This window comes from Myotis daubentonii, chromosome 12 (assembly GCF_963259705.1).
Source record: "Myotis daubentonii chromosome 12, mMyoDau2.1, whole genome shotgun sequence".
In the NCBI taxonomy this organism is placed as follows: domain Eukaryota; kingdom Metazoa; phylum Chordata; class Mammalia; order Chiroptera; family Vespertilionidae; genus Myotis; species Myotis daubentonii.
In genome coordinates, this window is record NC_081851.1 from 37,054,770 (window position 1) to 37,280,022 (window position 225,253).

At 52.2% G+C, this 225,253-nt stretch overlaps 1 protein-coding gene across 20 annotated transcripts; it reads right to left on the bottom strand.

Annotated features, from left to right (window-relative positions):
• Positions 1-17,363: 17,363 nt before the first annotated feature.
• Positions 17,364-219,562, bottom strand: DYSF (dysferlin). Of its 20 annotated transcripts, none has more exons than XM_059659453.1 (58): positions 219,046-219,562; positions 194,967-195,022; positions 194,020-194,111; positions 174,601-174,706; positions 165,544-165,658; positions 162,287-162,379; positions 161,722-161,933; positions 159,679-159,807; positions 159,165-159,227; positions 158,127-158,177; positions 156,717-156,747; positions 155,987-156,102; positions 152,919-153,045; positions 150,098-150,201; positions 144,248-144,316; positions 144,091-144,134; positions 140,093-140,175; positions 131,683-131,724; positions 130,054-130,169; positions 129,448-129,561; positions 127,506-127,683; positions 126,837-126,961; positions 124,966-125,072; positions 119,623-119,815; positions 117,391-117,546; positions 113,774-113,905; positions 113,522-113,688; positions 112,583-112,697; positions 112,191-112,296; positions 111,818-111,960; positions 111,138-111,311; positions 97,800-97,893; positions 97,161-97,238; positions 89,078-89,259; positions 86,383-86,523; positions 85,536-85,565; positions 84,156-84,185; positions 78,405-78,446; positions 75,658-75,759; positions 75,391-75,552; positions 74,168-74,333; positions 73,569-73,645; positions 67,686-67,745; positions 48,497-48,595; positions 40,909-41,037; positions 40,442-40,597; positions 38,792-38,883; positions 35,844-36,014; positions 35,039-35,181; positions 32,876-33,015; positions 32,012-32,100; positions 31,668-31,763; positions 31,156-31,297; positions 25,785-25,884; positions 24,391-24,569; positions 22,562-22,671; positions 21,086-21,233; positions 17,364-17,640 (listed from the first exon to the last, which is right to left on the bottom strand). In XM_059659453.1, exons 1-58 carry the CDS (start codon positions 219,131-219,133, stop codon positions 17,602-17,604), a joined length of 6,444 nt encoding a protein of 2,147 aa, XP_059515436.1. In that variant the 5' UTR covers positions 219,134-219,562; the 3' UTR covers positions 17,364-17,601. The 20 variants fall into 20 exon arrangements, with proteins under 20 accessions (XP_059515436.1, XP_059515435.1, XP_059515442.1 ...); XM_059659452.1 differs by lacking the exon at positions 219,046-219,562 and adding an exon at positions 206,828-207,045; XM_059659459.1 differs by lacking the exon at positions 162,287-162,379.
• Positions 219,563-225,253: the final 5,691 nt, after the last annotated feature.

A 225,253-nucleotide genomic window follows, 5' to 3' on the forward strand; every position in this document is an offset into this window, starting at 1 on the left:
TGGTCAGCACACACTCAATAAATTCTTGTTGACTAAATGAGTAAATGAATAAACAAGTGAAGGGATGGCACTCACACAAACCAGCAGCCTAGGAGGCAGAGCGTGGAGCCCTGGGTTCTGCTCTCCCCTCCGTGGCTGCGCAGGCTCCCACAGCTTCCTTTGCTGTCTCTGGCCACAGAGGATTGGACTAAATGAGCTGGGAGTGGGGTGCTCCTGTCTCCCCAACACAGTAGGATCTAAGGGGCTGTGGCAGAGAGGTGCACGCAAGAACTGCTTTGCAAGAGCAGAGAAGGCAAACACAGCTGTGGGGGCACAAAAGTTGGGGGGGCTTCTGGGAAAGGGGTTGAGCTGAGTCCTGAAGACAGTAACCTCGGTGAGAGGAGAGTGGGAAGGGCTACTCCTGCCCACCCAGCCTAAGGGGGGGAGGGCAGGAATGTCCAGGAGGGAGAAACGCCCCAGGTGCCTGGATTCCTGATGCATCAGTGCCTGAGACCATCCAGAAGTTCTCCTTGGCATTGGACCACATTTCCTCCTCCTGCTTGACCTGCTACACGTGCAAAGTCAAAGGGTCAGACAAGGACAGTGAGTGTGGGAACGCTGCCCCAAAGCAGCCCCTATCCACATCCCACCACCAATCATTGCGGGCAGGTGGGGACTTGTGAGAACTGGGCATCTTGACCCTCAGCCTCTGTGAGATCATTGAAAATATATATTGTCTCTTCCCCAACTCCTGGCACAGAGCCCCTGAAACCCTTGTGAATTCCTAAGTGATAAGGTCACTAGGAGCATCTTTGTTCTATGGAGGCAACTCTGGGTGGGCTCCTGGATGACGCGTGGATGGGGGCTGATCGCCAGGAAGACCAAGCCATGGGGAGAAGCTTGGCATTTTCGGCCCCACCCTCCATCCACCAGAGAGGGGAGGAGGCTGTCAATGGAGCTGATAATCAATCATACCCCCATGAGGAAACCTCCATACAATCACCTGAAGTGCAGCCTTCACACAGCTTTCCGGTTGCTGAACAGAGTCATGAACGAGGAAGGTAACACACCCATCCCCACGGGGAAAAGCTCCTGCACTCAGCGACCCCCAGACCTCATCCTCTGCTCTTTTTCATCTGGCTGTTCATCTGTACCCTCATCATATCCTTTACTGAGCTGGTAAGTGTAAGTAAGGGTTCCCCTAAGTTGTGAGCCACCCTAGCAAATTAATTGAACCTGAGGAGGGGGCCATGGGAACCTCCGATTTGGAGCCAAATTGGATAAAAATGTGTGGGTAACCTGGAGACCTGATGTTTGCAATTAGTATCTGGAAGGGGGTGCAGCAGTCTTGAGGGACTCGGCCCTTTAACCTGTGGAATCTGATGCTATCTCGAGGTAGAATTGAGTTAAATTATAGGACACCCCGAAGTGGTAAAGGAGACACCCGGGAGAAACACGCAGTGGAGGAAAAACTGGGTTTTCCCTACCTACGAAGTGGACCAAACTGAGTTTTTCCAATATGCTCTCTGGCATTCACTGTGTCCCTGTGTGTATCCCCGAGTACGGCCAAGACTGGAGCAGGGCAGAGGCTGTGCCTGGGGTGCTTGGTTAAGGGACCCTGTTTGCTAAGAAGGCCTAGGTGGACCCCACAGCTGAGGCCCCCCTACCACCTTACCTGGTGGACACAGTCATTTTGCAAAGGTAAAAAAGGTCTGTTCCCGGCCTTCATCCTGGTCCCCCAAGGCCCTATCCCCACCATATCTCTATCCTCCCTTCTCTCCTCCTCAACAGCCCCCTCCCTCCTACATTCTTAGTGGATGAACTCCACTTGTCACCCCACTGAGAAGGTCTTGAGTCTCAGCTGGGACCCGCCTCATCACCTATGTGTCTCTCTGGCCTTCGCCATTTTTCTAAAGGTCTCCAAGGGCAGAGGCTGCGTCTCCATCATTTGATTATGGGTGTACTAAAGGCAGGGGCTCTGCCTCCCCATCAGAATAGATGCTCAGTTAGGGCGGTGGCTATGCGGGCTCCGTTCATCTTTGAGCTCTCTAAGCTGGAGACCAGAGGCCCTCTGAGAGCAAGGAAGGTGTCTCCCATCTCAGCCTGTGGACTCACAGCGGTAAAGACCATGCCTGCCCCCTGGGTGGTTTGTGCTCTAGGAGTTGCCTTGCCTCTTTCTCCAATCTGTGGGGCCCCTAAGGGAGAGGCTGGGCCTCTCCCATCAGACTTGTGTCTCCCCCATCAGACCAGTGGCTCCCAATGGAGCAGGCCCAGCTATACCATTCACAGGTCCCAGTACAAAATTAAAACACAGGGCTCCCTGATCAGAAATTATTAAGAATTTTAAGGCCGTGACAGCAGAGCATTGAACCAAGACCAGGAGCTCTTCTCCACATGGGGCCCTGTGCACAGGCCATGTGCCCATGAGCTGGCCCTGCAAGGGAGGGACCAGGCCTCCTCATCATATGAGATGGAGGGCACGGAGCCAGAGGCCAGATGGGCACAACGCATGGGGAGAGGCCTGGAGGTGAGCAGGGCGGGCCCAGGCCTGGGGAAAGGACACACAGGGGGAACAATGAGACATTCACTAGCAGCCGGGCTGGCTCCTCAGCGGGCCCGCACTAGGCTCAGCCCTGCATTTTGTGCTCCACTCACTGAGCAAGCGCTGGCAGAGACTCAAGTGGGAGAAAGTTGAGGCTGCGGAGGTGGCCGTGGTGGAAACGTCTATTTTTACCCCGGCGGGCTGGAGGCAGGTCAGCGGTGGCTTTGAGTGAGTACCAGAGCAGCCACCACAGGGGCCAGTGTGGGCCTGGGCTGGGACAGCCATGAGGAAGCATGGGGCCGGGGGGCAGTCCGAGGCAGCAGATGGCCACCCAGGCAGCCCACCGAACAATGCCAGGGGCCAAGGAGCAAGAGCGCCCCCCTGCAGGAGGCCCAGGATACACTGTGTCTATCCCTGGCTCTGCCATCAGACATGCGCTCTGGTCCCTGCGGCCAGACAAGGTCAGCCTGGAACAGAGCCTGGTCCCCACACCCACACCCACTCCTAGTTAAGGACCACCGCCTGCCTCACCTCAGGTCCCTGAGGATGCTCTGGGCCATCAGAGTCAGAGAGGGTAGAGGGAGGAAGAGAGGGTCTCGGCTAACTGACCCAGATGGGAGCACCTGCTCAGTTACCTTCCTTTGGGAGTGGAGGGTGGGTTGGCCTTTAAATAAGGAGCCAGGAGAGGCGGTTGCTGAGCCAGTGAGTGAAGTTCAGATGGGGAACCTCGGACTCTAATACCAGCCTGGCACACTGCTTGGGTGGCATCTACCCAGCTCCTGGCTGAGGCTGGGTAGCCCCACCCCTTGCCTCCAGCGGCCAGCATCTGAGGCCCCACCTGTCCTCCCCACAAGGTGGACGCCGTGTGCTGAGGTGTTTACACTACATAAACCCAACCACGATCATCAAGACAATTTGTGGCTCCCCCTGAGTAATGAAAGCTCAAACGCCTTCTTACGCAGAGCCGGCTGGGCTTCCGGCCACAAACCATCGCTCTGCTTCTGACTCCTGGATTCCTCTGGGCCCCTGCCAGCGTGGGGGGGTGGAGCGGGACACCCCCGCCTGGCCCATCTCCGCCTGCCCTGCTGGGCTGCCCTGAGGAGACTGAGCCAGTGGAAGATATGGGCCCCGGCCCAGGAACGACCCTGGGGGTGCCATGCGCAGCCCCCAGAAGTCATGCACTCCCACTCCAGGCTGGCTCCCTCTTCACTTAATGACAGTCTCCAATCCTCAGGACCTTCAGTGCCGCCACCCTAAGGCCAGGGCCCTAGACCTCAGCTACCTGACCCATCACCTCCTTGGCATCTCAGCAAACACGTCATAGAGTGCTGGACTTGACACTTAATAACGGGTTTAATCCCAGGCTCCAGTTCCCCTCCTCCCTCCCTGCCAATTCCCTCCAGGTGGGACCGTAGGGGACAGAGCTCCTTGGGGCAGAAGCTGCCCTGGAGGCAGGGGCAGGGGGCAGAGGAGAGAGCTGGAGGGTGCTCATGGCTGCACTGCTAGTGTCTACATGGCCCTGGGCATGGAGTGCCATCTACATCATTGTCCTGAAGGCTCGAGCCCTCAGAGGTGTGCAGGGCACAACCTGTACAGCCTTCAGAGACAGCCATGCCAGCTTCTGAGGAATGCGGGGCAGACCTGGGCTCCCCCTGGGGCATAAACTCACTCGCTGTGGGTCTTCTGAGCAGCCCCGAGGCCATCCCCTAACAAGTCCTGCCTGTGCTATGGGGCCTAGCAGATTTGGATCTAGCTCATAAACCACAGAGGCCTGAGCGTAGACAGCCGATAGGGGGAAAGAATGGCCTGGCCCCAGCCCCCAGCTGGGGAAGGAGGGGGGCCAGGGGGCCGTAGACAAATGGGTTTTACACTTTGAGTTAATGAGGGTCATGCAGGGGCACCCACTGGCAAGAGGGGATAAATGAGAGGAAGGGGGGCAGGAGGAGGAGGGGGGAGTGTTCCGAATGAGGGAGGCGAGCGGAACAGTTATGCAGTCATAAAAACCTCTGCAGACACACACACACAAAGAGCAGGTCAGCCCCACACAAGCTTCCTGAGCCCCGCTGAGTGCCAGGCCTGATGCTGGAGGCTGTGGGGCAGCGGTCTCCAAACCCTTGGAGAACAAACCCTCAGCCGTGGAAAGTCTGAGCATGCACTCCCAATGTACGGCTACTTATCTCTCCATAAATTACATCCATGCACGATTGCCGAGCGTTAATATCGCAAGGCGCACTCTGTGTTTAGGACAAGGTTCACTGGTGCAGGTAATGGATGTAAGTCCTAATTTTGACTAGTCCTCTCCATATTTCAGCTTGTGTCACTGACTTCTTGTCAGATCTGATTAAATCCTTGTTCTTTCACTTCCTAATGCAACTTGTCAGCCGAGCCCTGGCTGGGGTAGGATATGTGTGAGTCGTTTCTGCTGGGTATGCCTCCTTTGCCTTGTCAGCTTCTCTTCAATCTGCTGTTCTCTTCTGTTTGCGTTGTTAGCTTCTCTTCCATCGGTGTTTCACAACAGGAATCTTTCTGTGCCAAGGGTCCACTTTTGTGAGGGGGACTTTAGTTAAATCCAGATAATGTGATCTATAGCCCCTCTTAACCAGGCTAATATCAAAAGTTAATACACCAAAATCTAAACAAGGGTGATTCTGTGTATTAAGAAAGAGTAAGAGCTTTGATTTAGTATTTTCTTCCAGTACCCCGATGAAATGTGTGCCTCCAGAGGTATCTAGAGAGCACCCCTGGGGTCGGGGGAAGGCACAGAGATGGAGAAAACATTTTACACCCCCTCAATCACTTAAACTAAGGCGGGAGAAAAATATGTAAAAGAAATTTTTTAAAAATTGAGCCTCTACCATGTGTCACATTCTGTATTCCTGGCCTCTGGACCTCACAGTAGTTCTCTAAAGGAGATATGATGACTCCGCATTTGAGTTGGGGAGCAGAGCTGCCCCTGGCCCCACTGATGGTGGGGAGAGAAGCCAAAGAGCTGGGAGTCAAGTTCAGACTGACCCACATAACGGCTGTGATGATAAGCAAAGGGTGGTGAGGGCTCCGAGGGAGGCAGAAAGCAAGGGCTCCAAGCTGCCCTGGTGGAGAAATCAGAGGTGGCTTCGTGAAGGAGGCAAAGGAGTTTTTTACAGTCAGTGGCTTTCAGACAGCCTCACTCACCCAGACTGCACCTACGCTCCCCTGGGGGTCCTCGCCTGATACTCTCCGGCCATCACCACCACCCCAAAGCTTTCCTGCAATGTCTCCTGGAAAAACTGCAGATTCTCAGGACTTCCACCTCAGGGCAGGAGATCATGAGCTCCCTGTTCCCACCCCCACCGCTGTGTGTTCAGTTCCCCTCCCCCACCCTCCCCTCCTCCAGCTGTGGGCAGGCTGGAAGTCCAGAGTTTCCTCCTCCATAAGCAGCCAGTGTGTGGATGGCTGTAGGGCAAACACAGTTTGCAGGGACCCACCCACCCACTCCAGACCCCATCTTGACCTCTGGCATCCAGAGATATCTTAGCCTGGCCCAGATTTCAAGGACTGCTCAGACACTTCAAACAGCCTCCCAGAATGGCCAGGGGGAGAGCCCTGTGGACAAGATGAGAGAGAGCGAGAGAAACATTACCTAAAAGTCCACCAATAGGGCCCAGCTACATAAACAAACCATGGCTTATCCAAATGATAGACTACTATGGAACCATAAAACCCTCATTCAGTTCAGTCAGTGATGCGATGGATAGTCACAGTATCGTGGTTGCAAACCACTGTGTACAGTGAGATCATCATCTTTAAAAATACCAACATATTTCATACTCACATGGAAAATTCTAGAGATACCCAAGTGCCAACAGTGGTTCTTTTGGGGCAACGGGATTAGTGGCTCCTTTATGCTCTTCCTTTTGTAAGCCGTTTTCTCACATTTCTATCATGAACATATTTTACTTCTGTGATAAGACAAACACCAATAAAGCTATTTTAAAAGAGAAAATAGACACCCTTGCCCATCTGGAACAAGCGTGTTGCCTGAATCCCCAGCAGGGGTGAGACTGGGCGGTGAGGCGTGTGAACACTGGAAGCATTTCCCCAAGTGGCCCACCATGGAGAGCAGGCAGCTGTGCCCTGCTAGCCTGGAGCGGGTGAGGGCGCCCACTCAGTCCTGGGAAGGGCAATGCAGGGCGCACTGGGCATGAACCGCGATGACACTTTCTGAGATGATGAGCCACATGGGGGATGCCGGTCAACTCCCAGGCACCAGTGTGGCCAGACCAGCAAGCCCAGTTCATTCCTGCTCCAGGGCCTCCACACTAGCTCTGCCCTCTGGCTGGAACCTGCTCCCCCGGGGTTTACCTGGCTCCCTGGCTCACTTCCGCCAGGTTTGCTCTGATGTCATTGCAGAGGGCTTCTCCCCAAACCCTATGGAAGAAAGCTCCCCCGCCCCCCACCCATAGCCACTTGTATCTCCCCGCTCCTCACTTTATTTTTCCTCCCCAGATTCACTTATTACTACCTGACATTGTTTATTGTCTGGCTCCCCGACGTGGAGCTTTTACAGGGGTGAGAATTCTGTGCTTAGATCAGAGCCTGGGCACGAAAGGTGCTCAGTAAATATTTGTTGAGTAAATGAACACATTGAAACTTCACGGAGCCAGTGCCACCTCATACACCACCAGCCCTGCCGGGCCTCCTGACTCCCAGGCCTCCCAGGCAGGGGGTCTGGGTCCGGCCTGGAAGCCACCAGTTGTGAGACTGGGGAATGGAGCGGGTGGCTGGGCCAGGGGGGAGGGGAGGAAGCAAGCACTCTGAGTCAACATGGCTGGGGTTTACCTTTCATTAATAGCCGCCTGGCCTCCCCAAGTCTGTTTTCTTACCTTTGAAATGGGGCTCAAAATAGCTACTTCTCCCAGCGGAGGATTAACGTGACGACACGCCTAGCACGGTGCCTGACACACACGGGCCCTCAGCAGCCAAGCGCTCCCTCTCTAAGCAGCCCGGAGGCAGTGGGACCAGCCTCCAACTTTATCCTTGCCCCTGGTCGAGCCAGCTGTGGAGGTGGGGAAGGGAGATCACTGCTCCCTGCCCTCTCCCAGGGATGCCCCCCACCTCCCTGGGGGCAGAAGAGGAGAGCTTTGGGTTCAGACAACTGACTGAAGGTGGGGTGGGGCCCTTGGGCAGGACAGGGACACTGGGACTCCTCCAAGACAGACACCGATTGGCCAGGGGCTGACACAGATGTCCCCAACACACACACACACACACACACACACACACACACACACACACACACACCACCCCTCCCGCCCTAGCTTCCTCCCTCCTAGTCTCAGTGGTGAAGGTTTCCCTCAGGCCATTTTTTTCATTCTTCTGGCAGCCAGAGCCTAACTGTGAAAACCCAGCTCTCCCTGGCCAGGCCTAGGTTATGTAAGAGGCCCAGAGGCCCTGCGGGTGGGGCAGGCAGAGCCCCTACCTCCAGCCTGAGGCCTCTTCCCATGTGGGGCCCTTCCAGTCTCTCTGCTCTGGGTCACCAGGGCCATTCCTGCCTCTTCCCTACCCTCCCCGCCTCAAACTCCCTGCCCACCCACAACACCCTCCTCACTCAACATATGATCTCCGCCAATTCATCCATCCTCTCAAAACCAGCCTTATCTGACCTGGTCAGGATTCTCATGGAACCAAATATGCCCCGTGCCCTCCACCACTACTGTCCCCTTAAAGTGACTCAGTGCCCTCCCTGCCACTTGCATCTGGATGATTCAGAGGAGCAGGCTGCTGTCCCCAAGGGCCACGCCTCAGTCTGAGGGGATGCTCTTCATTCCCAACCTGGGACCGACAGCAAGGCCCAAACCGCCCGTTGCCCAAGGGAAGGAAGGGGATGAGCAAGGAAAGGCTGGCCACAGGTCCCCCAGAAGGCTTCTCCCGGGACATTCTTCACCCCACCCCCACCCCCCTGCGCTTCCACTGCTCCAGGCATGCTCGCAGGCTAAGGCCCTGACTGTGTGGGTCTGAGGGAGGGAGGTCCAGCTGCAAGGGATAAAGTCAGTGTCCTCTAGCCGTAGGCCTCGAGAGCCAGGGTGCAGAGGGGTCCACAGCTATGTCTCTCTCCCCGGGTCACAGTCAGGATGGGTGTCTGAGACCCATGCTACTCTCCGTCCATGCGCCAGTGCTAGGCCCTTAGGGCTTGCCTGCCCCTGGGCCCAGTGGCCTCCTGGAGAGACTTGCCAGCCTCCGCCCTGAGGTGCGTGTGTCATTTCCTGGTTCAGCTCTCAGAGGGCAGCTCTATTTCTGCCACTTCCACGTTCTTGGCTGGCACCTTGCTGCTGCTCCGAGGTTCAGTGGCTGTGGGGATCCAGGAATGACTGCAACTCTTTCCTGGACCCCGGACAGCAGGAAAGGGGAATGAGGGTGTGGAGGAGAAGGGTCCCCTGCCCTGCCCCGTTTTCCAGGCCCAGCCACGTACTTCCTTGTCCCCTCGTTTCAGTAGCTGGCAGAGAGTCATAATTGAATTTGCAGGAGGGCTGAGAATGAAGAAAGAAAACCCTTCATGGGCCTGGGATTAATTTATCCCTGATGATGGCCACATTCGCACGCTCCTTTCTGCTTAGGTTTCCGAAGCCTATTCTGGCCAACAGTGTGAAACACACACACACACACACACACACACACACACACACACACACACACGAGAGAGAGAAAGCACATGTGTGCCCTGCGTGCATGTTGCCTGTGTGTGTGCCTGTGCCGATGCCTGCATTGGTGACTGTGTCTGAGAGAGCACAGTGATTCCCGGGGGTATGACCGTCTGCACAAGCGGGTCTGTATGGGTGGGGGCTGGGTGTCTCTACGATGCACATCTGGTGACAGGTGGGATCACTGAGGTCGCGCCTGCTATGAAAGGAGAGCCTGGACGTGGTGGCCGGAGCACGGTGGTGTGGTGAGCCTGCCAGGGTCAGGGCGGCGGCACGGCTCCTCTCAGTCCCTTCCACATGCAGACAGCAGCCAGCCCAGTTCTTCCCGGGGAAGAGATACGGAGTTGCGTCACCCCCACACGGGAGGAGCTCTCCAGAAATGGGGAGCCACCTCGCACCTGCCTGTCTTCTTCTTTAACACTCTCCCTCCTCCCCAATACTCAGCCAGCACACACAGCCTTTTCAAAATAAATTGAGCACCGGAGGAAGCTGCCAGACTCAGTCCAGGGTGATGGTAGAAATAAGGAGAACCAGCCAGGCTAGGCAAACACTTTAGCCCCTCTGCCCTGGAGCTGAATCAGCCACTGCCCCCCCAACCCCTCCGCACCCCCAAACACACACCAGGCAGCCCTGCAGAGTGAAGGGACATGGAGTCCGTGGTGAACTCCTGGGTTATGAGGAAAACAGGGTGTGAGACTTCCCCAGCTGGATGAGGGGGTACTGAGGACACATGCACACAGGGTGATTGTCTGTCTCCATCCCATATTCTCTTTCTAACTGGGTAAGCCTGGGAGCCAAAACGGGGGTGGAGGCGCCGAGGGGAGCCAGCTCTGGAAGAATGATGTGTGAGGTCCTGGGCTCTTTTCCGTCCCCGATGCATGGTCTTTGTCTGTCTGTCTGTCTCCATCCTTACCATGTATCTGTTTCCCTACATCTGTCTCTTCTAGTGTCTCTTTTACACCACACACACACACAAACAGCGGGAAAGACCGAGACCAAAACAAAGGCAGCAAAGCAGGGTATGAAACCCACGTGGGGCCACCACAGGCACAGGAGCTGCACTGCTGTCCCAGAGGAAGGGACAGCAGAAATGGAGACAGGAGGGAGGAAGTTTCCACTTGTCACGTCAGTATCTCAGCTGCCATTTAAGGACAAGCGAGTGCGTCAGGCTGAGCACTGGCCCGTACCCTGTTCTCTCCCACAAGCAGAACCTGTGCCCTGGGCTGTCCCCATATCCCAGTCACAGGTGCCCACCTGGCTCCTCTGGAAATCCCATAATCCTACATTTATGAAACACATGGAGAGAGGATTGAGACAAGGTTTGTTCCCTGGGGATGGAAATGAAATGGGGGTGTGGGAATGGGCCCAGGGGCGAGCCAGGCTGAGCTCTGCCTGTGGCCCCATCCTGTCCACAGAGCCCTGGAGAAGGAACAGAAAATGGAGCCTGTGTGTGCACACAGAACATCTATCTCCAAAGCCCCCGCAGAGAAAATAAAGGCTGGGGACTGAGTCTTCCAGATATAAAAGGCTTTATCAAGTTTTACTGAACCGTTTTTTAACAGAGGAGAGTGATTCTCCATGTTGTGGCGAGAATGGGTCTCAACTGTGGAGCACTAACTGAATTTCAGGACATAAAAATCCCATTTGAAATGGCTCGGGGGGCCTGGGCGTTTAAAGAGAACTTGCAATGAAACACTTGTTGAAATCCCTTCCGTGAACAAAGCAGACATCTCATTAAGCTTGAGATGTGATTCTAGCCCAGAGGCACAGGCTAAGGTCCGGGGAGGAGGGGACAGTCAAGCCCGCTGGGTTTCAATAGTGGATGGGACCAGGGCAGGTCAGAGGAAACACTCCAGAGGAAGGGGCCACGCTCAGACCCAAGCCGTGGGCAAAGGCCAGGCCTGCAAATGGTTCGGCTCAGCAGAGCAGATGGAAAGGCAACAGACGAAGCAGGAAAGGCAAGCAAGCAGGGGCCTCTGTGGGGGCCGGGCCCTGTGCCAGTGCGGTTCACCTCCCCCCTGAGGAATGCCAGGTCCAGCTCTGCCTGCCTGTGGCCAGTGGATAGGGGAATGGAGAAGAGGAAGGCTAATGGAGTGACACTTGGCTTTCAGTGATGGCAACCTGCTGGGACCAGAGTATAAGTGGGGGTGATGGTCATGGGGAGAGAAGTAACTTGATCCAGAGAAGACTCAAGAGCCTGAATCTGTGGGATCAGGGGGTAGGGGTGAAGAGGAGGTAGGACTAAAGTTGCCTCCACACGCCCAGCTTCAGTGGCTGGGCGTGTGGAGGGAACAACAAAGCAGAAACAGTTTTCATGGGGTGCAGGATGGAGGTGTTGGGTGGGAGGTCTTGAGTGTGTGGTGCCTGTGAATCACGCTGGGGAGATGCCCACTGGGAAAGCGGCTGCAGCCCAGAGCAGACCCGGGCTAGAGGCAGGCACTGTGGGGTCAGCAGCCTCTGGACAGTAATCGAGGCCACAGGAGTGCCCGAGGCTGCCGACGGGAGTGCTCGAGGCTGCCAAGGCGGTGTGAGGGTGGGAAGAAGAGCAGTTGGGGGCCGGAGAACAGAGGACACCAGGAATGAGGTCGGAGAGAGGGGAGGAACATCGGGGGGGGAGGGGGGGGACAGGGAGGACATTGTACCACGGAAGCCAGAGCCTGAAAACATCTGACGAAGCAGAGGACGTTCAGCGCTGCCAGCTGCTGCCAAGTGTTGGGGAGGGTGCGGGTCCACAGATTTAACAACCAGGGCTACATGGGGCCTTGGTGTGAATTAGAAAAAGGTGCTCTCTCCTCAAGGTAGTCTACTTCTATCAGAAAACTACTGTAACACACTGCTTTTATTAGAGCAAAACGCTTTACTGCCATCTGTGGGAAAATTGTTATAATAAATAGTAAATGTATGATGCCTTAGATGTGGTGCCTGTACACGGCAGCCCTGCTTACTGGCAGCTGCAGTAAAAATCAGTCTTCGGGGGAGCAGAACGCAATTGACCAGGAAGGATGCTTGAGCTGTGGGTAGTGCACTACCCAACCAGAGAAGGCTTCAGCAATAAGGAATTTATGAGCCCACATAACGAGACATCTGGAGGTGGGGCAGTGCCAGTGTCGGTTCTTTCTCAGTCGCCCCCCGGAACACCAGGTCCTTGCCATCCTCTGCGTGTTGGCTTTCTTCCTCAGGCTTGTCCTTCAGCATCACGAGATGGCAACCATGGCTCCCGTCATTACATTTCTCCCCAACAAGACTAAAAGGCAGGTGAAGCTGCATCTCCCTGTGCGTGTCCTTTGTTGTTGGGAGGGGGGATAAAACTTTCAGAAAAACTTTTATCCTGTCCCCATACCCCCTATAGCTACCTCCACCTTCCCCTCACTCCCATTGGTCATAAATGAGTCACATGCCTCTTCCTAAACCAATCACTGGCAAGGGTACTGGCTTCACTGTGACTGGTGTGGGCTAATAAGGCACTTCGCCCTAGGGCTGTGGCAGCCTCCTTTCTGGGCACATGGCCATAGGGAAAGGTGAAGGGTATCACCAAAGAGGAAAAGAGAGGGGGTGGCTATTGGGAAAGGAGACCCACAGAGTCTGCCCCCTGAATAAAGTTGGACCACAGTGGGTGGAGGAATGAGCTTGAGGTAAGGAGACATGGAGACAGCAGGTGTAGATGATGCTCTCTACAACTTCGAGATGAGAGACATGGGGGCAGGAAGGACATTTTGATTGTGCCCTAAACATGCCTGAAACTTCTTGTCCAAAACTGACTTCGTGATTGGTACCACCACTCATAAAGCCAGACAGTTGGGAATCATTTTGAATTTAACTCCCACCCCACACACCCCTGCCCCCTTCAGCCCTAACTAGTTAATCCTACAGGTCTACCAACTCTAATCACTCAGTATCTCTAGAATCCACTATCTCCATGCCAGAGTTTTACAACATCAGCACTATCAGTATGTTAAACTGGATAATTATTGGGGGCGGGGGGCTGTCCTATGCATTAAAGGGTGCTTAGCAGCTCCTGGAAGCTAGTAGCACCCTCACCCCCCCCCCCCAACCTTCACTCTTGACTATCAAAAACATCTCTAGACATTGCCAAATGTGCCCTGGGAGTGGTGGGGGGAATCGCCCCTGGTTGAGAACCACTGCTCTGTGCTCATGTGCAAATTTGGCCAGTCTTTATGCACACTGTTCCCTCTCTCATCTTTTCCATCCTTGCCCTAATCCTGCAACCCCTGTTCACCCATCAGTGTATTATAATTGACGATCTACTTATGTCTCTTTTCTCCTTAGTTGTGAGCTCTGGGAACCATGTTTATCTTGCTCAACATTGTATCTTTAGGCTGTAGCACCCTGCCTGGTACACAGTTAGTATATACACTGAGTGGCCAGATTATTATGACCACCTGATGTTTGTAGGCAAATTAGCCATACACTGCATCATATGGAATATGGAAGCCGAAGGCCTGTTCGAACACTTTGCTGTCTGCAGTTACCAAGATAAAATGTCTCCAATTCGCACAGGAACACGAGGATTGGATAGTCAAGCACTGGAAAAAAGTCATGTGGTCCGATGAATCACGTTTCCAGTTGCATCATGCAGATGGCAGAGTGAGAATTTGGCGGAAACATCATGAAAGCATGCACCCACGTGCATAAGTACAACCCTTCAAGCTGGTGGGGGCAGTGTTATGGTTTGGGGCATGTTTTCCTGGCATGATTTGGGCCCTTCAATTCGTGTGGAACAACGTCTAAATAGCACAATATACCTAAGTATCCTTGCTGATCAGGTTCATCCTGTCATGTTGATGGCGTATCCCAATGGAGATGGCTTCTTCCAACAAGACAATGCGCATGCCACGGTGCTCATATTGTGCAGGAGTGGTTTCAAGAACATGAGGGAGACTTTACCTTGCTTAGGTGGCCCCCACAATCACCAGATCTCAATCCAATTGAGCATTTGTGGGACGAAGTTAAAAGAGCCATCAGGCAGCCGGTTCCACAACCATCAAATCTCACAGAACTGGACAGTGCTATTCATCAGGCATGGTGTCAGATTCCTCACATCACCTTTCAACAACTTGTGGTCAATGTCACGAAGAATTGCTGCAGTATTGAAGGCAAAAGGTGGCCCAACGAAGTACTGATGGGGTGGTAATAATAATCTGGCCACTCAGTGTGTGTGTGTGTGTGTATAGATAGATAGATAGATAGATAGATAGATAGATAGATAGATAGATAGATAGATAAAAGGCATGAATGAATGAATTACTTCTGCCCTGCCTTTCAGATATTCCCCAGTTGGCTGTTGGACTAATAAACCAGCCTTTAGAATGGCCCTCAGCAACTGGCCACACAGCGTCTTAAGCAATTATTCTTCACCATTTGTGATTACGGACCTTGTTGAGGACTGGGGGAGATCACTAGACCTTCACCTCCTCAAAGGCCATAAGAACTATAACCTGAAGCCCACCCATGTGTACCCAGTGGATTACCGTTTCTTAAGATAAGCCCTAAGCTAGAATTTTTTCAAGTCCAGTTTTATATCCTTCTGTGTTCTTCCTTGCCTCCAGAATGAAGTTCTAACTCCAAAACTGCACATACAATGCCCTTCAACACTTGGCCTTGCCCTTCCAACCCCTCTTCCCTCCCATCTCAGCATGCTTTCCTGCAGGCTCCCTCTCCCGTGACCATGTCCTGAAGCAGCCAGGCTCTAAGACAGCTCCAGACTTTCCCTCTACTTCTGTGGCCCAGCATACTTTGACCCGCTTAGTCACAGGGCCTGTCCAACATTCTGCTCAGATCTGATTTGTTCTTTTTATTTAAAAAAAGTTTTTATTGATTTGAGAAAGAGAGGAAGGGAAAGAGAGATAGAAACATTGATGAAAGAGAAACATCAGTATCAATCAGCTGCCTCCTGCACACCCCCTGCTGGGGATTGAGCCTGCAAACCAGGCATATGCCCCGGCCCAGAATTGAACCAGTGACCTCTTGGTTAATGGGTCGATGCTCAACCACTGAGCCATACTGGCTGTGCAGATCATATTTGTTCTTGAGGTTCTCCTGCCCTCCCTACCCCAGGGCAGTGGGTGCCCCTTCTCTGCTGCTCCCAAAGGAGTAAAAATAACCATAGTTTCCTAATACACTTTTCAGAAGCCTCGGAAGGTTCGGAGTCATATGTAACTCACTGCTGTACCCTGGAACCTGCTTTCGGGCTGCCATGTGGAAGATCTCATAAATGTTTGCTGGTCTCCTCACCATCCACTTCCTACTCCCCTTCGTGTTGCTTGGTGGCCTATACCAGGGAGCAGCTTTCACCCCAACTCTGAGAATAAAGCCGGGTTTAGACGCAGCCCACCCTGATGAGCTGAGAGAGAATGCAAGCTCTTGGTGACCTAGTTGAGGACTGAGATTTTGCTTCCATAAAGCCATTAAGTTCCCTTTACTAGTTTGAGTAATGTGTTCTATTACGTGCAACTCAGGACAGCAAGAAAAAGCAAATGAATGAATGGAAAAAAAAATGAATGCGTGGACACAATCAGTATCCCCCAAAACTCTCTTAACCCAGCTGATAGCTGCATGGCGTGTGTTTATTTCCTCCTGCCTTCCTGTCCCTGGAAGAACAGAGAACTTTCCTTCCAAGCCAGCCCCATTCTCTTCCTCTCCAGAAACTGGTCCCGTGAATTATCCCACATCTGTCTTGTGTCTTTGATCTTCCCTTCCCCAGTGGCTTCCTCCTCTCTACCTTCAGATATTCTCGGGTCTCCCCAGCCTCCCGAGCTCTCTCCACACCTGCGGAGACCACCGCCCTGCCTCTTTCTCCCCTTCTCCTACAGTCTCCTCTGTAGGAGGCTGGCTCTCAGGGCCTTGGCACAGGCATGCGCAGTGGGTGCTCAAGGAAAGTGCCTCACCAGACTGACCTTCTCAGAAGAGTCTTGGACACTGGTCCCTGCTCCGTGTTCTGTGTGAGGTGTTGCCACCTGGCTCCGGGGTTCTGTTGTCAAGGTCTCAGGACTTAGACACCCAGGTTCTCAGGCCCATGCAGAGCCTGGACACTGAAGGCCACCGCCAGCCTGCCCTCTCCTGAAGAGAGAATCACTCAGCATTGGCGGTATAGCTCCCTCTTCCAGGAGGGCCCAGGTCATCAGCCAGCCCTGTGCCAATCACTTCCAGTCCTGCCAATCAGGGGGGACCTGGCAGGGCCCCTGTCTAGATCTCAGAGTGCAGTCAAGACAAAGGCGTCTGGAAGGATCACTTTGGGGCCTTGGTGTCTGGGCCAAGGGAGCGGGCTCACGGCGGGAAATAGGAGACGCTTCCTGGGTAACAGGAGAATGCGGCCAGCTGTGCTCCAGAGTTCCAGCCCCTCGGGGGAGAGATGTTTTCATGCTTTTTGCTTTTTCTCTAAGTATGTTCCTACTGCTCCCATGGGTTAAACTTGATTCCCGCAGGAGATGTCAGACCCATGGCAAATGCTAAGCTTCAGACCACAAGAAAAAGGTGTGTTTGTCCAGACCAGATCTTGAAAGAAGAGTGAGGAAGCAGAGGGAGGGAATCCCAAGAAATCCCAAGACCAGCAGCCCGCCCTGTCTAGATAGCTTCTGGCCCAACCCATTCCTTGGGGCTCAATTTTCATAAAGAGGAACGCCTTCCCAAGTGTGACCACAAGGCAAAGGTAACTACTACCTAAGCCAGTGGTTCTCAACCTTCGGGCCCTTTAAATACAGTTCCTCATGTTGTGACCCAACCATAAAATATTTTCATTGCTATTTCATAATTGTAATGTTGCTACTGTTATCAATCGTCATGTAAATATCTGATATGCAGGATGGTCTTAGGCAACCTCTGTGAAAGGGTCGTTCAACCACCAAAGGGGTCGCGACCCACAGGTTGAGAACCGCTGACCTAAGCAAAGGGCACCTGGAAAGGGAAGAGGTGATGCCTGAGTGAGGAGGGAGGGGGAGGCGGAAAGTCGGGGAGACACAGAACACACTGGGTCTTTCAGCCTCAAAGCCCACCCTGCCCCCACGCAGTCTTGCCAAAGGATTCACACTTCCACTCAGAAGGCTGAGCCAGAGATGTCGCACACTCCACTCCCACCCCGCCCACGCAGACACATGCCTACACAGTCACACCCCATTCAGGTTCTAAAGAGATACACACACCAACACAGCTTTGAGGTTCCAACCATTTTATACTGAAATGCACATGGGCTGATCCAAAAAGGGTCGAACTGGGGGAGGAAGAAATGATGAAAGTGGGTGATCCCAGGGCTCGATGTTACCAACTCTTGGAGCATGTGCCAGTCCACCTGTCTGTCTGTCCACCCTGGCAGGACGGTCTGGCCTGGAGGTCTGGGGGAGCTCAGCTGAGCTGGGCAGAGGGAGCAGCCAGTCCTGGCCCAGGCAGTCCTCAGCTGAAGGGCTTCACCAACTTCATGGCAGCATAGTTCTAGAGGAGAGAGGAGGCAGGGACACGTGATGGCAGCTGCAGGAGGGACGGAGCGGGGAAAGGAGGCTCATCTACTCAACCACCTGCCTGCACTTCGCCCTCAGCACCCTTACCCCTCACTCAGCTCAACACCACCCTCCTGGTGCCCTTGCCAATCACACAAGCCCAGACCTTCCTGAAACTCTTCTGGAACCCTCCCCGTTGGGGGGCCACAGCTGCCTGAATTGCTCTGTCTTCTCCCCCATCAATCCAGGGCCCGCTCTCATGTTCCAACCACAGTCAAGAGGATTCTGACCACCTGGGCCTGCCCTGGCCTCTTCGCCAGACAGGTGGCCTGAAGGCATGGCCATGACCCTCGCCCCCTCCCACATGGACCCAGGGCTCACTGGCCACCATGCTCCTGTCCAGAAAGTAGAGAGAGAGAGAGAGTTGGGGGGCTGGTGTACGGGGATGACCCGCGATGCAGGCCAGCACCTGGGATGGGTCACCCCTGATTAGACCCTGGCTGCTGTAGGACTGAAAGGAATCTCCCACCCCACTCCTCCCCCCAAACCATGAAAACACACACAACACAACACAGGGCTCCTAATTGGGACAGTATGTTCCCCAGCGCCGGCCCGGGAAAGCCAGCTCTGGAAACAAAGCCTTCCCGCCAGATCCGCTGCCTCCCCACGCTGGCCCTGCTCCCGCTGGCTGGGGGCAGCAGGAGGAACCAGACAGGCTGCCCTCCCTGTCCCCCTCCCAGGGGAACTTCCAAGAGGGTGGGAGACTAGACCAACTGGAGGGAGCAGCCCCTCAACGTAGTCCCCTCCACCAGGCCCTCTGCCCTTCCCCCAAGGCCAAAAAGCCAGGTGGAGGTCTTGGGCCACCAGGTGATGAGGCAACTTGGCTGGAGAGCAGCAGGATTTTCCCAGGTTGTGGCAAAGGCCTGTCCACAAAACCAGTCTGTGGCCTCAGGCCCAGGCTGCCCCTCCAGCCCTGGACCTCTCACCTATGATTTGTCCCCTGATACGCCAGCCCTGGGAGAGGGATGGTGACGCTGGTGTTTTATAGAGGACAATTTTCAGAAAACTCAAAGGAGGGTGATGGCCACTGCTGGGGTCCCCGGAGACAGGGGAGGGTTCTGACCAGGGCTAGTGGCAAAGTGCCCCTCTGCTCTGCCCACAGGGCCCGGGGTTAAGGCTGCTCTAGGGACAAGGAAGGAGCACGGGCTGGAAGTGACTGGAAATCGTCTCTCCTCCCCCCGCCAGGCAGGGGCAGGCACTAGGCACAGAAAGGGTGGTGGGGATGTCACTCTGGCCCTGCCCTGCCCTTCCCTTAGCTCTTCAGGAGGACACTGGCTTGATGTGAAGGCCCCTGAGGAAGGTGAAAGGGCTCCCCTAACCACTATGCTAGCACAGCAGGTCAGAGCTGACCCAGTCCAACCCGCCCATCCTTATGCTGATGGGAGGACCCTGAATTTCTGGACCTGGACTCTCCTTTGTCACTTAGGCCCTCATGGTTCCCTCTGCTGGTCTCCACAGTCCATGTAAGAGACCGAAGGGATGGCTTTGTGGTTTTAACTACAAGAGGTGCAAGCTGCTAATATAGTAAGTCCTCACTCAACATCGTCCACAGTTTCTGACACTTTAAGTGAAGCGACATATAACGAAACCAATTTTTACCATAAGCTAACTGATAGAAACAAGAGTTAAGTTCCTCCAACATCACATCAACGTTATAATGAAACTAGAGGCCCAGTGCACGAAATGCGTGCACTGGTAGGGTCCCTAGGCCTGGCCGGCAATCAGGGCCGATGGGGGCCTTCAGGCTGGAGGTCGGAGCCTTCCTTCATTCCATGCTGCCCCCTGGTGGTCAGCGCACATCATAGTGAGCAATCAAACTCCCAGTCTCCTGGTCGAACTCCCAAGGGGACACTTTGCATATTAGCCTTTTATATATATATAAATAACTTTAAATTACATTCTCACACATGGAAAACCTGCTGGTGCATGGGCTCTCGCCAGTCACTGTGGGAGAGAGCTCTCCACCCACCTCCTCCTCCTGCAGGATTCACAAAGCAAAATGCACACAGGCAAGTTATTACCCAGAGCAGACTGCTTGCTGTGGCGTACTGCACTTGACCAGACTGAGGCTTACAGTGTCCCTGCATTAGGAGCCATGAACAGACTGCCCTGCAGCTCTGAGCCAGTCCCTTCCCTTCTCTGGCTGTCTCCTTCTTTGCCATTCAAATCAGGGTGACATGGCCCTGGCCAGTATAGCTCAGTGGTTAGAGCGTCAGCCAGCACAACAAAGGTCTAGGGTTCGATTACCAGTCAAGGGCACACATCTGGGTTGCAGTTTCAATACCCTGCAACCAATTGATGTTTGTCTCTCATATCGATGGCTCTCTCTTTCTCTCTCTCGCTCCCTCTCCCTCTCTCTCCCTCTCTCCCTTCCACTCTCTCTAAAAAGCAATGGAAAAAATATCTTCAAATGAGGATTAAAAAACAACAACAACAAATCAGGGCGATATGGAGTTGATTATGCCATCCTATTTTCATATCAGTTTGAAATTTTCATTTATAAAAGTTTAAAATTGTTTAAAGAATATTAAAAGTCAGGCATCAGCCTGGTAACACTATGGTCCCTTCAAAGTTTCAAGTTCCAGAGATATTGGGGGGACAGGGTAGGGGGCGGGAGCATCTTCAGGGTTCCCCTGATGAGCTGTGAGGACAAGGGAAGCCAAGACCAAGAATACAGCCCCAGATCCTCCTCTTTTGGGCGTGGCCCCATGGAGCTGGGGGGCAACAGCTGGCTTCTCACCAGGTGAAAGGGACCCCCAGTGTGCACTGTACCAAGTGAGAGGGCCACCTCCTGTCTATCCACACACATCTTCCCCCAGGCCTACCCTCTGCAGGAGGAGGGACATACTGTGTCACTGTGCTCAGGTGGACAAGAGACCCTCTCGTGGCCCCAGGTCCCTTCCTCTGGACCTCAGCAGGTGCCATCCTCGCAAACAGAGGGACCTCCTCCTCTGTTCTGCCATCTACACCATCCCTTCCTGACCCAGTCCCACACCCTCCTCAGGAAGGTCCCCCACTCCCCCTACCCAGAGGCTCACCTACCAACCCTTTGATTACATAGTCCAGGGGCTTGCTGAGGACAGCTATGTCTCCCCATCGACAGCAAGAACTGTTTCCCCTTTTGGACTAAGAGCTCCCTAAGGGTAGGACTTTGTCTACCAGCCTGGGAACTCCCAGAGTAGGGGTCATGTCTCCCTCCTCAGACCGTGGGCTCTGCAAGGACAGAGGCTGCGTCTCTCCATCAGACTGGGGCTCTTTGAGGACAAGGACCGACGCTCCCTGAGTCCAGGCTCTGCTGGAGGTCAAGAGCTGTGCCCCCCACATCAGACCAGGAGCTCCTCCCAGACAGGGCCTGTGCCTCCCCTGCCGGGCCTGCTCACCGGGAAGGCGTAGACGAAGATGCCCAAGAACAGCAGGAAGATGAAGAGGATGATGAAGAGGATGATGGTGCACCGGAACCGCCGCCACAGGATGAACTTCATCGTCTTGTACGGGGAGGTGAACCAGAGGAAGGAGGTGTCAGGGCGCCTGGAAGTGAGATCCCAGAGGTCAGCAGGCAGACCTACCATGGCAGCTTTCTCCAAATCCTGCTCCCAAACCACCCTGACCCTCCACAGTCAGCCCCCACGCCCCGCCCAGCCTCGAGACCCAGTCCCTACCCCAGAACTCACCTGCACTCCCTTGTCCTCCAAGCCTTTGCTATAGTGTGAGCCCCACCCGAGCTGCCCTCCTCTTCATGGTGCCACCAACCCTATATACCCTCAGGGGCCCCTTCTCTGCCACTCTGTCCAGGACACCTTCCCTGCCACCCCCTTTCCTTCCTGACCCAGGACTTCAAAGACTAGAGATTTGGGAGCTGGGCAGAACCTCAAGGGACTGTCACATTAAGTGAGTTATGGCCCAATGAGCCCCAGATAAGCCAAGCCACCTGCCTAGATACACATGGCTGGTCCATGGGAAGTGAGTCCAGTTTCTCTCATAACCAAGAACCTCAAGACCTGCCCCAAGGTCAGTCTCACAACTCAATGAGCTTGCAGGATTTTGTGTCGCAATAATGGCCTTTTAACTACATGTACTGGATCTCCTGGGCCTCTCTCGTCTTTCCAGCCAGATCCCAGCCATCCCAGGCTGGCTCTCCCCACTCTGCCAGCCCCGTGGCACTAGGAGCAGCCTGGTGATAAAGTGGGCTGTCTCTGCTAAGTCTGCCTTGAGCCACACAGGCCACAGGGAAGGACCTAGCAAACGCATCCCTGACACCACCTCCCCCAACTGTAGTCTTTCAGCCCCCAGTAACTGCCTTCAAGGCGTCTACATCCACTTAGGGGCCTATGTGGTAGGGGAGATAAGGACCGGTCCCCCATTTCAGAGATGGGAAAATGATGGCTGAAAGACTGTTTGAAAGCCACACTGACACCAGGAGAGCCATGGAAGACAGCTTGGTCAAGGGAAAAACCCTGATCAGGCTCCACAGCCAATCAGATCAAGTGGGAGAATTCCAGCCTCACCACTTTCCTTTCTCAACTTTACTAAGACTGTTTCCTCACCTGTAAAAGGAGATGATAATAACAACCCCGCAGAGAAGGTCCCACAGCATAGCATGTACATGCCATATGACAGCTTGCTCAGCACATAGCCAACAGCTACCCAACAGTGCCCGCTTCTGGAACTAGCTGAGGAACCCAGTGTTCCTGGAATGACATCTGTCACCTGCCCCCTAACACTGTGTGGCCCTCTCTGGGCCATGTGGGCATTGTGCCTTCTTAAATGTTTCATGACCTCTGCAATAGATGCCTCCTAGACCGTGGCTACACCTCCCAGCTCCCCTGGGCATCGGGGATCAGGGGCTTAGCACTGACTTCGGGTCCTCGAGTTTGGGGTTCATGTTGGGCTCATCCCGGCCCTGGCCAGCAGGTCGCTCCTCATGCTCACTCTCTGCTACGATCTCCAAGGTCATCTCCAGTTTGCCCTGTGGAGACAGAGGGACAGAGGCTCTACCCAATGGCCGGGAGAGAAGCCATTGATGTAGGGGCCTATGATGTAGAGAAGACAAGGACTGGACCCCAGGACAATAGTAAGAGGGACTTTATTTAATTTTTTTAGTGCTATTGGGTTGATCTGATCATAAAAGCAGTAACTGCTCCTGGTAGAGCATTTAAAAACTACAGAAATACACAGGCATACCTTGTTTTATTGTGCTTTGCTTACTGTGCTTTGCAGATATTGCATTTTTTACAAATTGAAGGTTAGACCCTCCACCAGCAAAAAAGATTCCGACTCGCTAAAGGCCCAAATGATGGTTAGTATTTTTTAGCAATCAGGTGTTGTTAAAATAAGGTAGGTACATTGTTTTTATAGACATAATGCTATGGCACACTTAACAGACTACAAGATCGTGTACACATAGCTTTCATATTCACTGGGAAACCAAGAGATCCGTGTGACTGGTTTTATTGTGGTTATTTAGAACCAAACCCACAATATCTCCGAGGTCTCCCTGTGCAGACGAAGGAGAACATCAGCGGTGCCTCCACTGTGTGGAGACACGCACCGTTAACATTGTTACGTAGCCGGTGTTCTCGGCAAGTATATGAACTACCACACTGTGTACATACTTCTACGGCTTGCTTCTTTCACTTAGAAATACATCCTATTTTACTGTATAATTATATATTCTTTAAAGTTTGCTTCGTAATGCCTGTATGACATTCTATGGGATGGTTGGCCATAATTTGTTTCGTAAACTACTTATTTTGGTTCATTTAGGTTGTTTCCGACTGTGCAGTACTATAAATAATGCTGCAGCAAATATCCCAGAACCTATTTTTTTCCTTTTAGCGGGTTATTTCTTTTGGAGAGATTTTTAGAAGTGGGATGACAGAGGACAAAGTCATAAGTATTGTTAAATCCCTTGTTGTATATACCGAATTGCTTCCACACATGGTAGAACCGTGAGCACCCCAGCGGAAGTAAATGAGGAGCGTGTCTGCATCTTCACCAGAAGTGAGCATTTCTGGTTTTAAATCCTAATTTAATAGGCAAAAAGCTTTCACATTTTAAAATATGCCTTTATTTAATTACTATGGGGAGTCAACCTTTTCAAATGTTTAATGCCCATCTGTGCTTCTTTTGTGCATTACCTATGCATGCCCTTTGCTCATTTTTTTTGAGGTGTTCATTATTACTTGTTAATTGTTATGATTCATTATACAACAAGGGTATTTTATTTCAAGGGCCACGTTAGGGGCTGGCTGACGGCCTATATTTCTAAATAAAGTGTCAGGGATTCACTTCCTCTGCAGAGGAAGGACAGTTCACAGTCCCCTGTCACACCCCTGGGCAGACCTCTGGGCAAGGACAGTAGGACAAGGAAGGTCCCTTGTAGGGTCCTGCTCGAGTGAGCGAGGCAGGACCCCTGTCCTCTGCAGGAGCCCAGGCCAGAGGGGTCCCAGCACACAGATCACTGTGAAGACCCCGGAGCCGGAGCACAAACAGGGTCAGAGGGAGATAAGCGCATCTTTAGGTTTAAATGGGCTTCCCTGGTATGTGAGCCTCAAGGAGAGGAAGGCTGGGAACTGGAAAGGGAAGACGGCTGGCGCCTTGGAAACCAGGGAGAGGGAGGACAAGAGAGGGGGACAGGCGCACGTACGCTCTGGTGCCTCCACTGGCTGGCGGGGAGCAGACTTACCGCTAAGATCTTCTTCTCACCCTCCTCTGCCACACAGGGCCACCAGCCCTTCACTGTTTTCTGTTCAAAAAGGGACACGAACCACTCCGGGTGGAAAGTGTCATCCAGCAGGTCCAGGGAGCACTTCTCCGCCGTCTTGGCGGGCTTGGGCATGCGGTTGAGGTCCAGCTGCAAGGAGCCTGTGGCAAAGAGGGGTTCCTTGTCAGAGGGTTTCTCAGTCACTGGCAGCGAGTCCCACCCAGGGGCGGGGCAGGTTCCACAAAAACTCTCAGTTACTCCTCAGCCTCCATCCATGGGCTTAGCCACGGGTCAGATCTCTCAAACTCCAGTTCCCCATCCGTGCCCTCTTATTCCATCCATACAGCTTCCCATCCATCTACTCACGTACCCATATGCCCACTAATCTACCTATTGATTTGCCTTAAGAGAGCTCAACTATTCATCTTCCTATGCATGAATCCATTCATTGTCTACATCTATCATCCATCCATTTTAAATTGTTTTTATCGTAGAAAAATCTATTTGACATAAAATTTGTCATTTTAATTCAAAATGGATCACCCCTAAAAGAAATAGCACACCCATTAGCAGCCATTCCCCATTCCCCCCTCCTTCCAAGCCTGACAATGCTGAGCCCTATAGAATTTCCTATTGTGGACATTTCTTATCAATGGAATCATAAAACATGCGTCACTTAGCATGCTTTCAAGGTCCACCCATGCTGTAGCATGCATCGGTATTTCATTCTTTCTATGGCTGAATAATATACAGTTGTATGGGTAGACCGCACTTTCCTGGTTAACTTTCATAGCTGTGATGGGACTGTTACAGTCCAGCCTGTTGGCCCCACACCAGGCCGTCCTCCTCCCCCCAAATCTCACTCCTGTGAGAACACAGTCTCTACCATATCCTTCGGCCCTGCGCTCCCTGCTTCCCAGTTCAGGGTTCGGCACACTTCTGCCCCCAAGAATCCTGTCTGGGGCCTGGGGGGATGGAGACATGTTCACTCATTCGGTCATCACTCAGGCACAAGGGTGAAGAGTGTCTTGAGCCCCTAGCTGGCTGGGCTCAGTCTGCATCTAGACTGAGGGGTGGGACAGGGGGGCGGAGGGAGGCATCCTGTCAAGCCTGAGGCGAGCCAGCAAGCGATGGCCAGCATATGCCTGCACTGCCTCAGCCTGTGTTTCCCTCTCTTCCTCGCCTATCTGAGTCCTACCATCCACCGTGGTGCAGTGTCAGTGCCACCTCTGCTGCTAGACCACCCTGCTGACCATGCTGACACTACTCTGCATCATGGACACATACACACACGGGGGCGGGGGGGGAGGGGTAGGGGGCGCGCCTCTGGGGTTGCCTCAATGTACAGAACAGTGCTGATGAGAAGCAGTGCTCACCCAGAAAGTCATCAAAGGAGAACTTGTCGTTGTCCCAGATCTGGAATACCACTCGTGCTGGGATTTTGCTCTCAGTCTTGTCCAGCCTCCAGAAAGCATCCTGGCCAGAGGAGGAGCAGAGAAGGAAGTGAGAAGAGAGATTAGAGAGAGGCTGGTCCCTTCCAGCCTGGACGGCTGCCTGGAGGAGGCAGTGGGATGGGGTATCCCTTAGGGACTTGCCAGAGCCAGGTTCTGGTGGGAAAACTCATGAGACCCCAAAGAGCAGGGTTCTGGTTCAGGAGGGCACCGTGCAGGCTCCCTTCACACAGGTGGCTCCTTGGATCCTCCCAACTCGCTGATTCGATGTTCTCACTCCCGTTTTACAGATGATGAAAAAGAGGCTTGGAGAAGTTAAGTGTTTGCCCACGATCTGACAGCTAATAATAATAATAATAATAATAATAATAATAATAATAAATTGCACCTCTTAGGCGCCAGCCCTTTACCACTATGAACTCATCTCTCTTTCCAATAACCTATAAGGGAGACACGCCTCGGTGCTGGGGAAAGCAGAGCAGGTACCACGTGAGTCACACCCCTGGGAAGTGGCGACCAGGGTCCACACCAGGCAGTCAGGTTTCAGAGTCCAGTTCGCACCTCGAAATCCTGCTCTGCCCTTGTGATCTTGGGGACAGAGTGGGCTAGCTGGGAACTTGAGGCACCCCACCCCTGACACACTGCTATAAGGAGCTGACACGGGGGGGGGCAGTGACCCCACCTCCTTCCCTGCCATGCCAACCCACCCACCTTCACCCCCTGAGAGCTTGCTCTGGGGCAAACCAAAGCCCCTGGTGCTGGCAAGTTCCCCGCCCTCCTGCGCTCCCCATCCCAGCTCCCTCGCACCAGGCAGCCTGAGTCTGTTGTCATCTTGGGTTTCTTCCCAACAGGCCTCGCCGAGCCCCTGAAGGATGGGGACTGGGCATGCCAAGGCCTGGGTTTACCTTGGGTCCAGACTCACTCCACCCAAAGCACTGCCACTGGGGCTTTCCTGCTCATGCCTGTCCTCTGTCCGCTCACTGCAGCCTCTCCCGAACAGAGGCAAGGACAGGAAACCTTCCGACCAGCCTGCAGGTCATAGCAGGGGCCTAGACTGAGTCTCGGAGAGACAGACTCCATAGGGAGTTGGGGAACACGGCTGACCACACGTGGTTTGTCTGGCCCTGGGGGCCTCGTACACACAGCCTCAGGTCCGTGCCTGCTGTGTGGCCACCCCAAGCCATGCAAACCCACAGAGCCCCTAAACCGGGACCAGGACCTGAGCAATGGTCACCTCGCAAAGCACCCGGCCTCCGTCTGGACCGCCGCCTGACTTGGTGAAGGGGCTCAGGTCCCCAGCTGGGCCCTTGCCCCCCAGCCCCTGTCTGGTGCCTCCCCCTTTTCCGGGCCCCGGCCCTCCTGCAGGTGCCTGCCTCCTCTGGCGGGGCTTTTATGGCCAGCACCGCAGGCCCGCCTGCACAGGCCGCCAGCAGCCTCCACTCCTCCGGCCGGCCTGGTTTATGGGCTCAGTAATGAGCCAGAGGTTCAAACAGCCCCTGGTGGGAGCAGCTGGGCTGGGGCTCCAGCCTGGGGAATGGCCCCCCAGGTCCCAGGCGCTCATTACGCTCCCGGTCTGGGCCCTTTTACTAGCTGTTTATTTGCAGGGTGGGTGCCTGACGCGCAGGCAGGCCCCGGTGGGTGTGCTGGGCTGCAGGTGGGGAGGCGGCCAGGGCGACCAGCGGTGGTTCAAAGCAGCCGGATGAAAGGAGACCTTGTACTTTACGACAGTCTCGTCTGGTTAATGGGGTCCCTGGAGGGCCTGCCTGCAGAGGCCCTGAACCCTTCGGCAGAGGGCCGGCTCTGCGGCATGACCGAGGGGCCCAGAGGCTGCTCAGTGCCCCCACACACACCCGCCCCGAGACTCGGGCCTGTAGCCCAGACCGGCTCCTTGGTGCCCGCTGTGTGCACGCTCCACTTGCCTCCCAGGGCCCTTTCCCCACAGAAGGACCTGGGTCAAGCCAGTTCTCCCTCACGCCCCTGGTTGACCTCAGAATCCCGTGGGCTGTTTCTCAGCCTCCTCCAGCCCCCTCTCCGGGAGCCCACACCGCACGGAATGCCCGTTCCCCAGCCTTCCCCACTCCTGGAGCCTCTTCTGGACTCCCCACCCCCCCTCCTCTCCACCCCGCAGTCCCCATGGGCCTCTCATCCTCTCAGGGCTGGCCCGGCTCTGCCACCAGGAGCCCGCCCAACTCTCTCCTCTTCCTTGCGGTGCCTGTAATTCAGGGATGAAACCCCATCATGGCCAGAATGGACCCACCTCAAATTCTCACCTAGCAACCCAGCTGGGCCCTCAGAACTTCCGGGTAACCCTTCTCCGTACCAGCAAGGAGCCTGTTCTCTCTCCCTCTCTCCCTCTTCCTCTCCCTCACTCAGGACAATAGCTATTTCCAGCCTTTTCCATTTGTCTCACATCACCTGCCACAGTAGCCGGAGATTCTCTCTCCTCCTACTTTGTAGAAAATGCAGAAGCCTCTGTGTCCTGCACCTTCTTGCTGACATCCCCACCTGTTGACAGAGGGGTTGTCCCGCCTCTCATTTGAGCAGGCCTATCGTGTCTCAGCCTCAGTTTCCCCCCACACCTAGGCCCTTTTAGGGCTTGGTGAGCACCAGAGCTGGTTGGCAGGATGCCAAGACCCTCCCTTCCCCATTCCCAGCCCCCACTCCGTCTGTCCACAGCAAACTGTTTGCTTGGTTTAGAGTCCTCCCCACCAAAGGCAGCATTTGCTTTGTTATGGAAACATCTCGTGATAGACAAGCACACTGGGCAAAGGCTGACAAGATCAAAGCTACACAGAGGCTAAGCCTTCCTGGCCTGCACAGAACCAGGGCTGTAGCTAAATTCTATTTCCTGGCAGGCACTATGCAGCAATCTCTGGGTGAAAGGATTCATTTAACCATGTTTAACCCATATTTTCTTCTGACGGCTTCAGAGTGCTCCACAGCACATTCTGGTTTCTCTAGAACGCATACAATCCTGTGTGTCGAGTCGGGAGAGGGTCATGTGGAAGGGATGTAATGAAGAGAATTAGGAAGACAAGTCGGCTGAGGTACATTATTATTTCCCTTCTTTAAGCCACTCAACCACTCAGGAAAGAAAGGGGAGTCAGAGAACCTTTGCAGCTTGAAGCCTCGAGCTACCTCTGGAAGGAAATCGGACCAACAGAACTGAAATACCAGAGAGGTATTTACTATGTCAAATAGGAGAGAACCTTGATTCTAAGTGCGCTCCACCCCCAGTCAGCCTGGCTGCGAGGCCCTCACTGCCCACAGCACCTCCTCATTGTGATCTGGGTCTGCTTGCTAAGGGCAGGTGTAGAGCCACCAGGAAGGAGTGAGGGGACAACTCTTTACTTCTATTTCAAGAGGAAAGCGCAGATGAGAGCTCCCCTGGAAGACGCTGAGACACAAAGAGCAGAGGTTCTGAACCCACCCCTCCCTCTGGCTGATGCTGACGGCTCTCCCGGGTGCCTTCAGTCTGGGGTGAGAGAAGGGAGGTGGAGAGAAAAGGACCAAAACTCTGAGGCCTGGAAGGGCAGAGTCACTCCCTAGTGACTGTCCAGGTTGGACAATAACCACAGGCACCAGATGGGGAAATGTAGGACACTAGGTAGCAGGAGGAACCTAGCTAAGCAACACCCAATCCTATGGACGACCCGATCCATCAGCCAGGTAGGCACTCCCTTGGGAAGCTCTACAGCAAGCATGTCAAACTTGCGGCCAGAGAGTTCAATATGTTTGCACAAGGTCTGCCCCACTGCCGTGATGATGGCCATACTCGTTTCCCACCCAGACCCCGTGACCCTTCCTCTTGGTTTATCTAGGATTCGGAGAAAGGCAGTGGTTTTAGGATTTGGAGTTAGCTACATATGATGGTTGTGGCACCAGTGTGGGGTGGTTGTGGGATGGCGGCAATGCCAGCAATGGCAATGATGGTGAGAGTGGAAGAAGTAGTGGGATGGTGAAGATGGTGGTGGTGGCTTTGGCAGTGATGGAGCAGTGGGAGAAGCTGTGGCAATGTCATGAGTGATGGGGACAGTGGTAGTGGTGATGTTGGCAGTGAGGGGACAATGGAGAATGTGACATTAGCAGTGAGGGGACAATGGTGTGGTAATGTTGGCAGTGAGGGGACAATGGAGAATGTGACATTAGCAGTGAGGGGACAATGGTGTGGTAATGTTGGCAGTGAGGGGACAGTGGTAGTGGTGATGTTGGCAGTGAGGGGACAATGGAGAATGTGACATTAGCAGTGAGGGGACAATGGAGAATGTGACATTAGCAGTGAGGGGACAGTGGTGTGGTAATGTTGGCAGTGAGGGGACAATGGTGTGGTAATGTTGGCAGTGAGGGGACAGTGGTGTGGTAATGTTGGCAGTGAGGGGACAGTGGTGTGGTAATGTTGGCAGTGAGGGGACAGTGGTAGTGGTGATGCTGGCAGTGAGGGGACAATGGAGAATGTGACATTAGCAGTGAGGGGACAATGGAGAATGTGACATTAGCAGTGAGGGGACAGTGGTGTGGTAATGTTGGCAGTGAGGGGACAATGGTGTGGTAATGTTGGCAGTGAGGGGACAGTGGTAGTGGTGATGTTGGCAGTGAGGGGACAAGGGAGAATGTGACATTAGCAGTGAGGGGATAATGGTGTGGTAATGTTGGCAGTGAGGGGACAATGGTGTGGTAATGTTGGCAGTGAGGGGACAATGGTGTGGTGACGTTGGCAGTGAGGGGACAGTGGTGTGGTAACGTTGGCAGTGAGGAGACAGTGGTGTGGTGATGTTGGCAGTGAGGGGACAATGGTGTGGTAATGTTGGCAGTGAGGGGACAATGGTGTGGTGATGTTGGCAGTGAGGGGACAGTGGTGTGGTAATGTTGGCAGTGAGGGGACAATGGTGTGGTAATGTTGGCAGTGAGGGGACAATGGTGTGGTAATGTTGGCAGTGAGGGGACAATGGTGTGGTAATGTTGGCAGTGAGGGGACAATGGTGTGGTGATGTTGGCAGTGAGGGGACAGTGGTGTGGTAATGTTGGCAGTGAGGGGACAATGGTGTGGTGATGTTGGCAGTGAGGGGACAATGGTGTGGTGACGTTGGCAGTGAGGGGACAATGGAGAATGTGACCCTGGAAGTGAGGGGACAATGGTGACGGTTATTCTACAATGATGGCAGTGCTTGTTCCAGTGGGGAGAGGGGGCACTGGGGCGGAGGGGGTATGACTATGGCATGCCAGTGCTGGTAGTGCGATCACCCTGACATTAGAAAGCCCAGGAGCTAGCACCTTTGGGGGCAGGAACAACACTCACCTTCTTGGTGACGGTGCAGACTTGCTCAGCTGGCAGGTAGTCGAAGGGGAACACGAACCTCCAGTTAAAGCTGCCTTCGCCTCCCAGGGACCGATAATGCACGTCCGTCTTCTGCTTGTGTTCCTCAAAGCCAACCATCCAACTGGGCACAAACATTTTAGAGAACATTTCTAATTAAGGCTTCCACCACCATATGCATCCTCGCCTTAGGCAAATGAGGCAATAAGAAGGTAAATGAACTTGGTAAACGATAAAGGAGAAATCATTCTCAAGAAATCTCCATGATGTACCAATGATGCCACAAACTTTTAAACTTTCTCTCGGCAGACATCGTCAACCCCAATATTAATGTGGAAGAAGAAATCTAGTCGGGAAACAACTCCCCAGAGGCAGAGGTTACACCCTTAAACCCTCCTTCCTTTCTTTCCCTCCCCGTCCCTATCCAAGAGCCCCCTTCCCAATGGGGCAGCACCCTGGAGCTGGGATGGGTGGGCAGGAGGAGGACTCCCTACCCTTTCACATAAATGTCGCTCATCTTTTCCCCCGTGAGGCTGAGGTCATCCAGGATCACATCCTTGGTGTTCCAGACAATGCAACGCAGGAAAAACCTGTGGAGAAGAAGAATTATTCACATCACATGGATCTCCCACCAGCGGCGGGGAGGTCTTGGACTGAGAAGCCAAGAAGCCACCTCACTCAAGAAGACTTGGATGCTTGCCTGGCTAGACAAGACTGGTATCCTGTGGTCCAGGTGGTCCAAAGCCCAGCCCAAGAACAGCCTCCTTGTCCCACCCAGGTTGGCGGGGACCATCCCACCACCCTGCTCAGCTCTAAGCCTGTGGCTGGAGCAAGTCACCTTTTGGCTCTCCGTGGGGTGATGTTGAAGGGAGGTCCCGGCCGCCCCAGGGCCTTTGGAAACAGGTCAATCCACATCTGCAGCTTCCCCTGAGGAGACATGACCCTGTTCTCTCACATCCTTTTCATTCAACCAACATCTATGACCATCTGCTCTTGGGGCACATGACAGAGAAAATCCAGGCCCGGCCATGGAGAGGCTCACCACCCCATAGGGGAGGTGCCCCAAGTGGGACCACAGGGCCAACTGCAAAGGTGAGCCCACTAGCCCACAGGCTGATGACTTGGGTCTGTGCCTGGGGGTCAAGGGTCAGGGAAGGCTTCCCAGAGATGGTGCTATCTGAGCTGAGACTCAGTGTGCCAGATGGAAAAGGGGAAGAGGACATTTCAGGCCAAGGGGATGGCATGCTCTAAGTCAGTGATGGCAAACCTATGACACGCGTGTCAGAGGTGACACGTGAACTCATTTTTTTGGTTGATTTTTCTTTGTTAAATGGCATTTAAATATATAAAATAAATATCAAAAATATAAGTCTTTGTTTTACTATGGTTGCAAATATCAAAAAAATTCTATATGTGACACGGCACCAGAGTTAAGTTAGGGTTTTTCAAAATGCTGACACGCCAAGCTCAAAAGGTTCGCCGTCACTGCCCTAGGGCCTGCAGGTAGCCAGAGGAGGCCAGGCCCAACAGGTGCCCTGGAAGGCCAACAGTGGTGACACTCAGACTGAAGAGGATGAATACCCCCAAGAAGGGCTGACCAAATCCTGGGATCCCCGGTCGTGCCTCTGGGGTGTCCATGTTGTCCTTGGGGTGGTGCTAGCTTAAGGCTGGGGACTCTGGGGCCTGATGGTTGACATCCTACCTGCTCGATGTCTGGCTGGAGGGGGCTGTAGAGGGGCCGAGACTCCACATGCTCAGGGACTAGGCCTTGCTGCTGGAGGACGTACAAAGCCAGACGCTCCTCCACTGGGCCCAGGTGTGGGTTCGGGGCCCTGCCAGCCTCTGCCACAGAGAGAAGACAGACACGTTGCTGGGGTTGAGTGAGCAAGAAATAGAGCAACCTGTAGTCCTAGGGATGCTCCTAACCCCAACAGCCTCACCCACGCCCAGACATACTTCTGGTCCTCATGCCTCACCCTCTGTAGGGGAAACCTCACTGTCCCTGGGCTCCAGGCTTAAACTCCAGATTCCCCATTGCCATCATTCCTACCAAGCCTCTTCTATAAAGCGCTTCATCCTCTCTCCCACCCATTCAAATCCTGCCTGCCCACCAAAACCCACCCCTTTCAAGAAGCCCTCCCTGACTACTCCGAACTCTGAGCCTCAGTAACCTCTATTCCCAGACTGGGCATCTACATGCTCTTAGTGCTAGTCTCTGCTTCATGCAAGCGGTTCTATTAGTAGCAGTAGCTAAAATAATAGCAATAACAGTTTCAAACACTTATAAAGCAGGAACCAGGCACTGTTCTTCACAGATAGAACAGGTTGAATCCTCATAACAACCCTAGAAGGTAAGTGCTACTATTATCCCCATTGTCCAGATGACAGAAATGAAGCACACAGCAGTCGCCCAGCTGGTCAGCAGGGTGGCTGAGACCACACACTCACTTAGGGAAAGGTGCATGACTGGACATGACACTCCCTCCCCCTTGTGCTTTCCAGGGGGATCTCCGTCCTACCCGGGACTGGCACTGGACCAAGAGAGGCCTCAGGGATGGTTCTGACCTTGACAAGCCTGGCCAACCAGCCAGCAACTTGAACTTGGAGCTCTCATGAGACACCCTGACTGGGGGCCAGAGGTTCTACATATCTACACACACATACACACACAGGTATATATACTCAGGTGTGCCCATGTTCAGTCTCGTGTGCACACACACACACACACACACACACACAAACGTGTTCATTCATCAAACCTGTCCTGTCCCCTTTAATAGGTGCCACTAGGGAAGCAGCAGGGTATCACAGAAGGACACTGGTCCAGGAATCTGGCTCTGCTCCTAACTGGCTGGGTGACTTTGGGCAGGTCATTAGCCACTCGAGGCCTCAACAGCCTTATCTGCAAAAATAGGCTAATGTGAGCCCACACCAACTCTAGCTTTCTGGCCTTCCTTTCCTACCAATGTATGACCATGAGTCCTGGCCCCTGGGCTAACGCTGCTCACAGACCAGCAGAAGAAAATGAGACCACCCCTAAAACAGATGCACGTTCTAAGAAAAAGAGAATGGGGCAGGAGCAGGACCTGATGGAGAAGGCCTGGCTCAGCCATGACCTGGGAGTCAGCAGAACAGAATGAGGAGGGGATTTGGGTGGGGTAGGCAAAGCCACTGTTCCCCTTTTCTAACCTCAGCACCAGCTCTGAATTAGACATTTCTGAAACCAGCAGGAGCGAGGGGCCAGCTGGGCCTATACATATCACCAGGGAGTCTGAGCTGCTCCGGGTGGGCATTGCAGGCCTATGGGCACCTCGACATGCAGGAAGCATGTGGTGGGATTCTCAGGCATGAGCATTAGGCAAACTCAGGGGCAAGGTGGGGACTGCCGGACTTCCTGCCTGCCTGTGGATGCTTTAGGTGCAGGATCTGTAAGGGGGGGCTCAGAATGGACCATCAGGGACAAGTAGGCTAGTGCGACTCAGGTAGAAAACTGTTTCTCAGTGCACTGTACCCCAAGCTCAGATCAAAGTCTGACTCCCCAAAGCCAAAAGCAGACTGATCCTAACCATGACCCTGACCACGACTTCAGACTCACCCCTGCTCTTGCCTTCAGAAGAGCCTCACCCTGGCATTGAACTGAGCTCTGACCTTGGCTCCACCTTGACCTCTTATTTTTACATCAGGGTCCCAGGTAAGTACTGATCCCCAGAGCACCGACCCCCTCTGTGTCGCCCTGGAGGATCCCAGACCACACCCTGCTGATGTGGGTCGCATCCATTTGGCCCCTTTATGACAGGAGGGGGCCAACAAGAGAGAAGGAGAGAGAGGAAGAGTCCACAGGTTTCCTGGCCAGCGGGCAGCTCACCTATTTCGTCAATGGTGTATTCTTTATCCTGAAACATCACGCGGTCTGCCTGGTACACGGGGGCTTTGACTCTGTGCTGCTGGCAGAACAGGTGGAGAAGCTGGGAGGGGCGGAGCTGGTCCCGCCACTGGTTCGGTCCAGAGCTGAGGCCCAAACACAAGGCAAAGATGAGATGCTCCAGGACACTGATGAGGGCAGGGGGCGTGCAGTGACCTGTGTACCCACATGCACAACATCACCCACCCTTCCCTTTACAGTGGGCACCCCATCTGGTCGTTCACTATGCCTGGGGATCTCCACTTTACAGATAGAGAAACTGAGGCCCGTAGATAATAGGACTTGTTCAAACATATACGCACAGAATTGGAACTTAGATGTTTCCAATTTCCAGATTTAGACAATCAGACCCAAATCAGAGCCAAGTTGGTAGGAAGCGGGCGGGGGCTGTCCACACATGACTTCCCCTAACATAAACCCCCTCAGGGTCCAGCTGGGGCCCATGTGTCCCACTGTCTGCCTGGCTCTCCGAGCTCTCCTTTCCTCTTTCCCCCTCCAGGCCCTTAAGGAGAACTGGATCATAAAATCATGATGAAGAGCAAGGTTCTTAGAGTCAGACAAAGAGACTCAAATCCTCTTCCCACCACTTAGAAGCTATAACGTCTCCGGGCCTCCGTTTCCTGATCTGTGGAGTCGGCACAAGACGCAGTTGGACTGAGTGAGAACACGGGTGAGCTGGCACACAGTCCGTGCTCAGTGTTCAGGGTGGGATTGTGGTCAGAGAAGCAGCCTGCCCCTGTGCACCTACACACAGTAGGTCTGTGGGAGCCCACAACGAGCCCCAAACTTGGACAGCAGCCTGTTCTCCAGGTCGATGACCGTCTCCCCAATCTTTTCGTCCTTGGAGAGGAGGTCGTAGTCATAGAGAGTGATCTTCAGGTCCTTCTCCAGAGGCAGCGTGCAGGTCAGCTCGAACATCCTGCAGGGGTGGGCGCGGATGTCAGACAACGCCGCCCCTTCCTGTCACCGGACACCGTGGGAACTCGCCTCTTCCTCCCCTCCCAGGAGTGGCCCTGCAGTCCTCCCTCCTTGGGTCTCCAATAGCTTTTAACACACACCACCCACAGCACTCTACTGGTACTGGGGTGTGTGTGTGTGTGTGTGTGTGTGTGTGTGTGTGTGTGTGTGTGTGTGTGTGTGTGGTTTTCCCAAATAACCTGGGCTGGGCACACAGCACCCATCTGATAGACCACAGAATGAATGAATGAATGAATAGTTGAAACAGGACATTAAAACTGAAGTTCCCTGCAGGACACCAGGAGGCCAGAGAGGCAAAACGCCAGTGCAAGGTGCCAGAGCTCTGGAGTTCACCCAGGGGATGGCCTGGGACCCACTTTCAGGACTCTTGGGGCTTCACACCTGCTTCCGGAGTAGGATGGAGAGAGGATTTGTGAAGAAATTTTTGGAGAGAGCTCCTGCTATGCTGAGACCCCCACCCCACATGGGGGTCAAATGTGGAGGTGTTAGCCAGGGAGCCCGCCTGGCACCGACGCACACTCGCACACTTGAGGAAGAGAAAGAGCTTGTGGCAGCGAGGAGAGAGGGGCTCCACTTGGGAGGAGCCACATTGCTCCCATCTTGGCTGGACCACCACAAGGCTGGACTGGAGCCAGTTTGAATCCTGCCCCTCGGGAGTTGGGGCTCCAGCAGTGAGACTGTGGAGAGGCCCACTGAGAACCAGGGAACAGAGGCCACCAGCTGAAGGGACACAGTATCTGCCACATCCCAGGAGCTGCAGTGGGGGACCCGGGCTCTCTGGAAAGCACCCACCAGAAAATAAATCAGCTTTAAACATCAGACACCCAGAGGGCACCAGGATGCCAGGACGGGGAAAGGGGCCCTCTGCTCTGACACTTCCCCTAGTCCTGGCCCTGCAGGAATCTGGAACCCCAGTGCTAGCCAGAGGGGGAGGAAGAGACACCAGGCAGAGGCGCAAGCCACACACATCCACATGCTGGGCACAGCTGTACCCAAGGCAAACCATCTGAAAGAGGGGCACCACTGCCCCCCAGCCATCCAGGGTGTTTGTAATTACATGAGTGGGCACTCTAGTTACCAACTTGAGGCCGTGGGCTTATGACAAAGCACATTGTCTAAGCATGAGCAGAACGTTGCCTGCTTGCCTGCCTGCCACAGTTTCCACTCAGGGAATGAGGAAGGCAACCCACAGAATAAATGTTTACAGGACACCAGCAGACAAAAACAAATGTGCTTTGATTATATCTCTTGCGTCGTGCTTGTTCGACACATGGGTTATAGAGAGAAAGACTTTCTGCGGTGACCGGAGGGAGGCTTGAAACCCCAGGCAGACCAGCCTGGCCATGCAGTGGGGAAGGTGGTGGAACAAAGTGGGAGGGGTGTGTTTCTACACTCACTCCCCCACCTGGGCCTGGTCCCAACTTCCACCCCACCTCACCCCCACATGGTAAATAGGCCTGATCTGCCGATCTGCCGCCCATGAGCCTGTGCCCCCATGCTGGCCACTGGAGCTCACCAAGTAGAGCTCCCGCCCCCATCTTCTCTGCAGCCCTTCCTCCAATCCCAGCTGGTGATGGCTCATCACTGCCAAAGACTGTTTCACCTTCAAAAATGGCACTTCCCCAGGCTCATTGGGCCCCTGCTGTTGGGCTGAGTGACTACAGCTAACTTGGTAGCTACCAGTTGGTAAATCCAATGTGCCACTTAACAATATCAGAACGCCCTGCCATCTCCTACAAGGGCTAGAGAAATAGCTGCCGACCGCCCTCTGTGATTCTCCTTTCTTTAGCCTAAATAAGCTCACATCCAAAGAGCAAGCACATCAGCATGTCTGGGAGCTGCGCCCGTGCAACGGGACTGATCTTTCCTTTCCTTAGGTTTCAAGAAGCACCTTACTCTCTTGAGTTCACATCCTTCCTCTATCTCAGCGGTTCTCAACCTGTGGGTCGCGACCCTTTTGGCGGTCGAAGGACCCTTTCACAGGGGTCACCTAAGACCATCCTGCATATCAGATATTTACATTATGATTCGTAACAGTAGCAACATTACAGTTATGAAGTAGCAACGAAAATAACTTTATGGTTGGGTCACAACATGAGGAACTGTATTTAAAGGGCCAGAAGGTTGAGAACCACTGCTCTATCTAATCACTACAGACAAAGGTGCGGCCAAGAGGGTAATCGCTAAAGGTAATGAGGGATCCTGGATTAGACCCTGGAACAGGCAAAGGACATTAGGGGGAAAACTGCCAAAATCCTAATAAAGCCTAGAGTTCACCAATATCAATTAACTGGATTTGACAAATATACCATGGTTTGGTAAGATGTCAACAGTGGGGGAAATTGAGTGAAGGGTATACAGAAATTGTACTATCTTTGTAACTTTTCTATAAATCTAAAATTATTCCAATAGAAAAGTTAATCTTAAAAAAGAGACTAACTAGCAAATGCATGCTTTGGGTTCCTATTTAGATTTCTGATCTTTGAGGTAATTGTTTACGAGTTTAACTAGGAGTTTCTGCCAGGACTCAAGCCTTTAGCGCACAATGAGGAAATAACTGAGGTTAACCCCCCTCCCCCCCAGACAGCCAAAATTTAGGGAATACAGCTCTGCTCCAGGAATCGGGGACTTCCCAGAGGCAGCCACGTCTCTGCCAAGGAGCTGTGGGTTATCCAGACTGGCACCTCCACCCCAAGACCCAGGCTGCCCCCAACTTACTTTCCAAACACAGGCTCCAGGGTACAGGGGATGTAGTTATCCTGGTCACTCACCGATTTCTTCCCTATGGAAATCTTGACGTAAGGATCACACTGAAGGAGGAGACAGAAAGATTTTAGTGAAATCACCTCCCCAGCGTATCTTTGAGGCCTCTTCGGTCCTCTGCCTCCCAGTGGGACTAGGTGGCCAGCCATCAAGGAGCTGTCATCCTGTCACCCTGCCAGGCCAGGGACCTGCATGCCATAGCACTTGGCCCTAAGGTGGGCTTCTAGCCACAGTCCAGCAGTGGACATGGCGTACCTGAGTCCTCCATACCCCCATCCCACTTCCCCACTGGCAGAAGGTGGGTGGGGGCCAGGCTGATATCCTCATAAGCATACCAGCATACCAGTTTGTATGACATATGTGATTGGGCCAAGCTGGGGTCCTCTCTGTGACCTCTGCTTCAGCAGATGGAAAAGGAGAGAGATGGCCAGACTTTGTCAGCCAAACCCAGCCCCAGTGGCCCTCCCTGAAAGCTTCCTGTGAGCAACAGCATCCCCTCCACTAGCTGCCAGGAGCCAGGGCCGGAGCGTTCTCACAGTCATTCTTGGCATCAAGAAGTCTTGAAGTGCATGAGCTGATCATTGGTCACTAGCACTTCTTGGAGGCCCCTGGTAGTGCCTGTTCTGGGGATGGTTCCATTCTGCTGTGTGACTTCCCAGAAGGACAGGGGCAGCCACGACTTCTCACCTTGAAAACCTGGACTCCAAGGGTAGGACACTAGGCCTTTACCCACAACTTCAAGGACACATGCTAGGCCTACACCCATCTAAGGGGTCAGGAGAGGACCATAGCCTCATACATCTGAACTCCAATCGCCCCCATGCCTGCCTCTTCTCTTCCCTCTTTCTCTCTCTTTCCAACTTAACTCTGCCTCTCCCCGACCAGCTCCCCACAACTCCAGACACCTGCCCTCCTTCAAGTCCCCTCTTTCATTCAGGGCCAGGACTAGAGAGAGGTGATGAGGTACTTGCTTCAGGCATAAAATTGAAGGAAGGGCCAAAAAAGCTCAGTCATCAAGATAAGCAATATTTTAATGAAATATTTAAAAAATTAAAATCAATGCCAACAGTCCATGGTCAACAAAATATCAAAAGTTTAAATAAATACAGGATCAGTATTACTGATTTTTCTTTTAGCCCCAGGGTCCATCATGGCATAGCAGAACTGCTGATCCTGCACCACTTCTCTCTCTCCCCCACCATCGAAAGTCCTACAAGACAAGTCCCAGCCTACACCTTCAAGGCTGCCTGTCCTTATGCCTTATCCTTGTGCTCTAAGAAGTCTTCTGGAGAACTTCTGCAGAGGTTTTTGATGCCTCCTAAAATACTATTTTCTCCTCCCTCCCAGCCTATCAAAACTCCATCAATCCTTAAGAATCCTATTCTTTCAGAAGCCTTCCTCATTATTCCAATGTCTTGTACTAACTTAGGCCTTTTCTGAACTCCTAGAGCACTGGCCCTTGATGGAACTCCATCCAGCCACATCTCAGTTTTGTATATTTGTCTGGTTTCCCTGGATTGCTGTGAACTTCCTAGGGCAGAGGTGTATCCAGATTCTGTAGCCCTTTGTACCTCTGAGTGCAGGTGAGAGCTCTACAAATGTTACCTTCCCATTGGGGTCCTTGGGCTGCAGGCCAAATGCTTGGATAATATAGATGCGGACCAGGCACTCCTGGGGCCCCTGGGCAGCCAGCTGGTGGAACTGTCTTGGGGGTATGGGGATGGATGGGTCTTCTGGGAGGGGATAAATTTTGAAAAGGCCCTAAAAAGAAGGAGGAGTCAGCTTTTATTTTTAACATCATTGTCACCGACACAATCCCCACTATGATCATGACTTTCATCTCTTCCAGAGTCATCACCACTGAGATCAACCAAGCCCAATGCCATCCCATCACCACCATCAGATTCTGCATCAGCAGCATCACCATCACTGTCACCACCTCCCCCATCCACATGGTCACCAACATCAGCACCACAGTCATATGGATATTACTACAGACTGCCCCCTTCACTGACTTCGGCCCCTCCAGTCTTGGGCCTCCCTGGGCTACGAACATGTCCTCAAGGCCTTACCTTAAATTCCCCAATGACAGATGGGTCCTCCATTTCCTCCTGAGTCTTGCCCCGGTAGAGCTTGAAGGTGTTACAAAAGTCAGATAGGCCCTCAAAGGCCTCCACATTCTCCAGTTGTGTGTCATAGACCTGCCACATGTGGGACAAGAGAACGGGACAGGAAAAGAGAGAAAGAAGAGAGATAGCAAAGGCAGAGGAAACACGACAGTGTTCGAGTGAAGGAAAGGAGAAAAGAGAGAAGAAAATGAGAGGGAAAGACCACAAGCAAATTAGAGGAACATGGGCAGAGGAGAGCAGAGGCAGGAGAGGGAAAGAACAAAGGCAGAGATGACAAAGATGCAAATAGTGGAGATTAAAGAGGGCGGGGCGGGGAGGGGGGGAGGAAGAGGAAGACATTTATTTAGTGCCACTGGGGAACAGGGTTTTCTGGTTAAAGCAGTATTCTAGGTATCTGAGAGTCATCTCATACACAGGTGGTGCACTTTTTCAAGAGAATAAGATTACAGTCAAACAAATGCATGAAAAGTTAACTGACATTTTGTTTGAAGATCAAGACAGAACTCCGGAAAAGTCACAGGTCAGCAAGTCAAGCCACTGTGCTCCTTGTCCTGATGTCCAAATGGCAATGGGATCAAACACGAGGCCGAGTGGGCCTTTTCAGCACCACTTTAAATTTGCGAACTCGATTTCTTTATTTCATGCCTCCCAAACAGCCAGTGACTTTTATTTGTTAGGACAGTATTTTGGAATTGCTTAGATTTAAACAAAGCAGTGGTTTTCTGTTTTAGAAAATAAAATATACCCAATAGTGATATTCAACAACCTTGCAGACATGCTACATTGGTTATATCTGAAACTGACAAGATACTTCAGCAAAGTTCCTTTCTCATAGTGTTAAATGTTATTTCTCATTGAGAACTAGCTCAAGTTCTAGCTCTTCCAAGAAAGCATTAATTATGCAAGTGATATAGGTTCATTATTACAAAATATAAAATACAAGTAAGCATAAAGAAAATATTGTTATTGCCTTATATTCTGAGTCCCAGAATATAACAACTCATTGCTTGATTAACATTTGATATACATCATTTTGAATTTTTTCTTGCTCCATTTACACAGCTGATTCATTTCAATCAAAGGACCAGTCTTTTGATTCGTCAATCCTACCATTGTCTCTATTCTAGTTCCTTATTTCTGATTTTATTATTTTCTTCTTGCTATTGTTTTAAGGTTTTTTTAAAATTCTAACTTCTTCACTTGAAGCTTTGTTTACTTTGCTGCCTCTATTCTGATAAGAAAAATACTTACTGCTCTGAAATCGTCTCTGCTTCCTACTGCCTTGGCACTGCCCCATTTGTTTTTGCTGTATAATGTTTTCATTTTCTTGGCATTCCGTAATCATAGTTTTACTTTATTATTTGATCCAAGAGCCAGATGCTTCATTAGTTTTCATTCTTTCTTTTTAGTTTACATAAGCTTTAAAGGTTACAAACTTCCTCTGAACACTGCTTTAGCTATAACCAGTAAATGCTAATGCGAAGCATTTTATCATTTCCCAGATATTCTGCAATTTTGGTTTGTATTTTCTTTTTCACCAAGAATTGCTAAAAAAAAAAAAAAAAAAGAAAAAAATTGGGCCTTAAAATTTTTTTTCTAGACAGAAGTGCCTTTGGGGGCTTTTGATCTTGTTAGTAAGTTCTAATTTTATAGTATGATCAAAAACCATTATCAGTGGCATTAGCACTTTTTGAAATTTATTAAGGTTTTCTTCGTGGCCTATTACATGGTCAATTTTTACAACTGTGCAGTCTCTATTTTCAGGCTGCAGGGTTTAATCAAGTTAATAATTATGCTGATTTTCTATATCCTCTCACATTTTTGTTCCTTTGACCTGACATGAACTGAGAGAATAGAATTAAATCTCCCCCTACCTACCAGAGTGTTCCATTTCTTCTTGTATCTTCACAACAGAAATTGAGTAAATATTGATATATTACTTAGCACATAGATACTCTCAAAACTATCATCTCTTGGAATTGACCCATTTAACGTTATTAGGTGCCATTCTTTGCCTCACTTACTTTGGGGACTTGAATGCACTTTCATCTAATGTGAAGATTGAAGATTGTGACTTCTGCTTTCTTTTAGTTTGCATTTGCCAGGCACACATTTTCCCCATTTTTTTTAATTTTCAGCCTTTATGGATGTTTTTATTTTAGAGTTAGGTTTTGTTCTGAGATCTGATTTCAATTTTGTTATTAATAAGTGATTGATATGGCATATAAGTTTAGTCTGTTTTTACACTTATATTTATATAGTTATATAGTTATAGTTTCCTAGATTCATCGGTTATTTTTTAATCCTCACCCAAGAATATTTTCCATTGATTTTTAGAGTGGAAGAGAAAGGGAAAAACAGAGAGAAATATTGATGTGAGAGAAGCACATTGATTGGTTGCCTTCTGAATGCACCCCAACCAGGGCAGGGGCCAGGGAGGAGTCTACAATCAAGGTATATGCCCTTGACCAAAATTGAATCCTGGACCCTTCAGTCCTCAGGCCGATGCTCTATCCACTGAGCTAAACCAGCTAGGGCAGATTCATTGATTTTTGTTTAATCTTTGCCTGCATGGTCTGGGGTGTGTGTGTGTGTGTGTGTGTGTGTGTGTGTGTGTGTGTGTGTGTGATTCTTCTGATATCTAGGATGACTTGAATTTATATTCTCATCTATATAATAAAAGCCTAAGCAACCTTTACGGCAGAACGACCAGAATGACCGGTTGCTATAATGTGCACTGACCACCAGGGAGCAGACGCAGGAGCTGCCCCCTGGTGGTCAGTGTGCTCCCATAGGGAGAGTGCCACTCAGCCAGAAGCCAGGCTCATGGCTGGTGGAGCCTCTCCTGCCTCCGCAGCAGCACTAAGGAAGGAGCAGAGAGCCCAGTGGTAAGGAGCAGCGAGCAGGAGGGCTGTAAGGAGTGAGGGTCCCAGACTGCAAGAGGGATGTCTGACTGCTGGCTTAGGCCCAATCCCCATGGAGAGCGGGCCTAAGCCACAGGCATACATTCCCCGAGGGGTCCCGTACTGCGAGAGGGCACAGGCTGGGCTGAGGGACACTCCCCTGCCCCCCCCCCCAGTGCACAAATTTCATGCACCAGGCCTCTAGCATTATTATAAATTTATATATAGTAACAATGCTCTACTCCATCTTTGTCTTTAGAGACAATATTTATAAATTACCTACTATAGCAATGATAAATTAATCAAATTGCATCTCCTGTCCTCTCCATCACCCAATATTAGAGAATAGTATCTTCCTTAATATTTACTCCTGTACTGTTTGCTTATAATTTGCCAATTTTAAATAATATCTGTCAACACTATTTGCTCTATAACATGGCAATCATTGTCTTATTTTGTATCACATCACCTTTTTTTCTTCTCCATCTAATTTTTGTCAGTTTTATCATTTCTACATTATCAGTATATATATTAATATTCCGTCCTATTACCCTAACCCTTCCATTTATTTTGATTTTAGGACTAAGGTAAAACGTGATCACAACTAGTCCTCTTGTTGTGGTTTTCCCAGTTATCTCCTAGTTGGTTGAAATTCATTCCCCAGAAGCTCCGCAGGATGGGCTCATGGGAATCACATTACCTGTTCCTGAATATGCATGCCTGGGTGTTCATAGCCTTTGTGCTTGAAAGGTAATGTTGCTGAATACAAATCCTCAGTCACCCTTTCTTTACTCGATGATCAGTGGATGGTGCTTTATTATCCTTGGGTATTAAATGTTGTGGAGAAATTAAAGCCACCTTGATTTATTTCTTATTTTAATTGACAATATTTTTTAAAGGAAATGTGTACATGACCTCACCAAAACATTCTTTATCTCTAAAGTCCAATAACATATACTAGGATTTGTCTCAGGATTGATCAATCTGGGTCAATTTTTCCTGACACAAAGTGGACTTTCTAATATGTATATTCAAGTATTCTTTTATCTCAAATTTTATTAAAGTGTTGTGTTCATTTGTTTTATTTCATTGTTTTGTTTGTCTTCCTCTGAAGCTCCAATTATGCAAATGTTGGATCTCCTTTCCCAGTGTCTATATGTCATTTTTTCTTTTTTTTTAATAACTCTTTCTTTATTTCCATTTCCTTGTGCTTACTTTCACCATTTCTGTCCTCTATGCCCCTTACCATGTTTTCCAAAGTGGACATTCTGCCTTGGGCTCCTTCGTGTTTCCTTCCCTTCCTTTCCTGAATCTTATCAGCTCATATTTCATCTCTTCTCATCTCGATCCCTTGAGTTTTTTTCATTTCTGCTTTGTATTCTGACTACCCATTTCTAAGAAGTTTATAGCAAAATATGTCATCTTGTCTGCTCCTTGGCAAACTTTTTCTGATGGGTACATATCTTCTTTTGGTTAAGTTATGATTTAAATTTTCTCTTCCTTTTTTCATAGCATTTTAAAATTAATGCTGTGTTATTTCTTTTATTATTACTTGTCACTAAATGTGTTGGATTTTCCTAGATGAATTATTTCTTTTGTTTCACCACAGATGCAGGCAGCTTCCTGCAAATACGGCCCATCTGTGTGATTCTTGTGTAGCTCTACCTTCTCAGCTTCTGTGAACCAAGCAGGCTCTATGAGGCTTTTGTAACCAGCCTGAGCCTGTCTTCCAAGTTCCCATATCCATTGTGGTGAACAAGGGATATAACTTTTATATTTTATGGTTAAACCTCAATTTCAGGAACTATATTTTTTAACTATTTGTTATGAAATTTTCAAGCACACACAACAGTAAAGAGAAGAGATAATAAGCCCCCATGTACTTATAACCTGTTTCAAATAGTTATCAGCATTCTTTTATTAGGAAGTCAGGGTTTCCTGAGATCTGCTACCACTATGACCTTTCATCATTTCCATGCATTGTCTCTTAATTTACTGCCGAGTGGCTTCTACCCAATCTCAGTTGCCTTTGGACAACCCTTACATGTATTTTGGAGTCTGCAAATTTTATTTGTTTCCAACTTTTACTGAAAATGGAGTTTGTGGGTTTGAATGATTTCCAGAAGAAAGGGGGAAAAATGCTGACGTATGCAGCCATGTTCATACTGGAAGTTCCAATAAAATACTTTTTAAATTTCCAAGTGGTTGGTCTTTTTGTTTAAACTTTTGTTATTAATTTCTCGTCTTATTACATTTTAATCTGTCTTGTATGATTTCTGCCTTTGGTAACATATTACTAACCTAATATATGATCAAATTTTGTAAGTGTTCTCTGAGCATTAGGAAAAAATGTATTCTCTTTTTTTAAATTATTTTTATTCTCTATTATAAAGCTACTTTTAATGTAGCTTAAAAACATTTACTTTGTTATTCATATCTTTTATTGCCTTATTTATTTCCTGCTTCATCTGTCTAGGAGAGAGGTACATTAAAATCCCCACTGCAATTTTAATATAGTTTATATATTCCTATCATTTTTGCTTTAAGTATTTCTAAGATTTATTGTTCTATGCAAACATATTTGGGAATTTCTTTCATTCAGATGTACATGTTTTATTTCTATAAAATACTCCATTTTGTTTCCTTTGCTTTTCACTTTAAATTCTATCCCTTTCTCTTTTGTTTGCACTGATCTTATTTTGTTTGCCAAAATATTTACTTTTCACCATTCTAAGTTTCACTGCTTTAGACATGTCTTTGAATGATAGTACATGTCTTTGACTTCTGGTATATTCTAAGAATTCTTATCACTTAATAGATATGTTTAATTTATTTTTATGTATTAGGAAAATGAATATATTTTATTCTTTTTCTATTGTGTTTTCCTATGATGACTGGGATTTTTTTCTTTATGCTTTCTTGCTGTATCTTTTGTTCTCTATCTTTTGCTATTGAGACTATGAGTTGTTGGTTCTCCCCCATGCTAATGATTACCAAAATGTATTTTTCTTTTTACCCACTGTGTATCCATCCTCTCCATTGCTGCAGGCTATTTTTCAGTCTCATGTTGGTGGTGGTGGTTTTCTTCTATTTACTTATCCTTAAAGGACCAGTGTTCTTTCACATCTGTTTCTCCCCCGGGTAACATGTTGGGTGCATGCTTTCAGAGAGCCCATTTTCTCTTGGATGCTGTCAGAGACCTCAGAGAGGTCCAGCTGGAGGGCTGGTGCCAATTCAGCATCCGGCGTCTGAGGGAGCAGCAAGCGAGGGCAACACAAAGGGCCGCCCTGGCAGGAGCTCTCATTCTTACTTGGTTTTTCTCATTTCTTGACAAGGCCACAGTAAAAACATGCCAGACCTAACCTGTTGAACCTTTTTCCTGGTACACAAATAGTTCTGTCTCTTTGCCCAGCCTCGCATACCCAACTACCGAGTCAATGAAGAGCTTGCTGCCTGAGCCTCATCTCTGTGCATCCAGGTCTCCAGACACAACTTGCCCATAAGCCTCCAACGTATCAGACAACTCTTGACGTCTTGTGAAATCGCCCTCCAGAGTACACCCCAAAGGCTTTCAGCCAGAAGAGTTGCCTGGACGCTCCAGCCACTCACCCGGCCAACTAGCCTCAAGCGCCAGTCATCAAGACCCTTTAGGGTGCTCCATGGGCCTCTCCCATGTGTCTGACAGCCTCTGCAGTCCTTCTATAAATATGGCGACCAGATATAGCAAGTGGACATATAGGACACCCAGTTAAATTTGTATTTCAAATAAATAAAAAATAATTGCCAGGTAAGTATGTCTCATGAAACATTTGAAGCATGCTAACCTGAAATTCTGTATCTGGCAACCCTCTCCAGGACACTACACAACTCCTTTGGGAAGTGATTTTGAATCACCTCTGGTTATCTTTTTCAAAAGTAGCCTATTTCTTTAAAGTGTAATTGTATTTGTTGAATTTCCTCAAAATATCAGAATTTCTCTGACTCATCCTTGGCTTTTTGTTTGTTTGTTCGGGTGGGTGGGCTTCTTTTCTTCTTTCCACAGAAAGAGAGTGTACCTTATTTTTATATTTACTGGGTAATTTCTGTCCTAATTGTAGGTGTAGGGTAATCACAGCAACATTCTTAAGCTGACTTTCTTTTTTCCTTTGACACAAAATTTTATTATAGAAAAATTCAAATGTCTTCAATAGATACAGAATAGTATAACAAATCCCTAAGTACCTATCTCTAAGCTCTAACAATTCTCAACATTTTGCAATCTCAATAATTTTTAATATTTTGAAAATCTATCAGAGGGCCACCCATACCATCCATCTTCCCCCTTACTATTATTTTTTCTTGAGCATCTTAAAACAAAGCTCAAACATCGTTTCACCCATAAATACTTCAGTACTTTCTAGCATTCTTCTAAACACACTTTCTGGGTCATCCCAGCCCACAGTGACTTCTTGCTCTAAATCTGTCATGACCTTTCTTACCTCAATTAGTTCATCCAGATTCTTCAGCCTTCAGGTACCAAACGAGGAGACAAACATAAATATACATATATTCTCTTTCTGTTGTGTCTCCTGTGCCCATCACATGTGCCCAGGGCTAACAGACAGAAGAGAACATTAGAGAGGCCTCACCTTTAGAGTGTCAAAGTCCTTCTCCAAGTAGGAGCCACACTTTTCCCTCTCCCCGATCGAGGCATAGAATTTGCTCCACCAATCGATGAACTCCTCTTCCTGAGCAGAGAGAAAGACACCCATCATTTCAGAAACAGAACTTGCCAAGCAAGGTCCTTCTGGACTGAACTGCTGGCAATGTCTACAGGTTGGCCTGGACTTCAAAGCACCCCTGTTGGGGTGAGTTTAGGGGAGCAGAGAGCTGGAACTTCCTGACCCTCCAGGGGGGCCAAGACTGCACAGACTGGAAAAAAAAAAAAGGGTTTGAATCCCTGCTTGGTGCATGAAGAGGCAGAAGCTCTAGCCTGGGCCCTGACCCCCATTCGTTGTGTGGATCATTAAACTCTCGGGTCTCCCTTTTCCTTCTGGGAAGTGGGCATAAATCACCTGAGGCTAAAATGTGACGGTCCATAGGGTAACTCTTTGGGGGAAATGTCAATAATGTCTTATTTATAAATATAATGCAGTAGACCCAGGGTAACTCAGACCCCCCAAAGAGCTATCCTGCACCCACCCCCACCCCAGCAAAAAAAAAAAGAAAGCATTCAATACCAGAACTCAGCCTCCCCCAAGGTCAAATCCTTGAAAATCAACAAATACTAAGTGTCCTTTGTTCAAAAACATTATGCTACCTGAGAGAAATTAGGTGAGAAGAAAGGAAGGCTGTGACAACCCACTCTCTGCCCTGTCCTTCCTCCATGTACTCACACTTGTAGGGAAAGGTAGACAAGCCTGTTATGTATGGTACACACAGGTCTCTCCACTTTTAACTCCTCCTGCACATGCTGTGCCTACACGACCTTTTAGCTCTTGTAGGTGGGATGGTCACTCTTCCCCAGGCCTCCACACAAAATCTCCAGGGGCCGGGCACTTGGTCTGTGCCTGTGACTACCATTAGAGCTCACCAGTTCAGTGGGAAGGGCCAAGGACAAGGTGTAAGGATAGCCCATCTGGGACTCACTTTCCTCCTCCATATGAGGGGGTGAGTCAGGAGATCTCCCGGGACCCCCCTCTGATTCTATAAAACGAACTGAATGTCTACCATCGAGTGTCTGGAAATGTTATGGGCTCCCTTTAAACCAATGCTCAGTCCTTTGAGTTCTGGCATATTATGGGTGAGCACAAGCTGAAGAAAGGCTGCAGGAACCTGGATGGGCACAATGGGGAAAGGGTGGAATGAGGTTCTCAGCATCTCACCCATCCTCAACGTATAGCCCTAACACACTCTGTGTGGCCAGAATGCAGATCCCAGACACACGGCACAGAGAGCGGGTGTCGGAGCGAGGATGGGTCTGCAGAGAGCCGCTATTTGAACAACTTACCAGGAGGAGCTTCTGTAGCCAGAAGAGAGGAAAAGAGGGTCAGATGTGTTAAGACATAAAGTAGCAGAGCTTTCTCACTTGTAACCACTCTTGAAAAAGCTGGCATAGGGCAAGACAGACCTTAGCCCTGATGTTTTAAGTTCAATTTAAAGAAAAAGATACTATGGATATATAAACATATACAGACAGACATGTCAAACTCAAACATCACCAACACATGGAAGACTATATTTAAATAGACATGCCCAAGGGATATATATGCCAAAATACACATATACAACCCCCCCCCAAATACACACATGTACACATATGTAGAAATGGTTAGAATGGAATTTCATTTAGCTTTTTGATTCCTCCTCAGTATTTATTTTCTTCTCCAGCCCAGATACTTAAAGATTTGGGTGGATGACTCAGGCTCAGAGTCAGGCATAAATAGGCAACAAACAGTGTGTTTTGAATGAAGAAATGACATTAACACAACAGTTACAGAAAAGTTATTGCATTTCCCTCAGTCTTGAAAAATCAAGTAAATTTTTAAAAAGAATATGGAGATGGAGAATATGAATGATACCATTAAGAGTATCAATTAAATAGACAAACATTATGTAATCTAAACACAGAAAATATACCTTCGTGTCCAGCATCGTTGGAGCACTTAGAAAAATTAAAAGCCACAAAGCAAATTTCAATAAAGTCCAAACATGAACCATTATCACACTCTCTAACCATAATACAATAAGACTGGAAACTAATAAGAAATTTAAAATTAAAAATCCCAAACTTTCATAAATTTAAAGGCATACTCTTAAAACCCTTCTAAGTCAAAGAGAAAACCACAACTAAAATCAGATACATAGAAAATATCAACAGTGAGAGGACTATGTTCCCAAATTTGTGAGTGGTAGCCAAGTATGAACTCAAAGGAAAATTCAGTCTTAAATGTTTTCGCTTTTATACAGAAGGAATGAAAATAAATTATCTGATAACTCACGAAATTAGAAAGAGAAAAGTAGGAACACCAAAAATTGAAAGTGACAAGTAGAAATTAATATAGTAGAAAGAAAAGGGATATTACAATTAATAATTAAACCCCAGAGAAAACTTTTAAAAGATCAATGAAATAAGCATTTATTAAGTCTAGTATTAAAAAATGGGTATACCATTAGAAATCAAGAAGATAAAATAAGAAGATATTATGAGGAGAATAGACACATTAAGAGATTTACCATACCCAAATCAATGAAAAAACCTTAGAAAATCTAGATGAAGTGGATGATTTTCTAGAAAAAATACAAATTGCTAAAATGGATTCAAAAGTAATAGAAACCATGAAGAAATCAGTAACCCTGAAGGTGAAAGAGATCTCAAAACACTACTTAAAAAACAAACAAACAAAAAACCACCAAGCCAAGATGGTTTCTTCGGGGGGAAATCCTATCAGTCTTAATAAATCATTCTTTGTTCCATAGCATAGAAACAAGATGAAGTTTCCCCATTCATTTTTGAGAGAGAGAGAGAGAGAGAGAGAGAGAGAGAGATCCTATTCCTAAATGAAGATGTAAAGATCTTAAATAAAATACCAACAAAGAGATTACTGCAGTAACTCTGACATGGTCAAGCTGAACCATTCTGACTATTCCAGAATGTAGGAGTGCTTCAATATCACTGAGTAAGGAGAGAAAACCCACTTGATCATCTATAACAGAAATTTGGCAACTGTGGCCCACTAGCCAGACACCTGGTTTTATAATTCAAACTAGAGGCCCGGTGCACAAAAATTTGTGCACTGGGGGGGGGGCGTCCCTCAGCCTGGCCTGTGCCCTCTCGCAGTCTGGGACCCCTCGGGAGATAACGACCTGCTGGCTTAGGCCTGCTCCCGGGTGGCAGAGGGCAGGCCCAATCCCTAGGTGCAGCCCCTGGTCGGGCTCAGAGCAGGGCCGATTGGGGAGTTGGGGCACCGCCCCCTGTCATGCACAGAGCAAGGCAGACTGGGAGGTTGCGGCGCCACCCCCTGTCACGCACAGAGCAGGGCCAATCAGGGGGTTGGGGCGCTGCCCCCTGTCACGCACAGAGCAGGGCCAAACAGGGGGTTGAGGAGCTCCCCCCGTCACTCACAGAGTAGGGCCGATAGGGGAGTTGGGGCACTGCCCCCTGTCACACACAGAGCAGGGCGGATCAGGGGGTTGGGGCACTGACCTCTATCACCCACAGAGCAGGGCCGATCAGGGGGTTGGGGCGCCACCACTGTCACACTCAGGGCAGGGCCGATGGAGAGGTTATGGCTCTACCCCATCACACACAGAGCAGGGCCAAACAGGGGGTTGGGGCGCCGCCACTCTCACACTCAAGGAAGGGCTGATGGGGAGGTTATGGCTCTAGCCCGTCACACACAGAGCAGGGCCGATCAGGGGGTTGGGGCGCCGCACCCTGTCACACACAGAGCCGCAGGGCAATCAGGGGGTTGGGGAGCTCCCCCCTATCAGGCACAGAGCAGGGCTGATCAGGGGGTTGGGGCGCCTTCCCCTGTCACGGACAGAGTAGGGCGGATAGGGAGGTTGTGGCCCCGCCCCCTGTCACACACAGAGCAGCAGGGTGATCACGGGGTTTGGGCGCTGCCCCCTGTCACACTGATCCCGGTGCCGGGAGGCCTCTCGGCTCTGCTGATCACGGTGCTGGGAGGCATATTACCCTTTTACTATATAGGATAGAGGCCTGGTGCACGGGTGGGGGCCAGCTGGTTTGCCCTGGAGGGTATCCTGGATCAGGGTGGGGGTCCCCACTGGGGTGCCTGGCCAGCCTGGGTGAGGGGACGATGGCTGTTTGCAGCTGGTCACACACCCTTCAGGGTGGGGGTCCACACTGGGGTGCCTGGCCAGTCTGGGTGAGGGGCTGAGGGCTGTTTTCAGGCTGGCGGGTGACTGAAGCTCCCAACCGCTCCTTTTTTTCTTTTTTTTTTTTTTATTCTGGGCCAGCTTTAGCTTTGAGGCTTGGCTCCAGCTCTTAGGCCTCCGCTGCTGAAAGCAGGTTTCTGGCCTTTGTTTACCTTCTGTATTTGAAACAATGTTGCGATCCTGCTGGCTGAAGCCGGACGGACTAAAGCAGGTTTCTGGGGTTTTGTTTAGCTTCTATATTTGTAACATAGTTGCTTAGAGTTTCAGCTCAGAGGCCAGCAGCGGCAGGCGGGGAACGTTGGAGTCCTCCGTCACAACAGCAAGCAAGCCTCATGTTTTCTTTAAGCTGCCTGGCTGCCGGCCGCCATCTTGGCTGGCATTAATTTGCATATTGCCCTGATTAGCCAATGGGAAGGGTAGCGGTCATACGCTAATTGCCATGTTTCTCTTTTATTAGATAGGATATTACCTATGGCTTAAAATATTTACTATCTGTCCATTTAAGAAAAAGTTCGTCAACCCCTAATTCATAACATGCAAAAAAGAAGCAGGGGTGATAAAATGTTTCAGTTATTCCTAAATGAAACTCTCAGTGAATTAAGAATTAAAGGAAGCTTTTTTAGCATAAGAATATCTTAAAGCAGCAGTTCTCAACCTGTGGGTCTCGACCCCTTTGGGGGTCGAATGACCCTTTCACAGGGGTGGCCTAAGACCATCAGAAAACACATATATAATTACATATTGTTTTTGTGATTAATCACTATGCTTTAATTATGTTCAATTTGTAGCAATGAAATTGGGGGTCACCACAACATGAGGAACTGTATTAAAGGGTCTCAGCATTAGGAAGGTTGAGAACCACTGTTTAAAGGAATAGCCAGCATTGTGCTTAATAGCATCAGGCATTCTCCCTTCTGGGTTTATGGACATGAGGCTGCCTCTGCCGATAATTGTCACGTGCTATGGCTATACAGAGTCAGAGTAGTTGAGAGGTAGGACTTGGGAGCCAGACTAGCAGGCTTCAAATCCTGCCACTCCTTTCTGTGTGACCCTGCATAACTACTTAACTCCTCTCTGCCTCAGTTAGCTTACCTGTGAAATAGAAAAATAATAGCACAAAGTTGATAAATTTGGGTGATCCTTGGCTTTTAGGTTTCCAAGAGAAAATGCTTGTCCACACAAAAACTTGCTGTTCATAGCAGCACTATTAGAAATTGCCAAAAAGTAGAAACAGTCCATCAACTGATGAATAAAGAAAATAATATACCCATACAATGACATGTTATTTGATAATAAAAAACAATGAAGAACTGATGCATGCTACAACATGGGTGAACCGTGAAAACATTATGCTAAATAAAAGAAGTTAATCACAAAAGACCACATATTGTATGATTCCATTTATATGAAATGTCCAGAGTAGGCAAAGCTATGGAAACAAAAAGATTATTAGACATCCTGCCTTCCTTATTACTGTGGGTGCTCTACTTGCACCCCAAACCAAAGCCAAACCTGCACCGATGTCCTGGGTTGCATGCTTTCTGGTCTCCTCGAGGACACTACTCCATGATGCTTCTCAGCCTCTTCTGCATCATCAGACTTCCCTCTCTACCAGATCATTCCCATCAGCATTCAATCACGTGACACTAGTTCTCCATTATTTAAAAATGAAGTGGCCCCCACTTCATTTCTTTCTTCCTTTTACAGAAAAACTTCTAGAAAGAATTGCCTACACTTGTCTCTAATTCTTGTTTTCCATTCTCTCTGCTCTACCAAAACATGTTTGTCAAGGTCACAATCGCTGGGGCCTCATAATCAATCTAGTAGCTGTATTTGATGTAGGCAGTCACTCCCCTTGCCTTGGAGAGCACAGTGACCCTCCCATCTCACTGGCCATGCCTTCAAAGTCTTTGCTAATTCCTCCTTGTCACTCACCCTCTGATCATCTGAGTGTCTCGGTGCTCCTCCCTGATCAGACCTCTAGTCCTCCCCATCCACTTTCACTCCCTTGGGGTTCTCCTCAGGTCTTACATATTCAAATAACACCTACATTGACATACATTGACAAACCCCAGCCTGGATGACTCCTCTGAACTCCAGCTGCCTATTTCACCTATACCCTACAGTAGGTATCCCACTGGACAGCCACTAAATTCCTCAAATGTACCATGTCCAGAATCCAATTTCGGATCATCCCCCACCCACCTGCTCCTTCCACAGTCTTCCTCTTGTAAATAGATGCCAAATTCTTCCTTCCAGATGTTCAAGCCAAAAACAAAGCAGTCACCTTGGACTCCTGTTCCTCCTGCTCCACATTCAATCCATCAGCAAATCCTACTGGCGTCATCTTCAGTACAGATTAAGAATCAGGTCACTTGTCCTCTAGCTCCCCATCATCTGGATTACTGCATCAGTCTTCTAACTGGCCTCCTTGCTTTTGCCTTAGCTGCCAGATCTATCTCAACACAATAGCCACACACATTGGAACACGTCACCTCTCTGTACGAATCCCTCCAATGATTTGCCAACTCCCTCAGAATAAAGCTAAAGCCATCACAAGTCCATCATGATGAGGCTTTCACTCCTCCCTTATCTCATGTCCTCGAATTTTCTTCCTTTCTCACGCTGCTCCAGCCACAGTGGCCTTCCCTGTCCTTCAACATTCCAGCACCTGCATGCTCTCCCCATGGCAGGAAGTCTATTCGCATGCTAGATGCATCAGTGACCTCTTCACCTCCTCCAGGTCTTGACTTAATTGTAATCTGTTTTACCCTCCTACTCACCATATTTTAAATCACAACCCCCTCCCAGCAAGTCTCATTCCCCTTTCCTTGCTTTTTCTCCTCACCAACCAACATCATCTGACATTGCATATATTTTACTTAGGTTTTTGTTTATTGTGTCTCCTTCCCCATAGGGCAGAGGTTTTTATCTTTTAACACTATGTCCCCAGGACGTAGAACACTGCCTGGCACATATTTGAAGTTCAGTAAATAGTTGATGGATATATGAATGCCTAATTAGCAGGAGGATGGGTGATCCTTGGCTTTTAGATTTCCAAAAGCAGATGACACGCCATTAAAATAATAGGTTTAAAAGGATGTTTGGTCCAGCCAGTTTTCCCACCAGAAACGGGCGAGATGAAAATGTAGAGGGGGGAAAAGAAGCAAGAACTAGAGATTTGTGATGGTGTCTGATAAGGCACCCCCATACCCTCCCCCTTTAGGTTAGCCCAAAGCTATATATGGAAAATATTCCTCCATAAATTTGGGGATCTGGTAAACAACAGCCACCAAGAAGTTGCCAGAGGAATTAGGGCATGGAGCATTTGGCAGAAGATGGCTGCCTTTGTCATTTCCTGTGGATCCCAGAGTTCATGGGAGAGCTGCCAAATTGTACCATGCTCTCCAGAAGGGCTTGAAAGTGAGGCAAGAGAGAGAGAGAACAAGGGAACCTGAAAAGGTCTTATGGCCAATATGACAAGACTGTGTGGTCTATGTGCTCAGACATCAGTGGAAATCAGGTAGATCAGTGATGGTGAACCTATGATTGGTTGATTTTTCTTTGTTAAATGGCATTTAAATATATAAAATAAATATCAAAAATATAAGTCTTTGTTTTACTATGGTTGCAAAGATCAAAAAATGTCTATATGTGACATGGCACCAGAGTTAAGTTAGGGTTTTTCAAAATGCTGACACGCCGAGCTCAAAAGGTTCGCCATCACTGAGATAGATCCAGAAAGGACACCTGCTGGTGACCAGGAGTCCCTCCCTGTGGAAGTCATGACATGATGGAAGCCCAATACAGAATTTAGCTGCCCCCCAAGGAGAAGACAAGGAGTAAAAGCCCAAAACTGACTAAGCTTAAATCTTCACTGTTGCAGAATACTGGGACTTTTCTGCTATCAGGGAAAATGTGAACTCAACAGAGAGATTAAATTGAATTACTAAAAAAATAAGGTTTTAGCACACTCACAGGTGTGACTTGAAAATATCATTCCCGCCCTAGCTGGTTTGGCTCACTTGATAGAGCATTGGCCTGCAATTGAAGGGACCTGGGTTTGATTCCAATCCAGGGCACATGCTGGTGTTGGGGGCTCGATCTCCAGTAGGGGGCATGCAGGAGGCAGCCAATCAATGATTCTCTCTCATCATTGATGTTTCTATCTCTCTCTCCTTCTCCCTTCCTCTCTGAAATCAACAAAAAATATTTAAAAAGAAAAAGAAAATACCATTCTTGCCCTGGCCAGTTTTGCTAAGTAGTTAGAGCATCAGCCCAAGCACCAAGAGGGTTGAAGGGTCAATTCTAGGTCAAGGGCACATACCTCAGTTGCAGGTTTATTCCCCAACTTGGTCGGAGCTCATGCAGGAGGCAACCAATCAATGTTCCTCTCTCACATCAATGTTTCTCTCTCTCTCTCTCCTCTCCCTCCCTTCCACTCTATCTAAAAGCAATGGAAAAATATCCTTGGGTGAGGATTTTAAAAATGTAAGAAAGAAAAGAAACAATATTCCTGCTATTTCACTAATCTGCCTTCCAGTGAAATTATCTCAAGCCTGCTTCTTCCTCAGGAAGTCCAAGAATAAGTTAGCTTAGCCATAACAATGAGCCCCATGGAAAGAGGACAGCCCTTCCAGGTCTTAACCCAGATGTGCCAAAGCCAACCAACCCTCTGATGTTACTGTAATCCCATAACCCAAAGCTCCAAAAGGGTCAGATGTTTTCTCATTCCAAGTGTGTTCATGACCTCATTTTGCAATAACTAGGCATCCAGTCTTGGACCATGGCAGGGGGAAGAAACAAATGCAAAAGGCTTGATTGTTGAAGTGTCATCTCGGGCTTTGGCAAGAAGTCTGATCATTAAAACTTTATTTTCCCATGTTCAAGGTTCAAGGCTCCTCATCGTTCAGCCGGCCAAGCAAAAATAAGTCTGATCAAGGCACGGACTGGCAGCCTCTCCAATTTCAACTAATAACCAACATTCAGTTCCTGAGCAACCAGAGCCATGTAACAAAGACATGCTTCTCCAACCCTGATCCAGGCTAATGGGCACTCTAATCCCTCCGAAGACCCAAATCAGCACAGCGCATTCCGAAGGTTTAATTTCCCATTTTCATTCGGTGGGCCTAACACATTTTATGAATATGGGCAGCAAAACTGACAACAATAATCTAAGCCTGCCTTTCTGAGAAGGGAGGAAAGTGTAGGAGAGGGGTCATAGCACTTGTGATGACCACTTGAATCAAAGAGAAAAGTTCTGGGTCAAATGTATGTATCACCAAAGTTATAATGTTAAACCTTGGGTCACTACGTTGAACTATATACACCCACATCTAAAAAGGAAGTCCATTATTATTATTTTTTTAATTTTAAGCAGGCCTTCGTTGCCTATGTCAACCCAGAGATAGACATCTAGACTGTGTTGAAAGGAATTTCTCTCATAGCACAGATCATTATCATCAAGATGGTAATGACATAACAACCCAACACTGGGGTTATTGTGAGGCCCTGAGTTAATGTCTGTAAAGATATTCTGAGTCCAGTAAAGTTTACCATGATAAATGCTCTTGTTGACATTGCCAATATCATCACTTTGATCACCAACACTGCTGCCCTAAAGCTTAACATTTGCATAACTGACATAATGGCATGATGCTTCCTCTAATTCTTTCATTAATGTCCTAAGGCTTAAGAAACTGAGCCTATTTGTTCATGTGCACACTAATACAAACACAGACGTAACATACAAGTACTCATTTCTACATGTAGATCAGACAAACTCCCAGATATGCAGATAGCCCAGTTTCAAACCTACCTCACCCCATGCATACTAAACCTCTTATGCCCCCCCAAACCACACAAACATATGCCCACAGCCAGCTACCATGTTGATTCAGCAGAACTCTACACATCCATAACAAAAATCACTTAATTATTTCCACAAGTGGAACACTGGGCTTTCAACCTCTTGTTGACACTTTCACAGTCCTGCCCCCATGCCTGTCAAAGGGGGATCATTGCTCTGCTTACTCTTACTTCAAGCTGGACCAGCAGAGGTGGGAGGGAAGACCTTTAACCAAAATGCTGAATTGCTTCCAAAAGGCCCAGTGAATAAATGTGCCTGAAATCTAGCAAAGTCAAGCAGATGGTGAGCAGAGAAGGGTCAATTTGACTATGGGCCTGTTCCAGATGGGGGACCCAAATGGGGTGGGGAAGCCTGTGAGAAATCCCAGCTCGCTGTCTCTTTCCAAACTCAGGAGCCTAAGGTGGGCATATGGGTCCATGACCTGACCCTTGGAGGACAGCATGACCACCTACCCCCATTCAGAAAGCCCAGGAAAATGGAATCTATCCAGTAGGTTGAATGAAAAGGATCCCATCAGAGTCTTCAAACTTAGGAAGAAAGCAATGAGACATCACTAATTCAGAATCTGAGATGATTCCAATAGGGCCTGGGCCAAAGCTTACCTTACCTTCGTTCTGCTTATGTAGACAATTTTGCTTAACAAGAGTTCCAACAATCTGCTTCAGAGAAAAACTCTTTTTGAAGGCCTTCCCAGAACTGCAGAAGCATTCATCAAACTATAGACACTAATCTTAACTATCTTAAATTCAATTTTAAAAATATTTTGGGGGCACCTACTGTGTGCCAAAGTCAACCGACTTCCTAGTTACAGTGTGTGTTTCCATACACAAAAAATCACATTACTTTTTAAATACTTATATTTTGAGCTTGCTGTTAATTCAGTATGGTCTCCCCACGCCTCCGTGAACTTAAGAGCCGTGTTGAAGACACTGGGTGGGTTAGTAAGCTTCATTGAGCAACCTCAGGAGGACTGGTGCTCAGCAGCGAGTTCCAAGCACTGTTCTGACCCAAGATAGGGGGCAGGGGTGGGACAGGAATGGTGACAGGACCAATAGGGGTTAAAAAGACATTAAATTAGGCCTCTGAGAAAACTTCTTGGACTATAGATTTCTAAGGAAAGCTGAGACTTTCCCTCTGGGAAGAGAAGAACCTTTTTTTCTCTGGGAGGGAAGACAGGTCCCTCATGGACCAGGGGAAAGACCTCTCAGGAAGAGTGGAGCATGGCAGGGTGGAGACGGAGGCAAGGACCAATGGTTGGAGGGGACTGGGGCCTCCTCCTGCCTGATGAGGCCCTGGAGTTTGCCAGACAAGTTTCACCCCGGGCTGTCCCCCCTGCAGTGTGCATCCAGGGAGGAGGGGTGCACCCCCGAGGAGACCACAGGAATGCCAAGCAGGGGAAAGGCGCCATGAGCCAAGGGCTCCGGCAACAAGGATCCAATATCGGCGGGTGACTCCAGCCCCCGTAACAGGAGAGACCGTAAAGTATGTGCTCTGCTTCCCAACCAGCAAACACAGCAAATAACCAATTACTCCAAATAGCTAACAGATTTCGGCTCTGATTTCCCTCCCCTCGCCTCCCCTGTGCCTTCACTTGTCATTTGATGGGCGATTTGTATTTGCTCTGAGAAAATGAGCGAAGGAATGACTCACAAAGGAAGGTCCAGATCACAGGCAGTGACAGGCATCAACCCTCCCTAATCAGAACTAATGGGAGCGGGGGGAGGCCAGGCTGCACCGGCAACACATCTGAACCGGAGATATTTTTAAAGAAGTACAGTTTTGTTACTTTCAAGCACATATAGTAATTTTTGCTAAACCAATATTGCCAAAAACATGTCCTTAAGAAACCCATTTTAAGAAGATAAGTATCTTCCTCATTAGCACAACGGACATACACCAAAGTACAGGTAAAATCACTGACGTTATTACCCTTCAAATATTCTGCCTCAAGCTCTTGAGTTCAGAGGTGCAACCATGAGACAAACCGCCTTGGATGCCTCTGGAAATGCTTCCTCACTTAGGAGCCACACCCTGTAATTGATTCCTTTGCTCAGAAAACCTTTGCTTCAAAGTCTGTGGATAAATGGTTGTCAGTACTCATGAACTGAAATGAGGCATTCCCCCTGAAACTTGGAATTAAGGGAAATAGGTCTGTCCTTAGGGAATTAGGCCATGAAATCAATGCATCATGGTTCAAAGCAAGGAGAGGCAAAATCACCTCACGGGAAAGAGCAGCTCCTACCCTGAGCCTTAACCCTAAGTGAGTGGATTGTACTCATACATCTAGAGAAAGAATATGTTCGCGGAAAAAAAAGGGAGTGGTCAGTCCTGAAAACAGAGGGAAAGAGGAGTAAGGGTTCACTGTTGAGAGACATTCACATCGGCACCTTCAGGGGAGAGGGGGCACCCACTTAGGGACTAAACTGTCCCCACCTTTACCAGTAAAGGTAGATGTATTCACCCATCTTGGTCAGCTGCCATCAAATTTAAATCACTGAATTCTCTCTCCTCGTTCTGATTCCTCACTCCTTTCCAATCCCAATTTGGCTTCCCCATTGCTGAGCCTATAGAGCAGTGGTTCTCAGCCTTGGCTGCACATTAGAATCACCTGGGAATCTTTTTAAAATCCTGATTTCTGGGCCTCCTCCTCCGGAAATTCTGTTTCTTTGTTACTAATGTTGTGGCCCCACCCCATAACAAAGAAACAGAATTTCCGGAAGATGAGGCCCAGAAATCAGGATTTTAAAAAGATTCCCAGGTGATTCTAATGTGCAGCCAAGGTTGACAACCACCGCTATAGAGAGACCACAGCTAGACCACTATTCAAGGTCACATCCCCTAAGCAGAAGTATCTCCCACTGTAATCTCATAAACTGGCAACCCCAGTTTGACTTAAGAAATATGTATCCAACCCTAAGAAAACTGACCCATTGGGTTAAGGTCTGAAGCCACAAGATTAAGGATCCACTGAGCCAAGACTGTGGACACTTCCCTAAAAGAACACCCCTTCTGGTGGACCTGTTGGGAGACAGTCCTTAATTTAAAAGAGTCCTACATTGGCCCTGGCCAGTATCTCAGTGGTTAGAGCGTCCACTCGAGCACTGAAGGGTCATGGGTTCGATTCTTGGTCAAGGGCACGTACCTGGGTTGTAGGTTCGATCCACAGCCCAGGTTAGGGTGCGTGCAGGAGGCAGCCAATAGATGTGTCTCTCTAACATTCTCTCTCTCTCTCTCTCTCTCTCTCTCTCTCTCTCTCTCTCTCTCTCTCTCTCTCTCACTGTCTCTCTATCTCTCCCCTCCTTCCATATCTCTAAAAAAAAAAAGATTCCTACATAGGAGTTGATAGGCAAGGGCTGTGGCCCTGACCTAGCTAGCCAACACCTGGTGGCCACAACAAACAGGAAACAACCTCTTTAGCCCAGGAGAAAAGCCTCTGACCCTGCTTTCCTTCCTACGTCTCCACCCTGCTGGAGTCCTAACTGGCCAAGCAAAAACACAGCAACCTTTGGCTGAGTCCTTCCTTTTATCTAAGCTGGAGATTAGAGGGAGCCCATGCACTAGTGGGCATAAGCCATCTGAGCTCCCAGGACTTGACAAGCAAGGACTTCCCTCTGTAAGAATAGACAGAAAGAAGAGATTCTGGTTCAAAACAAGAGGATCAGTATGAGGATTAAGACAAGTGGTTTGTTAAAGAACTGAGTAAATTAACAGAAGAAAACAAATGACTCATTTATATTCACAGGAAGTCTGAAGAGGATACCACAGACACGAAGTCAGTTTGCGGTCCTGAAGGAAATATAACCGGCATCATCCACCAATTTAACTTCAGTCATCTACCAATTTACAAACTTGTGTTTTACCTTTATAAACTACTTTTTTGAAGCATTACCTTTTAAGTAATCCATTTTTCTAGTAAATAGTAACCCACGGTTATTATTTCTTTTCCTATGTCAGACTTCCTCCTAGTAACATCTTTTTTCTTCATAAAGTAGAGCCTACAGGAATTCCTTTAATTGAGTTAAGCTCATTGTAAAATTTCTCCATTTAAAATTATTGTTTGGAAATGTTTTTATTTCACCCTTAGCTTGGAAATACAAGCTTCACTGACACCTATTTTCTGTCAGCACTTGGAAGACATGATTTCACTATCTCTGGCCTCTGTCATGCTCTCGTCCTCCTAAATCTGAGAGCTGGTGTTTGTTTTTCTTTTATTCGTTCTGGATAGTTCTCAATCTTTTCAAATATTATATATTCCCCATTTACTCTATCAACAGATACAAAAGAACATTTAATAAAAGTTAATAAAAGTTCATGATAAAAATTCTTTGCTAACTAGTAATCGTTTCTCATTGATGAAACATAAAAATATGCACTTTTAAATTAGGACCAGATAAGAAAACTCTCTATTATCAGTTACTTGGAATATTAAACTGAAGGTCCTCGCCAGTACAATAAGACAAGAAAAATAAGCAATAAAAAAGAAAAAGAAATAAAAAGTACACAGGAGAATCAAATCTGTGATTAATCACAAATTATATGAGTTGCTACACAGAAAACCCAGAAGAATCCTCAAATCAGTAGAATTAACAGGGGAGTTCCATAAAGTTTCTGAATATAACACCAGCATATGAGAATGCATTTCATTTATATACAAGCCCAAAAAATAATCAGAAATGTACCTCAAAAAGCCCAAGTAAAAATAACAATAAAGCATAAACTAGCTAGAACTAAATCTAACAAAAACAGTACCAGACATTAAAGATGATCTAAATAAATGGAGAGACATTAACTATATCATGTTCATTGTTAAAATATTATAAAAATGTCAGCTCTCCACAAATTTATCCAGAAATTTACTGTAACTCACTCACAAATCACAACAGTTTTTTCAAAGAAGTTGGTGAGCTGATTTCAAAATTGAGGTAAAAAAGCAAAGGACAATAACAATAACACTCCTGAAAATGAACAGGTGCAATATGTCCTTTACCAGATGTCAAGGTTTATTATAAAGCTACAATAAATAAGACAGTGGAGTATTAGTACCAGGAAAGACAAATGGACCAGTGGAACAAACTAGAGAGCCCACAAACAGACTCACACTTAAATGGAAACCTGATACAGGGCACAGCTATCATTTATAGATCAATGAGACCAGACAGGTCATTCTGTAATGATATGAATTCACTGGTTATCTATGTGGGAAAAAATAAAAATCTAATCTCTACTTCACACTTCACACACACACACACACACACACACACACACATCAATTCAGAAGGATTAAGGACTTAAGTATGGAAAGCAAAACTCTAGAATTCTTAGAAGAAAATGTGCATAAATTTGTCCTTTTAAAACAATTGTTGAAGCAAGAGAGAGATATAAAGTGATAGCCCAAGATATGATATATATATATATATATATGGAATTTCATAGGAAGAGAGCTTAAAAATGACTTAAGTCTACAAATTAAAGAAATTAGCCTCATAGAATTTTCAAACAGCTGGTTCTTCAGATAAAAAACAACTATAAAGTAGATGAAGTGCTATTAAGTCTAGTAAGAAAGATAAAAACACAAATCTACAAAATTAAGAATGAGGGGAAAAACAGAACATATACTGAAGTCCTTCTTTTATTGTTATCATATGTATTAATAGGCCATATCGGGGAACTTCTAAGCCACCAAAGTGACTAAAAAGTAGAAAGTGATCAAAGAATCCCCTTCCCGACAGGGGCTGGGCCCAATTTTACAAAGGAGTGCAGAGCTGATGCATCTTACACAATGACACAAGCTATGCATTCCTGCGATCGACTCATATAATTTGTGATTAATCTCAGATTTGATTCTTCTGTGTACTTTTTATTTTTTTATTTTTTATTGTTTATTTTTCTTATCTTATTGATGCATCTTATACAATTACATAAGATATAATTCAGAACTCACATAATATAACGCCATTTTCCAGAAAAGATAATGGGTACCCTATTTACCAGCTAAACCATAAACACAATTCACCTGGTCACCACCTTTATTTATATATATTTTATTGACTTCAGAGAGGAAGACTTCAGTTGCAGTAACTATAATACCAAGACCAACTGACCAGTTTGGGTTTACTCCAGGAATAATGCCCCACACCAGGGATCGAGCCCACAACCCGGGCATATGCCCTGACTGGGAATCAAACTGTGACCTCCTGGTTCATAGGTCAACATTCAACTACTGTGCCATGCTGGCTGGGCTGGCCAACACCTTTTAAATTACATAACTGTTAATCATTTTTTTAAATATAGGTTGATTTATATCATTACATATTTTTTACACAAGCAAGACTATTAAAATATTTATATCATGTAATTTCCAACTTGCATAATTCAAATTCATAGTGTCACAAATGTATTTTCAACCCTTTAAGAAATAATCATTGTAATGCCATAGAGACTGTTCAAGATCACAGAAAATGAGAGTCTACCACAAAAAAAATATTTTATGAAACTATTATAACCCTGATATCAAAACCTAGAAAAATAAACTAAACATAAGCCTTATTAATAGAGATGCAAAAATCCTAAATAAGTAATAGCAAATCTAACTCAGTGATACCTTTTAGAAATTCTAGTCACAAACTTCCTTTTAATAAATCAATAAACACTATCCATTCTCTCAACTAACATTCTACTGGCTGTGGTCCAGAGCCAGCTGAAAACATGCGGCTCATCTAGAATGTCCACTGCAGCTCAAAGCAGAGGCGCTGTATGTTGACCAAGAGTCAACTGTACTTGTTCTTAAACCAGTTTATGCCAGTTGTACTAATATGGTAATTAGATCAATGCGTAAGTATTACAAAAACATATAAAATTTGAATTTAAAAAGAAAGGACATATATCTATGAAAACTAATTTAATGCGGGGTGTTTTGTTTTGTTTTGTTTTGTTTTTAATGACGAAAGTTAAAGATAAGTGGGACTTTTAAAAGGTGGGAGGAGGGGATCTTAAACTTTAAAAGTACCCCATACAAATTTTTTGCAGGTATTCTTAAGATCTCATCAAACTTCAATAAACCTAAAGGGAAAATAATAGGTAATGCACTTCGGATGTGGTTTATACCAGAAGAATGACCACACTCAAATAGCAAATCCAAATTCAAAGAGGCCTTGGCACATCCAAATAATTGACAAATGAAAATACATGGATACGGTTAGAAATTAAATGTTTATGGTACATATGTATGACTTTTAATGAGTCCTTATTGAATCAACTTTTTCAATTAGCCAATCACCTACCTTCCTTGATCAATTAGATAAGAGGACTTTAGCTGCAATAAGTATAATACCGAGACCAACTGACCGGATTGGGTTTACTACAGGAATGCAGGACAATTATACATTACATCAACAGAACAATGGGAAGCAACATGATCGACTTGATAAATGCCAAAGAGCATTGGGTAACATTAAACTTCTGTACCTAATTTTAAACTATTAGTGAACTAATAATAAAGGGTACAACTTAACAAAATCAAGAATATCTATCTGAAACTACCAATCATTATCATAATTAATGGAAAAATGGTAGAGGCCTTCTCATTAGAATCAGTAACTAAATATGTTTGCTCACTAGCATCTCAATTATCAAATGTTATTTTGGAAAAAGAAATAAAGTATAAATTAGAAAAAAGGTAGCATTTATTATTGTTTGAAGAAAACAATCTTACCTACCCGAAAAACCCAACAGAATCAATTAACAACTGTCAGAACTAATGAAGAAGCTTAATAAAGATTATACTTCAAAGTAAACAAATGAAAATATTGTTTTCCTATATTCCAGAAATAACCAGTTAGACAAAGTCATAAAAAAAAAGATATTCCACTTAGAAACAAAGGCTAAAAAATACATAGGAATAAACATAATAAAAAAAATGGGCTGGACCTATATAAAGTAAATTAAAAAATAACCCATCTAAATAAAATAAAATAATAGTAGAAATTAGGGAAAAAATGTCCAATGGTAAGGCAATAGTTAAAACTTTATGGGTGTCCATATAATGAAATGACATGCTGCCATATTTTAAAAGAATGTAAAGATATGAGAAAACATTCACAATATACTTTTAAGTAAAAGAAAATGCAGATTATTAAAAAGTATAATATGATTCCATTTTGTAAAAAAAAATATATATATGTGCATAAAAGATACCTAAAAATATAGGCACATTATAACCTTAACAGTGCTTGTCTCCAAACTGGTAGGAATACAAGTGGCTTCAACGTTCTGCCTAAAACTTAGCTATCTGTGTAGTCTATAGTCTCTACAATGGATAAATCAGAAAAAAATCTAAAATATAGATCACCTTCTCCTAAAAGCCCATAAAACACCCACTACAGCAATGCCTCCCCTGGCACCATGAATGGAACTGAACTTTTGGCAGGTCCTGTCTCTTCTGCGCCCCCTGCAGCTCAGGGACTCCCCCTTGGCCCTCAGCTTGGGATTTCGTGAGTGTATGTGGAAGGCCAGACACCAAAGTCCTCTTCCTGGAAGGATCCCCAACCCCCCAAGATGACAGGTAGGAAAGAAGTGGCCCTGCTGGGACCTGCTGGAGCAGGCCGTGGGCGCCCGCAGGCCTCTCAGAAGAGGCTGCTGGGGACAGCCAGGGTTCCTCGGTCACACATACCCTTCATGCCTCTGGGAAGACAGAGAAAGTCAGCCTGCCGCTGCCCACAGAGGCTTCTCGTGTCCCATGTCCCAGCAGTCAGGGTCTAATCTAGAGACTTCCCTGTTTCCACTGGCTCATGCAACCCCAACCACACCACACCCCCAGTCCTCATGCAGTTAAATGGAATTAAGGAAAATCCCAGCATGCACTGAGAGATAACTCAGGGATGTCTGTTTCTGTGAGTCTTCCTTTAGCTTTCTCCCCACCTGCTCCATCATGGCACAGGGCAGATAACTGTTTTTTGCGGGGGCTCAGGAAATACTTCCTTTCTTCCCTTCCACTCCCCCTTCCTCATCCCGTCCCCATTCCCAGCCCCCCAGGGAAATCAGGAACCCACAAATAGGTAAATAATACATACATGAGGACTGGATGGAGATGCCATGTTAGTGGGGGCCGAACCCGACAGACCGTCTGCAAGCTACAAATTAAACACGCTGGTTAGCAACACGATTAGACAAACCACTTCAGGAAAGGCCGAGAGCCCCAAGGAAGCACTGTCCTCGACCAGACACCCTCCACTCTCCCTCCAGGGAGGCTGTGAAGCTGCGGGAGGAACATGTGCTTTGGAGTTGAACAAGCCTGGCTTCAAATCCTGGCCCCGTTGCTTTACCCATTGCATGCCCTTGGCCAAGCACCTGACCTCTCAGACTCAGCATCCCCATCTGGAAAATGGGCGCAAAGCTCCCCTCACACGGTAACCGTAAGTGAGGATGAGATAAAGGCCATGCACACCTAGCACAGGTGAGGCACCGGGAGGTGATCAGCCAATGCCTGCATCTTGCCCACTTCCTCACTGCCTTTGGCCATTGACTCAATGCCCCTCTTCCTTTTAAACCTCCCCATCATCCCTGATGGTTTCTTCTGATAGCTGAACCACACCAACGCCTGCTTGGGCACAGTTCCTAAGCTAGTGCAGGTTTCTGAGTCTTCTTGCCTCCAGGACAAGAGCCAGGGCATTGTGCGGCTTCCCCAGAACCCTGTACAAGAGCAGCTCTCAGAGTTTTATGCCCCCTGTACTACAGAAAGCTTTCTGCGTCCTTTTCTGGCACCAGATGCTTGCCTGCCATCTTCTGCGACTCTGAATCCATGTTTTATAGGGTGAGTCCCTGGGCCACAGGGCCCAGGGGCCTCGGGTGTCGGGACTGGAGGTGGGTGACTTTTGCAGAGGCCATTACAACAGCCCCGGAGATGGGGCCCTCCCTGGATGAGCACCAGTCTAGTGGACAAGGCCAGGAGACACCTTGCAGGCAGGGGCGGGGGACTGGCAAGTGCAAAGAGGCAGCGGAGCAAAGGAGCACAGCACATGCAAGAGAGAGGGAAGGTTCAGGCCAGGAACATAGGGCTGGAGGGGTGGGCGACCGGCTGGGCCAGGGCTCCCAGGGCTAGACCCTCTCTTCCTTTGAGCCTGAGCAGGGGGCTCTGGGGGGTCCAGAGGAGGCCAAGCCCAAGCTGTCCTCCTTCCCTGGGCGGGAAGAGCCTGGGAGACATGATCACCTGGGGTCAGGAGGGCTCAGGAACGCTTGGCCAGTGAAGCCTGCTAGAAACTGGGGGGACTTGGCAACTACAGACTCACCCCTGCCCTGTGAAGGGACAGCACTGAGGGGACCCTTGCCTCCCCTGGACTAGGCCTCAGGGCTGGTCAGAGCCAGAGCTGGGCAGGAAAGCGGAAGGGCCAGTGGGCACCCAGCCAGGCTGCTGGATGGCTCTGGGGGGGCTGGCCACAGGTTGGTGGGTGTGGTGTGACCCCGGAACAGACCGGATGAACTCCATGTGAAACCCCCAGCTGCCCAGAGATGGCCGGGCCAAGTAGCAGCTCTGCCCCCTCCTATTCTCATCCTGAACCTCACAGAAGCCTTACTGTTATTTTTAATACGGTTCGTTTTTAGAAAGGTGAGAGGGAAACCGGCAGTTCACCAGAGCAAGAGGGAGAAAAAATAAAGCTAAACATAGTGCTCCAAAGATCTGGTCCAGCTTCCGAAATTACACGTTCCCCTTTGGGACTCGGGCATAATTTGCCGCTCCGGTTCTAGGAGCACATTTCCACCTTCACGGCGTCCCAAAGACTATAACCGGAGCAGCCAGCTCAAAATTAGCCCTGGTCAGGCAGGCAGGGAGCAGCCAGCCCCAGCACCCCACCCACCGCACCCCACGGTGGGGGGCACAGGTCAGCATGCCTTGGGAGGCTTCCTGCCTGCTAGCCGGGGTTTCCTCCCTAATCCCCAAGCCCATCTCACACACACACACACACACACACACACAGTCCCACTACCAAGCCCTTGCCCAGCCACTCTACCCACCGGAAACGCCTTTCTCTCCCCTCTGCTGTTCCAACCCCACGCCCTCGGAGAAGCTTTCCTGATTACTTTGGCCACACTGACCTCCAAGGGCCAAGAGAGCCCATGATCTTGGTGTCCTTGCTAATAAAGCATTTCATCTCTTTGATGCCACTCTGGGCATCTCTGCTAACATGTCTCTCATCTGTCTCTCAAACAGTGTGAAAACATCCCCAGTGTGCTCCTGCTCTTCATCCCTCCTCAGCACACACGTATTCCCCGCCCCCAGAAATTCTTCTCTGGGGACTTAAAAAGGAGGCCCCCCTACCCAGAATGGTCTCTCAGGATTATAGCCAAGAGTCACCCTTCACCAGGTGTCTCCAGGGGCATCTAGTGGTTGGAAGTGAGGTGACATATGGGGTGAACAGAGGACAGCACCTCTACTTTGAGCCTGAAGGCCCTCTCTAGGGAGGAGCAGGTTCCGTGTGTTCCTGCTCACTGATTCTCTCCCCATCTTCATAATCAGAACACCAGAGCTAGCTCAATGAAAAAGCAGCTTAGTAAACAAAGACCCCAGTTTTGTTTTAAAGATAGAGTCCAATTCAGAGTCAGAGACGTAATCGGAGACAGGAGAAACCCAGGAGAAAGGCAAGGCTAGAGAATGACGGGTTGGTGGCAGTTCATTCAGATTGCGTTCTTGGTTGAAGGCAATGCCTATTTGTTCATTTGTCTTTATTTTCCAAATTTGATATCATGAACATATATTTGTAATCAGAAAAAAAATAGATGAGATCCTTTTTTTTAAGGCAGAATACTAGATGGATAAAAGACCTCCCTGCCCCCTTTCTGAGGATATACCCATGCCTGCCGTCGGAAAGTTAAAGGTCATGGCCATGATTCCCGCAACACCACCACTGACACTATACACACACTGGAGAGTTTGCACACACACCTGCTCCCAGCCTCCCCCCACCTCTCACACACACTCATGTACATGCGAGACACACACACACACATGCAGACTACATCCACCCCCAGGCTATGGATCTGAAATCTATACAAAGGACAGCCACACAGACCAAGAATCAACCATGGAGTTAACCTGTGTGAGCCTATCTCATCCCAGCCCTCACAGGGTCAGGCACCCACTCCTGAGGGATCATCCTCACCCCCAAAGCTGGGTGCTGACCTACGAGCCCTGGAAGGCGGAGTAGAGAGATCTGCATTATACGTACGTTTTAGATCATCTCTACAATTGGCCACTCTTGACAGAATCCAAAACATTTCTAGAACCTTGAGGAACATTCTACCGTGAGTGTCCATCCAATGACTTGAGCATCAGGAAAGTCTGAGGTGATATTTTTCAACATGTGACAGGCTCATCCCAGGAACGGGGCAGATGATGGTGAGAAGTTATACACCAGAGAAGGTGCGACCAAGGAAGGAGATGGAGGGACCAAGACAGAAGCCAGATGTGGCAAGAGCATATTTGAAGTTGGGAAGGTGCCCTGAGCTGGGTCCACACCCCAGACCTGGTGAGCATAGCAACAGGGGCCACATCACAGAAAGAATGAAACAGGCTGCCGAGAAACCTGGTTGAACAAGCAGGAGCCAGGAGAAATCCAAATTCTTGTCCCTCCCGTCCTCAGAGGCCAGAGCCCTCCATTCTATCTGCACTGGGGGAGCAGAGAGGGAAGGAGAGCTCAGCCAGAATTATCTGGCAAAGCATTTGCTACTGGAACCTCTGCCTCCTGGATCAGCCTCGGAATGCCCAGTCCTCCAAAGTGCCAGAGGATGTGCAGGAAAGACAGAGTGAGTAAAAGATTTCCTGGACCAGTCAAATCGAACCAATGGATCTCAGAGGAAAATGCAATATAAAAGCACTTTCCCCTAACCTCCCGCCCCCATCGGACCCCATCAGGGAAGGGCTTCCTAGATACCAGGAATGGTTTCCATGCTGGCCTCTGGACTCCTTGAGAGCAGGGTCATGTCTCCTCCATCAGACGAGGAGATCAGTGAGGGGAGAGTCCAAACCTCTTCCATCAGAGCAGGTGGACTTCACATCCTCCTTCTGTCTGCCCACATGAGACCCTGTGAGCCTAGCAGCTAGGCCCTAGCCCAATTCCAGCTCCTCACCCTCTGTCTGGCCAGCAGCTCTAGCCCGAGTGGCTGTGCTACCACAGAGGACAGACCCTATTCTGCCTCAGACCCCTGCCCCAGTTCACTGATGTCAACACCAGGAGGATGACCAGACGGGGCCTCCTCACCGTCGGCCTCTGGCTGTGCTTGTAGCCAGCAGGACCCAAAATAGTCCCTCCTCCCTGCATCTGTAGACGTTTTGAGGGCAGCACACACAGAACGGAAATCCTGCTGGGCAAGCCCCACGCTTCCCTGCACAGACAGACAGCCTGCTGAGAGGGTGGGAAGTGGGAGCCAGGATCAGGCAGCCTGGAGTTTGGGGCTAATTATCTGCCTAATTCGGCTACAAACACCCACCCAGGCCTGAAAGCACTAGCACCCAGTACAGCGGAATCCTTGTAGGGCCAGCTGAAATGTCCTCTTGGGTTTCCCCAGTCAAGAGAAGCTCCTGCGTAGACCCCCTACAGAGTGTAGGCAGGTCACCCATCTGTCCATCTGTCCACCCACCGTGCATCCACCAATCCAGGCAGACTTCACTGGATATCTCCTGCTAAGTCAGGTCCTCTGCTAAGCATTAAGGACACAAAGAGAAGCATGCCCAGTCACTGCCCTGATCCTAGTCTAGGAAGGACACTGCCATCTACAGAAACAAGCAGGACCTAAGGCAGGTGCAATGACCAACATACAGACAAGACTTGCAGGGAAGGGGAAGGAGCCAGGGAAGAATTCTGGAAGGAGGTGACTACAACTAAGTTGAGTCTTAAAGAATGATCAGGTGTCCCCAGCAGAAAGGATGGTGGGGCAGAGCCCTGGAGAGCCACAGACACGGGTGAAATGGAGAGTTTGGGACTTCTGAGGACTCTCAACATCAGAGAAACTATAGAGCAAGACCTCTTGTTCTGGCAACAGTGAGGCCCAGGGCTGAACACAAGGACACTCCCTGCAAAGTAAGATGATGAGCAAGTGATAAAGAAGAGGCTATCAGCCCATAATGTCAGAGGGAAGCCCCTATCAACACACCTCCAGGGACAGCTTTGAGGATCCTGAGCCCAACACCAAGTCTGCTCTCCTGCTCTCAATGCTGATATTGGATTGATGGTTTAAAGAAAACAAACCCTCTGAAGTGCTACACCATCCCATCCCGGGGTGAATAAGCAGGCTCCGGGCATGAGGACACAGCTGCTAACTGCGTAGACAGGGAGGCTCTGCCCCTAGGCAGCCCCAACGCTCTGGGAGCCCCAGGTGCCAGGGGTGTGACCAGCATCATGCAAAGCTGAGAGGAGGTGACAACCTAGAACAGATGGCCAGTTCGAGGCCTATGCTCGCTCACGGTGAGGCCTTTCTCCATCTCCACTGCAGGAAGGACTGGGTGGTCTCAGCCCGACAGGACCCAGAGCCACCCCAGGTCCCCAGAAAGGAAGAGTGCTCCCCCTCGGTGAGAGATGCCACACACACCCTGCCATGCTGGTTAGCATGGGTGTCTGACTCACCAGCTGGCCCTATGATGCCAAGTGCATAACAAAGGGACACCACTTACCTGTAGCAGGTTGGGACACCCTTGAAATAAGTCCCCCCCTCCCGCCCCTCTCCCTTCCTTTTCCTGGCCATGGAGGAATGCAGGAGGTGGAGAGACTTGGACAAGACCCCTCCTTCCAGGCCCCTCCATCTGTATGGTGTCCTTCCACCCAGGTCCAGAGGGAGACCTCTTGTAAAGGCCATGTGAGGGAGGGAGAGCAGGAGTGGGAGAGATGAGGAAGGGAGTGGGAAGCAATCAAGGCCAGCTCTTGCCCAGAACCAGTGTCTCTCCCCCAGGACCCAGATCATCCTACCTGGATGGGGATGAGGGGCTCCTTATCGTCAATGTCAATGAGCACATCTTCCCCAGGACTGAGTAAGCTCACATCATCTGTAGGAGAGACCAGTGTCCAGGCCTGAGAGGGGGCTCCCTCCGGGATCACGCCCCTCCTCAGCCACAAGACTCAGGGAACTATGAGACAAAACCCGTCTCTCTCTCCACACTTCTCAATCTTCCTCTTTCTCCCACCCAATTCTTCCCTCTCCCATCTCTGTCCCTCCCATCTTCCTTCACATTCCCTGTCTCCTGAATGTCCCTCTTCCTCCCTTCCCATTTCTCCTCTCCTTCCTCATCCCACTGAATCCCAGCATCTCTCTCTCCCTCAACCACCTCCCACTTCAGCCCTCGCCTCTCAGCCCCCATAGACACATGTACCTGCTCCTGGTGCGCCCAGCCCAGATCCAGGCTTTGCCCTGAGGGAGATGAGGTCCCTACCGTTCTGGTCAGCTGAGCAGAAACCACCCCTCAGTCAGGTCCCAGTAAAAGCAGAGCTTCAGGACAACTCTCAGTGGAAGTCCCACCTGCCCAAGGCCCCTCTGCCAGGCCCTCCCCATTAACAACCCCTCCACCTACCTGGGCCACCCTGTGGGGATGGACTCTCCCCTGAGTAGGGGTCACACAGGAAGCTCTCCAGAGAGCGGATGGTACACTGGCCAACCACAGGCCGGCGGCCAAACTGGCGGTTATCAATGACCTTGATCACGATGGGGGGACAATAGAGCTCCTCCCTGGGCAGCATCTGGGCAGAGGAGGAGGGAAGTTCTGAGCAGTGGCCTAAACCCATCTCTGGGAGTCTCAGAGGAGGGGGGACAAGCCCAGGGAGAGAGAATGACTATGAACCCACATGTAACCTCCAGTGGCCATGACTCCAAAGTGGTGGCTGGCTGAGTCCACGAGCTGACCAGGGAAGTAGAAAACACACACCTTTCCTCCTGCCTCTTGAACAGTCTATGTGGAGGCCAGCTTTCCCCCCACAGCCTTACCTTCCAAACACATCAGCTCAGCCCAGAGTGAAAGCAAGTCTCCTTTCCCTGAACCCTCACTGGCTGGGAGGGGACGAGAGGAGAAGTTGGCCCAGGACTCAACATTTCTTGCAGACAGTCCCCCCCAAGTGGATACTCAAGAGTTGGCTTATAGTCCCAGATTCTTCTCCCTACCCCACCTCCCCAGCCCCAAAAGCACTTTGAACACAACTTGAAATAATTTATATGCTCTCCTTCGGTGGCGGGTTTGGCTCAGCCAAGAGGAGGCTCCTGTTGACAGCCACTGGGCCTGGAATTTCTATAGTGCTTTCATCTTGCAAACCATGTTCCGTTCCTCAGGCTGGCCTTGATCCGGCCACTAGGCCCAGGCAGCCCCGGGAGCTGGAGAGGACTGGGGGCCGGAGGACTGGAGGGCGGTAGGGTGAGCCCATCTGCAGAGGCCCAGGTGGGGAGGCCAGTCAGGGAAGGTTTGGAAGATCAGAGCCCTGGCGGGCCCAGAGGGGAACTTCAGAGGATAGAGACCTGCCCTAAAAGAGAACAGCCATGGTGATGGGTCCTTAGGACCTCTGCGGACTCGGGATCTGGAGAGGAGGGAGCAAGCTGGTCCCATCGGTGTTGCTCATAGGCTTCACCTCTTCCGGTGAGGAGAGCATGAGTATTTCCTCCCACTTTCATAGACAAGCGAGGTGGGAGAGAAACCGTGACCACACAGGTTCCCAGAGGAGTCGGAGCAGACTCCCAGACTGCTTGGGATTGCCAGGAGGTTCTAGCCACCAGGGCACTGGAAGAGGACTGCAGGGGGTTCAGGCTCACCACTTCCATGAAGAGGGTGCAGATGTCAAAGTTGGGGTTCTTCCGGAGGTTCCTGATGACACAGGACTGTACCGTCTGGCCCCCGCACTCCACCACAAGGCTGGGGGAGGAGACATTGGCCAGCTGGTAACTCTTCATGTTCCGCAGGCCCCATGCCAGGATCTGGGGACACAGAGTGAGGAGAGCAGCTAGAAAGGCCATGGAGGGCTGGGCCAGGAAGGGGAAGGTCCAGGCTGCCCTCCAGCCCCACACGGGAGCCAGGCTCACCTCGATGGCGGTCCGCTGGAGAACTGGCTTGATGTTCTGGGGAACCATGTAGATGTTGGCCTCCCTCTGGGGTGGCGGGTAGGGAAGGTCTGTGTCCTCCGACTACAGGGAATATCAGGTGGAACAGATACATGGGTGGGAGAAAGACCAAGGCAGAGAGACAAGAAAGGCGGACAGGTGGGATGGAAAGAAGGACGTGCACGAGAAAGACAGAAACAGAGAAGCAAGGACACACAAGTGGGCAAAGGGCAGGCAGAAGTGAGAGAGCAAAGTCAGTTTTTCCAGGCACGATCTTCTCCAGGATCACAATTCAAGCACCATGGCCCAGGGTTTAGGTCACCCCTCCTCCCATAATGCAGGCTCTGATTCCACCTCATCTCCTACACACACACACATACGTGTGCACACACATGGCTGCCCTCTTCATCTTGACACGTCCACTTTGGCCCCCCACTGGCCTGGTTCTCCTGCCTCCTGTCTCACACCCTCCCAACTTACCACCCACCCTGGAGTTCCATCCCTACCCCCCATACCCACACCCAGACACCTGTCAGCCCCTAACACCGCCTCTCCTACCCGTCTGCTATGAGGACAGAGCACTTACACTGAGAGTCAGAGTGTTTCCCAGCGGGAGAAAGGTATACAAATGCCCGTCATCTACGGGCACCAAAGGGCACTGCTGGGGAGGCTCCTTCACCACCACAGACCAGAGTTGAGCACAGCATATGTCACCTTTGACCTTCTAAGGGTTTGCCAAAAGGACGTGGGCAGGAATCCCAATGATCACGAAGAATTATATGGGGAAGCAGACGGGGCAAGGGAAGCAGGTACCACCATGGATTAAGCAACTACCCCGTCTCACAGTGGTTGGAACACAGGCTCTGGGTATGAATCCTGGCTCCACCACTCACTGAGTTAAGTAAGTTCTTTCATCTCTCTATGGCTCATTTTTTTACATCTATGACATGGTATCAAAAGGTATCAACCTCTAAAGGTTAGTGTGAAACTTGAAGAAGTTAAAACAACATTTAGAATAGTGTCTGATTCATGTAAACTCTCAATAGTCGGACTGCTAGCCCACGTGGCACCCTTGTGACAATTAGAGAAAGATGTCTCTTTCCTAAAGACCTTTACATCCAGGTTAGAAAATCATCATACCTCACTAGTTTATTAGAACAAGACACTCTACTGCCACCTACTGGAAACCTGTTATAATAAATACAAATCTATGGTGCCTGCCCTGGAAATTGCACCTCCTTGGACACAGTGCCCTTGCGCAGTGCACAACCTGCACGTCCACACATGGAGTTCCTGACCCTCGGGAAATGTTAATTATAATTAAAAGGGCTCTGCTGGGCACTTTACAGAGCTTGCCTCATCTGATCTCATTTAATAAACAGTGGAATGATTGGATTCATTCTCCAAGCAACTTGCTCTGGGTTCTGTCTCAGAGGACAGTGCATCCACCTACAGATGCTCTGACACGGATCCTTGGAGCAGCAGGAGAAACACACCAGCTCGCTCCAGCCTCAGCACTTCGCAGCCAGTCCCCGTTGTCACTCCTGCCCAATGGCACAGCCACGCTGCTATGCTCCCTGGCCTGCACTGGCAAGGAGCTCATTTCTAGAATCAGACCAGACCTTGGTTCTCATGCCCGTCGTGCCACTTCCTAGCTGTCTGACCTCGGGCACATTACCCAACCTTTGTGACTCACACCCTCATGGGAAGATCTGGGATTACAATACCCTTCGAAGTTGCTGTGAGAATTCAGGTGGAGAACAAATATAGAGAGTGTCTGGCACATAGGAAGTGCTTCATAGATAGTGGTGACTCTGGTTCCTGTATTGCTGTTTGGTGCCACCCAACCTTGGTTTTTACCATTAACCTTGATCTCCCAGGGTGGCTTGACGAGATGTGAGCCACTGAAAGCATTCCTCAGAACACTGGCTTCATAACTGTCCCTATGTCACCAGGGCACAAAGTGAAGACATTCACCGTTTTCCTGCAGACCCACAATGCAGACGACGATGTAGGGAGCACCTACATTTTTAGGGTGTCGGGGAGACAGATGCCATCAGGAGAAGGGGGGTGATGTGCAGGGCTGCCACGGGGCACAACTCCAGGGACTGCTATGCACATCACAGTCTGCGTGAATGGTGCCCCTGGAGGGGGCAGGCAGGGCCTGGACGGCCACCACAATGGCCTGGCTGCTATGGGGACACCTGGCTGAGTGCCCACCGTTGGCACTCCAAACCACCAGCTACAGTGGCGGCACATCAAGGGTTGCCTCATTAAGGGAAGGGTGGGGACTGAAGGCCTGCTCATGGCCCGTGTGTGGCCTGCTTGAGGGTGATGCCCAGTCCAATGTGGGCCCAGGGCCAAAAGCCCAAGATGCAAAGGGGCAAAAAGAAGGTATCAGGGAGGGAACCACGCCCAAACTCCCCTGGGTGGGGAGACAGAAAGATAAGCCTTTCTCACATGGGTGCAACATTCTCCCAAAGTCACCCAGGAAGGCTCACTCATGTATTCCCCCCCAGATGTTCTTCTCTAGGCCCCTAACTCTGGGCAGTGTCCCTTTGGTCCCTTCCTGTCCCTCGCTTCCATGTTGCATCTTTCCTTCAGGCTCCCTTGCGCTCCAGTTGATGGCATTCCTCTCTATATGCTGAGGACCAGGCTCCCCATTTCCAGGAGCCTATTTACGGAGGAGGCCAGGGAACCCGAACCTCGGGAAGGATAGACTCCAGTACCGTTTGGAGGAGGCCCTGGAGGAAGAAGGCAGGTGCACACAGCTGTGGAGCGCCAGGCCCGCAGAGGCAGCAGGGAGAGACAAGCAGAGACAGTGGTTAGAGTGTGTCTGTGGAGCAGCTTCCTCCGCGCGAGGCCACCATCCTCATCCCAAGGCCATCTCATCTCCATCCACCTCGCTGTCCTCCGGGGTCCCAGAACATCCTTGCTCCCTGTCATTTGTTGCCACTCCACAGGCCCCCTGCCGCTGTAGGGCCCCCCTTCCACCAGGCCTGCAAGCTGCCACATTGGCCCTCTGTGCCCCCTCCTCGCTGTGCATACTGGTGAGGCTATCACGGAGCTTCTACGCCTAAACACTCTCTGGCTCCTTAACCCAGTCTCATCCAGTCCCCCCTCCCCCCCCCCCCCAGTTTTCCCCACTATCTGCTAAATCTTTTTTAAAATATATTTTATTGATTTTTTACAGAGAAGAAGGGAGAGGGATAGTTAGAAACATTGATGAGAAACATCGATCAGCTGCCTCCTGCACACCCCCGACTGGGGATGTGCCTGCAACCAAGGTACATGCCCTTGACCGGAATCAAACCTGGGGCCCTTCAGTCCACAGGCCGACGCTCTATCCACTGAGCCAAACCAGTTAGGGCTCTGCTATATCTTTTCCTTCCTCATTTAAAACTGGTCCATCAGATCCACCCTGCTCTGTGTCCTCTCCAGCAGCCTCCCTCTCCTCTCTCTCTTCCTAAAAAGGACTGCATCCATCCACTGCCTCTCACTTCTATGCAGCCCTCTGCATTCAGCTTGGCTCCCTGCATCCTCTCCCTGGAAACTTCTATCCCCAAAATTAACAACGACCTGCTTGTAACTCAACCCAGAGGCCATCCCTCACCAGCTCCTTTGTTTCTTCACTCCCTCAGCAGCATGTGGCCAGCTGATCTCGGCCTCCTTCCTGAAACCATCTCTCTGGTCCCACACTGGCCCTCCACCCCTACCCTCTGCTTGTTGAGTCCCCTACTCTGCCCAGTCGTCTCCCAGGCTTTCTGCTCCCAAACATCTCTGCTAAACTCTAGACCCACGGTCCCAACCTCTTTTGCTCAGTTCATCCTTGTGTCCCACTGGCCTCTCACACTGAACTTACCCAAAAGTGGATTCCCTACCTTCCCCACCAAAACTTGCTCCTTTCAAATGTCATGTCAGAAACCCACCCCACCATCCACTCAACAACCAGGCCACAGAGTCCCGTGCCACCCTCAGCTCTCGTCCCCTCGTCGCCTAGCCTTGGCGATTCTGTCCCCTAAATCTCTTGCATGTGGATCCACCTGTCTTCTTTCCTCAGCTGGGGTCACCGCCCCTCTTGCCTGGATTCGCCAGCATCCTGCCAAGTGGTCTTGCACCTGGTTTTGCACATCTACTCCCTGCAACAAAGGTATGCTGTGCTCTGCAGCCAGGAGGCACTACCTACGAATGTCACTCTGTTTAAGACCCATCAGAGGTTCCCCACCCACTCAGGATGAAGTCCAAACTCCTTGACGTGGCCTCCAAGACCCCTCATCTTCTAGCCCTTGACTTCTCCTGTCTCACCTCTCACCAGATAACTTTCCCTTCCAGGCCGCCAGAGCGATAAGCCGCCACCGTGAACATGCTCATTGCCTGCCCTGGCAGGTTACAGGAGACACCATGCTGTCTTTGCCTGTGAGGCCTGCAGCTCTGGGTCCTTCTGTCTGGATGCTCTCCGCCCACTTCATCTGGCTACCTCCTACTCGGCTTTAGGTCTCCATTAAATCTTCCTTGGGGGGCCTGAGCCTAACTTAAGCACCCCCATGGCTCCCATAGCAACTTGATCCTCTCCAGTTGAAAGACACACCATCCTGTGCCATCCCTATGTGTTCATTTGTCTGTGTCCCCGGCTAAACCAGCTATTCTGCACACAGGGACCGCAGCTGAATCCCCTGCCCAATAAATAAAGGGTTATGAATGGATAGCTGAAGGGAGGGAAGGAGTGGGGACAGAGGGATGGGTGGGTGGGTGGATGTGTGAATGAAGAACTGGCTCCAACATACTCTCCCCTCCTTGTCTGCTCCAGCCCGATCCTTGGGTCTTCACCAACCCTTCCCTCCCCTGGGCCTGCTGATGGCTCCCGCGGTTTGAATGGGTTTCCCTTACCCTCCTTCTGAGCCTATGACATCTTTCAGGGCCCAGTTCAAGCTCTCCAGCCTCCAGAGAGTCTCCCCAACCACTCCAGAAAATTCTTATAAGCCTGCTTTCTGGCTTCTTTGAATTCTAAGTGACCTTGTGTCCAGTTTCCCAAGATCGTAACAGGTTTCTGACGTCTCACGTGAGAGTCCTGTGGCCCGGCCAGGTGGCAGCTCTGTGCACGAGTTTCTCAGCTGCTCTCTAGTCCGGCCGACCTGAGGCACCTCCTCTCTCCAGGCAGTGACTCTCCACAGGGTGGGCTGCAGTGGCACTATCAGAACTGGGGACGCACATCAGCATCGGCAGGCGGGGGTGGGTGTAGACGGAAAGTGCCACCAGGACATCCTGATTCACTGTCCTGAGTGTGACAGGGGACCCTGAGGGACACAGACCTCGGGGCAGCCTTAGGATAAGCCTCATTAGATACAGCAACACCTGACCAAGCCCTTCCTTGGCCACCCTCCCCACCCAACCCTGAAGGCAGGGCAGACCTGAGGCTGCTCTGCTAATGGGCCTCTACAGGGGTGCGGGCTTTTGTAGTCATTCAGATCCCAGTTCCTCAGGGAGCTCCAGGCAGGGGCAGCCAGGCGGCTGGGAGGGCTCCATTGTCTGCCTGCCCCACCCAGCTCGTTAGGAACAACATGTTGCTCTAATTACACTTGGGAGGAAAAACAGTGTTTTAAATTAAGGCCTTGGGGGGGGATGGGGGATGGGGGACCACTGGGTTTATTTTCTTGATTGCAAAATACCAAAGTTTTCCTTCTAGTGGATTTGGGGGTGCAGGAGAGGACCTCGCCATACCCCATCGCCTGGATTTGGAAGGACTGAGGGAGTAACATCTGGTTGGACCCTGAGCCTCCTGAAAACAGCCACAGAGCATGCGGTCTCTCCTACCAGGACATCCCCTCCACGGAGCAGGGCAGAAGCAGAGCCAAGGGCACCGGTCCCACCACACCCCCTTCAGTGGTCAGGACCTCAGCCCCTGCTCCCGCCTCAGCCCCCAGGTGGGTCTTCCTCGGCACATGCCACATCCCAGCCCCAGCTAGGAAGGAGTCAGCCAGCCCCTCTCCTGCCGCGTGTGCGTGCACATGTGTGTGTGTGTGTGTGTGTGTGTGTGTGTGTTCATGCGAGTGTACACACTCGCACACACTCCAACGTGCATGTGCACACTCTCCAGTTCTCAGGAAATCTAAAATTGCAGTTTCTTTGAACTCATTCCCCTTGGCAGCACGGACTGCCTTTGTTCTCCAGACAAAAAGGAAAAGAAACGAGACAGAGGGCTCAGAAGAGGCGGGAGAAGGAGGGAGAGAGGGAGCCAGGGCCAAGGAGCAAACGGAGGCAGAGGGAAACTCGAAGGGAGAGCGGGAAGAGGGGAAGGCGAGCAGGGCTCAGAAGAGGGGAAACAGCGACACAGAGACAGGCTAGGGAGCCAGAGAGATGCCCTCCTCCACCCATGCTCTCTGCCACGACCCAGGCCTCCCAGGCATCAACCAAGTCTCAACCTCAGGACGCCACAGTTCTCCTTCCCTGCCAAGAGCCCCAGAAAGAGACCCTCTGGATGGGCGTAAAGCCTGGGCAGAGAGAAATCTCACCCAACAAACTGGCCCCCAGCGATGACAGCCTCCAGCCCAAAGCATTGACACCTGCACTCCTGCCCCCACCTGCCAATCTGTGCTTCAGAAGCAAGCTCGGTGTCACCTCTTCCAGGAAGCCACCTCCACTGTCCTCCATCTGCTCTGGGAGCCCTCAGCGCAGACAGATGGTGTTTCATCTCATTCACAGACACTGTCTCCCACGCAGCCTTGGGCTGCGCTGGCCCAAAGGCACTCGCCACTGGAGAGGCCATCCTTAAACCATCCTACAGTCACCGAAGCCTCCTAGCTGGTCTCCCCTCCAGCCAGACAACTTGCTAACCACCCATCTGCCCTCTCTGCTCCAAGAATCTAAGCTCCTGGCCTGGCTTATCACGGCCCCGTGGGCTCCTGGAGCGATCCTCACAGGGATCAGACTGAGACCTAGATGGGACTGAACAGGGGATACAAGGCAAGAGCTGAGCTCACGCAAAGACAGATTAACCCTGCACAGTCGTAAAGCTTCCTGCAGAACCGGTGGCGGCAGGACCCCTGCCTCCACCCAGTACCAAAGGATTCCTAAAACCATACAGGACTCGGGACTTGGCATGAGGCTTAGCCTTCGAAAGCAGGGGAGGTGGATGAGCTACGGGCCCTGGGGATGAGGGGGTCACCAGGTCATCTTCTGGGGTGGTTCCCTGGGTGAGTTGTTACTCCATTTATCCTCAGGGGCCTCAAATCCTCTGAACCTGATGGCTAGCCCAGCCCTGTGCCCCCTGACCCCACCCCCCACGCCACACTCCACAGGACTTGCTCTCACCTGGCCCTGGTGACCCACACCCCACCTCACTCTGGGGCCGGCCCGGCAGCAGGACACTTGGCCCTCTTTGGGGTCTGGCCCCAAAGCTGCAAATCTGGCTTTGCTTCCTGACGAGGAGACCACAGCCTGATCCTCGCTCTCGGAATCTGAGCCTTCACTGTTATATATTACAGATCCAGTTAGTTATTAGGGATTTTAACTTTTTTTTAATAACTCATCCCTGGGCTGGGTCTTTTTTGGAGCAGGCTGTGGGTTTTGGCCACAGAATGCTCTCAATTGAGAGAGGGCTCCGTGCTGCTTCCCTGGACAGGACTCTGCTCCCCTTTCCAAATCGGCAGTCTTTCCAACTGCAGCCAAGAGCAGGAGGCTGCCTGTCAGGCGCAATTACGGCCAGCTCATTTGGCGGACCCCACCTCGGTCTGGGAGCAAAAGGAAGTGAGGTAAGGGGCGCGGGGCCTGCAGATCCCACATCCTGACCCTGCACTTCAAGTCCAAATTGCACTGCAAATGTCAAATGGTGTTCGCTCCCTGCCTGGGGATTCCCTGACGGCAGGAAGTAGCTGCCTTCTGCCCAACCCCCATCGGACCAGGGCTCTCCTTCCTGCCTCTCCGCCCAGGCCTCTGCCCGACTCACGCATGAGGACCCGCTCCCAGATGTGCAGGAAGCCATAGGGAATGCGCTCCTCATCATCCCCATGGCAAAGGACAAACCCCAAACTTCTTCTAGAACCGGGAGTCCCCAGCCCACCGAGCCCCTCAGCCATCCAGGCCCCGAACCATTCAGACCCTAAACTGGTGCCTGTCCCTTGGGCAGGTTTCCCACCTTTTTCCTGCAACAATGCCTGGCTGGTGCCACTTCCACCAGAAAGGCTTCCTTGCCTACTCTGGCCTCTTATGCACATTTTCCTCTTGAAAACATGCCACCTGGTCCTCGGCCAGATGAGACTACAGACTGCCAACCATGAGATCTAGATGAACCCGACCTTCAGCAGGACAGCCAGTCCTCCGAGGCAGAATCATTCGAGGACTCACCCGGGCAGCCCTGGACCCGCACAGAGTGAGGGGAATGAAGGCTCCAGGGCACGTGTCCAGAAGATGGCCTTGACCTCCCCTCTGTCTCTGCCCACCCCCCCACCCCCAGCAACCGCCACCGCCACGAGGGCCCGCCTCACCTCTTCCAGGATCCGTGATGTATCCTGTACCTGGACCACATCATGGGACGTTCCACATCCAGGAGAAAAGAGGAGAGAAGGGGATAGTGCCATCAGTGACAAAGCGCACCAGGCTGGGCAGAGATCAGCACACCAGACGTCACCTAAGAGGAGCCAACAGAGACCACCTCCCATCCCCGGCAAGTGCCATGTGCTTCTGGCCACGCCCTCCATGTGGTCCCTGAGAAAGAAGGTGTGATGGACGTTGATGCCAAGGAGCTGGTAGGAGAGGAGGCCAAAACATAAGCCTAGAGCCCAGGCATGTCCGGAAGTGACAGGCAGGGGAAAGGAAAATGGCAAACAGGTGGTGGGAAGGGCCTGGGCCTGTGCGGCAGCCCAGGAAGCAGACAGGCCTCAGGTCCTGGAGCTGCTGCTCCTACCCGAGCACGTGAACCTGGGGAGCCAAGAAGAAACAACGGGTCCCCCAGGGTCTGGCAGACTGAGCTTGGGAGCTTGGACTTGACAGGAGACGAATGGAGAGTGAGAGAAGGGGGAGAGGGGGTGAAGCAAAGGGTGGAGGGGGGACAGGGGGCAGGAGGGCCTGCATGGTAAGAGCTGTCTGCAAATTGTGTGGGCTGCCTCTAAGGGGGAGGCATCCAAACAGAGCCCCGCTGACCACGTCCCAAAGCTGCAGCTGAGCCCGGCCCAGAGTAGTATTTGAGAAGCCAATTAGCCTGGGCACCACAGCGAAAGGTCTGCATGACCGTGACGCCCAGGGAGAAGGAGAGCGGGGACAGGGAGCCTAGTCCCCTCCTCCCGGTCACGGTCACGTCATAGTGGGCACCGTGAGCTGGGAGCTACGGTCCAAACCAGAACCCTCCGCGGGCTTGTGAGCAGCTGCGCGCGGCCCCTGCACGTTTGCTACACTAGGTTCGCAGTGGGACCCAAGAAGTACTTCCCACAGCATCCCCGTGATGCCGCGCGGGGAACTGCCTGGCGAGTCGATGGCTCTCAGCCCTGGCTGCACACTGAAATCCCCCGCGTGGCTTTGAAAACCACCAATGCCTGGGCCACACCGGAAAGATCCCGCTTCCTTTGGTCTGGGGTGAGGCCTGAGCGCCGGGGATTTTGAAGGCTTCGCAAGGATTCTAACCTGCAACCAGGCTAAGAGGCACTGGGCTGGCTGATCGTGAGGTCCCTTCAGTCTGAGAATGTGATCTTCTCAGGGAAGATGGGCAGGAAAGGCCTGAGCTGGGCTAGGACCCCGGCCCCCCGTCCACTCCACCCTGTGGCCCCACTGGGCCCTCCTCTGCCTGCTGCCCTTGCTAGCAAGGCACAGAGCTACAAACACAGGGAGGCCAGCAGGGAGTTTGAAGAAGGAAAGCTGAGAGCAAGACTTACCTCAAAGCCAGGAATGTGGTGGATGGCCGGCTAGAGGGAAGGAAAGAGCTCGCTCAGGTGCTGGTCACTCAGGCCCCCTCACCTTCCCTTCTGCCCTGGCCAGGCAAAGCCATTGCCAACCACAAAACAACCCTCGTGGCATATGCCAGTGATCAGATAGTCCAGGGGTCTGCACGCTCTCTTCCTCAGAGGCCTGGGGTCCCTCAGAGCTGCCTGGGAGTTGGAGGCAGGGTGCACGGGAACCAGGCTGGCATAGGCTGTGTCCCTCTCCAGACACTTCACCTGGAGCAGCCCCATTTCTATCTGGCTAATATATTGGGGTTTACATCACAGTAAGAGCAAGTTTGATGATTTAGTTCTAATGCCAACCCCCTACTTTACAGCAGGGAAGGGGCTGGCCCAGGATCACAGCTGGGCTGTGGCACATCAGCGCTGGAACAGGGGGCTTGCCCTTCCCTGTCCTTGGAGTCCTCCGCCACCACCACCACCACCACCACCACCACCATCACAATTAAGGCCCTGCGCCCCAACCAGAAACAACCTCAGGAAATGACCCTGGGGAAATACATCCAATGGCCAGAGGTCTCAGAGATTCCAGCATTGGACCCCACAGTTAAAGCGTGTCCTGATTTGGGGTTCAGAAAAGATGGCTGAGACCCGTCTCAGCAGGAGGCCTGACTTCCCTGCAGTGGTCCCCACTGTCAGGCCCCCGGTGGAGGGAGAGGATGGCTCGGCAGCCCCCTGCCTTCCACAGGCTGACGCTGCCTGTGTCCCCCCCACCCCGCCCCACCAGACGCCTCCACCAGGTACTCCCCGCCTCCTGGATCTGGACGTGGCCCAGCCTCACCTTCTCTCTCTGGATGAGCTCAAAAGAGGCCAGCAGCTCACCTGCCGGCTGGCTTCCCCGAGTCAGGGGGAACCAGGCCAGCCGGGGCATCCGGTCCAGACTCGGCTGACAGATGCAGCGTCCCATAAACTCGTCTGCACCCTGGACACGGAGTGGAGAAAGAAGAGTCAGCATCCCCAGCCAGGGCCCTGGTGGCCTCAGAGGGATCGTCAGACCCACATCTGGTATCTGAACCCTAAAGGGCAGCCCCTGGCGCTGAATGGTGAGCTCTGCCCCCTTAAAAGGATTCGAGAACCACGTGCAGTGGCCTGGTCACTGCTGCTAGATGTGAATTCCCGTCATGGTGGGGGAGGAAGAGCCTCTGCATGTCCAACTAGCAGGGCCTTGTTTTAATTTAATCAAGCCCTGAGCCGATTAGAGATCAGAGTGGCGGGATCCTGGCATTTCTCTGACGCCCTCACAGACGAGGCATTTGATAGTTCCAAGGACTTTTGTTTCTCCTGTTCGTTTCACCTTTAAATTCTACCACCTTCCAGACAGAGAAACTGATCACACTCATCGAATTATATGAACCTTGCAGAAATGATGTTTCGTCCTTTGCTCGGGCACTTTCCATGGCTCCCCAGTGCCTAGAGGAGAGAGTCCAAACTCTTCCCCTGGGACGGAAGGCCCCTCCTGGAGCCTGCTCACCTCTCCTGCCCTGTCTTTCCCTCCTGACACACACCCTCTACTCCAGCCTGCTGGTCCTGGCTGGTCTCTCACCGCTGGCCTTTGCATGGGCCTGTTCCAGCCATGCTGCCCTCTGCCCTGATTAGCCACGACCCACAGCCCTGCCCAAGCTCAGCCTCCGACATGGCCCTCCGTGACCTCGCTGGCCTGTGGTCAGCTTTCCCAAGGGCAGGGGCAGGGCACAGAATGTGGGTCTCAGCCAGCTGGTGCTGCAGCCCTCACAAGCCCTGGCGATTTGCTCAAGGCCCTCCTCTGGAGAAACCCAGAACAGGACTGGGACGCCTCCCCACCTGCAGTCACCTCCCTGCGGGGGACACCCCAGAGAGCCACCAGCTGCTGCATAGATGCCCAGATCATCAAATGACAGTCCAGCAGCAACCACTCAGAGTGGACGCCAGCCCCAGCCCTGGGAGGGCTCCTGAAGGCTCCTCTGGGCAGGTATTGTCCTACCGATGGGTCACGGAGAGGCTGGAGTAGGGGAATCCATGCAGAGCTCGGACAGCCAGGACAGCAGGAGCCCAGGGTACGTGCCACAGTACGGACGAGCTTGACTATATTAACAATGAGCACAGCCTCTGCTCTCCCACAGGTCCTTGGAGCCCACCCACGCAGAAGAGGTCATGGCTGCACCTGCTCCTTCAGCCCAGAACCTTCCTGGTCCTCCTACCTCCCTCCTCCTGCTGCAAAGGCACCAGGCCCTGTGCTCTTCTCCCAACAATCCCAAATAGACTCCAGTTGCTCATCCCCCGACCCCACTCCCAAAGAGCCAGGTTTTCTTTCCAAAGGAAGAGCTCGAAGGCTGACTCCCCAGCCCAGGTCTGCACTGCCCACTGCCAACTGGCCCCCACCACCTAGAGGCACCCCAGACAGCTTCACCTTCCCCACCCCCATCTCCACACCCTCCCAGGGCACCTGACATCCGGTCATGGCAACTCTTTCTGGAAACATTTTCAAAACCCTGCCTCCTCCCCTTTCATCACACTGCTGTCCCCAACCTAGGAGGTGATCTCTTTGCCACATGCCCCATCAGCTGGCATAGCCCCTCTCATCGCTCCTCTTTTTAAAACGTCACTGTGACCTGTCACTCCCCTGCTCCCCTGGCCTCATTCTCTGTTCTCCTCCTTCCCCGCCTGCCCTCCTCTCTCCTGGGTCTCCCACTCGCCCCAAGGCTCCCTCCTCCCAACACCCACACCCGCTCCCGCATTTCCTCAGGGCTGCATCTTCCCCACAGGCTTCTGCACATCCAGCCCACAGTGCACCCTCCCTCAGCCGTGCTGCCCGATAATGGAGCCACTAGCCACCTGCGGCTATTTACATTTAAAGCTTGATTAGTTCCAACTAAATGAAATTCAAAAGTCAGTTTCTCAGTTGCATTAGCCACATTTCAGCTGCTCAATAGCCACATGTAGCTAGTGGCTCCCAGCGCATTTCCATCAGCAAAGGACACTCTGTGGGCAGCTCTGCTAGAGGGCCTGCCTATGCCTCAGAGCCACATGGCTCTCAGGGACCCACTGTCTCCCTGGAAGATTCTCTGTCTGTGGGTGCGTCTTGGCTCCCACCTAGACTGGGAACACGAAGTGAGGGGCCACCCAGCCCAGCACAGAGTGCTTAACAAATGTCTGTGGAGTCAACACAGCATGCTGATGAGGAGAAGGGATTGGCCTGGGACCCTGTAAGCAAGTTAGAGGCAGAGAAAACCCCGGCTTGTGAGCCACAGCCAGCACCTTCCTTTCCAGACCTGTCCCCTCTCTCTGCTGTGGGCACAGCATGGGCGCTAGCAAGCCCGTTTTCGTTCCTCTAAAATAGTTCTGACCACGCTGCAGTCTGTGGGGCCAGGGCAGAGGCCCTCAGTGACAGCCTCAGGGGGCACCCATCTGCTTGGGGAGCTGGTCCTCACAGCAGCGTCCCTCCCGGGGCCCCTGGAGGAAGTGGGCAGTGAGGGGACGCAGGAAGGCAGGAGGCTCACGTAGGTGTCGTGGTCGTACAGCTCCACCACGATGCTGGGCGGCTGCTCGGCGATGGTGGCCGGCTCGCCGAAGATCTCGATCTCGTAGAAGATGAGCGTCTGGTCCCAGGTGGGGTTCAGGGTGTTCTTCGCCACCACCGTCTTCTGGCTCTGGTGCAGGAAGGAGACGATTGCGTAGGGATCTGTGGGCGGGGGAAGGGACGGGAGGCAGGACACAGCAGAGACCGTGAGAACGGGCTGCTCAGGAGTCACTCGGGCCACAGAGCTGGAGCAGAGCTGTGCCTGCCCGTCTGGTGCTACAGCGTCAGGTGGGCACCCATTTCCCGGGCTCTCCCTGACCTCCAGGAGCGGGCGGGTGGGCCACCACGGGGAAATGGAGCCTGGATCCAAGCAAGAGGGCACAGTAACCCAGAGAACTTCCCCTTCTGGGCTCCTTCTGGGGCTGATCCCCAGGGGGCAAGGTCCAGTTGGAAGAAGTGAGCCCTGGAGGGCTCACTCATTTGTTCATTCAGTCATCCAACAAGCATTTATTGAGTGCCTTCTGTATGCCAGGCTAGAGGCTAGGGGCTGAAAATGCAATTGAATCAAAACCACAATTCATACAAACAAACATAAAATTACCATTTTGGTCAGTGCTTTGAAGACTAGAGATAAGGTGCAGTCGAGTGTGTGAGGAAGAGACCTGGCTTCTTTGAGGAAGGGGGGGCGGGGGCGGGGGTAGAACAGAGATGTCGGTGCCATCAGCATGGCGTGCCTAGGGCTGCATTTCAGCAAGCTCACTCCGGCTGCCACACGGAGCGGGTAGAAGTGAGTGCAGGGGGACCAGGTAAGAGGCTACTGGAAGAGGCCGGGCAGAGATGGTGGTGGCTTAGATGAGTGGGAAGGCCCAGAGAGAAGCACATGGACTCAGGAGCTGTGGGTGGTGTGAGAGGAACCCTAAGGCCCCTGCAGCTTCCTACTGTCCCCAAACTCCTCTCCCGCATGCCGGCCCCAGCCATGCTGGCCTGGGACCCAGCCCCTAGTCACTCCCTCTGCCCAGTCCCACAGGGAAGATTGGAGTCACTAGAGAAGATTCTAGCGCAGTGGTTCCAAATGTGAACATGCAGCAGAACCGCCTGGAAGGCTTACGAAGGCTGCTGGGTCCCACCCCAGAGACTCATGCTTCAGGTCTGGGCTGGGGGCTGAGAATCTATATTTCTGACAAGTTCCCAGGTGGTACTTACTGATCGGCCCCCAGGGCCACACTTTGGAAACCAATGCAAGAGAAGGAAGGGCCTATGAGACCGAGTGCATGTAATTTACGAGAGGAGCAGAGGGCCTGGAGAAGGGGCTCCCCAACTTCTCCCATTAGGGCATCAGCCTGGGGGAGGGGTCCAGTTGGCTGCCGTTTTATAAGACTCAAAACTGCCAAATGCTGAGGGCACGTGACAGCAAAGTCTAGGGATGCAGGAGGCTGGCAGCTGGGTGCTAGATGTATTGAGAAGGTGGAGCCCAAGTGCTCTAACACATGCCCTATCCCCTTCGCACCTGCTCCATCCTGCAGTACCTCGCATCCTCTGAGCCTCACAGTCCAACCCAATGCCCTTTCCTAACCCCACATGTGGCCTCAAAAGGGCTTCAGAGGTAATGGATCTGCCCTGCTGGCCTCGGAAGGGTGCTGGGATGTCCACCCGCAATCCTGGGGCTGGGATGGGGAGAGAGAATTTCCCCGCAAACGGGAGGTGAGCAGGACAAGCTCCTTGGCCTGAAGGAGACCAAATGGCACACCATGGCCCCTGCAGGGGAGGTGGCAGAGAGTGACGACAGAAGAGGCGGGAGGCTGAGGAGGGCAATGCGAGGACTCCCATTATGGGATGGAGGGAGCAGGGTCTAAGACTCTAGCGGTCACCCACGGGGCCAGGTTTAAGCGAGAAGAGGATCTAAGTGAGGAGGCAGACGCTGTGGGCTGAACAAGGACAGGTGTGGCTAACGAGGCAGCCACCAGCCTGGATGAGCTCCTCAGCTTCAGGCACAAAGGCACCATGGGGTAAATCTTGGAAGACTTCCCACAGGAAACTGGTTTGGAACCTGATTCTGGGGGTAGGAGAGGGCAGTAGGAGGCTCTTGGCCGGGGAGAAAGGCTACCACATCTCACCACCGCTACGTGGTGGGAGCCTCCCTGGCATGGGGCTCCCCCTTCCATGCACCAGCCTGGCAGGGCCGGCCCGAGCCCTTCCCTTCCTGCCCCTGGCAGGGCCCAGCGGCGTCTGTGCATTTAATGAAACCGTCTGGCTGTGATACCATCAGCTCCAAGCTCGGCAGAGAACCTCTCCCTGGTTCCAGTAAGGGAAAGAGGGAGCGTTCCGATAAATAAAACCATATTAGAGAGCCGGCGAAAAAGCCCCTTTTGTTCCCACCCCCTGTGCTTCCCAACGCTTTATTTTTATAAGCGTGCGAGCCCCAGACCGACCGCGTTTACACAAAGATCACAATTGCACATTGTAGCGGCTGTGCACACTGTATTGGTGTTGGCAGCACCCCCCACGCTGGCCCCTGAGCAGGCCGGCTCCTTCCAGCAGGCCCATCAGCACAGCAATGAGCTCAGCGCGGGGGGACGGGAGGGGGTGGCTTTCAAACAAAAATCACCCAGACCCACACACGCGCCCCGCCCGCCCATGGGAGGAAAAAACACACAACAAAGGCATTGTAAAGAGCAGGCCTGGAGGCCTGGGGCCTCAGACACTGGGCTACTGTGTGCTGGGGCCTGGCCTCTCCCCCCCACAGGGGCCAGCCCCTCCAAGAAAAAGAAGCAAGTGGGGGTGGGTGTTGCTGAAGCAAGGTGGTCAGATGAAGGCAAGCCAGACAGACGCACAGACACATCCCTCTTCCAGGAAAGCCCAGAGCAGGGAGGAGCAGATCCCAAGGAGAGGCGAAGGAGGGGTGAGGGCCATCTCTTCCCTGTCCGCCCAGCCCCGCGCTCTCTGCAGGGCCACCACTCCCACAGGAGAGGCCGGCGCGAGCCCTCGGGCCTTGCCCGCCAGGCCAGCCAGAGTGCCACGAGAGCTGAGGCGAAATGCGGCTGGACTGGAGCTCCCTGAGGACCACAGCTGCCCTGGGACACGCAGGCCCTGATCACAGAAGGTCCTGCCGGACTCCATCCCCAGGAGCGGCCCCAGGCAGGTGATGCTTCTCTGGACCCGGAGTCCTGCGTCCCAGCTCTGCCGCTCAGACCCTCCTGGAGCTCCAGGGCGGACACTTCTGCATTCCCCATACCCTAAGCTTTCCTCGTGGGCCTTCCACCAACCAGCTCAGAGCACCCGAATAGGGGCCAGGGCAGGTAGCATCACCCCACTTGCCAGAGCGGGAGCTTTGCCCCAAGAAGACTAGGTCACTAGCCCGTGCTCACTCATGGCCCGGACTGGACACCATGACTCCCGGCCCAGTGCTCCTGCTGCCATGTTTACAGGGTAAGGGTCCCTAAGAGAGCAGACTTCATCACAGTAAGGCGCTGCACATGAAAACTGTAAGACAGCAGTATTTTTGCTATAAAATTAAGAAAAATCGTGTAGATTTATAAAACCCAGCGTTGGCACATGTTTGATGAACTAGGTGCGCTCCCCTTCATTGCTGGATGCAGTTCAGCAGCTCTTCAGGAAAGCAATTGGGCAGCATGCCCAGGAAAACACAGCACTGTTTATACCCCGCTTCCCATATTCCTGGGCATCATCCAAATTAACCAAAAACCTATATGTACAAAGATGTTCACTCCAGCGCTATTTGTCATCCATCATTCATTCAGTATACAATGATTGACTAACCACATGTGGGAGGGAGGCACTGTGCTAGGAATATGAAGATGAATGAGACACGATCCAGGCTCTTAAGATCACGACTACCGGTTAGAAGTGGTAACTACACGACGGTTACAGGACAAGGAGATGTGCGACTTGATGGCGGGGCGTATAAGGTGCGAGGGTGAGGGGTGCTGGGTGTGGCCTGGTGACACTAAGTCAGTCTTCCCACAGGCGGTCTCCCACCCTGCATCTCCAACAAGTGGAAGTTCCCAAGGCAGACCAAGGAAAAGAGGGTGTGGAGGCACCCAGCACAGGTGGCCAAAGGCTCCAAAGGGCACAGACCCGTGGGAAACAGCAAGGCGTTGATCCGGTTAAGGGGAGGAAGAAGAGGGCGCAGGGCAGGGGGACAGAGGAGGGAGGAGGTGGTGGCAGATCACGCACGGTCCTGGATTCACGCTGAGCAGTTTGGACTGAATCCTATGTAGATAGATCATTGTCTCCCAAAATGTGTTCTTCGAAATGTGCGTTCTCTGGGGAGCGAGGGAGCGCTCAAACAATCACACCGGCCCCCTCTGTGGCCGCCGCTGCGGAGCCCTTCAAGGCCACGGCGCCCCGTAAATCTCTGTGTGCAGCGTTCCCCAGCCTCTCCTGCTCAGGAACCCTTTGTAAGCGGAGCATTTCACAAGCCTCCGATGCACTTTGGAAAACAGCTCCTTAAGCTCAACTAGAAAATTCCCCCAAGCAGAGCCAGCCTTCCCTGAACGCTGGGCTTCAGAAGAGGGGGTAGACCCTGCCTGGAGTCCAGACACGGGGAGCCCAAACGTAAGAATGTCCCAGCCCCACCCAGGACAGGGTCTGCATCTGGGGTGGGGGGGGTGGGACGAAAGCCCTGGTCCCCACAGAGTGAGCTGCCCAATGGTGGGGCAGCCACAGGTCATCAGCCCTCACTGAAGACGGGCCTCGCAGCACCATCCTCAGGACCACCCCGCCGGTATGGCTCTGACTCCCCCAGAACCACGAGGGCAGCAAAGAGAACACAGGAGCTTTTTTTCTTGACAGACACGCCACCCCGGCACCTGGGCTGCTCACCAGCTCTCACTCTCGTGTTTAGCCAGGTCCGGCCCCCGGATCCCCCTTACCTGTGGGGCTCTCAAAGACCGTCTCTGGGTCCCTCGTGCTAAGGGCCATTCTCTGGACTGTGGTGACCTCAGAACAGAGTCTGTCTTGGTGGCAGTTCTGTAAGCAGAACTTATGGTTCCCTCAAACCACAGCAATGTTGGTACCCAACTGGGGGAGAGCAAAGCAGAATTCCGTGGGGGACAATTGGGAAAGGCAGACAGCTGCCCCCGACCCCCTAATTCCCGGGGAAGGGATGGTGTGAGGACATGTGAGCCCTAAGTCGGCTCCATCTTTTCCATCCAAAGTGAAGCCAGTGCCTTCTCCAGGTGCTCCCCCAGGAGTGGCAGCCCCAGCCCAACATCACAGAGGTCATCTGAATCAAACATCACTTTACATTTCTTATGCCCACTCGCCACAGGGCCACACACCCATAACCACAGGCCACATGCGCCCCTCCCGTGGTCCAGAGAATCGTGCTGGACGTCCACTCAGTCCCACCCACGGCGAAGCCCTCGGGCAGCCCGGGCGGCAGGATCTCCACGAGCCTCCCTTTCCTGACTGAGTTTACTATTATTCGACAAATGTTTCCTGGGAAATTCCTGTGTGTTCCCCCAAACCCTCAGCCAGGGAGAAGGAAGCACACACAGCGGGTCTCCAGGCAGTCCCAAGGCCCACAGACAGGGGACAGGCGGGAGCACAGCTCGGGGCCACTGGAGCCCACCCCTGCGGGGCAAGGCCCAGGGCACCGCCGGTCAGAGTAGCCGAGGGTTCCAGACCCCCGGCGGGCAGGCCAGACCCTAAGACTCGAGACAGACTTTGCGCTGGACCCTCCCCGGCCCCAGACACTCTGGATTCACACAGGAGTTTCCTCTGAGAAATGCCAGCCGGTGGCCATACACAGCCCCGGCCGCCAGCCGCCCCAGGGTCAGTTCCAGGGGAGAAATTGCTCTGGTTTAGGGGTTGGGAGTGAAAATAAACACTCTGGGTTTTATAGGTTCACCCGTGTTGGCTGCTGTTTTCCTTTCCAGCAGCTGCTCAATCAGGCCTTTCATTCAGAAGCCAGTGGCCTCTGAGGAAGCCCTGGGCAGTGCCCTCAGCGCTCAAGGGATGTTTACTTGGGGGAGGGGGTGGGGCTAGGATGGAAAGTGTGACGTCTCTGCAGGCCAGTCCCAGGCTGACGCAGGCCGGCCGGCCTGCCTGCCTGCTGTCTAGAGGTGCACGCTGACTCCTAGCGCGGGCTCCTTGGAGGAGTTCCCTCCCTTCAGGGTTCCTGCCAGCCCTAGAGCCTCCCCCCTGAGCCCCATCCTCCCCTCCCGCCCGCCTCACACAAACCTGCCACCTGCATCACCTCTCCTATCCTCCCCAAATGAAGAGGGAACAAGGTTGTGAATTAGTCCACTTCTTTTTTCCCAGGGTACGTTCTAAGTGTCAGAAAGCCGCCTGGCACAGTTTCCCCGGGAGCTGCAGCTGCCCGCCCTTGGCCTGCAATCCCTGCCCGCTGGCTTTGCGTAGGCTTTGCAAAGGGCACTCTCGGGACCCGGGACCTGGGACCCAAGCCACAGAGGAGAAATTGCTCCATCCGCCCTGAGCCTGGCTGCCCGGGGCTGGAGAACAAGTCCCTGAGAGGAGGGGATGCTGGGGCACAGCTGCTGGGAAGGAGGAACCAGAGAGGTGCCCCCGAGGGGCAGGGGCAGGGGCGGGGCTGGGAAGGAGGACGGGCACGTGGCTCTAAGCTGCAGGGCCATTCTGCGAACAAATCATTCTCAAAGCAGAGCTCGGTGCTACTCAAGCCTTTGGAGGCTGATATGTCACCTGTCAGGTATTTTAACTCAAGCCATTAGTTAAGCCATCTGGGTCTCTGTTTCTTTATCTATAAAACAGAGTGTTAAATATCCACTTCACAAGAGTTATAAGGGTTACATGAAATCATGTCAGTGGAGCGCCTGGGCTCATCGTGAGCACTGCGTTGTGTCCGTTCTTCAGACAGGAAGTGCTGCAGGCTCAAGGGTAAGACACGGCCCCTCCCTGGAGGAGCTCACAGTCACCGGGGGAAGCATGTGACCAAGACAGACGGCAATTCACCTGTGCAGCGGGTCAGGGCTCTGAGAGAGGTGCTGGGTGGTCAGAAAGGAACAGCCATGTCGGCTTGGGGAAGAGTCAGAGGGCATCTGGGCTGGGTCGTGAAGGATGAGGAGTTCGCTGGGTTAGCAATAGGGAGGGAATGCATTCTAGGTAGAGAGGACACTGGGGACAAAGGCTAGAAAGATGACAAAAGTTGGTGGGGCCAGAGCTAGTAGATAGAGGGCAGTCAGGGAAAACTGAAACTGGCAAGGTCCATGCAGTCAGATGACAAAAGAGTTGTCTGCCAGGCTGGAAAGCTGAGGATGTATCTGTCAGTGTCTACATTTGAAACCGGGGGAGTGACATGACCAGATCTCCTTCCGGGCAGTGCAGAAGGAAGCAGGGAGGTCAGGAGATGACCAGAGTGTCCATATACGAAGGGGCAAGTTCAGTCAGTTCTCAGGGACATCTTTGAGGAAGTTTCAGGATCAACAGGACGGGGTGACGGACTGTTTCCATGCTGATGGGACACCAGGACCAAGGTGGGAAATGCACAGAAAGCCTAGGATTGGGGGGAGGGGGGGGCTGGAATGTCATAGGAAGTTCAGTGTGGACAGGATGAACTGAGGTGTCTCTGAGGCATCCCGGGGGAGAGACCAAGATGTGGCTGGACATAAGGGGCTTCTAGGAACTGAAGACCTAGAAGCTTCCCTGACATGAGTGGTCACTGAAGCTGGGAAGACGGGGACCCCAGTGCCCAGAGAAGAGGACACAGATATACTCTTGGGAACGCCAGGCTTAGCAGGCAGAGAAGCACCTGGGTAGGAGCAGGTAGAGCAAGAGGAGGCTAGAGGAGACCCTAGAGAGAGGGCATCCTGGGGGTCCAGGCCAGAGGGGCTTTTAGGAGGGGATGGTCAGTAAAGTCAAACCCTACAGAGGGGTCCAGCCAGCCACCTGACAACTAGGGAGCCACAGTGACCTGGCAACAACAGCCACCTCCACAAGCCCAGCAAGCACCACCCCCCCCTGCAGGAGCAGCCCTGGGCCTGTGCCCCGGGGTCCCAAGGCCCCGTGGCTCGGTTCCCAGCTCTCAGCTCTGGTCCCTGGCTCTCCTCCCTTCCCCCACCTACCAGAGAAAGAGTCCTTGTCCATCGCAGGCAGGTCCCGGGCCTGGTACATGTAGCAGCGCAGATGGTAGCGGTTCCCGTCTGCACCAGGGAAGAAACAGAGATGCCAAGTGAGGGGCCGGAGGTGGCTGAGAGCCGGGGTTAGAGGAAAAGGGGGAGTCTGTCCCTGGGAAGGACGGCAGGCACAGGGGCTGAACGATAGAAATGGCACACGTCACACTCTGCAGAAGTCAGAACAGACCACAGCTCAGAAGTAGACACCTGAGTGATGTATCCTTGGGCCTGGCGAGAGTTGGAGAGAGGGGACAGAGGAGGAGGAGAAGTGGGGGAGGCTAAACGGATGACAGGAGAAGCCAGAATGCACCAGATCTTGAATGCCCGATTTGAAGCTTAGAGGTGACACACCACACATAGACGGGCATGTGCGTGTTCAGGCACAAACACACACACACACACACACACACACACACACACACACACACACACACACACACACCAGAAGACACTGACTCACCAAAAGAACACAGACTCCGTTCTCCACAGCCCCACATACACACCAGAACATACAGCCCCACTCAAACAGAAACAAAAGATCACACACCGAATCATATCACCCCATAGACACCTCGAAGCATCACTTACAGTCGAAGATGCAGGAAATCGTGGGTCTGTTCACGCCAAAGCTCAAGGTGGAGACGGACCGGGAATCCTCGCTCCTGTCATCCACCACACCGCCCTGGAGACACAGAGCTGGTCAGGACAGATTCGACCCCACGCCTGAGGGTGACAGGGAGGCTGACCCAGAGGGCCTGGTCCCCAGGTCAGGAGACCTCTAGACAATGCTCCTCGGCTGCTGAGAGCTGGGCCATCAGCCTCTACCTTCACCCTAGGGCAGCTCATCCTCTGCTACAGCCCACAGACTCCAACGTCAAGTCCACGGGGAAATTTTTCTCCTCTCTAGTGGAGACCAGACAAGTCAGAATGGAAGTTTGAGTAGTTCCAGTCTACAGGGTTGGTGTTTGAAAGAAGGTGGGACTTTAAGAGGATCTTCAGAAAAATCCAGTGGTGATCTGCCCACCGGGATGAGTTAAGAAGAAGCAAAGTCGGGAGGGCCCGCTCTAGCATCTCTGTCCACCCGTGAGCCTGGGTTCCTGGGCTCAGGCTGAGGCCGGAGGCAGGGACAAGAGCAGGAGGCAGTGGGGGTCTACACTGAGGCTCAGAAACCAGTCTGTGCTTAAAGCTCTATGGCCATTCCTCTTCCCTTGTCCTCATTAGCACTGGGGTCTAACCACTGGGCAATCAACCACCTGCCCTGGGCCCCATGTCCACCTCGTGATTCAGGGATGCCCCTTTGCCACCTCCGCCACCCTGCCGCCACTCATCGGGGTTCTGTGTAGCTTGGGGGACTTGGTGAGCCAATAGGGACCAAGGCCCATACAAGAAGAGGAAATGCTCTACTCACACCCAGCCCCGCCTCCCAGCCTGGGCTCTCTATGACATTGGGCCCACCAGCCTTCCTCGGACAGGAGCTCAGCAGAGGGGCTGGGGAGAGCTGGGCAGCACTCCCACGCTGTCCGCTCCTGCTGCTGTCGTGCAGATTTCTCTAAGTCCCTCTCCCCTCTCCCACACCTGCTGCTGGCCCAGTCCCTCTCGCTAGCATACAAGCACACATACTCTTGAAAGGAGACCCTGGCCTCCCCATGGATGGCCTGTTCATCCCCTACCCAGGCCCACCTGGAATGGCCACTTCCCAGAGCCGTTCTCCTGGGCAGCTGGGATCCCCACCTGCAAACATTTCCCAAGAACCTCAGCCTCTCCCAGGGGGCCCTAAGCTACCCAGTCCCCCAGTGCCTCCGAATACAGAGCACAGGGCCACTTTTGTGCCTCCATCCTCAAACCACGCCCGCCCTCAGGCCCCAGCCCAGACCCCTGGCCCAAGAAGCCTCTCTGGGTGCTGGCCCTCCCACTTCTGATCTGCCCACACCCAGAGCCAGCACAGCGTCATTACCAGTCACTACTGGCTCCCCAGCCAAATCTTTCGGTGGCTCTCACTACCTGAATGGTCTTGGTCAGACCCAATGACCTGGCCCATCTTTCCCATCTGACACCAGGGCTTATTTCCCTCAAACCCATCCTCAGCTTCAGGCCGGCCACCCTCCTCAAGGACGGTCCAGGCTCCCGTCTGTTCCCATCCCAAGCTCATGCTGTTCCCTAGCCAGGAGAGCCATTGATCGTCCCAGTCCTGTCCTGGTCACGCGGGCTCAACAAAGAAATGCATCCGAAAGGTAGGCCCGTCTTCCTCTGCTCCATCCTGAAAGGGGGCCCATAAAACACGCATACTGGAAGGACGTGTTCATCCGCTCTCCCGGGGGACACCAAGGTTCTACTGCACCTGGGCAAGCTCTAGCTCCCACCACAGGACACCCCCCTCTCTGACAGAGAGAGGAAGTGACCCCCTTCTTTTGGCCACAGTTTTAACACAAGCTCTAGAACCAGATTACTTGGGTTCCAATTCTGGCCCTGCCATTTACTGGCTGTGTGACTTTGGGCAGGTTGCTTAACCTCTCTGAACCAGTCTCTGTAAATTCGGGATAATCCTACAGTATCTGTCTCAGAGTTGCTGTGATTGTTAAGGAGAAAAATTGCACGTTCTTAGCATACCACTTGGCACATAATAAATGCTCCATAAATGTTTGCTATTATGAGAGAAATGGGGCACAGTCAGGACAGGGGGGGATTAAGTCATAAACTATGAAGTTAGCAACTGTGCTTAGGGGTGGTATTCATACATCCCATAGCTGTTCAACATTATTCCGGGAGCTGGAAAAGTGGACACTTCAGGAGCTACAGCCCTCAGTCTCTCAACACACACACACACACACACACACACACACACACACACACACACACCACGAGAGCAGGATAAGAGGGAGGGTGTCATACTACAGACAGGGAAGGCTACTACAGAAAGACCCAAAGGCCAGCAAGCCTGGATCCTCCCTCCCAGGCAGGTGTGGCCCCCAAGCATCCTGCATTCCCACGAGGAGAGGCGTCTGGCCTGGCTGCGTGCTGGCATCCCGCCAGAGCATGCACCAAGTCCAACAGCTAACCGTTCCCAGTTTCAGGGTCTGTGAGGCTGCGCATAGGGCTGGACCTGGGGGGCCCAGCAGGCCACCCCAGGCGTGAGGTGCAGGCACGCCAAGGAAAGCAGATCAGGACGCTGGAAATGGCTTGGCCAGCCCCCGGGTGCAACAACGCATAGCACATGCAGCTCAGTGCACTTTCGTGGGGGAGGGGACGGGGGAAGGTTCAGCTTGGGGTGGGACTGAAGGTCCAGGACTCTATAGCCCCTTCGCCTTAGCCTGGCAACACACGTGTGCCCCCCTCCTCCCCAAAGGTAGGTAGCTGGGGCGAGCGTAAGGAGCGAGGCTGACTCGGCTGGCTGCACACAGGCCCCAGAATTCCTTCTCTCCCTCCAGGTGCCTACAGGGACCTCCCTGCTCGCGGATCACTGCCAGTGCACATCCCCACTCACCTCACACCTCCTCTAGAGGGCCTCCCCCAGCCGCCTCCATCAGCACCACTCCCACCAAGGCTTCTGTCTGGGGCTTTGGCAGCACTTTCTGGGTCTCCGTCCAAGGGCAGGGCCACCGCCTGCGATCAGAAAGGGTGTCCCCCTCCCTGGGATCCCCATGAAGGCTCGCCGAGGTATCTCAGGCCCTGAGAAGGACCATTCTTCAGAGGGAGAAACCAGTGTTCCCTCCAGGAATGCCCCTCACACTGCCAGGGCTCCTCCATCTGCCCTGCCCCCAGAGGAGGGGCCCACTGCCAATGCCCCTGACCACCACGCCACCATGCCACTCCACAGGCCCTCTTCCATCCCCCTCCCCACCCCACCCCGACCTGCCACCCAAGTGTGGCCCTGCCTCCTCCTTCCTTTCTCCCCCTAGCTCACAGAGACAGATGGAGTTTGCTGGGAAGAAGCAGGGAGAGCAGGAGGTGGGCTGCGGGACACCCGCTAACCAGGGCCCTGCCGCTGCCCTGTTTCCCACCCAGGGCAGAACCCCACCCTCAGAGCTGGCCAACGTCTTTAAGTCTTCTGACCCTCCCAGGGGGACCTGAGCTCTCCACGCATCCGCTCAGATCCCAGGAGCAGAGGGGAGGCCAGCTCTCCCTCCCAGCCCAGTCTCCGGGAGTCAGAACTGGCCTGGAACACGGTGTGGGTCAGGGAAGGGGAGCTGGCGTGCCTCAGGGAAGCTCAGTTCCTGAAGCTCGGGTTCCTCATTGTAAAGTGTCAATTGTGGCAACACCCAGTGCGAGGACTATAGACAAGCAGGTATCTCCAACCTTGGCACTCTGGATATTTAGGGCCAGGCAATTATTTGTTGGGGCTGTGCTATGTGTTGTTGAATGTTTAGCAGAATCCAGGGCCTCTACCCAATAGATGCCCATAGCACCCCCTGCCCCCCACCCCCACCCCTCGCTAGACATTGTCTAATGTCCCCTGGGGAATGGGGTGGGGAATAGAAATTTCCCCCGGTTGAGAACCACTGGAGGATATTACATAAAATGCACCCACTGCCGGTGGCAGGCACCTGGCACTCAGTAAGTGGTGCTAAGGGTGTCAGTTTAACTCCTTCATCTCTCCAGTCTCGTGTCAAACAATACTCTCCCCTCCTTACTGCACGCCCTTCAGCTTTCTGTAACTTTGGAATCCACCACCTTCCCTCTTCCACAGGACCTTTGCACGGGCTGTTCTCTCCACCTTGGAATGTCCTCTCTGATGAGCTAACTTGAGCTCTTCCTTCGGCTCAGTCATCGCTGAGGCCTAGGCACCTCCTTGACTGCCTTGCCTGCATCGGCGTCTCCCACCCAGCCTCTCCTAGCTTCTCTCCTGCATCCATCTCCCCGTGTGCACACGCAAGACATGCACACTCTTCTCTCCCCTGCACCCAGCCCTGCATCTGGCACTGGGTCACTATCCACTGAAGACTTACCACGTGGATCCCAGCATTCCCCACCCTGAGCCAGGAGTGCACCACCCGGGCCTAAGGCCCCAGGGGAAGGGACAGGAAAGTGTGCATTGGACAGCACCTCCCACCCTCGGGAGGCTCGGGGCCTGACACCTCTACAGGAAGGACAAGTGATGTGCATCACTGCACCCAGGGCAGGGCCATCTGCGGGGTGAAAAGACCGCCGTGGGCCCTTGGGAGATCCCATTCAGGAGGTCTCCCTGGAGGAAGGGCACGGAGAAGGTGCTAGAACAGGGAGAGCAGCAGCGTGCTGGAGGCCCACCCACAAAGGCTGGCTAGAGGGGCGAGCTGGGGCAGGGGGAGGCACAGCCCAGAGGGGGAGGGCTGGCTTCCTCTGCGCTCCCTCGGAGCCCAGGCAGAGCCAGGCTGCAGGGGTGGCTGATGCTCCTTTTGCACCCAGCGACCTTCACTCCCACTGCACACGCACCCTCTTCCTCAGCCCCAGGGCCAGGCCCAGGGCATTGGGTTTCCCACAGTCACATTCCTGCCTCCATAGCTCATGGCAATGAGACTCCCGGGCCGGGGCTGGGGCTGGCAGCCACGCGGTCTGCGGCCACGCACTCTGTCTTGGGGCTAGCTGTGTAAGGGATCCTGCCGCTCGCCCAGGGGACTGGGTGGCCTCCAACGGCTGCTGCCCAGCTGGCAGCCAGGGCTCCCGGGGCAGCCTGAGCTCAGAATAGTAAGGAACACTCTCCCTCCCAGATGCCAGGGGCTCCCCCAGGGGTCCCCGAGCCAGAGGCCCAGCCCACCTCCGCCTGCTGATGGTTCTGCCCCAGGACCTCAGTGTGGCCACCAGATGGGCAGGTCCTAGGGAAACCAGCAGCTTCAATGCAGGGGACTCCTCCACGGGCCTGAACTGGACCCGCAGAGCAGCGTGAGACCACTCGCATGTCTGAGGCTCCTTCTGCACCCCACACTGTCGGTCACATACACACCTCCTCCCTCTGGTAATGGCGCATTGCCCCACACAGGCCTAGGGGTTGGGTCAGGATCTATAGAGCGGAGGCAGGAGGGGGACAGAAGGGGAGAGCAAGAGGACACAGGCTTCGCAGTGGGGTTCCCCGGGGCTGATCAGGCAGGGGACAGAGCCACAGCAGCCACAGCAGCCACAGCAGCCACAGCAGCCACAGCAGCCACACCCACGGTGGTCAGGAAGGAGACCACAGGGCCTCGGAGGTCTCCTAGGCGCCCACCAGGGTACCCCCTTCCCTCACACAGTCAAGCAGATGGGCATGGGGGGATCAGCTGCCCTCCTCGCTTTATGGGGAGAACTCAATTCCTTTGCATGATGGACTCAAAGAACACAGGTGACAGAGCTGTTCGGAAGGGAGCTACTACTGAAGGCCCCCATCTCTTATGTCAACAGGATCAGGACCCCACCCCACCCGCAGAGCAGCAGGGGCTGGGACCCACTCACAGGGCTCACGAGAACAGATCGTTAAATTTTCAACCATTTTGCAAGGCGGTTGTTAAACGCGGCCCTTCGTAAAAGCCAAATCCTATAAATGTATAACTACAGAAATTCACTCAAAAGACAAAGGTGATAAATATTCAAACGCATTACCTCCTAATTATTTTACTGCTTTTTACTGTTATCCTGCTCCTGAGGCTATGTCTAGTATATCTAGAGGGTAGATAGTACCATGTGCTACTACTGCCCACCCCTTTCCATACCCACCTGCACGATGTCACATCGCTGGCAGAGATATTTACACCATGGGAATCAGCAAGTGCTACAAACCAGGCTGGATTTGTTGTCTGGGTTCTTTTCTGGAGAAAAAGACCCGCACAGCCCTAGGGTGACCTGCTAGGATCTCTTCTTCTCTGTGGTCCTTGCTGGGACATCCAAATAGCAACACAGCGGTGTAGGGTAGAGCGCTACAAACGGCACAGCCCCGTCATGGTCCACAAGACAGTTCACAATACTCATGTCAGAAAACAGCTAGAGTGCTACTTGTCTTCTCTGTGCCTCAGTTTACGCAACTGTAAAATGGGACTACTACTAAAACCCATCTCTTGGGATCGCTGTGGGGGTTAAGTGAGATACCATGGGAACAGGGAACAGGGCAATGCTTGACACGTAGCAAGTGCTCTAGGACAGCTGGCAAACTTGCCCATAAAGGGCCAGAGAGTAAATCCTGCTTCCTCACCGAACTCAGGACCTGAGCAGGGCTCTGGGGCAGGAGAGAGCCAAGTGCCAAGGCAGGGCCTGGGGGATCCAGGGCCCACGTCACTGCCCTGGCTGCCCTGGTCTCGGTTTCTAGGGAAACCCCACACCGGCCAGCCGGCTAGGCCAGAGCAGGAGAACCCTTTAAAAGAGGGAACTCGGGAACACACAGACCTCCCTTCCTCCTTATGGCTGATCGCAGCCTTAAGTGGAATAGCAGCTGAGGGTGCAACCCCATTGAAGTCACAGCTGGAGCCAAGGCTTGGAAGCAGCTGCTAAACTCCTTGCAAAACTCCCGGCTGGGCCCTGGGGAGCGGGAGTGGAATCAGGAAACCTGGAGAGTCCACGATGCCACGTGTGTCCGCCTGCATGTGTGCGCGTGTCCCTCCAGGGTCTCCACGGCTCCGCATGTGGAGGCTGCAGGGCGCGCTCGAGCAGGCTCCATCCCACGACAGAGCGCCTCGTAATGAGGATACTGTGTGTCCCAGTTTGCCAGGAATGGCCCTACCTGTGTTCGGGCATAGCTCCTAACAGTGTCCCAGACCAGGCAGGGAATGCTGAGGGCACCCGGGGAACGGTGGGCGCAGGCCTCACGCATGTACAGTGACAGACATCGGGGCGCCAGCACATCCACTCGCTGTGACACACACACATTCACGTGCTGGCGCTCTGTCCCGGCTACACAGACACATAGCTGGGCCCTTCGGACATCATATCCAAACTTGGAGCTAGACGGAGCCTGGGTGTGCACAGTTAGAGGAATTACCCAAAAGTGTGTCCATGTGGGGGAGCAGGAGGGGCAGGGAGGCCCTGCTTGAGAGGGCTGGCAGCCAGCCCTGAAGCTGCCCTGCTAGCACAATGCCAAGTCCAGAACAGGTGCTCAATTTGCATATTCAATAAACAGAACCCAGGGACACCGGGAACCACCTCTCAGTATGAGCCCAGCCTGTCCCGGGCCGTGGTTAGGTCACGAGGCAAACCCCTCTCACCTCCCAGGCGCTGCCCTTGCTCCAAGGGCTGCTACGGGCACGGGCACGATATCGAGGTGCCCTGCGCACAGCAGGGCTCCATCCAGGTCCAGCGATGGCTCCTCCCCTCCCCACCCACATCTCTCCTCCTTTTCAGCCAGTTCAAATCTCAAATTACTCCTCTCTGGCACCAGCCTCTCCCTGACCCCCTCTCCTAGCACTTCTGGCTCCCAGCGGCCCTTCCCTGCCCCCGGCGGGGGCTTGATTCCTGTCTCGGTACGTCCTCCCCACTTCTGGTCAGGACTCGGGCCTCTGCCAGCCAACTTGGAGGCTTCCCGGGTGGGCCTCCGTACAGCTCCCCTCCCGCTCCAGGGAGGCCAAGCTACCTGACTACAAGACAAGAGGGTGATGCCCACACCCCAGGGCTCCAGCCAGATGCCAGGGCCCTCCCTCAGACCCCACTCAGGGACATCATGCCGGAACAGGAGTGGGACGATCCTAGGGAGAGAGGGCCGAAGAGCCACTCTTCTGGCCTTGGTTCCAGATTGGCTCGTGCTGTGCCCCTGGGCAGACCCCTTCCCAGGCCTCCGTTTCTTCTGGGGCAACAGAGGGACTCAGAGCCGTTCTAGGGCAGCACTGTCCCATGCGGTCACCGGGCGTGGCTACTGGGCCCTGGGGATGAGGCTGGTGTGACTGGGGAACTGAATTTTCTTATTTTAATTACGTTAAATATAAATCTAAATAGCCACATATGCTGGCTAGTGGCTACCATATTGGACAGCGTGATTCTGAACCTCAGTCTCCGCAACTATACAATGGGCTGAATAACAGAACCCAGCCTTCCGGGGTCACTGTGAGAACAGAACGAGATGGTGCTCATAAGGCTCTCAGCCTGGTCTCTGGGACATGGCAAAATGGAATTTGGTATTTCCTACCTTCTTTGGGGTCCTCCATTCTCATTAGGATTGAAGAAAACCATGGACCTCCCACCAGGATTTCCCATCACAGACACACATGTGCTCATTGCACACACACGTGTACGCATTGTACACATTGCACACACCTGCACAGATGTATCACATGCATACATGCAATTTGCATGTGTGTTATATGTGATTGCATCACACATATGATTACACATCAGACACGTGTGCACACACATGCACACCCACAACTTCGCATCCAATTTCTAGGCTCCGGCAGCTCTAAAGCCAGGTGGAGAGCACCTTTCGAAAATGAAAGCCCCTTCCAGCTCTGAAAACTCCCAGGCTATGTGAACAAATTGCTGAGTCTCCATCTCCTTCCCGCCCTGCCCAGGATCAGGCATCTCAGAAAACCCTTCCTGACACTCAGGGCCAAGCTCAGAGACGGGCTCTGGAAAAATCCTTGTGTGTGGAGGGCAGGCCCAGGGCAAGAGCGACAGGATGGATTCTGTGAGCTCATCCCGGCAGCCGTCACCAGAGTTCCCAGAGAGGCCGGTGGCGTCAGGAGGGGTGACTGGGTGGGAGCCCGCGGTGGCGGCAGCGAGGGGTGTGGGGCAGGAGAGGGAGGCTGGACGGAACGCGCTATAATAGCAGCTTTGTGCTCCGCTTCCCGGCTCCCTGGGAGCGCCAGGGAGATTATGAAACCCGGTGTCTTTGGGAATGCCAGGATATTAGCTGGAAAAAGAATAATACGAAAATAAAATAATGCTCACGATGGAGACAGCAGACGATTAGCAGACGGAGCCAGGGCCTCCTGCTCCGTGGAGGGAGCCAGGCTTGGCCCCGGCGGAAGGTTTCAGGGAAAGGCTGCCTGTGCTAATGAGCAGACAGAGCCTGCCTTCCAGCGAGACGTCTTCAGGAGGGGAGCTGGCAAGCGAGGCCCAGCTTGCTGGGGAACACGTGGGCCCGGGGAGGGGTGCTACTAGGCAAGGGGGCGCCACAGGCCTGGTCCTTGGGCCCAGACACCCAGAAATGTCAGATTACCGGGAGGGCCGCCTGGCCACCGCCCGCACACCGTCTTTCCCTAAACTCCTTCAAGCTCAATGTCCTCCTCCAAAAAGCCACCCTGGAATGACTCTTATTTGGCACCTCTGCACTTCAAAGGTGCAAATTCTACTGGGTTTATGCACATTCACATGTGAAGGTCTCTCTTCCTAATCCAGCGGTTCTCAACCTGTGGGTCGCGACCCCTTTGGTGGTCGCACGACCCTTTCACGGGGGTCGCCTAAGACCATCCTGCATATCAGATATTTACATTACGATTCATAATAGTAGCAACGAACGTAATTTTATGGTTGGGTTACAACATGAGGAACTGTATTTAAAGGGCCAGAAGGTTGAGAACCACTGTCCTAATCAGACAAGCATTCCCATGGGTCAGGCCTCCACCACCCAATCGAGGGATCATTTGAAGTAAAGAACACATTTCTCCCTCCCAGGAGCAGGGAGAACATGTCATCTTTCCCTGCCTCCCTGTCCAGGACCCTGGCCACACACCTTCAGCCAGGAATGGACACACCCTGCCTCTCTCAGGGTACGCGGGGGAGCGGGGGAGGGCAATGTGGCCACCTCCCTCACCTTCATGATGCTCTGTGCACGTGACATCCTCGATACCCAAAGGTGGTCCTTGGACCAGCAGCATCGCATCACCTGGAAGCTGGTTAGAAACGGAGCCTGTCGGGCCCCACCCAGGCACTGAATGCAGAGTGTGCATTTTAACAAGATCCCCAGATGGCTCCTAGGTTCCTAAGGGCTGAGAAGCGCTTCTTTGCATGCGTCGTGTCCTTAATCCTTACAGCACCCCTCGGATGCAGTGACTTCCCTGATGAGGTAACAGAGTCACTAAAGAGACAAAGGACTGGTCCATAACTAGGAAGCAGAGGAAGCAGAACTGGAACTAAACCTTCACCGTGACCCACCACGCTCCTGCCCGGTGCAGCCACAGGCATCGGTGGCCAGTGGGCAAAGACCAGTGCCTGGGAGAGTAGCTGGGTCCTGGCACCCAGGAAACCAACCCGCCTGCCTGCAGGTTGGACCTTTGCCCTGTGCCTGGCCGGGCATCAGTACATCCCAGGATGAAGAACAGCAGGCTCAGGGACAGGAGCCCAGGCTGGCCTGGGTCCTGGCAGGAAGCATATACTAAAGATGACCAAGGAAGGGGAGTGTATGTGCAGGTGTGTGCAGGTGTGTACACGTGTGTGTGTGTGTGTGTGTGTTTGCTTGTGCATTGGTGCAGATGGAGGTTCTATTCACTGAAGTAGAGTGGTCAGACTGCTCCTGTCAAATGGGCCAATGGCCCTGTCCCGATGACGGCCACACCTAAACACTATCCATCCCGTCCGCCTGGTTCTTTCTCTAGGTCAGACTCAGACAGCTTTACTGGGATTGCTCATCTTCCCGCAGCCCAGAGCCCGTCCACGCTTCCATGCATGCACTTTCGTGCGCCTCTGGCCTGTGCACTCTCTCCTCCGGCCCAACACCTCACAGCTGACGCTCAGCCCCCGTGACCCCCGGCCTCCCTGCCCTGGGCCGCCTGGCAGGCGGCCGCCACATCCGTCTTTCCCACACAGCAGTTCACCGTGTGTGTCAGACTTGCCAGGGCCAGCCGTGAACTCATCGCTGCCCCAGGTCCACCCCGCCCCGTGGCCCGGCGATGGGAATCGCCCCATGGTGCACCCAGCAGGGCCTCTGAGCCCATTTGACCCTTTCCTCCCCAGGCCCTGCCACTCCACTTCCACTCTGGTCCACAGCCCCCATCCCACAAGGCCCACGGCGTCCTGGTCCCTAACCCAGATTCCTGATGGTGTCCTGACGGGAGGCTCTCCCTCCAACCAGCCTCCAGGGCTCCTTCATTACTGGTCCTAAAGCCCAGCTCTGACCAGCACATTCCGCTCAGCCGCCCACTCTGGCTCCTGCTGCTCACTGAATAGGGTCCGTGGTCATCCTCTGTAGCTCTTTGCCCAGCACTCTCTGGGGTTTTCTTTTCCTCCCCCACCTGGTGATGCTGTCAACCACAGAAAAAGTGCCTGGCCCCGGACGGCCAATCAGAGCACGCTGATCCTCACCCAGGCTGCGGGGCCAGTCGGCCACACTGGATGGCTATGGCGCTACTGAGAGTGGCATTCTCCTCTCCTCGCGGTCTCCAGTGTGAGCAAAACAGAGGATGCCGGGAGGGCCAAGCTATTCTACCCAGCAGGGCTTTGCTGGTTATAAAGATGACGTCAGCCTTTTGTCACAGGTGCCATCTTTGCTATCACATGGACGGAGCCGGTGTGAGAACGAGACCAGACAGGAGACCACGTTAGAAACATAGTCCTGGGACACTGCGTGGACCCATTTCCCGCCAAACTAATGCCTCATTCATCTCTGGGGCTCTGTCTAGCCATCTGAGCCCTGAAACTCTTCTTCTCCCTTTAGGCATTTGAGTTGCGTTTCCACTGAAGAAAACAAGTCCTGGATCCTTAGGTGCCTGCCCAGCCTCCTCAGCCCTGGCCCTGACTGTTAGGTCTGCCACAGTCTTTATGCCCCGAACCCCCAGCTGGAGCCACATGACCATGGCCAGGCCCTGCCCTGTGCCTTTCAGACAAGATAGGGAGTCACAGAACTGTCCCCTGTACTCCCTAGCCCCACCCCATTCTACCCCTCCTGCCCTGCCCCACTCGACTCCCCCAGCGCTTGTAGCTGCGCTGCCCCACAAATGGGTAGCCAGCCTTGGCCCAGGGTTAAGACCCAAGCTCCTCACCCCAACCAAATACTCACACGCACACGTGCACACGCACAGCTGGCTGCACATGAACTCGCTCAGATTCCATCAGCCAGCACAGCTGGTAGAGCCTGCTCCCAGGGTCACAACCCAAAGCCCCCCAGCTCAGGGGGCGGGTAGTTGTGGCTGGATTTTGGGGGGCGTCTCATCCTGGACATCTCACTCCATCTCCAGGAACCCCCAGGCCAACAGAGCAGGGAACAGGACATATCCTAGCCCTGAATGTCCCCACTCAGATATCCTGGCAGGGACTGCTCATCTCTTTGGGGGAACACATCATGCAGACCCTGGATAACCTTGAGCTGACCCCCCATTCCGCTGGCTCCAGAAAGTGTGCACTGGGCAGGACAGCCAGGCTGGGGCTCAGTTTTGGAGGCACATCTCTCCCACAATTCCTAGGGACACAATGGCCTGTCCCAGGACACTCAGACCAACCAAGGAATTCTGGGGTCATTAGGCCTCTCTGGCTACGCCCATGGGCTAGGCCCGTGGTCAGCAAACCACGGCTCACGAGCCACATGCGGCTCTTTGGCCCCTTGAGTGTGGCTCTTCCACAAAATACCACGTGTGGGCGAGCACGCACAGTGCGATTGAAATCTCGTGGCCCATGCGCAGAAGCCGGTATTTTGTGGAAGAGCCGGTATTTTGTAGAAGAGCCACACTCAAGGGGCCAAAGAGCCACATGTGGCTCACGAGCCGCGGTTTGCCGAGCCACAGTTTGCCGACCACTGGGCTAGGCCAAAGCCTCCCCAGCACAGCCCGTGCCAGCCTCTTCAAGAAGAACGGGTCCCTCGGCTCCAGGCACAAGGCAGACCATCTTGACTATGCACAGAAGCAGCAGGTCTTCTGGTGCCAGAACAGGAGCAGTTTTATGGTAGGAAGACACGGAGACTCGTGTCCACTTTCTCCACATGCAGCCCCAGAGGACCCGAAGCCACAACACCTGGTCGATGTTCCGTCCAAGGTTCTATCCTGGGGCCCCTGCCTGCTCTGCATTGGCCCTGAGCAGCTCTGGGAACCCCAGGTGCACCCCACCTGACCCAGGCCCGGTGGGCAGGCGACATACCAGGGCCCCCTCGAGGGCGAACACAGCCGCAGGCCCCGTCTTCTCCAGCGGCTCCATGCGGCGGCGCCAGCGGCGGCGGCGGAAGGCGTCCGTCTTGCGGTACTCCAGGTGAAACTTCCAGCCGAAGAGCGAGGCGTACTCCCAGCCCTCGCCCTCGGCCTCGGCCTGCCTATGCTGCGAGGGGAGAACAGAGCAGACTCAGAGGCCGCTGGCAGGCCTGCAGGGAGTCCTGGGCTCAGCTCCAGCTGCGCCCTTCCTGCCCTCCACAATTCCCCTCCCACCTCACACCAGCACCCTCTAGATGGGAAAACCTGGGAGGGCTGCCTGGAGGGGGAACCCTCTGAGCAGCTTCTGCAGTGACAAGAACTCTGGGTCAGAACGCCAGGAGGGAAAGATACACCCTAGGCTGTGGGGAGAAATGAGGAGCCAGGAAGGGAAGGTAGACTGAGGTGGTGAAGACTGAGCTTCAGGTTTGTTTGTTTGTCTGTGTGTGTGCTACTTGTGATCTGTGTGTATCTGTGTTTGTGCTGGGTGTGATGTGTGCATGTGCTGAGTGTGATCTGTGAGCATCTCCAGTGAGCGCATGTGCCTTATACATGTCCTTTATACACCCGTGTGTGTGTGTGTTCCCAGCTTGCCTTCCCGCACCAAGACTCCCACCCACCATCCACCGGGCTCACCTTCTTCAGCGCCTCCATCTGGCTGATGTCCCTCCTGCGCAGGCGGACCCAGCGCCGCCGACGATGTGTGTAGTACATCTTCTCGGCAGGGACCCAGTGCCTCGGCTTCCGGTCCGGGGGGATGGTGATACTGTACTCCCAGCCTGGGGGAGGGGCACCCATCACTCATGGCCTGGCCACTCTCCATCTCTGCAGAGCTAGCTCTTCAGGTGGGGCATGCTCACAGACTCACTGGCTGCCACTGACTCCTAGCCTGCAGCTTGCAGGGAGGGCTAACCCAGGAAGTCCCCAGGCCAAGGCGCCCTGCACTCAGCTGTCCTCACCAGCATGAGCTCATCAGGGTGGGGCCCACTGGGTGCCATGTGCCACCCACCTTGCTCGTCCACGGCCCGATTGAGGTCGGTGGACCACTCTTCATCTTCCCACTTCCAGCCGAGTGGGCACTCGATGTCCTCCTTGGGAAGCACCTTCTCCCCATTCTGGGCAGCAAGGGACAGGCAAGCATGAGGAGAGACGGGCGTGAGCAGGGAGGCTGGGAAGACGCCACTTGACAACATACGCTCTCAACGCCCCAGGTGTGACTCAGGTCGAGTCCTACCCAAGCCAGACCTCACACTGTCCCGCTAGTAACCGAAGCACAGAGGCTGGGGACATTGGAGCAAGAGAGAAAAGGTCCCGCCCTTCTTTGACTCACAGGTCCCTCTCAGGCCCCAATTTACAGGATCTAAGAAAGCAGAACCCCCCCTGCCTGGAGCACCCCCTTACCACATCCGTGTAGTTGTCACTCATGTAGATCCACTGGCCTCCAGGGAGCCGGGTCTGGTTCTCAAACACCTCCTCCACGAAGCTCAGGTGGCCCGCATCAGTGTCATAGAGCAGGCTGTGGGCGGGGGACAGTCAGCGCCTCTGCTGAAGGGACCCCCCTACCCCGCCCACATCCACCCACAGCCTCCCGCAGAGCAGCCCAGGCCTGGGCCAACCTTCCTGCATCAGCCTCACCCAACCCACAATAAGACAGGCAGAGGGGAGAGAGTGAGGAGGGGTCAGGAGGATGGGGAGAGAGAAAGGAGACCAGGGAGACCTAGGGACACTCAAGGGCAGAAGAATACATCGCCCCCAAGAAAGAGAAAGACCAACTGAAGACGCCTAAGCCAGGGGGTAGTTGGAGCTCGATAGGTAGCTACAGAGATGGGAAATGTCATCAAGCCGTATGCTTAATAGCTGAGAACGTAACTACAATACAAATCATGCTCCAATGTTTTTAAAGTTTAGAAGAAACAGTTGTTGAATGTCAACCCAGCTGGAAGAGAGGAGAAAGAGGCAGATATCAGTGAGGTGGAGAAGGATGGTGCTGTTCTGAGAAACACAAGGAAGAAAGGGCCTCGGGCACGAGGAGCGTTAACCCAGGAGGAGGAAGCGGCTTTCTGTGTGTCTTGGAGGAAAGGCTGCAACCAACAGGAGCAAAGTCAGATGCAAAGTCTGACGGAGGCCAACTCTGATTTAATAATAAAGAGCCTTCCGGTTGTTAGAGCTCTTCCAGAGACAAATGCTGCCAGTGAGCCCCGGTTCTGGGGAGTTCGGGTGGAGGTCCCTACGACCAGGGCAGAGGCGGGGGGAGCAGGCAGAGGAATGAAAATGGCCGAGGCCTTTCAGGAAAAGGGCTGAGGCGGAGGGGTCCCCAAGCCCTCCCTACCCACAACTCACGTCTTCTCTGGACACACGAACCAATCTCCAGCCCAGGCCCAGCCGGCCGAGGGGCGGAAGCTGTCCTTGGGTAGCTTGATCTTGCCCGTGACATCAGAAAACTTGGGGTAGGTAAGGCCCGTCGTGCCCCAGTTCCCGACCAGGGCCAGCTTGGTCTGGTTCTCATACTGGAGAGCAAGCAGTAGAGGAGTGAGTGGGGTCCGGTGGCAGCTTAGGGGGTGAGGGGGCATGGGGAGGGTTGCAGGCACTCACAGTCTCAGCAAAGACGGAGAGCTTGCCCTCGGCAAACTGGTTGAACTCCTTCTCATCCACAGAGAGCCCGAACCAGAGCTTCACCCGTATCTGCACTGGCATCCGGACCCTGGGCACATCCTCCATCGGATACTGGGTACCAGAGAAGAACAGAAACCCAACTAGAGGGGGCCTATGGGAGTGGGCATACCAGCCGGACACCCCATTAGGCATGTGCCCTGTCAAAGGACTTATCAGCATTTCATGGAAGAGATGTGTGTGATTATCAAATACCTTCTCCTCACCTGCCAAGATTCCTTCCCATCAAAGGAGAAGGCTGTACCCCACCACCACCACCTACATGCTCTCTACAGTAGAGGCCAGCATCCCCCATTCTCTCCTCTCCCGCCTCATCCTCATTTCTGTTCTCTTCTAGGAAGCACGGCCCAATGCGATGTTCCAATACAATGGTAATGATTTCTATCTACGTGGCCCAATATGGTAGACACTAGTCCATGGGCAACTGACCACTTAAACTGTAGCTAGTGTGACTGAAGAACTAAATTTTTAGTTTTATTTCATTTTCTTAATCCTCACCCAAGGATATGTTTTTATTGGAGAGAGAGAGAGAGAGAGAGAGAGAGAGAGAGAGAGAGAGAAAGGGAAAAAGGGAAAGAGAGACAGAGAGAGGAGCATCAATGTGAGAGAATCAGGGATCAAACCCACAACCCAGGTATGTGCCCTGACTGGGAATAAAACCCGCAACCTTTTAGTGTCTGGAGCAATGCTCCAACCAACTGAGCCAGCCAGCCAGGGCTTATTTCATTTTCATTAACTTAGATTGAAACAGCACATATGGCCACCATATTGGAGAATGCAGTTCTAGGAAGTCTCTAAAGGAGATGATGGTCCAGGTCTGGAAGGTGAAGAGGTTAAAGCCTCCCCCTTCATTTTCAGTTGGATTTGTTTGTTTGTTTGTTTGTCTGTTTTTCTGGGGTTTTCTTGGCTGGATGTGAGTGTATCATCTGATACCTCTGCCCTTTCAAGTGCTTATCAGCATTGTTAACCACTATTCATTCGTCTTTGTAGCCTGAAACTTTCACAAGCTCTGCCAAAAGGGAATAACCACAGTGTCCCAACACAGGAGATGTAGTCTCCCCAACTACTTCACCCTTTGATTGAAACCAGGGTCAGATATGGCCTGCGGGGCAGGAGTGCCTCACCCTTAGAGAAACACATTGCATTGTCCCTTAGAGGAAGTAACGTATTAGTGTCTTGGCTTCATGTACCTGAGCTGGGAGCAGTAACTCCTCTGAGACAGGGAGCAGAATGAGACAAGAAAGTCATTTTGATGGGTTCAGAAGGGGAAAGAGAGGCCGGGGTAAGGGGTCTCCCTGATGGAGGAGGCCTGGATGCTGGAGACAGAGCCCGTCCAGGTAAGAGGCTGGGGAAGGGGTGCCCGGCCAAGGCCACGACGCTCTCACCCTTCCCCCAGCCTCTCTGCTAAGGTTCATCCTCAATGAAGCCTGGAGCAGCCCGTGACCCCAAGTGTCACCCCCTGGAAACCTCCCCATGACTGTTCTCTTCAGCTGTCCTCTCCCTGGGGTGGTTAGCAGCCTTTTCCCCTCCAAACCACCAGCCCCAGGGACATGGCAGGAATGCCTGACCCCCCCTTCCCCCGCCACCCCCAGTCTCTCCCCTGCCCTCCCCCAGACGGGGCCAGCCTGCCGGACCCAAAATAGCAACAGCAAATAAAGAAATGTCTAGTTTGGGGCTCCTCTCCCTCTCTGCTGGTGCTCATTTTTTCCAACTTTGGTTTAAGTTAAGAAACACCAATGTTTTCTTGGTCTCTGCTTGCTGCCAACATTTTTGTAGAGCTTGCTCAGGAGCTACTGGCAGGGCTCATAAACTCAGTGGGGAAGACTTCGAGAAACAATTCTATATCTTTTTTTTTTTTTCCTCTGCTTGGAATCAGGGAAATTTTTCAGTTTGCATTTCCCCAAGGCTGCAGGGCCGAGAGGTCAAAGCCTGGAGCATATCCCCCAGGCGCCCTCCACAACCCCACCTCCGCTCCAGCCAGACAGCCTTCCCTGGGTAGCCCCACTCAGATGTGGCCGCTCCTTGACTTCCTGTCCCTTCTCTCCTACCAGGCGAGGAGCTGGCTCAGGGAAAGATCGCATGGGGGACGAGCCCTGGGTGGCCTGTGAGCAGGTGGGAGGGGAAGCCCACTGCCTGACACACCTCCCACCCTCTTTCTAGGCAAAACTGCCTCTCATTTGAGGTATCAATTCCCCACGTGCAGACGTCTGTTCATCCCTGACTTTGGGTTGACCTCCAGGCATGGTGCGCATGGAGCCTCCTCTCCCCCAGGGAGCCAGGGGGCTCCCAAGGAAAAGGGGAGAAACAGGGAGAGAAGCTAACATTCATTGACCACCGAGTTCCAGCAAGACCCGTGACCTGTGTTACCTAATTCAATTCTCAAAACCTATGTAGCAGGCAGCCTGACCTTCATTTACAGGCAAGAAGACAGCCAGCAGTTCAGAGAGCTCAGGAGATCTGCCTCCGGCCACACAGGAGTCCAGCCAGCCCCGCCACCTGTCCACTCACACTGCGCCTTTGAAACCTGCCCTCTCTCTCCACCCATCCCAGGCCGGGACAAGAATGATCGGCCAATATATGAACGAGTTGACCAGCAGCCACTCAGAGGTGTGAGGCTGAAGTTAGCCAACAATGACCTGGAAGAGGTGAGGTGGGGTGGGTCCTGGTGTGCTGGGAAGAGACACGGGGCAGGGGAAGGTGAAAGCCAGGCAGTGTATAATGCCAACAGGGCCACCTGGAGCCAATAGTAAGTGGTAAGGGGTTCGCCTGCTTCCCAAGGCCACCCCTCCTCTAGCAGGGCAGCCTCAATGACAGCCATCCCAACAGGGACCCTCCCCTTGTGCCAGGGCAGCCATGGCACAGGGAGGAATTTCCCCAGATTATGTCCTGACCACCAGGCCACAGTCCCCAGACTAAAGCAGCTTTGGCTCTGTGTCCCCACATTAACCCAGAGAGAGGATGGAGGGTCCGCAGGTACCCACTCACTTCCCTGTCACCCACGGCTAGTCAGGTCAGGCCCCTGAGGGAAGATGGAGAGGGAGCAAGGACGGGTGTTAGAGGAGGAGAGACACAAAGGGAGCAGGGGTGGGGTGAGCCTGGGGGGGCAGGAGACTTGCTCCCGGCTCTCTGGTGGGGCAGAACCATGGCGCACCTGGTGCCCAGACACCAGCCTTCCCACAGGGAGGAACTTGAACCTCCCTGTGCCGTGGCTGCCCTGAGGCCCCAGCTGGAGTGGAAGACACTCAGGCAGGGATGGAGGGGTCTGTGTCAGGGCCCTTGGAGGCTGGAGGGCAAGCACAGCCTCAGGGGCCGGCTCCGCTCTCACTGCTCACGCTCTGGACCTGGCGGGTGCGTGGGGTCCAGGGAACCCTGTGAGCGGGAGGAGAAGGGAGGGAGTTTTACCTAAAGCCCTCGGCCCTTTCCAAGAACAGAGTCCTCGGACTCAGAGGCAGAGAGAGAACCGGAGGGGAAGGGGAAGAGGAGAGGGACAGGCCTGGGGCTGAGAAAATGTGGCCGTAACTTGAGGAGAAAGAACCCACTTTCAGGAAGATCGTCTGCAGCTTCCCGCAATTCTTGCCACAGTAGTTGGCGCCCCGCTGGGAGTAGAGGACCTCATGGACGGGCACCCGCTGGTACGCCACGCGCTTGTCTCCCTGCAGCATCCAGATCACGATGTCGGGCAGGCTGTTCTGGGGCTGAGAGAAGGTGGCCGTCAGGGTGGGGACCGTGACCCGCCTGGGCCCACACCCCATGAGCTGACCCCCCTGGCTCAGGGGCCGCACAGGTCTCTCCCCCGGCCTCCATCCCCAGATGCCCACCCCTGCCCCACCCCAGTGGCCTCCCAGGTTCAGCCGGGCACCTCTGATTTCGGAAGCCAAGAGTCCCCAGGACAGGGGACTGCCCCGGGCTCACATAGGAGCCTGCCAAAAATCACTGAGCTGAGTTCACATTTTCTGGGAAAAGACACTCCTGCCTGGAGCCCAGAGCTTACGTTCTTAGATTCCCCACGCCCACCCCACCTCCACACACTGGGTAGGTGGATGCACCCGGCACAGACATGCATGGAGGATTCCATCTGACCCGGAAGATGACATTACGCCTAAGATGACCGCCTCCTTCCTCACCCCCTTCCTCCCCGTCCCCTTCCCCACGCCGAGGAGCAGCAGCAAATCCAGAGCAGGGGCCCTGGGAGCTGACTCTCACTGGGCCTGGGGACAGTGGGCTCTCAAAATGGTGACTAGCTCAGAACAAAACTGCCAGGCCCCTGAGCCCTCGGAGCCTCTGGCTGTGAGGGGGAGGTGGCTGGTGGGGTACGGTCCATCTCTACCAAGGTTGGTGAGCAAAGTGCACCAGGAGGAGGCTGGGTCTGCCTCTGACCAGGCCTCCGACTCCTGCGGCACTTGCTCAGCATTTCACAGGCCTTGTTCACGTCGGCTCTGCGGCAGCCCAGGAGGCAGAGAAAGGCAGCCATGTGCCAGGTGGGGAAATTCAGGCTCCACGAGGCTAGGAGCTGGGTTTTTCTGTCTCCAAAAACATGTTGCTAACCATAATGCCAGGGGTTCTCAAAGTGTGGTCCCCGGAACAGAAATGCAAATTTCCAGGCTCCACCCAGATATGTGAGGTGGGGTGGGGGGACTGTGACCTGTTTGAATGAGCTTTTCAGGGGATTCCGATGCGCACTCAAATCTGAGGAAGATTCTCTCTGGGCTCCCATACAGTCAACAGCACCTGTTTGACCTGAACCTCTCCAAGCCCTGTCGCAGCCTGTGCTGAGTTCTGGGGTTGGTCTGGGCATGATCTGGGGAGGCATGCCTTGACCAGCCCGAGAGGATAGTCCATGGCCACTGGGGGGCGGCACGGGGGGGAGGGGCGGCCTGTGGCTGAGCAACACGTGTTCCCCGTGTAGTTGGCCTGTGCCTGAGACCCTGCTCGGGAACTGACTCCAGGGACCCACGGCCCAGGTTGCCTTCCCCTCCTGAGTCTCCTTTCCACTTCCTGGGCCTCCCTCCCTCCTCAACAACTCGCTCCTCCAGAAGCCCCTTGCAGGCCCTGCCCTTTTCTGCTCGCTCCTGGGGGATCCTTCCTACCATCCATCACCGTCCCCTCCCTGGGGGGCCCACATGGCCCTGGTCAGAGTGGGCAACAGCTAGCCTGCCTCTGATATGAGTGGACCTATGTCCTATTCTAGACAAATCTGTGTCCTATCTGGTCAACCAAGGAACTGGGTCAGTGCATCTGCCCTGAAGTGGGGGGAAGGGGGGTGCGGGGCGGGGGAAGGTGCCCCTGAGGACAAACTGGAGCCTCTTCTCTCTGATTAGATATGACGATGCTCAGAGTTACTGCACATGCATCCTCCTCGGGCCTGGGCTCAGAGGCATCCACGAGGGCAGGAAACCAGGGCGCCGGCAGGGAGAAGGCATTAGGTCCCGGGAAAGCAGGCCCAGCACTGGACCTAGAGCCAGGCGCCCTGGGTCCTGGTCCCAGCTCTGTCTCTGAAACACCTTGTCAGTATTTCTTATGCACATGTGGGGGCATTTATTGAGCACCTACATCACACCAGGCTCTGTGCTGGGCCCCACAATATCCAGTTTCCCATTGCTTGCTCTCTCCTCCTTCCACACATGGGAACATGGAGGCTCAGAGAGATTAAGTCACTGGCTCAAGGTCACTCAACAATGGAGACAGGGTTGGATCGTGGTCCAGACAGTCCCAGGTCCCTCCCCATTCTGATGATCCAGACAGGAAGGAAGGTGCCTTGCAGGGTGAGCTACCTCATCCGCCAGGGTCCGGAGCCGCAGGAGCCAGTCCTCAGCCTGCTCCAAGATAGCGGGGAGCTCATAGTGGCCTAGCTTCAGGTCCAAGGCCGCCTCGGTGATCTGACTCAGGTGCCGGGTGCGCAGCTTGTACAGGTACTGGTCCAGGTAGGTGGCAGAGGGCCTCTCTTGGACGTTGCTCAGGGGCTGACTGGGAGGGACAGATGGGATGTACCTGATGAGCAGGAGCCCAGTGCAGACCCCAGTCCAGGCGCACACATGCATGAACACACATGAGGACAGGCCCCACAACCAGCATCACACCCTCAGCCCACCTGCTGGGCACCTTCTCCAGCCTGACCCACCTGCACAGTCATCTCTGTGCAGCCTGCTCCGCCCTCACCTCCTCCGGGAAGCCTTCCCCAACCACACTGGCCCACGGGTCACTGCTCTGAAATCCCCTGGGGGGGGGGGGGACTTGGATGGGGGGTTCCTCCCTGCCCCCTGCATCCTCCTAGAGCAGAGGCCTGAGCGCTAAGATGCCCTTGGCTGAAACGAATCCATTCTGTTGTATGCACACTTTCTTCAAGAAGGAAATTTATGGATCCCTGACAAGCCACTGCAGACGCTGTGGGGAGGCCGGCAGCCAGCAATACAGATGTGTCGACTTGGGGCAGCCCCACACACCCCTCCCAGAACCCTCTGTTTAGGAAGCCTTTTTTGGGGGGGGGAACAGTCCCAGAAACACAGCCCTAGGTCCCAAGTGGGGAGAGGGGCTGGATTTAAACTCCATCCTGTTTGGAGGCAAAGAACTCTGACCGCCCCCATCCCACTGGGCTCCCGAATAGTCCTTCCTCCGGCTCCTCCTCACCGTACCACCCCTCCAAGGTCAGTCAGTACGCGCACCGCACGGGGTCCTGCAGGATGCGGCGGGGAGTGGGGAGCTCCCTGCCCTCCCTCACCAGCAGGACCCCTCTAGACGATCCCTGATCCCCGCTGGAGCGCATGGGGGGCTGCCCCACCTCTGCTGAGCCCTTGACTCCCAAACAGGACATCAGTCAAACCCGCTCCGCCAGTTCTGCTCCCACCGCTTGCAGCCCCCCCACCTCATACTCCCCTCCCGGCAGCGTCTCGACTCCGGCTCCCGGCTGATTTATTTTTCTGCCAATTTCCCCGAGCTATGCAGAACCAATTACCGCCGGAGCGCAGCGGCACCGCCGCCGCCAGATACACCGCTCTGGCAGGCCCTCAGCGCACTACATTTTTCCTGTTATTTTTTTTAATTGAATTTTTAGGGTGGGGGGAGCAGTACGCAAACTCCATCTCAGGAAACTTAAGCCCCGGGACCTGTCTCAGGTCACGTACTGCACACCCCGTAGTAATATAATATTTACTGCCCCGAGGGTGCCTCGGATGGGGCTGCCCCAGGCCGGGAGAGGGCCGGCCGCCATCCCTCCAGCCCCAGCCCACTGGAGCGTGGCGGAGGGGCATGCTCGGTGGGTGAAGGGGGGCCTGGGCAGGAGCCCTGCCTGGGAAGGAGGCCTGAGAGGGCCTGAGGGTGGGGGCAGGCGGGTCTGGAGTGGGGTCTGGATTGCTGAGCCAACCAGAGTGATTTATGCGCCCAGCCTGCGTCGGGAGCCGGGAGGGACTGCCATACAGACCACCAAAGGGAGATTTTCACGGAGGCCACCAGCCCCGCCAAGACTCCCCAAGAAACAGCTGGGACCCAGGACTGCCACCAACATGAGACGCCTCAGACCTGTCCTGCCCCAGAAAAGCCCAAGGCAGAGAGTACGGAAAGCAAGGGAGACCTGGGAGAAGAGTCTGGGTGACACTGTACCCCCAACCGGGGCAGCTTGCTGTGGCCGACCCTGCCGACCTGAAAATGGTAGGCAGGCGCGGCGCAGGCTGACAACAGAGCTGAGCTGCTCACACGTGGCTGCCTGCCCCTGCCCCTGCCCCTGCCATGAGTGGGTGCCGCCAGCCTGAAAGATGAACTGGCCACAGGGCCATTCATTCACGCCTCAGGAGCAGCGGCTCTGCTGGTCCTGGCTGAGTCCAGCCCTGCCTTCAGGGAGCCCCCACTGAGCAGCCTCGGAGTCAGGAGTGCTTCCTGGAGGAAGTGGCCCCTCGCTGCACCTGTCAGGCCAACAAGAGCAGGAAGGGTGTTCTAGCAGAAGCAGCCGTATATGCACAAGACGAAACCTCAGGGGCAGGAGGGAGCATGTGCAGGGTGGCTCTGAAGAGGTCGGGTGTAGGATCCCTGGGGCCCGCCAGGCAGGGAGTGGGGACAGAGACATTGTCCACCAGGGTAAGAGCCGGGACTTTTCCTAACCGGAGACACTGCAGGGCTGAGGTGGAGGAGCCGGGCACCGTTTTAGGAAGATCAGGGAATGCACTGAACGTGCTGCAGGACATCCAGTGGAGAGGTGGGGTGGGCAGTCGGGTTAGCGATGAGGCAGGAGGGCTGGGCCAGAAGAACAGGGTGAGGGCCACTGGCCGTGGGGGGAGAGGGGCTCTCGGGGAGAGGAGGCAGGAAAAGGGTCCGATGGAACAAAGGACATGGTGGAGGCAGGGGCAGGGGCAGGGGCAGGGGCAGGGGCAGGGGCAGGGCTGGCCGAGGACGGGTGAGCAGCCAGGGCTTGGGACCCGGGCCCGGCTGCCCTGCTGTGATGATGCACAGCACAGAGCCAAAGGGGAAGGAAGCCCCCTTGCTGTGGCCCTGGGGCTGGTGGGGGCCTCGGGTGGAGCCTGAGGGAGTCAGCCTGGTGAGGGAGAGCCGTTCCTGGGTTCCTCAGAGGGTGAGGACCTCCTCCAGAGCTCCTGACCTGGGACCAGTGCCTCGAGGCCCCAGGCCCCCTCTGTCCTGAGGACAGTGGCTCGAGGGGGCCAGGCTTTAGCAGAAGCGTTTTTAGCCAAATCCTCCGAGAACCTGCGAGGGCAGCAAGGGCAGCCCCGCACTGGGTCCACTCGTCTGAGATGTTTCAGGCGCCTCAGACCTGCCAAGGTCCACACAACGCGTGAGTCATGAGTGGGGCCCTGGCCCACCTCCGCACCCCAGCTGTCAGGCCCGGCCAGTGGGGCACAGAGAGGCCTGCTGAGGCCCTCCCTATGGGAGCCGTGTCCCTGTGTGCCCTCCAGCCTCCCTCTGCCCTCTGCCCTCCAGATCACAGACGGGCATCCCACAGGCACCTCCCACTCCACATGGCCAGCCCTGAATTTATTTCCTCCAAAAGCTGCTTCTGCTGCTGACCTCTCTGGACAGGCCCTGCCATGCACCCAGCTGCCCTGGCCAGAGCCAGGGGATCATGCTTCACCTTCCTTGGGCCCCCACGGCCAATCCCCCATCGCGTCCTGTCCTTAAGGAGCAGTACAGCACCAAGGGGCTCGGCCACCTGCTAGGGGTGTCAATCTGGCCAGGTTCATTAACCTCCCCAGGTCTCAGTTTCCTCCTCTGTAGAATGGGGATCACTCTACTTCCTACCCCATAAGGTTGTTATGATTAGTTCATACGTGCAAAATTCTAGGACAGCACCTGCCACAGAACCTGCTCTTTCTGGGGTGGCTGTCGTCTTGATGCCTCCTGTGTAGTCCACGCTGACCCCTGCTGCCCTCTGCCCCCTCCCTTCCCAGAGTCCCTCCTTCCGTGATGCCTGGTCCAGTCTCCCATCACCACCACCAGCCCATCCCTTGAACTGCAGCCACAGTGAGCATCTGAACCATGGGGACCACTGTGCTCCCAGACAGTTCCCAAGGCTGAGTCCACCTTCGGGGACCCCTGAGGCCTGTCTCGTTTGGACTTGAGCTGCCCGGTGACTATCCCCTCCCAGAGGCAGCAGGCACTTCAGGCTTCTCTGCCTTTGCCTGGGGGACCCTCTCTCCAGGGCTGACTCCTGGTCCTCCCCCTTCAGAGCTCACATCGGGCATCCCCTCCCCCAGGAAGCATCCACATTAGACTTGAGTTGCACACACCTGCTCTGAGCTCCTATAGCACATGCCTCCAACCCGACACACCTGACAGCATTTGCTCACTCTCGCGTGAGTCACGTGAGGACTAACGCTGCCCCTTGTCAACCTGCTCCGCATGCAAGCCTTCGGGAAGGCTGGGGCACGGATGAATGACCCGCCTGCAATCCCACCACGGGTCGGGGGAGAGGGAGGTGATTCTTTGGGGAAATGTTTGTCCTGGTCCTTCCCAGCCGAGGTACAAAGGACTAGGAGAGTGATGGTGAACCTATAACACGCGTGTCAGAGGTGACACGCGAACTCATTTTTTTTTGGTTGATTTTTCGTTGTTAAATGGCATTTAAATACATAAAATAAATATCAAAAATATAAATCTTTGTTTTACTATGGTTGCAGATATCAAAAAATTTCTATATGTGACACGGCACCAGAGTTAAGTTAGGGTTTTTCAAAATGCTGACACGCCGAGCTCAAAAGGTTCGCCATCACTGGACTAGGAGGACGCTGCATCGGGCGGCAGGAAGGTGACCCAGGTCTCCGCATGAAGGCACTGGTCACACCTTCCCTAGGGGGTGGGCTGACAGGACTGAGAGGCACACAGAACGCATTTGCATATGTTCACACTTGACTCCGTAGGGAGCAGAAAGGCCACTTGTTGCTGTCAGGTCCCTGTAACAGCTGAGAAAACTAAGGTCCAGAGAAGTGAAGCTGCCCAGAGCTGCAGGGCTGGTGAAAGGGACAAGAACCTACATCTCCGACATCGCTGCTTCTCAGTAATAATCACAGTTACCGTGTGTTAAACATGGGGCCGGGCGCCTGGTGTGTGCGCTTTTACAAGTTAGTTATTCTCCGTGTCTGTTAAAGATGAGGAAACCCAGGCCAGAGCAGGTGGGTGGTGAGCCCCAAGTCGCGGCCGCACGGGGAGGAGATGCTGAGGTGCACCGTCTCCCGGGCCTCAGAGCCCCTGTTCTCCAGCACCCAAGGCCCCCTTTTCCTGACCATCAGCCACGTCAATAGACGGCCAAACAGAAACCATGGTCCCCAACATGGCCTTGGGGGAAGGAGGGACGCCGCCGTCACTCCCCCCAGCCCGCTCCTCCTGCAGATTCCATCAGGGAAATAAGAGGTCGGGGATCAGAGACACAATGCTCCCCATTCAGGTGAGCGGCCGCCCAGGGCCCACAGCTGCCGCTGCTGCAGGGAGATTTATGACCTGCTCTAAATGTCACCTTTTCAACTCCCCGCGCTGGCTCCGCCACCTCTGGACTCAGCATGGCTGGACTGCTGGCCAAGCAGGGCCGGGAGACGTGCCGCCGCTCACCGCCACCCACGAACACTCCCGGGAAAGGGCCTGGCTGCGTCAGGAGGGTGGGCGTGGGTGCTGGGCACCCCTACCTGCAGTCTGCGATGAGCTCATCCATCAGCTGAGCCACCAGGGCGTCCATGTCCTCGGAGGAGCACTGCACCTTCAGGGCCAAGTGGACTTGCTCCAGGCCGGCTTCCTGGGGAAAGGCGGGCAAGGGTCAAGACGGTCGCTGCAGGCCCAAGGTGCCCCGTGGACCCCAGCCCCAAGCCCCGTCACCACCCCCAGGCCCTGAGCCAAAGAGGAGAGCATTAGAGTAAAGACGAGACCCGACAAATCAGGGTCTGTCCTGGCTCAAGAACATTCCAGGGCTCCCACACCCAGCTTCTGAACCTGGGGCTCCAGCCTGGGGCGCACGTGGTCACAAGGAGGTTAGGTGCTGCGTGCAGCTCCGCACAGGCCCCTTCAAGCCAGGTCCGCCGTCTCACTGTTCTCTCCTTACAAACCCTACCACCTGGCCAGGCTCAGGGCACGGCCTCCCCGCCTCGGGAGCACTCAGAAACCTCCCACCACAGCGCTCCCATCCTACAAACTCCCGCGGCCGGGTCATGCCAGGGTTCATCAGCCTGTTCCCGAGCCTCAGCCCTGAGCTGGGAGGCGGGGATCTCCCACAGAGCACCCACCAGGCCAGCACTGACCCTCGGCCCCCCACGCCCTCCCCAGCCCAGCCTCCTGGCATGTGCTCCTCCCTGGGACCACCAGGCAGGACGGGCCCCACCCTCAGGGGCTGTCCTAGGGGAGAATGGCTGGCCCAGAGGACGGAGTTGGACTTAAAAGGCATCGACACCAAGTCCTCCTGCACCTCGCAGTTTTCCAGTCTTGGGGAAGGCGTGGGCCACCACGGCCCTCCACCTGGGCCTGTATCCTCGCCCAGCCACTCCAAGACCCCACCTTCCCCTTCCTCATCCACCTTCCCTCCTCGCTGTGCTCACCTCCTCACCCACGGATGTGCCCGAGCCTTCCACACCCCTTCCCTCCAGCGTTGCTCCTCACCTGCTCCAGCGGTGTGGCCACACCTGCCTCCTCGTTCCCACAGGCCATGTGCCTTGTGGGTGAGCCTCCACCACATGCACACACAGGAACGGCCTGGGCCACCGCCAGAGCACCGGCTCCCGCCCTGGCCTCTATGCTTCTGCCCACTGTGATTCCCTGCCACTCTCCAGCCCAGCACCAGGCCGGCCACGCCCAGCCCTCCACGGGCAAAGCCCTGGTAGCATCCAAATCAGGATTTACCACCTGTCTCTCTCCTGACTTCCTAATTCCCAGTCCTCCCCCTTCCCTCATCCAATAGACTCCCAGGGCCTCCTAGTCCAAGCCCTAGGAATTTCCACCCAGGTCATCTCCTTCCCAGTGCTGGTCCCTCTTCCCTGGACCACTGCCACGGTGCCCTTCCCGGGCTCCTGCTCCCCCCTCTCGGCTCTGAGATGCCTCCCTGATGCTCCCCGGCCCTCCCTCCTGGAGCCCCTGCTACTCCTGAAGTTTAGGACTTCTGTGTGGGTGAGCCTAGGCTCCCCGCACTAAACTGACTCCCTGAAGGCAGCTCAGCTTCTTGTTCATGTCTAACTTCTATCTGGACGTTTCTAGCACAAGTCCTTTCTGTGATAACGGTCAAAGGCATCTGCTAAAAGGATGAATGAATGAGCGGGCACCAGGCTCTGTCTGTCCTGCTCCTCGCTCAGCCTCTCTCGGCTCCTTTTCGGTGCTGTCTTCTCCATCAGACTGAGGGTTCCCTGGCATAGTTCTCACTCCCTGTCCTCTCTTCCCCGTATGCGGGACAGGACCACAGCCTGGCCCCGTGAGGACCAAGGGGCCCAGGCACAGCTGTAGGTGAGTGTGTGCACCCGCGGGGGCCGGTCTGAGGACGCCCACGGCGGGGGTGCAGGCACAGGCTGCTTCCACTCACCAGCCGGTCAGCGATCCTGAGCAGCTGGTTCTGCGCCTCGATCCTGTGGCTGATGTCCTCCCAGTAAGACGACAGCACCACCACGGGCTTCACGTTGCCCCAGGGGAGGTAGTAGTAGTGGCAACCTGGCAGGAGACAGAGGGCCTGGTGCTGAGCCAGGGGCGCAGGGCTGGGGGAAGGGGACCGAGGGTGGGATGGATTCCGGCACCTGCTCCCCCTCCCCACTGAGAACTCCGTGGGACACACACGCGTGTGACAGTGTTTCCCAGAGTCCAGACAAGGTGCCCACGCTCCCCCTCTGTGCTGAGGACAGCCGCTGCTCTCACGGGGGCTCCTTAACGCAGCAAAGCAGGGGGGCTGCTGGAAGGATGCTGGGAACACGCATTCTCTACATTCTCTAGGCCAAGCCCCACAGCCACCAGGTGATCAATGACCCCACAGGTCAGAATCAAGGCTCACTATAGCCAGTTTGGGGAAACCAATCTGTGGTCCTGGCAGCAGCGACCCCTGGAAGGTGATGGGGGAGGAGGCACAGGGGGAGCCAGCAGAGGGTACCCCCCAACAGGCCCTCGAGTGGACCTCTGGCAACTCTGAATGGGAGGCAGGAGGTAGGGCCCGGCCCCCCTCCGGGATCTGGGCTCCATCCAGGCACGTGGCCTCTGGCCTCACCGTCAAAGACCGCCCGGCTGTACTGGGTGGTGGAGGCCAGCGGCAGGCAGGTGTTATCGAACTTGTTGCCATAGTTCCCGATGCTGACCTCAAACTGAATGGCATCGTCGACGTCCTGCAGCATGGACGCCGAGTAGAAGGCCGCGAAGAGGGAGTACTTGCGCCTTCGGAGGTACTTCTGGAAGCAGAGAGGGCGGCCAGAGAGTCACAGGGAGGGGGAAGGGAGACACCGGGGTGCAAAGGGGTCACATGTCTGGCAGGCCCTGGCGGTGCCTGGCGCCCAGTAAATCCTGGCTGGACGGATGGGTGGCGCATGGTCCAGCTCAGCAACAGCGCCCAGATTCGGTTACTAACTGAGCAAACTCATTCCAGGCCTGTGTGCTTGGCCACGTTCCTCTAATAAGGTTACGCCTCCAAGGCCATGCTGCTCCTTAATCCAAACCAGCAGCCATGGCACCACCAGCCCAAGGAGCCTGTCTTCTGCATCTGCTGTTGAGTAGGGGTGAAGGCTCTCGACCACATGCCCTGCCCAGGGCTCCCAGCCCACCGCTCAGGGTCTCCCCGCGCCAGCCAGGCCTGCAGTGTCCCAGGCTGCCATGGGCTTGGGACCAATGGATCCCCTGGTCCCCTCTGGGCATCAGGCACAGGGCGAAGGACATGGGAAGCACTCAATACAAGAACCAAGGTGACTTTACCACCTGTGGGAAGAGCTCAGGAGATTTATCTCAGTGCAGTGGCAGATGCAATGGCGTGAGTGCACTCCGCCTATACAAGCTTCCTCGGCACACCGGGAAGTGGCAGCGCCCACCTGAGGAAGCCCCCTAGAGCCCCTACATAGTACCCTATCTTTCCTACCATTGGTTGCCCTAAGGATGGTGTAAACATCTGATTGGTCTGGAATGTTATATAATGTCGCTGCACTTAAACAATAAAGTCAGATCTGCGTCTTGAACTGGTCTCCGGAGTTAGGCATGCTTCGTTAGGACTCTGTCGGCCTCACCCCCGCGGGACCCCCTGCCTCAACCACCCGCTTCGTGGAAGGCAGAGAGAAGAGGTCACACGAGTGGGTTTGGGAATCATGTAAATCAGTGGTTCTCAACCTTCCTAATGCCGCGACCCTTTAATAGAGTTCCTCATGTTGTGGTGACCCCCAATTTCATTGTTACAAATTGAACATAATTAAAGCATAGTGATTAATCACAAAAACAATATGTAATTATATATGTGTTTTCCAATGGTCTCAGGCGACCCCTGTGAAAGGGTCGTTCGACCCCCAAAGGGGTCGCGACCCACAGGTTGAGAACCGCTGATGTAAATAGTAATAACAGCTAACACTGATGGAGTGCTTCCTGCAATGGGTGTGAATTTAATCCTCACACACACTGACGAGGTAACTGTAATGATTACCCCCACTTTACAGACAGGGGGGCTCAGACAGCTGGTGGGTGGTCCAGCCGGGACTGAAGCAAGCGCCTGCTGACTAGAGCCTGAGAGTGCAGGCTCCATACAGCTGCCTCTTGGACACAAGGCCCAGCTCTCCCACTTGCTGCTCTGATTCATCTGAGCCTGCGCTTCCTCATCTGTAAAATGGAGATACTAACAGTCGTCATCTCGTGGCTGCTGGGAGGACGCAGAGACAGCGGACTGGCACTAGCACAGTGTCTGACACATGGTGTTAGCTCTTCTCACATTATTGCTATTAAATAGCCTCTCGGTTTGGATTGAGCTCTAGACTTTTAAAGTACTTTCGTTCATCTTTTTTGACTCTCTGAACATTCCTTGGGGAGGCAGGGTAGTGATGGGGTTACTCCCACTTCCCAGTGAGGCCCAGGGAGGTGAAGGCATATGAGCGCGGGTGGAGCCGAGCTTCCCCCACCAGGACACCTCCAGGCCAGCCCCCCTCGACCACCACCCTCATGCCGCAGAGAGCCACACCCCTCACCTCCACCCGGAGAATGTCGTCTGCGGAGAGATCCTCCACCTTCTGCTCGCAGTGCTCCACCAGCTTGGTCTCCAGGGACAGCAGCACCCGGCCTCGGTACGCCACACCTTCCCCCTAGAGCGGAGGTTGGATCACTAGGAGCAGGGGGGATGGAGAGGAGGAGAAGGAAAGGGGCCTCATCTGCCCGAGGCTGCTCATTTCCCAGGCACCAAGGAGGTCCCTGGGCCACCCCATCACTCTGCAAATAAGGAAATGGTGCCCAGAGAGTCCGGGTGACAGGCCAAGCCTCCCAGATGGTCAGTACCAGACTCCAAACCAGCCAGAGGAGAGGTGAAACCTGAGACAGATAGCGGGTAAGGGGGGAGGGGGACCGGGGCCCCTCAGGGGCCAGGAAAGTGGGGGAATCAGGCTGGCCCCAAAGGAGAGGCAAAAGAGAGGGCGGTGGGAGGGAGGAAGGGGCCAGGATGGGGCCAGGCAGGAGGAGGGCTACTAGCCCTGGGCCTGCTCAAGCCCTGCCAGGCCTTGCAGTCCAGGTGGCCCCCGGTACCGCCAGGCCAGGCTGGAAGACCTGGGGATCCAGGAGTGTGAGGGGTCTGGCTGACTCACCTTGCCCATGTTGAGCTCTGCATAAGGGTCCGGGAAGCCGGTGAACTCCCTGGGACTGCCGTAGAGGTTGACGTAGCAGGGCCCAAAGGTGGGCAGGAAGCCCAGATGGTCGTCCACTGGGAGACACAGGCAGGGTCAGAGGGCTGGCCACCCTCGGGCCTGAGCCCACCCCCGGGCCTCAGTTCCCTATGCGGGTGAGGGGCGCAGCCTCATACATGCCTAAAGAGCAGTGACACTGATGAGAGCTCCCACTGTCTCCCATGCGTCCCTCTAATCCCCACCACAAGGCTGAGATGTGGACATTTTTATTATTTTTATGATCTCCTCTTACAGACGAGGAAACTGAGGCTCAGGGGTGCGAAGGCGCCCCTGACTCCAATGTGGCATGACCCAAACGGTCTGAGCTCAGGTCCATGCACCAAGCCGGCACGTAAATCTGGGGCCAGGGTCCTCCCCTGCCCCCCTCAGGCCACACCCATCCCTCAGCGCCTCCCCAACCCATACACGAGAGGAGGGAGGCACAGAGGAGGCCCAGGACCTCATGAGTGGAGAAGCCCTCTCCCAGGCACCAAGGAGCGGGCCCGGCCAGATATCCCCCCACAAGCAGCCCCTGGCACCTATCTCTCCACCCCGGAAACAGACCCGAAGAGCCCTGACTCATGCTGGCAACCCCTCCCCCTTCCCTCACTGTGCACAGAACAACCTTCCAGTGGCCAAGGCTGGAGGGGAGATAGAAGAACTACACTAACATCAGGGCAAAGCTCTCCTCAGCATCCTTCTTAGGGGCCCTCTTTTGTTCATGTCATCATTTCCCAGCTGGCAGCCAAGTTCTCCAGGATGGGACTTCACTGGCTGTACTCTGGAAATATTGGGGTGGGGGCTGGGGTGGGGGAGGTGAGACAAGAACTATCCGGGTGCTCCAATCCATACAAGGAGTAAGGTGGGCACAAAACACATGGCCTCAGCGAAGAAGGGCTTGAGCCAGGCCTGAGCTGTGATCCCCGAATCCCAGCCAGTGGTGAGACGCTGGTGGGGGGACAGGTGGGGGCAGGGACGGGGCTTGGGAAATAAGAAATTCCTGGCCAGAAGGCAGGAACAGCATGCCTCCCCCAGAGCCAGGGGCCACCCTGTGTCCACCTCCACGCTCCCTCCTGTCGGCACAGACAGGGCTCCGGCATGGGGACAGGGGTGGGAAGCCCAGGCCGATGGAACACGAGCATTGCTACTTACTTGTAACAATCGTCTCAACTCTGAGTTACCTTTCAAATTTCGACTTCAAGAGTTCTCCGCTCCCCCTGTCCTCCTACTGGCCCCCAAGATGTCCCTCTCCCCACCAAGGACACCCATGCAAGCCCCACCCCCTCCCTGCTGAGAGAGTGGGTTCATTTGAGCATCCGATGGAGCCCAGCAGGTTTAGGAAGAGGTTTGGGGAGTGGGAGGCAATGGCCTTTAAAGCAACTTATATACCAGTATTCCATCAAGATTGAGAGGTTCCGTCAACGGGAAACGAGGGGACCCTGGTGGGGAATCTCAGACCCACCTCAGGCAAATCAAAACTTCCCGCAAGCAGCACCCTCTTCCCTCCAGCGGAAACCCCAGGCCCACCCTCATCTTCCCCACAGCACGTACTGTCCGAGGCTGAAGGAGGCTTGGCCACACCTGCAGGCTCCTCTGAAGCGTAAAGAAATGGAAAAGGGGTTAGGATGGGCATGGCTCGGAGGAAGTCTGGTTACGCGAACGGGAATGTGGACGGAGAGCTGGCAGGCAGACAGATGGAAAGACAGCTCCCGTGTGGGAAACAGATGTGGCCCAGCCCTGCTGTGAATTTATCACCAACTAAGTCATCAAGGAGCCCCCCCCCCATCCAAACACAGCCCCCAGCACCCTGGTGAGCCCTCAGGTCCCTCCCCACTGGTGTCTGCCTGCACGTCTGTGTGCTCTGTTTGCCAATTGAAAATTGGACCCAAAACTTGACTCGATACATTCAAGAAATAACACAGAGAAGAAAATGTGCTTTTCCATATTATAGCCAGAAAAGTGAGGGAAACAAAGTACAGACACAAAGAAAGGGTGGGGGAAGCACGAAAGGGCCAGAGCGAGGCAGCCAGGCACACCCAGGGCTCCACCCAACAGGCAGGTTGACGCTTGGGACCCCGCTCCCCGAGATGTGGCATTTCAAGGCACAACATCTCCACCTAGTGGCCATTTCTAGCATTGCCACCGTGTTGCACTTCCACAACACTGGGATCTGTCTGGCTTCTGGCACCTGCCTCTCTGCAAGTGAAACACAGAGACAGACACTGCCCATCAGCTGAAGGTTCTCCACGCTCGGGCGTGACCCTCAATGCTGGCCATGGGTGTCCAGAAATAAGAGAAGCAAGGAAGGAGATGCTCTGGCAAACTTCCAGGCTCTTGGAATCCATCCCTCACTTCTAGGCAATTACAAGATGCCCCCCAAAGAGTGAGCACGCCTCAGTCACCTTCCACAGTCCTCTCTGACTTTTTCCCGTTCCCATACTCCTCCTCCAATCAGCTAAGGGCAACTTAGTTTGGGGTCATGGCCACGCCTGGGGATGTGGATGGTGAAATCCTGGTTATTCTCATGCATTGGTCACCCTTACTTATTGGTCTCCTTAAGAAAAATAATGCCTACGACTATTTCCCCAGGGCTCCACGACTGCAGGTAAGAGCCAAGCGCTCAGCAAAACACTGTGAAAGAAGAATGAGCAGAGACACAGAGAGAGTGTGTGTGGAGAAGAGGGGAGTTTGGAAGTGTGGATCCACGGCCAGGGCTGACCACTGAGCACAGAAGGCAGCCAGGAGGGTGAGGCCCAGCTCCAGGGGGCGTGGGAGCCAGCCCCTCAGCTCTCCCAGCCAGGCCTCAGCTAGAACACCACCTGGCAGAAGTCCACTGCAGAAACCACAGTCCATGGCCATGTTCATACCCACAGGCACAGGTTCTCGTCAGTGGGGGAGCCGGGCCTCTGGCAACAGCGAGAGGACCCACATGGACCCGGCTGGAGCCCCGAGGAGAGCAGTGGCCAGAGCCCCCCTGGAGCAAACAGATTCCATTTTAAGATCCTTCCAAATGATCACAAACAGGCCCAGCCAGTTATCTCAGGCTAATAAGGCCAAGGTCAAACTTCCAACCTCCATGTGCTCGGTGCAGAGACAAACTCACCTTCCCACCCACAGACCAACTCTGGATCCTGGCTGCAAACCGGTGCCCAGCCCAGACACAACTGTCCCCTAAACCCACCAGCCAGTGGCTAGGAGGACCAAAGGGTGGCTGCAGAATAGCCTGTTTCCCAATGGTGCCTTTCATTAATTCCTCCATCCATTCGTTTGTTTGTTCAGCAGGCCAGCCCAGGCACAGCGCTGGGCGCTAGTAGGACACAACCCTGCTGACAACTTACACCAATGCTTCTTAACTTGGGGGCAGGGTGCTAGGGCTCCAGGTGTTGAGGATCACCCCAGGGTCTCTCCCCTGTGTCTGCAGACAGCTCATAAAGTCAAGGGCAGAGCGACCAATGAAGGCACCCAAGACAATGCGTCTATTCAGTCCTCTTCGCCCTTCTGCCAAAACACCAAGTGTTTCGGTGTGTTTTCCCTCAGACCAAAGAAGCCCCAAAACACAGATGAATACTCCCAGTTTTGTGGCTTGAGCAACCAAGCCCAACTCTCTCACCTGGGGAAGCTAAGGGAGACGAGAGCTGGCTCTCCCAGCCCAAGGAGCCACACATCACAGCCCCCGGGCAGTCCCCGGGGGCACCCGTGTCCGCTGGAGACGCTGATGCCCCTCGGCACACCCCACACACCCACAGTTTGGCTGTCTGACACCAGCCTGCGCCAGGCGGGAGAAGACACCGAGAACTGCTGGGAAATCACTATCATCTACGTTCCAAAGACAAAAAGAGGAACTTCAGATTTCTTCACTGTGGAAAAACTGTAGGGCACAAGCGCTATTTAGGTAGCGCGGGTGTTCATATGTATAACATTATAAGAGGATCTCTGTGGGTTTCACGGGTCTCGTGCATCTGTTCCCTTTTAAAAGAACTGCAGCTTCTGGGGAAAGCACTCTTTTTCAGAAAACAAAATTTTTACTAAGTGCCTTGGCGCCCAGGGTCCAAGGAACACTTCAGTGTGCCAGGCAAACTTGTGGGCAGAGGGCTTAAGAGGCTACTGTTAGGTCCGGTCCTCATTGGAAATAAACACGAAAACAAAAACTCCCGGTTGGACCAAATAATCTGGTGAACCATGAGGTCGGGAATACAGAGAAAGAGCCCATTTTTACTGCTCAGTTTAGTTTGGGTTTGGAGAGCAGTGGCAAAATAAAGGACGGTGCATTGTCGTGCTGTAACAGCCCCCACCCCCACCGCACCCTCCTACCCTGGGGTGAAGGAAAAGACAAAGAGCTGAACGGAAAGGTGCGGTGGCATCTTCTGAGGTGGCCTCAGGACAAGTGGGAGGAGGCTGGCCCGGAGCGAGGCCAGTGAGAGATTCCAGGGCCTGGGCACGGGCCATCTGCGGGAAGGGACATCAGAGCAGTGGTGCAGAGGGGCTCCGGTGTGAGCAGTACGTTTAACTCATTTACTGCTACAGAGATCGCGCTATCTAACAGCTCATGTAAAACTGGTGATTCTCATTTAGTTCCAAAACAATCTGTGGGAGCCGGTGGTCAGCCTCTGAACGCCTCCCTGAGCCGCACGGAGTTGCCTACGGCCTGAGCGCCATCTAGTGGCCAAATCAGCACCTTTCTCAGGTTTCCATTAAAATATTCATCATAACCCAGAAAACAGATCAAGGCCATCATCACCACCAGAAGGAAGCCTGAGCGGAGCCAGGGACGCTGTAACCTCAGGAAACAGCAACTGCTGGGAGAGTCGGGTGGTTAGTTTGTGCCTCTCCCCGGGTCTGTCCCTGGATTCAGGGACAGGGAAGCGCCAGACAGCAAACTGGAGACGTTTCTTCCATAGCAGGAGCTTCGGTCTGCGACAGGGGCCAGGACAGCCTCTCTCCCACCCCACCCACCCCCCTGCCCCCGCCTCAAATCTTTCTACAGCCAAGACAGCCACCCTCAGAAATGATCTGAACAGCATTAGAGACGGGGCCACCTCCCGGGGCAGCAGCTCCCACAGTTCGGAGGGTGAGGGGCTGGGGCTGGGGCAGGAGGAAGCCTGGTCGCAGTGCCTTCTGGGAGGCAGTTTTTGTGTGTTTCACTCATTACAAGTATCAGCAATGAAATCAGAGCAGCTAGATGTTGAAGCTGGGTGAGGAAACCTGGGAGTTCATTGTACAATCCTTTACTTTTACGTGTGCTTGAATTTTCTATAATTAGAAGTTCTTTTTGTAATGTTTCAGAGAACCTCGAGGGATTGGTCAACTTCCAGGGCACTAGGTGGAGTCTTCTAGAAACTGGGTGCTTTCACCTGTCCTCCAGGGAAAGATCTGGCCAGATGGATGGACAGGCCCCATAGAAAGACACCAACACTATTGTCAGAGTGAGTGACGAAGGGGGAGGAACAACAGTGCCGACAGGAGAGGGAGATGGCATCTGTGAGATTCAGGAGCGCGTTCCCCTGGAGATCTCAGGAAATAATGTTGAACCCTCGGTAGAGTGCAAGGAGACATAGCTTTCGTGGAACAAAGCTAAACTTCTGGGAGAGAGAGCAGACAAAGAGGGAAAGGAAAAAATATTAAAAGGATTGACAAGAAAAGAAGGCATGACAAGAATCTAAAAATGGCCCTAACAGGTTTGGCTCAGTGGATAGAGCATCGGCCTGCAGGCTCAAGGGTCCCAGGTTCGATTCCGGTCAAGGGCATGTACCTCGGTTGCAGGCACATCCCCAGTAGGGAGTGTGCAGGAGGCAGCTGATCGATGTTTCTCTCTCATCGATGTTTCCAACTCTCTATCCCTCTCCCTTCCTCTCTAAAAAATCAATAAAATATATTTTTTTTAAAGAATCTAAAAATGTAATTGCCAATTTTAAACCACATGAGGTATAGTACAAAGCAGAATTAATACAGGGGAAAATATCAGAATTAATACAGGGGGGAAGTCAGTGATGTAAAAGCCAATGCCAATGCTACTAAACCTTACTTTAGGGTTTATTGCGTACCAGACACTCTAAGAACTTCACATTTAAAATCTAACTGGATCCTTATAAACACCTCCTGCGCCTGGGGTTCCTAAAGGAGACTGGAGCAACTCACGCAGCTTCAAAAAGCACAACTGAACCCACGCTGCTGGTTCCAGAACTCCTGCTCTACCTCTGCCCACCCTGCCTTCAGCATCCAGGCTGTGATGGTAGAATAAAGGAAATTACTCCTCAGCTCAGATTTAAGAATTCACCATGTCTCAGACAAAATTCAGGAAAAAGGAGTGCTGCATCTATTCTAGACAGATGAAAGTGATGTTTTAAACCGCAATAAAACAATACATGCCTACAAGCAGCATCTAGTTAGAAAAAATAGACTGCCTACAAAGGAATCAAATCAGGCTGCTCTCTGAAAACACCCCAAAACAGATTAAACATCTAGATGTAAAAAATAAAAAATAGAGGTAAATATAAGCTCGTGGCTTGCTGAAGGCCAAAAGTATGACATATGGGACCAGAAACCATGTTTACATTATGGAAGTTAGAAATACTGAAAACAAACACAGGAAGCTGACTAGAACGCTGAAATAAGAAACAACAAAATACGTGTAGAGTTAAAGAGTAAAAACATGGAGAATTAAAAACTAGAAAAATATCAGAACTGATAAATAAATCCAAACAACTGATTTTTGAAATGTCCAATAAAGTAGAGGTTAAAATTTTTCTAATAAGGCTAATTATGAAAAAAAAGAAAACTCAAATACATATCATTAGAAATATGAAAGCAGGAAACATCACAGATAGAGAATTGTTTAAATTATTGATCTGTACAATAGTGTATAAATAAATTAGAAGACCTCAATGTAATAATGCTTTTCTAGGAAAATATAAATCATCAAAACTGACTGTAGTAAAAGTAACAAACTGAAAATAACAATGATCACAAGAGAAACAGAAAAGTTTTTAAAGAGCTAGTGTTATACTCACTCAAAAAGGGCACCCAGCCCATATGGTTTTATGGGTGAATTATTTAACCCTTAAAAGACTATATTCTCATGTTATATAAACTGTTCCAGATTTTAGAAAAGACTTAAATTTGTCCAATTAATTTTGCAGAGCTAAAATAACCTAGAAACCAAAACCTAAGAAATAATAAGCACACGTACCCATCCTATATAATAAAAGGGTAATATGCAAATTGACCAAACGGTGGAACGACCAGTCGTTACAATGCACACTGACCACCAGGGGGCAAACGCTCAATGCAGGAGCTGCCTCCTGGTGGTCACTGCACTCCCACAGGGGGAGCACCACTCAGCCAGAAGCCGGGCTCATGGCTGGTGAGCGCAGCGGCAGTGGCGGGAGCCTCTCCTGCCTCCGCAGCAGTGCTAAGGATGTCTGACTGCCAGCTTAGGCCCACTCCCAGTTGGATATTTCCCAAGGACTCCCAGACTGTGAAAGGGCACGTGCCAGGCTGAGAGACGCTCCCCACCCTGAGTGCATGAATTTCGTGCACCGGGCCTCTGGTTAAAGATAATAGAAAATCAAAAACCAAGCCCAAGGATTGGTACAGCCATTATGAAAAAGAGTATGGAGTTTTCTCAAAAAATTAAATATGGAACTGCCATTTGACCCAGTGATCCTACTTCTAGGAAGATATCTTAAGAAAACCAAAACACCAATCAGAAAGAATGTATGCACCCCTGTGTTCATAGCAGCACATAATACAATAGCTAAGATCTAGAAACAGCCCATCAGTAGATGAGTGGATAAAAAAGCTGTGGTACATCTACACACACCATAGAATACTATGCAGCAGTAATAAAGAAGGATCTCTTACCCTTTGAGACAGCATGGAGGGACCTGGGGAGTATTATGCTAAGCAAAGTAAGCCAGAGTCAGAGAAAGACAAGTATCACATGATCTCACTCACATGTGGAGTCTAATGAACAAAATAAACTGTTAACAAAATAGGTCTAGAGACAAAATAGATCATAGAAGCATGGAACAGACTGCAGAATCTCAGAGGGAAGGCGGAGGTAGGTGGGTGGGTGGGTGGGTGGGTAGAAAGAGATCAACCAAAAACTTGTATGCAAATATGCATAACCCATGGACACAGACAACAGGGTGGTAGCAGGGGGCGGGGGCAGGCTAGAAGGGGTCAATGAGGGAAAAGGGGGGCATATGTAATACTTTCAACAATATTTTTTTTAAACAAGCCCAAGAACACATCTAGTAATTTAGTAAGGGTTGGTGGTATTTCCAAATGTCAGGAAAAGACTAGTCAATATATAGTGTGAGTATCACCAAAGGACGATTTTGAAAAAAATAATGTTAGCTCCTTGCCTTATACACTAAGAAAAAATATAACAGATTTGGCTACATAAAGATTTTAAATTTCTGTTCATCAAAAACTATTAAATGGTAAAATAAAGCTGACAAAAATTAATCAGCATAAATGATGGGAGAAAGTTAACATCTATACACATACAGAACTCTTATAAAACAATGAGAAAAAGACAAACATACCACCAGAAATTTGGACAAGAACATAAACATACAATTTACAATAGAATGTAATAGAATAAAGTATATAAATATATTTAATTAGTATAATATTTTTAAATTTACCCCGACCGGCGTGGCTCAGTGGTTGAGTGTCAACCTAAGAACCAGGAGGTCACGGTTTGGTTCTCCTTGTTGCGGGTTCAATCCCCAATGTGGGGCATGCAGGAGGCAGCTGATCAATGATTCTCTGTCATCGTTGATGTTTCTATCTCTCTCTCCTCTCCCTTCCTCTCTGAAATCAATAAAAATATAAATAAAAAATAAAATATTTTTAAATTTGCATTGGTCAACTTCATCAGTTTTCAATGAAATGAAAACCAAGGCAACAATGAAGTTCACCCGTCAAATTAACAAAGTTCTGTTTTAATATCATTACTTTGCTCTGTGTTGGTGAAGGTGCAAAAAGAAAAAACTTCTGCAAGTGATTAGAATGTAAATCTGCCCAATCTTTTTGAAGGGCGGTTTTGATATATACCAAAAGATTTAGAATGTTCAAATCCTTTGACACAGCAATTCCACTGCTAGGCGTTCCTCCAAAAGGAAAATTGTGAATTGAATAAAGAGTCAGCTACAAAAATATTCAACATAAAGTCAGTTGTTTATAATGTGGAAAAATTAGAAAATATCTAAACAGTTCAACATTAGCTAGTTAACATGGATTTTGGTACATGCATATGTGGAACATGTGTATTCATTTAGAATTATATTGTAGAAGAATATTTAATAACATGAATAAACATCTATGCTGTATTGCCAAGTGATAGAAAGCAATGTTCAAAGCAATTGAAAATTTTTTCAAAACAATGTTTTTCATGTTTATAGGTGCATACACATGCATGTACATGTATATATACACATGCATGCATGTAGGTGTACATACATACATACATACATACATATAGAAAAGTCCCAGAATACCAAGTTGATTCCTGTCTGGATAGAGGGTAGGCTGGATACAAGGTAGGCTTATGGGTAATTTCCTGGGTAAATGTTATAATCTTTCAGATGGTTTCTTAACATTTTACAAAATGATCATGGACTACTTTTTAACAGACCAAACGTATTTCAAAAGAGATGCTGCGAGAGCAGTCGGCCAATACCGAACCCCTGGGTGGGGTGGTGCCGCCCCCATGTTATCTGCAGGAGTGAACTGTCCTCTCTATCCCATCAGATGTGCATCTCCCACTCCGAGGGTGGAGAATCCTAGGTGTCCATAGGCCCATCTCTCATTGGTCAGAGCCTTGGGAAATGGGCAGCAAAGACTTATCATCTTCCCTTTTCTGCAAACTCTCAAAACCAGAGGTGCAAGATGGGCAGGGGTGGAACGAGGGGGAGCATTGGGTACTAGAGGGCAGAAGAGAGGGGGAGCTTACCTTCTATTTCTCCGCCAGGGGCAGAGATCTTCGACATACTCAGGTAGGTGGTGGCCACGATGTCATTGTGGGTAAGGCGGTCCCTAGAACAGGGGACAGAGAGGGCCTGGACAGGGGGAAGATTGAGGACACAGCCCACCCAGCAGGAAATGGCTCTGGTTGTCCATCACCAGGGGTCCCAGTCTTCACACTGGATATTTCACTGAGGCATGGTCATCCCAGGGAAGAAGAAACTGGGAATAAAGTGTTGCTCAAGCCGCCTCAGGTGGAAACTAGTCTGTTTCACACCCATCAGCACCATTATCAAGCCAACACCGGGATGTCCTTGGGGACACTTCAGGTGACAGGGAGGAGGGAGGAGGCAGGAGGCTGCTCAGGGAGCCAGACCCCCAGACCCTGGGAGAGCCAGGCACCAGGAGCTCAAGAAATATCCAGACCCAGGAGAAAACCAAGTAACCAGGAAGACACTACCTCCAACACAAATGCACTATTCCTTTTTTGTGCTTGGGGGAGAGGGGAGATTTGAATATATTTTTATTGATTTCAGAGAGGAGAGGAGAGGGAGAAAGAAACATCAATGATGAGAGAGAATCATTGATCAGCTGCCTCCTGCACGCTCTGCACTGGGGATCGAGCCCACAGCCCAGGCACGTGCCCTGACCGGGAATCGAACTGTAACCTCCTAGTTCTTATGTCGATGCTCAACCACTGAGCCACGCCAACTGGGCCACTATTCCTTTTTCTATCTGACTTTCTATGTGACAACACACTTTTAACCTCCTTTATCTCTCAGGACCCTCACAACGGCCTTAAAACTGAGACTTAGAACCAGGAGGGTCCTTGTCCAAGGTCAGCCTGGGAAGGAAGGGCAGAGCCAGAACCCAGCCCTGATGTCCTGTCTCCTGCTCAGTGTGCCCTGAGGGGCCTGTCCTGCTTCCCAGGAGGGAGGCTTCTCTCCTCCCAACCAGCATAGGGGACTGTGGGTATGAGTTCGAGGAGACTTACTGATGGGTGAACCCATTAGCCAACCATGTCCTGTGAGACCCACACCTGCCCCCTTTGGTAATAATATAGAGTAATAGCTGGCATTTACTGAGCACCTGCAGAAAGCCAAGCACTTGCTAAAACCATCACGGGACCCAGCTCATGTCCTCTCAGCAGCCCTCAGAGGTAGGTACTACAATCAGCCCGAACCTCAGATGAGAAAGCTGAGGTTTAGAAGATTAAATAATTTGTCAAGATGGCATCTGAGCGGGCCATGCCCGACATTTGATTACAGCAACCTGCTGCTTCCCCGCTTGGCTACACCAGAGTCTCTCAATCCAGTGATGTGGACCCCAGCGGACCCTTGGCAATGTCTGAGGCATTTCTGCATTGGGGGGAGGGCTGTAGAGAGAGGCCCTGGTTGCTAAACATCCTACAATGCATGATACAGCTCTCACATTTTCTGGCCAAAGTATCATCATGCTGAGGCTGAGAAATGCTGGGCTGAGCAAGTTATCTCCTTCTGGAAGTTTCCAAGGTGCATTTGCCCTGTTTTTGGGGGGGTTTTTTTGTTTTGTTTTTTGGTTTGTTTGTTTTTTACTTTTGTAGCCTGAAGGCCCTCTCTCCCTGCTTCCCGTCCTCTGGCCCTGGGTGGTGTCAGGCGATGATACACAAGGCCCATGTGAAAGACGCCCCGTCCTGGTGACTTTTTCCTCTTTTTCAAATCTAAACCCCATCTGGCTGCTCCCTTCCTTCCTCTTCATGTTTCCCAGGGAGGTGATTAAGCTTGGTTTTAACTTTTTCCACCAGGGCGGCAGCTACACTAGGAAGAGTGATTGTCAGCACTGATCTTTATCATTTCTCCCGGTGAACAATGCTGATGCGAACTAGAACAACTAGAACATTAAAATTCACTTTTTACAATGGGATTATCGACACCAGGTCACCGACAGTGACAGTCGCAGGGCGCTTTTAAACTGCCTCCACGATCAGCCCACCACTTGGAGGGGAACCTCTGGTCTTACCTGAACCAGCTGAGGAGGCAGAGGATGGGAAGAGAAGTTTTGTTTTTAAGGGGGCAGGAGCGGGGTAATTTGGGGGGGTTATTTTTTTAATGAAGAAGAAGTTCTTAAAGAATCGAACGGAAGTTTAAGTTACAGAGAAAAGGCCGTATGGACTGGATCATATTTCCAGGCCTCAGGTAGAAACACAAGTTGATCTGCATTTTCTGGGAAGAAAGCACTGCTCTGGGCAGGAACTTTCAGCAGCAGAATGCTTTCTGGCCAGAAGTTGGGTTTTGGGGCTTGGGGTTGCTTTTGGAAAATACAGCCAGTCTGAAAATAGACTCACAATAAAAATGCCACTTCAACCCAAACCAGAGAGGCAACCACCAGATTCCGTCATGTGTTTGGATTGTACAGTATGCCGAGGCCTTTGACACAGCTCACGGGGGCTCAGGCAAGGCCTGTCCCCACACACACGGGACAACCGCCCCATGTACACCCACGCACACATGCATCCACATGCACAGACACATGCATCCACATGCACAGCCGTGCACAGCCCATCGCCCCAGACAACACCACGCGCACACACGCGCACGCGCACTGCGAGCTAAGATGAAGAGATCATCTGTGGACACCAAGCACGGCTCCCCCAGACCGCTTCCCCACGGAACATACCGGCGGTCAGGGCCCCAGAGGCCGCTCCCTCCCGCCCTCCTGGCTGCTCCCTTCCTCTCCTCTAATTCTCACAAGCTGTTTGCTTTGGGGCCGGGGAACTGGCGTGCACGGTAATGGCTCTGTGGCCTGGGGGTTTTCCCCAGTCTCTCATTATCCTCCTGCTGGGGGTGCCCTGGGCCCGAGACCAAAGGACAACACACTGGGAACCGCACAGCCCAGGCCTTTGGGGGCAGAGAAAGGACAACTCTCTCTGTTTGGAAAGCCTAGTGCATGGAAGGTCCTGGAGATCAGCGTATGGACCCCCAAGGGCCCTCGGGTGCGGGAGAGACCCCCTCCACATAGCAGGAGGCGGCACGGCCACTGGTGAAGTGTGGGCTTGGGGAGCAGGCCTGGCCTCAGCTGCCCCCAGCTGTCACCCAGAGCAGATTACTCAGTCTCTGCAAGCCTCCTGCCTCACCTGTAAAAAAGGAGTCAAGCCCTAGCTGGTTTGGCTCAGTGGATAGAGCATCAGTCCATGGATTGAAGGGTCCCAGGTTCGATTCCGGGCAAGGCCATGTACCTCAGTTGCAGGCCCAATCCCTGGCCCTGGTCAGGGCACGTGCGGGAGGCAACCAATTGATGTGTCTCTCTCACATCGATGTTTCTCTCTTTGTCCCTCCCCCTCCCTTCCACTCTCTCTAACACTGGGAAAAAATATCCCCGGGTGAGGATTCACACACAAAAAAGGGAGTCAAGCTGAAGGTCAGGTGAGATCGTGCATGTAAAGTGTTTGCTGGGCACAGCCTGGCGGACAGTAGGTGCTCAACAAGTGGTAGGCACTATTCCTTTTCCAACATGCCCGTGTGGCTACTGCCCTCACCTGTTTCAAGCCCCCAGTGGCACCCCCTGCTTAGACAATCCTGGCACTTCTCAGCATGGAGCCCTCCTACCCCGTCCTACCTACCCAGAAGGCATCGCAGCCTATGCCCTCAGAAGCTCTGCTGTTTCAGCTCCCTTGCCTTTGCTTGTGATCCCCTCTTTACTGGAATGCCCTCATCAAAACCCCACCTCCTCCAGGAAGCCTTCCTGCCCCCTCCTGACCTCAGGGATCTTAGGCTCCTGGAGTCCTCCCCGTCCTACCTGGCTGCCCTCCTATCTGCCTCTGAGCAGGGCTACAGGTGAGTTTCCCAAGAATGGCCCACACCTTCTCCTCCTCTGCCTCCCCCAGAGGAGACTGAGTCACCCAGAACACACACGCCCACTACGTGTAGACTGAACTGAAGGACCCAGTGACCCCTGAGGACGGCCACTTCTGAGGACACCTCCCTCCAAGGACTGCGGCGCGGAACTCACCAGTCCATGATACGAATCCTCATTTTCTCACACATGGAGGGAAACTATAGAGAGAAGAGATACATGTTGGTGTGGAGTCCTTTTGAAGACCCAGGAGTCTGGGATGCGGGTGGGATGCTGGGGAGGCCAGGAGCCTGGGGCCCCCGGGTGGGCTCACCATGGCAGGCACCGTGATGCTCTGGTTCCACTGAGGGTTGGCCGTCTTCTCCAGGATTTTGCTGCAGAGCTAGAAGACACAGAGGTGGCTGGAGCTCCGAGGAGACTCTGGACTCCCTTGGGGACCACCAGTCCAGCCAGCAGCCGTTCTCTGTCATACTGGGCAGAAGGCCCTGTGTAGTGGGCTCAGGCACAGGGAATCTTTGCTCTATGGTAGGTCAAACCCAGGTCTGGGGAATAGATTGCCTGAATACCACAACCTTCACTCTCAGTTCGTATTTCTGGCTGGAATTCCCCCTCTCCTACCTCCCATTATGGTCATAACCCTGAATGTGGGGCCCCTGAGTCCAGCCTGGCTTTCCCAAGGGCCCATAACCTGCCACTGTGGAAGACAGTGAGCCCCAGGAGTTTAGAGTTGGGGGGGGGGGAGAGAGAGAAGGGGATAAGAGAGCTGAAGGGCCAGGCCAGGGCCACGCACCAGCATCTGAGAGTGAGGAGAAAATTAAGTGAATATACAGTCAGCCCGTCAGCCACAGTCTGCCTCAGATTAAGCCCTGCTCTTAAGACTTGGCTTTCCACAAACAAGAAACCTAGCGGAGTGGAAATCGGATCCAAGCATTAGCTCCAGTGCTCTGCTCTGCCCTTGGGTTCCCCGGGGCAGCACCAGGCCCCTCAGCCAGCTCAGGGCATCCTGTGTCCACATGGGGACGACAGGTCAAGGCCCGATTTTAGAGATATAGATCCTGGTAGGTTTGCATGTTCTACACATAAAATACTGAGCAGCCTTTTTCAGAGCATTTACTATGGGCCCTGCAGTGTGTGAGCATTTTCCATGCATTAGCTCATTTAGCTGACCTAGATCCGGGGTTTCGGTCCCTTCATGAGACGATGGTGCAGCCAAGACTGCCTCTCTCCTTGGTTCACCCAGTGCCAGCCCCTGCCCCCACCCTCCTCACCTCCCTGTGAGAAGAGCCCAGGCTGAGGCTGGGCAGGGATGGGTACCAGGATATGGCCCTTGTGTGATCCAAAGGAAAGAAGAGAGCCCTACAATCTGGCAGAACCATCGGCAGCATGGCACACGGTTCTCAGGGATGGGTTTACAAAGGGCTGCAAAGCACAAAAAAGATGCTCAGCCTCCCTTGTCATGAAAGAAGCACAAATAAAACTAATGAAATACCATTTCTCATCCATCAGATGTGTTTTGTAAAAATCTCTAAAGCCTGGCAGCCTTCTATTGGCAGGGCTCTGGCGGAAGCTCGACCCCTACAGAGGGCAACTGGCTACTATCAAAATCACAAATGCAAACACCCTTCCACCTACCAGTTCTACTGCTAGACATTTATCCTACAGAAACTCCCGCCGTGTGCAGAATGGCATCCGATGAGGTTATTTACGGCACTGTGGCTTCTGCTGGCGAGGATGTGGAATAACTCAGGTTAAAGGGCCGGCTGAGTAAATGATGGTCCATCCCCACGATGGAGCACTGTGCCGCTCTACAAAGAACGAGGGCTGCTCGGTGTTACAAAACAGCCTCCAAGCTATCTTATTAATTGAAAAGCTAAACACCGGGGACGTCACATGTAACACACAGACTGTAGGTAACACGGCTGAGAGGTACATTTGAAAGCTGTTAGGTGAGTAGATCCTAAGGATTCTCATCACAAGAAAAAAAGCATTGTTTTCTTTGGTGGGTCTCTATATGAGATGCTGGATGTCAACTAAACTTATTATGATAATTATTTCATAATATAAGCCACGCCATTATGCTGTGTGCCTCAAACTTATACAGGTCTGTGGTTATATCTCAATAAAACTGGGGGAGGGGGGATTAAAAAGCAAGGGGCAGGACAGTATAATGTGCAAACGTTTGTATAAAAAGGGTAAAAGCTAAAAATTTATAGCCAGATGTGCTTGCATTTGCAGAATAAAGCCAGAATGATGGGAGGAAGCTAACTGCAGTGCTTTCACCTGCAGGGGAGGGAAGAAATGCCGGACTGACGGGCAGGGCCGAGCAAGCAAGAGAGCTTTCATGATGGATGGTAGAGACAGATGCTAGATAGATAGATAGATAGATAGATAGATAGATAGATAGATAGATAGATAGATAGATAGATAGATAGATAATAAAGACAAAAAGATGATAGGTGGATAGATGGATGGATGGATGGATGGATAGATAGATGATAGATAGAGATAGATAGATAGATAGATAGATAGATAGATAGATAGATAGATAGATAGATGATAGATTTATAGATGTAATAAATGTACTACCTAATTCAAAAATTAGATGAACAAAATTTTAAAAGGAAAAGCAAGGACTCTCTAACCAGCCACAGCTGAGAGACGTGCCAGCATGGTGCCTCAGCTCCCTGGAGCAAGAGGCCCAGGTTTGTCCCTACGCCCCCAGGAGCAGTGCAGGAAGTGGCAGACCTCTGCCACATCACGGGAAGCGCTTCCACCTGGCTGCCCTTGCCGCCACTGAGAAAGCCAATGGGATAACAGCCGGCCCCATGGCCGCACCCAGGCCAGCACTGCCTCCGGTCCTAAAGTCCCCAACACCCTTCCCGCACCCTCTCCACTCCCCACACACTCAGCCAAGGCAGCACCAAGCTTCTCCTCCTCCTTCGCTCCTCTAAGCCTTAAAACACACACACACACACACACACACACACACACACACACACTCTTTTACTGGATGATGACGTATAGTTAGTACAAACTTTCTGGAGGGCTACTTGGCCACCTTTATCAAATACTTAAAAATAAGCATGCCTTCTGACCTGGGCCTAGAAACCTCCCTATGGAAGAGCAATCAGAGTGTGGATAAAGATTCCAGTACACGGATTTGTCACAGCATTGCTCATAAAAAAGGAAAGCTACAGCAACAAAAATTATCCAAAAAAAGGTTACTATTATATTCCATTCACTTAATGGAACAGTATGCAGTCATGAAGAAATTGTTTTCAAAGGCTATTTAGTAACCTAAGGAAATGCAAGATGAGAAAAGCAGTGTCCCAGACTGCACAGGTACCGCGATTCTCCCTATGGGTGGTAGTTGCGCGTTCTTTAGTTCACCAAGAACACAGAATCAGCGAGCGTTGACCCGCTGCTCCAGGGGGAAATACAGGGTTAGGCTCCTGCCAGCCTCTGTCACAACATTTTTGTCAACCAATCAATTCATAATTTTGTGTTACACGTGTTTCTGTTTAAAGACACCTTCTTTAATAAATCTTGTTGATTCATTAACATTGAATTCATGGTCAACAGCACGATCCCTCCTGCTGGCATGAAGCATTTCTAACATAGATTTTCTCCATGAGGCATGTCACAGCCTTCCTGCACTTAGGAAAGCAATTCCGCACTCGCCTGGGACTGTTTTAAATGTGAAATCGCCAGTAACATGCGGAAAACATGACACCAAGGAGACCAAGAAAGGGACGCTTTTTACAGGCTGAGAGCTGAGCTCCCGTTGCTCCAACTCGGCTGGCAACGTGCACAAACGATCGCGAAAGCACCGTGAGTTCGCAGCTCCAAATACATTTTAGCGAGAAGGCGAACTTGCAAATACAGAATCTGCAAATAATGAAAATCAGCTGTGACTGGATCTAATTTTTTCCGGGGATGGAGTGGGGGTGAGGCCAACAGGAGGAGTGAGAACTGCAGAGAGGAAAACATGGCACAAATGTTAACAATAGTTGTCCCCAGAGCACTGTGGGTACAGAAATACGGTTATTCTTTTGTTTGTTTTCCTTGGGTTTCTCTGATTATTTTCACTTTTTTTTTTACAATTAATAAATATTATTTTTGCATTTAGAAAAAAAAGGTTGTTTTAGTTTCCTGCTCTGATACACACACACACACACACACACATCTATCTCTATCTCTATCTCTAACTCTATTTCTATCTCTATATCTATCTCTCTCATACTCCCCTAGTAAGTAGCTCAGCCAAAGCAGGTAAGCTTCACATCTTAGATAATAGTGCCATCTAGTGTCTATAAGAGGAAATGCAAAGAGTACCCGGCTGAGGTGGGTGGGTACACAGAGAGGACAAAACCCCAGGTCTGCTCAGATTAGGCTGTAATCAATGAGAAAAAGTGACACACAAGCTGACAGAGAGAGGCAGGCAGAATGAGACAGGCAGTGAAGGGAACAGAGTGTGTGGGGGAGGCCACGACGAGGTGACCATGGGGAGAGAGGGGCACAGAGGCCTGGGGCCGCCCAGGCTAAAGCTTTCAAGAGGGAAGGTCTCCACTGGCTCCTCCGTGATAAGCCCCTTCCTTCTAGAGCAGCGGTTCTCAACCTGTGGGTCACGACCCCTTTGGCGGTCGAACCACCCTTTCGCAGGGGTCGCCTAAGACCATCCTGCATATCAGATATTTACATGACGATTTATAACAGTAGCAACATTACAGTTATGAAGTAGCAACGAAAATAATTTTATGGTTGGGGTCACAACATGAGGAACTGTATTTAAAGGGCCAGAAGATTGAGAACCGCTGTTCTAGAGGGAAAGTGGAGGGTGCAGCTTCTCACACCAGCCCAGCCACCAATCGGCTTTACCTACACCAGGTTCCCTACCTCCATCACCACCCTCAGACATTTGCACCTGCCTAGAAAAAGAGCCCAGGGCCAGCCAAGGGCATCCCAGGACAGGAGAAGGCCTGGGGGACTGACAGGGACCCAGGAGCAGCCGGGAACCAAAGACAGGTTGGTCTTGGCTATACCCGTCATCAGAGCATCCTACCATCATCCCTGGGAATGTGGAATAAAACCATCTCAGGACTTTCCGATCCATCTAACTGGAAAAACTGGTCCCAGTCCTTAGATGAAGTGTCCAGCAAGCCTTCCTGCTTCCTTCCTTCCTGCCTTCTTGCCCCAGAGCCCCTGAAGGCCGGAAGAGGGCATCAGACCCTGACCCCAAGCCCTAACCAAACTGCATTTGGGTAAGGACCGAAGTGAGCTGTGGGGCAGAGAGAAGGGATGGGCCTCAAGACATGTCTGAAGTCAGGGCCAGGGGAGGCATATTGGGTGTAGCAAGGGCTTAAGCGGGGGGAGAACTGACGCAGGCCCACGTGCTCTGCCTTCGATGGCGGTGCCCGGGAGGATGGAGGCTCCCAATCATGGGCAGGATGAGGCAGAAGATGACTCTTTAAAGGGGACCAAGAGGCAGTAGGTAGAAATGTGCAGAAAGGGCCCTGCAGGCCTGGGCGTGAAGGGAGGGTCGGGGTTAAACAAGTGGGCGTCCTCCTGTGGAGAAGGGCCGTCTGAAGGCTGGGCACGGCCAGGGAGAGCCTGTGGGCTGGGCAGACAGATGCTGGGGGCTCCATCCTAGGTGAGGCGGGAGGGAGCAGAAATCAACAGGGACTAGAGCCACAAGCCTGCCTCTGGGCAGGAAGGTGGGCTGCAAGGAAGAGAGGAGCATCAGCGTGATCCCAAGGGCCCCCACCAACGTGGCCTTCCTCTGCCCAACTCCCACCACAGATTTTTAAAAATAACCATTATGTCTTTATTACATAGTTTTTAGTTTCCCTATCTTTACGCCTTCACATCTAGTTTTTATGCAATTGCTTCATTTCTCTCCAAATAGTCTCGTATCCACCCACTATCCATCTGCCTGCTCCGTGTCCATCCACAAACATGTGTCAATCTCAGAGACCCAAGCGCACCCATGCACATGCGTGCTGCTGCCCCGAGAGCTAGGCCAGTGTCTCCCCAGGAGTCCCACGCTCATCTCACCTCCACGCGCCTCTGGCCTCTGACGGGCGTGGCCAAGGGCAGCGCCTGCACCTCACTCTGTCCCATGCTCTGCCCTCCCCGAGCATCCTCGCGCTTCTTTGCTCCTTACCATTTTCCCTGCGAAGCTGACCTCCATGAAGGGATCCACCAAGTTCTTCTTGTTGCTGTCGAAGCCGAAGAGCTGCTTCACGTTGTCCATCACGGCATCGTCCACTAAAGAGAAGGACACGCTGGTCACTGCCCACCTGCTGCCCCGCCTCCAAATCCGGGGCCTTCTGCCTGCCAGTCTCCAGGTGCTCTTGGCAAAGAGAGAGACGCTGAGGCGCCCGCTCAGCCCCGGGACTCCGGGAGTGAGGGCGCCCAGGAGGGAGGATCCCCGGAATATTTCCTCACCCAGCCTCCCCCCCCCCCCCACACACACACACCACAGCTTGTTCACTAACACCACCTCCCCACCCCTCAGCGTCTTTCAGAACAGGCCCACCAATTGATGGGTTAGAAAGCTACATCAGTGAGGGCAGTAAACTTCCGGAAAAGGACTGGAAGTTGTTATAATAATATCCCATTATTTGGCATCCTTTTGACATTTTTCTTTACATCCATTAGCTCCGTGATTTACCTAAGGTTAACCAACAAGTCAATTCTGGGGTGTTTATGAACTTTTAATCTATATCGCTTCAAATCAATATTTTACTAAATTAGCCATGTTTACATATGTATGTACAAAGAGAGAGAGAGAGAGAGAGATGTGTATTTGTGAATGTATGCATATGGATGTGTTATCTATAATGTATATGAATGAGAGAGGAAATTGACAGTTAAAGATCATAGTCTTGCTAATGTCTACATGACTACAACAGATAACAATTAACATTTATATTCTATATACCCACCTATTTTGTTTTATTTATAGTTAAACAACATTGCAGAGAATTAAACATAGAATACCTTCACTTTCAGCAAAGCAAACATTTCCATTTCCCCAACCCCCTTTTGGAATCTCACCAGCTTCACTCTGCATAGTTTAACCAGTAAGTGCAGAATGTTTTTAAGCACATATTTTTTGTTATTGTTGTTAATCCTCACTGGAGGATATTTTTTCCATTGATTTTAGGGAGAGTGGAAGGGAGGGGGGAGAAAGAGACGCATCGATGTGAGAGAGCTATCCACACTCCCCCAAATGGGCCGGGGAACCTACAACCCAGGTACGTGCCCTGGACCAGAATCAAATCCAAGACCCTTCGGTTTGCAGGCTGATGCTCTAACCACTTAGCACATCAGCCAGGGCTAAGCATGTATTTTAATGACCATTTAATACCCATTATATATTTAAAGGCTTTCCCCATGATTTTGGTTCAAATAAGCCTGTACAGAAGGAACCCATTTCATTTATTGCTGTCATTAGTCAAAGCAGAAACCCTCAATTAGCTTTATGCAAAACTTGTAAACAGAGACCCAAGTAGCAAATGTTCTCACTGACTTATGAACCATAACTGGCTCATATGCCTCCAACACACACTCGAAGCAGGGGCTCACAGCCCACAGAACAGCTGAACCACTTCGGGAGCCTTTAAAAATGGCCAATGAGGCCCTGGCTGGTGGTTCAGTGACAGAGCATCACCCCCGCACATCGAGGTTGTCACAGGTTAAATTCCCGGTCAAGGGCAGGGAGCTGGGTGCAGGTTTAATCCCCCACCCCCGGGGCACATGTGGGAGGCAACCAATCAATGTGTGTCTCTCACATTCATGTTTCCCTTTCTCTTTCCCTCCCTCCCATACCCTCCCTTCCACTCTCTCTAAAATCAATGGAAACGTATCCTCAGGTGAGAACTAACAAAAATAAATAAATAAAATAAAAATAAAAACGACCAATGTTTGAACCTTACCTCAAACCAAGTCGATCTGAACCACCAAAGGTGTGGCCCAGGCATCCCTACGTTAAAGCTCCCCCGGTGATCCTAGCACCCACAGCTCTAAAATATTCAGTATACGTACAGTAAGTCCTCACTTGAGGTCATCAATAGGTTCTGTGACTTTAAGGGAACCAATACATATGCAACCAATTTTATCATAAACTAATTGATATAAACAAGAGTTAAGATCGTGTGGCATCGCATCAGCATTATAACAAAAGATGTTGAACAAAATGACGGTCGAGGACCTGCTGTAATCCCCCCGCCATTTACTGAGCACACGGACGGGGCCAATACAGGGCTAGCCACGGTGAGAAGCCAGGCAGTGGCCACAGTGGCCTTCCTGGGAGGAGGAGGGCACGGCCACACCAAGGTGACCCACTGCTCCAGTGCCGGAGACCGAGTGGCTTCCCGGGACACGGGACTTTCAGGGTTAACCCAGGACAGCTGGAGGCAAACCGGGTGCTCATCCTTCACCCGCAGAGACCCTGAGCTCTCCAACACGTCAGTGTCTGCCTCCCCAGACCAGGGTCTGCCAACTTGCAGGCTGGGCTCCCTCAAAGAGGAAAGAAAATCAGTGAGATCCAGCCCTGAGCACAGAACAGAGTCGGATGGTGCTGACTCCCTGGTGAGAACCAGGAAATGGGTCCACAGCGGCTACACAGCCAGACCAGGCCGAGGGGATGCGGAACTGGAGCCCAGGGCAGCTATCGTCTCAAGATGTCTGGCACCTCTGTGACTCCACCAACACTTACGTGTCTTTGCATTCACTATGACTGCTTCTCTGCTAGGAACAATAAACACGCTCGGGGAACCCAGAGAGGGTTGGGGCTTCCCCGGAGGACAGCGCGGAGGCCCGGCACTGACCTAGCAGATTCCGGAGTGAGGACGCCAGGCCAACGGGAGGCAGGGCGAGAGTGGAGGGGCAGCCCCTCCATCCATTCCCCCGGGAGCTGATGTGGCCCAGCGGGTCCCCACCGGCCCAGGCCTTCGGTCCCGGGGAAGGCCCACACTCACTCTGCGGTAAGTCCTCGGCCCTGAAGATCTTCAGGCAGAAGTGCGCCCCTCGGAGGGCCACGCCGGTCGGCCGGAGCAGGTTGCCTTCGATGTCCTCCTTGTCTTCCGAGGGGTCCTTTCTCTCCAGCTGCAACGCAAACCAAATGTGACTCCTGACTCAACGACGTTTCCCCTTCCTCAACCAACACCGGGAAAGGGCGCATTCTGAAGAGAGGCAGGCCGCTCCGGGCCGTGCACCAGCCTGGACCCCAGGCAGGTTCCTCACCTGGGACGCGCTTCCTCCTCTGGGCAGTGGAGACAATAACAAGAAAAGAGACCAGGAAGAGAAGGTGGGACCAGGTGGCAGAGGACACGGCACAGGGCCCAGCAGAGGGGAGAGCGGGGAATGGCAGGAGACGAGTGGAGATGGAAGGGGGCGGAGGGAGGGAGGGTCAGCAGCCAGGGCTCTCACACTGTGCCGCTGTGACTCCCCGAGGGAGGCTGAGGGTGGAGCTCAGGAGAGAGACAAGTTTAGAAACAGCCACTGTGGGGAATGAGATCAGGAATAAACTGCACCCGTGGCAGCACCCGTGGCAACCAGCACCTCCGGGTGACTTCTGCCACCCAAACTGACCACAGAGTGGAGTGGAGAGTGTGTGGTAGGGACAGTGGGGGACAGGAGGTATGTGGGAGACCCAGGGGTTAGTAAGCACGCAGTGAGAATTAGGGTCATGGGGAGAGGGGAGAGTGTGGCAAGGGGGAACTGATGGACTGGGAACCTGAGAGGGATGGGGGGCTGTCACCCCAGTGAGGAAGAGCTGTCACCCAGCAGGTGATGGAGGGAGAGAGGCGGAAAGAGACTGGTGGGGAGAGGGACTCCCGAGCTCAGATCTTAGAAGAAGATCAGATGTTGATGGCTCGTCCGTGAGGACACGTCACACTCCGTGGCAAAGACAGGAATCCACACACAAGGACCCTCCGGGGCCAGCTCTGCAGGGCAGGTCACAGCCCGGAGGACCCACAGAGGGGGAAGAAGCCGGGGAAGCAGCCGCTGCGGGAGGAGGCAGCGCTGGGGCCGGGGAAGGCTGCTGGCACCCGCAGGGCACTGCGGTGAGGACCAGGGGCAGCTGCTCTCCAATCCCAGAGGCCCGGGGAGAGCCGGAGCCGAGAGCAGGGGCCTCCTTCTGAGCTGGTTCTAAGAGGAGTGACTTCCTCAGGGGAAAACAAGGTTCCAGGTACTAGGAAGAGGAGGAAGCGTTGTTTTACAAGAGGATAACAGACTCGGAGATGCCCCATAGAAGGAGCAAGAAGCACAGTGCGGAGAGCAGGGCGACAGAGGGACAGGGCTGGAGTGCACGGGATGAGAGAGCAGGGACGGGTGCCCGGGGGTGGGGCTGTCTACCTGAGCTCCATCGGCCCTCAACACAGCACCCTGCGTTCTCCCTCCCCTAAACTTTCCACTGTGGGTGCTTGAGCTCTTGTCACCAGCCAGCTCCTCCTCCTTGACATCCTCATGGGACTTGCCCTTGGCCTCCACCATTATACCAGACTTTCCCTGGGAAACCCCACTCCCACCACCCCTCCCCTGGGGATCGCTTCCCTCCTCCTGACTCTCCCACTCCTCCTGGCCATCATGGGCTGCAAAGAGAGGGCCACCCCTGGCAGCTGCCCCCCTCCATCTCTCCCTCCCAGAAGTCCTCACCACCCACATGCACCTCTCCCCCACGGCTCTCACTGCTGTCACAGCCAAGCCCAGGCCCTGTGCTCGCCTTGCCTGGATGACTGCAGCACCTGCCTCACCGTTTGCCTATCTGAGTTCCAAGTCTCCCATCAGGGAATCCACATCTGGACAAGCCATTCGCCAGCACAGCTCCTGTCCTCCACCAACAGCGTCTTCATCTCCTGTCCCCTTCAGCTGCTAGAGGCATGGCCCCATCTCCAACTTCCAACCACACAGAACCACTCCTCCAGCAAAACCTTGACCACTGACACCCCTCTCAGAAGACAGCTTGCAAGCTATCCGCCTCCTCCAATCCCTCACAGAGCGAGCGAGACACCAGCACACAGAGGGGCACACAGCAGGCGCTCAATAGTGTGCATTCCGTATTATCTGTCCTCTGCATCAGCTCTAGGCCCCATCCTTCTGCATCCTCCCTGCCCCAATGCCCTGGCCACCTTGGCCCTGTGCCTCCACCAGGCCTGCCTGAGCCACGCCTGACACTTCTGCCATCCACCTCCCGGTCTGCTTCTGGGCCACTGAGCATCATGAGGCTGTGCCACGAAGTCCCCAACCCAGAGTGGGTCCAGAAACCCTCCGTTTCTTAATGAACACCTCATTCCTCTCCCACAGCTACTACTCCAAATGTTTTCTCCTCTCTCCAGACACACAATGATGCTGCTGTCTCCCCAACTCTAAACGCTTTCTCCTTCTACCACCTCCAACGTATAACTGTTCTTCCTAAAATGATCTCACGTCTGCAAGGAAGAAAAATATGCAAAAGACAGATGATTGCCAGAGACGGGGAGGAGGGAAGAGTGGAGGAAATGGGAAGATGGTCAAGAGGTACAAACTTCCAGCGGCAAGTCATGGGGACATAAGATGCAGCATGGCAACTATAGTTAATCATGTAAAATTGCATATGGGACGTCGCTAAGAGACTAGATCTTAAAAGTTATCACCACAAGAAAAAAGAATTTTTTTGTAACTATGTGAGGTGACAGATGTAACTAGACTTTCTGTGGTGATCATTTCACAATATATACAAATATCGAATCAGTATAACATATAACATGAAACTAACATGTTACATGTCAGACCTCAATCAAAAAAGTATTAAGAGAAGAAAATACGAATGTATATCCTTCTGAGAGGATATGCAAAGAGATATTAATAACAGTTCTCACTGGGTGGTAGAATTATGAGTGATTCGTTTTTTACTTAGACTTGTCCACGTTGTCTACATTTCTCATAATTACTGTGTGTTCTCTTAAAGCAGAAAAACGGAAGTTGCTTGTTTGTTTGTTGGTTGGTCGGTTGGCCCTCCGCTACCAGGTACGGTGCTGTGAGGAGGACAGGGACATGGACTCACAGGCGCTTCGTTTCCAGGCCCCAGCACACACAGGCTTGCTTTCAGGTAGCCTCTGGCCCCAGCGGAGAAATCATCAGGGTCTGAGAGCAGCAGCCACTTCCTGAGAAAGGCGTGTCCTACGGGAGACAACGTCCGTGGGTGGTCACGGCATTGGGAGGACCCAGGTCTGCAACCACATCCGGGAGCCGAGGGCGGACTGACTACACGTGGGTGAGATGAAGGACTCGTCCACTGGACAGGGGGGCAGGACGCAACTTGTAGAATAAGAGGTGCTTGGAGTGTGCAAGTAGGTTGGAGTCAGAAACGTTAACAGGAACCCCAAAGCCAGACTCGGGGCCAGTTACCTCTCCCCTCGGGAGGTGTCCGGGGCAGGGTAGAAACCAGGCTGTGGAGAAATGCTAGACGTGTCACCCAAATGACGCGGCCCACCCCTGTCCAAGGTGACCCCCGCCTCCAGCTGCCTTTGCTTGGGGCCTCCCAGAATGAGCATCCCTGGCTGACCCGCTGAGACCCTCATGAGGGCTGGCGCTCCCTAGGGGGCCTGTTCCTCCTGGAAGGTGGAAGCCTGCCCTCCCTCGCTCCTGCAGCTCTCACCTCCACATCTTAAAACCCCCAGGACCTAACTCCACCTCTACATCCTAAAACCCTCCAGGAGGGAACTGGGTGTCCCCCAAGCAGCCTCCAGACCAAAATGCAAGGACAAGGCCAAGGTGATGAGAAGGTGACTCACGGGGCTCTCTGTAGACGGCACCCACATCTATCTGAAATTAAACAGAGAGAACACACATCAAACTCTTGCCCCTGAAGTGCTACATAAAGTGTGGTGCATCGTATCAGCCCATGAAAAATCATGTTCTGAAGGGACTGCCCTTCTGGTAGCTGGACGGGATGCTGGCGACTCGTGAATCGCTTAATAAAGCCAGTTAGACCTTCAAAAAGCATCATGTTTTGAAGAACATATGGAGACATGGGGAGCTGTTCCTCCTTTGATAATACATGGGGAGGAAGAAAGCGGAATATTTTGTTGTTGTTGCTAATCCTCACCTGAGGATGTCTTTCCCACTGATTTTGAGAGAGAGAAGGAGATACATCAATTGGCTGCCTCCCACAGGCACCCTAACCCAGACTAGGAATTGAACCCACAACCCGTCCTTGCATGAGCCCATGCTCTAACCACTGATCTACACTGGCCAGGTTAAAAGTGGAATTTATTTTTATTAAAGTTTGGTCAAGTATATACGTGCATAGGAAAGAAAGAGGAAAGGAAATACAGCTGTAACTGTGCTCTTTCTGGGTGGTAAATTTGGGTGGGTTTTATTTTATTTTTGTTCTTTCCTGTATTTTATAACTTTCTGTAAAAAAAAAAATCATAGATGAGGGTGATGTTGATGGTGGGGAAACTGGGGGGGGGGGGAGCAGGGATATGTGGGAACTCTGTACTGTCCTCTCAACTTTGCCATGAACCTAAAGCTGTTCTGAGAAATGTTTTCTTAAATCATGGATTACTTTTATCATTAGAAAAAAGTGTTTAACCTTAACCGTTGGGTTCTCAGGACAAGAAGTGTATCAAAGATTAGCGACTCCAAATACAACGAAGACCCATTTGTTACAGAACGACAGGCTGGAGCCCGTGCCTTTGAAAACTGCCTCCCAGTTAGAAAGACGTAGTGTTCTACCTGGTGACTTAATTCCCAGAGGAAAGGGGTCCCATTTTATTTGCATAGCAGGGGAGGCTAAAGTAAGCTGTGCCCTTTCTTTCCATTTGATAAATGCTTGAAGACTCAAAAATGAGGAAATCAGTAAGAATTACATTACAACAGCATTCAGGAAGGTCTCCACGGCTCGCTGCCTTCCCTGTGTGTAGCCTGTGAAAGCAATTCTGCCCTCTCAGCCTCTCGGTGGAGTGCCGGGGACGCACACCGCACGCTGGCTCAGTGATTCCTCAGTCACACAGTGCTCTTTCCCTCCTACCGCTGTGGGGAGGATTTCCGGGCCGGGAGACCCTGTTTTGTTCATTCTATTTTGCCAACACCGACCAAGACAGGAGTTCTGAAGTGCCAACCCTGGCACACTACCCACAGAGCCTCCACTCACACGGACACTCGAGAACTGGCTGCTTGCAAAGAACATAAACCATTACCCGGAACTCCCCGATGAGAGCGTCAGTCCTGCGGGAACGGGAGTCCACCACCTGGAGGGAAAGATAAATTAAAACTCTCACTTACGAGTAAAGGTTGGCCCAGACAGGGCCCGGCCCGATAGCTCTTCCCCCCGCACTCTACTCCAGAGATTGTGCTAAGCCTTGTTTAACCCGCACAAGAACCCTGTGAGTAGGTGCTATTATTCTCCCCATTTCACAGATGAAGAAACAGAGGCAAAGAAAGAGAGATTACAAGGCTTGTACAGAATCACACAACTCCTAAATGGCAGCGGCAGGGTGAGAATGCACTTTGGCTCCAGAGCCCATACTTTTAGCCACTAAACTATATTGTCTTTTAGAGGAAAGGAGAAAAGAGCTGCCAGGGCCCAGAAGAAGAAAATCTTGGCCAGAAATGGCACATGGACAAACAATCTTATATAATAAAAGCCTAAGATGCAAATCGACCAAATGGCGAAACGACCAGTGGACCAACCGGTCTCTATGACACACACTGACCACCAGGGGGCAGACGCTCAATGCAGGAGCTGCCCCTAGCCTGCAGGCCCCAGGCCAACCAAGGGTGGGTGCCAGCGGGCCCCCCCATCACCCCTGCAGCAGCGGTGGGAGCAGGGGGCGCAATTTGCTGGCAAGTAGGCGGCATCAGGCAGGCCAAGGCAGGTGCCAGTGGGGGCCCCCTGATTGCCCCACTGGTCACCCCACAGATTGGCCCTGATTGCCAGCCAGGCCTAGGGACTCTACCTGTGCCTCTAGTATAAGATGAAAATCAATGTTCCCGCTACAAGAATGATTTCAGGACCCTGACCCGAGACACCTGGGGGTGCTGAGCAGCGGGCTCTCCCTCTCAGCTGCTGCCTCCATCTCAGCTGCTGGAGGCATTCCCGTGACCAGCAGCCTTGAGGTGAGCCTCTGCACAGCACTCATGCTCTGGGCTTCACGGCTTCTGTGTCACACACGTGCATGGGGGACGGGCATGTGCGTGTACACAGCCCACAGAGGACCTCTGGTCACCCAACGTACCGTGATGAAGATGGGCTCATCGAACAGCTCCGCTGGAGAGTCAAACACGTTGAAGAACAGAGTCTGTTGGTTCAGGGCAGAAGGGAGACGAGTGAGTGCCTGCCAATGCCCAGGCCCCCAGGCCGGGGAGAGAGTCAACCACCCACCACAGCACTCGGGCTTGTCCCACGGAAATCGGAAATCGTGGAATGAGCTCAGCCCGTACTGAGTTCTGGGACCTGACAGATTCTGGGACGACCCTTCCCTGACCCCACAGAGGTCGTCATCTCAGGGACCGGGTGAGTGGCTGGCCCTACAGGATGACAGGGATGTGGAGCTGTGGGAGCCCAAGGCACGAACACGAGCTAAAACCATCTCTCCAGCTCCTCCAACAGCCTGTTCACACCTTTGGGTGGCACATCTCTCCACCCAAAGTCAGTGCCTATGTAGACACTGAGGGGCTTGCTGGGCGTCTGCTGTGTGCTCCCTATCAGAGGCCCACCAGGGCCCCAGCCCTCGCCCCACTGCCTCCCACCTCATTGAAGAGTGGGCTGTTTCCCTTGTGGATCCGCGTCCGCCTGGTCTGCCCAGCGGCAGTGACCTTGACCACAGGCTTGATGTTCACCCCTGGCAGCTGGCGCCCCTCGATCACCTGGATCCTGATCTGAAAGCCAAGAGGGGGCGTGAGCAGGAGGAAAGCAGAAGTGGTCAGAAACACACACATCCCACTCCTCCCGCCCCCCCCAAAAAAAATCAGAAATCTCGGGGACCATCCTCACGGCAGGTCTCGGGAAAGTTATTAAAGAGGAGAAACCCGGCAGGCGTGGCTCAGTGCTTGAGCATCAACCTATGAATCAGGAGGTCACAGTTCTATTCCTGGGTTGCAGGCTCGATCCCCAGGCAGCTGATCAATGATCTTCTCTCATCATTGATGTTTCTATCTCTCTCTCCCTCTCTCTTCCTCTCTGAAATTAACAAAAACATGTATTTTTTTTAAAGACTTGGGAAAGCCTTGTGAAAACAGTCCCCACCCAGGTCCCTTGCTCCTATACATCCCACGTTTCCACACAGAGCTGCCAGGCACCCAGGTAAGCTACGGCATTAATTCCTGGCACCCGGCCCAGGCATCCCTCCCCAGGTTCCTGCAGCCGCTGGCGCCTCGGGCCTTTGACGCTGATGCTTTTAAGTGGCTTGAACATCCTGCAATGACAATTCCCTCAGAGCCTGAACTCAGATAGTAAGGCTCCCCGTCTCTGCTCTGTATAAGATGCAACGCTGTTCACATTCTGAGAAATAAACTAAGAGTTTCCTCCACTGACTATAAGTAAACGAAGGTTTCAAAAGTACGAAATTTTAAAATATTAAAACAATTTTCAAGGGAAAAATAAAGTTTACTGGTTCTAATTCCTAATCAGTAGTTACCTATTGATTGATTGATTGATTGATTGATTGATTTGTTTAAACTAGCATTCTGTAGAAGAATATATTATTAATAACAATGGAAAGGTAGATGAGTGGTTTTTATTCTCTTCTTTTTGCTGTCTTTTCCAAATTTTCTACAATATAAATATTAACCTTCTAAGGAGGAAAAAAAAAGGCAATAAGAATATGTCTTGGGAATAATAAAAATACGTTAGAATTTTGTCTTTCAGACAAACATAGGCTGATAGCTGGCACATTTGCCTGAATTACCATGATTTAAAACTAAAATATATTTTTACAATTTGTTGCACATACTAAATAAAGATTTGTTTCCTATTTTTTTTATATTATTTTTATTGATTTCAAAGAGGAAGGGAGAGGAAGAGATAGAAACATCAGTGCTGAGAGAGAATCATTGATCAGCTGCCTCCTGCTCGTCACCCACTGGGGTTCAAGCCCGCAACCCAGGTATGTGCCCTGACCGGGAATCAAACCATGACCTCCTAGTTCATAGGTTGTCGCCCAACCACGGAGCTAGGCCGGGCTGTTTCCTATTCTTAATTTTAAAAGTAGTTCTGAAGCGTTAAATATCACTAAGTGCAACTCTATCAAAATGGAACATTTTGTAGAAAAGCAAACAGATAAACAAGGGACCAAAATTAAAAGGCAAATAAAATGGAATGGATTTTTGGATAAAAATACATTGAAGGGTTAATAGTGTCATTATCTGAAGAGGTTAAACAAATTCACATTTCACAGACTTTCAGAAAAATCATGGCACGAAGGAAGGGCATGGATATCGGGAGAGGAAACATAGCCAGGCAGCTTCTCAGCTGATGCTCGCCCTGCATGCCCAAGGACCACACCTGGAGCAGCAGGAGCTAGCGAGCCAGGTAAACTGGTTGGCAAACAGACATGCTGAATCTCTGCAGAGTACCCCCACCCCCTTTTTAAGAGCAAAACCAGGGCTGGGCAGAGGCTTATTCTGAGGCCCTATGATGTGACTGCCCGTTGCACACCTTCCCCGGCCCCAGAAAACCAGGCTTCCCCCAGGAGCACTGCTAGGGTCTCCCCTGAGTTGGGACAGACAAGCAGGCACCAGCACTACAGCCGTGGGCCCACCAAAGGGGAGACTGTGGCCGCAGACGGCCCTTACCTGGAAGTCCTGCGGCTTGTCCGACAGCACCTTCCTGGGCGCGGGGGCACCTCTCTTCCTTTTATTCCCCGGGTGGTACGGGGGAGGGTGGGAAGCTGGCTTCTTGGGCGTGGAAGGAGCCCCCGGGTCTGGGGGGCCGGTCTGGTCCAGGAAGGGCTCTGCCTCATCTCCCGTGAGGCCCTGGTCCTCGGTGTCCTCCTCTCCTCCTGTGTCTGGGAGGAGAGGGTGCTAGTGAGTCCTGGTCCCTCTGGCCCTGCCCTGGGGACCCAGCCAGGTAAAGGGGGGTCCACAGGGCACGGCACCAATACTCACCACCACCCCAGCCCCTCTCCTTCCCCCATCGATGAGCCAGGATGGATGAGGAAGGAGAAGAGACGCGTCCAGCAGCTACACGTGGGGGCGGTCAGTCCAGTTAGTCAGCAGGAAGGAGAGAGAATGGCCCCCCGCCCCCTGTCCTGCAAGGTGAACCCCTGGCCACCGCGGCCCACTCCCGTGAGCTGACGGCGGCAGCTGTGAGATGGTTACGGGTAATGGGTGGGTCAGGACAGCCCTGGCTGTGTCTCACCCGTGGGGGCCAGCCACTTCTTCCCCGAGTATCTTGTGTCCACAGTGCTGTCACTGAGCAGGGACCACGTCTCTGCCCGGCTCTGTCCCCCACCTGGCACGTGAGCGGGCACAGCCCCGGGAGGGGAGGAGGGAGTGGGTAAGGGAAGCCAGCCAGCTCCCCTCGCCCCCCAACCCTGCTCTCCCTGCAACCCCAGCCGCACACGAAGCTCAGGAGCAGATGCCACGTCTGGGGGGGACTGTCCCTCACACCACCTTCCAGGCGGGACCGGGAACTGGGCACCTCTGGGAGCCTCCCCTGCCCAGTGTGAACCTACCTCTGTCAGAGCCACCTCAGAAGTTGCCCCAGAACATTCGGGGCCCTGCAGGCTCCCACCCGCTGTCCCCAGGAGCACCCCTCCTTCCTCCCTCCACCTGTACCCCAGCCAGAGTGACCTCCCATCGCCAAGCTCAGACAGGCAGGCCTCAGTGAGACGGTCCTGCGCCGCCCCCTCTCCAAGAGCCCACACAGGGCTGGGCTTCCGGACTGGCCTGGGGCACCCGGAGACAGGGCTCCACACGGGGACAGGGGATCCACACAGGCACAGGGGCTCCACACGGGCACAGGGGCTCCACACGGGCACAGGGGCTCCACACGGGGACAGGCTCCACACGGGGACAGGCCTCAACACGGGCACAGGGGCTCCACACGGGCACAGGGGCTCCACACGGGCACAGGGGCTCCACACGGGGACAAGGGCTCCACACGGGGACAGGCTCCACACGGGGACAGGGCTCAACACGGGCACAGGGGCTCCACATGGGGACAGGGGCTCCACACGGGGACAAGGGCTCCACACGGGGACAGGGGCTCCACACGGGGACAGGGCTCCACACGGGGACAAGGGCTCCAAACGGGGACAGGGCTCCACACGGGGACAAGGGCTCCACACGGGGACAGGGGCTCCACACGGGGACAAGGGCTCCACACGGGGACAGGGGCTCCACACGGGCACAGGGGCTCCACACGGGGACAGGGGCTCCACACGGGGACAGGGGCTCCACACGGGGACAGGGGCTCTACACGGGGATAGGGCTCCACCCAGAGACAGGGCTCCACCCGGGGACAGGGGCTCCACACGGGGACAGGGGCTCCACACGGGGACAGGGGCTCTACACGGGGACAGGGGCTCCACACGGGGACAGGGGCTCCACACGGGGACAAGGGCTCCACACGGGGACAGGGGCTCCACACGGGGACAGAGGCTCCACACGGGGACAGGGGCTCCACACGGGGACAAGAGCTCCACACGGGGACAAGGGCTCCACACGGGGACAGGGCTCCACCCGGGGACAGGGGCTCCACACGGGGACAGGGGCTCCACACGGGGACAGGGCCTCACACGGGGACAAGGGCTCCACACGGGGACAGGGGCTCCACACGGGGACAAGGGCTCCACACGGGGACAGGGGCTCTACACGGGGATAGGGCTCCACCCAGAGACAGGGCTCCACCCGGGGACAGGGGCTCCACACGGGGACAGGGGCTCTACACGGGGACAGGGGCTCCACACGGGGACAGGGGCTCCACACGGGGACAAGGGCTCCACACGGGGACAGGGGCTCCACACGGGGACAGAGGCTCCACACGGGGACAGGGGCTCCACACGGGGACAAGAGCTCCACACGGGGACAAGGGCTCCACACGGGGACAGGGCTCCACCCGGGGACAGGGGCTCCACACGGGGACAGGGGCTCCACACGGGGACAGGGCCTCACACGGGGACAAGGGCTCCACACGGGGACAGGGGCTCCACACGGGGACAAGGGCTCCACACGGGGACAGGGGCTCTACACGGGGATAGGGCTCCACCCAGAGACAGGGCTCCACCCGGGGACAGGGGCTCCACACGGGGACAGGGGCTCTACACGGGGACAGGGGCTCCACACGGGGACAGGGGCTCCACACGGGGACAAGGGCTCCACACGGGGACAGGGGCTCCACACGGGGACAGAGGCTCCACACGGGGACAGGGGCTCCACCCGGGGACAGGGGCTCTACACGGGGATAGGGCTCCACCCAGAGACAGGGCTCCACCCGGGGACAGGGGCTCCACACGGGGACAGGGGCTCCACACGGGGACAGGGGCTCTACACGGGGACAAGAGCTCCACACGGGGACAAGGGCTCCACACGGGGACAGGGGCTCCACACGGGGACAGGGGCTCCACACGGGGACAGGGGCTCCACACGGAGACAAGGGCTCCACACGGGGACAGGGGCTCCACACGGGGACAGGGGCTCCACACGGGGACAAGGGCTCCACACGGGGACAGGGGCTCCACACGGGGACAGAGGCTCCACACGGGGACAGGGGCTCCACCCGGGGACAGGGGCTCTACACGGGGACAGGGGCTCCACACGGGGACAGGGGCTCCACACGGGGACAGGGGCTCCACCCGGGGACAGGGGCTGCTCAGGTTGTGCTGCGTCTGCCTCCAGGTCTCTTTACCAGGAGAGAAGCTGCAGACTCTTTTCCGTGGGCGAGTCCCCACCTGGCCCGCCTGTGTAGCTTCCTGCCCACCCAGCAGGCCCGGCCACCCAGGCCCCTGACTGTCAGCCAGCCATCCTGGGCTGGGTCCTCCCTTGACAAGCCCAGCAGAGGCAAGTGGAGCGAGCGGAAGCAACCGTGGGACTCCGTGTCTGCTCTTTTCACAAATGATAAACTACAGACCCAGAGAGGGGGAGTGGCCAGCCCAACGTCACACAGCTACTGGGTGTCAAAGGTGAGACTGTAACTCATGTCCCCTGACTTCGACCCCCAGCTCTTTCAAGGAAATCCCAGCCCTTTTGTCCCATGTCATCACCAAAGGCCTGTTAGGTCCGGGCAGGGAGGCACTGGGATCTGGGGAGTGGGTGGGGCCTCCGGCATCACCTGGGAAAAGGCCCCGTCCCACAGGCATGTCCTCTACACGACAGCACCCACCCATGCGGGGCGCACAGTGTGAGCACCCACCCAGGCACAGCTCCCTCAACGGAGCCAGTGGAGCTGCGGGGGGGGGGGGGGGGGGGTCGCGCATCCTCCCACTAATCCGAGTGGCACCTGGGGAGCATGCCTCCCTCCTTTCTCCTGCGAGGCAGAGGCAGTTCTCAGGATCCCCCTTCCCCCATGTCCTCCCCCGCCCCCCAAGGCCGCACAGGCTGCTGAAGCCTCACTGGGGCCCCACCCCCATGCTCGGGGAGCCTGGCTGGGCCTCCCAAGGTGAGGGGGCTCCTCACCAGCCATCATATCCTGGTCAGGCAGAGTCGGGGAGGGGTCCAGAGGAGTGGTAGGTGGGAAGAGGGGCACAGCTCCGGGGAGCGGCGTGTAGGACACCTGCAGGACCAGTGAGGCCTGAAAGAGAGGGGGGAGGGGAGCAGGTGGGTGCACTGGCCTCAACCACCGCCCTCCACCATCTTTCCTGTTCCTTTCATCCCTCGCAGAGGAAGACGGCCTGAGGAGGGTCAGGTTTGCAGGAGGCTGTGACAAAGCCACTCTGAGGGGGCCCTCAGCATAAGAGCCCAGAATCTGAAGTCAGGTTCCGCCACCCAGGAGCTGTGCAACCTTCGGCAAGGTCTGTAGCCTCTCTGTGCCTCAGTTTCTTCCTCTATAAAAAGGGGGTGGTAACAGCAATAGCACCTTCCCCGGGGGTCCAGTGAGGATTAGATGAGAGGACAGAGCACATCATAAGCTTCTATAAATGAATCAGCAACCCAGCCTCTCCTAAGAATTTTTCAACTCTCAGCCAAGACCTGACCTCTTTCCCAGCCGAGGGCCGAGGCGACAAGGGGATTGTCTCCACAGACAGCTCAGCCTGTTCGGCTCGGCCCCAGCTCCGAGACAGGCTTTCTGAGCCCTCTTCACTCCCAAAGGCACTTCTGTCCCCACCTCACCTCCCGCGGCTCCAGCTTTGACCATCCAAGAGGAGAGGGACTGGACACATCACTGGAATGGACAGGGGGAGGCTGCCTGTGTCCCCACCCACTGACCCCACCATGAGTGGTGCACTGCTCAAAGGGCCCCTGAACCTGAAGAAACGGTGCAGTCACAGCAAGCTCTCCAGCCTTGCAGCTCCTAGGCCAGTGGGGGCCTGGCCAGGCCTTCCCTGGAGCCCCAGGGCCAACAGGCCTCCTGGGTAGCCTTTTTATCAATCAAAGTAATAAGTGCTCTATTGAACAAAGGCAAAAGGAAACAAACTGCTATAATTCTACCACTATTTGCATCTCGATATCATTATCTCTAATGGCTTTTAAACAGTGTACAGCTCTGTTATATATAAAACTAGGGGCCCGGTGCCCAAAATTCGTGCACTGGGTATGTGTGTGGGGGGGGGGGGAGTGTCCCTCAGCCCAGCCTGCCCCCTCTCACATACTGGGAGCCCTCAGGCGTTGACCCCCATCACCCTCCAATTGCAGGATCGGCCCCTTGCCCAGGCCTGACGCCTCCGCCAGAGGTGTCAGGCTTGGACAGGGGACCCCCATCTCCCCCCGATCACTGGCTCTGACCCCCGCCCAGGCCTGAGGCCTCTGGCCCAGGAATCATGCCTGCTCAGGGGACCCCCATCTCCCTCTGATCGCTTGCTCCACCTCCCGCCCAAGCTTGATGCCTCAGCCAGAGGAGTTGACCCTCATCACCCTCCGATCACCAATCACCGGATCTGCCCCTTGACCAGGCCTGAGGCCTCCGGCAGAGGTGTCAGGCCTGGGCAGGGGACCCCCAGCTCCCCGCGGTTGCAGGCTCCGCCCCTGCCCAGGCCTAACACCTCTGGCCTAGGCGTCCAGCCCGGGCAGCGGGGACCCGCAGCTGCAGCGGCCCCGCGATCGTGGGCTTCACTTTAGGCCCAGGCAAGGGACCCCTAGCTCCCGGGACTGCCAGCTTCGACCGTGCCCAGCTCCCATCGCTGGCTCCACCCCTACTTTCTGCTATCACTGGCCAGGGCGGCAAAGGCACCTGATTCTCCGATCATAGCTGGGGGGCAGGGTAAAGGCGGCCTCAGGGCCGCCTTTGCCCTGCCCCCCACCTCTTAGCTCCCCCCTGGGTTTCCGATCACTGTCAGTGGCAGGGGGCTTCTTCCTGCTTTCCCTTTCGCCTCCCTGCATTGTGCCTACATATGCAAATTAACAGCCATCTTGTTGGCAGTTAACTGCCAATCTTAGTTGGCAGTTAATTTGCATATAGCCCTGATTAGCCAATGAAAAGGGTAGCGTTGTATGCCAATTACCATTTTTCTCTTTTATTAGTATAGATGCTTTTCTTTTACTTTATGTTAGACAGTAAGCACGCCCCCAGGTTTTGACAAACTCTTTATAAATGTCATTGTTAATGATGCATAATACCGTCTGAGCAGCTCTAGTGTGATTCAGTAGGTCTCTCTCTCAGCTGAGTAATCGTAGGGGTTTCCAGAAGGTCCTGGAGCAAAATCTGATTCTGAGACAGAAGATGCTCCAGGCCCTGGATGTCATCCAGCTCTGGGGCTTGAACCCTCAGATTGAGGCCTGAGCAGGGGCAGCCAGGCTAAGGAAAGGCAGGGATGGGGGTGTGGGGCTCAGAACCCTCAGAAGGAGGCCTGCCTAGCCGAGCCGCTCCACATCCCAGGAGACCCTGCAGGAGGCCTGGGAAGGCAATGAGACCCTTTAAATATCTGGGTCCGAGGCCTTGCCTAACCGCCGCTGCAGGTTCCTACACCACCACCAGGTGTCGCCACGTGCGCAGCCAGAGTGCCTCGCACTGGCATCCCAGGCTCCTGCAACCCAAAGAAGGAAAAAAAGAGGGGGGGGGGGGCGCCCCAAATACCCAGGCCCTCCCGTGCCCAGCCTGACTCCTGGAGATTCCAATCAGGTTGGGGTGGATCTAGACATCTCTACTTTTCTCCACTTCATCAAAAGGCAATTATTTGTGCTCTTTGGAGAAATAACTAATTGCAGGGTTAGGCCAGGATTGGTAGAAGACAACCCGGAAACATTTTATGCCAGAAACCAAGGAAATAATCAAAAAATGATAGAAACATGTCAAAAGGACAATGAGTCAGTGGCTGCCACTGGCCAAATCTGGGACAATTTAAACATGAAAATAAAAGATAATTACATTAAACCATTGACTAAAAGAAAAATACCTGATTCCAAATGGAAATAAATAAGTAAATCAAACAGGAAGGAAGCTTTTTTCTTACAGTGAAATGCCAACTGATTCACACACACACAAATAACTAATTTAAAATACCACCATTTAACAATCATCAACACAACCATTAGCCCTGGCCTGTATGGCTCAGTTGGCTGGAGCATCATCCATTCACCGAAGGGTCAAGGGTTCAAATCCCAGTAAGAGTATATACCCAGATTTCAGGTTCAATCCCCAGTTGGGGCAAGTGGGGGAGGTAACCAATCCATGTTTCTCTCTCATATTTCTCTCTCTCTTTCTCTCTTCCTCTGCCCCTTCCTCTCTCCCTAAAATAAATTAAAAAATAATAATAAACCCAACCAAGAAGCAACAGTGGTTGTTAAAACTAATGGGTAGCCCTGTCAGTGTGAATCAGTGGTTGAGCGTCGACCTATGAACCAGGAGGTCACGGTTCCATTGAATTCTGGTCAGGGCACATGCCTAAGTTGCTGGCTCGATCCCCAGTAAGGGGCGTCCAGGAGGCAGCCCATCAGTGATTCTCATCATTAATATTTCTATCTCTCTCTCCCCCTCCCTTCCTGTCTGAAATCAATAAAAATATTTTTTAAATTGATGGGTGAAAGTTGAATGAGGCACAAAGTACCTCCCCCTCAAATTCTTACTTCTTAGGGCAATGGATTTGGGGTTAGTGGAGAAATTCAGCAAATGCTACTTTAACCAAAAAAAAAAAAAAAAAACAAGCTTAATAGCACAGTAATGAAATAAATCAGAGTCATATCCCCCTGGATACAATAGGGCAGCCCAGCATCACTGTGTGATTTTCCTGCCAAAGATGCACAACCTAGATCTAATTGTGGGGAAACATCAAACTGAGGGACAATTACAAGCCTGTATTTCCAAAAATGTCAAGGTTTCAGGTTGTAAAAGTCAAAGAAAGACTAAGGAATTCTCCCAGAGGGAAGGAGACTAAAGAGTCAAAACAACTAACACAGCATGATCCTTAATTGGATCTTTTTGCTCTAAAGGACACTGTTGAAAAGGCTGGTGAGCCCAGCCAGAGTGGCTCAGGTGGCTGGAGCATCGTCCTGTACACCAAAAGGTTGCCAGGCATGTTTGCAGGTTCAGTCCCCAATGAAGGGCAAACTGATCTCTCTCTCTCTCTCTCTCTCTCTCTCTCTCTCTCTCTCTCTCTCTCTCACCATATCCTTGGGTGAGGGTTACAAAAGAAACTTGGAGGTGGATCACTGCATTAGATGCAGTGCTATCTCAATGACCATTTTATCAGTATTGATGGTTGAGTTATGGTTCAGTAGGAGAAAGTCCTTAATCAGAGAAAATACACACTAAATTCAGGAAAATTGACAACTTAGTCACAAATGGTTCAGGACAAAAATCTTCTTTATCCTACTCTTGCAGCTCCTCTCTGAACCTTAACTTTTAAGTAAAAGGTTAAGAAACCCTTAGAAATCTGCTTCTGCTCCAACCACAGGAATGACAGCAGAGACACACAGCAGCCCCCCCCCCCCCGCCCCCCATGCTGACTCCTCCTCTCCAGGAGTCATGTGAGCTCAAGACCAGCCGCGGAGTTTGCAGGCCTGGTACAAAACAGAATTTCAGGCCCCTTGTTACAAATTTACCGAGAATTTTAAGATGGTGACAGCAGAGAATTCAACCACATGCCCACGGGGCTGGCCTGCGTGGCATGTCTGCATGGCTCAGCCTGAGCGGGTCCTGCTTCCGAAAGAGGGGAAGTGGGACCCCACCTGACGTAGCTGGTCCGGCCTATTTTCATTCATTCGTTCCCCCCACAAATACACACCGAGCACCTGCAAGGGGCCAGGCACTGGGATCCTGGGATACTTCCAGGAACAAAGCAAAGGCCCCGCCCCCATGGAGCTGACATCCAGCAGAGGAGACAATCAATGATAAACAAAATAAATATATAAATTATACAGCACGTGAGGAAGAAAAGAAAGGGTGAGCCAAGTGGGTCAGGGGAGCAGGGGGGAGTGCAGGTTGCAGAGGTCCGTGGTCTGAGTGGACCCCGGTGAAGAAAATGGAGCAAAAACTTAAAGAGGGCACAGCCTGGGCGTCCCTCAGCCCCAGGTTCTTCTAACACTTGGTGACTGAGGTCCCCTGACCCTGGACCAGCTCCCCTTGAAGAACACCCTTTCCTATTTCTCAGGGCTCAGTCTCTCTCCCTCTCCCACACCACCCGGGGGCATTTGCATCTCTGTGCGGAGTTGGAGCTGCAGGAGTGTAACCCCACGGCCTGGATGTCAGCACCTGGGCTCCGGGGCAGCCCTCTGGAGAAGCAGGGAGGACCGCAACCCCAGAATCCCAAGGCCACCTCGGCAGCCCTCCCTGGGGTTTCCGAAGGACCCGGTTTCCTCCACACTCATAACCACACCGACCTCCTGAAGAGCTGGCTCCAGGCTCCTGAAAGAGACGTACAGCCCAGAGCCAGCTCCATCCTGTACAGGCCCGTCTCGGAGCCACAGGAACAGCCCTGGCAGCTTCCAAGGACCTAGAACCAGGATCCAAAACACATCTCGCCACCAGGGGGCAGCGTCCAGGGGCCACTGCTCCAAAGCCAGAGGTGGCTAATACTGGAGGCCTCTAGCTCTGCTGAGGATCTAAAGGAAAGCGGGCATGTCTGTGGATCCCACCCCCAGTCCGGACATCCCATCCCAACCGGGACATCATACTTCAGCCCCTCTGCCCAACTCCAGACATAACCAGCGCTGAGATTTTCTTCCTGTGGGAAGTGTGAGCTCCATGCTTTCCCAGACCACATGACCTTGGCCTACAGCCCCCAGTAGGACCCTCTTTAAGTCCCCCCACATGACAGCCCCAATCCTCAGCTCTCCAACCCCAGCACCACCACGCAGACATCCTAGCAGTCCGTCATGTGTCGACCATCTGGAGGCAGGAACCTGAGTCACCCATGTCTGCCATCTTGGGGTCACGGTCAACAATATCACAGAATTCTGAGGGTCCTGTCTGGCCCCCAGGCTAGGAAGGCCCAAGAAACCAAAGGCAAAGACAGGGGACAACTCATCAGATCCTCCTACAGGTCACGCAGCCGGGCTCTGGGGTCCTTCACTCCCGCCCTGCTCAGCTCCACCCCAGGTCCCTGCCTCCAACACACTTCCTCCTGGCTCCGGCCCACCACACCACCAGGCTCCAGGTGCACTCAGCACCGATGGGCTTCTTTTTCTGATCTGACTCTGGCTGTCAAGGCTGAGGCGATGCCGACAGTGTTCGTGGTGTCGCCAGACCCTCATGAGCAAGCCTCTCTCTCTCTCTCTCTCTCTCTCTCTCTCTCTCTCTCTCTCCCTCTCCATCTGTGAGCACGTGACTTCTTTCCTCCGTGTGTGTCCGCACCCCGTGCTGGAGGCTCCCCCAGGACAGGGGTAGCGTTTTCCTCTTCAGTCTGGAATCTGTCTGAGACAGATTTGGCATCTTCCCATGGCCCGCAGCCCAGTGTGCCAATCTGAAGGGACTTCGAAGAGGACACGGAGGGACAGGCAGATGGACGGCAGCCCCCGCCCCCTCTCAGCCCTTCCAGGGTTTTCTACGGGTCCCACAGGCCCTGTGTTCACTCCTGTCACTCCACCAGCGGGCCCCCTCGGCCCTCTGAGGCAGTCTGGGCTACAGCCACTCGGGGAGGGGAGCCTGGCATGCTCGGCCCATTGGGCTCGGCCCAGAAATCGGCTTCGATAAAAGGCCAGTGAGACGCTACGGCTTCTGGCAGGGCTCTGTCCCTTCTGCCACATCCCCCGTTTCCTGTGCCTCCCACTGCAGTGCGGCCCCGTCCCGGGTACCCGGGAAGCCCCAGCGCAGAGGGTCTTGGGACCTGCCTGGGGCTGCCCCGTGACTTCGTGCTGTCACAGGAACTAGAAGACAGTCCTGGGGCCTCGCCACAAGGAGGGGGGCCCCTCTCCCCCAGGCCGTGCTCAGCTGGGGGCTCACCCAAGCGGGCCCAGCCCTCCTCTCCCATCCATCACCTCTGGCTCTCACACCCCCTTCTTGGAGACAGGGTTTGTGAGGATTGACAAGCTCTGCAGCCAACCAGGGATCCCAGCCCGGGGAAGAGAAGGCAGCAGGTGAGCCGACTGCAGACAGGCCATGGGAACCCAGAGAGAGAGGAGGAGCGGCCAGGCCCCTGGGGATGCCGCCAGCCTGGCTCGGCCCATGGACAGGGACCCAGTGTGAAAAGCTCTGTCCCAGGGGTGGGTGCGCCCCTGAGCTCGGAGTGGAGCCAATGCTGAGCCTGCAGGAACCAGTGTCGGGGTGCACACAGGGCTAGAGGCAGACACATTTGAGCAGCTCGACTGGGAAGTGAGAAACCCCGGTTGGAGGCTCTGGGGGCCGGACACAAAGCAAAGGAGGAGCCCCATCCCTGACTCAACACAGCCCTCAGCAGCCGCTGATGCCTGCCCCCATTTCTCCACTAGAGCTCACACCTTCACAGCCTCTCCAGGACCCCTGAGGGGAGTTCAGATGTCCCCAGGGTCCTTCTGGACCGTAGTGATGTGATATTGTGATTTATGATAAAAAAGACATATTTGGTCTTAACACCCTGTTTCCAGCACAGAGCTCCCAAAACCCTTGGAATTTCCTAAGTGATGAGGGCGGTAAAGGTGCCTTTTGTTGTATGAATGAGGTGACCAGGAGAGCGAGACCATGTGATTAGAGGGTTGGAACTTTCAGCCCCACGATCCCCCCACTTCCCCAGCCACCCCATCCTCCAGGGAGGAATGAGGGGCTAGAGACTGAGTTTAATCACCAATGACCAATGATTTAATCACTCATGCCTGTGTAATGGAGCCACCATAAAAACCCCACAGAACAGGAACCGAGGCCGTCGGGGCTGGTGCACACGCAGGTGGAGATGGGGGAAGGGGGAGGGCCTGGGAGGCACGGGAGCTCCTGGCCCTCTCCCCCCCTTGCTCTCTGCACCTCTTCACCTGGCTGTTCCTACGCTACATCCTTGTACAATAACCCAGGAATCTAGGAAGTAAAATGGGCCTCTGGGCTCTGTGAGGCGCTCTAGGAAAGTAACTGAACCCAAGCACAGGGCTGCTGAAACTTCGAATCTATAGCCAGTTGTGACTGGCATGGGGGGCGGGGGGCTCGTCTTGTAAGTCTGAGCCCATAACCTGTATAACTGAGTCTATTCAAGTCCCCTGAGAGTGTGGGAGATGCACCCTCTGATGCATGTCCCCACTTGGACATCGATTCCCTGTGTGACTTCAGTCACCGTCTCTCTCTAGGTCCCACAGTGATACCATTCAGAGCCCTGCCCAGACTGGCCACTTCTGATTCTCCAAGCCAGCCAGGAGCCTCCCCATACCCACACTCACACTCACACTCATATACACACACTCACACCCATAGACGCTCACACTCATCTACTCATACACTCACCCGCTGTCACATTCACACACTCGCTTACACTCACACCCATACACACACTCCATGCGGCAAGGCAGCCCCACTCTGTCCGAAATAACTCAGCCCAAAACCCCCCACCGTAGCCCACCCCCTGAGACGCCACAAATCGATCATTCCCCCAGGGCATCCTGGGAGGCTGGCCCTAAGGGAAGGTCAGGAATTCCACTGACCAGGAAGACAGAACCCTGCAGGGTATACTTAGCTCACTAAAAATAGCAGGAGGCGAGAGTTGAGGGCTGGAAATTGTCTGGGAGAACTGGGAGAGCACTGGGCAGGCTGGGGGAGGGGCGGGAGGACAATGGAGGAAAGGAAGGGCTCTGACAGGTCCGGGTGCCAGGGAGAGGGATGTCTGTCTGTCTCCCTTCCCTTGTGATCTGTGACCCAGATGACTCAGCTTTTCTGGAGAAGGAGGTTGGATGGTGAGAAAAGCGGCCAGGGAGACTGGGGTGGGGATACCCAAGGATGCGGGGAGCTTGGGAAGACCAACCCCAGGAAGGGACCCAGGGCAGCCAAGGATGACTAACCCTGCAGGTGGGACCAGGCTGCCTGTGGCCCCCCTCCCCTCTCTTCCAGCCCAGAGCCCTCCCAGGTACCCTGAGCCCTGGTGGGCAGGCCCAGACCTGGCTGCTGGGAGCTGGAGTCACACAGCTCTGGGATCAGAAAGGCAAGGCCTCGGCCCGGAAACTGGCCTGTGCAGAGGCTCCGTGAGCACTTACCCCCGTGGGCTGCCTCTTGGTGTCCAGCAGCGGGGCATTGAAGCTGGCAGACAGGCTGGGGGTGGCGAGGACCTCCCGGAGTGGGATCTTGGCTTCCCCCAGGAACCTGAGAGGAGGGAAAAGTAGAATCTAGAAAACTAGCCTGTGTCCGGCTTGTCTCTCACCACACCCCTCACCACCACCACAGATGAGGAGCATAAGACATTTTGGGGGCTAGCAATCTGAATTTGTCCCAGTAACCTGCTTTCTACTGCACTGGCTTGCTAGCCGATAATTAACTCCATTTGTGAAAGAATGTAGGCGACAAGCAGCGGACTCTGTACCTAAGTGAATCAATGTTCCTGAGGCACATTCTTGTGAGCCTTATGCAGGGATGGCGAGCCTATGACACGCAAACTCATTTTTTTGGTTGATTTTTCTTTGTTAAATGGCATTTAAATATATAAAATAAATATCAAAAATATAAATCTTTGTTTTACTATGGTTGCAAAGATCAAAAAATTTCTATATGTGACACGGCACCAGAGTTAAGTTAGGGTTTTTCAAAATGCTGACACGCCGAGCTCAAAAGGTTCGCCATCACTGGCCTATAGTCTAGTCCAGAGGTTCTCAACCGTGGCCGCACATTAGAATCACCTGGGAATCTTTTTAAAATCCTGATTTCTGGGCCTCATCCTCCAGAAATGCTGTTTCTTTGTTACTAATGTTGTGGCCCCACCCCATAACAAAGACACAGAATTTCCGGAGGATGAGGCCCAGAAATCAGGATTTTAAAAAGATTCCCAGGTGATTCTAATGTGCAGCCAAGGTTGAGAACCACTGTTCTAGTCACTGCCCCTTCCTTAGTTATCTGGTCCTGCAAGAACTAATTTACCTAAATACCCAATCTACACGGGGCCCTGAACCAAGGATGGGACAGCTGACCTGGAGGGAGGTCACTGGCGCCAGGCAGGACGGACATTAGATACAATCTAAGCTAACCATCTAACTGATTCTCCAGGGGGGAGAGGGGGCTGTAGTCCACCGCAGAAGCTGGTAGTTAGGAAACAAAGAAACGCAGAAATATACAAGGAGAAAATCTCATTGTCTAAGTTGTTCAGGATCTGGATCTTAGGGTCCCCTGAACCAGCAGCGCTGCTTTGAATAAAGGCTCTTCCCTGAACCCCAGAGTGTCCAACTGTCCCTTCTGCGCCAATTCCATAAATTCCATATTCCATAACACCACCACCACGCAAGCCACACAGACAAGCTGATCTGCCTAGAACGCCAGAGTCACTTAGGACCCCTCCTCCTAGTCACCCCACCGCCATCCCTGGAGGGCCAGGCCCCTCTCCCTGCACCAGAGGCACACCTTCCCTTCCCCCAAGGTCAACTTTGACCCCTTTCTGCCCCTCCCCAGAGGCCCAGCCCTCCACCCCTGTCGGCCTGGGGGCCCCACAGAAGGGCTTGTCTTGGCCCTCGGGCCTCAGCCATCCACCACGTGGGCGTCTCCTGAAAGCAGGGCAGTCCCTCAGCACATCTGCATTGCTCCCAGGCCTCAGCAGCAGACTGACCCAGTCTGCACAGGCGTCTACACAGGTCTCCTAGAGCTTGGCCAGCAATGATTACACACGAAAACAAACAGACGGTCCTGTCTCAGAGGGCAGCCCATGACGGTCACACCTCACACACCAGAGGCCGCATCTCTCACTGAGGGGAGGGGACCCCATACACGATGGGCTCTTAGGATCAGTAAGTCGCCAGGGAAAACGGTGACGTTCCGTAAGCTATGAAAGGGGCCATCAGCATTCCGCAGTGGCAGAAGGACAGCCAGTGGCCTGTGTCCACCGCGGCTGCGGCCTGGTGCTTGCCCGGAGCTTCTGCGCGCCTCCTGCACAGCCAAGGCTCTGCCACGGTGTCCTCTCATCTGCTTTTTCATTTTCTTTCCTCGTGAATAAATAGCACATCTGGTCTCTGTAACAACTGATTTGAATATGGGTTTTTATAATCTCAGGAAATGAACTTTTAATCTTGACCTAATTAGCTGATAATTTTTTTATCCTCACCCGAGGCTGTGTTTCATTGATGAGAGAGAGAGAGAGAGAGAGAGAGAGAGAGAGAGAGAGAGAGAGAGAGAGAGACATCAGTGTAAGAGAGAAGCACCTATCAGTTGCCTCCTGTCTGTACCCCAACCAGGAATCAAACCTACAACCTTTTGGTATATGGGACGACACTCCAACCAATGGAACCACCCAGCCAGGGCTAATTAGCTGATTTTTAAAACAGGCTGCTTATAATGTCACACCCATTAGATGGAGGGAGGGAGGGAGGGAGGGAGAGAGGGAGGAAGGAAGGAAGGAAGGAAGGGAGGAAGGGAGGAAACTACAAATGTTATTGAAGATGTGGAGAAATTGGAACCCTGTGCGCTGTGAGTAGGAATAAAAAAGGTGCAGCCACTGTGGAAAACAGAACAGTGGTTCCTCGAACACTGAAAAATAGAACTGCAATCCGAACCAGCAACTCCACTTCTGGTATTTACCCAAAGAATTAAAATCAGGGACTCACAGAGATACTTGTCAGCCCATCTTCATAGTAGCATTATTCACAATAGCTAACAGGTGGGAGCAACCCAAGAGGCTATCAGCAGATGAATGGATAAATAAAATGTGGCAGATACATACAATGGACTGTTATTCAGACTTAAAAAGGAGAGGAATTCTGAAATCTGTTACAAGGGGGTGGGGGGGAGTGTGAACCTTGAGGACATGATGCTAAATGAAATAAGACAGACACAAAGGGGTAAAAATCGTACGACTCTACTTACAGGAGATACCTAAAGTAGGCAAGTTTTTAGAGACAGGAAGTAGAATAGCACTTATCTGGGGCTGAGTAGAAAGGAGGAAGAGGGGCTAAAATTTAGTGAGTACAGAGGGTCAGTGTAGAGCAGTGATGGCGAACCTTTTGAGCTCGGCGTGTCAGCATTTTGAAAAACCCTAACGTAACTCTGGTGCCGTGTCACATATAGAAATTTTTTGATCTTTGCAACCATAGTAAAACAAAGATTACATTTTTGATATTTATTTTATATATTTAAATGCCATTTAACAAAATCAACCAAAAAAATGAGTTTGCGTGTCACCTCTGGTACGCGTGTCATAGGTTCGCCATCACTGGTGTAGAGGGACAAGAGTGCTCTAGAGAAGGATGGTAGTGATGGTTGCACAACAGTGTGAATGTCCTTAATGCCACTGAGCGGTACACTTTGAATGGAGCAAAAAGGGGGCTGTGTAAAACCTGTGGCCCAGGTCACAGCGGGCATCACATCCTAGGCCTGTGGCTTCCTTCCAGGAAATTAATCTTTACCTCAATGGAACCCTGCCCTGTGTTCTCACGCATCTAGGATAGCATAACTTTGAGAGTTTGTTTGGAGGTTCTAGCAGGGGAGCGCAGCTACTCGTATACCCTTGATATACCCTTGACCGAAGACCAGTCCTCTCCTCCTGCGGGGGCGGGGGGGGGGGGAGGTCGTCCTCTTCGACCGAGCGCGCAGCTTCGGGAGGGACGCACATGGATCGGTGAGGGAGGAGGGGGACACCCGCCTAGCCAGCCAGATCAGCCGAATCAACCCTGGCGATCAATGGGGTGACAGATGTCGCAGCCAGATCGCCCTCACATCCATAGGATAGCATAACTTTGAAATGTCATTTTCTTTTCCTACCCTGGAAGGCACAGCCCCAGGCGCCAGATCACTAGACCACAGAGCATTTCCTGGTCATCTTGTTCCCCGCATTCCATCTCCATGTGCTGTAAATGCTCCCTGTCACTCATCCGGTACCCACCAGTGTGAAAGAAGTATGTGTCTAATTTGCAGTCTATCCAATCCTAGAGATTTCCCCGCTTTGCTTTCTCCTGCCTCTACCACCAAAGGAGTCCATTCTAGGTGCATAACAGGGTCTGCAAAATGGGCTTTCCCGGGAGCATTTTCTCAATCCCTTGAGACCGCTTCCAGGCATGTCCTCAAAATTTGGCTCAAATAAACTCATAACCCTTTTCTTTGCTGACCCTGGTTAAATTGGTTACGTTTTGTCGTGTATACTTTACGATGCTAAATAAATAAACTAGCTGCTTATGCAAGCTTCTGCACAACAAAATCCCTCCTTTTCCATCCCCCTGGGAACCAGCAGACTCTTGGCCACCTTGCAGTTCCCTTGCCAGCAAGGCAATACGCCTGGTGTATGTGCAACCCCCCATTTTTCTAACATCTCTTTAGAGAAAGGACTAAAAAGACAGATGCTCACTGATACTCGTTCTGGGTTCTGGTAGAGACCATGCCAGTAGCGTCACATTTTCTAGGATTTCGGATGGTTTGTGTTACATTCCTTTGGAGTGTGGAGCAAACTTGTACCACAGTTCACTGAGGGCTCTGGAGTGTCTCCATCCCGGGGCCAGTGAGGGGGAGACGTCTGTCCCCCATGTGTGGCCTGAAGTGTCCTCAGGACCCAGGCGCTATCAAAAAGACCAGCTTGGTTGAGCACTGTCCCATGCACCGAAGCATTGCCAATTCGGTTCCCGGTCAGGGCACATACCCAGGTTGTGGGTTTAATCCCCGGCAGGGAGCGTTTGGAAGGCAACTGATGGATGTTTCTCTCTCACGCAGTCTCTGTGTCTCTGTGTCTGTCTCTGTCTGTCTGTCTCTCTTTCTCTTGCTCGCTGTCGATCTCTCTCACTGTCTCTCCCTCTCTCTAAGCATGTACTCAAGTGAGGATTTAAAAAACCAAAACGATCAGATAGTGGGTATAGAGGACCTGCGCATTCATGTGACACTGGTAGTCAGAGTGATCCTATCCTTCATGGGAACACCAAGGCTGCAGGGTGGAGCAATTCCTCTCAGGGGGCCTGCCCTGAAACTGGGTCCCCGAGTCCCTGAGGGGTCAGCCTGGGGAAGCGGGAGGCAGGCGGGCAGAGGAGCAGAGGGAGACCTGGTCATCAGCCGCACACACAGCAGAGCCAGGCCTCCTCGGCCTCCCTTTCTGGCACCCAGCCGCCCCCCTCCCCCAGGAGAATTCCAGGAAGAGGGGCGGGAACAATGGCAGGAAATGCAGAAGGAAGGGCAGGCCCCACCCCTGCCAGCCCAGGCACCTCTGGCCACGAAGGACAGCTTGTTATTTCCTCCCTTAAATGTCTTTCTGGGCTATGAAACGCCCCACCTGCCACCCCTGCCGTAGACCCTGGAAGTCCCCCTGAGGAGCTGGGTGGCTTCACGGGCCCCCACGCCCCTAGAAGGAAGGGCTGCGGGCAGGCTGCCTGCCCTGAGCCTCAGGAGGAGCTGCCCTGAGTGGGGAGCACAGAACTGCACTGGGGGAGCCGAGGAGGGACTCTATGGGAGGTGGCAGGGGTCGGGGGCTTGATCACAGGAAGCCCTGATGGCCGCTGTTCCTTCATTTCCCAGAGGATGCAGGAGCCATGGCTTTATTCCGGGGGCCTGGGGAGTGGGAGGACCCAAACCCTTGACTGAGAATAGACACTAGGGCCCAGGCTTCCAAATCAGACATGCCCCACTCTCAGTGGGCACCAACCCGTGGCCAAGTGTGGCAGGGGGTTCAGTAGGGGTCACAGAGGCAGGGAGGGCCCTGGGGGCCTGTACAGGCTGCCTCTAGCAGCTCTGGGTGTGTGGTAAAGAGACCCCCGTGGGCCTTGGCCCACCCCCTGCACCTACTCACAGAAAAATGCCACTGCTCTCTCAGCCTCCCCAGGCCCCCCCTCCCCGGCCCCATCCCTCGTCATCCCTCCGGCCCCCATCCCTCGTCATCCCTCCGGCCCCCATCCCTCGTCATCCCTCCGGGCTGGGCTGTGTTCAGCAGCTCCTGGAATGTGGGGGCAGAAGCGTAGGGGCTGAAAGAGCTGCTGCCAACCCAGAAACAGAAGGAGACAGGAGCTGGCATGCAGGAGAGCGGGAGAGGTCAAAGCAATTTCCATATTCACAGGACACACATTTTTCCTCCACGGAAAAAGAATTCATTCCCAAATCCACCATCCACTAGGGCCACTGCCCTGTCGGAGATGGGAAAAGAGCTATGGGGTGGTGGCCTCCAAATCTGAGCCTGAAGTGGGGGGTGGGGGGAGTGCATTAATGTGGCCAAGTAAGTTTATTTTCATGAAGCACAAAGAAATCTAAACAATTTTATTTTAAAACATCGGACCATTTTACGTCATTGTAAAAAGAAAGCATGGGAGGCAACCCAGATGTCCATCGCAGACGAGGGTAAATATTTAAATCCAGCGTGGCCCGTGCGGTGGAAATGGGAAGCACACCATAAGCTTCTCTATGGAAAACCTTCAACACTTTTTTTAAAAAACGTGCAAAGTGTGTGTACAATATACCACCAATACTTCGAGGAATAAAAAGCATGGACAGAGAGCCTAATCTCATGGTTGCCAGAGACTCAGGAAAAGGGAGAATGGAAAGTTACTGTTCAATGCCTATAGAGCAGCAGTTCGCAACCTGTGGGTCGCGACCCCTCTGGGGGTCGAACGACCCTTTCACAGGGGTCGCCTAAGACCATCGGAAAACACATATATAATTACATATTGTTTTGTGATTAATCACTATGCTTTAATTATGTTCAATTTGTAACAATGAAAATACATCCTGCATATCAGATATTTACATGACGATTCATAACAGTAGCAACATTACAGTTATGAAGTAGCAACTGTTAGGTCGGAGAGAGCCCAGAATCGGATACATGCAGACGTGTGACAAGATAATGGACTCCCCCTGACATTTCTAACAGATCAGCATGCCAGACACAGATACTGGCTTCTCCACGACCCCCACACAGATACTGACTCCTTCCTGAATACCTTGCTGACCCCCTGCAGCTGGAACTTCCTCAGCTGAATACCTCAGCTCATGTCCCTGCCCCTCACCCAACCGAAGTATAAAAAAAGCGCCCCCCTCCCTGTTGGCGTGAATCCACGTGCACTGTCCTTGGGGTACGTGGGTCTCCCAGGACGCAGAATTAACTTTCCTTCCTTCCTTACTTTTCTGATCAACTCTCTTTATTTCCTTCGCCGCCTCCTGAGCCACCTAACCTAACAGCAACGAAATAATTTTATAGTTGGGGGTCACCACAACATGAGGAACTGTATTAAAGGGTCGAGGCATTAGGAAGGTTGAGAACCACTGCTATAGAGTGTTTTACAGATGAAAGAGTTATGAAGATGGGTGGTGGTGATGGTTGCACAACAGTGTGAATGTATTTAATACCACTGAACCATAAGCTTAAAAATACTTATGATGATAATTGTTATGTGTATTTTACCACAATAAGAGAATCTATTTAAAAAATTAATATGATACCTCTTGCCTAAAAAGAGAGAAATGTCAGAATCTGTATTGGTGATTATGCAATAACGCACGAATTCTGTAATGATAGATAAGACACGAAGAACAGTGGTACCCATGGGGGAAGGGTGAGTAAGGGGCAGGTGAGAGACAAAGATAACAGGGAGAATTTTTGCTGCATTTTTTTCTTATAGTTTTTGTTTTTGCAACAAAAAAATTAAATGTTCACCATCTCAAAAATTAAATTTAAAAACGGAACGTAAGCCCTGGCTGGTTTGGCTCAGTGGATAGAGCATTGGCCTGTGGACTGAAGGGTCCTGGGTTCAATTCTGGTCGAGGGCACAAGCCTGGGTTGTGGGCCCTATCCCCAGGAGGGGACGTGCAGGAGGCAGCTGATCAGTGATTCTCTCTCATCACTGATGTTTCTATCTCTCCCTCTCCTTTCCCCTCTGAAATGAATAAAAACATATTTTAAAAAATAAATAAATAAAAACAGAACATAAAACTCTGTTAAAATCTTATCATGTATTCATTCAACAAATATTTACTTCCAGCATATCCAGCAAAACACAGTCGTCGCCCTCAAGGAACTAACTCCTAGTGATCACCCCCCTCCCATAGCCTGGGTGTGCGTGGGATAGAGTGCCAAGCACCTTACATACCCTGGCTGACCTAAGCTGACACTAGCCCTGTGGGGTGGGTACTGTTACTGGTCAACCCACCACACAGCAAGGAAACTGGGACTCAGAAAGGCATTTAACCTGCCTGACTTCACACCAGTAAGAGGCAGAGCCAGACTCCGTGCTTGGCCTTGTACCGCACCCAGCGCAGCTGGGACACCTCAGAGCCCATGAGAACAAGAGGAAAGAAACAAAAGGGTCCTTCCTTGATTTGCTGTATCCATGGAAAACGGAACCCAGCCTACAAATTTGATCAGGTCCAACTTTTTAAAAAAATCAAATTCCAAGCTGCATTCATGTGCATGCCTATTATTCTCTGTATTTTGATGCTTTGGTGTCTGGGGCCAGGGCTAGCCAATTTCTAGAGATAGTAAATTCTACACCTGCAAGTGCAAAGCAGCCAATCCAGAGCCCACACCCCCGCCACTATGGGCTCCCACACTCCAGGGCACTATTCCCCTGCCCTGATCACCCCAGGGAGGTACCACACAACTCCAGACAGCCACCCCCCTCCAGAACCTGCCGAAATTACTCAAACTAGCCAATCCCCAACCCTCTTACCCTCCTTGCGTGCCCTTTTCAAAAGAAACCACAGCAAAGGCTCTGTCCATGGCTCCCCTCACCCCTTTGCCTCCTGACTCACCCTGGTGTTTTCCTAGTGGCCCTGCATGGTATGGCCCACCCCATCCTCTAGGTCAGTGGTCGGCAAACTGCGGCTCATGAGCCACATGCGGCTCTTTGGCCCTTTGAGTGTGGCCACAAAGTTTCAATCGCACTGTACGTGCGCGCCCGCACGTGGAATTTTGTGGTAGAGCCACACTCAAGGAGCCGCAGTCTGTCGACCACTGCTCTAGGTCAAGCATGTCAAACTCGAGGCCCCCGGGCCCCATGTGGCCCACAACAAATATTTTTTGTGGCCCAGCCAAAATAACGGTATGTAAGAAACGTTTTAATAAAACTTTCATAACTTAATTTTTACAATATCCTATTATACATACTTATTAATAACAAACTACAACATTCGCTAATGACTGATTACTATAATCGTGTTGCATTCATTTCCCTGACACGCCTTACACGCAGGCGCACCATTTCTCTCCACTAATACTAGCAGCGAATATTTTAGCAGCCGATTGCCACGTCATTAGTCTTGGACTGACTTGTTTGGTGTGCCCAACAGGAAATGTTTCACTTTCGGAGAACAAGTAAAATAGGTTTATTTGCGTTACATTTATTAATTTGTGCAGTTATTCAGTGTCTGGTAAGTTAATGTTCAGGAAAAAATATCAATTTTTATTAAAATGTTCTATTATTTTATGTTTATGATTACTCATTTATTTCAGCCCTTTGTATTCAGCATGTCTCTATCGAAACAGACCTACTTTTCTATGAATATTGAAGCTTTTGTTTTTTGCGGCCCACATAAACTTAAACCTTGTTTATTTGGCCCGTGTGAGCCTTTGAGTTTGACATGCTTGGTCTACACCCGTGGTCGGCAAACTGTGGCTCGCGAGCCACATGCGGCTCTTTGGCCCCTTGAGTGTGGCTCTTCCTAAGCCTTAGGAGTACCCTAATTAAGTTAATAACAATGTACCTACCTATATAGTTTAAGTTTAAAAAATTTGGCTCTCAAAAGAAATTTCAATTGTCGTACTGTTGATATTTGGCTCTGTTGACTAATGAGTTTGCCGACCACTGGGCTACGCTATGCACTGGAGTTTTCAGGGGGTGACTGGGAAGGCTGTGCTCTGGCACAGGGAGCAGAGATAGAGAGAGGGTTGGGTGTAGGGTGCAGGTCTGGCAACAGTATATGGATGTTTTGTTCTATTTTTGCAACTACTCCATAATTTTGAAATTATTTCCTAAAAAATAGCTTCAGAAAGGTTTCCATGGGTCAGTTTCTCACTCTTTTTTATTTTTTAATTCTCATAGGAGGATATGTTTTTATTGATTGTAGAGAGAGACACAGGGCAAGAGGGAAACATCGATCAGTTACCTCCCATAGGCACTCCGACCAGGGATCAAACCAGCAACCTGGGTACATGCCCTGACTGAATGGAACCTGAAACCTTTTGGTGCACAGGACGACACTCCAACCACCTGAGCCACCGGCCAGGGCAGTTTCTCATTCTTTACCTTTTAAACTAAGAAAAGGACAAACCCACTAAAATATGTAGACACATTCATCAGTGACTCAGCTGTACCTTCCTCTCAAAGTGTCCGGCGTGACGGGAAAGGCAGACACGTCCCAGCCAGACACGTCCACACGCACGCACTGGGGGGAGGAGACACCCGAGAGCCCGCCAGCCCTCAACCATGCGTGCCTGGCCACCAGGGGCAGGAAACCAGGGACAGCCGGACATTCCCACCCCCTGAGCCGGCCTGGCCTCTGGCAGCCTTCTCACCAATATCTGATTCCCTGGGGCTGCCTGAGACTCCCTCTAAATAGTTTCCCACTTCAATGCAGAGAAAGAAACAAAAACTACTCTGAACGCCAGGGATGCCCTGGATAGAATCCAGAACAAAATCTAGTTTTAAAAATCCTTGGAAAATCAGGATAGCCTCAGCACTTCCAATTGTTCCAGGCTGAGAACAATGGGGCGGTGGACTATAAATATTCCTGCCCAACAAGCCCCCCAGGATTCCAGAAAGGGGGGCCTGCCAACCTGCGTGCTGAAACCCAGGGCCGAACTTGAGGCCTACGTTCCCCAACTTCTAGCTACAACAAACCACCTCTCGGCCTCTTTAAATGTCCACACACACACACACCTGAGTGACTGTCCATTTCTGTGTGGAATGGCTCTGTGACAAAGCAACTGACAGGTGACAAGCATAAAATAGACTGAGGGTTAAATATACAAACCACCATGAATGACTAAGAAAAACACAAGCAACTAAAATATAAGGCTAGGTAACTGGCAGAAGAAGAAACACAAATGGGCAAAAAACACATGAAGAGATGCTCAACTTTATTAGTCAAGGAAACACAAACTATAAGATAACCATTTCCCCCCCCCCCCCCCGGCACTAACAAAAATAAAAAACTGACAGACACTTATTTTTCTCTGTTGGTAGTCATAAATTAGGGCAACATGTTGAAAAGTACTCTGGTAGAATCTGGAAAATGTTACATACCCCTAGCCTTGGATCCAGTAATCCCACTTCTAAAGACCTCTCCAAAAGAAAAAATAGTGTAGGGACATAGAAACATTTGGATAAAGATGTTCAAAGGATAATCACTTGAGAGCCAGAAATTGGAAAGAATCTAAATAGCAGTCAATAAGGGTACTGCAGGCCTGGCCAAGCGGGTCAATGGTTGAGCATCAACCTATGAACCAGGAGGTCTCGGTTCAATTCCCGGTCAGGGCACATGCCTAGGTTACAGGCTCGATATCCAGTGTGTGTGTGTTGGGGGGGGGGGGGAGAGGGGGGGAGCAGGAGGCAACCAATCAATGATTCTCTCATTATTGATGTTTCTATCTCTATCTCTCTCCCTCTCCCTTCCTCTCTGAAATCAATAAAAATATATTTTTTTAAAAATAAGGGTACTGCGGTGGGGTGAAGCCTGGTGCACCCACTTTGTGAACCACACACAGCCATTTAAAATGGGTTGATCAGTACACCCTGATGAAAAGGGTTCATGATGAGGTGACGAAAAGCCAGGTGCAGATCAATATGTCGAGCACGATCCCATTTTTGTGTAGGTAAATGTATACACATGTATGTAAACAGACACTCGCATTGGCTTAGGAAAGGGGAGGGGATATTTCCAAACAATGGACACCGCTGGAGGGAAGGGGAGGGTGGGGAGTGGGTGGGAGAACTTGCACTTTCCCTTTATAACTGTGTTGTCCTCTTACTCCTCACCTGAGGATATTCTCTCCATTGATCCTTAGAGTGGAAGGGAGGGGGAGAGACAGAGAGAGAGAAACATGGATGTGAGAGGCACAGCTATTGGTTGCCTCCCACACGCATCCCAACTGGTGCTGGGGATGGAACCCAGCATGTACCTGCAACCCAGGTACATGCCCTTGTCCAGAATTGAACCTGGGAGCCTTCAGTTCTTACCACTGAGCCAAAAATGGAGCTTACTTAGCCTATAAAAATACTTATAATTTTTAACTTGTGTGGGGGTTTTTAAGTTATCCATCTATAATATAAAAGCCTAAGTGACTGGCTGACCGTTCAACCATTCAACCGGTAGCTATGACACGCACTGACCACCAGGGGGGCAGACACTCAATCCACAGGCATGGAAACATGGAACAGACTGATGAATCTCAGAGGGGAGGGGGGAGGGGGAGGGTGGGAAGAGATTAACCAAGATCTTATATGCATACTAGAGGCCCAGTGCACGGATTCATGCACCGGTGGGGTCCCTCGGCCTGGTCTACGGGAATCGGGCCGAAACTGGCAGTCTGACATCCCCCAAGGGGTCCCAGATTATGGGAGGGTACAGGCCAGGCTGAGGGACTCCACCAGTGCATGAATCTGTGCACCAGGCCTCTAGTTTTTTAATAAAAGAATATGTGTGCATATATGTGTGTGATATGTTGGTGCACACCAGGTACAGCCATGTGTCCACATGGGGCATGGGTACAGTGCAGTGATGGCGAACCTTTTGAGCTCGGCGTGTCAGCATTTTGAAAAACCCTAACTTAACTCTGGGGCCGTGACACATATAGAAATTTTTTGATCTTTGCAACCATAGTAAAACAAAGACTTATATTTTTGATATTTCTTTTATATATTTAAATGCCATTTAACAAAGAAAAATCAACCAAAAAAATGAGTTCCCGTGTCACCTCTGACACGTGTGTCATAGGTCTGCCATCACTGGTATAGTGTCATATTCACACATAAGTGTGGCTTATGTATGTGCCTCTGTATAGATCCTGCCACTACCAATAATTCCCATGTACTGAACAACGGTGGTGTGCCAAACATCAAGTAGGTATTTGACATTACCTCATTTAAACGTTACAACAACCTTGCAATGTAGGTACTGTTATTGCCATTGCCTTGAGGAAACAGAGGTTCCGAGAGGTCCAAGTCACAGACGGCCTCAAGAGGAGATGCACTACTGAGAGTGGGGTCCCTGAGAGGAGCCCCTGACCCTTCCTCTCATTCTACCACCCCTGCCCTGCTCAGCTCTGGTGGACAGCCTGGGGGACCCAGAGCACCTGCTCCCGCCAGGCTGGAACCCCTCGTCCACATCGACACACTCCAGGCGTGAGTGACAGGCACTGACTGGCCCGCCCCTCCCCCGCAGGTGCCTCTGTCACCCGGCATTCTTGCACGGGGCCCTCTTATTAAGAGGACTGAGACTCATGTTTAGCTCCTTCCTGAAAATGCCCACATTCCCCTGTGCTCCCAGGAAGCACCAGGACACCCCCACTTCCGCCAAGACTTGCTCCAGGCTCAGAGACAGCCCGACAGGAGACAGCCACCTGAGCCAGGAGGCCCCGCCATTCCCAATATATGTCCTCATCAGCTGTGCTGGAGCCTCACACTCACCAGGGGCCTTCGCTTGTTATCCTAAGCAGGCTGGCACGTAAAGCAGCATCCACTAGGCTCCTCCCTCAGAGGAGTAGAACATGAAGCCAGAGGTGGACACTTCAGTATGAATTAGTCCTTTTTCAAACCGTAGCTGGCTGCGCGCAGCCTTTGACGGGAAAGGGCTTGAAGCAGCTGGTGTCAGCCGGAGGGCAGCACAAGAGAGAGAAGGAAAGAGGCTGTGCCATAGGAACCACGGCGTATTGGGCACCCCTTGCGGCAGGTCCCTGAGACCTGCTTTAGCGATTCGTTCAATGCTCTCGAAGGAGGAAGAATCGGGCTCAGGGAGCTTCGGTGACCTGCTGAGGCCACACAGTGGTTGAGACTGCACTCTGGCTTTTGCCAAAGCTCATGCTCATCCCACTGGACCAGCTCCTGGAGCCTAGGGTCGGGTGGGAGGCAGAGCAGCTGCGGGGAGGGGGGGGGCGCAGGGGGTGCGGAGAAGGAGCAGCGGCACTCAGGGAGGTTCCGAGCTGCCTGCTGGAACCCCAGCGTGCGAGCACCAGGACTGATGGGATGACCACGGGGAAGAGGAGGCTCTGTGTGGGGGTGAGAAACCCCTCAGAGCCCCGTTCACTTTAGCGAGTCACCGCGTCGCTAAAAGGTGGTGAGTGGCTCACACTATTCCAAGGGCAGCACTCTTGTGAGAGCCCCCTAACCGGCTCCCGGTAAATCCAGGTCTCTTCTCCACGTCCTGACGAACGGAGCTGGGCACAGTCACCCTGGGGCACGCTGGTCAGACCAAATGCAGGATTCCCTGTGAGTTCACATCCCAGATAAACAATGGATCATTTAAGTGTGTCCCAGGCACTTAACTGGGTATCCTGTATGCGTCTTTGACGAAGCTGGCACCCGCCCGGGCCTGGCTGGACCTGGCCAGTGAGGTGCCGCAGTCAAGGTGAGCATTTTGACCCTGATGCTTCGGCAGCCGGATGTATTGACCCCGTGCAGACAGCTGCTTCCATGCTGGTATGTACCAGACATTTGAATCAAAAATACACTTACATTAATTAATTTTCACCAGGAAGGCATTTTCCAGATCAAGGTAACCCCGTTTAATTGGATACATTTTCTAAGCAACGCAATCAAACTTTCCTTTTTTCTTAATCTTCATTTTTATTTTACCAACATCATTGCCACTGATAACAACTGTTTTCTGTTTAAATTCCCCAACACAGATTTAGCTCAGATTTGTTTTCTTTTTGGGGGCTCATACTAAGCTTTACCAAATTTGGCTCCCTTCCATTTTGAGTTTTCTTTGGTGGAATTATTTCTATTAAAACCCATTTTTCCAGGTCAGTGTTTACAGTTGCCAACACGATTCTTCTGTCAGTTTTCATTTCCTTATCAAGTTTACCACGTGCAGTTTGGACCATGATTACTGTATGGTGATCATTTCCACCAACAATCACATACATAAACTATTACCAGCTTATATTTGTTTCTTAGCTAATCCATGGAGAAAATTGAGAGCAATTCCTGGCAGAAGGGCCCGCACTGCTCAACCCTGGTGCACACTGGCCTCCCCTGGGCAGTTTCAAGAAGTGCTCACGCCTGCCTCCTACTCCAGGTCATCCTCTGAGCCGTTTGCCTCGGCGCCCAGACACGGATGTTTTACAGCCTCCAGGTCATCCTCATATGCAGGCAGGATGGCAACACTGGTCTAAAAACCTAGACCTGCACTGTCCAACACACAGCCACCACACACATTCGCTATTTATATTTCAATTAAATAAAATTTAAGATTCCGTTCCTCCGTTACACAAGCCAGCACAGTTCCATCATCTCAGAAAGTTCTACTGGGTAGCACTGGTCCGGAGTGGAGATGAGGGGGTCTCAGCCCAGGCTGCACACAGAAATTCCCAACACCTGGGAGTTTGTCCCGATGGCGGCCCCGCCCCCAACCAATTAAATCAGAATCCCAGGGTGGGGCCAGTGTCTGTGAAAGCTGCCAGGGATGCTGTGGTGTGGCTGCATTAGGAACCTCTGGGCTGACCGTCCCAGGGGTCAAAACAGCTGGCCAGGGATCAGGGTCCCCTCCCCTCCAGCATCCCTCTGAGACGCCCAGAGTAAACAGGAAGTGAGCTGTTCAGTGCAGCCTGGGATGGGAGTCCAGGGCCTCCAGCTGGATTTACAATGAGTGCCTCCCATCCGTAGAAGTGGAGTTTCCTTTTATGTGCATTTCAAACCCGATTTTATCAACACAAAGTGTATTCACCCTTGGGGTCCCTCAGGCTGAGGGTGGATGGGGTGCTGAGCAGCCAGGAGGCAAGTTCCCAGCCTGAGATTTCCTCCTCCCACACCCCCCCCCCCACCCGGGACTTTCCAAGATCCCACTCCAGGCCAGTGGACCAGTCTAGGATAGCGAGGTCACCCCAAACTGCCATCAGCTGTCAGGGAAACACAGAAGTGTCAAGCGCCCCAAAAGCCCTGGAGAAAGAGAGGTGGGGAGACTTGGTGGAGAGAAAGACTAAAAGGAAAGGAGAGTGAGGAAGGGGGGAAAAAAAGCAAAGCGAGAGACTTTGAGACGAAAGAATAAGCAAGGCATTGAGGAGAACTCTAGCAACAAATGGAGGCCGAGGAGGGAGGTCAGGGGGAGGGAGAGGAGGCCGGATGGAGGGAGACCGCCAGCGTGAGCAGCGGTGGAGGGCTGAGACCCACCTGCTTGGAAGGTGACCTGGGTACACCAGTCATGAGCTCGCAGGACACACACCCAAAACCCCAGCAATGAAGGGGGCTGCTGCACGACGACCCCGAGGGACCTCACAGAGGCCCTGAGGACAATCAGGTGACCACGGTCACTGTCATGCCGGTTACTTCCCTGTTTGCTTCCAGACCAGCCGGTGACAACTGGAGGGCGGTGAGTAGGCGTGCTTTTTAAAATGTTCCCTCAACGCAGGTCACTGACTTTTTCCCATTTTCTCTTTCAAAATGAAAAATGTCACAGGGTTACTCATGTCACTTCCCGGTATGTTTCTTACTTTCGTCGCTTTAGAATTGTTACTCTCGAATTCTTCTCTCAGATTTAATGGGTAAGGTGAGGTCTCGCCATGGAGGCTTCACGGCACCACCGGGCACGTATCCTGCCTGCCTGCCCTGCTCCAGCAGGTCCCCCCTCACGCATCCAACATTCAGGCAAACTGCTACCCGGGCTGGGCACCCATTGGCTCCTCCACTGAGGCCAGAATTCTATCATTTCCACAGGTGGCAGTGTTGTGTGGGCAACCTCTGAAATGCTTCAGATATTTATAAATCTAAGTTTACATTTGAGTTTGATTTAATTCATATTTAAATTTTTACTTATTGATTTGAGAGAGAGAGAGTGAGAGAAACATCGATTTGTTCACTTATTTATGCCTTCATTGGTTGCTTCTTGTATGTGCCCCGACCAGAGATCAAACCCACAACCTTGGTGTATCGAGGAGGACGCTCTAACCAACTGAGCTACCCGGCCAGGGCCAATGTTTAATTTTTAATTGCTAGAAATGCAAAATTGAGATAAATGTTTGGAAAACTCAAAAATTATATTTCAATGGTTTTTAGAAATTATATATCAATGGTCTGGTAAATTGGGAACTTATGTGAACTGCTCTTCCGTAACTTCGTGTTTGAGGAACTGGTTCTAGCACACTGGCCCTGCAGTGAACTAGTCACATGGGAAGTGGTTTTCTGAGAGCCAGCTTCCCTCCAGGAGCTGGAGAACGCCCCCGGGGGCCAATGAGAGGGCCCCAAGGTGCAGTGCAGCCTGGCCCCTGCTGTGACCTCTGACCCACGGCCAGGACAGGCCATGTGTGGCACTGGCCTGGTGTCACCCTGAAGGCCAGCCTGGCCCCTGAATTGATCAAACATATGTTTATGGCCCCTGCACTCATGCTGCCTTCAGGATGTTAGAAATTTCCCCACAAGGTCTGTAAAATGCTGCATCTGATCATGAAAATGAAACATGCATTTCCTCTGCGTGCCTCTCAGTATACAGACTGCGCCGCCTTTGCCTCACTAAGCTCTCTCCCTCCACTCCAGCATCTTCAGGGAACTGAAGTCTCCAGAAGGTCCCAGTCCCCTCCTAGGGCTTCCAGGAGCCTCTGAAAGGTGTAATGATCAGGAGCAAGTTGCAGATGAGCCCTCTCATCACCGCTCTGCTATCACTATCCTTGGAGAAAATCACCCATTCTCTCAGAGCCTCAGTTTCCCCACCTGTAATGATGACGATTCTAATAATAGTATGTAACTGACTTTAAAAGACCCTGTACGTAAAGACTCAGCCCAGGACCAGACCCTTGGCTAAGCTCTCAGAAAACATCAGCTGTTGTGGTTTTGCTACTATTATCCTCAGCCTGGTATTGGAGGCCCCTAGCAATCTGGGCCCATTGCTGCCTTCTCAGTTGGCTCACTTGTCATGTGACTTAGTCCCACCTATAAGGCCTTAGCCTGGCTGCCTCCGTACCCAGACACCGGATGCCCTCCCTTCCTTGCCTCTCTAAAGCCTACCCCAGCCTCTAAGTCAGGCTGAGTGGCCCTCCTCCAGGAAGCCCTCCAGGACTACCCAGTGCCCAGAATCACTCCCTTCCTGATCTGCTGGCCCACCATTTGTTCTTGTTGGAGGCTGCTGTGTTTTCTACAAAATGTTTGCCTGTGTTGGGATAGCTTTGTGTGAGCTGGTTCTAGCCCCCGCTGCCTGTGCAGGTTGGTGTTGCTGAGGCCCTGGCTCCCACACCTTACAGCCCCACCTTGGGAAGGCCCAGCAGAAGTGACCCCACACATACCATGCCCTGCACTCATGGCCAGTAGAACCACAGAGAAACAGTGACAGTGGGTTTCTCTTCCAAGCCTTTTAAGATTTCAAACTTCCCAGGTGTTTTGCAGCCTGAGACCCTTGTCAGCCTTCCCCAGGTCTCTGAATCCTCCCTCCTTCCCTCTCTCCCCTCCTCCACCCCAAGGTAACACAGCCAGGCCTCCCAGGACTCAGACACCACTGACCCAGTTCCCAAACAAAGGCTCCCCTGTGAGCAGATCACAAAACAGCAAGGCCGCCATGCCTGATCCTTGCTCCCAGACCTCAGTAACTGGCACCGAGAGCATGAACCCACCCCTGCCGGCACCGAACACAGCTGCCCCTGCACCCCACCGTGCCCAGCGGGCACTGCTGAGCCCCTGACAGTCACAGCTGTGCAGCCTCGCAAGCTGCCTCTGTCCCCAGGCCACGCCACCCACAATCAACAGGACCCTCTGCATGCTCCGTTGGTCCTGCCCACCCCCACCCCTACCACCAGCACATACAAGGCCCAGCAGCTCAATGCCAAGAGAAGGGATCACCAGAAAGCCTGCTTTTGCCACCACAATTTTGCATCTGCTATGCCCCCTGCCTGGCAACCCTCCCCGCTACCTAGTGAAATAACAACAGAAAACACCAGCAGGGAGGAGTGCAGTCCGTGGGAACCGTTATTACCGTTCCGACGTCCAAACCACAAATCTCAGCTCCAGGCCCACCTCTTCCATGAAGCCTTCCTGGAGAGCTGCCTGCCTCCCGCAGTGTGCCGCTGGCCTCTCCAGTCTGGGCAGGGCGAGGAAAGAGAACCACGCCCACACAGGGCGCCTTCTCCTCCCCACTCCCTGGGCCACAGGCTGTCTGTGCAAACACGTGCACACCTGATTCCAGCCATCACCTTCCTGCAGCCTGGGCAGCTCAGACTTACCCAGGGCTGAGTTTTTGAGGCTGCAGCCAGGCAGCCAGGGGAGGCAGGTGTTCAGCAAATGCTGAGTTGAAACACCAGCTCTCCGGGCCCAGACTGTGGAATATATGTCCACCATGAGCCTACCCGGACCTGCAGGCCACAGAGACCCCCTTGCCCGCCTCACCTGTTCCTCCCCATCGTCTCGTGGTCTTTGACCACCACATGCAGCTCGGAGCTCTGGTCCAGGGGGATGCCCTTGAGGTCCCACTCAAAGCCCTGGAAGAAAAGGAGAAAAGACATCGCACTTAACCCGTGGCCCCCGAGAAGAGACTGTCTTGTTCACCCTGGTCATCCAAGATGGACCAGGCATCCATAAATGATGCTGGTGGATGAGTGGGTAAATGAGTGAGTGAATGAATACATGAATGGCAGGGTCCCAAGATTCAGGGTGACAGTGAGAGCTGACGGCAACAGAAGAGAGGAGGCCAGACTCCCCTAACCCCCGCCCCAATTCAATTCCACCCATCACCAGGCCTAGAAGCACCGCTGGGGAAAATGCCCGCGGAGCCTGCAGGGTCCTCAGGGGCCAAGACCAATGTGCTCATCAGAAGCCAGGCCCCTCCCTGCTGGGCAGCGGGAGTTAGTGCCGCCTTGGGGAGGCCCAGCCAGAGGCCCCGGACCTTTCTCAGAGCAGGGGCTCCCCTGCGCCCCCCAGCCCCATCCACTGAAGGCATCCAGGGCTTCCCAAGGACCCCCAGGGGGGCCTGTGGAGGGAGCTGGTTAAGGGCAAGGGGCCAGCAGGAGCCAGAGGAGGAGCTGGTGCATCTGGGAGCTCGATGGGAAAGAGGTGGGCTTTGGGCAGGGAGAATGGCCTGTGTAAGGGAGACACGGCAGGCAAGGGAGCCTCTAACCACCCTCTACCTGGCTGACAGAGCTGGAGGGAACATAGACACTTACTCCTCCCCAGGCCACACCCACCTCTGTTGGCCTGGCATGCCAGGCCACCACCGTCCTCCCAGCTTCCAAGCGCCAGGAGGATTTAGTTGGCACATGGGACCACCAGCCCCTGACTTGTCCCTACAGAGGCAGTGGCGGCAGAGAGAGGAGAGGAGGGTGGAGAGACGCGCATACCTCATTCCACACAGGGTTCACGTTGTTCTTGATGACTTTGGTTCTCTTCTTCACCCCTATGAGAGACCCAAAGAGGGAGTGAGAGCCTGTCCCACCCCTGCACCTCCCATCCAGAGGGGCAGCTCCTCAGACACGCACTGCAGCTCACCTGCCAAAGGGAGCCTTACAAACCAGCGGCTGCCCTGAGGACCCCACCGGTCCACATGGATGCCCAGCGCCAGTCACCGGCTCCTCTCCCAGCTCCGGGATGGAGAAGCAGCAGCCCATCAGAAGGCTGTTTTTTAAGGAAAATGCCCAGGCCGACTTTTCTTAATGATTTGTAATTGTTATTCCTGATTTTCTAAGTAAAATTTTTCAATTGCACATTTTCTGACTCTAAGAATGAATGATCTTCATTGAAAAGATTCCATTTTTCGCTTTCTCTGTGTCATGTGAGTCCCCAGTAGGAAGGAAGCATCTGCAACTCAGGAGGAAAGCTCTCCTCAGAAACCAAATAGGCCAGCACCTTGACCTTGAACACCCCAGCCTCTGGAACTGTAAGAAATTAGTTCCTCTTGTTAAAGCCACACAATCTGTGGTATTTTGCTATGACAGCCTGAGCAGACTAATTAGTCCTCTAAGTTTAAATAATTTAAACTATTAATTTAGGATATGCTCATTTTCACTAAAAAAAAAAAAAAAATGATACTGATTTTTACTTTCACTTCTGCGGCTTCTTTCCAGGTCATATTTCCTTTTCATCAGTGAAAAGTAAGTTTTATAGCTTAAAGGTCAATTTTCTCCACAATCTGAGCTGGGCAAAAATTTTAAGCTGAGTCCTGGACCTTAATCTGCTAAAGAAGGTTTTAAAGAAATTTAGCAATTCATTGTCTGTCTCTCCCCACAATGCCTTTTGCCTGAGGACATAAACTGTAGAATTATAAAACTTCAAATGGACAAAAATTTACAGGAAGAATGAAAATAAATGGCTTTATATTCACACAAAAAAAGATTCTATTTTTCTTTTTAAAGCCACCCACCTCCACATATTATAGGGTTCCATTTACATGAAGTTCCAGAATAAGCAAATCCACAGATAAGTACTTTCCAAGGGTTGGGAGGAGATGGGAATGGGGAGTGAATGCTTAACAGAGGTTTCTTGTTGGGGTGATGAAATGGGATGAGGTTAGAGAGCGATGATGATTGCACAGCATTGTGAATATACTAAAAACTATTTAAAATGTACACCTTTACATAGTTAAAATGGTGAATTTTAGAGCATGGGAATTTTATCTCAATTTTTTTAAATATATTTTGATTGATTTCAGAGAGGAAGGGAGAGGGAGAGAGAGATAGAAACATCAATGATGAGAGAAAATCATGGATCAGCTGCCTCCTGCACGCCCCACACTGGAGACTGAGCCCCCAACCCGGGCATATGCCCTGACTAGGAATCGAACCGTGACCTTCTGATTCATAGGTCAATGCTCAACCACTGAGCCATGCCAGCTGGGCTATCTCAGACTTTAAAAGATCCAGCTTACCCTGGCCTTGAAGGGGTCTGTCTGAAGCGGGCTATCCCAAGGCAGGTCTATGTGTTCATGAGGGCTGGGACAAGGTAACGCAGAATGGTCGGGGTAGACAACCAGAACTGACACTGTGGTGGTGAGATCAGACCCACAGCGAAAATTAGACAAGATAGGATGAGTGGCCCTAGCTGGTTTGGCTCGGTGGATGGAGCGTCAGCCTGCGGACTGAGGGGTCCCAGGTTCGATTCCGGTCAAGGGCACAAGCCCGGGTTGCAGGCTTAATCCCCAGTGGGGGGCGTGCAGGAGGCAGCCAATCAATGATTCTCTCTTATCATTGATGTTTCTATCTCTCCCTCTTCCTTCCTCTCTGAAATCAATAAAAATATATTTATAAATAAATAAACTTAAAAAAAAATGATAGGATGAGTGAGGTGCCCAACACACAGCATACTCATTAAACGTATGTCTACTACCCCTCCCCTCCCCTCTGTGCCCCGCCCGGAAGCATTTCGTGAACTCCTACTGATTCTTCAATACCCAGTTCGTTTTCTCCTCTGATAAGCCTCCCTTATAGTTGTAAGCTGTGACCACAGGTAGCAGACCGCAGGATAACTGTGTGCTTCTATGGCTGTCCTCCCAACGGGACCATGAACTTCAGGGGGCAGACACCATGCCTTACCATGCTAGTAACCCCATATATAGCGAGGTGCCCAATAACTGGGCGCTGAATGAATGGGTCCTTTTCCAAGTTGGCTGCACGTTCACTTCCTCACCAGAGGATGGAGTCACTGTTCTCACAGAACACCATAAGACTGCATTCACAATACGGCTGTGTATCAACGAATGGAGGGGATGACAGGAAGCACAGGGGGAGGGATGTCCTGGGCGGGACACCAGTTTCCTTATCAAAATGGCCCAGGTCTGCCCTGGCGGAACCACTCTAAATCTCCTTGTGGGCTATGCTGGTGTGGCTCCAGCAGGCATGAGACACATGGCTTTGGAGTCATTCAAATAGCAGCCACTGCTGTGTGACCTGAGGTGGGGCTTCTAACATCTCTAGGCCTTAGCTCTCTCGGCAACAAATTAATTATAATGAGTGTCTTCTTTACGGGGTTGGAAAGGACATAAGATGCCATCTAAGCATCGATGTCCCCTCCTCTATCAATTCCTAGGACCTACAGGAGTAACATGGAAAATTCCATCCGCAGCCTCTCCTGAGTTGTGCAGTTGGAAGCACTTCCCGGTGCTCCTGGCTAGTATTAATTAAGTAGTGTCTGTGTGCCAAGCCCTGTGCAAAATGGCTTTTAAATATTTTCCACTTCCTGCCTTCCCCGAGGATGACGGGAACAAAGGCCCTCAACTGGATTTCACTAAGTCCTGGTTAGAAGGGCCAACTCTGGACCCTCTGGCTGACACTGAGGGGTCACCGATGGGCACGAGAGCCCCAAAGAGGAGCAAGAAAGAAATGAAACAGTAACTCAACACAATCACATGCCTGACAGGCGCCAAGAAAAGGGAAGGCGCGCTGCTAATTAGGAAACAGTTCCTTCCTCATCATGAATTTAGACTTGTCCTGTCCTTGCTAATTAATTTTGGCCTTAAGAGATGTGGTTTTATACACATATAATAGACTCAATAATTAAAGATACAGAAGAGCTCCCAGCTCATGCTAGGGTTTGGGGGGCAGGGGACTATGCCCTCTCCTGAGGTTGCTCTGCAGAACTGGGGGCCAGCAAGCATTCGTGAAGACATGAGGTGATCCTCCAGACGGAAAGACTCAGTGAAGAGGAATAAACCTACTCGTCCATTCCCTATGGCAATTTGTCACTTGTTTCCTCAAGCCTCACCCACACAACTCTACCCCACACTCCTAGACCACAATGTCCCATGACTGCACGGTGGTGAGTTTCAATCTACTCATTGGGACCCAATAGAGGGCCATGACATCAATTGAGTAAGTGGACCAATCTGTCTTTTTAATGACAGGGCAGACTAGAGAAGAAAATCTCAGAGTACGTCTTTTGTCAGAAAAGTACTATTACTTAAAACTTTTGATTATATTTTCACATATATATTTATGTAGGTGTACCGCAACTTAATATAAAATCTAAGTCTTGCTGTATGTAACAGTCCAAAAAGTTTGAAAATATTGCCTTAAAGGAAGATTGTCCAATGAGAACTAGAGAACAAAGAAATCACCATCCTAGCCCTTGAGTGCCAAGAGCCAAGGTGTGTGGCAGGAATGGCGTAGAACACGGTCCTGGTCCCCCAAGGAAGCCAACTCCAATAAAGACCATGGGCTGAGGGAAGGGAATTGAGGAGGGCCACAGAGACAGGTAAGAAGCCAGACCATCCTGTCCCAGCTGGAGACCACCTGGCTGAGCAATCTCCACTGGCAAGAGCCCACATACATCCTGTTACCTAAAGGTCAGATGTGGCCATGGCCTTGCATAAGGAGCTCTTCTGCTCACCACCTGGTAACGTCCCCCTACTAGTGGCCAGGGTACTATGCCCGCCAGTGGTCTGGGCCCATCTTGTGGGGACAGATACCTTTCAGAGGCCCAAGATGCTTGTTAGCCCCCCAGGGCTTGGACACACACAGGGGTTAGAGTGTGGAAGGGAGCACCCAGCCAGCTGTCAATCTCCAGTAGCCAAGACAGGACAGACACCCTCCCCCCACCCCCCGCCCCCCGCCCCCCAACTCAATTATAAAGGTAACGATACATTTGGGAAGCAGACGAAACACTGGGTTTTGGGACACTGATGACAATGGGATCTTTGGGGCTGGTGGGATCACAGAGAAGACAAACTCTAAGGCAGGGTGCTCACTGAGGGCGCACACCACAGTCTGTACCATGGGAGTTTCATGCCTGACGAAGGATGTTTTAAGGAAAGGCTGAGGAATACTGGTCCATTTCCCTTTGCATCTCTAGGCACCAAGGGCCAAATGTCCATGGACAGATAAATGGATAAACAGAATGTGGAATAGCCACTAAAATGGAATATTATTCAGCCTTAAAAAGGAAGGCAATTCTGACACGTGCTACCAGATGAACACTGAGAACATTATTCTAAATGAAATAAGCCAGACACAAAAGGACAAATATTATATGATTCAACTTAGGTACCTGGAATGTCAAATTCATAGACACAGAAAGTAGAACAGAAGTTACCAGGAGCGGGAGCAGGAAGAACAGGAGTTGTTATGTGATGGGTGTGGAGATTCAGTCTGGGATAATAAAGAAGTTCTAGAGGTCGATAACGGGCATGCCTGCACAACAATGTGGATGTGTTGAATACCACTGAATTGTATTCAAAATAGTTAAAATGGTAAATGTTGTTACGTATATTTTACCACAATAAAAATAGTTTTACGGCCCCAAGAAGTGAAACAACTCAACACTTAGAGTTGCTGTCCCTAGTGTGTGGGGGACACTGACTTTCATGAGGGGAATGATGTACAAAAGTGTGCAGATCTTTTCCCACACCTGTTATGTGCCTGGTACAAGGCTGGGGGCAGGATTAGTTAAAGGGGGTGCAGATGCCACAGCCACCCTGCCTTCATATCCAAGCAGACAAAGAAGCAACCCCACTTCCCGGAGCTGAAGGTGTCGGGGAGAAGACCTGATGTTGCCTAGGCTGGCCCACTGAACCAGCATCCTGGCAACCACATCCTTGCATGCTGCCCCCCACGTTGATCTGGTCCAGCCCGGGGGCCAAAGGAGGGCCCGCAGCTTCTACTTCCGTGCCCCCGGGAGCCCTGAATGGCCATGTAGGAAGTGCAGCTACTCTGCTGGAGGGATGTGCTAGAGGCAGAGGGGCCTAGGGGTCCCCACACCTGGGAGCATGTGGACTGAAAACAGGGACAGTCGCAGGCTAGATAAAAATCCAGCAGGGACCCAAAAAGATATTTATATGCCCATATCCCTAGCAGCATTACTCGCAGTAGTTAAAACGTATAGGCAGCCCAAGCGCCCACCGACAGATAAATGGATAAACAAAACGTGAGCTGTACATACAATGGAATATTATTCAGCCTTAAAAAGGAAGGAAATTCTGACACAAGCTGCAACATGGATGGACCTTGAGGACATTATAGAAGCGAAATAAGCTTGGGGAGGGGGGGGAGATATTATTTGACGGGCATAGAGTTCAGTTGGGAAAGATGAAGGAGTTCTGGAGATGGATGGTGGTGGTGGTTGCACACAGTATGAATGTACTTAATGACACTGAACTGTACACTTCAAAGTGGTTAAGATGGTAAATTTTACCACGAAATTTTTTTTAAAGTCCAGGTGAAAGATGAGAGGACACGGGCTGTGGGGCTGGGTCTAGGCCAGTGTCTGGGTGAGGAAGGGGGCAGGGGGAGTGGCAGAGGATGTCTCAGGTTCGGACAGGGGTGCGTGGCTGGCTGGGGGTGCCAGGCACCTGGAGAGACAGCTGTCTCTGTCCGGGGTGAAGGACTGGCTGCCGGACGCTGGGCAGCCTTCAGGTCCTGCAGGCAGCCTCTCATTTGTTCCTCAGTGTCTACTGAGGACTTGCTCTGTACTGGGCCCTTTCTTGACACTTCATTAGAACACCCATCAGACAAAGACCGTGATAGACATTCGGAATGTCAGCAAACACCCAAGGCAGCGGCAGCTGAAAGGAGAAGAGGCAGCCCTGGCTTCTGCTGAAGGGCAGTCTGCTCTGCATCCTGGCACAGAGCCCCCGTCACAAAGGACAGGTTCTGCCCTGACTCAAGCCTGGGCACCCCAAGAGCTGGGCAGCTGTCATTTCCCGCCCTGCCCAGCAGAAGCCCTGCCCTCCTCACCCTCAAGAACTCCTACTCCAGCTCCATCTTTTTAAATCCTAACTGAAACCACACTTCCCGGAAACACGCAGCCAGGAAAGGAAGGGGTGGTGGTGGAATGTACTCTGAGAGGGGTAATCTTGAAACTCAAAAGGCCAATTAGAACTGGGGAGATATTCGAAACACCTATGATGAAATTGTAATGTTCTTAATATATAAAGAGCACTGCAACTAATTAAGAAAAAGACAAGCCCTGAAGCCCTCTCTTAATGGGTAAATTAAAAGGCAATTCGGGCCCTGGCTGGTGTGACTCGGTTGGGTGTGGTGCCGTGCACCGAAAGGTTGCCAGATCCATTCCTAGTCAGGGCACGTGCCCGGGTTGCAGGCTCAATCCCTACTAGGGGATATGCAGTAGGCAGCCGATCAAGGTTCTGTTCTTGCATCCATGTTTCTCTCTCTCTTCCTCTCCCTCTCCCTTTCTCTCTCTCTAAAATAATCAATAACTTTTTTTAAAAAGCATTCAGTAAAAATAAATTCAAATAGGTAATAACTTTGAAATATCACAAATGCTATTTGAACCAAAGAAATTATTAAAGAGATTTGCATGATAATGCTTTATGTTAGCAGGATTAGTATAGGAAAACAAGCCCCCGTACTCCGCTGATGGGAGGGTAAAGTTGGTACAGATTTTCAGGAGAGCAATTTGGGAAATGCAGCAAAGCCTTAAATACGTAAACCTCTGACACAGCAATGTCACTTCTGGTATTTACCCCCCAAAATAATTAAATATGTGGGCAAAGATTTAGACTCCAGGATAATTCTAACAGTGACAGTATCATTTAGGTATTGACTATAAATATAAAACATTTGGTATATCGCCCTCACCGGTTTGGCTCAGTAGATAGAGTGTCAGCCTGCAGACTCAAGGGTCCCAGGTTCGATCCCAGTCAAGGGCATGTACCTTGGTTGTGGGCACATCCCCAGTGGAGGGTGTGCAGGAGGCAGCTGACCGATGTCTCTCTCTCATTGATGTTTCCACCTCTCTATTCCTCTCCCTTCCTCTCTGTAAAAAATCAATAAAATATATTTTTAAAAAAGCATTTGGTATAACCTAAATATTCATCAATAGGAAGTTGTATAACTGAATTATGGCACACCCACACATTAAAATACTATGCAGGCATTTTTAAAAGGTGTGGAGAATACTGACTGACAGAGAAAAATGCCCCTGGTGTACTGCTGAGTGAACATGTAAGTTGACAAACCTTTGAGAGAAGCTATTACTCTAGACTAGAGAGTCTAGAGAGAAAGGCAAGGGGTCTGGAGGCCTCTGGTGGGAGGGTGGGGCCCAAAGACTCCATTCCTTGACCTGGGTGATACATGTGGGTATGCCCTTCCTAAGTTAGCCATTAAAGCAGGGTCTCTCAATGTGGGCACCATAAACATTGAGGCTGGATATTTCTTGTGGGAGGGGGCTATGCACTGCACGATGTTTAGCAGCATCCCTGGCCTCTACCACTAGCTGCCAACAGTGGCAGCACGCGCCTGTGGGTACCACCACACCCCCTCCACACACACACCCAGTGATGACAACCCACAATGTCTCCAGACAATGCCAAACGTCCCCTAAAGAACGAAATCACCACAGGTGAGAACCCTTGCATTAAAGCATACGTTTGTATTCTAAGTCCTTTATTTGGGTCTTAAATTTCACAACTAAAATGTCTTTTTTTTTTTTAATGGGAAAGAAATCTTAGAGGCTATATGTCAAAGTATTAAAAATTAATTCAAAGTGCCAGGATTCAGGGCCATTTATTAACTCTTGCCTCACTCCCCTCTCTAGTATATCCTCTCATACACTGAGTGCATACTATGTTCTCAAAAAGGAAGCAGAAGGCTATTTTCGATGCTTTAAAGTCACCTCTAATGTTTAAAAAGCCAGGTTCAGAGAATCCAGTATCTCCTTAGCCCACCTTCCCTACAAAGGGAAGTCAGGTTTGCCCCTCAGTTGTCTCTCAACCTTCAGGCAGTTCTAGGAGGTTCCCCCAGGCCCCTGTCTAAAGTCTAGAGACCTCCCAGGAGATAGAAGGGAGAAGACGGGGAGAAAGCAGTGGGGTTAGCTGGAGAGACATGGGGAGGGATGAGGGAGAGAGAAGAGGCAGTAATGATTCAGTTTTCTGGCTTGTGGGCCCTGGGAAGCCAATAGAAATTCACCAAGTGGGGGTACAGGAGATCCGAACTTCAAGGAAATGAAAGTCTAAGCTTTGGGTTTTGTTCTTGGATGTATCGCCAACATCTGGAACACCACCCAGCCTATAGTAGGTGCTCAATAAATATGTGTTCAATGAACTAAATGCATGAATGGAGGGACATAATCACATTCCAGGACAGCACATGGGCAGGGCAGAAGAAAGGACAGATCACTAAATGCTACAAGAAATTAAGCTGCTCATTCACGAAGACCATTCATCAAAAGTACCTCTACAGCCCGGGACTCAAGGCAGCTTTAGTTAACTAATTAATTAGTACAGGAACAAAGGAATGATAGAGATTCATTAATCACCTCTACCCTGAAGCCTTGAGACAGGGAAACCAAAGAAGTACCCTCGGGGTGGGGCCTTCCAAAGCTCATGTCTATTTTGGGAGGCAGGTCCTGAAATTACATCCGAGGCTGGAATGCTGGGGGAACAACTGCTTGGAAAGTGGGACCAGCCAGGCCCATGCACTGGGGGCCCCGTGCGGGAGCCAAGCACAGGGCGAGGCTGGCTTCTCTGCGAGCAGGCCTCAGTCCCATCTGAGATTCATCTGAGGGGGTTGGGCTCAAGGGTTCTCAATCCCGACAGCACCTCTGACATATCTGGAGTCTGTTTAGAATCACCTGTATCTGGGCCCCTCCTCCAAGAGAGAGGAGGGGACAGGGAGGCTGGCAGTGAATATTTTTAAAGCTCCCCAAGTGACTGCCGTGCAGCCAGGTTGACTACCCCCGTCTAAGTGATCTTTAAGTTCTGGGTCTGCTTCTAACAGCCTCTCTCTCTAAGCACCAGCTCAGCCCCAAACTCCAGCATGAATTCCCCCTGGGAAACCAGGGTGGGAGGGGGGGAAAGAGAAGCCACATCGATTTCACCTTTCACATCTCCCACCAATTTCTCTCAAGGTGTGTTTCCAAAATGGAAATATTAGTAGGTGACCAATGCTGACTTTCGGAACCTCTATGGATGGGACCCAGGAATCTGTCAGGCACAGGAAAGCGTGAAGACCGCTGTCCCAGACTGTGTGATGGCCAGAGACTGGACCAGAAAAGGCACAAACACTACAGAGCACCTGTCTGCACCCAGCCCTGGCATTCTGGTGCCCCGTGCGGAGGACAGGCCGCTGCTCTCAAGGAGTCACAGGGTCCTAAGTGCGGAGCTGAGGACTGCGCACAGACCTGCTGGACTGAATGGCTAGCAGATCTAACCAGGCGCTGTGCCTCCGGAGAGGAGGGACTAATGCTAGCCAGGGGAATCCTGGGTGCCTCCCTGGAGAAGGTGGTATTGCACTGGGGCTTTGAAAGACGAATGGGCTTTGAAAGACGAATCAGATATGTTATATTCTATATTTCAGTTTTGGTCAGGGCTTGTCAGCATGTCAATAGTAAGATGTTGTAAAGAGTGGCGCATGCAGAGATTAGGGGAGGACAGCAGCCATGCAGGCAGGGTACCTGGCCCAGAGCAACAATCAAGAGGGGGCCTCAATAGATTACCTATTAAGTCACCTACCTGACTCATGGGTACTGCCCACTCCAACACTGGTAGCTCCCTGCCACAACCGCAACCTGGACACATCATTTAACTTCCCCAGATTGCCATTTCCTTATCTGCAGAATGAGATTAGTAGCTACCAGAGACTGTTACAGAACCAGGGAAAGCCCAGCTGAGATAGCTCAGTGGTTGAGCATTGACCAATGAGCCAAGAGGTCACAGTTCGATTCCTGGTCAAGCCATATGCCCGGGTTGTGGGCTCGATCCCCAGTGTGGGGCGTGCAGGAGGTAGCCAATCAATGATTCTCTCTCATCATTGATGTTTCTATCTCTCCCTCTTTCTTCCTCTCTGAAATCAATAAAAATATATTTTAAAAAAAGAACCAAGGAAAGAGAGCTGTGAACAGACCCAAAAGAGTTCCAAAGCATCTGAGAGAACTAGGCTGACGTGGGCCCCTGGGCTCAGGAACCTTTGGGAACTTCTTTTCCAGCCAGTGGTGGCCTCATAATTTCTGCTCAGGAATGGCTTAGGCTGAGTCTGATGGACAAGAGAGAGCTAGGAACCTTGTCCTGAAGTTGCATTTCATAGTGGGCACCCAGGGATGTCACCAATTCATGAAAATAGCAGTTTTCTAAAATGTTTCAACTCTCACTTCTCAAAAGAGAAATACAATGTAAATTATCCCATAACAAATAATTAAAGCTGCACATAGTTCTCACTTGGCCAAATCTATGGTTATTAGTATTTGTGGGTGCTTGGGGGGCAAATGGAGATCATGGGTCAGAGCTGAAAGTGCCCCCATTGTTTTCAAGCCTCATGAAAACACCAGCCATTTCTTCCTATAGAGCTGACCATCTTTTGTGATACATATATTTTTTTAATTCCACAAAACCACAGGATATGCATCCTGGTAAGTGGAAAACTCTCTCTCCTCTCCTTATTTATCTTTCTTTACAGAACTGGGGTCCTGACTCACAGCCATTGTTCCTTCTCTTAATTTTGACAGATCCTTCCTCTTCCCTTTCCCCTCCTAAGACACCTCCACCCATGGGAATGATTGCCTTAAAGTAGGGGGTTAAAGCTGCCTGGCAAGACAGGGGTTGTAAGTCCTTTGTTGCCCCAAACACAGAGGGGGTGGGGGTACTCTTATCTAAGCACCACATGTAGGTACTTAGGCTCTTTGAATTAAAAAAAAAAAAATCCCTGACAACCCTCAAAATCCTTGTATCAAGGCCATATCTAACCTATTATGCTCCTTACTCCCAACTGAGACCTCGTAGATTCAATAAAGATAGGCCAATGAATGAATGAAATAAAGATTCAAAGCACACCAGTCTACAGGCACAGATAAGAGCTTGCACTTTATTCCCTCTGGGTATCGGGTAGTTGTGACCATAGCCCTGGCTGGTGTTTCTCAATGGTTAGAGCGCCGGCCCCGAGCATCTACGGGTTGCAGGTTTGATTCCTGGCCCCAATTGAGGAACGTGTGAGAGGCAACCAATTAATGTGTCTCTCTCACATCAATGTTTCTCTCTCTCTCTCTCTCTCTCTCTCTCTCTCTCTCTCTCTCTCAAAAGCAATGAAAACGTTTTTTTAAGTGGTAACTGTTGTCATATTACAGCACATGCACTTTTCCCAGATCTCAGAGCACAGTGCAATGTGCTGTGTTTCATCCTCCTCGCCTCCTGCGGAAGACCGGGCTGAGATGCCTGTCCTGCTGACAGAGGAGAAAACTGTGGCTTGGACTCGGGTTAGTGCTGGAGCCGGGGCTGCAAACCCTGCGGTGCGTGCGGAGAGGCGGGTGGCCAAGGGGCTCTCACCTCGGAAAGTCAAGCTGGCGACCGGGTCGCTGCGGTCCTTCTTCACACTGGGGAGGTTGCTGGCCCTCACCAGCAGGCAGCACAGCATGGTTCTGGCGCCGGGGGAGCGCAGAGGCGCGCGGGCGGGAGGGGAGCGGGCGCGCCAAGCCCCGACACCCACCGAAGGGGAGCTGTTGCCTTCGCCACGCCTCAGCGGAGAAGTCCGAACGCCTAGGAGAGGCCTGGGGAGGACACCGGACACTGGCTGGGCGGACCCTCCCCACGGCGGGCGGGGCGGGGCAGAGGGCAGGCGCGCGCCCGTGGGAGTCCCCGCCCGCGTCCGGAGTGACAGCGCCTCTGACGCGGGAAGCACAGCTCCGCGGGGCTGCTGGCGGACGCACAAGCCGGCCTGGCTCGTCGGAGCCCCCAGCGACCGGGACGCCACGCCCAGCCAGGCTCCTGAACCCCAGCGCCTCTCCGGGACGCCCCGCCCAGCCAGGCTCCAGAACCCCGAGCGCCTCTCCGGGACTCCCCCCCACACCCCCGCCCCGCCGCCCCAGCCAGACTGCAGAACCCCAGCGCCTCTGTGCGACTTGCCCGCTGCCGCGCACGTGCTGCGCTCCCACGCCGGCAAGCCGAGTGCGCTGGGCGAATGGCGGCGCCGGAGAGATGAGCGAAGGCGCGGGAGGACCGGGAGACCCAGCCTCGGGGACAAAAGTGTATCTGCGGGGAACTGCAACTTGGCGCGGGCGCCGAAGGAGCGCGCTCCTCGCGCTCTGCGCCGGGACCCCCAGCCTCCGTGCCGCGCATCGGCCCCGCCAGCCCCATCCCCGCGCTCGGAGCTCAGGCAGTCGGTCCGGCTGCTGGGAGCCCCGCGGCTCAGACTCCGAGGCCGAGCCCTCGAACCCGCCTCTGCTCCTTCTTCAGGGCAGCCGGGAGTCGCTCATCTCTGGGGCAGGGGTCTGCGTCCAAATTACATTGCGTCCCTAGAGTACAAGGGTCCCCTGGCGCCACACACACACACCCCAGCCATCTCCGGGCTCCCTGGCCCCCACCGTGGGGGAAACTGATTGTAGCGTGAGCCGTGGGTGACAGCTCTTAGCACGCTTTCCCGCATTACATCTGGTTCCTTTCCAGCTGATGAACTTGACCACAGGGGCCCTGGCTGCTCACCTCTGCACACTTATACTCCTGCGCCTTGCACCAGACAGGTCCCCCTCCCGCCTCCCAGGTCCTCACTGAGCTCCTTTCTCAACGTAAATTCAGTAACTAGTTCTCATTCCGCTGCACAAAGCCGCAGCGCCCTTTCTCCTCTCTTATTTTGAGGATCCAGCATTTTCATGTGGCGAAGTCAGAATCTGGTGGAATACCCCTCTGCCCACTCCACCCCTGCACTAACCGCTCAGGGTGCTGGAGAATAACAGCTAACCTGCCTCCTGTCTCTGGATAGTCGTGACCCCTGACTCTGGTGGACCCTCACTGCTGCTTGGCAATTATACCGTATTTCCAGGGTCTTCAATCTCCCTCTCTCCTATTTCCCTTTTCTTACCCAAACCCACAACAACCCCATCGCCATCCTCACTCTGTTTACTTGCTATTTATACAGCAGAAAACTTCCTCAGGCTCCCAGCCTCCTGGCCCCCGTGAGCCCTAATTATTTTCTTAAAACATAGTTTCAGGTGTACAACATAGTAATTCAACATTTATATACCTTATGATGTGCTCACCATGATAAATCTAGTAACTATCACCATGCAACTTCTCCCTTCTCTTTACAGGGCCACCCTCAATCACCCCTTAAGCCTCAGCTCAAACATCACGCCCCCAGGAAGCCGTCTCTGACCTCCTGGTCTAGGCTGCTCCCTGTGGCAAACCACTGCACAGCAGCACTTTTCCTTCTTCGCACCGTCGCAATTTAAGAATAACTTGAGGGTAACTACCTGTTTGGTGTCTGGCTGGCAGTAAGGGGACGGGCCCAGGCGTCTCAGTCAGCCAGGCATTCCAGTGCATAGTAGGGCCCCTCCCCCCGCCCTTGGTGTCGTGGGCATTGTCCTGGGCTTCCCAGTGCTCCTTCCCCCCACGATCAGGCTAAGCCAGTGGTTCTCAATAAGGATAGGACTGCCCCCTAGGGGGCGTTTCGGATATGATGACTTGGGATAGTTTTATTTTCACAATGATCCCTGGCTTGGCTCCTTCCCCCATCACACCACACATTGCCCTAGACCAGTGATGGCGAACCTTTTGAGCTTCGTGTGTCAGCATTTTGAAAAACCCTAACTTAACTCTGGTGCCGTGCCACATATAGAAATATTTTGATATTTGCAACCATAGCAAAACAAAGACTTATATTTTTTATATTTATTTTATATATTTAAATGCCATTTAACAAAGAAAAATCAACCAAAAAAATGAGTTCGAGTGTCACCTCTGACAAGCGTGTCATAGGTTTGCCATCACTGCCCTATACTGTGGAGAGCAGCTACAGTGTTTGGACAGGTTCAAGCCTTGGACTACTGAGAGGGCACAGTCCTCTCATGGCCACGTGCAAGTCCCAGCTCGGGGGGCAGAGCCCTCCCAGCACAATGATAGCCAACAGCTATAGTTGTGAGCTTGAACCTATGGTCCAAACACGTGGCCCCACATGCCTGAGTGATGTGGGCTTGATAGAGTTCAGGTGCATGTAATTGAGCAGGCTCAAAACCCATGAGAATGTTGTAAACATCTTGACCTCGCCCTTGCTTTGCCTCGTGGAATCTGGCTATAAAATAAAGACAAGGTTTGTAATCCGTGGCACTGTCACTAACTCTCCATCAGAGAGGACAGCGTCCCACCCAGACCCAGTTTTTATTCTCCTGTCTGTCTTTTCTCCATCCTTCACCACCCCCGCTCAGGCTCACTGAACCTGGCTGAGCTGGCTCGGCACATAAGGCGCCCTGGGGCTGAGTATGTCATGGCCGTGCTGGCTCGCCACACCATACTTCTGCTGTCAGTCAGCACAGGAAGTCTGCAGGCGAACATTTCCAGTGAATCTTCCAAGGGACTTTTACAAACACTTGGCTTGTGTCCAAGGAGCAGGGGCTCCACACATCTGTTCTGTAAACCAGAAACGCAGCAGCTGGTGGCCTGGCTGCTGGACACTTCCTGAGGCTTCTTTTCCATCCCAACCTCCAACTTCCAGCCATGGCTGCTGCTCACTGCCCAGGACTCCTCCCTGATCAGACAGCTGCCTGTGCCCTGGGGGACATCTCACTGGGCCTAGTGCTCAAGGGGGCTTCATCCCATGGGGATTTGAATCATGAATGCAGCTTGCATGGAGAGTGTGAGTGAGACCTCCACTGGTCCCCTTCCCGTATGTTCTCTCCTTCTTCCACAGAAATTTTCCAAAGAGTTTTACGTGGACGCATTGAAAGACTACATTTCCCAGCCTCCCTTGCAGCTAGCTGTGGTTATGAAAACAAGTGATGACCCATAGGATGTGAGCAGAAGGGATGTATGTAACTGCCTGGTTGTGTCCTTAGAGCAGTGATGGCAAACCTTTTGAGCTTGGCGTGTCAGCATTTTGAAAAACCCTAACTTAACTCTGGTGCCGTGCCACATATAGAAATTTTTTGATATTTGCAACCATAGTAAAACAAAGACTTACATTTTTGATATTTATTTTATATATTTACATGCCATTTAACAAAGAAAAATCAACCAAAAAAATGAGTTCGCATGTCACCTCTGACACGCGTGTCATAGGTTCGCCATCACTGCCTTATAGGGGAGGGGCATGCCTGCCCAAGTTACAAGATAGATTGCGATGGTGAGCCGCCACCAACCATGTTGTCAGCATGGGACAGCAGAGCAACAAGCCAGAAGGACCTGGGGCTCTTGACAGTCAGAACTTCACCAGCCAGGACTGCCTGCATATCAACTGTTATGTGAGTGAGAGAGACATCGTTAGTTAGGGCTTGCTAACAGCCAGGTTTCATCCTACCAAAAGCCACAGGTAAGAGCAGATCCCTGGCACCCCTGACAATGCCAGCCCCACTGTGAAGGTGATAGAGCTGACATAGGAGCCGCGTTGTGTAGCAAAGGGGAGAAGGGACCTGTTTTGAAGCTGAGTTTGCACAGCAAGCCGTTTTCACTTACAATGTCACGTTAACTTCAATGACATTTCATTGCTAATAGAAGTAAGGGGAGGGGGGACCGAAGCTCTCCCCCATCGCCCCATCGATGCAGTCACGGATAGGTGCTGACTGATAATCCCACGTGAGAGAAGACTGGCTGCCTGTTTTCCAGAGAGCCTAGGACAAAGGTCTCCAAGATTAAATGAAACACTGAACCTCAGATGCTCTCACTGGTGTCCCCTGGGGACACATCCAGTTCATAGCCCTGTTGTCTTTGACCAACACAATGTTTTAGAACAATATTGTACTTGAATTAAATATTAGAAGATTTCCCATATAGATCTGGATTTTAGCTTCTCTTGAAAAAATCAGAGAAGCTGGCCCATCGACCCAAAGTCTCTGCCTAACACTGATCATCTGGCACCTGTGGCTGGAGCATTGCCCTTCTCAAGTCACCCCACTTGCCACCACTCACCCCATAGGCATGTGCTTTTCCTTCTGGCCTCATCTTAGTTATGCCACCTGCCAGGCTCCCATGGACATCTGAGTTTGTGACCCCTGTCCTCTTCTATCGCTCGTTGGGGCCCTACCTCCCTGACAGTCAAGGAAGAGGTACTTCTAACAGGGCCCCTTTTTGCTGTTGGAGTTGGGCCAGCTGGCCTGCTCGGGCTCAGGTCTCTGGTTTTCCCCCAAAGCCTGACATTAGGTGTGCAAGAAGCAAACAATCCTTGCCCTTCTGCTCAACACCATTGACCATGAGGTGAACACTGCGTGTGAGTTTACAGGATTCCTCAGGTCACATTTGCCAAAGCCCAAAACCTTCAAGGAAGATGGATGATCCAATGCATCCGTCTGCCCTCTCCCCTCACATTCATTGAAGAATATGTGTGCATGTATACCCCAATCTATTCAACCAGGGGGGCCGAAGGGCACCTGCGTGTCCACCAGGGCATAAAATGCACGCACAGGAAGCAGTGATCCTGGCTACAGCCATGAGTATGTTTCTGCCCGGGAAGCACCGGCTCATAGTTCCAGGCTTCCGTCCAGTCCACCTTTTTCTAGCTGTGTGACCTGAGGCATGTGACTTGCCCTTTCAGAGTCTGCTTCCCCTTCTGTGAAATCAAGAGAATGACAGTTTCACACAGGTGTTTGGGAGGCTCGAACCAAACACTAGCACAGTGCCTGGTGCACAGTCGGGGTAAGATAGATGTTAGAGCTCTTCCTGCTAACACTCATTCTAGTGAACCAATCTGGAAAGAGACTGGCACGCAGGAAGTAGAGAAAGAGAGTGAGTCGGCCTGGGGAGAGGGACTGCGGTTTGTGGGCCCTGTCACCGGAGAGATATTTGTTCCAAGGAAGTCCTAGCACCATGGGGAGGGCCACAGGCAGCCATCACGCAGATAAACAACTGCCTTTGGCTCAGAAGGGGCTGCTCCAGGAGCGGCAGCCAGTGGAGACAGGACCAGAGTCTGGGGGCGCACTCACGACTTGGCCCATTGTTTCCACTCTGGTAGGATAGTGGATGGACAAACAGAGCTGATGGTACGGCTGACAAGGCAAAAAAGACAGTGCAAGGCTTCTTGGACGTGTGCGGTAATTTCTTAGTATGTATACAATACATGTTAACTATAATAATTATTATTATACTAAATATATATAATATAATAATAGTTAGCATGTGTTGAGTGCCAGGCACTATTCAAAGTGCTTTATATGGAAAAAACACAAACTCTTCAGAACCATTCTGAAGCAGGTACTATTATTATCAACACTTCCCAAGTGAGGAGACTGAGACACAGCGTGGTTAAATAATTGGCCTAAAGGCACACAGCTGGAAAGTAGCAGAACTATTCAAAATCCAAGACCCCAGGCAGTCTGGGTCCAGAGTCAATGCTCTCAGCTGCCATCTTTCTCTCCCTCTTGTTTGATGCTCTTGTCCCACTGGAATGTGACCAAGGCTACCAGCTATCTGCCCTCCTGAGCCCCTCCACCCAACTTCATACTGGACTGGCTAAGCTTGGAACCCAAGGTTACACTGCCCCCTTCTGGATGCCCCAGAGTACCCGCCTTACCCATTGCAGGCTGCCCTCCTCAGTGCCCCATGCCCATGATCCTGCTTATCAGACCCTGAACAGCCACCAGGGTCTGCCAGAGCCCTGTGAGATGGCCTGGCATGAGGGTAATGCCTAGAGGGGGCATTCTGGGCCAATGATGACTGAATGGTCCCATGAGACCCAGAGAAGGTGATACAGAAGAGCAGAGACCCCTCTGAGTAAGAAAGAATCCTCTAGACCAGAGAGCAAGAGTGAGGCTGTCTGTGCTTGGGAAAGATAGGGACTGAGTGGCAGTATAGACAGTGAGTGAGCTACGGCAGGATGTGAGCAGGCAACCTCAGATGGAGACTAGACTCCAGGGTGTGAGCCAGACCTGGATTCAAATCCTGCCCCTCCGCCCTAGCCGGTTTGGTTCAATGGATAAAGTGTTGGCCCCTAAACAGAAGGGTTCCTACCTTGGTTACAGGCTCGATCTCCAGCCCTGGTCAGGGCATGTGTGGGAAGCAACCAATCAATGTGTCTCTCTCACATTGATGTTTCCCTCTCTGTCTCTCCCCTTCCCTTCCAATCTCTCTAAAAATCAATTTAAAAAAATATCCTCTGGTGAAGATTAATGAAAAAATATTTCCTGCCCCTCCCCCTTTACTTCTTAACTCTTGTAAATCAGAGCTAAGACTAGAGGGAGATGGTAGAGTGGGTAAAGACAAGAGCTCTGGAGCCAGATCCTGTGGGCTTGCATCCCAACGCCACCACTTACTAGTATATAACATAACCTCTTTGTGCCTCAGTTTTCTCATCTGTAAAATGGGGGTGATGATAGTTGCTACCAAATATGGTTGCCAGAAGGATTACGCATCTACATATATGCACTTTGATAAATTTAACTGGAATGTGATATAGCCCATAATACATAAGTTCTATTTAGAACAGTGGCAAGCAGCTAATAAGTATAATATCAGTTAAATATGCCTTTTTCATAGGATTGTTGGGAGGGTTTAAAGAAACAGCATCTGAAAATAGTACCTTGTTCATGCTTAACGAATACCCATCCTCTCTCCTTGGGATTAATACATTTTCAAAATCAGAATCCTCCATCTTTTGGTCATTTGTCTTACACTGTTCCCTGCAGCCTTGCACTCCCCCATGTTTGGCACCCCAAGTACAGTCCTGCCCTGTGCTGGCTGTGGGTTTGCCCAGGGGTAGGCAGCACATGTTGTGCTTTCCAAAGCACTTATCCGTGAGCCATGGATGCTGATAAGAGAGGGACTGATGGCCCTAACTGGTTTGGCTCAGTGGATAGAGCGTCAGCCTGCAGACTGAAAGGTCCCAGGTTTGATTCCGGTCAAGGGCATGTACCGTGGTTGCGGGCACATCCCCAGTAGGGGGTGTGCAGGAGGCAGCTGGTCGATGTTTCTCTCTCATCGATGTTTCTAACTCTCTATCCCTCTTCCTTCCTCTCTGCAAAAAAAAAATTAATAAAATATATTTTTAAAAAAGAGAGAGACGGATGACGGAAGTGGGGTCATTGTGTGTCCTTGGCCAGGCCCCTGCACTTCTCTGGGCCAATTTACTCGTCTGTGAAGGAGAATAATATCCCTGCCCTTTGACCTGTTGACAAAAGAATGTCCAGCCTTAAGGAAAATTCTTGTAAGAGTTTGAGCCAAACTGATGAGGACTGCAGAGAAGCAAAATCTCAACGGATTGAGAAAATATTCCAGAGAAAGTCAGTTTTACAGCTACAGACAAATCTCATTTCTCAAATGTCTCCCATCTGGATGGAACAATTCAGTTCTCCACCAAGTTGTTCACAGAAAAAAATGTCTCAGTTGTTGAACCAAACTTCGGTTTTTGAACTGACAACCGTATCAGCTTGACAAGAGGCGTTTCTCAGGCAACAAACAAAGGAGAGAAGGTTTTTGTTGCTAGCAAAATTAACAATTAGCACAATTTTAAAATATAAAAAAGCCATCTAGAGTGCTAACGTTGCTAAGAGTGTGAACGAAACAATGAGCACAGACAGTTGAAGAGGTAGAAAAGCTGTTGTTGATTGGGAAAAGCAGTTAGCCAGTGACAGCCGTTTTCGGAGGCGATGATATAGGAACAAGCAAAGATGCTACATGCTGACCTGGAAGACATTCCTGGACCGAATGCTTAACGTGACTTTGTTTAAGGCTAGTAGGGGGTGGTTTGATAAATTTAAGAAAAGAAGTGTTTATTTACAGATTAAACAGTACATTAGACATGTACTGTATACAGGAAACGTTAAAACAGGGAATCCTCTGGGGGTCTGGAACGGATTAATTCAATTTACATTATTTCTAATGGGAAAAAAATGATTCGGTTTTTGGAATAAATTGAGTTTGAGAACTGAGGTTCCACCGTGTTTTATACATTATAATCAAAGGAGGAGCCTTAAGAAGGGTCGCATGAAGTTCATTGGTGGTAGATTAGGGAGGCAGGAGAAAGCAAAGGGGGGATCTCTAGGACTGGATAAAGAGTGCAAGGGAGAGATGCGCACTCTTATTACATTGTGGGTCCAGGATAGTTAACATTTACAGCACGTAGAGAGGGTTGCGCCCTGAGGGGTTGTGAAAAGGAGACTACTTGGCATTTCAAAGGCATGTTACCTTAGATACAAAAAGACATAGACCGGCCCCCTTGAGGTAAAGACTGACCTTAGCCAAGGAAGTTCATGCCTGGGACGTGACTGCGCCATGACCCACTTTCAGTCAGGAATTTTTATGTTCATACCATTCCATGTGGTTACTTTCGGTCTCTGAGTTTGTAAGGGCTCCATGCTGGCCTCCCCTGAGCTCGTCGGGTTTAGTTTGTGGACCTTTTTGGTCCACAGGCCTCACAAAGCTGTTGTGAGCAGGAAATGGATGTATGGGTGCACAGAGGAGATAAGGTGTCGTGTGGGATATTATCATCTGGGAGTCAAACCTGAAGAGCCTGGGGAGGCCAGGGGAGGGCCAGCCGGTGAGCAAGGCTTCCCAGAAGGGTGTTTGATCTGGGTAGTGTGTCCCTGAGACCAGCGCCTTCCCTGCAATCAGTCACCAACCTGGCCCTGGCAGGGAGAAGGAGGCCCCGCAGGCCTGAATGCCGCAGGGAGGCCAAATTTGGACATGGGCTAAGAGGTTGGCCAGTGCAGGAGGTGGAATGTGGCCAGGGCTGTGGGAGGGAGGGCCTGCATTCCCAGTGACTGCCTGACAGTGACTGTGATGACTTCGAGTGGGGGTTCCAGCCAGCCCCCGCCACAGGCTGAGGGCCCTCACAGTCAGCACAGAGAACGTTCTTTCTCCCCAGGAAAAGGGGAGCCCACATCGAGGAGCCAAGCAGCAAAAAACAGGCAGGATCACAGACTGACATCAGGCAGATGGGGGGAGGGGCTCAGTCAGACAGGGATGTGGATGGAGGATGGGAAAGGCTGTTCCATAGACAGCACTTGAGGCTGAAATAATGACGAGAGGAGCCAACACCAGCAGTACTTCCTGTGGGTGAAGTACTTCTGGGTTAGAAAGTGCTTCCCCATTCATTATTCATTCGTTCCTTTCTCCTGCGAGGGTTCTGAGCCTGCCTGGGTAGGGGGACCATAAAGTGTGAGGCAGTGTGTGTGTAGGGGGGCTACTGGAAGGTGGGGGTGTGATCAGGGAAGGTGGAGGAAAATCTGCACCCCAGAGGAGACAAGACCCTAAGAACAGAGGCAGGGGCTCAAGGTGGGCTCTCTTAGGGTTCATCTGTGCACTGGACCGACCGCTCCAGATGCTGTGCACAAAGCCTGCTCAGCCCTTGGGTGAGAGACGGTGATGGGGGAGAGGTGCCGGAGGGAGAGGTAGCTGCTTAATGCACAGGGTGCCTGTCCTCCCTCCACAGCCTGAGAATATCCTCCCTCCCCTCAGCCACAGGGACATTGTCAGGACGCAGAGCGTTCCCTGGAGCTGTACAACACGGAGCCCAGGGCTGCTCCCCTCAGCCAGGCTGCAAGCTTGGGCCATGCAGGTGAGAAAACAGAGGGAGTGTGGACGCCCCATTCGTGCCCTTGCCCTTCCCCTGGAAACACCTCGCTAAAGCTCGTTTCCAGAGGCAGCTGTGGGAAACGGGGGAACGGGTCAAAGTGGCACGTTAGGAAAAACACACAGCTGGAGTGTCACCTCCAAACACAGCTGGAGGGTCACCTCTAATGCCCCCTCTGTCCCTCCTCCTGGTCTAGGCTGCTGTCCTGGCCGCAGGCCCAGGAGTGTGTGTGTGTGTGTGTGTGTGTGTGTGTGTGTGTGTGCGTGTGCTGTTGTGACCACATGCCTGTGTCCTCTTAGTGTCCCTACTCCAGTGATGGCGAACCTTTTGAGCTCATCGTGTGAGCATTTTGAAAAACCCTAACTTAACTCTGGTGCCGTGTCACATATAGAAATTTTTTGATATTTGCAACCATAGTAAAACAAAGACTTATTGAAGTATGGTACCTATTTGCTTTGTTTAACAATGGACAGGTTATTTTGATTTTCTGAATTATATAAATCATCCCATTCGATTAAATGCCTTATTGATTGTAATGTGAATATCCCATGGGTTGTGGTTATACTGGTCTTAGAAAGCACATTTTCCGTTACCTGGGGAAGACAGCACAGTTATCCCAAGGTCAGAGGGCTCTAGACCCAAAACTGTAATTTACATAACATGCCTAAGTTTAACCCAGGTTCCTCATTCCAGACCCGAGGGCTCTAGACGATGTGTTTCTGTCAATTCAGTGACCTGAGACCCAAAACTATAATTACCTTTGTGATTTTTTGCCTATCTAACCCTGGAGCTGCGACCATCTTGTTACTATGAGATTTGGGAAAGCAAAATGGCCCCTCATAGTCCCGGATTGCAATAAATGTGACTCTTTAATTCGACTTCTTGAGACGTCCTTCTGTGATTCCTGGGGTACATTATAAACATTATATTTTTGATATTTGTTTTATATATTTAAATGCCATTTAACAAAGAAAAATCAACCAAAAAAATGAGTTCGCGTGTCACCTCTGACACGCGTGTCATAGGTTTGCCGTCACTGCCCTACTCCTTGGAACACTGCAGGTGTCACATGCACTGGCAGGTGTGCAGGTGTCACATGCACTGGCAGGTGTGCAGGTGTGTGGGAGCATGTGTGCACACGGGCACCTGGGAGCAGGGATTTCCAGGAGCTCATGAAACTGAAAGGGACTGGCTGATACTCTGCGTTCCAGGTGCCTGGGAGACGGGGATGACTGTAATGGAGGCTGAGGGAATGCGCAGGTAGCTCTCACACTCCTGCCCCTGGTCCTTCTCCCACAGTTTGGCTCCAAACCCAAAGACCCAGCTGTGTAGCCCCAGCTCTGGCTTGGCCCTGAGGGTGGAGAGGAAGCTGACCCGGCCCAGCCTTCACCTCCAGAAGGAAAGTCCTCAGACCCACGTGGAGATCATCCCGTGGGGGATCCCAATCTGACAGGGGAGCAGGCCCCCTGCTCGGAAGCCCCCATCTGCTGACGGAGATACCACCCAGGCTCACCCCCACAGGCTCCGTCTCGGGGTAGGGGAAGAAAGTCCTTAGAGGTGGTGCTGGTGACAGTTGTTCCTGCTGCTAAATTTTCCCCATCCAGTGCCCAAAGCCAAGGTAGTGCCCCCTGGGCTGGTGGGCGGTGCCGCTGCCCCAGTGGCTGCTGGCCTGCCCGCCTGGCCTGTGACTGAGATCAAAGGCCTCGGCCTGGGCCCCGCGGGGAGAGCTGGGTTATAAATAGGCCTGGACCCAGCCTTCCGGGGAGAGTTGGGGAGCCGGACAGCACAGTGCTTCGCAGCCCACGGCGCAGAGAGACCTGTGCTAAGAGATGCCCTCCAGGCCCACCTCAGCCCCAACCTGGGCTCAGCTTCCGTCGGAGAAGCGCAGCTCAGCCACCTCTCCCGCCCTGCTGTTTCCCTTTGAGTCCCCAGGACATGTTTCTTTGCAGCCCCCAGAGTCAGCCTGGCCGGGGTGGTGAGTCTTGCGGGTCATGGAGGGCCGCGGCGTCCCCTGCCCGACCCCCACCTCCTGCCGGCCGGGATCGCAGACCCCTCCTACCTGCAAACACCGCGGAGCAGTAGGCATCGCTGATGTCGGTGTCCGGGGTTCGCACATTCTCGGCGTAGAGGATGAAGACCCTCAGCATGACTGGCACGAGTTAGGGCCCTGGCCCCGGGGCGCGGAGAGGGCCGGGGAAGGGCGCGGCGAGGGTGCCTCCCTGGAGAGCGCGGCTCAGAGCACTGGCTCGCTTCGCAGACCGGCCCTAAAGAGGAGCAGCCGGCCGGGCGGCCCCGAGGGGCGGCCTTCCGTCCCCCTCCCGCGGCGCTGCCCCGCCGCTCAGCGCGCCCTGGGGGAGCGCGGGGCCCTCTGCTCTTCCTCCACCGTCGCCGTCCTCCCGGGCTCGGCTGGGCTGTAATTCAATGCTCCGGCCGCGGACTCTCCCGATGACACGGCATTTTGCACCTGGCCGCGCGGACACGGGCTGGGCGGCGGCCGCGGTGGCCGCGCTGGACCTGCGCTCCGGGCGGGCGCTGTGAGCAGCCAGCTCTCCCTCCTGGACCCGCCCCTGACCTCCCACCTCCGGCCGAGCGCGGAGCTGACTTGTCGCCTCCTCCGGCCCAGGGATGCCAGCACCGAGCCGAGCCGCCGGGACCGCCCTGGGCCGCAGCGAGACCCCGGGCCAAGCTGGGGGCAGGCGCTGGGCTGAGGAATTTCATTGACAAGAAGCGCCGGCTGCCTGTAAAACTCTGCTCCCTCTTTTCTGGTTGTAAAAGCAACACGTGCTATTTTTCACACACACACACACACACACACACACACACACGCACCCACGCACCCACGCACACACACACACGCACACACGCACGCACACACACACACGCACACACACACGCACGCACACACACACGCACACACACACACGCACACACGCACACGCACACACACACACACACACGCCCACACACACACGCACACACACACACGCACACACGCACGCGCACACACGCACACACACACACACACGCACACACACACACACGCGCGCACGCACACACACACACGCACACACACGCACACACGCACACACACACACACGCAAGAAATCTCTGAGTCTAGGAAAAAAATAGCATTAACATTTGGATTTTTACCAATCCAGGCTTTTTCCTGTGAATGTACGTATATATGTGTGTTAGTTACATTATTTATTATATATCTGAGATCTTGTGCTGCTATTTCATGTAACATTTTCTCACATCATTAAAAATCCTTCGTTGACAAATTTCTCAGGAACTACCTGATTTTCTACCATTAGGATGGACTAGATTTGCAAAGCTTTCTCCTGCTGCTACACACTTAGGCTCTTCCCAGTTTCTCACTACTGTAACAGTGAGAAGTAATTTTTATATGGCAAATAAAAAAATGTTATATTGCTTGGATTATAAAACTTGGATTAAAAAAAAACTTATCTCAGTCCCCCTCTGCTAGTTCCTCAGATTGGATTCCTAGCCCTGGAGAAGGACATGCCTTTTTTTAGGTCCCAGTACCTATTGCTAAACTGCCTTCCGGGAGGGAGCCGTGCAGATCCGCAGGCCCAGCAGTTGGGTGACTCACCTTCTAAAGAGAGCTACATGGATGCTGGCGCAGCTGTCAGCAAAACTTCTCCTCCATCTGCCCCTCCAGGGCAGGAAGGGTCAGGGGCTGGCAGGGCTGGTTTGGAGGTACCAGGAGGGGGAAACATTCCCCCAAGGTCTGTAATTTTTCAAAAATCATCACCTGAGAATTTCTATTGCTTTTTAGAGAGTGAAGAGAGAGGGAGATACAGAGAGAGAAACATTGATGTGAGAGAGACACATTGATTGGTTGCCTCCCAGAGCAGGGCCAGGATCAAGCTTGCAACCAAGGTAGGAGGCAAGTGCCCTTGAGTGGAATCAAACCTGGGACCCTTCAGTCCATAGGCCCACGCTCTATCCACTGAGCCAAGCCAGCTAAGGGGGGTCTGTAATTTTAAGATCAGGATAGCAAACATTTCCTGTGGTCACTTAGGCTTTTGTTAAAATCTGTGCCTCCTCTTTTATTTGTCTCTAGCACAGTATGTGATGGGGGAGAGGAAAAGGGAGGGGGGAAATGTAATCATTCATTTGACAGGTATGTATCAAGTCCTACAACATGCCAAGCACCATTCCAGGGGACGGAGACTCAATGGCGAGGACAAGTAACATGGTCACTGTTATGAGCTGAATTGTGGCCCCCTAAAATCCAGATGTTGAAGCCCTTAACCCCAGTTAGGAATGTGACGGTATTTAAAGGTATGGCCTTTAAATGGTGACTACGTCGTTAAAACAAGGCTGTTCGAGTGGGTTCTAATTCAATCTGATGGGTGTTCTTATCAGAAGAGGAAATTTGGACACACACAGAGACACCAGAAATGTGCTCACACAGAGGAAAGACCATGTGGACACAGTGAGCCATGGAGAGAAGCCTCAGAAGAAACCAAACCTGCCAACCAACAACTTGATCTTAAATTTCTAGCCTCCAGGCAGTGCGACAATAAATCTCTATTGCTTAAGTCACCCAGTGTGTGAGCTTTTGTTACGGCAGCTTGAGAAAACTAATACAGCCCCTGACTTCAAGAAGTTTCCACTTCAGTAGAGGAAACTGATACGTATGAAATAACCAAGCCAATCACGACCATTACAAACCTGTATGTGTAATAAGGACAGAAAATGGGTGGGTGTGAGACCAGATAGCAGGGACCCGGGGACACTGACAGACAGCTATTTGAGATGAGATCAGAAGGCCAATTTGGAGTTCACTGGACAAGACTGAGGTTGGATCAGAGAGGACAAGTGTGTTCTAAAGAGAAGGAAGGGAGTGCTCTGGGTCAAGGCCCCGGGAAGAGTGCGGAAAGAACATCGTGACTACAGTGCAGATTGGGAGGGTGGAGGAGGTGAGGCTGGAGAGCAGCGGTTTTCAACCCTTTTCATCTCATGGCACGCATAAACTAATCACTAAAATGCTGTGGCACAACAAAAAATATATTTTGGCCAATCTGACAAAAAAATAGGCACAATTTTGATTCATTCACACCAGACAGCTATTGTTATGTTGGCTGTCTTTTTTTTTTTTTTTTAATTTGACAATCTAAGGGAAAAGAGGTATTGCGTGTTTTAAAAATTCTTGTGACACCCTGATTGAAAATCGCTGCTATAGAGAACCAGCGGGGCCTATGGGAAGGTACCCAAGGCCTGCTAAGTCAATAGGAATAATAAGAACCAACTTACTTTTCAAAAGCTCCCTCTGGCTGCTTTTTTGGAGAATGAAGTAAAAGAGGCCAGAGTAGAGGTGAGGAGACCAGTTAGAAGCTACAGCAGGGGGTCAAGGTGAGACGTGATGATGACTTGGCCTGGGATGGGGAAAGTGGGATGGAGCTAACAGAGCTGCAGGGAGTAAAAGGGGCATTCTGCAGACCAGGTGGAGTAGATCAAATATCTTGCTGCTTCACTTGGCCATTATGTGTTGCTGGATAAAGTGATTGACTAATTGATACATTCACTCATTCATTTAACCAAGATTTATAGGGTGCTTTGTGGCAGAAGTTTGTCAGATTCAAGTTTTAGAGAAAGGTACCAAGTAGGGAGTCAAACTTAATTTCACTGGGAAGAAGGGCAAGGTCCTGTTGATCTAGGGAAAGCCCGAATTATAGTCTATTTAAAAAAATACATTTTTTATTGATTTCAGAGAGGAAAGAAGAGGGAGGGAGAGAGAGATAGAAACAGCACTGATGAGTGAGAATCATTGATCACTGCCTCCTGCATGCCCGGGTTGGGGTTCAATCCCCAGAAGGGGGCATGCAGGAGGCAGCAATCAATGATCCATGGAACCTAACAGTGACCTCTTGGTTCATAAGCCAATGCTCTACCACTGAGCCACACCATTCAGGCTGACCTATTTTTAAAGTACAGTTTGACTCTATTCAGATGCATAAAGTAATATGAACCTGCTCTAAGGCAGAGCTAACATTGGATCTAAGAAGCACGTGGCTGTTTGCAAATATGGTGTGACTTAAGTGGTTTGAAAAGAACCAGTCTTCTTTATAAGTTAAGTATCCCCCTCACAACTTCTCTGCATCACTTATTCACATGGTAGGTTCTCTTCAAATTCTTCATGCACAGAGCCCCATCTGTTCAGAAATGAGCCCCAGTGAGAAGGCACCCGATTTCATTCCTCTCTATGTAGGACGTGTTTGGGGGTGTCTTCTCTACTTAAAAGAACCACGGTCTCTGAGACCACCCCTGGCAGCAGGAAAAGACATCTGATTCAAGCTGAACCAATCTGACGATCTCTCCCAGGAATCTGGAATTGAGTCTGAGAGCTGCTAGCCTATGTTTGGTTGGAGCTGGGATGAATAAAACTGGGGGCTCAGGGGAGCCACATGCATGAAATGGAGAATGTTCTGCAGTCAGAGAAAACGAGATCATAAGCAGGAGATGGGGTGGAAGGAACAGAGAGAAAGGTTGTTCCTGGATCCCATTCCTCATGAGTCTATGAATTCTGAGAGATGGCCTTGAGGGTGGTGGTCATTTGGGGCTCTCAGCTTTCTCCCTCCCCTTCATAAAACACCTTCTCCCCACTCCTCGTGAGCAGTTTTGGGGAGCAGAGGTGCCTGCTTCTCTCTATGGAAGTTTCAGAGAGCCAGGGACCTGTCCCCATCACTGTGCAGCATGGCCCAGACACAGCCAGTCAACCACTCTCCCGGATTTGAAGTTAAGTCCTTAAGGGGCTTCAGGAAGTCAGATGTGGCAGCTGCAGTGACTGCCAGTGACCAGCGTGTTCCCACTGTGGCTCCTGCTGCCCTGAGTCCTGCCCACTTCCTACCGGAGGCTGCCATTCCTAGCAGCCAAGAATCCAACTGACTAGTCTTTCTAGTGGATCCCTTCATATTTTGCTTCGGGTAACTTGAAGCATAGTTCTGTTTCTTGCTGTAGAAGAACCTTATTATGACATTCAAGATGCATTAAGCATCACTAGCATCTTATATTTCTCCATGGGGTTATGTTTGGGATCAGTCCATGAAGGAAGAGAGGAAGTGAAGAGTATAAGGAGCTAGAGCTCTGATGTAACCCAGAATACTCCTCAGAGGATGAGGTGAGGTGTGTGTGTGTGTGTGTGTGTGTGTGTGTGTGTGTGTGTGTGTGTTTTATTGTCAGGGCAATCTTTATGGGCTGGGGTCCATCTTTTACTTGGGTCATCATGAGAATAACCAGGGTGGCTACGTGTGTATGCCACGCAGGTAGTATACTGAACAATGAATGACACATGGTGACCCTCCTAGACTATGGCAGCATCGAAGTCAGGATCTCTAGCCAGAGGAAATAAACAGGCAGGCAGTCAGCTTCATCTCAGGAACTCCCTAGAAATGAATTCTACTCTGTAGATAGCCTGGCCAACCTGCAGAAGATATACATCTTCATGTAGTTAAATTTATTAGTCCTTTCCCTGTGGTTCTACCTTTGTTGGCTTGATAAGTTCCCTGCCTCATCCCAAAGTTACAAGAAGACTTACATAAATTTTCTAGAGCCCTGACCAGTTTGACTCAGTGGATAGAGCATTGGCCTTCGGACTGAAAGGTCCCAGGTTCGATTCCAGTCAGGGGCATGTACCTTGGTTGTGGGCACATACCCAGTGGGAGGTTTGCAGGAGGCAGCTGATCAATGTTTCTCTCATCAATGTTTCTAACTCTCTATCTCTCTCCCTTCCTCTCTGTAAAAATTCAATAAAATATATTTTCTAAAAATTTATCTAGATTTGCTTAGATTTTACCTATATTTACCAGTTTAGTTTGTTCAATTCTTAAAATTCTCTCAGGTTACAGTTTCTCTTCTGGGGAAGAAAAGAAAGAAGTAGAGCACTTTCCAACTTTGGCAATTTACAGAAATATTACTTAAACCAAGGTCAATACATTTTCGCTTCTGTGAGCTCAGGTCTTCTGGGCAGAGGAATCTGGTGGGCCACGATGTACTGGGGGCAGGAAGTGGGGTGGGAACAGTGTTAGATCCCAGTTACCACCTGACCACTGACAGATTTAACATCTCTGAGCTGTGGTTTCCTCATCTGTAAGGTGAATATAATCAGTGTATGGTGAGGATAAAATGAAAGTAAAATGTATGCAAAGCACTATTTTGGGGTCTTCCAGAAGCAGGGGTGCCTCTCTTCGCTGGCCTAGGTAAGATTTTTATTTTATTTTTATCATAGCTGGTAAGAAATT

What these genes read in the sequence shown, in the direction of transcription:
- DYSF (XM_059659453.1), bottom strand. Translation starts at nt 219,133, where the DNA reads ATGCTGAGGGTCTTCATCCTCTACGCCGAGAATGTGCGAACCCCGGAC. An exon ending in GCCTCCTTCAGCCTCGGACA is followed by an intron (nt 130,170 to 131,682) that starts GTACGTGCTGTG and finishes TGTGTCTCCCAG; the next exon opens with TGGACGACCATCTGGGCTTC. An exon ending in ATACACCATTGACGAAATAG is followed by an intron (nt 33,016 to 35,038) that starts GTGAGCTGCCCG and finishes TCTCTGTGGCAG; the next exon opens with AGGCTGGCAGGGCCCCGAAC.